General features: G+C 35.5%; 6 protein-coding genes across 15 annotated transcripts in view; 2 read left to right on the forward strand and 4 right to left on the reverse strand.

Annotated features, from left to right (window-relative positions):
* The window catches only part of LOC121373948 (choline transporter-like protein 1), a 178,280-nt gene extending 97,098 nt beyond the window's left edge, over positions 1–81,182 (reverse strand). Inside the window, exons 1-2 of one of the 2 annotated variants that reach the window (XM_041500792.1) lie at positions 81,118–81,182; positions 11,418–11,518 (exon numbers count right to left, since the gene is read on the reverse strand). The gene's annotated coding sequence lies outside the window, so the exon portion shown is untranslated. Of the gene's footprint in view, positions 1–11,417; positions 11,519–14,583; positions 14,604–81,117 lie in introns of those variants that run through there. The other variant, XM_041500794.1, reaches the window with a different exon arrangement.
* Positions 81,183–109,275: 28,093 nt separating this feature from the next.
* On the reverse strand, positions 109,276–118,856 carry LOC121375432. 2 transcript variants are annotated; one of them, XM_041502880.1, is made up of 2 exons: positions 118,663–118,856; positions 109,276–110,889 (listed from the first exon to the last, which is right to left on the reverse strand). In XM_041502880.1, exon 2 carries the CDS (start codon positions 110,852–110,854, stop codon positions 109,697–109,699), a length of 1,158 nt encoding a protein of 385 aa, XP_041358814.1. In that variant the 5' UTR covers positions 110,855–110,889; positions 118,663–118,856; the 3' UTR covers positions 109,276–109,696. The 2 variants fall into 2 exon arrangements, with proteins under 2 accessions (XP_041358814.1, XP_041358813.1); XM_041502879.1 differs by having other exon boundaries at positions 118,672–118,853.
* Positions 118,857–126,377: 7,521 nt separating this feature from the next.
* LOC121374973 (trifunctional enzyme subunit alpha, mitochondrial-like) lies at positions 126,378–152,540 on the reverse strand. 2 transcript variants are annotated; one of them, XM_041502139.1, is made up of 21 exons: positions 152,431–152,540; positions 145,221–145,265; positions 144,691–144,761; positions 143,337–143,470; positions 142,404–142,542; positions 141,578–141,697; positions 137,349–137,451; positions 136,564–136,633; positions 135,421–135,476; positions 134,804–134,922; positions 134,248–134,304; positions 133,737–133,846; positions 132,495–132,665; positions 131,633–131,768; positions 130,655–130,741; positions 129,948–130,035; positions 129,567–129,688; positions 128,849–129,156; positions 128,374–128,464; positions 127,336–127,390; positions 126,378–127,029 (listed from the first exon to the last, which is right to left on the reverse strand). In XM_041502139.1, exons 1-21 carry the CDS (start codon positions 152,495–152,497, stop codon positions 126,866–126,868), a joined length of 2,313 nt encoding a protein of 770 aa, XP_041358073.1. In that variant the 5' UTR covers positions 152,498–152,540; the 3' UTR covers positions 126,378–126,865. The 2 variants fall into 2 exon arrangements, with proteins under 2 accessions (XP_041358073.1, XP_041358074.1); XM_041502140.1 differs by lacking the exon at positions 152,431–152,540 and adding an exon at positions 147,154–147,175.
* A 162-nt stretch (positions 152,541–152,702) lies between these two features.
* Positions 152,703–174,581, forward strand: LOC121374974 (trifunctional enzyme subunit beta, mitochondrial-like). The gene is made up of 15 exons (XM_041502141.1): positions 152,703–152,799; positions 156,493–156,546; positions 158,673–158,805; positions 159,696–159,727; positions 160,599–160,666; positions 165,815–165,902; positions 166,347–166,537; positions 167,407–167,499; positions 167,701–167,788; positions 168,578–168,702; positions 169,675–169,802; positions 170,993–171,080; positions 171,596–171,670; positions 172,029–172,193; positions 173,642–174,581. The coding sequence occupies exons 1-15, from the start codon at positions 152,745–152,747 to the stop codon at positions 173,678–173,680; spliced, it is 1,422 nt and encodes a 473-aa protein (XP_041358075.1). The 5' UTR covers positions 152,703–152,744; the 3' UTR covers positions 173,681–174,581.
* A 1,855-nt stretch (positions 174,582–176,436) lies between these two features.
* Positions 176,437–225,261, reverse strand: LOC121374971 (ATPase family AAA domain-containing protein 2-like). 2 transcript variants are annotated; one of them, XM_041502137.1, is made up of 26 exons: positions 225,097–225,261; positions 221,345–221,457; positions 220,675–220,709; positions 219,703–220,049; positions 218,943–219,060; positions 218,363–218,500; positions 217,852–217,963; positions 201,203–201,319; positions 200,683–200,794; positions 199,195–199,336; positions 198,415–198,563; positions 197,834–198,082; positions 197,478–197,568; positions 196,520–196,834; positions 195,638–195,806; positions 194,554–194,740; positions 193,600–193,785; positions 192,179–192,314; positions 189,347–189,543; positions 188,623–188,782; positions 187,192–187,314; positions 185,674–186,335; positions 185,287–185,307; positions 184,075–184,150; positions 183,085–183,332; positions 176,437–182,250 (listed from the first exon to the last, which is right to left on the reverse strand). In XM_041502137.1, exons 1-26 carry the CDS (start codon positions 225,208–225,210, stop codon positions 182,161–182,163), a joined length of 4,407 nt encoding a protein of 1,468 aa, XP_041358071.1. In that variant the 5' UTR covers positions 225,211–225,261; the 3' UTR covers positions 176,437–182,160. The 2 variants fall into 2 exon arrangements, with proteins under 2 accessions (XP_041358071.1, XP_041358072.1); XM_041502138.1 differs by lacking the exon at positions 185,287–185,307.
* Positions 225,262–232,131: 6,870 nt separating this feature from the next.
* Positions 232,132–242,278, forward strand: LOC121374975 (transmembrane protein 244-like). 6 transcript variants are annotated; one of them, XM_041502146.1, is made up of 7 exons: positions 232,132–232,327; positions 235,345–235,430; positions 237,574–237,665; positions 238,112–238,237; positions 240,007–240,051; positions 240,395–240,471; positions 240,978–242,278. In XM_041502146.1, the coding sequence occupies exons 1-7, from the start codon at positions 232,238–232,240 to the stop codon at positions 240,987–240,989; spliced, it is 528 nt and encodes a 175-aa protein (XP_041358080.1). In that variant the 5' UTR covers positions 232,132–232,237; the 3' UTR covers positions 240,990–242,278. The 6 variants fall into 6 exon arrangements, with proteins under 6 accessions (XP_041358080.1, XP_041358081.1, XP_041358076.1 ...); XM_041502147.1 differs by having other exon boundaries at positions 240,398–240,471; XM_041502142.1 differs by having other exon boundaries at positions 232,134–232,327; positions 240,395–240,475.
* Positions 242,279–245,554: the final 3,276 nt, after the last annotated feature.

Raw genomic sequence — 245,554 nt, forward strand, 5'->3', positions numbered from 1 at the left:
TTGGGAATAAAAGACTGGTTTATGGTATCAGCATTCCGCCTTCCCTGGGATAACTGTGAGCGGGGCGAAACAATGCCGATGATCAACAAAATTCCATTACACTACAGCATGGCCTCCATCACGCTGCGACCATCCAGCTTTCATTGAAATATTCGGTGCAATTTGCCATATGGGTCTGATCCGTGGAGCAATAGAGGCCATTGATCAATTTAGGGGAGCCAAAAGGCTTTTATGTACTTGTCACTGCCTCACAGAATGAGAGAACACAGCACAAATAGACACATTCAGCACCTAGTAGCAAAGTGTTTCGGCGCATGCAAAACCTCGTTAGACAGGAGTGATCTGCTAGATTTCAACTAAACACACAGGAAGAGATCACCCAATTTAGCTACAAAGCATACGAGAACAAACACACCAAAAAAGAAATTCTACTTAAAAAGTACATGTACAATGCAGAAAAGGTCAGTCATGGTAGAAATGTGGGGTTTTCCTAAGGCTGAAGACAGACCATAGGGAAATTTAGACATTCACTGCTGCATGGTATAAAAATTAATTAGATTTTTCTCATGAAACATTTATCTCTTGTGTTGTTAATTTCCAGTGGCATTTATTTCATCTCTAGGAACGACTGGTATGGCATGTCTAATTAGCTGTTGTTTTAGTATCTTCGTTATATTAGATTGCAATAAGCTGTAGAAATGGGACAATAGGGTAAATGACCTTTCTGGACCTTTATTGAGGTCTCCGCTCGCCTTCTGTGGACAACTAGTGTCTCCAAGACCGTGTAACCTCAATATGCAGGCAACATTGATCTAACAATTTCTCAAGTAATGGATTAATATAATTTTTTTAAATAATGAAAGAAACCAAGAAATTAGAAAATAGGAAAAGTGGTTTCGCAGTGAATAAATAAATGTATGCAATAATTAAAGTTTGTTTTGTTTAACAACACCAGTGGAACATATTGATTTATTAATCATCGGCTATTGGATGTCAAACATTTGGTAATTTTGACATATAGTCTTAGAAAAGAAACCCGCTACATTTTTCCATTTGTAGCAAGGGATCTTTTATATACACCATCCCAAACACAGGATAACACATACCACAGCCTTTGATATACCAGTCGTGGTGCACTGGCTGCAATGAGAAATAGCCCAATGGGCCCACTAAGCACTTTACCACAGGGCTACGTCCTGCTCCTATACAATAACCGTACTAAACTTCCACTATCATTTCATACGACTTCTTATTACTCATATGGTTCAAAATATATTGCTTCATGTCAAGGTGACACATCCCATTTTCAATATTTTAAATGACCTTTTTACTATTTTAGTGTGTTACTAGCGGTCGAGTGGTATGTTCTTTTGCAAAATAAACGAGTACAGTAAATAGGAAGCGAAAACAACGCATGTGAAGTTCTGTATTTATTACATACCTTCGTTTATGTTTTATAAAAACGTTTTTTAATTTAACGTCATAACAACACTTTGTTAAATCTATGTTCAAAACTCATTTCATGGATTTACTAAACGCTAAGAATCATACTCTGCGGCAGCCTTGTGTAATGTTTCAAATACGATGTGACGTCATTTGTAAATCATATATGACGTCAGTAAATAAAAGGCACTAACTGCAGTAAAATGAAAAAGGGAATTCCCCATTTAAAAGTTCCGGTCCATATTGCACATATGTGCAATACAAAATAAATTTATTACACAGTTTCAAAATGTCTTTATCACTATAGTAAGATTGAACATGTATGTAATAAAGAATATTTCTATGCTAATATGACCTTGTTATGGTCTAGTCCGATCTGAAATGAGAACACTGTTGTCCCTCGTCTGATCTGAGTAAAACACCTGGGGCCATGCTTATAAAACATTGCAGATATTTATGTCATATTTGATTTACAACGAATGGTGATGTTCAGATGATAATGTCTTGATTGTAGGTAAAATCTTTGCGTCTAGACTCTTAGTTCTGTAACCAGTAGCCCTGGCTCCTGACTTGAAGAACCTGGTGCCTGTCACTAAAGCTTCAAATATCATTATTGAAGATGGGCTTTTTTTAGGTCAGGTCAGGTCAGGTTAGGTCACAGGGCTTAATGTGCATATTCAGAGCAAGCTGTTGTAGCGCACGTCTGTCATGGGTGCAGGTGTTGGCCCATGTGGCTCCTCCGTCCAGGACAAGAAAGGGTTTGGGGTGGGTGTAAGGACAGACCACCTGTGCTGGCAAGTGCAAGAGAACAACAGCAGCCCGACCAGGGTCAGTAGGAGGCGGGGGTTATGATGGGTTTCTTCTTCTTCTTTTTCTTCTTATACTACTAAACCTGGGAAGAGTCCAATCAGCACACATGAATATATCCTGAACATACCTTGTTTAACTATTTTAATTAAAGAGACCGGCTCAATAACAGAAACATGCAACTGGATCCTGTACTGAGTGCGGGGATGAATAATATATTACTTTTAAACAATCTTCAGCAACATACCAGCAAGTTCATTAATCAATGTAGACCTCTGCTGAACGTCCTACAGGCAGCAAGATCTCAAGTGCCAAAAGTATTATCTTGAGAACTGATTCCCAGTCATACTAATGGATCTGCCCTGTCTGAGAGATGAATGATCAGTTATGTGCGTATTGGTGGTTCATGCCAAAGTGATGAAACTACTGTCTTGAGGCCCACATAGAACTGTTTAGTGAGGTCTCCGCTCGCCTTCTGTGGATGACTGGTGTCTCCAAGACTGTGAAATCTCAACATGCAGGCTAACACTGATCTAACAATTTCTCAAGTAATGGATTAAACAATAACAGGTTGTCTGGTATGGGACTTGTGATGCATTGGCCGCGTTGCCATTTTGACACTCATAATGGAGTGGTGACAAGGCTCATGTGGTATCTCTGGTTTACTGTAGTCACAAGAGGCAAATAGAGTGGTCACCCTTGAAGCAACTTCATCACAGTTATAGCTTATGACAGAAACCACCATTGTGGACAAATTGTCGGAGATGCAGAACTGTCATTATATGTAGAAAATCAGCAATTTATCATGGAACTCACAATTAAAGGCAGACAATATTAAAAATGGACTTTTTTTTAGTTTCAGTTACCAAAAAAGAACAATATTGCTTATATTTAAGCAACCCAACAATTCCAATCACAAATAGAATTAAAACAAGGCTATACAACTGTCTGCCTTAATAGAAAATAATTAGTTAATTAAAAACATTTATCGCTTGCATGTATTGAAGGAAACAAGACACTCTAGGACAGAAATTAATATCCTAACTGCCGACTATGCATAATTAGTTGTCTAAACAAAAAGACAAAGCACTAGAATGGAACATGAATTGACTTAGTCAGTCATTAATAATTAATACTTGAATGGTTATAACAATTCACAGATTAAAGTCCATTAGTGATTGAAAAATACATTGAAAACTGACTGCTCACAAACAATTAACTATTCAGATCACAATAACTGTTAAAATCTAAATAAACTATTCAGGCCTAAATTAACTATTCAGATCTATTACGAAATAACATGCATATGTAAGCAATCTTTCCCAAAAAAAAAAATCTTTCAAAATCAGTCATAGAGAACACAGAATATGGCTCTGCATTAATTTTGCTATCAATTTATGGATCATTAGCCAACACATGTAAATTACATCAAATTTTTTTTTTTTAATTTTCAAAGTGCAGGAAGTAGTAAAATATAACCTGATTTGACAAAGCGAGCAATTAATGCTTGAATAATTATCAAATGCACAGATCTAAGGACGATGTTCGTAAAGTGTGTGTGTTATATGCCTTTAGGTTAGTGCATTGTTGAAACAAATGTTGTAAATTGACTGCTCACAAGTCATTTTTGTATTCACAGCTCAACATGAGCCGAGAGTACTCATGCTTGCTTGTGCAAAATTGATTTTTGGATACTGATAATAAAGCTATCTGCATCGACAATAATGATGTTAGAATCCACAAATTTGTCAATCTTCTTTGCCATATTTTATGAATACAAAAGCAATGAACCATTCTGATGAACTGATTACCATATATAAACAAACACTCTATTTGATGACTTTAACATTCGGAGATGTGAAATCTAAGTAACCAAAACTGACTTCAATTTGTAAAATAGCAGTCATGGACTAAAGAGGTGAAGATAAACAGACAGACACACAGAAAGAGAGACAGAGACAGAGACAGAGACAGAGACAGAGAGAGAGAGAGAGAGAGAGAGAGAGAGAGAGAGAGAGAGAGAGAGAGAGAGAGAGAGAGAGAGAGAGAGAGAGAGAGAGAGAGAGAGGAGAGAGGGAGGGAGGGAGGGAGGATGAGACAGAGAAAGACAGAGAGAGGAGAGGGAAAGAGTGAGGAGGAAAAGAGAGGATGAGAGAGAGACACAGAGAGACAGAGAGACAGAGAGAGAGAGACAGACATACAGACAGAGAAAGAGTGAGAGAGACAGAGATAGAGACAGAGACAGATGAGAGAGAGGGACAAAGAGAGAAAGGATGAAAAGAAAGAATGGAAAAAGGGGGGTGAGATGAGGTATGGAGGGATGGAGAGTAAGAAAAAGAGAGAGCGAGAGAGACAGACATAGATATAGTGATGTGCATTTTTTTAAATTTTATTCTTTGATATGAAGTCAAAGAATAGACTCAGCAATTACCATCAGTGTGGCCAACAGCCAAGATGGCATACATTCAAACATTTTATAACAGTCACTTAACAGCGGCTAAATGTCATCTTTGTTAACTGATAACCTTTATAACCACATTTTAGAAATGAATGAAAATAAACAGCTACATGTACTTTTGTAGACAGAGGTTTCTATTAGAACATACTTTAAAATATTTCACCCAGAGGACATTAAAATGCAGTTTAACATTGCAGGATATTGTAATCTGTCCCCAACCTGAACTTTAGAGTGGACCTCTATCTATCAGCTAAATCATGCTCCTTTTATTTCAAAAATGAAAAATAACCATGGACTGTGTATTCAGTAGTTTAAAATTTTGACAGTGATGACCCCTCTATATATGTACAAATATACAGCAAAAAGACTTACAACAGATATACATGGGTAGGTTGTAGAATATTCAAAGTAGAGATAAAACAGGGCTCAAACTTAAGAATTTATCACTCAGGGCAATAAAAAACCCAAATTGCCGTCGGTGAAAGGGCCAATCAATGGCAATTTTGAGTATGCAGGGTGTATACTACCAAATCAAATCCCACAGACGACAATAGTAACATATGTGGCTAAAACTCCTACCTGCAACGTATCAACCGACATAAACGCCACGGATATAAATACTACCACCCCTTACACTTAAAGTGAATCAGAAAAAAATGGGGGTCAAGCTGAGATAACGGGTAGTGTCTATGACTACCCTAGTTTCGCACAAAATTCGAGTACTTTTTTTTACAGGTACCCCATACATGTTTCAAGCACAAGGCTACTTGACACATTGGTACTAGATGAAATAAAATTGCACATTTTTTTTACCCAGATGAAACTATTATTTTTTACAACCAACACACTCACATTTATAACCAATCACAGGACTTGTGGTGTTCACTTCTCTATCAAAAGTTCGGTGCACCTCGAACTTTGACCCAGCCGGAAGTTATTTGGTTTAGTACTACCTATACTGATAACATACATTTTTCAAAAAGTGTCCAGCTATGTGTCTTTATGACAACCAGGGTCTGGTGTATTCTGACATAAACTGACAACCTCACTGAAACTGTTGTTTCTACAGTGCAACCTAATATAATGTACACCTCATAAGGCTTATATATTGCACTCAGTTTTGTACAAATGCAATATGTCATATTAAACAACAAAATGTTTTAAAATAAAACTCCTGAAGATATTTACTTTCAGTTGGGTGTGTGTACTCAGGTATATGTGTAGAGACAACAAAGATAGTCAGAGTACCTCTACCCCTTTAAAGCATTCCATTAAAACACATGCACTTGATTGGCCCCTACATTTTGAAGACCTTAACAGGCACATCAAAGAAATATCAGTATTAAAAAACTACACTGTCTGAAGAAGGAAACACAAACATGACTGTACCTGTATGAAGTAATGACTTAATGTCCTGTACATTAGTGTTGGGCGGAAATCCTGTATGCTGGGTGTGGGTGTCTTCAAGTTACCAGGTGTGGGAATTTCAAATCCATCGGCCATGCTGATTTTCATAATGAACCATCAAAACTATTGGCAGCCACCAATATTCCTGACTATATTTTATTTATAGCCTACTGTAGTTGGAGGTTTTAATAGTTGTGACATCTGGAATAATCTTGCAGCTTTAACACATTTATTTTTGATTAATTACTGAAAAAAACTATTTTTAAATGACAAAATTACCCGAACATCTATTTGCTTGCATTATTTTCTTATCCGGATGAATACAATATGTACATTAGATGTATTCCTACAATCTGTAATCCAGCATTTTATTTAGCTAGTAACATTAGGTAATACAGCTTTAACAATAAAATAAATTATCAACTTAATCCAAGGCAGATAATCAAATCTGAAAAAAATTGGTTCTGAATCTAGTATAAACTCAAAATGCTTTTCATGAGAGCTAACTAAGTGATTATTAAGAAAAAAAAATGATCTGGAGATCTAAGTATATGTTTAACAACCTTATTGTTATGGACAAATAAGAACAGAAGGCACAATAGTGACAACAAATTTAATTATGTTTTTGGTCAAGCTTTTCTTCAAATTTACTTTAAATTTTGCATAAAACTACAAATTTGTCTAAAATATAACTTAGCACCCTATAAATATGTCAAAATGACAATAAAAATCAACTTCTTTACAAATTTGAGTTTTCAGAATTTCATACATAAAACATTAACAATGTTAATGGAAACTAAAGACATTAACCCACTATTGGCACATGCTATTTTTAATATAAAAATAAATTGCTATTAAAATTTTAGTTCAGGTTGCCTATATATAATACCATATTTAAGAGCAGTTGTATATGGCAAGTCAAATACCATGTAAAAAGAAATTATTGAAATCTTTACAGTACGAATTATAGGCCAAAACCAACTTTTCTTCAGTGATAACTTTGATTCAAACTCCATTCTGAGCCATGTACAGAGATTATTGTCAAGGTCAAGGTCATTGTGAACTTGCATGATCGAGTGATGGCTAATTAATCAACCAGTATAGTTTAATTAAATAAAATGACAAAATCATAATATTTTTTATTATGCACTGAATATGTGCTATAGGGTGTATACTACCAAATCAAATCCCATAGACGACAATAGTAACATATGTGGCTAAAACTCCTACCTGCAACGTATCAACTGACATAAACGCCACGGATATAAATACTACCACCCCTTACACTTAAAGTGAATCAGAAAAAAATGGGGGTCAAGCTGCTCGTTTCTGAGATAACGGGTAGCGTCTATGACTACCCTAGTTTTGCACAAAATTCGAGTACTTTTTTTTACAGGTACCCCATACATGTTTCAAGCACAAGGCTACTTGACACATTGGTACTAGATGAAATAAAATTGCACATTTTTTTTACCCAGATGAAACTATTATTTTTTACAACCAACACACTCACATTTATAACCAATCACAGGACTTGTGGTGTTCACTTCTCTATCAAAAGTTTGGTGCACCTCGAACTTTGACCCAGCCGGAAGTTATTTGGTTTAGTACTACCTGCAGACGGCAATTTTTCTAAACTGACTTTTGCAGCAAATAAACTAGACTGAAAGGTTAATTTTTTGTATGTACATGTAATCAAATTTCTTCAATTTATGTCAATAAACAAGAATTTATTATAAATGGAATCATGAACTACTAGCATAAGCTAACATTTAACAGAACCTGGTGTTTCTGAGACGAAGTTGCCCAAGTTTGCAGTGAATATGACATGAAAACTGTTCTATGGATGACATTAAATTGTATACAGTGTTCTCACTGGGTTGCGCGCCCCCACCCCAGCATTTCAAAAAACAACAAAAAACACACTGAAAAGCAAAAAAGAAAAGAAAAGAGGAATATTTGGTTACCATATATCGTTATATGTTGGTTGACTTTGTGGAAATACCTATCCCTTATTTTGCAACTAAGTATCTGGTTCTGAAAAGTTGGTACGATCATGTACAAGCTGCCTTGTCTTTTGGGCTCTGTTAGTTAAAACGTAGTTCAGGTAAAATGGAGTGTCGGTTTGACATTCACGGGTATTCGTTTTGCTAAACCGATCAAAGTTTTAATATTATTTTAATAAAGATTTTAAGATATCTGAAAAATAATAAAGATATTTTTTTAAGCGATCCCCTACTGTGGGATAACATTTTTCTATTTTTCTGTTCTTTTTATTTCCATCTTCATCAAGTAAATCAATCGCATTGATATTTTTGTAAAGGCAGTGTATATATTGTTTGGCACCCAAGATTAATTATTTTAACAATGAACATTACTAGTTCCATTTTTATAAGCGGTGATATCCCCCCCCCCCCCCCTCCAAAAATTATTTTTAAAAAATGTTTTTAATATTTTATAAAGAATTGCTGAATAAACAAACAACAGTAAGTAAAAATCATCAGTTACAACCAATTAAATCTACCATTAAGGATAAAATATCAGACAAGAGTTAGTGAACACAAAAGACAGAATGACCATTCTGATCATGTGACAAATTTGGCGCCAAATAAGTGGGGAGTTTTCAGTCGGAGATTGCCCAAATGATAAAAATAAAATGTTTTCATTGCTAAAATAAAATATAACTTATTGTGTGTATCAAACATACAAATGGATACTGGTATGGGACACAACAGAGGCTGTTAAAAAATAGTGTTAAATTACGTTACAGTAACTGCTGTAGACTACTGAAGTTTTTCGTCAGTTGCGCTTTCGTACACAACGCGGATTGTTTCCTTTGATGTCTAGTGTGTAGACTGATCAATGTTTTTCAGTGTGAAAAAATATTGTGCATTTTGAAATAGAGGAGCTGGGTGCTGTAAATTATAACAGGATGCCGAAAAATAAAGAGGGGCGCAGAAAAACAAATGGGGCTGCCAAACTTGAAAAGGGGCAGCATAACACGAAAGCGAGGAGGCAAAATGCAGTGAGAACATATATTATACAACACAGGGTATGCGCATGACTAGTTCCATCAAGTGGTACTAACTAAACACCTATTAACTCCAACCAGGACCCAAACGCTTCTGTTAAATACTGGTAGATAATGTTCATACACATTTACACATTTTGCCATCGGTGAAGAGCTTTACCGATATTCAGGCAGTTTCCAGATTATGCTGAAGAATATTTTGAAGGAAGGTATTCTTTTAGAATTTCATCCAGTACTTGTATGAAGCAAGAACCCATTTTAAAACCCAGTGACCTAAGCCCTGTACCACTCACTATATGACCAGTATTTTTCTTCTTAATGAACTTTCTATGCTGTTTTATGGAAGGTTTTATTATTACTTAATGCATAAAAAGGAAATAACCTTCAAATGGAATAATTATGGAATCTAACATAAAAATCTATCAAAGAATCCAATTGGAAAAGCAATTTGATAATTAGTAAAATATAATGGTGGTGGATGGTCCACACATGTTCATCCTATAAAAGGATCAATTCAATTTAATTATGTGTACTGTCATCATTTCCCACATATTCTGCACCCTGGTAATGTTATGTGTGTCAATTATCTTTAAATTAAACATAAAAATGAGAGTTCAAATCTATAATTCCCACAGGTTTGTTATAAAACAGGCAGTAAGTGTGATTTCCCACCATTAAACTCAGCTCAGAAAGATTTACATTTATAATACTTTATCCACAGACAGGATTTGGGAAGTCTAACTGTAAAAAAACAGTGTTAATAAATTTATTTATCCTTTAAGTTCAAAACGGAGTGCACCATTGGTGGATCCCATGATCCCCCTGCCCCGGGTGTTTCAAGTGCTCTTTTAAATTAGTTTTTTGTAATTATTTTTAAATTCATCAATCTCAATATATAACATTAAATTACCCTGAACATTTTCTTGGGGAGTATACCCCCGAACCCTCCTACAGATCTCACTTTCTTTGGGAGCTTGGCTAATCTGCTTTTCACAAACTCAAACAGCTTTCTTAGAATTTTGTGACCCCTCCTTACAAAATCCTGACCCACTCCTGGTGCAATGTAAATGTTGTATGTGCTATATCGACTGCACAAATGGCTGTGACATCAAGCCTTCTTATGTTTTGGTGGCACCAACAACCCCTCGATTATTATGGCAGCTGTCTAAATGCTTTAAAGTCATCGAAAAACACCATTTTCTGTGTGCTTAAGCACATCAACTTTCTAATAATATATAATCATACTCAGGGTGTGCTGTATAAAATTTATTTAATAAAACAAAATTGCTAAACATCTTTAATAAATTCCACACATGCACACATGCTCATATATCATCATTAAATAATTTGCAAAAAAACATTTTTCAAAGCTGGTGGCAATTCTTAATACCATTATCCTGTATAGTTGTTTCAGAACTTATGACACAGAAAGGCAGGAGGCACTTTTTATATAATCACCACTCACAAAATAAAATTAATTTAAATCATGAATATAAGTGGGGGTGGGGCCGTGGGGGTAAATGTTGCAAACCGACCAGTCATAAAATGTTACAGATTACTATGCATCCCACCAACCCTGGGCTAGCTCTGGAACTTGCCAAATTCATCAACTGCAAATTTTAAAAACAATTAGCAAATTTTAATTAATTTGGTTAAATAATTTCATGTAATAATTGAACATTTTCTACAAAAGAAAGTAGCTTTCTTCCATTTCTTAATTGTGGGCTTTTTAAATGTTTTAAGTTTAACTGAAAATTTGGCAACATTTTCTTTTCACCATAAGCTAGCCCTGCCTAGCCAATGTGATTAATTCTGGAACAACCCATAACACAAAAGAAAGAAATTTTTGTAATTAAAGACAAACAAACTTTTTTTTCTCTTTGTAATTGTGAAACATTCTATTGTACACGTACATTATATACCGTTTCTATTCTGGTGTAATGGAAATATGTTCCCTGTATATTTGCATTACTACCATCATATCTCTCTCACTCGGTCTCTCTCTTGGTCTCTCTGTCTCCCTCTCTCTTTCTCTCTCTCCCCCTTCTCTCTCTCTCTAGCTCTCTCTGACACACACACACACACACACACAGACTCACACACACTCACAAACACACTCACAAACACACACACATTATATACTGTTTCTATTCCAACACACACACACACACACACACACACACATTATATACTGTTTCTATTCCACCACACACACAAAAATATGAATATACTCAGGATAATTTGTATACAGAGACAACACAAGCGCCTCACCTGCATAAACTGGTGGCATTCAGTGACAACAGAGAGCTGGAGTTGGCTGACACCAGTAAACAGACTGTCGACCGTGATACAGACAAACTGCAACTGTAATCCTGCAACGAAGAGCAGCTCATTAATACACGGGAATACCCTTTAATAAAGTCACGATTCACTTATTAAAAAAAATAACACTATCATTATGGTCAATACGAGGTAATTATTTCTTTATCCTTCATGTGTCGAGAAGATATTACGTTTTTATTTTTAGCAATCTTGATCACTTTTGGCTCTGAACGCAGTGAGTATTTTTGTACACGTCTTATTTTAATTCTCTAATCTTCTGTTTCTTAGGATGAAATTAATTTAAGGAATTCCCAGAACAAACTGAATCAACCGCCATCAATGGAACGACAAACGTTTTAACGGGACGGAGACTGTGAAAACAGACGCGATGTAGATGGTTTAATTTGGTACTGATTAATAATCAATCTGGGGATTTCTTTGTCAGAAATACATTGTAGTCAAGGGTTTTGAGGTATCAAAATATATAGGTTGTGTTATGCATTGGTCATATATTAGTAAATAAACATTTAACAGCCCCCAAAAACCCAAACATTTGTTTTCTTTTTATATAGGCTGTTATGCATTAAACAATTTATTATATTATTAAAAGACAAAAAAAAACAAGTAATTTTTCTTCTAGCCTAACACAAATATAGGTACAATACTTGATTTTATTACTTTAAGTATGATTTAAAAATACAATTGTTTGTTTTATAATGTAAGCCATTACATATAAAATTGGTAACAGCAGCAAAATCAGTTCCTTGTAAATACATTACTATTTTCAAAGAATTAGTTATATGGTTAAAGTTTAAGTTTGTTTTGTTTAATGACATCCTGATTTATTAATCATCGGCTATTGGATGTCAAACATTTGGTAAATCTGACAGTCTTAGAAAGGAAACCCACTACATTTTTTCCATATTAGTAGCAAGGGGTCTGGCTAGAATGAGAAATGTAGCCCAATGGGCCCACCGATGGAGATTGATCCTAGACCAATTGTGCATCAAGAGAGCACTTTACCACTGGACTACGTCCCGTCCCTTTAATAGAAATACTTGGAAATATAGTTGGCTCTACTGTTAGGTCATCAGAACCAATATGTAACTGAACACAAATCAATACATCATTGAAGCTTAACTTTATTTATAAATTTTTAAAAATTAAATAATAATTTGATATAGTTTTTGGTCACTAACAAGATTGTTTCAGAACATTATAATATTTAATACACTGAAAGTGTTTCTCTTACATAATCCAAATACTTGATGCATTGAAACATTTTTCATTTGGAATTAAAATATCTAACAAAATATCACCATGCATTCACCATGCAATATAATTAAGAACGTTTTGGTCAGTCCAATTTCTGTACATCTAGCACTGCCTCGGAGCTATCTGTATTATGAAACCTATATTTCAGTTTGTTTTGCCATATAATCTTTAAATTTGCCCATCAGAATTGGGCACCATCTCTGTTCTGATTGGTTTCTTGTGAAGAAAATTAATCAATTTTGTGAGGCTCTCAGCTAATGCTATATAGCTATAAGTGACATATTAAATGGGAACAGTATAGTAATCTCTCTGGGATGTTCGATGGTGGAAATTGTCTGAAGCTGACCATATTCATGATTTAGTGGTGGTGGCGCTCCAACGTTCAGGGTCACAAATTAATTGCGAGGTCAGAAATCTGTTGAGATTATTGGTGTGTCAATAGGGAAATTCCACACAGCGAAAACAAGTAGGCATCTCCTCGACACTTTCCTTAAGCTGCTTCTTTAGAAGGAAGGGGCAGGATGCAGCTCAGTGGTAGAGCACTTGACTGACGTGCAGCGAGTTGTAGGATCGATCATCCTCAATTGACTCAGATTTTTTCACAATCGTTTGCTGCGTCTTTTGGTAGTAGGGGCGGGATGTAGCCCAGTGGTAAACGTTTGCCTGATGCACAGTCAATCTAGGATCGATTCCCATTGGCTGGCCCATTGGGTTATTTCTCATTCCAGCCAGTGCAATGGTATATCAAAGGCAAGTGCACTGGTGTATCAAAGGACATAGCATGTGCTATCCTGTTACTAATGAAAAATGTAGCAGGTTTCTTCTCCAAGATTATATGTCCAAAACCTGATGATTAATAAATCCATGTGCTCTAGTAGTGTCGTTAAACAAAACAAACTTTAATTTCCTATGTGGCAGCAGTTCTCTCTCTCTTTTTTCACTTTCTGTCCCTATCTGTCTCTATCTTTGTCTCTGTCTCTCTCCATCTTTGTCTCTCTGACTGTCTCTCTCTCTCTACCAAGTGTCAAAATATCCATGTTAGTTAATAAGTTTGGTTTGTTTAACGACACCACTAGAGCACACTGATTTCTTAATCATCGGCTACTGGATGTCAAACATTTTATAATTCAACCTGATCCTGCTCAGCACTTTGACGTCACTAGCCAAAGAAAAACCTGTCTATAAAAGACTGGTTTAATTACCCAATACCTATAAATAAGAAGATTCTTTTTTCGCAACTGGCAGAGACCAAATGTCCAAAGTTTAAAACATGCTGGGTATCATTAAATAAGTAGTCTTTTCCTTTCTGTGTCGAAGTAAGCTGGAGTATACTTAGTGCATCACATGCATCAATTTTTTATTTTCAATAGCAGTTATAAGTGAACTTCACAGATGTGGTTATCTATATTAATCACTATATGCAGCATCCTTTAATAAAACAGATCATTCTCTGCCTTGAAAGAAATGTTACGTAAAACGATAATGTAAATCAAAGTGAAAATGGAAACAACTCAGGCTTTAAATAATTTTCTTCTTTGAGGTTGGCAACAAGATGGGGTTACAGGTTATCAAGGAAAAGTAGGCGGGTTTAAAGAGCCATTTTAACAGTGAGAGGTTACTTACTGCTAGGTAAAGGAGGATTTGCACGTACATCTGTCCAACCACAGTTCCCACAGTTCCCACAGTAGCTTTAACTCTGCCTTTCAGAAGATATGTATGTTTTCAAAGAACATTTCACAGATACATTGCCAAAAAATATCTGTAAATTTATCCAGTGTAAGATACAATTTCATCACCAGTGATAACATTTTAGGTCGAATTTCCAAATCACGTGTTTTACCTGTTGTACATAGTAAATCACATATCTCCACGTATCTCCAAATCAACTGACAGGTTTGTGGCTACAGGGATGCCCAAGTTTATTCCGAAGTGATAAAAACATATCTTCTTTCACATTAATTTGATAACAAATGTCGGAAACAAGGTTTTTTCAAACATCATGAAAAGGATTTTACATTAGGTTAGCTAATGTACATGCTGAAAATACAAAAATAGTTGATATTTTATACCAATAGATAAGTGCATTTCACAGATACAGATAAAGTTTTATAATTATAACAAATTAGATAATAAAAGATATTTAATGAAGAGTTTAATCGTAATAAAATACACCATACTCAAAATGTTTTGATAAGCAACTACACGTTATCTTTTCATTATCTGTATTAAGAAGGAAGGAAATGTTTTATTTAACGACTCACTCAACACATTTTATTTACGGTTATATGGCGTCAGACATCTGGTTACAGACCACACAGATACATAGAGATAGGAAACCTGCTGTCGCCACTTCATGGGCTACTCTTTCTGATTAGCAGCAAGGGATCTTTTATATGCACCATCCCACAGACAGGATAGTACATACCATAGCCTTTGTTACACCAGTCATGGTGCACTGCCTGGAATGAAAAATAGCCCAATGGGGCCGCCCATAGGGATCGATCCTAAACCGACCAAGCATCAAGTGAGTGCTTTACCACTCGGCTACTTCCCACCCCTATCTGTATTAAGCAGTCGACCGTCTAATGAGACCAAGGAAAGCAGTATTTGTTTAATGACACCTCATTACATATTAAATTATACACTGCAACTATTTGATGTTTTTGAGAGAGAGAGAGAGAGAGAGAGAGAGAGAGAGAGAGAGAGAGAGAGAGAGAGAGAGAGAGAGAGAGAGAGAGAGAGAGAGAGAGAGACAGAATGAGAGAGACAGACAGAGACAGAAGAGACAGAATAGAGAGAGATATAGACAGAGTAACAGAGAGAAGAAAAACACTTCCGCCACAGGCAGGACAGAACATACCACGGCCTTTGAAGTACACCAGTAATGGTATTTTTTTTTTAGCCTATTGAGGTTGAGCAATCCTATGACCTCTACCACGGAGCTACATTCCACCCCTTCTGAAGAGGCCACTTTTTAATACCACCATAAATCTCTGTTTATCACAAGTTAGTACACATATTATGGGTGTACTGTTACTGCCAAAATCACACCACAGTTTAAGGCAATCTTTTACAGCAGCAGCCAGTATACACGTGCCAACCATTAAAGAAATAACCCACACAGCCGGGGCAGACAGACTTTTACTGCCTGGCAGTTTGGTACAATTAATCGACAGCCGAGAGAAATTACCTAGAACATTTTGGTAAAATACTTGAACAGGTATGATAGGAGAAACACCTGTACAACATCCCGCTATCCTAATAGAAGTCTATTAAGATTAACAAGATTATAATCACAACATTATTTGAACAGTGTTTCTGCTGACAGATGGTGATCAGTTCCCATGGAGCCAGTTTTAAGGGGGGGGGGGGGACCTCCGAAATGTCCAGACTCTTGTGTGGTAAGATGTTTTTTGTGTTTTTTCAATGTTTGTACAGTCAGACTGACATGTGGGTATTGCATCTGTATTCAAGTCTGAAATATTACCTTATGGAAACAAACACATCAAACACAACACTAAAAACTCTTGTCATAGATGAATAATATTTTCCTGTTGGTCTAAGCTATAAAAAGCCATTCGGTGAGGAGCTGTTTTAAACTAAATGACAGTTCCAAATGGTGGCTCTGTTGTGTAAGCAATTCTGTCATGTTTGTACAAAAAGGTAAGTTCTGTTTATGGCTGTTTACACTAGCTGCCAGTTCTTTCCAGGGATAGTTATGACAGAAGTAAACCGACAAGATAAACTGTAATATTATGATGATGTAGTCCGTTTATTTCATTTCCACTAGCGCTGCATCTGTAATGACATGCAGATAAAAACAATGAATGGTGCAAGGGAAGGTGGGTGGTCGCTGATCGAGATGTGTGGAAGATGTCACAGACTCAAAAAATATACAGAATCAACCATTACTGGCTTGCTGCATTCAGAAAGAAAACCATGCAAGATGCATAATACGAGATAAAGAGGGCTCCCAACATCTGTGCCACTGTGTCTGCATTATCCAAACACAAACGCCAGCATATAAATGCAACATACTGACTAAATGTGGATCTATTTGCTATTCTGTCTGTGGGGAAACTGCATATAAAAGACCCCTTGTAGCTACCAGTAATCAGATTTCCTTTCACACAAAGACATTAAATAAACATCAATTCTGGAAAGACAGCGCCAACAGCAGCATTGTGCATCATGGCCAGACAACAGAGACTGCCAAGTTGTGTGTCCAGGACAGCATGCTTGATTCTTAGTTAAATATAAAAAATATCTTAAACAGACTGCCAATAGATTTTCTTCATTAAACTAGCAGTTTTTCTAAAGGCAGCCTTCTTTTTTTCCGCATGCCACTCGTCATGTATCTATGTTAACAACAGCTGAACAAAAAAGGACATTTTCTCAACAGCATGCTTGTCACACTGTTTGGTCTTTAGTGTTAAACTTGATCATTCTACAGAGTAGCTAATGTGTGAAAGAAGAAACTCATTTGGTTTTTAATATGCATTATCCCAACATGCACAACAACCAGTCACCAAGCAATGGATGGAACAAGAAATACCGTAAATCCTTCACTTGTTTGCCCAATTCTCTGAGGCCCAGCCTCTATTCAAGGCAACTGGCCTCGGTGGCGTCGTGGTTAGGCCATCGGTCTACAGGCTGGTAGGTACTGGGTTCGGATCCCAGTCGAGGCATGGGATTTTTAATCCAGATACCGACTCCAAACCCTGAGTGAGTGCTCCGCAAGGCTCAATGGGTAGGTGTAAACCACTTGCACCAACCAGTGATCCATAACTGGTTCAACAAAGGCCATGGTTTGTGCTATCCTGCCTGTGGGAAGCACAAATAAAAGATCCCTTGCTGTCTGTCGTAAAAAGAGTAGCCCATGTGGAGACAGCGGGTTTCCTCTTTAAAAAAAAACCAGTGTCAGAATGACCATATGTTTGACGTCCAATAGCCGATGATAAGATAAAAAAAATCAATGTGCTCTAGAGGCGTCGTTAAATAAAACAAACTTTACTATTCAAGGCAGGTCTCTTATTTTTTAAATATAGCTTTATTGTAAGATTGTATTCTAATGACGGCTTTCAAACTATGTGAAAACCTCTCATCTCACTGAGAAATGAAAAAAAAACCCCTCTTTTCCCGTTCTTGCCATATGGCTATAAGCTTCCGACGTTATGCAACAGAAATGACGAGTATAACATAGTTATTAACCTGACAAAGCTACAATAACAGAAGCTGGCTTTTATTTAAGGCAGGCCTCTATTTTTTTCAAGACACTCCAAGAAATGGCTAGGAATTTTCAAACCTATCTTAGCACTATGAAATCATAAAACCATCATAGGCCATGACATCACTATAGCACTTTCCATAGTGACGTCATAGCTTACAATGGTTTTGTGATTTCGAAGCGCCAAGACAGCTTCGAAAATATGGGCCCTGGCTTCTATTCAAGGCAGACCTTTATTCAAGAATTTATGGTAACCCAACTACCTCAGCCATCTACAAATAAGTGAGGAGCAAACTGAGATACCAGTGGGGTTTTTTTTTCAATGATACTTTAACAAACCAATCAAACAGTTTTATGGATCAATGTGTATAATACCAGGCATGTCCACCCTTAGCTTGCTAGTCACCAAGAACAAGGTATTGCCTTAGACATCAAATTCTGATTAATGTTGGTTTGAGCTGTCACTTGATAATGATAAAGATACAAATAGCTCTTCTGACTGCAGTCTTCTCCTTTTTTCATGGTTCTTACAAAATATCTAAATTAAAACAAGTAATAAGAAGGAACTAAGACACAGATTCTCTCATGCTCATTAACTCACTACCCAACAACTAACTTCAAGATTACAAAATTTAATTAGCTTCTTCCCTGAGGCAAACGCTGATCAAAAAATATCTTTTTGACTGAAACATTCATCAGAAACCAATCACACGCTTGTCAAAGAAATAACAAGTTTTTTCTAAATACGCCATACTGCGTGTGACCAGATATGCTATATGTATATACATATACATCATCAAAGAAATTACTTTGAAGTCTCTGCCAGCATGAATCAAATGAAATTAATTTCATCTGCCAAAAAGGATCCAGTGATAATAGGATAACTAATAAGAATAATAAACTTGGCCACATCATTAAGATACTATGACACAGAACAAAATTATTCTGCTCAAGAAATAACAATCTTAATAATTATGGTCACAGCAGGTGATTATAGCTATGTACATTATAAACGAGTTAATCAGTGTACAGTTATCAATTCTGCTCAAGGAAAATATGCTGCTGACAAGACATATTAGTAAAATTTATGCTGTCAATAATCATTTACTAAACTTCAAGGAAGGAAGGTCAGGAAACATTTTGTTTAGTATCGAATCACAATTCGTAAGACAAGTTTCAGAGATCACTACACATTTAAAAAAAATTAAACAGTCATTGCTAATCAATTTTCAATCGACTAGAAATATCGCTTATCAAGATTTTGAAACAAAAATGTACCTCGAAGATATGCCTGGTTAAAAAAATAAAAATAAAATATACAATATGTGAAATATATGTTCATTAAAATTACAAATTCAGTTTAATCCTAAACATCCTACAACAGGTTGTCTGGTTATAAACTGCCATCTGAACAATTTGAAGTATTGACAAAGGTTCTTCAACTTAAAAGCACACTATATATTCCTGGGTATTCTAGATCAAATGTTAATAACATTTCATGCTATTTTGAGGATGTTTTTGACATGGATAGTGCATCCAATTCAAATTAGATCCAGTGTGAAATCTGAAATGAAATGGGCTATTTAATGTCTGAACTATGATTTTTTTAAATATCAGGCTATTTCAGTAATTTTATGTTCTGTTGGAAGCCTGCTAAACAATCCAAAATGGATGCATAAACCAAGGACATTATGACACGTATCAGTGTGATTTTATATGACATATTATTCCTCTAAAAGAAAGTTGGAATAATACAGGAATTATCAGGATAATATCCCGACAGACACTCATTATTCTCTTACAAAATATTTCTGAAGTAATTTCGACTTTACAGCAACATATGATGTACATGTCATCAAAACAGATCCGATATGATTCAATGAACTACAGATCATGGGGGAGTTTCGAAATCGCGTATCAAGAACCCAAACAACATGGGCAGTTGTTCGATATTTGTCTGGGAAGCAGTGGTCATGACCAAATTAAATCAAGTCGTCTCGAGGGAACAGTATCAAAGCACGATGGCATCAATGCTACAACTCAATTATGGACTTCTTTCAGCAATGTGGCGATGGTCAGTTTCAACAGGATTAACATAAGGGCATCAGCACTTAACTTGCCGTCTTATGAATATCCGTATCATGAGGGATTACACGACAAATACACTTAATTTTGAGATACACCGTTCAATTTCTGGGATTTCCAATAAACTTAGAGACACATAAAATAGCATCTGTTTAAAACTGTTCTGAAGAACATTTTATTTGTTTACTTAAAGGTGCAAACTCAAAGTTGCATATTAAATAGGAGTTTCCCACCAAAATAATGTTTTAACTTTTCCATCATACCTTCAACTATATGCCCACAAAACATTATAATTAAATTATATATTGAAGAACCCGTAGAGGTTAACTTAATGGAATTAGACCCATTCATCTGAGTGGAGCACTCCGTAATGCTATGCCCAGAAAATTTTGCCTACAAGTTTGGTGTCTTTGTACAACTCTTAAATTTCTGATGGCCCTATCTAGTGTCAACAGTCAACTTGCCAGATTTAGTTAATTCAACAGTTTCATAACATTTGTTAATAAATACGCTTGTATATGATAAGACAGAAATCTGGTTGTACTGAACACAGATTTCTTTACACAGCATGCTTACATGTTACAATTCTGATATTCTATGCAAAGATTATCTGTGGGATTCATTAATTTACAGTATAATGTAACAAATAGCACAATATGGCACTTGTAAACTGTGATACTGCACCTTTAATGCACTGAGCACAGAGATATACATACAATGATGTATATTTATGCAATTTTGTATGCTATGTTAATAATACATAGGGAATAAATGTCAGAGTAATTTGTACATGGTGTCTAATTACTTGCACAATGGGCTTAAATTATCTAATTTGTGCATGGAACATAACTCTAATATGTATACATGACACATTCTTCGCTAATTTAACTCTCTGATTTGTACATGAGGCTTACCAGTACTTCTCCAATTTTTAAAAAGAGTACAGTTTAATGTGTCCACAGGGCAAATATCATACATATATTTTTCATCAGAATTTACGTAAACTGGTAGATTATAATATATAGTTTATTTTAGACATTAAAAAATAGTGGCAAATTGTGTTTTCTTTTTGTTGTATCCAGCTGCATACAACTTAACTTCAAGAGGCTTTTAATATTACAGAATGCTTTATAATTGCTTTGGATCAAGAGGTATTATTGATAGGTATGATGGATGAAGCGGCAGATAAGAATCTCAAATTCTGGATACTTTAGTTTTGTGATAAAAATTCAATATTTATGCAGGTGAATGGAAGATAAACCCCGATTGGAATAAACGATACACTGAAGATAAACCCATAGCAGCTGATATAAGCTGCTTATCTTTAAAGCACCAATCTTTTGAAATGCCTAACAGCGAAGGCACCAACTTAAGGCAAGGTGATTTGAGGTATGATATTAAGATAAAGCTATTTTCTGCTCTGAAGCATTCTTTAATCTATCCCGATTCAAGGATATTTGGATACTAACATTTATAATTTATTGTACGATTAGAAGGTTATGTTACAATACTTTAATCTTTTACATTAATAATGTGGGGAAAGATAATGATGTTGGAGATATGATGCCATACAACATTTAGCCATTTTAGTGATAACATTCCCATTTTCACGCCAGTTCAAAGACTATTCTTCCACTGAGGTCAGTTGTTTCAAAGCTGTGTTTATGTACGGTGTGACTGATCATAGCATCACGCCCCATACCCCCTCCCACACCCCACCAATAGGATTCTTTTGGTTATTTCCCAAAACAATCAGTAATCCACAACTAGTGTATTACAAAGTATTTACCTAAGGTACAATAGATCATTACATCGTGCCCCCCACCCCCACTCCTCACCAATAACATCTTTTGATAAATTCCTATAGCAATCAGTAATCCACAACTACTATATCACAAGGCATGGTTGGTTTTGTACTGTCACATCAACGGTAAAATACATATAAAAGATCACTTGCTGCTATTCAGTAAGGTACCAGCCTCAGCACCTATGTGGTTAAGCCATCAGCCTTAATGTATCCACCCTGGGACCTGCTCCCACCAAGAGTAAATTTTAACACTTCAAAGGGGAGGCCACTACAGCGACTTCTCTCTCACTAACCACTAACAGCTGGCCTCAGATTACAGTTATCTTCCCATTTGGTTGTCCAAAATCCGGAAGTTTCACCGTGCAAGTAGTCTGCTGTTTGACTGTGATTATTTCATGGCAGACAGCTATGAAGTGGCAACTGTTTGACTGAAGTGACAGGGGATAGCATGTAGTTTGTAAACATGTGTAACTTGTTGACATTGGAGACTTGTTTGTGGTAATTCCGGCCCATGCAAAAGTAGTGCTTTTTGTGTAAAATGGGTGTACTCCGGCCTGGTTTAGAGGGTGTGTCTGTTTAAACCAATATGCTGGGAGAAAGAGCTGGACAACAGGGGTTGTCCTTTTCAGGGTATGTGTCCCCCATGCAGGCAAAGGTACATACAAAACTTCACGGGCCTGCTGATATTAATAAAAATGTTATAGCCACTAAGGCTATATAGAAACATATAGCGAAATTAATTGTGGTCTGAGGCCTGATATAGTTCACACATTACACCGGTTAAATGCTTGATTCTGATGAAAGTATTATAACCAGAGAGGTGAAATTACACTGACTGATTGTGCATACCACAAGGAATATGAAAACTAATTTATTTATTTTCTAAATATTTTATTAAATTAAAAAACATTTTTTTTGAATTTATTAAAAATTAAAATTAAAATTTTCAACTTTTAAATTTCAATATCCTCCAAAATTACCTCTGATGTTACTACAGGTTGTTGCAATATTTTTTAACAGTTTTGAGCTAATAATCTGGTAAAAAAGAGCAAAAGTTGGATTTTGTTAGTCAATATTGAGATTTTAATTTTTTTTACATATTGAATTTTAATGAGTTTCTCAATTATTGCAATTGGACAGAAGATCCAAATATAATGAATATATCACTACTAAATGTAATTAAACACTTTAAATAAATAGTATACAGTTTTTAACAAGATTAAGTACTCTAATAATACATTTCACCTACATTTATGTAAATTACACACTTCAGTCATTTTTCAAAAATGGTCTTTTATCCTTAGAAAATCTAATAGGCTAATATTCTATGCTGTCTGAATGTATTTATTGTGTTCAGTAATCAGATGCTGGTATACTTGTCAAGTTTATTGCAGAAAATGTGCCAAAAAGGTTAACATTTGGCTTGTAATACATATGGCAGAATAATCCATAATGCATATTCAGTGGTCATTATTACAAACATCCTTCCAATCAAGAAATACTACACTGAGGTATCCCAGACACTGGCACATGACTACACTTGTTAACAGTTATCACTGGAAACTAAAAAAATATGGTGCAAGTACCTCTTGGTAGGATTTATATCAGCATTTTGTGACAAAATCTTCATTTTCAAAGTTGTCGTCAACAAAAAACATATTATGGTGTATACCTAAGTAATATCTGTAGGGCATATTCATATTAATATGCATTTATATGGACTGTTTTGCCTTTTACAAAGTGGCTACATGTCTAATACAGTAAATGAAGTAGATTAAGTAAATACAGCAGGTCAAAATTGAATATGAGGCCTATCATGTCTAATTTTCCCTGAAATTAGTGTGTAAACATTTGTTGCAAATGGCCCCTATTTTGTGACTTTCACCATCCCTCTGACACATTTCTAATAATGTACCATGAATTCAGTCACCATATCTTTACTAAGCCTCCACTTATCATATCTAAAATGCAAAATTTTACAGTTTTAGATTTTTTTATTTTTCAAAAATTTAAATTTAAGTTTAATATTTCATTAAAAATGAAGTAAAATCTAATGATTGATTTTTTTTCCTTTAAATATTTCAAAATCTTTCCAAGACAACACTGTGCAGATAGAACATATGTAGAAGAAAAAATAGCTGCTCATTGTATGAAGAAATTCCAAAATTTGATAAAGTTATTACATTTTGAAGTTGGTGTCCCTCAAGTTTCCATTGCTAAAATTGGCCATGGCAAGGCACTGTGGTAGGTGTTTTAACACAGCCTCTGTATACTCTCAGTTTAAAGGTGACATACCGATACTTACTGAGCATTGCTTTAATATGTATATCTTTGGAATGCATTAGTGTGGGCCAGTTTTTAGGGGAAAAAATGGACTGATAGGCCTCAGATTACAGTTATCTTCCCATTTGGTTGTCCAAAATCCGGAAGTTTCACCGCGCAAGTAGTCTGACTGTTTGACTGTGATTATTTCATGGCAGACAGCTATGAAGTGGCAACTGTTTGACTGAAGTGACAGGGGATAGCATGTAGTTTGTAAACATGTGTAACTTGTTGACATTGGAGACTTGTTTGTGGTAATTCCGGCCCATGCAAAAGTAGTGCTTTTTGTGTAAAATGGGTGTACTCCGGCCTGGTTTAGAGGGTGTGTCTGTTTAAACCAATATGCTGGGAGAAAGAGCTGGACAACAGGGGTTGTCCTTTTCAGGATATGTGTCCCCCATGCAGGCAAAGGTACATACAAAACTTCACGGGCCTGCTGATATTAATAAAAATGTTATAGCCACTAAGGCTATATAGAAACATATAGCGAAATTAATTGTGGTCTGAGGCCAGCTAACCATCGACCGCTGTGCCAGATAGCTGCTTGAAACTTAATTAATTGGATATTATAAGCAAAAAATAGTAATTTAAAAATTAAAACAAAAAATAGATTCAATGGGAGTTGCCTATATGGCAGCAGATGGTTGAATTCTAACCAATGACCGGCATATCCATTGAATTCTAACCAGTGACCAGTATATCCATTGAATTCTAATCAATGACTGGCATATCCACTAAATTCTAACCAATGACCGGCATATCCAATGAATTCTAACCAATGACCGGCATATCCACTGAATTGTAACCAATGACCGGCATATCCACTGATTTCCAACCAATGACCAGCATATCCACTGAATTCCAACCAATGACCGGCATATCCACTGAATTCCAACCAATGACCAGCATATCCACCGATTTCCAACCAATGACCGGCATATCCACTGAATTCCAACCAATGACTGGCATATCCACTGAATTCCAAGCAATGACCAGCATATCCATGACTAATGCACTGTATGTGGAAAGGTGCATCTCTTGCTGCTGATCAAATAAAGTAATCTATGTGTTTGCAGAAACTTTTTGGTTTTTTACCTCTTAATATTTCCAACAAGTGTAACAATCACCACACATTATGTTTGACACTTATTGGCTGCTGATTAAACAATGTTCTGAAGTGTCATAAAACAAACATTCCTTTCCAAGTTTATTTCCTGATAACCCGTAGTACCTCAAAGTAAAGAGCACGAAATCTGGTAAAGTAGTCTTGTGAAAATCTCCCACTTAATCACATACCTATAATCTGCAGACAGCCCAAGCAAGTGCACACATTTAAGTTAAAATATCTTTAGAAAGATTCACCAATTCCATAACAGATCTGTCTCTCTCTTTTTTTATGACTTTGCCTTTCAAACACCATTTAAATGATGTCTTTTACAGGAAACCATGCAGAAATCTATCACAATTAAAGATCTCAGTCTGGTGGATTTTTTGGGGATTTTTTCTTCTTCTTCGTTTTTTAAACTAATGGTAAAATATAGTGTGTAGTGTAAGTAATGTGTTTGACAGGGATTTTTCAAACGTCTTGTAAATCATGTTTGTTTCTATTTAGGCAAGATTTCTAAAGATTTTTCGCTATTACTTAATGCACCTCATCATTCTCTAAATGTAAACACATAATCTGAGAACAGGGTTTAGTTCAGTGGTTAGAGATCACATCTGAGATACGATAAGTCGTAGAAATTCATCTCCTTAGTGGACGTTTTTGATTATTTATCACCCCAACCAATGCTCCATAACATATATATATATATCAAACCTAATGGTGTGTATTGTCCTGTCTGTTTGAAAGATGCATACATACTCCTGGTAGCTGGCAGTGAATGTCTAATTTTCTATAACAAGTGTTATACCACAATTATTAAATGTTAATATGTTACATTCTTATCAGCCAAAGGACAGGACATAGCCCAACGGTTGGTCTAGGATCAATCTCAGTCGATGGGCCTCTTGGGCTATTTCTCACTCTAGCCAGTGCACCATGACTGGTCAAAATGACCATATGTTTGACTTCTAATAGCCGATGATTAATAAATCAATGTGCTCTAGTGGTGTCATTAAACAAAACAAACTTTCTTTTTTTTCTTATCAGCTAACTGTTAAACAAAATGCCAAATATTAAAGAACTATTTTTCCTGTCATTATTTATGAACTGATGTTTAACGAACCCCTTGGCATGAACAATATATCAGCTACTGGATATTAAATTAAGGCATGATAAAAATGGATGATTGACATCAATATTCAATAGCTATTACCTGGAAAATTTCCCAAGTAACAATACATATTTAGAAAATGTATTTCTAATTTTCATTATTATTCAGACTTACTTAGTGCTTGCTGGATGTATAGTAGAAGAGCACACAAAAACACGACCTCAATGGACTGCAGAATCAGAAATGAGGATATACGGTCTGCCCATGTGCGGGTATACTATATACAACCGGCAAGGGGAGATAATTCTGCAGTGGAGGTTATAACTCAGGGTCATATAGCATTGTTTTTGTGCTAGCACAGTAAGTTTTGAATAAGACTATTGGAAGATACCTGAAGATAAAGCCCTAAAGAATCACTCACATACCGGGGGCGAGACGTAGCCCAGTGGTAAAGCACTCGCTTGATGCACGGTTGGTTTTGGATCGATCCCCATCAGTGGGCCCAATGGGCTATTTCTCACTCCAGCCAGTGCACCACTAGTACATCAAAGGCCATGATATGTACTACTCTGTCTGTGGGATGGTGCATATAAAAGAACCCTTGCTGCTAATCGAAAAGAGTAGCCCATGAAGTGGTGACAGCGGGTTTCCTCTCTCAATATATGTGTGGTCCTTAACCATATGTCTGACGCCATATAATCATACATAAAATGTGTTGAGTGCATCGTAAAATAAAACATTTCTTTCTTTCCACTCACATACCTTTGCTTTTACTCTTAAGCAATTTCTCGGAGATAGGCTAAAAATACTAAACCAAAACATAGATCTAACGGATAAATAACCAATTTGGAATATATCTATAAAAATAACTACTAGTCAGGCTAAGAGGTCAACTGATGGACAAAATAACACCGTTAATACACAGACAGACAAATAACGACCTCCAGAAGGGTGCAAGAATCATAACACACACACCGAAAGCTCTTCCAGATGTTGGACCTCAACCACTGGAGTACTTTGTAACATGTTATCCTCATACTAATCAACTGAGGGGGAGATTCGGACAAATAGACAAACAAACATCTACCAGCAAATGCATAATAAGTGTCCACAACATAATACGGTTAATGAAGATCTGGCAGTGTATTCAACCCAAACGAACCAATCTTGGCAAGGGAGTCACTATCTCTTAACAGTCAGGGTCAGACAGAAATAGGAGGTGCATTTGGACAGTCCAGGCTTGGTGTTGGACCCACAGCATGGTTCAAAAGCATTAATGGTCGGTTAATTGGCAGCGACTTCGCCGCTAACGAGGATGCACAATCGGATAGATTAATAATCACCTCTCCTGCAGTGTTTACAAACCTGTGTACACAGAAGAGAACTACCACATCCAGGATAGCTCCATCAGCAGTTGTTCAGATTGTTATTCCAGTTTAATAAACAAGTTTTCCCCCATTTGATAACTGATGTCTGCAATAACAGAGCAAGGGCTAGACTTTGAAAGAACCAAGAAGAAGCAGCGTAGTGGTGCAGATGTCTTTTCTATTGCTGCACAAGTAACAGAATAATATGCAAGAAAGTTACTGTGGTCCAAAAGAAATCTTAACCTGGGCATGAGCTTATAGAATTTTTAAATCTAAATTTTAAACTGTATCCAATATCACTGCCTATTAGTCAATCTTGGCTATAAGAGGAGTCCCTAATTTTAAGCTCAGAAAAAACATTTTGTTATTTGACCTGTTCACAAGTGAACCCACGACTGGCTAATGCATGCAATATTTGATCTAGAACAAATAAAATTTGTTTTAAAGGGACATACCCTAGTTTCAACCAGTGAGCATTAAACTAAGTTTATTTAATCTACCGACCTGTAACACATTTGGATAAAGTTACAATTGAGAGAAACATGAGTCTGTGACTTTGAAATGGTGAAATACCGTCAAAAAATAGACTAAAACTTGACTCCATAACTGTTACTTCTCAGATGCATGTGCGTTTTTAAAAATAGGAGAAATGCATGTTGTGATATTAAAAACACCAGGATGACCCAAAACACTTCGAATTTATGGAAATTAATAATCTAAACCATAAAATCAAAGTAAAGTATGATTTCAGATATCGAAAATGGCTATAATAGTAAAAAATATCCCTTAGTGTTTATAAACTAGGGTATGTCCCTTTAACGTTTGTTTTATTTGACTAGAGCGCATTGATTTATTAATCATCAGCTGTTGGATGTCAGATATTTTGTAATTTTAATATATAGATTTAGAGAGGAAATCCGCTACATTTTTCCATTAATAACAAGGGATCTTTTATATGCATCATCCCACAAACAGGATAGCACATACCACAGCTTTTGATACACCAGTCGTGGTGCACTGGCTAAGAGAATTAATTCAATTATTTTAGAAAATTCAGCTTTGCACATTGGTGGGGTTTCCAATTAAATCTCTAAGCAAGTTCTTAGTGGATAGCGAAGGCTGTTTCATTGTACATAAGATTATAGTAGCACCATAGATGTTGCTTTAGAAAGTCTCAAATCTGGACTTTTAAAACAGTGGTTATTAATGTTTAAACATAATATTGGTGACAACTGATAACTATATTGCTGCATTAGATACTGGCATTATTGCAGTCATGTTTCTTGATATTGTCATTTCTTATTTTCTTACACTTAAACATTTAATTGTTTACATGCAGCTCAATTTCTAAATTCCAACAGTAACACGCTTAATCTGTCACACTGTGTGTAAACTGGCCTATTGGTTTTTTTACAAGATAATGTAGCTGTCAGAAGGATATCAACAAATGGATATGCAACAGATTTTGTGGTGAGAAACGGCAATAAAAAAGGAGGAAAGGCATGTTTGTTTATCAACACAGTAGCACACAGTTAATCATCAGCTGTTAGGTGTCAAAGTCGGTAATTGCAACACATGGTCTGGAGGATGAGAACAAACACTCGGCCTTACACAGACTACTTCACTTTTTAAGCAACAGCTTTTACCTTTTTTATGCTCACTGTCACAGGACAGTAGCAACAGTATGCTTCACAGTCTTTGATCTACAGCTCTTCTGTAACCCTCTGGTAATTACAGACTTTATGCAAAAAATGGAAATCTATTATAGTTGGTTTCCTTTTTAATTTAGCTTATTTTACTTAAGGTTCAAGCATGCTGTATTGGTCACACACCTAATCTGTATTGGGCATCTGTTCAGGAGAGATGTGAATGGCAAGTGAGAATAATGTCAATTTAGTGGTTCTGAACACTCAGTTTGGATTGGACCCAATACTAGTACTCTGATACAAACTTAACACCTACCACACTTATGGTTTCACACAACTATTCACAGTTGTATCAATTTTAAAGCAATTTCTATATCAGAATTTATTCTGTGTAAAATACAACATTGAAAGAACCACATGCCTAATATTTTTAGAAAGTATAGGTGCTAGGTAACCACCATGCAAAAAATCTAATTATGCTGACCACAATTTGTTTTAGTTATCCACCCTTAAGACAGAGAACCACCTCAACTGCTGTTATTAAGTGGCAGCATGTATCACATGCATAGTCGTTACCATTTAGTAATAAATATAACAAGTAACTTTAAAATATCTTTAGGAATAAAAATAACAAGTAACTTCAAAATATCATTTAGTAATAAAAATAACAAGTAACTTCAAAACATCATTTAGTAATAAAAACAAGTAACTTCAAAATATCATTTAGTAACAAAAACCACAAGTAACTTTAAAATATCTTTTAGTAATAAAAATAACAAGTAACTTCAAAATATCATTTAGTGATAAAAATACCAAGCAACTTCAAAATATAATTTAGTAATAAAAATAACAAGTAACTTCAGATCATCGTTTAGTAACAAAAATAACAAGCAAATTCAAAATATCATTTAGTAATAAAAATAACTTCAAAATATCATTTAGTAATAAAAATAAGTAACTTCAAAATATCATTTAGTAATAAAATAAGTAACTTCAAAATATCATTTAGTAACAAAAACCACAAGTAACTTTAAAATATCTTTTAGTAATAAAAATAACAAGTAACTTCAAAATATCATTTAGTGATAAAAATACCAAGCAACTTCAAAATATCATTTAGTAATAAAAATAACAAGTAACTTCAGAACATCGTTTAGTAACAAAAATAACAAGCAAATTCAAAATATCATTTAGTAATAAAAATAACTTCAAAATATCATTTAGTAATAAAATAAGTAACTTCAAAATATCATTTAGTAACAAAAATACAAGTAAGTTCAAAATATAATTTAGTAACAAAAATAACGAGTTCAAAATATCATTTAGTAAAGATAAATGCCACAGTGTTGAGAGGTCAGCCTACTCAAATCATCAAAGTAAGTTTTGGAAAGGCATTTCAGTATTTTATATAAAAAAATGTTTAAATGAAGACAGTACACCTATTTCCTAAACTAGACTATAATTTGCTACACAAAGTATAAGGACACAGGGAATGGTGGCGTGATGCCTTACCACTGCACCAACTATGTCGGCTTCACTGGGGGTCTTTCCTTTCCTTTCCTGTATGTAGAAATGTGGTCAGAATTTTGTCTTCTCCATTGACACATTTACTACTTAGCAGTGCTACAAGAAGCCATTTCGGTGAGGCTTATTATCCACGTGCCAGTACTGTAATTACACTTATCCCCATCACAACAAACAACGCTCAGTGTAATCCCAGGCCTGACGCCAGCCACCAGCAGTTCTTGGTGAAGAACTGACAAGAAGAAATCAAGTGACTGGGGCAGCACTTTCGCCAGCTCTCTTCTTCCATTGTTATCAGCGGCAGAATGTTTAGACATAGTACATGACAACTTTCAGATATGTATCAGTGAAACAGTTTCTAAACATGAATATAGTGCTACTGGTAAGTGATATTAGTTGAACAAACTGACCAAGTTGAAAACCACCCACAATTTTGTATATATCCAGTTTAACTATGAATAGTAGTTGAACACCTCAATATTTTTTCAGATGATCTAATATATTAAGCAGACACCTATCACTGGTGTAGGAAGTGTGTGTGTGGGGGGGGGGGGGGGGGGACCATTGTTATCAGCGGCAGAATGTTTAGACATAGTACATGACAACTTTCAGATATGTATCAGTGAAACAGTTTCTAAACATGAATATAGTGCTACTGGTAAGTGATATTAGTTGAACAAACTGACCAAGTTGAAAACCACCCACAATTTTGTATTTATCCAGTTTAACTATGAATAGTAGTTGAACACCTCAATATTTTTTCAGATGATCTAATATATTAAGCAGACACCTGTCACTGGTGTAGGAAGTGTGTGTGTGGGGGGGGGGGGGGGAAGGGGGCATGTGCCCCCCCCCCCCCTTTTCAGATATTTTGCTTTATATTTCCTTTATAATAGTGTAAAAGTGTGTAAACATAAAAGTATGCATCCTACATTTTTTGGCACCTTCCTACGCCACTGTCTGTCTTAAAAGGTCAACATAATTTCTCTGAATATTTGAAACAGACTTACCCGACACATACTAGTTATATTGTACTAGTGTTATACAAGATATTCTATGATAGGTGTAAGTGTGTGGGTGGGGTGTGTGTGTGTGGGGGGGGGGTAATGAACCTTCAATATAAAATATTTATGTAAAAAAAAAAAAAAAGGAATTAATGGTGGGTTTTTTGGGGGGGGGATGTGTTAATTTTTTAAAAACATTTTAAATGAATGTTCCATGATTTGTGTAAGAATTAATCCATCACCTACTTAAAAAGTACCATTTTAACGATCCCATACATGACTGATTAACACATGCCCAGGAAGGTAAGTGCTTGCAGATTGTTACAATTGATTCAGTATGATGCATACTGACTCGACTTCAAGTGCCTGCAAGAATCTGGCTTCATAAACATGTTACTGGTTTGACTGTAGTTTAATTCAGTACTGCAACAGAGTAAACTATGCATGAGGACCAGTCACTGTTATGCACCAAAAAACAATATATTTGTTATCAGTTTATATACAGTTTCATGGTGATATATTTTAAAATGTGCAATGTTTCAATCCATGTAATATAAAGCAGATTGTGATATTTTGCTAAAGGATCAGAGTCTAAGATGAAGCATCGAAATAAATCAGAACATCATTCATGAGGTTACGAGGTTACACAAGTCCAAACAAGAGAGGGTGATTTTTCGCTTGTTTTGTTGTTGTAGATAAAGAACACAATATGTGAATGTGTGTCAGTTATAACACAATGAAATAGTTTAACTTCAAATAATTAAATTTTCTTTGTGTCTATACACTTTATGGCAATCTGATTGGTCCAGAAGTGCTTACTTTTTTTCGTTCATATCCCGATGAACCGAAAAAAATAAGCCACGCCAACGTCATTTACAAAAAAAATCACCTGATTCAAATAAAGTGAATGAACGTTTGTATTCTTACGCGACATAAGTATCAATGAAGTTTACACAAACAATACTACAGGCGTATTTAAAGCTAAACAAAATAAATTCAGTTATGTATTGATAAAGTATGCATATAAATTTAATTATAAGATTTGACTGCAATTATTTTTTGGTTCATGCATGTATGAACCGAAAAAACGATGTGCACACTTTTGTATGACCCTCTACGCGAGCACATCGTTTTTCCGGTTCATACTTGCATGAACCAAAAAATAATTGCAGTCAATTCTTAAATAAACATGCATATGCATTCAAATTTAGTATTGATCACTGTGACGGAGACAGCCGTCTGCACATTAACTTTTGACCAGGGTCTGAAACAACTGGAGTAGCACTTTAATGTTCGAAAGCCAGTACATGAAGTAATTAACCCAAGAAGGTTCCCTGTATTAGTTTGATGGTATTTGTATTGTTGGTAGTTTTAGAGAATTAGTGTGGCCATTATTTCGCCACTCGTCCATAAATGGCAGGACTGCCAAAGATGGGACCCAGCTGCCAAGAATCCAAATAGGGGATATAAGCTGAGAGTTCGTTCTGTATAGGGACTTGGGGTGGCAAGCACGTATAGAGAGGTGGTGGAAACGCTGTCTGCTGGGCGAACTTTATTAGTCCAGTGGACATAGGTAACTATATTTTACTGCTCTGTAGTAACTGAAAGGTATTTTGTTGTGGCATTCAAGTATTATAACTATGTGTATTCTTGTTTTGCTTAGTGGGGGAAGGACAGCTGGTAATCTAAGTCAGACCGACTAAAGTAAACTGTAGGCGTCGCTTACCCAAAATATATATAGAGAGGTTATAATATCTATAACTGGTAATCCTAATATCATGACCTGGTAAATTATAGGTCCTCTGAATATTGGATGTACCGAAGACTGAGGATAATAATTAATTATCTCTACAGGTGGTAATTCTAATATCATGACCAGGTAAATTATAGGTCCTCTAATATTGGATGTAGAGAAGACTGAGGATAATAATTAATTATTCTAAGGTTGGGTTATGTTTTATCTGTGAGTGGTAACTATAACCCTAATTGTCAAGTGATTAAGTTTATGTGTGGTGCTCAGCCTAGAAGTGGTGTGACACCGGTTTTAACAGGCCATGTAAGTGCTGTAACACTTACCTGGTATTATATAATACATATTTGAAACTAAACTTGTGTTGTTGTCTTTCTAGTGAATTTAACGTTGGTTAATAGTAAATATAAATATATATACGATCCTGTTCCCTGAATACCCCTAGAGCCAAGCCACTCGGGTAGAAAACTACCCGATACAGGGAGATCTATTTGTATAGGTTGGGATATTGGGAGAAATACTGTTACACCCATTGCGGGTTTCTGATTCTGTTACCGGGGAACTAAGTGGTGGGAGCAGTTGCCGGTAACGGCGTTAGAACCCCCGTGACAATCACACAACTGTTAATTTCTCTCTCTCTCTTTTTCATTTTAATGGGGGTTTTTTTTTATTACTGTTTGTAATCATTCGTAAGCCCAACTAAATCAGGTGACACATTCATTTTACACAATCTACATCTGTTAAACTACATACGGGAGAATTACAGAACATCTTTAGTATAATTACCACAATGCAAATACAAGAAAAAAAACCTGTTTAAAAATTGTTTTAAAATAATATAAAAATTGTAAATGGAATTTGCCAAAATCAGAAACTAAAAAAAATCATCCATTCCAAACAGTTCTAAAAAGTAATTCATCTTTACAATTTATACTCCTGCAAACATTTGGTCTTTTAATTATTTTGTTTTTGTTTTGATCACAGTATTGTACTATAAATATCATTTTAACCAGTTCAATGCGCATAACAATTACAACTGCAACCTATTTTTAATGTTATATTATTTAACTTATTAACTTTTTTTTAGACAAAAACATATTAGTATGCAAAAACAAATCCTTTTTTTTAACCGTAAGTCTATTTTAAAATATCCATTATGATGACAGTAATTGTATACTCTTTTTCTGTAATATTCCACTATTAATAATATGTTATTTCAATCCAATATTATGTGTGTTTCAATTCAATTTAAATCCACATAAATGTTTCGCTGCCCCCATTTCAAAATACAAAAGAAATGGGGATTTATACTTTTATAGTACAATATGTATCACCACGAATGTTTAAAAGTGTTGTTTTCATATTATAAACAAGCACATTTTATGGCTAATATATATATATATATATATTTCTTCAAAGCAAACAACTGCAAAAAAAGAAGAAGTCAATCTTCAAAAAGAGGTTTGTTTGAATCTATTAATTCTCTCCTGGTAATGCACCCAACTACCGCCTACAATTATTTATTTGGATTATACCTAGTAACAAAAATATACCAGAAAATATTATTAATAATTTGCTTCAATAATTGTCTTTCAACTGTATAAAAATTAATATTAGGCCTCCAGTGTACACTACTTAAGCTATAATTCACTTTATTGGTATTGTTGGTAATAGCATTAAAGTAGTGTAGGAGTGTACATGTAAATGTCACATAGTGTAAATCAATATGCATTTTGGCGAAGCTATTTTATTCAACAGCTTTATAAAAAAAAAAAAAAAAAAGGAAGAAGCTAAACAATAAGTAATTAAATTATTTTTATTCTAATGTTTCATTTAAAAATTAATTTATATAAATAATATAATATACCCATCTACATCTACATAATGTACCTATCTACTCCCTATAAAAACAATGACCATTTCTGTCAGACAATTTGTCTGTTTAGATCATAGTGGACTACATGTATTTTAGCTGAAGTAAGACCACCAAGTTGACCTTTCAAAAGTATTTATGTTTACATTGTTTTATCTTTTTCTAAATATTATCCAGCCAAAACTACTGATGTTTTGTATTTAGGCAACACCACTGCAATGTAAAAAAAACAAGAAAGGTTTGCTGTAATTCAAATGACACTATGTCATGAAAGTCATTCAGTCTAATATTCTGTTTTTAGCTCTATTTTTCCCCACACCCCCTTTTATATGTAATTTGTGTTTTTATAAAAGTTATTACCGGTACATGTATATTGTTTTGGGAAAAAAAGACCTCAACCTATCTAGTGATGTTGAGTAAAAGCAATTACCGATGTTTTGTTGGTTTCATATTAATATCAAAGGTGTTTATAGAATTGAATTATAGCACAACTATATTATGCAGATTCTTTTTACATTTACACAAATTAGTTGTCAATGTATTAAACAGTGCATGAAGACTGCCAAGATGTCCTAAGTGACCCTCACGATAATAGTATAATTTGTAAATCAATATATTGATGACAGTTACTTGCACCAAAGTATGAGGTAAAAATACATGCACTTAGTTGAAACTCAGAAAGCCGAAACCACAATCAGTGTGATAAAAATTACTCGTAGATATTTTATCTGTAAACAATGACTATATATCCGACTATACCTTACAGGCAGATCAATGGCTTCACTTCCTCTTGACAACAGAACACAATAAGCTATGGAATACACACAGACTCTCCATTTCATCTTCTGACACAAGTACTAACCGGTACCAACACTTACCTTCTTCGACGGAATACGGCACCTGCTCCCGACACAGTATATAGTGGGGGTGTTCACAGCACTACTGATGGAGGCACGGAACTGCCTGCCATGCTACAGTATGCGACTATTGACTGGAGAAGCCTGATGAAAATACAACAAGGCTGGGCCCCCCTTGCTCTGGCAATCAGCAGACAGGCAGTTGGACCGCGGCATTCAAAAGACACCATTCTATAGAAGCAACATGCCTCATCCTATGGCTTATTTTGGAATCATGGTTCACAAAACATGCCTGACATGTCTTGGATATATATCTCTAGGGGAAACACGGATAATTTATCTTGAAATGCCTCTGGAGCAAGTACTGTCAGAGTCTGCTATGACTTACCTCCCTTTCTAGCAAGCAAGAAAGATGTATTGCAAAGCCCAGCACAAATAATTGCCACAGTAACCAGCATGTTATTTTATTTTTAAAAGTTAAGCCAATCTTAAATGTTTAAGTTACATAAGCATTATATTTTTAAAACATATGTTGCAACCTCTATTTCAAATGGTGACAAATTTTTTTTTATTCTATTATATTAATCATACTTGTAATAAGTATTTTATTTACCTGTACATAATCAGACAAACCTGTAGTAACCAGTCACTAAAATGAGAACAGAAAAATGGCTACTAAGTGCTATTGGTCGAATTACACTACAACAGATTTAACACAGGGCTTCTAGAATTTTTATAAAATCTACTAGTCATGGTATCAGTGATTTAAAACATTTACTAGCCACAACTAAAAATTCACTAGCCCTACTTTACTTTTAAATTAATACAATTTTACTAAAATAATAATAATAATCAGATATGTCACCTAAATAGGAAGATAGAGCTTAAAAACCCTAACACTGGGGGTTGGGGTGGGGGCAGGATATTCATATTTACAAAATAGACTTAACTGCAACATTTGACAAATGTTTTTCACAAGCCATTAAGCATGGCAATAGTAGCTATTTACAAGCTCAACACTGAATATCACTAGCCATGAGAGTGAGGCTACCATAATCTAGAAGCCCTGTTTAAGATAATATATTTTTTTTAGACAGCAGCACATATACAGACAAACATGTAGTAACCAGTCACTAAATCGACTACAAAAAAGTGGCATATCAAAACAAGTAGTTACTAAAAGCTATATTCAAATTATAGAATAGAAAGTTACTTTTTAAGATGGTGACACAGGCATTTATGTAGGCAGCATAGAGTTTTATTGGGGAGGGGGTACAGTACTGATATATCATTTCCTGATTTTTTTCATTGAGGACAGGACCAGCATAACTGTTACAATTTGCAATAACTGGAAAAGAACATGGATCCCATCATCAAACCTTGGCTATATCAGCTGACTTAAAACTGATTATAAATTAGAAATGGCCATTTGATCAACTTTGACCGTATGCTAAATTAGTTCTTGGCAGCATTAGCTCTGGGTGAGCATAAAATTGCACAAAATTATCTATTAAAAAATTTTAATTGAAGAATAAAATATAAATTATTCTATGAAATTACTCGTCAAATTAAAACAAAATTCATCAATTGTTTTTAAAATTTGCAACTGGTGAATTTGGTGAATGCTAGAGCTAGCCTTGCTTAGTCCAACAAATAATCTTGAATGTGTTACAAAACTACTTAAATATATTTTTAAGTAAAACCTGCTACTGTACGAAATAAGAAAAAAAAGGCAAAACAATTTGAACATACAGCATGGGTGTAGAAACGTGCCAAAAAGTGTGTGGGGGGGGGGGGGGGGAGGGCATACACACACATAAATATAAATACATGTATAAATATATAAAAACCATCGCTGCTGCTACAGTGGGGGGGCACATGCCCCGTTACCCCCCACCCCGCTTCCTACGCCAGTGATACAGTCTCAAGAAATTTCATACCACCAACATAGCAACATGCCACGGAGTCTACATCCATGAACTGCCTAAACATTTCCATGGGCACAAGACAACATTTCTACTTTGTGTCAAGCTCGGTTAGTGGAAAAGATCTACAGAACCCCTCTACTTTCACATGTAATTACATTGTCATTTTTGGTATGCTATGTGCAAGAGGCGGTGGAGTCTAGCATGTATCACCAGACATAATGGTTTACAGAACACAACCTGGACAAGAGACATATGGCTAATTACAAGTACTATTTTACTACTGGTCTTCTCCCAAAGAAAAAGATAGTTTGCCAGCACATGTACATAATACCAGCTGGATGTTGGCACTGAGCTTCAAACATAACCAAATAAATAACTCACATGTACCCTGTAGTAGGAAAGGAATGCCTAGTGATTGATGTAATGGTCATGGTCAATTCCTGTCTCAACTCGGTCGGTGTGGGATCAATCCCCGTCGGTGGGCCCATTGGGTTATTTCTCGTTCCAGCCATTTCACCATGACTGGCATATCAAAGGCCATGGTATGTACTACCCTGTCTGTGGGATGGTGCATATAAAAGATCCCTTGCTGCTAATCGAAAAAGAGTAGCCCTTGAAGTGGCAACAGCGGGTTTCCTCTCTCAATATCTGTGTTGTCCTTAACCATATGTCTGACGCCATATAACCGTAAATAAAATGTGTTGAGTGCGTCGTTAAATAAACCATTTCTTTCTTTCTTTTCCTGTCTCAACCAGTGCACCACAATTGGTCTATCAAAGGCAGGGCTAGCGCTGGAGGATTAGACAATTTCGCCAAATCATGTATTACTATGATGATGCACAAATGCAAAAACCCAGTTATTTTCTAACAAAATGTCAATTATTACATGAAATTTATTTTTGCAAAATTAAAATAAAATATCTCAATTGTTTTTAAAATAAATTCACAACTGGCAAATTTGGTGACTGCCAGAACTAGCCCTGAAAGGCCATATAGTATGTGCTCTCCTGTCTATGGGAAAGTGTATATTAAAAATCTCTTGCTGCTATTTGGTAGGAGTAGCTTACATGTATACCAAGATTTGAAATAACCATTTACCCCGGTATAAGATACCAAATAACCGGAGCTTATTAGAACCTGAACCATGTTTGGATAGGAAGAAGAAGGAAATGTTTTATTTAATGACGCACTCAACACATTTTATTTACGGTTATATGGCGTCGGACCACAGAGATATTGAGGGAGGAAACCTGCTGTCGCCACTTTATGGGCTATTCTTTTCGATTAGCAGCAAGGGATCTTTTATATGCACCATTCCACAGACAGGATATCACATACCACGGCCTTTGATATACCAGTCGCGGTGCACTGGCTGGAGCATGAATTAGCCCAATGGGCCCACCAACAGAGATTGATCCTAGACCGACCGCGCATCATGCGAACGCTTTACCACTGGGCTACATCCAGCCCCTACTGTTTGGATAGAAGAAACATGTTAATAAAATTACATAACAGGAGTTTAAAATGAGGTGTTGTTATACAAATACATTTTTGGCTGGATTATTACTGCAAAGACAAAGCAGCACATTATATTTACTCACCAGTTGCTTAGTAAATGAAAAACATGAATTATTAGCCAACTCGGATTGTTACTCGTCAGTCAGCTTCGATTATCTGACAATATCACTTATATTACAAACTTCTCATTTACATGTCTTTGGTTGGTTTGTCCCAACAAAGACAGATTAGGTCAGATTTAAATTAAATACAAGATAGCTAAATAACCATTAAAGGTTAATGGCTTTGCCTCAATGAATATTCATCAACACTAGATAATGGGGTATAGCCTGACCCACCACTTTAACCATGGACAAGAAGTAAGCATTAAAAAAATAAATAAACACTTACCCATTATGTATTCAGAATAGGGGATTTCAAATCTTAAAATCTAGAACTGGATCGCCCTATCACGAATGTCAACATCATCTCAAACAACTGATGTTGCTTTATAATATAAGAAAAAGAAAGAAGAAGAAGAAGAAGAAGAAGAAGAAGAAGAAGAAAAAAAAAAAAGCAAGAAAAAAAGTAGCAATAGCTGAATGATATTAGGAAGAGAGACTGGCAGGACACTTTCTACAAGACATAATTATGATTCTCTTTGTGCGAGAAAATAGTATTGGTCTCACGTCATCAATTCTGGCATGCCGCACCGCCATTCATCCCACTTGGGTGTCTTGTTGAACGCTATTTTTTACAATGTCAATATTGTCTGTGCATTGACAGAATAAGCCGTGCCAATATTGTCAGAACAACATTATCTATTCGCTGCAACATTACCTATTCAGTACTGAGAAAGATTTCCTATAATCTCCGCCCTGTGTAAACATACAGCAGTGTTAACTCTTACCTAAAACGATTCACCTGCATGCAACCAATGCAAACAATTCTCTCTATGTTTTGCTTAACAAATACTATTATCTGTATCATATGCCGCATGAGCGATTTAAAGTGAATGCATTGGGAAGCATCGAACCTCATTACAACTAGCGTCTGAAATGGTAAATACATTTCTTTTCAGATAAAACTACTTTAATGGCAATGAGAAAGGCTAATAAAATGAAAATGTCCCACTTACAAAAAGAGAAAAATGGTCTGCTCCTGTGAAGACATATGAATGTAGCACTTAATAAAAATGTGGTTCTAAAAAGGACCGTGTTGATACATTTGAAAATAGATGACTGTAGCCTCAGGGTTTAAAATGTGGCAATATCTCTATGGAATTTTGTTTTTAAAAAAAAACTTCTAGTTGTAAAGTCTGTATTATGGCATTTCAAGAACAAAATGTTTACAGCATAATATTTCATGCACTTAAAATACAATTGTAAATGATTTAAAGTGAAAGCCCTAGTTTATAAACACCACCACATATTTATTACTATTCTATTTTTGATTATCAGACATGACTTATATTTTATTGTTTGGTTTATCCATTTCCATACATCATAAAGTTTCTGGTCATCCAGGTATATGTAATACTACAAAATGCATTTTCCATAATTCTAAAAACGCAAGTACCTCATAAAAGTAACAGTTATGGAGACAAGCTTTAGTCTATTTTTAAAGAGTATTTTCACATCTCCAAATCACAGACTCTTATTTCACTTTATTGTAACTTTATACAGACGAGTTACACGTTTGTAAATTAACCAAACTAAGTGTCCATTTTCACGGACTTAAACTATATGTAGGGTCTACGAGTTTAATGTTTTAAATTTTATACAATAACAAACTCATTTAAGTCTGGACAGTTAACCATTTATGGTCATCTCCATAGATGAGCTACATATTAGAGCAGGTTCATAGTAATGACCTTTTGTGTACACCCACAAAACCGATGCATTTAAAAAAAAAAAATCATATTTGTTCATACCTACCTAGTTATCAATGGTTTGTTTTGATTCTGAAGGGAGAAATGGTATTTACAAATGAGCTCATTTAAAAGTTATGCCTTTTAGATGTTGACATCCTCATAGAAGAAAAAACCCAACTAGATTTGACTGCAGTTTCCCATTTTATTATCGCAAACACATGAATAATATTAACATAGGATTTCGTTAAGTTAACATTTTAGAAGTAATGCTTTGTTGAATGCCGACTTTCAACAATCAAAAGAACATTTGATCTATGATATCCCACTCAGAATAAATTGGTAACTAATGGAGCTTGGCGTTAAACAATCTGCATGGCAGCAACAAGCAACCAACTGGAAATAAGATGAAGAGACAAATCCAGAGAGCGCTAGTATGTAATTTCCTGCTGCCCTAATACATAAGCAAATAGCTTGTTACCCATATTCAATGTCTCAAACTACTAAAAGATCAATCATTTGCATGAAACGTCTTCTAAAAACATGAAAATGTTAATTTTGTCCTAAATTAACACATTATTTCTATGCATTAGCTCTTGTCTAATGTAAGCTGGGTAATCCTTCCATCAGTTGTAATTTATAAACATTGGCCCAGCACAGCAACAAGTCAACTGGCAATGAGTCTCACTTTACTTACACTGACCGGAGGAAAACAAACTGCAGAAATGACCTTTTGTTAATACCACAAATCACAGCTACTTCAAGATGGATGAAACAGCACTAATCTTTGCATTTTCCCCCCTTTATGTGCATTTTTTCTAAAAGATATAAATCACCGTTATCCGAAAATATCTGCTAGAATTTGTAGCTTAATCCTTTATATGCATAGAAATGATGATGATTATTTAATGCTAATACTATGGCTTGTGTTTTTGTGTGAGTTTAACCATACATATATGCACGAGTCTTATTCTAATGCAAAATCATTTATTTGGAAATCATCTACTCTTCAGGTTTGTCATCTCTATCTCATCTACTGCTCCCCCCCCCACCCCACCCTGTGGTAAAATTTTAATACACTATTACATATTTGTTGGATGAGCATGCATTTAGGCCATTTCATATATTTCTACCCTTTGCTTGAGTTAAAATCTAGTAAGTGTGCTGCCAAAACTAGTACAAAAATCTATAGCCATACTGGTTACCCAAGGTATGTACAAAATATGACTGTATGAGAAGATGGATTTTTTATATAGTTAATAGTAATTTATACACAAACACTGACTTCTTTATACAAGGGTTGTACATATACAGTACATGTATCATCAATTTCCTTACAGAAAAAGGGTTGTTATACAAGGTGCCATTATTTGCAGGTTCAACTATACAATGACATGTACACACGTCACTACTGGTTATTTTTTATCAATACAAGAAAGTCAAAGTAATTAAACTGATCTGAAAATAACTGCAACACAGTTGTTTCAATATCAATACAAATACATCTTCCGAATCATTGTTAGTACAGACTGTGGATAGAAAATATTAGCATGTGATCAAAAGCAAAAATCTTCAAAACTTCTATATCTTTTACCGAAAAGATTTTCTGCTAACTTTTATTAATAAAATTAAATGATAAAGTGATCCTCCTGCAAGAAGACAGTTAAATGAGACTGTTTGAAACAGTGTCTGGAAAACAGGCAGTTCAGACAGAAGACTAACAGCGGTCCGGGTTCCCGGTAATGTAAGGAGCTCGGTAAACATCATTCGTCACCATTCTTCTTGACAAATTTACACATTCTTGGCATTAAGTGCATCATCTAAACACTGTTCCCATGTAAATATAATCCTCCAAGATGTCCACATCAATATTCATTCTGCACAATTCCAGAGCCCAAGAGCTCTTCAGGAACCAAATGATGTCCAAGCGACGGTACCGGATCAACGTGCGGCCTTCGTGACAGCAAGTCAACAAACAACACAACACAACCTACTTGTACTACAAGAACACTTCCTTCCCGTCCGGACATGTCAAAAAGCCTTTCTGTAGATGCTGGATGATCAGGATGCACGTGCTTACGAATAGGCGTGTGCAAAAACTGATACAGAAATATATCCTGTCAATCTTGGAAAGAGCCATCAAATATAACGGTCAAAACCACTTTGCATTGTTGACTTCGTATTATCAGTAAATATTATCTTTCACAGCCAAGGACTTCACAATAAATGGGTAATTTTAATAGAAATACACAAAATGGCTGTTGTTAATTGAAAAAAGAAAGAATATACATGCTGTTGTAATCAGTTGTCCATATTTTGTTTAAAGGTAGGGTCAACTCAAACAAGAGCCTTATGTGTTGGAGAGATGCATACCCAGACCACCAACACATACTGACACTTTAACAAACGAAAAATGTGTAATTTTAGAGTTAATAAAAAAACATGATTATTCCTGCTAACTGGGGACAGCCATTTTATTTCGTTTTTGTGACGACCGGTGATATAGCTTGGGGCGAAGACGTCAGCTCCATCCATCTCCTCTATGCAGTGTAAATAAACGCTCTAATTTACGACAAGGCGCTTCGCTTTCATCAACCTGACTTGTAGAACAACATAAATGACTTGACAGTATAATAAACTATTTAACTAAATATATTTCAATTTGCATCAATAGAACGAAATGGAGTTACAGTATTTTTCTTTTTTTTTAAATCCAAAGAAAAATGCATATTATTAGGCCTATTGGTAGTGGTATGTTCGAGCAAAAACGACCACTCACAATACCCAAGTGATACTTTTCTTTTCTTTGGGATGACGTAATTGGTCAGTTTTGTGATTTTAGATGGAAAAGTCTACGTAATCAAGGGTTTTACAGAATTACAGTAATAAAGCAGAACGGCTGATAATGCTCATTACGATTGGAGGGGTATCCGTGCGGTTACCACACAATACCCTGTGATTTTAATAAAAGAAGCACGTCTTTTTAATGTGTCTAGACACAGTGTCTGGGGACCGTCTAAATATACACCTGCCAATCAGGGATTACAGGTACAGGCCACATGCAGAAAAAAAAGACCAATTAACCAAGAAAATACTCCGATTATTATTTCAGTACATGAATTAATTTATGTACAAAACATAATACAGTTATTTCAACACTTTGACAGTGAAGATTTATTTTGTATTGAAAAATAATATATAATTGTTGCTGGCTTACTGGAATGGCTATTATTACAGATCATTGCGATGCATTCGCAAAAATCAGGTATGTTTTGTTTCTTCATTTCAAAGACTAATTCCTGATGTGACACATTAGATATTACGTAACCACCAGCTTGCCAGAGGGCGTATTCACTGGGATGGTACAAAATGGCTGCGCCCATTATATATAATAGCTGTCACATTTAACCATTTTATTAATTAACTAAATATGATTATACTTGTTGATATTAAGCAATAATGTGCATTATATATTGTTGAATATGCATACCAGGCCAAATGCCTTAATTGTCCCCTCCTTTAAGAGCCATTCACAGCAGACAGTATTCAAAACCTTAGGTAACCAGAAATCAGTTTGTGCAATTTTAAACCAGGTAAACGAAATGTTGGATTAATTATGTGATTAAATTTGCATAACCACAGAGTTAATATCTAACCCCCAACACACTTGTACTGTGGTTCTGTATCGCAGTGACACTTCAAATGTATTTTAAACACATATATTTTGCAATGACATAGTATTTTTTAATTTGACTACTGATGTTCTGTGCATCAAGGGTTCAAAAATTAGTCTGAAATTTTTTTGTATGTACATGAATAAAACTCCTGCGATACTTTATAAACCTGCCACTTTTTATTTTATAATGGAATATTTTACAATGAAACTGACTGCCAGTTTGCATTTAAATTTAAATTTCTACAACTAAAACATTAACAGAACAATGGTTCGCATGACATATTGTATCCTGCATTCATAATTATTAACAATTTCACAAACATAAAACAAAAGCTGGATGGGAAGGGATTTATAATTTTCTCACAAACCTTGAAAGCTGATACAATATATTTCATAATAAAATTTACAATTTTGATGTATGCTTTTACAAGGAAGGAGAAGAAGGTAGCAAAAACCAAGAAAGCAGCAGCAGCAACAGCAGCAGCACAATGTCCAATCATGGACATGTTGGTCATTGTGTACAGCCCCTAAGCTAATAAAGAGAAAACTAATAAATGTCAAAGCACCATGTTATAGATTTATTCAGTCTATGTAGTATGTTCTATAATTTACATGCACATGTACGACCAAGGGATCGATAGACAATACCAACTGTATTGCATCATACAGAAGAAATTTGTTTTGTTTAAAGACACCACTAGAGCACACTGATTTATTAATCATCGGCTACTGGATGTCAAACATTAATTAATTTTAACAAATAGTCTTAGAGATAAAACCTGCTACATTTTCCCATTAGTAACAAGGGATCTTTTATATGCACCATCCCATAGACAGGATAGCACATACCTCAGCCTTTGATGTACCAGTTGTGGTGCATTGGCAGGAGTGAGAAATAGCCCAATGGGCCCACCAATAGGAATCAATCCCAGACCGACTATGCATCAAGTGAGTGCTTTACCATTGGGCTACATCTCACCCCTGCGTCATACAGATGCTGCAATACATCATCTAATTATTGGTTACACTTCTAATGGGGATCATAGACGCCAACCTTTACTGATCAACACCTGTAAGACTGTGGACAAAAATCCATAAGAAATCCATAAGCGAGCTGCAAAAGGATGGGGAACTGATGATTTTAAATTCAAGACAACATGAAAATGAAAATGAAAATCGAGACTATATATATCCGCTAGGTGGCACCTCTCGTCTAAAATAAATACGACAAAATGGCCGTTTCTCAATTCACGAAAGGACAATGAAAATCACGAAGGATCACGAAGGATCACGAAGGATGGCTTACTTAGATGATAATGAGTCATGTAAAAATAATAAAAATTAAAAAAAATTAAAACCTGAAAATGTGTGTTACCCGTAAGGAATTTGTCCTACGCCCATAAGACTGTCAAATACTAACAAATCCGTAAGTCTTACGGGTGATCCATAAGAGTTGACATGTATGATGGGGTTACATGTAATGTTTTAGGACTTATCTATACCAATTATCATTTTACGAACAAAGAAAATGCCTTTACGCAAAGTGTAATTTATTTTAAATAAAAGGTAAAACAAAATACCTTTCTTAAATTATTTCTTCAGTCAAAATAAGGTTTCGTTACGAGAAAGGTTAACAGCTACACATATTTACTACATTATTTTTTATTAATTTCAGTGCACTGGTTTTGTAAAAAGGATATAAACCATAAATGAAGAAAACTGAAAATACTGCCCACAGATTCATATAATAATTAAACCTCAGTGTGCCCTTCAAACAACTCAGTATTATAACTTTCAGCAAAAAAAAAAAAAACACACAAATCCATTAAGTACTTAATAAACCCTGCACAGAGATAGAATGCTTAGCTAAGGCAATTCTAGTTTTGTGTTGATTTATGAGCTTTCTGACTTGGGGTTTTTTTAACTTCAGAAAATAAAAATTAAGTGGCAGTTTTAAACAATTTTTTTATTGCCCATCAAAATGTTGTGATGAAGCAAACCCATCTTCTTGGTACTTTAAATACATCTAGAATGCTATTTGCCAAAACCCAAATCTCTTTTTAGCAACTCATTAAAAACAAATTCAGGGAACATTAACTGTGACTATATACTTTTTGTTTTATTTCCTTTGAACTTATTTTCATGCTTATATCCAATAAAGGTTCAAGCATGCTATCCTGGGCACATACAGCTATCTGGGCTGTCTGTCCAGGACAGTGGGTTAGTTGTTAATTATTGTTAGTGGTTAGTGAGAGAGAAGAGGGTGTATTGACCTTACATCTACCCAATGAGTCATTAAAGTTCGTTCTGGGTGAGAACCAGTACCAGGCTGCGAACCCTGTACCTACCAGCCTTATGTCCGATGGACACCACCAAGACAAAACAGTCAAAACAATACAATAAGTGTAATTTTATTAATTAAATGATTAAATCATGTTTTTCTGTTGTGACAATAATTGTTATGTTGGTGTTGTTACTTTGACTATTTAAATCACAGAAAGTCGACAGTTACTTGATGTTTTGTATGTTTAAAAAAAAAAAAATTCATTCCATCCTCTTAATGTCCAATTTGAAAATAATTTTGTAAATAATACACACACCCATCCACCTATAACAATACCCCTAAGATACATAGAGCATATTTCCACTGTACGGTAAGTTTTATTATATCATTAATTTTGGGGATTTTATTGTTTATTTTTTGTCTATAAATTATGAAAATTAATCCATCAGAACCCCCCCCCCCCCCCACCTATTTAAGTAAGAAAATTAATTTATTCATTTATTCATAAATAATTTTGAATTAAAAGCAATAATGATCTCTATAAATACATTATGATACATAAAATGTGTACTTATTTTCTCTGCTCAAAAATCAATGGACTGGCTCTGCAATAATAAAAATACCAGGTACTTCAAAGTACACAATAAAAGGAAACCAGTACAAAAACCTGTTGTTAGACTAGTCTTGACTGTGAAAACTGACTGATATAATAGCAATAATTTTATATTATACCATGTAACAGCTTTGAATATATATATATATATATATATATATATATATATATATATATATATACATATATATATATATATACATTTTTTATACAAGTAATGCATCTTTTGTCTGGCTTTAGATGCTGAAACTTTTATGGCAATTAAGAACAGTAATGAACAGTACAATCTATGTTTCTGTTAAAAACTGAAGTAAATTTACTTCTTTTGCACATATTTTTTTCTCTCAGCATTCTGACAAAAAGGTGTTTCATCTCTGAATGAAGATGCAAATTGTTACCGTAATCTATCTGCATTGAAAAGGGAACTGATGATTTGGCATGTAACTCTCTACTGAATATCCAACACCATATAGCCATAAATAAAATGAGTTGAGTGTGTCATTAAATAAAACATTTCATTCTATAAAAACATATTATTCAGTTTTAAACTCATACCAACTCTCCTAACTTTTATTTTTAAAATCTCGGTGTAAATAAAGACATTTCTTTACTATCAAATTACATACATGTTGATTAAAAGTCTTCTTTTTTTACATATATAAAGGGATTAAAACAACTGATGGAACAGCCAAAGTAAAACAATTGCATGTGCATTTCATATTATTAAGAGATATTAGAGTACCCCTTTAAATTTCCTACTGAAAATGAATAAACATGGCTATAAACCTGAAGCATTAGAACTGTGCTAATTTGGTAATGATCAACATGTGAAAAGAACATGCTGACATTTACATGTATACTACACTACAGACCTGTAATTTGCAGCGTTTGTTTAATATATCTCAGATGGCTTCTACTCTACACAATCAATCAATTCCACACAGACTAATTAAGTCTGCTACCTACGCAACTGCAGAAAATCATTGGGTTTCTTAAAGAAGCAACATCAGATTACGTCACTTAATGTATTTTTATACTTGTTTGTAATAATTTTTGAAAATTACTTTGTCAATCCCATATACAAGCTCATCAAAGACAAGTAAACACACACACTGACATGTCATCTTTTGTTAAAGTCAGCCCCGGATTACTTTATACTAAGATAATATATCTGATTTTAAAATAATAATAATTTGTAAAGTCTAAAAATCTTCTCTTTTTTAATTTGAACATCTATTAAAATATTGAGGGCGAGACGTAGCCCAGTGGTACAGCGCTCACTCGATGCATGGACAGTGTGGGATCAATCCCCGTCAGTGGGCCAAATTGGGCTATTTCTCATTCCAGCCAGTGCACCACGACTGGTATATCAAAGACTGTGGTATGTACTACCCTGTCTGTGGGATGGTGTATATAAAAGATCCCTTGCTGCTAATCAAAAAGAGTAGCCCATGAAGTGTCGAAAGCGGGTTTCCTCTCTCAATATCTGTGTGGTCCTTAACCATATGTCTGACGCCATATAACCGTAAATACAATGTGTTGAGTGTGTTGTTAAATAAAACATTTCTTTCTTTCTTTCTTTCTTTCTATTAAAATATTCTGGTTTGCTAAATATTTTTTAATATTATACAGAAAAATAAAAGTTAAAAAATTTTATGGCTAAAAACAATAGTGAACCTGGATAAAGTAGTAGAAAACAGCAAATATTAAATGTCTAACAGGGTTAGTCTGGGATAGTCCTTCTGTTGCTTGTGTCTTGAGACATTTGCAAATAACACATGACAAGTTAATAATATATAATAGGTACAAAATAAGAACATGGTCTAGCCTAAATACAAAGTACATGAAGAGTTTTTATTAATGTTTAAGAATTTGCAATCTTTATGGTAATGCACATCTTGACGAAAGACCAAACGACTGCTTCAAACTATCTGAGCTATTGAGACAATGGTTTCCTTCTTTTAAAAACTTTGAGTCTGTCTAAATACGTCTTAGGACGGAAAGAACATTTATCAAGGGCTAATCCTTAAATGATGTCGTTGGACACACAGTGTCATATGAAGAGTGTATTGTTTGGAAGTTGCTATTTTGAGGAGGTAATACGGTAATTGATGATTCTGATGAGAAAATCTGATTAGAAGAGTCTTTGTCATACATGATTCCATTAGTTATCAACCCATACCATTTCAACTTATCTCCCAATTAAATAAGTAAAGATGCATGCATGGCTGCATATTGCTAAAACCTACGGTGTAGCAACAAACTTGAAAAGAACGAGTCTAACTACAAAATTACCTGTGATCCGATCATGTGGGATGCTACTATTAATAAATGTAGAATTAAATATGAATATTTCAATTCTGTAATAAGGACATAACAAAATATTACACATAAATATTATACTTAACCATAAAAGTTGATCAATCATTTTGTTTACACAAAAACAAATAACAAAATTATCAGAAAATGACTTTGGCTCCTTGATGAAAAACTAATTCACTTTAAATTTCAATCCTCATCAAATTCTAGAATAAAATTAGCACATAATATATGTTTCACTTATAAAAAATAATGTGTGATATAAAAATATTTCAAGTTGCAAAATGGAAAAATGTGTCAAGTTCTATTTTGGACTGGTGATGGGTCATACTGTTTTCTTTGTAAAGTAAAGTGCATCCAATTGTGGACATTGATAATAAGCTAACTTTGACAATGACATTCATTAAAAACCTCAACTCCAACTTCCGGATACCATAAAAATCAAATTGCACAGTACTATGCATTATCTAGATGTTAGTTCAGCTCACTATGAATCATGAGATATTGTTTTTCTCTCATCATCAGGTATATGGGACAGAGCTATCCCATGAAAGAAAGCTACCGTATGTAAGAAATTTCTATCCCACATAGGATATCACAAGCTTGCATTTAACATGATGTCGTTGGTAATATATGACGTCATATTAATGTGAGATAGAGACGTGAGGTCATTAGACACAGTTTTAAATTAATCTTTTGTTATTAAAACCTTCATTATAAAAGCTATCTTGTTAATTTGTAGTGTTAAATTCTATTTGACACAAGAAACAAACACAGCATATATGACAGTATAGTTTATTTATGATTAAATGGCCAAATAAAAAAGTTACTTTTCAGCCATCTTTGTCTGTTCGTGTAAAATAATGGTTTATTTACCAAATGAATGAGAGAAAAAGATTCCATCATATGCAGTAATATGGAATAAAAAAAGTACTCTTGGTGGTGAAAATTTGGACCATGGAAATTGGCAAGCCTCGTACCAAGTCAAAATTTCCACCACTTTTTCTATCCACATGACCACAAATGATGGAGTCTTATAATCATCATTACAAACACAAACACCGATCATAAATATTCAAAGTGAAAACTATTGTTTTTAAACAAGCACATTTAATAACAACATGTCTAAACATATAGTACCGGTATGTTTAGTAATACATGTATGTAGTAAAACAACCTGACAGTACTGTAGCATGAACTGAACATGGGTACAGCCAATAAAGATAGCAATCAAAGAAAGCAGACAACTTACTAAAGAGAGATACAAAAGAAATTACCTTGGAAGAATGCCGTTCACTTTGGCAATTTGACAGTTTTGATAGCCACATACAAGATAAACATATGTTGATGTCAATTTCATGGTGCACATAGTCGTTACAGAGTCATAATCGTAAATAACAGTACATGTGCATGAAGGTGGACAAAAACGTGTAGATGTCACCATTAATCATTTATATTATGATGACAATTCATAAATTACACAGTGTTCACTAAGATTAAGAAATATGGAAATACCAGCACTCTTCAAGAAAAAAAGAAATAAAGAAAAATTGCTTGGAGTTGAAACTACTACAGTCCAATGTGGGTTAATGGCAACGTGTTTGGAGCACTCACCTGTTTATAATGGCAACAAAAATGTATCTTAAAGGTTAACTTTATAATAAAGTAAGGTTCGAACCGGACAAAGAATTGTTTTGCCAACTTGTAGTCAAATATCAGATCCCATTACATATGTTTTCATTTCCAATAAAGGCTAATTTAATTTTATAAACAAATTATTAAAAATCCTGAATTAAAATTGCTTTTTGGCTGAAAGGAAAAAGGACATCTTGAATAATGATGTAATTTGTTTGATTTGTTTAAAGTGTACATTTTGAAAAAATTAAAATGAAAAGTTTGTTTGTTTAACAACGTCACTAGAGAACATTGATTTATACTAAAACGCAAAAGAAACGCAGGTTCTCATTAAATTGGATATAAAATATTAAAAAAACAAAACGAAATGAAGATTTCAACATTTATTTTGGAGCTACACCAATTCGGCACACATTGGTGTTGGAAATGTTTGACTGAATTCCTTTTTGGCTATTGTTTCATGTCATAAAGTAGGGTGGGGGTCCATGTTAAAAATGTGAAAGAGACGACCTGTAGCATTGTCAAAGTCAGTATCGCGTGTGACCACCCTGGGCATTCAAACAGGCAGTGCAACGTCTCCTCATTGAGTTGACAAGCCGTTGAAAGAATGCCTGAGGGAGTGAGTTCCATTCATGGACCAATGCTGCCTCCAGTGCCTGCATATTCTGAGGTTGTCCGCGAGCCTGAAGGCGACGTCCGATTTCATCCCAGACGTGTTCGATAGGCGCCATGTCCGGTGATAAGGCTGGCCACGGCAACGTTGGGATGTTGTGCTGAGCCAGCAACGCCTGTGTTGCCCTGGCAGTGTGCGGCCTGGCATTGTCTTGCTGCAGCAAGCGCACACGTGGGTGAGCGGCAAAGAAGGGAACGACGTGATTGTTGATGACGTCATTTTGGTACACGGCAGCATTAACGCGTTGTCTGAACACATGAAGTTGTGTTCTGTGGTTGAATGAGAACCCACCCCACACCATCACACTACCCCCGCCCCATCGGTCGGCCTGCAGAACGCAGCAGTCGGAGTAACATTCATGTCGACGTCGCCATACTCGGATTCGGCCATCAGCGTTGGAAAGATTGTAACGGCTCTCATCAGTAAACAGAACTTGTTGCCACTGGCCACGTCGCCATCTTTGATGTTGTTGCGCCCACTGTTGACGTTGTTGGCGGTGCCGAGGGGTCAATATTGGTCCCACATAAGGACGGCGGTTACGGAGTCCTGCTGCCCTCAGACGGCGTCGGACGGTATCGGCGGACACTGGACCACGTGGACCACGCACCTGGTGAGCGGTGTTAGCTGCTGGCAGCATCCGATTCCTAAGGTGGGTCACCCGGATGTACCGGTCTAGGGCTGCGGTTGTCACCCTCGGGCGGCCAGTGCGTGGTCGATCGTTCACAGATCCAGTGATTTGGTGACGTTGAGAAAGGCGTGCGATTGTCGAAACATGACATCCCAATTGTCTGGCTACAGCAGTACGGGTCTGTCCGGCTTGCAACATCCCGATGGCCATCCCTCGCTGGAGTTGCGTCAGTCGCGGCATTTTTAAAATGTGATTCTGTTGTCTGTCACTACTCAAATTGAATTTATGCGATTAAATCCAGGTGTGTAGGCTTTATAAGCATTTCAATGAGTGTGTTTGCACTGGATTCATGATACAGATGATCCAGCACGTGCAAACAACGTGTTTTGAGAATTCGTGACGTCACACAGGTAATGAAATTGACACGCAGGTGGGACTGCGGTGTGGGTGTGTGCCATGTCCTTTAACACAGTTGAGGTTCAATTCCACCAAAGATACTGCTTTACAAAGTGCAATTCTTTCGCATTTTCAGGACCTGCGTTTCTTTTGCGTTTTAGTATATTAATCATTAGCTATTGGATGTCAAACATTTGGTAATTATTAAATATAGTCTTAGAGAGGAAGCCCTCTACATTTTTCCATTAGTAGCAAGGGATCTTTTATATGCATCATCCCACACAGGACAGCACATACAACGGCCTTTGATATACCAGTCGTGGTGCACTGGCTGGAACGAAAATAACCCACTAGACCCACCGACGGAGCTTGATCCTAAACCGACAACACATCAAGCGAACACTTTACCACTGGGCTACGTCCCGCCCAGATAGGCATTACTGTTAAAGTTTATTATAAACGTTTTTAGCACATTTAACAAATACCTACCATGAAGAAATGTGTGATAATAGCATAAATATATAATCAATATATCCAGATTTATGCTTACAAATCTGATAACAGGGCAAAAATTAAGTGTGGACAGCTGTTTTAAGAAATTCAAAATATTTTATCTCAAAATGGCTAGATCAAATAGACATAATATATATATATATGTGCAATCCTCAACAATGATTTATCCAAGTTATAAAATGTGTATTGCCTCTCAGAATCATGATTTAAAATAAAAAGGCCTGGCTAAATGCCTAAACATGAACAAGTACATTTGTTTGTTTTGTTTTACACCACCACTAGAGCACATTGATTAATTAATCATTGGCTATTGGCTGTTAAACGTTTGGTAACTCTAACATATAGTCTTTGAGAGGAAACCCGCTACATTTTTTCATTAGTAGCAAGGGAGCTTTTATATGCACTTTCCCACAGACAGGAAAGTTCACAACCACAACCGTTGACCAGTTGTGATGCACTGATTGAAACGAGAGAGAAAAAAAAAAATCAGAAAAATGTAATAATATTAAATATTAGTATTTCATTTGAGAATGTTGCACCACTAAATGTTGAATTTACACAGACAGGAGGAATAAACTATTACTTAATTGTGACTATGACATCAAAAAATTTCCCCCCCCCCCCCCCCAAGGTTCCGTCCTTGATCATATTCTGTTTTTGATATATATAAATGATATTGTAAGTGATATCACTTCAAATATACGACTGTTTGCTGATGATACTTCGCTATATATAACTGTTGAAAATCCTAATGCATGTTATAAAATTTTAAACACGACTTAGAGTGTCTTAATAGATGGGCAAAACAATGGTTAGTAAAATTTAGTCCTAATAAAACTGAAACAATGACTTTTAGTCATAAAAATGTAAACATAGGTAATCCTAGGTTATTCGTAGACAATGTTCATATATCTGAGGTTGAGGTTCATAAACATTTGGGTTTAACGTTTCAAAAATCTGGAGAATGGGACTGTCATATGAAAGATATTGTGGATAAGGCCAGTAAAATGATAAACTGTCTTCGTTCATTCAAATTCAGATTATCTAGAAAGGCATTAGAAAAAATATATAGATCGTTTATTCTTCCCATATTTGACTATGCAGATATAATTTGGGACAACTGTACTATATATGAGGCAAACACCCGTGACAATCTCCAATTAGATGCTCTTCGTACAATCTGTGGTGCTGTAAGAGGAACATCTCACCAATTGTTATATAGAGAAACCGGTTTCATATCTTTACTAGAAAGGAGGAAGCGACATAAACTCTGCATGATATATAAACTTTCAAATAACATGTTACCAACTTTTTTAACCTTACAACTACCTCGCTCTGCTGCAGAACATAACGAATACTACATGCGTAATGCGGAGAATCTACAAACTTATTTTTGTCGAACAAAATTGTTTTCAAACTCCTTCTTTCCTTCAGCAGTAAAATTATGGAATAATCTTTTGCCTGATATTAGAAATTCTTCTTCATTAAAATTGTTTAAAATACAAACACGACCCTGCTGTTCCATCTTATTTTTATGAAGGTGATAGATGACAACAGATCCTACATAGCCAACTCCGTTTGGGTACCAGTGATTTGAATGGTCATAAATTTGTACGACATGTGACAGATACCCCTTTTTGTATTTGTGGCCATCCAGTTGAAGATGCAGAACATTTTCTCTGTTTTTGCCCAATATATGTTGCAGCTCGCAATACCCATTTACTGAACTATTATAATCTCAAGTGTCATACTTTGCTTTTTGGAGATTCAAATTTAAGTGTCCAAGAAAATATCTCTATATTTAAATCTGTTCAGAATTTTCTTATTAATAGTAAGCGTTTCGAGATCATTTAACCATTTAACCATTCTAATTGTTTGCTATTTATTCTTTGTTTCTTCTACACACTCCTCTCTTCTATTCCCCCAACTATTCGTGTTACTTTATTGTAATATTGTTCTAGCCATCTTGATGTATAACATGTATATTTGTTAAATGTAGGGAGAGGCCTTAATATAGGCACTTGCCTGTTGGCCAGTCCCAAATTTGATTTGCTAATAAATATTGTTTAAGCCAAAAACATTTCCCTCTTCAATAAACAAACAAAAAACAAATCTGCCATTGATGAATACAAGTATGTATATTGATTAAGTCAGGGCTTCTAGATTACGGTAGCCCTACTCTCGTGGCTAGTGATAGTCAATGTTGGGCTAGTAAATAACTACTACTGCCACGCCAGACAGGGCTTCTAGATTACGGTAGCCCCACTCCCGTGGCTAGTGATATTCAATGTTGGGCTAGTAAATAACTACTATTGCCACGCCAGACAGGGCTTCTAGATTACGGTAGCCCCACTCCCGTGGCTAGTGATAGTCAATGTTGGGCTAGTAAATAACTACTACTGCCACGCCAGACAGGTCTTCTAGATTACGGTAGCCCCACTCCCGTGGTTAGTGATAGTCAATGTTGGGCTAGTAAATAACTACTACTGCCACGCCAGACAGGGCTGCTAGATTACGGTAGCCCCACTCCCGTGGCTAGTGATAGTCAATGTTGGGCTAGTAAATAACTACTACTGCCACGCCAGACAGGGCTTCTAGATTACGGTAGCCCCACTCCTGTGGTTAGTGATAGTCAATGTTGGGCTAGTAAATAACTACTACTTCCACGCCAGACAGGGCTGCTAGATTACGGTAGCCCCACTCCCGTGGCTAGTGATAGTCAATGTTGGGCTAGTAAATAACTACTACTGCCACGCCAGACAGGGCTTCTAGATTACGGTAGCCCCACTCCCGTGGCTAGTGATATTCAATGTTGGGCTAGTAAATAACTACTATTGCCACACCAGACAGGGCTTCTAGATTACGGTAGCCCCACTCCCGTGGCTAGTGATATTCAGTGTTGGGCTAGTAAATAACTACTATTGCCACGCCCGACAGGGCTTCTAGATTACCGTAGCCCCACTCCTGTGGCTAGTGATATTCAATGTTGGGCTAGTAAATAACTACTATTGCCACGCCAGACAGGGCTTCTAGATTACGGTAGCCCCACTCCCGTGGCTAGTGATATTCAATGTTGGGCTAGTAAATAACTACTACTGCCACGCCCGATAGGGCTTCTAGATTACGGTATCCCCACTCCCGTGGCTAGTGATATTCAACGTTGGGCTAGTAAATAACTACTATTGCCACGCCCGACAGGGCTTCTAGATTACTGTAGCCCCACTCCCGTGGCTAGTGATATTCAATGTTGGGCTAGTAAATAACTACTACTGCCACGTCCGACAGAGCTTCTAGATGATGGTATCCCCACTCCCGTGGCTAGTGATATTCAATGTTGGGCTAGTAAATAACTACTATTGCCACGCCCGACAGGGCTTCTAGATTATGGTATCCCCACTCCCGTGGCTAGTGATATTCAATGTTGGGCTAGTAAATAACTACTATTGCCACGCCCGACAGGGCTTCTAGATTATGGTATCCCCACTCCCGTGGCTAGTGATATTCAATGTTGGGCTAGTAAATAACTACTATTACAATGCCAAACGGCTTGTGAAAAAAAAGTTGTCAAATGCTGCATTTAAATCTATTTTGTAAATATGAATATCCTGGCCCCACCCCTAATGCCCGGTGCAGACAAGCGTTTTTTAACGCATGCGTCTTGCATTAAAAATCGCATCCGTACGAACACAGTAAAAACACATCGTGTGCGACCCCCTCTGCATTGCGTTTTTTAGCGCTACGTCGATTTTTCAAATATCAAACATGTTTGATTTTAGACGCACAGACGCATCCGTCTAAAAAGGCACGTGTGCGCCTACTTGTGTCTGTGTTGCGTTCACATTTTTATATTGACCAATCATCTGTCTATTCAGTAACATGCCTTTTGAAATGGCCTCTCCAACTGACAGTTTAACAATTAACAATTATTGGTTTCAGTGATGAATAGAACTGTGAAAACAGACCCGACCATTAAAAATGACTAACATGTAAATGTTTCAACACAAATAATTTCCAACTGCTCATCTTTGAAACAAAGACTAGACATGTGTAATTAATGACATTTCTAAATAGATGAAATTAAAAATTAAAAATTATTGCATTCATTGTACTATGCCTAATAATAATAATTAAAACAAACAATTGTGAAATATGAAAGATTTAAATCGTAATAGTATATTGTACATAATGTTTTAAATAAAGTTTATTATGTTTTAAAATGTATTAATAAATTACATTTAATCTTTGTTATTTTTCCTAGAGTAAAGTATAAATAAATTAATTAATAAAAGAAATCGTCAGTGGATCGCAGGAATGCATCGCAGGTAGGCGCACACGAGACGCATCTATCTGCATTGAGTCTGCGTTTTTTAACTTAGACAAACGAACACGTTAAAAAATGCTCGTCTGCGCCAGGCATAACTCTCAAATTTTAATGTTTTTAAACTCTATCTCCCACTTTGGGCGACATATCTGATTATTACCATTAGTAAAATTGTATTTACTTTAAAGTAGGGCTAGTGGATTTTTTATCGTGGCTAGTAAAAAAAAAAATTACTGATCCCATGGCTAGTGGATTTTATAAAAATTCTAGAAGCCCTGATTAAGTTCAGGACAGATTACCGTTATAGATTAGTAATACTGCCAATAATGTGACTGGTTAAAAACAGGCAAAATCCCTATATTTTAAAGGTATTAATAATTAAGGAGTTTAAAAATATTAAAAGACAGACCCAATTTTACTAGTTTACTAGTTAACTTCTGATTTAAAGACAAACTGTTGTATTTCCTTAAAATCACTCCCATCATTCAAGACTGAATTAACACTTTTCGCTGACTTACAACTGACCAAAATTATTTTGCAACTCAACAGACCAAAGAAAAAACCTGTTACTAACACACACTACTGACAGTGTTTGCAAAACGTAAATCTTGAAAAAATCACAAAATTATCTGATAAATGAAATAAGTCTTCACCGACTATAACAATTTGACCAATGTGGCGAGTTAAATGTGTTATTTGGCGGAGCGTCCATCTGAGACAGCATTATCCTCTCTCTTCAATAGAACCGCACTGCAACACAAAATACGAATGTCAATAACTGACATTTTGACTGCAAAATCCATTGAACCATTAGCAGCAATTTAAATCTAAATGTTGCCTGATTGGAAAATGCCTGGGGGAATGGCATCCTTGTAGTTTGGTGCGGAAACTGTATGACACAGTCTCCGCGTGATGAAATGGGTCTGATCCAAGACTTGGCACTTTCTTTCTCATTGCATCTACACTTGGGCTTATCAGACAGGACCAACTGTCTAAGCAGAAAGCAAGTAATTAAGATCCCACTGGTAACATTATAAACAAGAAAGGTCCAAAAGAAGATTACAATCTAACCTTTGGGTTGAAAATAACATTTGTAATTGACAATATCCATTTACTCTGAAATAAAAAAAAAATCAACAAAAATGTCACGGAAATATGCAAGTCATTAGGATAAGGTTAGAAAATCAAGCAAAATATGTGTCCATAAAAACAGTTGACACACTTTTCTGTATAAAAGGACTATGGTATTTCCTACTTGGAGCTATCTGCAGAAGTTAGAATGCTTGAACCTTAATTATAACAAGAAAATAAATTAAAAAATAAAGAATAAATTGTAGCAGAACATAGGTCAGTGGTCAGAGCCTTCTCCTTGATGCACCCATTAGGTTATTTGTCATTTCATCCACAACTGGTACTTCAAACATTGTGGTATTCAGGGCTTCTAGATTATGGTAGCCCCACTCCCATGGCTAGTGTTATTCCATGTTGGGCTAGTAAATAACTACTATTTCCATGCCCAATGGTTAGTGAATTTTTTTATTCAATTGTTGCAGTTGTCTATTTTTTAAATATGAATATCCTGCCCCCACCCCAACCCCCAATGTTAGTGTTTTTAAGCTCTATCTCCCTGTTTAGGTGACACATCTGATTATTATTATTATTTAGTAAAATTTTATCAACTTAAAGTTACATTATCTGGTTACCATATTATAACATCATGTACAAATGTGAAATACAAGCTCAAATGCACTTTTTAAAAAGTTGTGTGTTCGCTATGAACGGATATTGTCAAACATATACGCTTGATTCGTCGACTGTGCCGCCATAGCTCGGCAAAGCACAAACGACAGCCTGTTGTCAGTTTCAGTTAACATGTGCATTTGCCGATTTCAAATTGTAGGGTTCGTCTCAAAAAATTAAAAGAGAAATCTTGCGCTGTAATTAAAACCGGTTTGATCTTGACAACGTATTATCGACAGTCATACCTTCCTATTTCAGAACTGATATGTTATAAAGTGTTAGTAGAACTTTCAAAGTTTAGTTTGTATACTAGTAACACATTAATCATGTATATATTTTTAAAATAAAATATACTAAAGTAGACAATGAACGTTTTCACTTCTTAATTTTACGTGTTAAAATAGACAAATTCAAATAAATATTATTTCGTTTGGAAAGGGTAAAGTTGGGGGGGGGGGGGAGTTGTTTAACAACATCAAAGATAAAGCATATTGATTTAATAATCATCCGACCCCATACAACTGTAAATAAAATGTGTTGAGTGCATCGTTAAATAAAACATATCCTATCCTTCCTTCCATTTGCTGTTGGATATCTAACATTTGGTAATTTTGACATATAATCTTAGAGAGGAATCGGGTGCATGTGCAGGGGGAGGGTATTGGTGGTCGAAACTTGCCCAAGCTTAAAAAAATTGAAATGTATTTTTTGGGGGAGCATGGCCCCATATAAACTTCGCTTAACAGTTTATAACCCCAACCCCGCTGAAATCCCTGCACACGCGCCTTGGAAACCTGCTACATTTTTTTTTAGCAAGGGACTGTTTATATGTACCATCCCACAGATAGGATATCACATACCATGGTCTTTCTGTATACCCGCCGATGGGGATTGATCCTAGACTGACCGCGCATTTCCAAAAAACACACCTTTTTAGGTCTAAGTAATGAATAAAAATAACATATAGTCTTGAAAAATGTTACGTAAATCGAACACAGTACCCTCTTTCTCTACCCCTAGAGCGTTACGTAATTAGTAACACCCCCTTACATGTAACGCGTATGCCAACAGCTGGCCACAGTCAAACTTTCAAGGCAAATCCCCCACTCACCGACCCCTGGAAAGGCGTTGTACCATACCTCTATGGATATAAATATGTTGCCGATATGCGACGACCCCTCAATCAAGACAGTTAAATTTGTTCAAAAATTGCGAAATCTCACGTGATCTCTTGTTGGGGAATTCTATACTTGTGATAAGCCAATGAAAATCGAGATCGGTACGAGCCTGTCAAAAGTGTTCCACTTTCAAAATCATGGCTTTGTTTTTGACCTGGATAAGCCAGCGTAGTGAAACCAATGCGGAGTGCAGCGTCATACATGTATATGCACCAAACGTAATTGGATTTTCCGTTCTATATGCTTAAATAATAAAAATATTCCAGGGAATGTCGTTTTAAAGAGAAGTAGGGCTAGTGAATTTTTATCATGGCTTGTAAATTTTAAAAAAACATTGATCCCATGGAAAGTGGATTTTATTAAAATTCTAGAAGCCCTGGGTATGTATTTGTAGAAAAAGTTAAAAAAAGAAAAGAAAAGTAGATGCTGTTAAAAGTAAAGAGATTTACATGTGACAGCAAGTTCATATCAGGGTTTCTGCCAGAGGATATAGAGGGTAAACATACGTACCATAACATCTTGTACATTAATAGATCTATTTTTATCATTTTTAACCCAAAACCATTTAGTAAGGGGACTGTTTGTTTTCATTAAGTTCCCTTAAAGGGACATACCCTAGTTTTTAAACACGAACGCATATTTTTTACTATTAGAGCCGTTTTTGATAACTGAAATCATACTTTACTTAGATTTTATTGTTAAGATTATCAATTTCCCTACATTCGAAGTGTTTTTGGTCATCCTGGTGTTTTAATATACAAAAATGCATTTCTCATATTTTTTAAAAAAGCACGTGCGTCTAGAAGTAACAGTTATGGAGTCGAATTTAATCTATTTTTAGAGGGTATTTCACCATTTCAAAGTCACAGATTCATGTTTCACTCAACTGTAACTTTATCCAAATGTGTTACAGGTTTGTAGATTAAATAAACTTAATGTTAATTTTCACGGGTTCAAACTAGGGCGTGTCCCTTTAAATTATTTTCTGGCAGACCAACTTTTACAAAATTAAAATGTTCAGTACTTAATATTCACAAATTAAACAATGAGCTGGGGTGTTATTAACAAAAATTTGTCTTGTTTTTTTTAAAATTGTAATAACACATAAACCGAACTGAACATAACCCACATTACACACCTATTACCAGAAAAGATATATCAAGATCAATAAAACAACTGTTTTATCATTATTTTAAATTATGAAAATTACACATTTGAGGGGTCCTTGGGTACCACCTGCAGCTGTCATGAATTTGAAAACTACACACCACAGAGATGAATAAAAATAGATGTAATGTACCATTATTGACAAAAAAAACCCACACATTTCATCAATGCAGCTAATGTGAAAATCCATCACTCAAAGATTGTGAAGAGGCAAAGAGACAAGAAAGACATTTCTCATACACGTTTGAACTCAGCAACCCTACAAAATCCATTTTCTAATCATATATTTATATTTAACATTGATTTTAGACACCAAGCACAAAAGAATACAACACTGAAAAACAAACAAAAAAGTATTTTTATTGCTAATCAATAATCAAAAAAGGAGATTTGTTTAAAAATTAAGATGTCTTTCTGGGTGAATGAGTTAGGTTTTGCTTGGTTTATCAAGTTTATTTCCTGCAAATGAAGTTTTCATGCTGATATTGTTTTCATCAACAGTGATATTAAGGTGATATAGGAAACAATATTGGGAGACATCAACTTGCAATCTGCTTCATTTGTATAACTCAAAGGATTCATGAAAATAAAAATGTGCTTTAAATGTATTTCACACCAACAAAATATAATGCAGTCACAAACATCAATATAGATTTTCCTTTTTACTTAGATTGTCAACAAAATTATATATCACCTCAAGGATGCCTATAATGATGAGCAGTTAAAACTAAACTATTTTATTTTGAATATTCAAGCACTCACCAGATACCCACACAGAGTGAGTTTTAATGACTCAATGGGTAAGGGTAAGCTAATACACCAACTTCTCTCTCAGTTAACCACTAACCCACTTTATTACATACCTGTTCAATCTTACTATAATGATAAAGATATTTTGAAACCGTGTCATAAATTTATTTTGTGTCTGGACTGGAACTTTTAAATGGGGAATTCCCTTTTTATTTTTACTGCAGTTAGCGCCTTTTATTTACTGACGTCATAGATGATTTACAAATGATGTCACATCGTATTTGAAACATTACATAAGGCTGCTGCAGAGTAAGATTCTTAACGTTATGTAAATCCATAAAAGGAGTTTTGATCATAGATTTAACAAAGTGTTGTTATGACGTTAAATTAAAAAATGTTTTTGTAAAAGATAAAAGAAGGTATGTAATAAATAAAGAACTTCACATAGGCCTACATTGTTTTCGCTTCCTATTTATTACACTCATTTATTTTGCATAGGAACATACCACTTGAATGCATGGTATATATTCTTGCACAAAAAAACCCAACCCTTTTGCAATAAACAGGAAGCAAAAACAATGTATGTGAACTTCTGTGTAGGTTGCATAGTACCAAAGAAGAGAGAACCGTGTCAAAATTCGACGTGCACCGTCAAATATTTACGGAGTAAAAGCAGCTGTGGGTGTGATTGGTAGTAATATGTGACATTGATTATTTGTGCAAATACTATTATCCATTGACAATAAATAAATACACTTGTATTTGTTATACAGTTGTTATGCAGTATATACCAGAGGTTGAAACTAATGCGGGGTACCCCCAAAAATGGAACTGCAATTTTCAGCAAAAATGACGGTTGCTATTAAAAACATAAATTAAATCTCTTAAATGATACGTGACCCCCCCCCCCCATTTTCTTGCAGCTAGATTAGATGTGAGGTGCCACACTTTCTATTGCTGTACTTCCTGGGTGTGTTGAAACGCTGCTTATATCAGTTTTATTAGTAAACGTTAACATTATCGGCAATAGGAATTGATTTGGTCTAATGGAACCTATAGCATATATTCACTATATTATCATTATTTTATATTGTGTGCCATTTACTGTTATTTGACAGTCATAATTGCTTAATTAGGTTACACTCAGGCATGGGAGTTCATAATGACCTTGACCTTGGCATTAATTTACTGTGCACTGCTGAGAATAGAGTGTGAAAAAAAGTCTGTGCTGACCAATTGGAGATTTTGGCCCATATTTTTTACTTAAAATATTTTAAAGCTTATTTATCCAAGGTGATGGACATGTCATATAACACTAATTTTATTTAGGATAATAAGTCTAGGCAAGATGAAATAAGCTATTAGTAATAATTTATTTTTAGTTAAAAACATAATGTTAGCGGATATTAGGTTAAGCTTTTAGATCTCCATTAACAATGTGTATTTGAATGCAATTGGCTCTGGAATGACTATATTTAAATAACCTGATTTCTGCTGTAATTTTAACATACTTTTTAGGTTGGTGAATTATGTTTTAGGCAAATATGGGAGTTTTTACAATTATTTTTGTGAGTTTTGCAAAAACATTAAAATCTACAGAAGTGGGTTCTGTGTAGCCATTTTGCATTCTCTTCTTTATTTGTACACAAATATAAGCTTGGTAATGATAGCTTTAGGTCAGTTCATTAAATCTTGTCCAATTATTCAGTGAGTTTTCTATAGTAAAGGGTATTTGAAGTATATACCAAGTACAAGAGCAATTTTGACACATTTGTTAACCTACCTAGGAGTGTGTTAGTATTATCTTCCACTATTACCACACTTGTAAAGCTATATTTTCCAATATTACTATGTAAATGATGTGTTACATTACAGATTGTAGTAATGCATACGATATAAATATTATATTCAGTTAAAACAGAAAATAATTAAAGAAAAATGACTTTCGCACTCTTTTGATGGATTGAATGTGCTTTTTTTATGACAAATAAAAAATAAAGATGTAAAACCCTAATGATAACTCTAGATATGATACATGTCTGTAAGCACCAATCACTGGAGATTATTAATAAAATATCAACAGATATATTGGTACCTGTCAGTGGATTTAATAATGCATATATAAAAACCAACTAGGCTGATGGGTTTGAAAATATTGCATTCAGTGACTTGACACCCAAGCATAGTCCATACCTTGGGTGTTTACCCCACCATGATGTGTACCACATTAATTTACTACTATTTGTGGATGCAGTGGTGTTCATTTCAGATACCACATGTAATATGCTTTTTTTTCTAGTGAAGTTCTTATCATATGCCCATTAGTCTTTCAAAACACAGGGTCACTGCAATAAATAAGTTTTAAGGTAATTATTTATTGGAAATGAGACTCTCTGACTATGCATGCACACACTACATATACAACTAAGCATACACAACCAACCCATAGTATGTATCTTCAAGAGTAGTATTTTTATTTATTATTTGTTTTAAATATGATACATTGCATTTGTATACAACTTTGCATAACACTGATGCTTCCTGAGGTGTACATTAAATCAGGTTGCACTGTAGGAACAACACTTTCAATTATGTTGTCACATCATATCAGAACACAGAAGATCCTGATAGTCATGAAAACACCCAATTGGACACTTTTTGAAAAATATATTTTGTTGATATAGGTTGCATAGTACCAAAGAAGAGAGTACCGTGTCAAAGTTTGACATGCACCGTCAAATATTTACGGAGTAAAAGCAGCTGTGGGTGTGATTGGTAGTAATATGTGACATTGATTATTTGTGCAAATACTATTATCCATTGACAATAAATAAATACACTTTTATTTGTTATACAGTTGTTATGCAGTATATACCAGAGGTTGAAACTAATGCGGGGTACCCCCAAAAATGGAACTGCAATTTTCAGCAAAAATGACGGTTGCTATTAAAGAAAGAAGTGTTTTATTTAACGACGCACTCAACACATTTTATTTACGGTTATATGGCGTCAGACATATGGTTAAGGACCACACAGATTTTTTTAGAGAAAACCCGCTGTCGCCACATAGGCTACTCTTTTATGACAGGCAGCAAGGGATCTTTTATTTGCGCTTCCCACAGGCAGGATAGCACAAACCATGGCCTTTGTTGAACCAGTTATGGATCACTGGTCGGTGCAAGTGGTTTACACCTACCCATTGAGCCTTGCGGAGCATTCACTCAGGGTTTGGAGTCGGTATCTGGATTAAAAATTCCATGCCTCGACTGGGATCCGAAGCCAGTACCTACCAGCCTGTAGACCGATGGCCTTCGGTTGCTATTAAAAACATAAATTAAATCTCTTAAATGATACGTGACCCCCCATTTTTTTGCAGCTAGATTAGATGTGAGGTGCCACACATTCTATTGCCGTACTTCCTGGGTGTGTTGAAACGCTGCTTATATCAGTTTTATTAGTAAACGTTAACATTATCGGCAATAGGAATTGATTTGGTCTAATGGAACCTGTATGTCCTGAACAGCCAGCACAGATAACTAGTTGAGTATACAGACCAGCAAGCTTGAACATTGACTGGATATAAGTGTGAAAATTATTTGAATGAAAGGAAATAAGGCTTCTACATGAACCATTACGTCTGTCCTGGACAGACCGGTCAAACAGCTAGGTTACTATAGGTAGTACTATACCAAATAACTTCCGGCTGGGTCAAAGTTCGAGGTGCACCGAACTTTTGATAGAGAAGTGAACACCACAAGTCCTGTGATTGGTTATAAATGTGAGTGTGTTGGTTGTAAAAAATAATAGTTTCATCTGGGTAAAATAAATGTTCAATTTTATTTCATCTAGTACCAATGTGTCAAGTAGCCTTGTGCTTGAAACATGTATGGGGTACCTGTAAAAAAAAGTACTCAAATTTTGTGCGAAACTAGGGTAGTCATAGACGCTACCCGTTATCTCAGAAACGAGCAGCTTGACCCCCATTTTTTTCTGATTCACTTTAAGTGTAAGGGGTGGTAGTATTTATATCCGTGGTGTTTATGTTGGTTGATACGTTGCAGGTAGGAGTTTTAGCCGCATATGTTACTATTGTCGTCTATGGGATTTGATTTGGTAGTATACACCCTATATCACTATATGCCCTCGACAATGTGCTTAAATCATTAAATATGAACATGAAAATAGACTGAATTCAAATGAACAGGGATTTTTTTTATTGTCTAGTTTCACAAGATATCAATACATAACTTGCATTTTGTTATCATTCTTTACATTTTATCACGATATCCATTATGTTTTGTTGTACATTTGTAGTCATAACATTACAGAAAAGGTCAATATATAGTTATCATGGGCTAAATCTGACATGGACTGATACTAATTGTCATAATTACACTCATTTGTTTGTCTGACTGTGAAAGAAGAAAAAACACACGTGAAAACTACAGCTTCATTTCTGAAAACATAATATGAACAACATGACATTGACACTGACAATGTGACAAAATATGGATTAGTTTTCAGTTTCCAGGTAGCATTGCTGTCAAAGATAATCTATGACCAGGTTTCCCAGTGCCTGAAGCCTGTTGTTTTTAGTAATAGCTAATTAATATTATGTAGACACTTTGGACAATACACAATCAAGGCAACAATAATAGTCTAAGGCCCATTAAGCAAAAAGAATTAAAGGGACATTCCTGAGTTTGCTGCAATTTTAAAGATGTTATCGACTATCAGCGACTTTTTAACGATTATAATTACATATAAAATATATTTTTCTGCATAAAATATCAGTGGCTGTATATTAAATGTGTTTCTGGTCGTTCTAAAATTTGTACTGGGTTAAATTTCATTTTATTTCCTAAAAATTTTTTTTCGTACATACGAGATTATTTAAAGACAAAATCCAGATTTGGATTCTTACAAATATTAAGACAACCAGAAACACATTGAATATAGAGATACTGATATTCTAAACAAGAAAATATATTTAATATGTAAGTTTAATCAAAGAAATATTTTATTAGTTGGAAACATCTTACAATGCAACAAACTCAGGAATGCCCCTTTAAAATGTATACACAGTAAAAGACTTTTATTTTGGTCGTTAAAACAGGTAGACGAATTTCAGGTTTATAATAAGGCCTACTAACAGAGTAAAAAGGTATATAATGCACAAAGTATAATGACGAAATGTAACATTAAATATTACTGAAAAAACAGCAAGTTACTAGACTAAGTATATAAAATGTATTAGCCAAATATAGTTTTCTTTGCCAGTCTGTATATATGTACATGTAAAAAGTAAATCAAGAAATGTTAGTGACCATAAAAATTTAGGGAATTTAGCGAGGTCATTCAAGACGCTAATATTTAATGACACTTCTTTAAAGAGATAAGACATACAACAGACTATTCCTAAACACTTTGGTGCCATTGTTTTGTCAGTGATAAACTGAACACAACAATGATTACACACTACTGATTAAACCAAAAGGATATAGCAAACAAAAATAGTTAGTTAGGATGCACATGACTGCAATTCTCTACTAAATTTAAGTTGCCTGTAAGTTGCATAATGTCAAAATTGGCCCTAAATATTATTTCAGCTGATCATACAACTTTTTTTTTTTTAGTTTCTGATGACAACCTCGCTAAAGTTTTATGTTACTAATATGTCACTTACTGATATTTAGCCAAATTTTAAGATCACTAATATTTTATAATTTACAGTATATAGAGTAATAAGCTAATTTCGTTAAAGACATATTAACTTCTGAATTGACTTATTAACAAATTAGAAGCAGACATAAAAATATTTAGTTTTTTACACACAATGGCATTTATTTAGATACTGTAGATCCTGAAATTAATGTGATTATAATATTAATGCAAAAAATGCAAGTGCATGTTATTCGCATTAATAATACAACACATTTATTTATATGTTTTGTCCAGCAAGTTATATGTCACACGCTATTAAAACAATCAAAGATTAAAATTCTTATACATTTATACAACAACTGGAACACAATTCATCGTAGGCAAGACAGACTAATTGTCCAATAGTCCAGTAAAAGCCGACAAGATTCATCGTGCGTGAATGGGTTTTAGCAAGCTAATTCTTAGGTCGACCATTTCTTTGTTTTTACTGGTCAAGTTTCCTCCCTGTCGTGGACAGAACTATCTGGCAAAGTCGGAGGTAGTGCCCATGACAGGCTTGCTTGAACACTTCTAAACACATGCAAAACATTACCCACACCCACCCCACACCACTCAAGTTGACTACAACTTTCTTGGCATATCTTCAGAAGATACAGTTGTAATGGTACATGTATGCTAATGTTAAGCCAGATTTAGGTAACTATACACTTTAGGTAAACGATTGCTGCAAAAATATGCTTTTAGTTGATCTTATCAAACACACTAGGGACTAAACAGGTTAATTGATGTGTACACTGACATGTTAGCGAGTTGATCTCATTGAAGACGCGTGTAACTCGGATTTAACCAAAAAGTACACTGACATGTGTTATTAGGAAAGTAATATTTTATATGAAGGCCACTCGCATTAATTGCATGTCGCATTTTAGTCTGTCCACCGACACTCACAATAATTTAGGAATGTGTTAATTTCAGGATCTACAGTATACACTGTATTACATATCTCAGGTATTTAAAACCTTTGATCAACCGATTGTCAGAATTTAACAGAGTTTACCTAATTTTAATTTTAAATTCAAATAACAGTCTGGATTTTTTGCTATGGTATATTCTGTTACAGCATGTTTTGTTCCTCAGAAACAGATGTTATTATTTTACAATATGCCAGGGAACATTTCAATCTGTATTGCATCAGAATTCATTATGCATGGTTGAGAGATTTCTATTAAACTTGAAAATGTCCCTCAAAAAATTATAGTAGTAGCTAATCAACTTTGGGTATCCATAATTCAATATTTATTTACATTATATATTTGATAAATATATGAGTCATATAGTTAAAAATGACTGGCATAGTTTTATTATCGAAATGCTTTGGAATAAATATTGCTGTAAATATAACACAAGCCACATATGGTGTAAGATTTCCTGTGCAGCTGTGACAAGCACACTTCTATAACAGACAATAAATAAATTGATATGCTTATATGTAAAAACTTCATGTATACACAAGTACTTGCAAGTACTTAAGTAGTGGAGTCAGGTCAAGTAGCAATCGAGTACATTTGATATTAATATTAGAAAATGGCTATACCCACAAACTGCATAAACTGTTACTATTTTGTCCATGATTTAATTAAATAATTCAAAATATAAAGAGGATGATAAATGAGTTACCAGTTATTATAAAATTTATGTCCCGAGTGAAATAATTTTCAGTTGTCATACGAAAACTCTTTAAACTACATGACGTCATTGTGTGTGTTCGCCAAATCGTGATGCCATAATATTTCGTACCGACAAGGTCATTGGTTTGTAAGCGTCAAATCATCCAATAGTATTGTTCGTTAGACCAATGCATGATAATTTCTCAGTGACAAATTATGATTTTTATTTTCCCTGTTATGAGTGCCTGCTGGGGTAATAATAATTATCAAAACTTCTTGTCAACTACAGACAGCAGATAATCTGGGGTGGTCTAAATCCGTTAACCTGAATGTCAAAAACATAATTCTATCTGTCTTTGCTACATTTCAGGCACTCAAATACAAGTTGAGTTTAACATTTATTAAGCCTCACAATTATGGAATTTTTGGACAGAATATTTTAATGTGCTTGCATGTTTAGAGGTACTGATTTAAATCCCACGAGATGAAATCATGCAATTAAAATAGTAACAGTAAGAATTTTCAGCACCACAAGAAATACGATAAACGTAATAAGAAACATGTTTTTTCAATTATTTGTTACAGTAAGTGCTGTAACCTGAGAAAATCAATCATGAACACTATTCATTGTAAACAAAAAACTGGATTGCAAACGAAGCATCAGTTACAGGAAAATAACAAGATATAACCTATTGTTCACGACTTATTTTGAGGGCTGAGAATGATTTATATATATGACCAACATTGGCATCCTTATGCACAGCAATGGAACACACTATAATGATCATATATACTAGTGCTGATGAGATATACTGGTTGGAATGATAAACAGCATGCTGGCAGTTAGTCTACTAATAAGAATTGATCCTATGACTCATTTCACCTAAGGCACACACTCCCATGCCCTTCTAACAATCACTGTGAAGCTGTGATATAAATCTGATGTGGAAGATGATAAAGCCCTTAGGTAATCACAGTAATGGAATCTATTGCTCGTTAAAACCTTGCAGTTGGAGGTGGTGTCTCAATTCTTCACATAGACTACACACACAAATATTTCCAGTCGGTATTAAGAATGCAATTACCTGTGATGGATAAGTCTGAGAGCCCAGCCCTAAATACCAAAGAAAAATGGAGATCTACATGTTATATATATATTCTATTTAATTCGGGTTAATTACAGGTACTGTGAAACCTGTGTAAACCGGTCCCTGAACAACTGAAATCCTATTAAAACGGTCTAAGTTTCATGGTCCTAAATGTTCTAAATTCTAAAATGTGACCCTCTAAACACCAGTATCCTGTCTAAATCCGATAAATATTAGGTCCCCAACATGATCCAGTTAAGACAGGTTTCACTTTATATGCACAGCACACAATAAAATATTTGTAGCTGCAACATGGTAAGTGAGTGAAAAAACAATAATTTAAATGAGTTGGAGGAAACAATCTTTCCACTGCATAATAGTCAGCAAATTGTTGTTTTTTAATATTGTAAACTGAGAAAACAGGCATGTCTATACATTTTGCATTATTTGTACCTAACATCATCTCAAAATTAATATTCATGCATTATGTTTATTGTTATGTTTTTTGTGCATTGCTGATATTAGTGGTTGTTTGTGAAAATGTGTGAGCTAAGGTCTGTATTCGCAAAAACAAAACAAAAAACAAACAAACATTTTGCAATATTAACCCATTGTATTATTAATTACAGTCAATTTTCATATTAGGTTTTGAATCAACAGGATGTGTGAGAATTCAGAACTCTTCAACTGATCACAATCTTAATCACATACCCTTGTCAAGAAAATACTGTGAAAATTTGTCTTGTAGAGCACCAGACAAATTCTCATAACACTGATTAGCGATATTTGCTGATCACTTAATAATTGATTAGCAACCAGTATTTTACGTTTTATTAATTTGAATAACACTGAACAGCGACACTAAATGAAATGTTTCCAGTAGGTGATCAAACACTGAAAAATAACAGGGCTCACACTGCCTATTTCCAAATTAGCCAATAATTAATTTTTATACAAAATGGCTACAACATATATTTGGTTAATGAACTGTCATTTAAATTAGCCGCTTTCTAATAATTTTCAATGATATATCGTACATATTAAACTGTTAAACTGGTTAAAACAAATTTCTTTCCAGGTGATATCACAACTGGTTTAACAAAGACTGTCATATGTACTATCCTGTCTGTGGGATGGCGCATATAAAAGATCCTTTGCTGCTTATCAAAAAGAGTAGTCCATGAAGTGGCAACAGCGGGTTTCCTCTTTCAATATCTGTGTGGTCCTTAACCATACATGTACGTCTGACGTCATATAACCGTAAATACAATGTGTTGAGTATGTCATTAAATAAAACATTCTTCCTTGAATAAACTTCACATAACTGATTACTATTTCAAGGGGGGGGGGGAGTGGGGGAGGAAATTAAGTTTTAGGCAGAACTACTATAGAATGTTACAGACATCGAAATAAGCATAGAGTGTGGTAACTCATAAACAGGTTACCACTAAATACAGACCATCATATACGCTGTGATACATTTATCAAGTTTACAATTCCCATTCTTACTGTTGTAAAACCCTTTATAAATCCATCAATACACTTTACTAATTTTATTCATACTTGAATGTGCATCTTATATTTCAATAACACACAAGTGTTCAACATTTAGGTGGTATTACTAATTGTTTAATAAGATTTGGTGGAGAATGAAATACCTGGTTCTCAACTTATTTTGATGCCTTTGTTGTAAAATGACCAAGTATCTTTAATACTAGTATAACGTACAATAAACAAAGTAAGTTTTAACAGTTCAGTGATATAAAAAGAATTACCTTCAACATTATCTAAAGAGAATAAACAAAAGTAATTTTTGAACTATTGCTGTCTTGGCTCAGATGTTACTGCATGTAAAATAATACTGTGGATACTGCATTTGTTGAACAAGTAACATATTAGCCAAAGCAGTTTTAGAACAGATGTATCATTTTACTGTTACAGATATCATTGTCAATAATATATTTAGTGTACGTATGTGACTGATCAATACATATTTTTTCAAGTGAACTTAATGTCCGACTTAAATGTAAATTAGTTTAAGTACAAATATAAATCATTATTTTGTAAACCTTTAAATATTACTGTTAATTTCCTTTATTCTTTAGTTTTATAGACTGATCTTTATCATACAATCAATTGACAAACAATAAGTTGTTATTCATGTTTATTGATATTATTAAACATTAATTCATTCAAAATTAAGTTTTTAAATAAACATTTACATATAACTTCTAATATCTTTCATGAACATGTAACGTTTGCCAATTGTTAATGTTATATTTATAAATAAAATGATTCTGCCCATATGCATTTTGTTACAAGATATTGACAAGCAATACATTGGCATACTCCACGACATATACTTAGTACATATTTACAGAGAATTTTTTTTTTTTTTTAAATGGGTCACTTAAACAGCAAGAAAAGTAGTTTAGAAATCTGCAAATTAATGTGCACTGGAGCGTAACATTTTAAAGTGTTTCTCGGTTTTTGACAACCTTGCTGAGATCTGCCTTAGCAAGATATTAACTGAAAGTACAAGAAATACAATTACACTAGAAATCTTATGGAGCTTAACAACATGATATGTACTTGTGGCTATTGGCGCATGAATCACAAACACAATGGTATATTATGGACCAGTTTTTACTGAATTCAACAATAACAAATTTAAATGTTAAATTAATATAAAATAAAATTGTTCCAGCATCAAAATGAATATAAAATGAAATAGGATTTAGCTTAGTAATGAGGTCCATTTGTCTTAAGTATGAGTAATGTAAAATCTGGCTAGGGACTTTTGGTGCTATCTTAACACTACGAAATCATAAAACCATTGTAGGCTATGACGTCACTATAGCACACACCATAGTGATGTCATAGCCTATAATGGTTTTACGATATCATAGTGCCAAGATTGTTTTGAAAATATGGGCCCACGTTTCTTAGGTACATGGTATAGGGTGTAACCCAGTGGTTAGAACACTCACCTGAGATGTGATGAGACACAGAATCTGATCAATCAAAAAAGAAAGAAAGAAATGTTTTCTTCAACGACGCACTGAACACATTTTCGGTTATATGGCATCGGACATATGGTTAAGGACCACACAGATATTGAGAGAGGAAACCCGCTGTCGCCACTTCATGGGCTACTCTTTTGGATTAGCATAAAGGGATCTTTTATATGCACAATCAAACATACAGGGTAGTACATACCATAGCCTTTGATATACCAGTTGTGGTACATTGGCTGGAACGAGAAATAACCCAATGGGCCCACTGACAGGATAGATCCCAGGCCGACCGTGCATTGAGCGAGCATTTTACCACTGGGCTATGCCCCCCCCCCCCCCCCCCCCCGATCAATCATCCCCAATAGATTCATACCCCCTCCCCAACTGCTACATCAAAGGCTGTACTGTCACATCTGTGGGGAAATGCATACAAAATATCCATAATAAGAAGTTTGATCTTTTTTCAATGGTGTTGAAATAACACATAAATGTTATACATCAAATATTAACTGTTTAAAATGTCCTGAGATGTTGTTAAACGATTCCTTCCCTTGCCTTTTTTTCTAGGCATTCTGATATGGGACTTTTCCATACAAGCTGCTGCATGTACTCCATGACTATGTATCAAGATCATGGCACATGCTGCCTGGGACAATTTTCAGTTGACTAGAAATATTGTTAATCATGAATATGAAAATGAAATGTTCCTTGGCTGCCCTGTCACTTTGAAAAAGAGGGACATACAAAGAGTCTATTCTCAGCTTCATGTTTGTATTACCCTCTGTAACCTATGTGTCATAATAACATTACACGCATGTTATTAAAGTCTTCTAATTAAACAATGTGCTGGGGAAAGGGAGAATCATTAAAACAGATAAATGTTTTTTATATATTAGTAAAATTTGTAAAAAAAAAAATTCAGCCATTAGTCATCAACAGTAAATAAGATAAATACTTTTCGCTTGAAGAGAAACTCCAATTTAATATAATGAAGAAAACTATCAATCGACAAACATTTACATTCTTCATTTTTCTGTCCTTCCATAAGAGAATGGGTAATGGTGGAACATGGATGAACAGACAAACATACATCTATATGATACTTTTTTAAAATCTGACAGTAACATCTTATCTCAACGATTACGGTTACTTCACGCCCGTTCGTATGCAGAAACAAATTATTACACCATAACCTTTAATGCTGATGAACGATGCCATTCAATTTCTTCGGCGGACCAATTTATTACAAGTTATCTACAGAAATGCTGAGTGTGACTGCTGGTCTATGGAACCGACAATCGCAGATATTACTTCTGATCGCGGACATACCAAGCTGTCGCTTCAGAACAAACAGTCAAATGGTACATTCATCAAAAATCAATACAAACTGTTTACCTTGCACGAGGAGTTTTCTCCAATATGTGGAGCACAGCAAACACTTGGAAGCGGCCACAGAGTACTTGCTTTTTCAACCAGCAGCACCGACCGAGCTCTCGGTTTAGTGGAAAATCAAAGTGTACCTTTTTAATATCATCCCGTGTGTCTACTTATTCAGTCTGACCAATTGGTCTGTGGGTTGTATTGTGTGTTGATACAGCTGGCGTATACGTGGAAGGTGGTGGTTTTAATGATTGGACGCAGCTATCTCCAGTGAATATCTTACATCATCAACTAACAGCAAATAGTGTCAGTGGTAGAAGATTTCAATGAACCAGCATCGATGGCTGACCATGTCATCAGGTTTAATATAGCTGGTAGATACAGGGTTCGTATCCCAATACCAGATTTCTGCACACCACTGTTAGACTCAATGCAGAGGTCCAAGCAGTGCACTACAATTGGACAAAGGCTGTGGTATGTGTTTTCCTGTCTGTCTGACACCACTAGAGCACACTGATTAATAAAATCATCAGCTATTGGATGTCAAACAATTGGTAATTCTGACATGGTAGTCATCAGACGAAACCCGCTACATTTTTTCTAATGCAGCAAGGGATCTTTTACATGCACTTTCCCACAGATAGGAAAGCACATACCATGGCCTTTGACTAGTTGTGGTGCACTGGATGGAACGAGAAAAGAAAACAATCACTTGAATGGATCCACCAAGGTGGTTCGATCCTGCAATGCAAGCACCTCAAGTGAGCACTCAAACGACTGAGCTAAATCCTGCCTGCAACACGTGGTTAGAGAAAAAACAGAAGAACAAAAAAACTTAGCTGTTGGCATATAGGCTATCAGGGTTTCTGTCAGAGGGTACAGAGGGTAAAATTAAGTACCCTAAAATCTTGGAAATTATAAAATACATTTTAAATATTTTAGAGATAGATTATAGTAAGATAACTGTGGTTTAAAATTTGTCAAAGTGCATGAAATCATGTGTCCAATTTCAAAAGATTTCAAACCCAACCATCTAGTAGGGGTATTTATGATCTGTTTTGTTTTTATCACGTACCCTCAAATTATTCTAAAACAGCAAGTGATCTTTTATATGCACTTCCCCATAAACAGGACAGTACATACCAGCACCAGTTATGGGACACTGGTTGGGAAAAACCTGAGTCCATTGATGGCGATCACTTCTGCAAACGATGGCACCTCAGGATGTGACATAATCGAAAAATAATATCATAACTTGCCCTTAAGTACATAAACTTTATATCAGCGTTATATATGTCAAAATCGTTTCCACATCATTCTCTTGAAGAATAATCCATAAAAATTTAAAATGGCAGCCAGCAAAAACTTAAGTGCTTTTTGATCTTAGCTAAGCCAATATAGTATGTGGAATCTGTATCATTGTAATGGTTTATCATGAATTGTGTCTGGACAAAATGTGAGAAAAATCTAATAGTAATTAAAGGCAGTAATATATTAATTTTATTGTATGGTTCAGTCTTTAGATACAGTCTCAGTAATTAAGACAGCATGGTTCAAGAAGAAATTTTTGTTTTTAAATAAAAATGGTCATGGATATAATCAATCAACCTTTATTTCTTTATATACATGTGTATATGAATAATACAAAGAACATGGCACATTTTAAAACATAGTAAGAATACTTAAATAAGAATATTAACATTCATTACATTTAATAGTATTAAGTCAATACTTTTCTTAATGTGCAGGGTGAGTTGCTCCCCTCTATTTAGCAAATATAAAATGGCGGGGAACATTTTGAAGGTTGTCGTTGGAAGATTTATTTTGTTAATAATGACACAAGTACTTCAATGAAGATTTAGTGTGTATGGTAGGTTATACATTTTTGGTTTGTGTGTCCATTTGATGCACTATTTTGGTTGAGAAACAGTTGAAACATGGTGCCACAAGTTTGAATGTGAGCTATACATAGGGTAATTTAACAGGGTTGAAAATTAGCAGTTGCCTGATTGCTCGTGGCGACCTTTATTGGCTACGGGCAACTAAGAATTTTACAAAGATAGTCCGTTGAGCGACCATCGATTTTAGGGTGTGGCAAATATGGTGCCAGTTAAAAAAAAAAATGGACTGAAACTGAATGTAATAAAACAAACTGCGTCTGTGCTGGCGTGAACTACAGATCTGGCAGCTGAAGACATAAAACATGAAATAAGAACAGATCAGATCTAAAATCTTGATACCAAGACATGCATGATGCAATAACCATCCAAAGATTACTATAATAAACAATAAGTACGCTTTTATGCTTTGTAATATGATAAAAAAAAGTATGTCGTATTTTGGTAAAATGTTTGTTTTGATTTTTTCACAGATTTATTTTGCTTTCGATATTTAGTTTATTAGTAACCTACTACTGTAGCATTTAAAATATCCAAACTAACACACATACACACACATTACATTTTATTGAGGCAGAAAATATTCATTTTGAGTCTATTAAGTGTCCTTTTTGCATCAAAAGGAAACTTCATAATGAGTAAAGATAAAATTCATATAAAAGAATATTAATTTATTAAGTTTCAAACCCATACCATTTCAGATTAAAAAATTAAATTAAAATTAAAAATAAAATTCTTTCCAAATTACCATCAAACTGCTTAGGTTAAATCTCCTTTTGTGATACATGTTTAAGGCAGTTGATGTAAACTCCAAGGTAATCTGAATGACAAAACCGTAATACATGACCAGAGCCGTATCTCTGCACAATTCAGTCGAATGAGCATTTGGCAAAATAGTGGATGATTCCATGGACCTCTATCACTCCCAAAGAAATCCTTTACTGGAAATTGCATCCCTCTTGCATCGCCACAAAGAGGACTGCCACTCCCAGTGGCATGCGCAGTTCTACTTATAGTTCTTCCTACATTATATTTTACTTCATCGACAATGCAAGCTGCATGCCTTGGTTGTTCTAGCATTTTGTTTTCACTTCTGTATTCAAAATTATATTTAATTAGTATATTATTTAATGGTACTTTGTACAGAAACATTTTTATTTATAATGGGTTTCTTTTTCAAATAATGTTATTTCATTTGTTATGGGTTTAAAACTTAATAACATGTTTTATATGAATTTTAACTTTATTCATTTATTTATTATCAGTTTCCTTTTGATTCAAATGGACTATATACGGTCAGTACATGATTATTATTTAACAAAGAACATGCTTAATATTCAATTTCAATGTGATAATTGGAGGACTAGTTGAATTTGAGAAGGGCCAGTAAGATTTTTCTTCAACTGGCCCTGCTGGCGACCATTTTTTTAATGTTGATATTCAACCCTGATGAAACAATTTTCGGATATAGAAAGAACTACACTTTTTATGTTCATTGGGACTAAATATTGAATACTAGTTACTCCCTAAACTGAATAATGACATTACCAATATCACTGTCAGCAGGGACAAATCCAGCTCTGGGAGGATGCTGGGGATAATGGGGTGTACTCCCCCAAACTTCAAATTACAGATTTGGGGTGGGGGGTTAAGGTATTTAGACATCCCCCTGCTCATGATGAAAAACTGTTTTCCTACTTATTTTATTGTGCATTCACGGCTAATGTACAACTTTCGTTTTAAGTAATTGTGTTTAGGCTTTCCCCTCCTCCTTCACTTGCAAAAAATCCTAGATCCAAGCCATCATGTATGTATGTATGCCCACAAAAAACTGTCAAGTCAAATGTCGGAAATTAACGTGCTTATATCAAATGAATGTTCAAGCACGCTTGTTGTGACACAATGTCCGACTTGGGCCAAGCATTGTACCCAAAACAAGAAGGGGAAGGGGGAAAAGGCTTCTGCAAATTGTAATAAAAACAATTTTAGGTTAAAAAAAAAAAAAAAAATCATAATCTGGAAATTTAACTTAAATGCCAAATAAATAATTTATGTGCGGCGAGGCAAACAAATTGAGGAAAATTAGACGCAATTTTGACGGTTCTTTAATAATAAATATCATGCAGCCATGCCATGGATATCCTCTATTGTTATTATTACTATAGACTATATAATTAATGTGTGTTAGTGTACTTTCGAACACAATAGGTGCCTTTTGGGATGTTGCACCCAACCCTAGAAAAATACTGCAGCCGCTCGTGGACTGTCGGTGACATTTATATGGCTGTGTCACAACTGCACAACCACCCTTTCCTGTCCTGGACGGAGGAGCCGGCTGAGGTCGGAACCTATGCCCAGGACAGGCGTGCGCTACAACAGCTTATTCTGAACGTGCACGTTAATTTCTCGGAAAAATATCCGCCCGGTCCCCCCTTCCCCATACCCTAACCTTAACTCCAACCCTAACCCCAACCCTAGCCCTAACCCCAGCCATAACCCCAACCCTAACCCTAACCTTAACCCTCAACCCTAACTAAAAAAATAATGGAGGGGACAGGCGGATATTATACCAAATTCTCTGACATGACATGACCTGACTGCACAACACTTCAGGTTCTGTGAGTGTGATTGTGCCAAGCAAATTGCAAGCACTGCATCAGACTCAGTGCATGATACCATGATAGGCTGTTTTCTAGAAATAAAAGTATGACAGTTTGCAAAAATCATAAACAGAATATGCACATTCATTTTTAATTTGTAATAGGCAACTGTAACAAATTCACTAAAATCTTACCGTATTAACATTTAAGTCAACTCTACACAACACGAATTTCTTCGATTCTTGCACTCCAATGTTTGCCACAATTTGTAACGATGTCGTAAAATCAGCTATGTACACATGTCAGCCAAAAGTTTAGCAATGTGTTTGATATTATGGACGAGATATTTTAATGCTGTGATGTACTAGGAAACGGGATGTTGGTGGTATTTGGTGGACTACGAGTGTTTTATAAACTAAAAAACAACCATGAAGAATCTTAACATTAGATGCCTGGCATTACGTTTCACCATATGTAACAGAACATTCCATAAGTAATTAACATGTCTTTTACCTAAGTAGAATAAATGATAAATTAGTCGTCGATGTTAAATAAACATTTTTGTAGCTCTTTTTTCTTGTTAATGCATAGCAGGTCTATATATTTAAAGGTACTTGATCTTCTTCACGGGCACCCCCAACCAGGAACACCGAATATGTACATGTACACACACGAACACACGCACGCGCGCGCACACACACACACACCAACGCCTGCGCGCACATGCACGCACACACGCAAACACACACACATATATTTATATATAGGCCTACAGTTTAGCCAATTCCATATTCAGAATGGTTATGGTTGTTTGTTGGATATTGTTTAGGTTTTTTTGTTTTGTTGTTTTTGTTTGCTTGTTGTTCGTTTTGTTGTTTTGTTGGGTTTTTTGTTGTTGCGGGGGTTTTATATATATAAACACACACACACACACACACACACACACACACACACACACACACACACACTCACAGTCAAACCTGTATATAACGGCCACTCAAAGGACCTGTCAAAAGTGGCCGTTATATACATGTAAAAAATAAAGAAGGAAATGCACTGGGCGGGATTTATGGTGGCCGTTATGGGCAGGTCACTGTTAGACTAGTCTCGACTGTGTGTGTGTGTGTGTGTGGAAAAGCTGCGTGAAATTTTATCTACCTTTGTTTACGGCACGGCAGTATTCATGGACGTTGAACTGAGTAAAGGACAAAATAAGAGACAAATGGAAAGAAATCACGTCAGAAGAAATCAGAGGGCAATCTACGAGCAAGACAGTGGACACACTGACCACCTTTTTCAAGTAAACAAAAGTCGATACAAATTTCACTTCTCTTTTGACGTCGCATTTTTCTTACTTACAATTTTTAATCTGTTGCTATTTTAACAATATTTGACCTATGGGGGTGTATAATGTTCACTGAATATCCAAATATCTATATAGTAATGCAGGTAAAATATTAAAATTACAGACCCCACACTTTTTAGACAATTCCATATCTAGTAGGGTTATCGTTTTTGGTGAGTCTTAGCTTTTGGTGTCGCATTTTATTTACTTACAATTTTGAATTTTGAATTTTTTTTTTACAATTATTTGACCTATGGGCCTAACATTTTGAAAAAACTTCAGAATGTTCCAGCATGCATGCTAATACTATCACTAACTCTAACCCTAAGCCTGAATGAACTGGATGCTGGAACGTTCGGAAGTCTTGCCAAATAATTCTATATTCAGTGAGGTTATCACCTTTTTTTTGGTGGTGGTGGTGGTGGTGGGGTTATACACACGCACGCACACACACATCATTTTTGTTGTAGCCTATCATAAAAATTCAAGCATATATGCCGAACTGTGGCATCAGAACATTGTTTTGAGCTTGGTACAACAAAGAAGATACTTAATACATAAAACCCCAGTAATTTTCGACCAGATGTAGGCCTGCTGTACAGTGTTTCAGAAGATTAAGTACTTAAACTAGTGTCATATCTCCAACTCTTTTCACAGTCTTCATTAGTGACATCACTGAAGATTAAGTACTTAAACTAGTATCATATCTCCAACTCTCTTCACAGTCTTCATCAATGACATCACTGAAGATTAAGTACTTAAACTAGTGTCATATTTCCAACTCTCTTCACAGTCTTCATCAGTGACATCACTGAAAATCTGTCCAAACATGTCTCCAGGGTACTTCATGCTGATGATCTCGCAATCTGGAATGCAGCAGAAAACACCAACACTGCCACAATCCGCATGCAAGATGCTTTGAATTTCATCAGCAAATGGGCATCAGACTGGTGTGTCACTGTAAACAGCAAAATGATTTCAAGTTGACTGTCAGTGGAAAAGAGTTACCCCAGGAGAACACCCCAACTTACCTCAGAATCAAGCTAGACGAACATTTAACGTGGAACCCACACATAAAAGAGGTTGAGAACAGAACCACAAGAATGGTCTCTCTCATGAAAAAGTTGGCAGGCACCAAATGGGGAGCAAACAGCAAGATCCTACAACAAGTGTACACAGGAGCTGCCAGACCTGTTATGGAATACGGATCATCAGCTTGGGCAACTGCTGCAAAGACAAACTCCAACAGACTGACAAAGATACAGAACACAGGAATGCGCCTAATAATAGGTGGTATGAAAACCACTCCAGTCAGATCACTGGAATAAATAACAGGACTGCTGTCTCTAGAAGCACGAAGAGAGGAGAAACTCTTAATCATGGCCGAGAAACTAAAGAGGCTTCCATCTCACCCAGCAACTCCAAGAGCGAACAAAAAACTGTTTAAAACGAAGCAGCGTAAACAATCTTGCCAGAATCATCAATTTGGAGAATCCACTTCCATCACATGGTGTGTTCCTGACAGATTGCAAATCCCTCACTCAGAGCATACAGTCACCTGAAGAAAACCTAGTAATAACAGTTCAACAGGGACTGGCTGATCTTTCTCTACACATGCAAGTTGTAGTCCAGTGGGTTCATTGTGGTATTGCAGGGAATGAACATGCTGACAGGCTGGCAAAGGAGGGAAGCACAATGGAATAGCCAAATCATCCAATCTCCTTCAGAGAGACAAAAACCATAATTAAGAGAAAGTTCCAATGCATCCACGCTACAACCAAAGATCCAATCCATCATCTGGAGAGATACCAAGAGACAACCATCTTCAGGCTAAGAACCGGTCACTGCCACCTCAAATCCTATATGTACTGCCTGAAACTGGCAGACACCGATGAATGTCCATGTAAAACAGAACCACAGTCCCTAGAGCACATCCTGCAATTCTACCCCCTCTACAATGAAGCCAGGATAAAGCACTGGCCGAATGGAGCAACACTGGCTGTCAAGCTTTGGGGTTCAAAAGAAGACTTGACTGAGACAGCGTTTTTTATCACCACAACCGGACTCCAAATCTAAAGCATGATCAACTATAGTTTGAACGCAGAAGAAGTACATAAAGCTTTTTTCTTTCTTCTGTTTTTTCTTCCTTTTATTGTCTTCTTCTTCTTTCTCTCTCTCTTTTTTGTTTTTTTTTGTTTTTGTTTTGTTTTGTTTTTTGTTGGTAGGTTGTTTTGTTTTTGTTTTGGATGATTTGTTTTTGTTGTTGCTGTTGGTGGTTTGTGTGTGTGTTGTGTGTGTGTTTGTATGTGCGTGTGTGCGTGTGTGTGTATGTGTATATGTGTATCTCTCTCTCTCTCTCTCTCTCTCTCTCTCTCTCTCTCTCTCTCTCTCTCTCTCTCTCTCTCTCTCTCTCTCTCTCTCTCTCTCTCTCTCTCTCTCTCTCTCTCTCTCTCTCTTCCTCTGTGTGTGTGTGCATGGAAGACTAGACTGCACTCCATGACAACCCATCCCACCCTCCATCTGTTGAACAGCTACTAAATTACGTACACATGTACATCAACATGGTCGATACTTTAACAATGAATTTTGGTGGTAAAAAAAAAAGGAAAATAAGAAAAATCCCCACAAGATTGCTATATACCAAATATAATCTTCTTGAACGGCTGTTTAGTCAACAATGAATGGACCTTTTTGTGAAGTAATATATTACTGCGGCTGCACCCATATTTCAAAGAAGAGACTGCATGAGTTTGTATGTTAATGGTATGAAAACGATTTACCACACACGACTACTCTAGTAACCTATACTGAAAAAGGCTGTCTATAGCCTAATTACATAAGACATGATATAGGTAAGGTCACGTCATAGGTTTTAACGTGCATATTCAGAACAAGCTGCTGTTGTATCACACGCTTGTCATGGGCGCATCCGTCGACTTTCGCCGGATCCTGCGGCCATTCGTGTTCGTTATAATACAACCACAATACACTTCTGATATTTGTAAACATAGGTTGTTTTTGTTGGGGTTTTTCTAAATCTTTAAACTTTATTTTGTAAATGCGTTCTAGCATAGTGGTTTGGCTAAGTGTATGATGTTGTTGCTGTTATTGTTGTAGAATTTATGGTTGTATAATTATTTTGATGTATGATTTGTGTAAACGATGATTTACCTTATTATAGGCCGCAGAGACAGACAGACAGACAGACAGACAGATAGATAGACAGACAGACAGACAGACGCACACACTGAGTGGAGTAGACAGACACAATAAGACAGACACACATATAGACCTATAAACAGTAGTGCCAAACATAATTATTCTGAAAGTTGCTCGGGTTTACCGTAAACAATACCTTTTTATAAATTGGCCTTAATAAGGTGCTTATATTAATAGATTTTCTAGATCTGACAGTCGATAAATGTATGTTCTGGCTATTAAATGCTTATAACATATACTTATTATTTTGTTATCATCTGGTGCAAATACTTAATTAAATAGTCGCATAATTTTTATACTGTAAAAAAAAAAAGGTTATGGTAACCGTTAACAAATACGAAATATGAACAGACCATGCATTGTGTATAATAAAATATATAATCCTAGTTGTACTGTACTGTACTGCACTGCACTGTACTGCACTGTACTGTACTGCACTGCACTGTCGATGGGGTGGTGATGTTGTGCACTCATCCCCTCTCAAATTTCGAAATGCCCCGGAAAATCCCATGTTTAGCAAATTAATACAATACATTCATTTGTGTTTAGTAGGGGTGTGGTGCGTGGTATGTACTATCTTCATCGGCCTTGTGTTTAGGGAAGTATTGCCGTATATAATGTATATTTGTTGCCACATCTGTTATTTAGTAGCAAGAGATGTTTTGTAAACAGCAAAAACAAAATAAAACGACAACAAAACCCAACGATAATTCAAATGGACAGGTCGTATTTCTAAAAATTAGTTATAAAAATACAGTATCGTACAAATGTTTTTTAATCTACTGCTGTTGCGCGGTCGGTATAGGATCGATCTCAGTCGGTGGGCTCACTGAACTATTTCTCGTTCCAGCCAGTGCTATGTGCTAACCTGTCTGTGGGATGGTGCACATAAAAGACCCTTTACTACTTTACAAACATGTAGCGGGTTTTTTTCTTTACGACTATATCAAACTATATTAAATGTTTAACATCCAATAGCCGATGTTTAATAAATCAATGTGCTCTAGTGGTGTCGTTAATCAAAACAAACTTTAACTTTAGCATGTGAATCTGTTCTTTACAAGCAGTGTGATATAAACATACAGAAGCTCATGTTTTGGAGAGCGAGCGATCGCTGCCACTTGCTCTAGACTGGTTTTGGTGCTTAATGCTAGGCTTAGACTACCAACTGCCAGCACAAAGTTGGTCAACTTTGTGCTGGACATCACCACTTCTACGACTGTCCAGTTGCTAGTCTGAGCGCTATTACAACTAGATTCTCGTCGTATAATGCTAGGCTCCGACTACCAACTTCTAGCAGAAAGTTGGCCAACTCGACGGTTGTGTTATAATTTCCCCAACTCCAGACTTACGACGGGTGCGCTCAGATTAACAACTAATGTATAATACGACAAGAATCGAGTTGTAAGAGCACTCAAACAAGCAAGTGGACAGTCGTAGAAGTCGTGGGAGAAGAAAGTTGGTCAAGTTTCTGCTGGCAGTTGGTAGTCTGAACCTAGCATAATGGGTTATTTGACGAGAATCGAGTTGTAAGAGCACTCAGACTAGGAACTGGACAGTCGTAGAAGTTGTGATAAGTCGTGGCAGTTGGTATATTGATCCTAGCATTACTCATTAGTTGTTAATTTGAGCGCACCCGTCGTAAGTAGAGTTTACCGGTCTCGGTGGCGTCGTGGTTAGGCCATCGGTCTACAGGCTGGTAGGTACTGGGTTCGGATCCCAGTCGAGGCATGGGATTTTTAATCCAGATACCGACTCCAAACCCTGAGTGAGTGCTCCGCAAGGCTCAATGGGTAGGTGTAAACCACTTGCACCGACCAGTGATCCATAACTGGTTCAACAAAGGCCATGGTTTGTGCTATCCTGCCTGTGGGAAGCGCAAATAAAATATCCCTTGCTGCTAATCAGAAAGAGTAGCCCATGTAGTGGCGACAGCCGCGGGTTACCTCTCCAAATCTGTGTGGTCCTTAACCATATGTCTGACGCCATTTAACCGTAAATAAAATGTGTTGAGTGCGTCGTTAAATAAAACATTTCTTCTTTTTTTTAAGTAGAGTTTAGGAAATTACAACGCAACCGTCGAGTTGGCCAACTTCATCGTGACAGTTGACAGTGTGACACTAGCATAACGTTAGCTGAATGTGATGTTGTAGAAGACGAGGGTTCGCGGGCGCTCGGCTTCCTGAACATGCTAGGAATGTACAATACAACAACGAACAGTCTAATCAAGTAACTGTAAGTTTCGGCCAGAAGTATTATACAGTGTTGTAAAAGGAACAATGACATCATTCAATATTCATCCGTCCATCCATCCATCCATCCGTCCGTCCATCCGTCCATCCATTCATTCGTTCATTCATTCGTTCGTTCGTTCGTTCATTCATTCATTCATTCATTCATTCATTCATTCACCATCCATCCATCTATTCATTCATCCACTCATTCATTCAAAAGTGATCACTTCTACTCTCGCTCTCGAACTATGCAGTTGGTTTTTGATAACGTCGCTATTAATCTCGCAGCCCCCCCCCCCCCCCCCCCTCCCCTAGGGGCGATGATTAATAGCATGGGAAAACTTGTCAACTTTCGCCTCCATCATGACGGGAATTCAGCTACTGTCACTTTTATTTAGTTTACGGTGACCATGCCGCCAGAGTAGATCACCCATGAGGGAACATACTACAAGGGCAGCTCATGATGGGGGACCAAACCCGGCGGCTCAACTGCCAGGGACGGTCCCGTCTGTTACGTAGCCTTCAACTACGAAAACTCGAGCACCAACAGGGGCGAGTTGTCAAAAAAGCCAGCATTTTCTCTGCCGGAAGCGGTTCCTTTTGCGTCGTCGCCCCCTTCAAACAAAATACGGGCATCACCAGGAGCGGAACGGGGAGGGAGCCAAAACTGGCAGCTATTCTGCTAATGGCGGTTCCATCCAGACCAGCCCCTACGCCGATGGAAGATAGCCACGGGCACGTCATCATCACTAACCAGCTGGTTAGTTCTGACACATCGCCTCCACATATTGTTTTTCAGGTTGCTCCAGCTGAGACGTCACAACGAGATGCCAAGAGGAGGAAAGTTTCTGTTTCGGACGCGGACCCGTCAGAACCCAAGGAATCCTCTTGGACCATCGCGTGTGACAAACTCCGACCGAAATACCGTCTGTGCGCGCGAGGGGACTTCAACTAAGAATCACAACTCAACTGTCGTGTCCACCCGAAGTCAGGGCGCCCATTACCATCTGGGCAGGGCCGATACAACATTACTTCCACGCCATGTAACACCAAATTCATCCTCACAGCTGAGCGGAACGGGCTGTTTCGACAGGCAATTCCGTGGTGCCACCATCCATATTATCTTCAAACTAGTAACTCCTAAAGGAGGACTACTACGGGATTTTCCCGAACTGCTACGTCAACTTGGAGGACCTTTTTTATTTATTTATCTGCCACTCAGCTCCTGACATCACCTTGAGTTCCGCCACCAACCTTTCCGACAACATTTCCCTCCGGACTTAGAGCTTAATCGGACTTTGGCTTCCGATCAAAATTCTTTTTTTATTTTTTTATTTTTTTATTTTTTGTAAATAGTCCGATACACTTTATTTTGGGCCGAGCAGTCAGTTTGTTTTTGGCTCTAATTTTTTCCATACATGAGTAGAATGCGCAGATTCTGTTTTGGTTTTAGGTTCTAGACCTAACTTCTAACTTAGTATTGCAAATTCCGCCCACATCAAACTTCACCCTCTCCCTTTCTGCTCTGGACTCGGTTCCTGGCATACCCAGAGGTTGGTCCTAGGGTGGATGTGCCTGAAACTGTATTGATATGTGGGCACGTTAACACAGTTCCACGCCACTCAAAAGTGATGCAGTATATTTCGTCATGTTAGGATTAAAAATACCTATTAGTGAATATTCCACACACATATATATGCATGCTGTGTACGCGTTTTGCTTCATTGAATTTCATAACGTACGTCTCGTACATCATTCACGCACGAGGTGTAATAATAATTAATCATTGATGATCTTGGGACAATCGCCCTGATCGATCTATATCAAGACAACACCGGTGAAATTAACCATGCCCAATAACTCGCTACACAACGTTTGTAATACCGGGGCTGGTCGCTTTTCTTTAACATGCACGGCAAAATTACATGCTACAAACACTTCACGCAACCCAAATGTGGGCCTTAATGGGCAATATGGTGCTGAGAGGGCGTATTTCCACCGAACGATATATAGTTTCTGCGGAAAGGGAAACGTATCCGGTGCCATTAATTAACGTATTAATGAGGGGAGATGGAGGCAATTTCCAAACACATCAAACGAATTTCGATAAGGTCCAAAACTATCAGTACGAATTCTGTGAAAAAATAAATTGAACCGACGAGAGATGTCGATTTCATAGCCCGCCATCAATAGTAATGTCTTGGTAGCCGTGATATCGGCCCGGGTCTAAATTAACTTGTTAACAGGAAGCTTATCATTGTTAGATTCATTGGTCTTCGGAACAACCACGATTTACGACGTCTTTATTCCGTTTTGCCACGGGACAAGTCGTGAAACGTTCTACTACACATAGGCCTATTCAGGGTTATAATATAGTATTTGTTACATTCTAAAATAGCCAAATTTACAATGTATATAGTACTATCCATGGCATCAGAGGCGGATATGGGGGGGGGGAGGGACCCGCTCCCCCCAAATGTTGCGACAGTTATAACTTTATATATATTAATTTTCTTTTTTTTTACGATCCCCTCCAAACCTCCCCCAAAGTTCCATTGGCATTCCGCTTCATGTCATTTGGGCCCCCTAAATGGATTTTCTGGATCAGCCACTGGACATGCTTTAGTATGTATACATATACACTCATATATTTATATATACTATAAAAAAAAAGGTGCTGTCGGAAATAGAATAAAAATGATTTTCGTCGATTATTTCTTACATATTAAACAGATAAGTAAATATTTTGTAAATATCTATTTAATTATAGTCTACCTAATTTAGCATTTACTTGTTTTGGCTTTCATTGATGTACAAGCTGGTCTTTACTCTTGAAATTAAAAGAAATATGTCAGTAAACAGGTGATTTGTGCACTTTATTGGAACAGACTATAACAAATTTTGGTCAACATATGTCAATTTCATTGCTGTTACTATACGTGAAGGACCGTTTCCGATGATGGTTTACCCCTATTCCTCTCCAAAACTAAATATTTGTAGACATTTGTATAAGTAACTTTTGAGCAAAACTGTCAAGAACCTTTTTGTGTTTGTGATCTATTATACCGGTATTAAAGGTGCTATCTCAAAGTTGCATAATGACAGCTATTGCAAATAATGCTTTTATTAAATTTTGCTTTAACATTTAAAGACTACACCTTTAACTATATGCCCATAAATGATTATAAGAAATGATTTTATCTACTAGTAGAAAATACATTTTTATTGGCGAATCTTTATCACAAACAGATGCTCACATATAACTTCTGATATAGCACCTTTAAGTGGTTGCACGATTGTATAAATTTGAAATTTCTACTGTATTTATATTGAATTTATATTCACTAAATATGCTGGTCATAATTAATCATTTATGCTGCAATTCAAAATAATCAGTTAACTTGCAGTTTTAAATTAAAAGTTTGTTTAAGAGTAATGAAATTGACACATATGGATCAAAGTGTGTTATAGTCTGTTCCAATAAAGATAACAAATCTCCTGTTTACTGACATTTTTATTTTAATTTCGAGAGTAAACACCACCTTGTACATCAATGAGAGCCCAAACAAGTAAATGCTAAATTTGGTAGAGTATCATTAAATAGGTATTTACAAAATATTTACTTGTCAGTTTAATATGAAACATACATACATATATACATACATACATACATGCATCCACGAATCCATCCATCTTCATCTATAGCCCAGATCCACCTATTTTCTAGTACTTAAGCGAATATGCTAAAATGGCATTTTAAGATGATTAGTCATTAAGTTGAAATCTATTAATTAAAAAAAGTAAATAATAAAATAAAAAACACAACTTCATATTTAATAATCTCTTGGTTTGTTGGGGGTTTTTTTTAAATTTAATTTTGTGTGTGTGTGTGTGTGTGTGTGTGTGTGTGTGTGTGTGTGTGTGTGTGTTTTGTTTGTTATCGCTATATTTAATACATACACTATATACTAGAAGTCTGCGTCATAACATATAGGTGAAATCTCCTTTTTGATAAAGGGAAAACGGTAACTGCTGAAACGGCCAATGCATAAGCAAACTTAGGCCTACGTGCGGGTTCTTTCGTTAATCTTTGTGCACTTGGCTGTTCCAACATTTTGCCTTCATCCCGTATTAAAATTGACATTTTATCTGTACAATTCGATGGCAATTTGCCACGGTTAAAATTTGGGGCGGGATTTAACTAAGTTGGTTGAGTGCTCGCTTGAGGAGTTTGCGTCACAGGATCGAACCACCTCGGTGGATCCATTTAACTGATTGGATTTTGTCTCCTTTCAACCAGTACACCACAACTGGTCAAAGCTGTGGTATGTGCTTTCCTGTCTGTGGTATGTGCTTTCCTGTCTGTGGTATGTGCTTTCCTGTCTGTGGTATGTGCTTTCCTGTCTGTGGAAAAGTGCATATAAAAGATCCCTTAGGAAAAATGTACCGGGTTTTCTCCGATGACTATGAGTAAGAATTACAAAATTTTTGACATCCAATAGCCGATGATTAATTACTCAATGTGCTCCAGTGGTGTCGTTAAACAAAAAAAACCTTTTTTTCCTTTGTTGTTAAGATTTGAAAAAAACATTTACATTTGATTTTTAAAAAAGGAAAATGCTTCAAACACATATTAATTTTATATCACCTGAAACAGAAAAACAACAACAAAACAAGCAATCCGATCCCTCCACCAAATACAAACACCCCCAAAAAATCCAGACACCCCCCCCCCCCCCCCCCCCCCAACTTTTTATGAGTTTTAGTATTATTCAGTATATAGTTGCCAATCTAATTAAAATCAGCTCCAATGGTTAATTACTATTACCTGTAGAACTAATTTTAATCAGATTGTATAGTTGCATGCTAATTGGTCGGTTCCCTTTGACTAAACGTATATATGCATGGTCAATCACTCCATGCCGTAAACAATGGCAGGGGCGGGACGTAGCCCAATCTATCTGATTAAAATTAGCTCTACTGGTCCACATGTAATAGTGGAGCCAATTTTAATTAGATTGGTGACGTGACGTTGCATGTGCGAAGGGTGTGATTTTAAAATTGAATACTGTACTTAGTTTGTGTGTACGTTGTGTGCACACTGTGGCAATATTTTTTCTTGTTTGTTACTGGAAGATTAAATCATAACCTTGCTGTCACATTCTTTACAACAATGTGTAACTTTTTAACAATGCGGCATCTCCAACGTCAGGAACGTCTCCGGACTGTAGGCATGCTCCATGTTGGCACCACCCAGCGAATTGTGGCCCGTAGACTTAATGTGTCACAATCAGTCATTAGCCGATTGCGGGCCCGATATCGACTAACCAGTAATGTGGATGATCAGGATGGCCAAGGGCCACAACTCCGGTTTAGCCCAGTGGTACAGCGTTCGCTCGATGCGCAGTCGGTGTGGGATCGATCCCTGTCGGTGGGCCCACTGGGCTATTTCTCGTTCCACCCAGTCCACCACAACTGGTATATCAAAGACCGTGGTATGTACTACCCTGTCTGTGGGATAGTGCATATAAAAGATCCCTTGCTGCTAATCCGAAAGAGTAGCCCATGAAGTGGCGACAGCGGGTTTCCTCTCACATTATCTGTGTGGTCCTTAACCATATGTCTGACGCAATATAACCGTAAATAAAACGTGTTCAGTGCGTCGTTAAATAAAACATGCCTTTCTTTGCTTCATTAGGACTTAGGTCTCACTACACATCACTTCCAGTGAGAGTTCAATCATCACGGTCCACTATAGTTCCTAATTGTGACAAGTTATGGTTCACATATTCACTTCTAGGAAATGGTGAAGAATTAAAACAATATGTAGGTTTAATGGTAAGCCTTCTGGCTGTATTTTGCCCATGCCATTTTGCAATATTGTGCATTGACCTTTTGGAACATGGGTGTATAGCGTAAGAGACAGCCGGAATGAATCGGTTAATGAACCACCTGTTCGGACCGGTATTACAGCCAGATGAGTTCATATAGCAAAAAACTGAGACGGAAATGTTCTCAATTTTGGAGTGAAATAAATATCTTATATAATATATTTTCGCAATGGTGTATGTTGTTAGTGCCAACAAGAACCCGTTCTATTGGCAATCTTCATGTGAAGTTGGGCAATTTAACATGGGTTTCAATGGCAGATGACATCTGTGTAGTGAGACCTTACACATTGAGGAATCGAGGTCAATCAGCCAGTCACATCGCAAGAGAACTCCGAGTGTCTGGTCAGACTGTTCGTAACAGACTGCACAGAAGTAACATCCACGCATGTCGACCCTACGTTACCCCACATTTGAATACGAGACACAGTGCTGCCAGAAGTCAATGGTGTACACATCGTAGACATTCGGCTAACAGGCGTTGGGCTCGGGTAATGTTTTCAGATGAGTCCAGATTCACACTAGACTTCCATAATCGACGACAGCGTGTCTGGCGACGTCCCAATGAACGCTACGCCAACGTCAACGTTCGTCCTCATGACCGATTTGGATAAGGTTCTGTTATCGTATGAGGTGGCATCACCATGACTGCCAGAACCCAGCTGCATATTGTTCATGGGGGCAGTACTACCGTGACAACATCATTGCACCGATCGTTATGCCCTTCGTACGTCAGGCTGGATGCCATTTTGTTTTTCAGGAGGACAACGCCCGTGCTCACCAGAGTCTACTGGTCACTGCGTATCTGCAGCAACAAAACATCACCACACTACCGTGGCCAGCCCTAAGTCCAGACCTTTCCCCCGTTGATCACACGTGGGGACATTATCGGACGACGTCTCCGAGAACGTCAACGTCAGCTAACTTGACTGAATTAGGCGCCGCTCTCCAAGATTCTCCAAAATTCTCCAAAATGTTATTGGACGTTTAATCAGGAGCATGCCACGTCAGATTCGTGCGTGCTTGATTACTATTGCAAATGTTGAAAACGTCAAATTGACAAGCACCACCTAGTTGTCTCCTTCGGACCTACATCACTACCCTGGCTATAATTTTTAATACCAATCCCTTGTGTTTTACCATTAAAGGGACATTCCTGAGTTTACTGCACTTTTTAAGATGTTATCGACTAACAGAGACTTTTTAACGATTGTAATTATATATCAAATATATATTTATGCGTAAAATATTAATGGCTGTATATTAAACGTGTTTCTGATCGTTCTAAAATTTGTACTAGGTTAAATTTCATTTTATTTCCTAAAATATAATTTTTTCATACGTTTGAAATTATTTGAAGACAAAATCCAGTTTGGGCTTCTTAGAAATATTAAGACGACCAGAAATACATTGAATATACAGACACTGATATTCTAAACAAGAAAATATATTTCATATGTAAGTTTAATCGTAGAAATATTTTATTAGTCGGAAACATCTTACAATACAGCAAACTTAGGAATGTCCCTTTAATTAAAATTGCTATAAAAAATAATACACCTCTGTTATATTGTGTCATATCTGAATATCCCCTACTTATTTTGAACATTATATATTGTAAGATACGTTGTCAAACTTAAAAAAACAATTATCATCTATAGCCCTTCCCGCAGCGAACGTATTTTTTGATACTATGGAATTTACAGTTTTACTACAGCTTATTCTGAGCCGATTGTTTTCCAAAGTGCACACTAAAATACATGTAGTAAAAAAAAATTGTTATTTCCAAAACACTTTTACTTTCTTCTTACGTCAAACCAAACTGAAATTATTTACATAAAAACATTTTTGTTGGAGGATAGGACGGACTGTAGAACCACACGCAGCCTTCGAGTCCTACCTTGTATTATCCCATAACTAATATGTTTGATAACCATCAACACTCCATCCTAAATTGAATATTTCAAAGGTCGTGACATTTGGTGCTTTGTGCTAATCTACGAAAATAGCATACCCCACTGGGATATAACTCCCATTCCCCTGTTTTTCATTCAAACTATATACGAAATATAACTCTTGTAAATGTACTAATATTAACGCAGTTAATTCCCTTTGAAATATCTGGTAAGCATTTTAGTTTTAAGTAAGTTTTAAATACAATGGGTCTGATGAAAATTTTGTCTAGGAAGGGGTACAGAAACCTCCCAAAACAACAACAACAAAAATACCCCAAATAAAACAAAACAACAGCCCCCAACTCCCCCCCCCAACCCCCCCCCCCCCCAAAAAAAAAAACCCACCAAAAAAAACCCCCACCACCAACGACAACAACCCAACAAAACATCACCAATGAAAAGAAAAGAGAGAGAAAAAAGATGGGCACCTACAGCATCAGGAGCACGTGGGGGAATGCTCGCTCCAAAACCCAGCGGTTGGTTAACTCGCCCTAAACTGTTTGGTCAACTCGCCAACAAAAAGTTACCAACTGGTCCCTGGGACTTGGAACCTTGAGTTAACAGGCACCTGTTGATACCGATAATGTGTTTTTTGTGTGTGTTTTTTTTTTTTTTTTAATTTTTTAAATTATTATTACCAACTCAAATCACTGTTGTTTTGCAAGGCAGATGTTTTACTCGGTCTGTTAATGTTTTGACACTGCCATCTGAATACAAAAATAACTTTTGATGTCGACTCAGGAAGTTGTCTTCCAGTGAAGCGAAGAACCGAATCACCTATAAACAGATAGAATATTTCGTCTCTGATATGGGTTTCATATGTGTTCTCGTTAGTATCCAGAGGCGGATATAGGGGACCCCAGGGGACCGCCCCCCCACCCTCCTAAATTTTGCGATAGGTATAATTTTATTGTATATTAATTATTATTATTTTTTTTTACGATCCCCCTCCAAACCTTCCCTAAAGTTCCCTTGGCATTCCGCCTCATATCTTTGCCCTATTTGGATTTTCTGGATCCGCCACTGGTATCTGTGTGTGTGTGTGTGTGGGGGGGGGGGGGGGGTGTAGACGTTTCGCCATTTGATCTGACACGCTTTGTTGTTACCGTTGTGAACTCCAACTCTGTGTTTTCTGGTTGTTTTTTGTCATCATGACTAGGTTTTGGGGTGGGATTTTGCTCAGTCTGCTGAGCATGAGGTGCTTGCGTGGCAGAATCCAACCACCTCGGTGGATCCATTCAACTAATGGGGGTTTTCTCGTTCCAACCAGTGCACCACAACTGGTCAAAGACCGTGGTATGTGCTTTCCTGTCTGTTTGAAAGTGCATATAAAAGACTCCTTGCTGCATTAGGAAAAATGTAGCGGGTTTCCTCTGATGACAACGTGTCAGAATTACCAAATGTTTGACATCCAATAGCCGATGATTAATTAATCAATGTGCTCTAGTGGTGTCGTTAAACAAAACCAACTGTAGGTTCTGCTCTTTCCCTGGATTCTCATTTGAGAGCGACTTGTTTATATTTGCAGTGTACTGTACTACGAGTTCATTCACGTTCGAAATTATGTTGGACTAGTTGCTTTGAATATGTTTTAGTTTATTCAATAATTTGTTATTTGTTTCGTCAATAGGGCCTACATTCTACCTTAGTTGCGTTTTTCTCAATACTGCTGGATATACATTTATTTCATTTTACTAACTGCTCAATTTTTGGGATTAGTAAAGCATTTTTTTTCTTAGATGAAGATTTTCAATTTGCAGTGAAACAACCATTCCTTTGAAATATTCATCAAGCTCTTCGAGCCTTGATTCTCCTATCCAAGGACAAAAACGTTTTCCAAGTTATTTATCGCTTGTAATGTAGCTCTTTACCATCATCACCACCATCATCAACATCGACAGTGGAAACGAGTTGCATAAGCTGCATGCCAGGCATATTTGTCGTGTATCTGCAGTACCGGCCTCGGTGGCGTCGTGGTTAGGCCATCGCTCTACAGGCTGGTAGGTACTGGGTTCGGATCCCAGTCGAGGCATGGGATTTGTAATCCAGATACCGACTCTAAACCCTGAGTGAGTGCTCCGCAAGGCTCAATGGGTAGGTGTAAACCACTTGCACCGACCAGTGATCCATAACTGGTTCAACAAAGGCCATGGTTTGTGCTATCCTGCCTGTGGGAAGTGCAAATAAAAGACCCCTTGCTGCCTGTCGTAAAAGAGAAGCCTATGTGGCGACAGCGGGTTTCCTCTAAAAAAACCAGTGTCAGAATGACCATATGTTTGACGTCCAATAGCCGATGATAAAATAAAAAATCAATGTGCTCTAGTGGTGTCGTTAAATAAAACAAACTTTACTTTTTGTATCTGCAGTATTTGATTGTCTTCAGTTTGCATTAACCTGTTAACATTGCTATCACTAATAAAACCATTACCTATCTGCTCAACCAATTTAGAAATAACTGGTTCCTCTCTTTTTTTCAAACTGTAGTTCAATCTGTCCTTGAAACATCAATCAACAAGTTGTTCTATAAACAGGCGAGGTGCCAAGCTTGGTTGGTTTGGTATGTTTGTCCCCAGATGAAATACCTATTTTTGTCTTCATTAATAATTTGTTTTGTATCATTTGTTACCTCTGTCCGTATAACTTTTATATCTTTATTATTTTCACACTCTGTCCAGCACCTACAAAAAATAGTCTGTCCATACAACTGAAACCGATCTGTGCCCCGTTCCACGAAGCGATCTTAGCCCTAAGATCAACTTAAGTGCATAGGGTAGCTATGCGCCTAAGGTAATCTTAGGGCTAAGATCGCTTCGTGGAACGGGGCCCTGGTGTTAAATCACATTTGCACATTTATTTTTAATCTGCCAGGTAAATGTTGGTAAGTCATTTCTCATTTCTAAAATATTGAACCTGTGTTTTTATTATTAATGCCCTGTTGCGAGTGTAATTTCTAACTTCTTCTTCTTTTATTTTTATTGTTAGTGCGTTGGCTCTGTTTTATGTTCAGTTTTGATCCACGAATCATAAGAACAATGTTCTTTGTTTTCCAGAAATAACCTTTCCTGAGATAATGTTATTTTTTGAATAATATTTAAGAATATATTTATGATATATACGACAATACATGGTACACGCATGACTCGTTCCAAACACCCATAAACTCCAAACAGGTAAATTTCACAAAACATCGTAAGTTTACGTCTGCGACCGAGCATATATTTACACGTTTTGTTAGCTATTTCATGCAAAAAATTACATCATTTTAAGGACGAAAAGAAATGAATTATGTGTATTTTTAACTACATGTATATATTGGTTGTACTTTTAACTATATTTGTTATACTATAAAAGTAATAAGAATTATGGTATTGTTGTAGATTTACGTTTACGTGTAAAACTAGGCTTACGATGTTTTGTGAAATTGGGCCCAGGACCCGAAAACCCTTGCTTTAAAGTTAAGTGTCTGGTTACCATATAATAATATCATGCACAAATATGAAATACAAGTTCAACTGCACTTTTAAAAAATTCGTGTTTGTTCGCTTCGCTATGAACGGAGAACGTCAAAAGTATACGCTCGATTCGTCGACTGTGCGGCCATTGCTCGGCAAACCACAAACGACAGCCTGTTGTAAATTTCAGTTAACAGGTGCGTTTGCGGATTTGAAATTGTAGGGTTCGTCTCAAAAAATGAAATGAGAATTCTTGCGCTGTACAAAGAACATTCGGTTGAGGATACGTAGGCCTACCATTATTTCGTTAAACCCGGTTTTGATCTTGACAACGTACTATCGACAATCGTACCTTCTTATTTAAGAATTAATATTTTATAAAGTGTTAGTAGAACTTTCAAAGTTTAGTTTGTATAACACACTGATCATGTATGTATTTTTAATAAAATATACTGAAGTAGAAAATTACCGTTTTCACTTCTTAATTTTACGTGTGGTAAAATCGACAAATTTAAATAAATATTATTTCGTTTGGAAAGGGTAAAGTTAGTTTGTTTTGTTTAATGACATCAGTGTTAGAGCATATTGATTTAATAATCATCTGCTTTTGGATGTCAAACGTTTGGTAATTTTGACATATAATCTAAGAGAGGAAACGGGCGCATGTGCAGGGGGGAGGGTATTGGGGGTCGAAACACTTTTTTTTTCTAGGGGAACATGGCCCCATATAAACTTCGCTCAACGCAGTCTATAACCCCCAACCCCGCTGAAATCCCTGCACACGCGCTTTTGGAAACCCGCTACATTTTAAAAATTGTCACGGGGATCCTATAATACCCGTAACTGAATGAAACACGATTATCCAAATATCTCTCCTAACTGTATATCTATTAGACCCCTCTGTATCGGGCAGTATATACCCGCGTGGCTCGTCTCTAGGTATGAACAGAGATAAGATCTTATATAAAGTATATATAATATAGCACGTTTAGTTCACTAGAAAACACAACAAAAACACAATACACTTTGGAATCTGTATTAATCTACGCTGACAAATGTACTGCCGCAGTAGTTAATTAACAACAACAAATAGTAACAACCCAGACTGATCACTTAATTAGTTAATTACTAGGTGTCTAGTTTATACAATATTCTAATCACTTCACCGTGACACAACACCCACACGTGTGATAATTGAGAAACGCTTCCAGGGGAACTTAATTAATAAAGGAATTACAACTCTATTCCTAACTGGTTAATTTTTAATTAACCCTTAACTACTCATTCAGTAACCTTGTAATACAGAATTAATACTGGTACCTATCACAAATAAAGACAATAACCTACAGTTTACCTAGGTCCTCTAGGATGACTGCTAAGCTTTAATAATTTTAGACAGTGAGCCTACAGTTTACTGCGTCAGATTACCGGCAGCACCGTCTAAATAATATTGGTATAATACAGTATTAAAATATTTAAAGTCACATCAATCACATCAAGGTTATACAACAGAGCAGAAATAATATATTTACCAGTCCGGACGGACAACGTTCCCCCTGGAAGCATTCCTATGTTTCCCTCTGATATCTCTAAAACCCTAGCTATTTATTATAAAATCCCAGTATCGCGGCACCGAATACCTACAAGTGATATTTCCACAGCGACCAAGACGACAATTTTCCTTAGATGGCCAGACTTGCTGACGCCTAGTCGCCAAATCACGGTCGTAAAAACCGCACTCGCGGAGATATTACGTAACTACTGGTCACATGGCCTCCGCACTTGGGATGGGTGTGTATTAGGCACAGCTCGACCACGGTCGCGCGGAGGTATTACGTAACAAAGTGCCCACCTGAACTTAAGTGCATATTGGAACTGCACACGGCCCTCTAAAACAATTAATATCCCCACAGGCGAAAACAAAATTAAGCGCATGGTCCGTCACACACACCCACCTCAAAAAGGATATTTCCTCTGCTTTTAATTTTTTTAAAACAAAAAGTGCGTTAACCGACGCATCCGGGCATTTATAACACATGTAATAAGGTGACTACCAGTAATCACACCGAGTCTCTGAGTCCCTGGTATACAAATAAAATATATAAAAACAAAACAGAAATCAAGAATGTCAACACATTATCATAACGTTCAACTTCGGGACAGGGCATCAGCGATTACATTGGATGTGCCCTTGATATGTTCAATGGTAATTGTGAATTCCTGCAGAAGAAGACTCCATCTCAAAACTCTCTGGTTGGTGGCTTTCATTCTGTGAATGAAGGTAAGCGGATTATGATCAGTAAAGACCACCACTTGATGCACTGCCGATTTCACGTAGATCTGAAAATGCTTCAGAGCTTGTACCATGGCCAAAGCTTCCTTCTCTATAGTGGAATAGTTCACCTGGTGTTTGTCAAACTTTTTGGAGAAGAAACTTACAGGATGGCCCAGTCCATTTTCGTCTTCCTGGAACAGCACAGCTCCAGCTCCCACGTCACTGGCATCCACAGCTAGCTTGAAAGGCATTCGGTAGTCGGGCGCTGCCATCACGGGAGACGAGGAGCGCATCTGCTTGAGACGGTTGAATGACTTCTCGCATTCTTCTGACCACTGGAACTTCGTTTCCTTCTTTTTCAGTGTCGCACGTTTTCCAGGTTTTCTCCGATAGGCATGCTGTCGAATCGGTGTAGCGTTGGGTTCCAAGCGCACATCCTGGCTTAAGGTGTTGGTAACCGTTGGAAGGTCCCGACAAATGGAAACATTGTCTTGTATCAATGTAGTCAGCTTTGCTCGCTGGGGGCTCAAGTCCGCTAGAATCTGGCTGTTGGTTAATTTGATCTCTGCAGTCTTGACGTCATCACAGGAAATTGAGTGACTCTCAATTTGGACAGGTAATACTGGAACTATCGGCAGTCTGTCAAAATAACCTTTTAGCAAATTGATGTGACAATACCTACTTTTCCTAACCCTATCAGGAGTGTTTATCACATACCCTGTCTCATTAACCCGTTTGCGCACAACATAGGGCCCGAAATACCTGTTCTGCACCGAACCCCGTTTAATGGGAAGGTACAGCAGCACTTTATCCCCTGGTTTAAATTCCCGACTCTTAACCTTCCTATCAAACACTGATTTTATTTTACTCTGAGCATAGCTCAGTTGCTTCCTAGCTAGTTCGGTTGCCTGCCACCTCCTATCTCTAACTCTCTTATTCATTATTACTCTCTCAGTTAACAATGTAGTGCGAGCTGCCAACAAATTTGGATCAGCCCCCTGCTCTAGGATTAACTCTTGTCTATTACAAGGTAAGTCCCCACTATCAAACACAACTGGTTCATTTACCCTCTGCGGGAGGTCAACAGGTTCCACCACATTTAGTTCCTCAGTAGACTTATCTACTATTATACTGATAACCTCATCCACTCCAATTTCATGGATCACACACGTATCAGACAAATCACAAATATCCTCTGGGTCTCGTGCTATCCTTCCGGCCATAGCCCCAGTCTTTACACACGCAGGATATCTAATCTCATCAACCTCACACTCTTCTATTGGTAAAGGGCTGTCTTTAATTAACAATTGGTCACATTTCGGCTGACAACACTGACTAGTCAAATCATTACCCATCAAAACTCCTATGTTTTCAACAGGCAAGTCCTTTACGACACCCATAATGACTGGTCCCGTCACAAACTTCGAACACAAGAAGACGTTATGTAACTGGACAACCATTTTTTCTCCCGTAACTGAGGTTAAAGCCAAACTACGTCCTGTATCTGAATTCTCAATACCAGCTAAACACTCTGACGTTATCAGCGACTGACTACACCCGGTATCTCGATAGGTTGATATTGCCTTAGGACTCAATTCTTGTTTCACATCACAAACCATACCAGTGGACACATACGGGTTTACTTTCTCTGCCATGGGACTAACCATTAACTCTCTCGCTAGCGGAGTTGACCTCACTAAACCGACCACTTGCGCATTATCGCGTTTCCTTTTAAAACAGTCCCCGACAAGATGGTTATCCTTTTTACAGTAACTGCAATGTGGACGAAATGTTCGTGCATTGGCTGATAATGCAGGTTTATCCTTACTTTGCCCACCAGGTACATCCCTTGCCTGACTAGCTGACCAACTAGAAGACTCTCTTCGATAGTTACTTTCCCGGGAAAAACCTGGCTGAAATTTCTTCTTATCGCCCTGTTGTAAAGAGCTACCCTGTACTGCCTGAGCTTTGTGTATTAACACGTTATCATCTGCCACTATGCCTGCCTCCTCTATCTTTTTGACATCACGATCCTCTAAATGAATACGTAAGCTAATTGGTAATCCATTTTTAATGTCCTGTAAGATCAACAACTCCCGTAACTCGGTATATGACTCTACCTGATGAGACACCACCCATTTATCAAACATCCCTGCCTTCTTAGCCACAAACTCACTATAAGACTGACCCTGCGTTTTTCTCAACTCGCTATACCGTAAACGATAATCCTCAGGTCGTAATTCATACGCCCTCAACACTGCCGCCTTAACTAGGTCGTACTGACTTGCTCGCTCATCACTCATTGAATTATAAGCTACACTAGCCTTCCCCTTAAACTTAGACACGGCTAACAATGTCCACTTAGACTGCGGCCAATTTAGCTGCTTAGCGGCCCGTTCAAAAAGTTGGAAGAACATATCTACCTCCTGGTCATCAAATACAGGCACTGATCTATAAGCCTCCGACATGTTAAACCCATTTCCTACTTCCCGTCTAACTTCTTCAGTATTCAACTTTAACTCATGTTCCACTTTTAATTTTGCTAACTGGAATTCTCTATCCCTATCTCTCTCCTCTCTCTCTCTCTCTCTCTCTCTCTCTCTCTCTCTCTCTCTCTCTCTCTCTCTCTCTCTCTCTTCTCTATCTTCTCTTTCTCTATCTCTATCTTCTTTTTCTCTATCTCTATATATCTCTCTCTCTTCTCTATCTAATGCACGTTCTTCTCTTTCGTACTCAAGTTTTTAAAAAGCTAATTGTTGTTCCACACTTAACTCATTTATCTCTATCTCTGGAACAATCTCACTGTCTTCCATAACAGGCCTATCACCAAAAACTTCCTGGATAATAATTGTCTTTATATCACCTAAGGTTTTAGCTGATGTTAAATCAATTTCTCGCTCACCCGCGATTTCAACTAATTCGGCCTTACGTGTTCGCTTAATCTCCACTACACTGAGCGTAGGCCTATCTAGCAAATTCTTATCCATGTTTAGATATGACGCACTTATTATTAATTGCTACTTCTAGTTATTTGTAAAAATAATTTATAAAGCCCCCATTTACAAACAATACTTTTTTAAATATGCATGTCCCGTTTCAGATCCCGGACGAGCCCCCAATTTTCACTCTTGTCACGGGGATCCTATAATACCCGTAACTGAATAAAACACGATTATCCAAATATCTCTCCTAACTGTATATCTATTAGATCCCTCTGTATCGGGCAGTATATACCCGCGTGGCTCGTCTCTAGGTATGAACAGAGATAAGATCTTATATAAAGTATATATAATATAGTACGTTTAGTTCACTAGAAAACACAACAAAAACACAATACACTTTGGAATCTGTATTAATCTACGCTGACAAATGTACTGCCGCAGTAGTTAATTAACAACAACAAATAGTAACAACCCAGACTGATCACTTAATTAGTTAATCACTAGGTGTCTAGTTTATACAATATTCTAATCACTTCACCGTGACACAACACCTACACGTGTGATAATTGAGAAACGCTTCCAGGGGAACTTAATTAATAAAGGAATTACAACTCTATTCCTAACTGGTTAATTTTTAATTAACCCTTAACTACTCATTCAGTAACCTTGTAATACAGAATTAATACTGGTACCTATCACAAATAAAGACAATAACTTAGCCTACAGTTTACCTAGGTTTTCTAGGATGACTGGCTATTACGTAACAAAGTGCCCAACTGGGCTTAAGTGCATATTGGAAACTGCACACGACCCTCTAAAACAATTAATATCGCCACAGGCGAAAACAAAATTAAGAGCATGCTCCGTCACAAAAATTTGTTTTGTTATTATTATTAAAAATTTTTTTAGCAAGGGATCATTTATACGTACCATCCCACAGACAGGATATCACATACCATGGCCTTTTATATACCAGTCATGAAGCACTGGCTGGAACAATCCTGCCGAAGGAGATCGATCCTAGACCGACCACGCATTAAAAAAAAAAACCCCACATTTTTAGGTCTAAGTAATGAATAGAAATAACATATAGTCTTCATAAATGTTACATATATCGAACATACCGTCCTCTTCCTCTACCCCTAGAGCGTTACGTAATTATTAACACCCCCTTACATGTAACGCGTATGCCAACCGCTGGTCACTGTCAAAATTTCAAGGCAAATCCACCACCGACCCCTGGAAAGGTATCGTACCATACCTCTATGGATATAATATATTTTGTTGGTATGAGACGACCCCTCAATCAAGACAGTTAAAAAAAAAATCAAAATCACGTGAGAAGCTCAGCGCCTACGCAAATCGCGTAAATTCCCAGTTCTACTGGCGTCCCGCTAATAGAAAAAAAACCAAGCTGGCCATTGAGTTTGCAGTTGACCTAGATAATGTAGAACACACATTTTATTTTTTGCCAAAAAATATACATTTTGTAGGCATACATGTAGATAAGCGAGCATTGCGAAAATATAGCGATGTGGTGGGACTTTTATGTACCAAACAGAACTGGATCATCTATTCTAAATGCTTAAATAATAAAAGTATTCCAGACACGGCAGCTTTAATACACATATCTGCTTCCATCTGTGTGGCATATGTATGCAGATATGGGTATTAAATATCTGTTGTTTATTGTCATTTATAACAGTTCATATGTTTGTTTTTTTAATGGGAAAATTTCCTCTTAACCTATGTACACATAGCCTATACAGGTTGCAATGAAGTATTGTATGTATTATAATGTATTGTCTCTTGCCCCCCCCCCCCCCCCCCCCCCCCCGTACACACACTAAACATACCTCTGTTTAACCATAACATTACTATAGACTGTGTTTCTGCCATTATGCAGACTTACAGTTGTTTCTAAAATAGTCTCGCAAAATCATTTTGAGTGTGTCATGTAGTCTCCTAGACTTAAAGGGAAATCTTACTATGCCAAATTTTATGCTATTCTGAAATGTATCCCCCCCCCCTCCCCCACACACACACACCTAAAAACCCCCCACAAAAACACACCCCAACAAACAACCAAACAAACAAAAACACACCATAGGTAACCGGACACAATTTTGATCCATGGGCCATAAAGTAACTAGGTGTATGTAGCAACCGGGTTGTTTGTTGTTGTTGTTTTGGGGTTGTTGTTGTTGTGGGGTTTTTTTTTTGGGGGGGGGGGGGGTTGGGGGGGGGGGTTCTTACCTTTTTTTCGTGTCTGGTGAAATCATTCATGCTTTATGTCCATTAACCATACAAAATTTAACAGAGAAAATTAGTTATATTGCTTAAAATGATATTGAGCAAACACACTCAAATACATATGGTACTAAAACGGAATTTTAAGAAGAAAAAAGTGACGTTTTTAAACATTTACTATTATAATTTTACTTTACAACTGAATACAGTTATCTAAATGTCATTACACCTGTTTCATTTTTGCACATTATGCCGGGTGAGTAAATCAATATGAAATATTTAAAATATACTGTTACCGATGGAAATGTTCTACAGTCAGTTACATAGGTAACAATTCATTTAAAACTTCCACCAATTTTTTTTTTATGCAGTTTTGTTTCAAAAACAGCTTCACTGGAGTGATCAACGATATGGTTAGGGCTGGGTTTGGGTAGGGGTATTAGGGGTGATGGTCAGTATTCCCTCATATCTGTATACATGTACTAATATTGCAGGCGCGAATACAGGCGGGGGCTCAAAGGGGCCCGGCCCCCTCCCCCTATTTGTGGTCAAACAGTATATATTACAGAATATACAAAAAATGCTAACTTATCCCGTCCACCTGTCAAGGACATTTAAATTCTATTTTCGAAAACAACCGGTTTTGGGCCCCTTTTATTAAAACATCCTGGATCCGCGCAGGTACTAGTGTTATAAAATGACCTCCCTGTCCAAGGTGACGAACTAGTAGTGATGGGAATCAGTTGGGATTTCATCATGGATCATCGGTTATAATCGGTTGGCACCAACCGATCAACTTTCGATTACACAATCGGTTAGAATTCCATGACCATAAGAAGGTTTTGAATTAAAAGGACCATGTACCTATTCTCGTGTGCACCCTGCAAATGGCCAATTGTACCTTTATTAACTATTTAATATAATTTTTCTTTAAAAAAAGTAAAGTTTTGTTTAACGACATCACTTGAGCACATTGAGATCATCGGCTATTGGATGTCAAACATTTGGTAATACCGACTCGTAGTCAATAGAGGAAACCCGCGACATGTTCTTAATGCAGCAAGGGATGTTTTATATGCACTTTCCCACAGACAGGAAAACACATACCACGGCCTTTAACCAGTTGTGGTGCACTGGTTGGAACGAGAAAACCCCAGTCTGCTGAAGGGGTAGGAGGGGCCAGCTTACACTTTTTTTGAAAATGAAAAATGTCGATCAACATTTTTCACTTGGGTGGGAGGGGGGTGGTCAAAAATGTACTGTTTGTACACTCGTGAAAATGTTGAAAATTATGGACGGCTCCTTAGTGTATATGTATGATGGTAAATTGAATAATTATGCATAGTGAGTGGATTATGTCATTTTTGTTTTATCGAGTATAAAATGCTTGTGCATTATTTAGCATATAGACCGTCCTCGGTGGCGTCGTGGTAGGCCATCGGTCTACAGGCTGGTAGGTACTGGGTTCGGATCCCAGTCGAGGCATGGGTTTTTTTTAATCCAGATACCGACTCCAAACCTTGAGTGAGTGCTCCACAAGGCTCAATGGGTAGGTGTAAATCACTTGCACCGACCAGTGATCCATAACTGGTTCAACAAAGGCCATGGTTTGTGCTATCCTGCCTATGGGAAGCGCAAATAAAAGATCCCTTGCTGCTAATCGGAAGAGTAGCCCATATAGTGGCGACAGCGGGTTTCCTCTCAAAATCTGTGTGGTCCTTAACCATATGTCTGACGCTATATAACCGTAAAATAAAATGTTGAGTGCGTCGTTAAATAAAAATAAAAATTCTTTCATATATGTATGGTTGTAGATTGAGACGCATAGTGATTGTTATTATGTTATATTATATTTAATATTATATTGTGCATAATATATATGAAATTTGGTATATTATTATATACATGTAGAGCATCAACATATCAGGTGACACAATGCAATTCACGAGGGCATGATGTGTGAAGTGTAGAATGTGAACGACAAAGCTGGTGTTTACTAATCGAGATTGAACACAGCAGATAACAGATTTATTCAAACCTGCAGAAACGGGAAAATCAGCATTTATTGTCAGTCTTTAATTTATTATATTTTATGTACATTTTTTTTTTCAAATGTAAAATAGAGGTGGTTTTAAGCATCATTTAACAGTGGCGTAGGAAAAGGGGGGGGGGGCAAGGGGGACATGTGTCCCCCACTTTTCAAATATTTTGCTTTATAATAGTGCAAGTGTAAATATAAAAGTGTGCCCCCTCCCTTTGGCACCTGCCCCCCCCCCCCCCCCTTTGGCACCTTCCTACGCCACTGTTTAACATATATGAAGATGAAGTGTGCTAATTAAAACATGTTCTGTTTTGTATGATTTCAATATTAATAAATGGCACCCAAACATTTTGTTTATCGTTTTTCCTAAACTTCATCATACCCCGTTAAAGTTTGTTTTGTTTAACGACACCACTAGAGCACATTAATTAATCATCGGCCATTGGATGTCAAAGATTTCGTAATTATGACTCATCATGAGAGGAACCCGCTACATTTTTCCATTAGCAGCGAGAGATCTTTTATATGCACTTTCCCACAGACAGGAAAACACATACCACGGCCTCTGACCAGTTGAGCTGCACTGGTTGGAACGAAAAAAAACCTCAATCAGTTGAAAGGATGCACCGAGGTGGTTCGATCCTGCGACGCAAGCATCTCAGGCGAGCACTCGACCAACTGGGTTAAGTTCCGCCCCGACCTAGTACAAAGACTAGGATGACCAGAAACACATTTAATATGCAGCCAGTGATGATTTATACAGAACAATTTATTTAATATACAACTTGTCATTAAAACGTCTCTAGCTGTTAGTCGACAACATCTTAACGATAGCAACAAACTCAGGACAGTTCAGTTTTAAAAAAAAGAGGCAATGTTGCAGTTAGTAATATAGAGAGGATACTTCCCGAGTGTCTTGTGACATCACAATTTATCAGCACGAGTTGATGAAAGTATGAAATCCGAGGCTTGCCGAGGATTTTTATACTTTTATCAATGAGTGCTGATAAACTCAATTATTAGGCACCACAGCACATAATTTATCAACACATGTGACTCTTGTTCTGTTCTTGTTTGTTATGTACTGTTTAATTATGTGAACAAGGAAGACTCTTTGCGTTATATAATAAAAATTCAGTGCGTCAGCGTCATAACAATTGCATTAAAAGGATTCAGACGTCAATAGCATTCAATGCATCAAAACAATCTGACGCTTCAGCCTCCACGTAAATTTTTTTCCAGAGTGTTTGTTTTTTGTCTATGTTGTACGATTCTTCAATACTAGTATCCAGACCCCTGTTGTCCATGCCGCCATTTCCCATTTCGGCTCCGTGACGTGAATTGAGAAACGTCTCGTACGTCGTGCCATAGTTCACTCCATTCCTAAGAGACTTTCCTTTAACTGTTCCGTCCACAGCGAGTCCTAGTTTTGTATCTTCCACGCTGTAGTTACGTACAGATCCCGATTTGAATTGCCTGTGTTTGCTCGTGCTTCCGAACATAGTTTGTGCGGTACGACCATCCCGTTTCTTGTATCGCTTTCCCTCGGTCTGGTTTCCTACGTTACCGTTTCTCCTTTGTCTGTACGTGTTGGGTTCGCTCTCCAGCTCATCATTCAAATATTTCGAAAAATCTTCCCCTTGAAAATCCTTGTACACAGACTTGGGGCGATGTTTCGTAGTATCATCCTGATCCATCTCCACTTCTCCGTCAAAGTCCATCGTGACCTCGTCTTCCTCGTAATCTGGTTCGGGAACCGATACTCCGTTTATTTCTTCGTTTACAGTCTGATGTTGCACGGAGCGAGGTGTGTGTCTACTACTAGAATGTTTTTTGTGAGATTCCACCACGCGATCGTGAGATGTCTTTGCGCCATTATCAAACAGAGGATTCGTTGTCGTCTGCTCTCCGTCGTGTATACTTCGCGCCGCCTCGTCTGAAAGCGAATAATCGGATATTTCCGTATACACGTCATCATCGATCGGTTCAATCGGTTCAATCACGATGGGAACGTCCTTGTCGCCAATAATAAGTGGTTTGGCACCAAATCCGTTTTGTTTCTCCTTTGGAACAGCCGAAGGCGGCTTGTACTGAGGTACTGGCACATTGATTACACTGTCCACTTGCAATATTTTGGGTTTGTAATCTCCAAATTTTGGACGAGATGGCGCAGCTGTTTTCTTTGTAGATTTCGGTTTTGGTTTTGTGTCATCTGTCGATTTGTCAAAATGAAACCCAGTTGCAGGGTAGGTTGTGGATACAAAGTTGTTCGACGGTGTGCTTTTCTGTGAAAATATATCTTTTACATGTGGACCTCTGCTGGCCGCCATTTTGTCTGAGTAGTTCTGTGCTTAGTGGAACGATTCTGAAAGACCAAAAAACATAACTTATTTGAATGAATATACCTCTGATTCTAAGAAATCCGCATTCTAGAACCGCCTCCCACCCACCTTGTGTTTTAATGGTCCAGTGATGAAGTTTAAGACCACTACATCAACGTTTTATCTTGCTAACCATTAACACCTAACCATTAGTTAATATCCGTTTTAAAACGAAAGATTAGACTACATATAGAATATAAGCCCATAAAAGCGTCTAAACCGTAACTGGATATTCTGCACAAAAATGAGGTTAAAATTAAATAAAAATGTGAGACCTATATACTAGTACATTACAGACATTACAATACAACAAACATTCAAAGTAGCCACACCACCTCCAAACAAAACAAATATGTAAATACTTGGCCTGTATTGCTGTAATGGAGTTGTAGGCCCCAGCCACAGCATTAACTTGATTGTACATGTTTATGACAAACAGGTTTTATAATAAACGTTAATCGAACAGTGTTATCCAGCTTTCTGCACTGGAACTGCGAACAAATATATCGATTTTCATTAAAAGGGAACCGGTGTCAATGCCGTCATAATGAATAAATTCATCTACGTACCCGCACGGAGCGACACGGCGTCCATATTAACGACGTACACAAATGTCCTTCAAAACCGAATTCACAATACTCGTTATACGGGTAGCCTACTGCATGGCATATTGTTATCCGAGGGCTATAAATACTGTAATAAGCTGGAGTACACGTTTCGGGTTTACGATCAAAAGAAGAATTTTTTTTTTTTGTAAAATATATTGCTTCTGGCATCTGTTTCTAGGATCCAACGCTATATATAAAAAAAAAATTACAATCGTAAATAAAATTTAAGTGCGTCGTTAAATGAAACATTTCTTTCTGTAGTTCTGTTTTAAGGAAAATTGTATAAAATATATTAAATTTGTCTTAAAAACTGTCTTGAGAAAAAAATTAAAATAAATAAATCACGTACAGTGTCAAAGTAAAAACCCGCTGTAGCCACCATTTTAGGCTATATTTTCCTCTTAGATTGACCGGCGTCGTGGTTAGGCCATCGGTCAACAGGCTGGTAGGTACTGGGTTCGGATCCCAGTCGAGGCATGGGATTTTTAATCTAGATACCGACTTCAAACCCTGAGTGAGTGCTCCGCATGGCTCAATGGGTAGGTGTAAACCACTTGCACCGACCAGTGATCCATAACTGGTTCAACAAAGGCCATGGTTTGTGCTATCCTGCCTGTGGGAAGCGCAAATAAAAGATCCCTTGCTGCTAATCGAAAAGAGTAGCCCATGAAGTGGCGACAGCGGGTTTCCTCTCAAAATCTGTGTGGTTCTTAACCATATGTCTGACGCCATATAACCGTAAATAAAATGTGTTGAGTGCGTCGTTAAATAAAACATTTATTTCTTTCCCTCTTAGTCTAGTAACAAGAGATCTTTAATATGCACTTTTCGCATAGACAAAAATAACCCATTTCACAACTGACTTGATATGCCTGTTGTAAAGCAGGATCGATTCTATCACCAATTTCATATCAGACGAATGAATGAATGAATGAATGAATGAAAACAAATTGTTTTGTTTAATGATAGTACTGGAGCATACTGATTTATTAATCATCGGCTATTGGATGTCAAACATTTGGTAATTTTTTACAGTGTCTTAGAAAGGAAATCACTACATATTTTTTTCATTAGTAGCAAGGGATCTTTTATATACACCACGCCACAGACAGTATAACACATACCACGGCGTTTGATATATCAGTCGTGGTACACTGCAGCTGGCTGGAACCAGAAATAGCCCGATTGCCCCACCGACTTGGGTCGATCCCACACCAAGTGAGCGCTTTACCACATTAGTAGCAAGTTATTTTCTATATGCACCATCCCACACAGGAAAGCACATACCACGACTTTTGGTATACCAGTTGTGGTGCACTGGTTAGAATAAATGAATAAACGTTTAAGGACAACCCAGCACCAAACCAACATCGGGTGTAGGATGAATGAATGAATGAATGAATGAATGTTTAACGACACCCCAGCACGAAAAATACATCGGTTATTGGGTGTCAAACTATGGTAAATGTAAACCCAATGTGATGATCAACATCAATATAAAAAGATTTAAATAAAAACACAGTGTAAAGAACTGTCCAAAAATGCAAATATCACAGATAGATACTGAATTTTAATCAAAAATTTACATTTGTGCTGTATTGGCCATTCTCAAAGGGAATGTTACACCCCTGCACCACGGATGTCAAACAAAGGTGTTTAGTACATGAATGAAGTGATGACCAAATGAATATAAAAACAAAAAAGTTATATTAAAGCGCAGTATAAAGAGCTAACATGCCAGAATATATACTTAACTCCAAAAGAAACGCGAATACGTGGATTGGAGGTTTTGAGTGCACTCATTGAAATACGTCCCAAAGTTCTTAAAATAATCGTTTCTATGAAAAACTTAAACAATTCGTAAAGATGAGATTTCATGTTATTGACATGTTAAAAATCGAGGTCGCATTGTCATTTGAAATGTCAAGGCCATGGCGCTTCTTCAATGGCGTCACATGCCACTCAAACATGTCCACTAATAGCGGATGTGTCCGCCATTGCTGGCCATGACCGCCGCACACCTCCTACCCATGGAGAGGAAGAGGTTCCTGATGAAGGCCCTGGGCACGTTGTTGTAGGTGTCCACGACGGCCTGGCGGAGCTGCTGCTGTGTCACCACGGGAGCAGGGCGTTGGTTCATCATGCGCTGAACCTCGTCCCACAAGTGCTCGATGGGGTTCAGATCCGGGCTTAAAGCTGGCCAGTCCATTGTGATGATGTTGTGCTGTGCCAGGAATGCCTGGGTGGCCCGTGCCGTGTGTGGCCTGGCGTTGTCGTGCTGGTAAACCATCTGACGGTGACCCGCGAAAAAAGGCACCACCACAGGCGTGAGCACTTCGTCGATGTAGCGCTGTGCTGTGACGCCCCTGCCGCGTCCTCGGCCGTTGTTGTCGAAGATGACAGGTTGTACACGACGTCCCCAGGATATGGCACCCCACAGCATGACGGAAGGCCCTCCCCAACGGTCCCTCTCCATAACACACGCATCTGTGAAGCGCTCACCTCGACGCCTCGACGCCTCCACACCCTCATACGACCGTCGGCCCTATCTAAGCAGTAGCGGCTTTCGTCGGAGAAGACGATGTTCTGCCACTGTCGGTTCCGCCACTGTCGATGCAGAACAGCCCAGTTGTGTCGTGCAAGGCGGTGTCGCTGTGTGAGACGTTGTCCAATGTACGGTCGACGACAGTTCAGATGGATGGCGATCAGACGACGTCGTACCGTGGTGTAGGAAACGGGGCGGTTGTGGGTTCCCACTGTCTGCCGGGCTGTTGTGGTGGCTGGTACGAACCGATCACGCATGTGAGTTCGGACGATGTAACGGTCCTGGCGCTGTGACGTCACTCTGGGACGGCCGCTACGTGGACGGTCGACGACGTTGTTGTTCTGTAGAAATCGGTCTATGAGACGGTAGATTGTCGAGACATGGACACCGAAAGCACGTGCAACCTGCCTGGCATCCATTCCGGCCTCCAAATTCCCCAAAGCTCTATGTTTGGAATCAGCGTTAAGTCGTGGCATCGTTGTATCGCTACTCGTAAAATGAGTTGAACATTGCTGTCTGGCGTTTCTTTTATACCCAGGCCTGGTAGTGTTTCACGTGCAATTCGCATCTTTCATGATCCACCCGTTTTGCATTCCAGATCGATTTTGGTCGTCAATTTCAGCACGTGCGTGACGTCACACTGTACTCGTTTTTTTCATGCGTTATGTGGAATTGGATACGCTGACAAGATGGCTATTGGTCAACTTAATCGATTTGTACATAGTTTATTCAAATGTGTTTTTTTTAATATTTTAAAATTTTCGCGTTTCTTTTGGAGTTAAGTATATAAACACCACAGGTAAGTTAATTAAAAATTTAGACTAAAAAATTCGAACCTCTCGAAAATGTTAATATAAGTTTAGAATAAAATCGAATGATTCCATCATTCATTTCATTTCAACTTATTTTCGTGCTTATATCCAATTAAGGTTCAAGCACGCTGTCCTGGGCGCACAACTCGGCTATCTGGGCTGTCTGTCCAGGACGGTGGGTTAGTCGTTAATTGTTAGTGGTTAGTGAGAGAGAAGAGGTTGTAGTGGTCTTACACCTACCCACTGAGTCGTTAAAACTCGCTCTGGGTGGACGCCAGTACCAGGGTGGGAGCCGGTACCAGGCTGCGAACCCTGTTCCTACTAGCCTTATGTCCGATGGCCTAACCACGACACCACCGAGGACGATCGACTCCATCATATTTCTCTAGCCAAATATATTTGTTCTCGATTGCACTCCACTAAAAGGTGGCGAACCGTCTAGGATACACCAACGGTGTTCATACCGAGGTGGAGGAATCCTTAGGATAACACACCCGGCTTCCATTAAATGTATTGTAAGATATAATTAAAACAACTAAATTATGTCAAACAAAAATACTAAACTTCTGCAAGGCGCCACAGTTTTAACTTGCTAAAATGCTTTTTACCTAAGGTCCCAGAATCAATGTATATGTATCTCAGCAGACCCGTTAGATTTGTCCGGCAGTGTCTACTCACAAACGGATATGAAAATCCACGATGTATGGTTATTTCTGTTTTTAAGAGTGTACTTTAAAGGAAACTAGTACCCTGTGTATTCGAGTTTCACAATTGGCATGTTTATCACAGGTAAGACAATGTACTAAATTGTCGCTAATTAGGCTAAGTTGTTTTTTAAATATAATTACGCAGTGTAAATAAACTCAATGTGCAAGCCATGCGCCTTCACGTTTAATCCCACAATCAACACTTCTCCCTCTACTGGCAAGCCATAAAACTAACACAAGCACAGTGCGTCTATGGAGAGAGAGAAAAAAAGAGTAATTATAAAGATAAGATTAAGCTATTGATAACTTCTGTTTGACCTTTTTCTTGCTTATAATCATTTAAGTTTCAAGAACGCAGTCATGGTCACACAACTCAGCTATTTGGCAGTATCATATACGACTTATATTATAGGTTACAACATTCGTGGGACAAGACGTAGCCCAATGGTAAAGCGCTCGCTTGATGCACGGTCGGTTTGGGATCGATCCCCGTCGGTGAGCCCATTGAGCTATTTCTTGTTCCAGCCAGTATGTGATATCCTGTCTATGGGATTGTGCATATAAAAGATCCCTTAGAAAAATGTAGCGGATTTCCTCTGATGACTACGTGTCAGAATTACCAAATGTTTGATATCCAATAGCCTATGATTAATTAATGTGCTCCAGACCGGCCTCGGTGGCGTCGTGGTTAGGCCATCGGTCTACAGGCTGGTAGGTACTGGGTTCGGATCCCAGTCGAGGCATGGGATTTTTTATTCAGATACCGACTCCAAACCCTGAGTGAGTGCTCCGCAAGGCTCAATGGGTAGGTGTAAACCACTTGCACCAACCAGTGATCCATAAATGGTTCAACAAAGGCCATGGTTTGCGCTATCCTGCCTGTGGGAAGCGCAAATAAAAGATCCCTTGCTGCTAATCGGAAGAGTATCCCATGCAGTGGCGACAGCGGGTTTCCTCTCAAAATCTGTGTGGTCCTTAACCATATGTCTGACGCCATATAACCGTAAATAAAATGGGTTGAGTGCGTCGTTAAATAAAACATTTCTTTCTTTCTTTCAATGTGCTCCAATGGTGGCGTTAAACAAACCAAACAAACAACACTCGTGTATTTGTACTTCAGACATCAACCCTCAACCCCTTCCCTGCTTTATTAGGGTTCCCTCTCATTTTGCCTACACTCAGTTTGTTTACAACCCACTTTGCCTACAACCCACTTTGCCTACAACCCACTTTGCCTACAACCCACTTTGCCTTCAACCCAGTGTTTACAGTGTTTCACTTTTGACTAGGGACGTCACTTGTTTATACTGTAGGTAAACTGAGTGTAGGCATATTGGGGTGTAGGCTTTATTAGTAGGCCTACACATAAAAAATATATTATTACATAAATTATCTTTGCAATTTGTTCCATTAAAAAAACTGACAGAATAAAATTTTAACTTGGCCAAAAAGACTAAAATTAAAAGAAAAAGAAAAAAATGAAGAAAACAACCCACCGCATTGTGAAATATATACATGATCAACAAATATGAAAAAAATGAAGAAAACAACCCACCGCATTGTGAAATATATACATGATCAACAAATATGATTTACAAGATAGTGTCAAGGGTCTTTGTCGGTAGATGGGACATGACTCATTTTCAATTATACTAAATTCAGCTGTTTGTATATTGTGAATGATATCTATATAAAGATGGCATCCTCCCAGTCGCGGTACGCCCATTTTTTTTCCTGATGTTTGTGAAGCGTTGAATGAATAAAGCGAAACGATAAGTTCTTTCTTCCTTTTGTATACAACAGACTACCTACTGGGTCTGATATAAGAGGTGCAATAAAAATAAAATCATGACACACTGATGTAGGGCTTGTCGACCTAAGCACAAAGGACATGACACTTTTCGCTTTTTGTGGGGCAGAGGGGAAGGGGTGGGGTGTGTGTGTGTGTGGGGAGGACCCCTTGTCACCCGACTAGACACAATCCTAAAACAGAGTGCTCCGTTAGCAGTTTATAGCTTCAGACTGCCAAGATAACAAAAGATATCATCGAACCTGAACTAACCCGAAAGCGTTTGCACGACCTACGTATAGTATTACGAACGTGTAGGATACGGGCAGTTAAAAGATATTATCATACAAAGTAGTTCCGCCTCAAGGCGCGGTGTATTACGTCACTTTAATGGCAGATTCGTATTACATAACTGATAGAAAATGTACACTAAGAATGACATTGAGAAACATGCTGTTACACACTGATATATACAAAAACAACAACACACGCGCGCACTGTGGGCGATGGTGCATGTGTACGTCCCTTAAAATTCCGTAAAAATGGTTGTGTTCTTACTCTTGTCTATGAATACGCCCGCACCTCGACTATGTCGATTGAAGCCGACTAGATCTACGTTTTAAGAGTTAAATGCGGGCCCTATCACAAGGTTAAGGTTCCTGGTAATCGACCAGGCTACCCTATCAACTCGAAACTATTGAAAATAGGATTATTTTGTTTTGTTTAGCAACATCACTAGAGCATATTCATTTATGAATCATCGGCTATTGGATGTCAAACATTTGGTAATTTTGACAGTGTCTTAGAGAGGAAACACTTTACATTTTCCTCATTAGTACGGGATCTTTTATATACATCATCCCACAGACAGGCTAGCACATATCACGGCCTTTGATATACCAGTCGCGGTACACTGGCTGGAACAAAAAATAGCCCAAGGGATTCACCGACGGGAATCGATCCCAGACCAACCGAATATTAGGCGATCGCTTAACCACTGAACTACGTCCCACCTCTACAATTAATCAACATAACATATTACATATATGGATTATCCAATACACGTTTAATTTAGATACATAATATTATACTTGTGTGTCTTCCTGAACATTAATTTAAACTGAAGTTTACACCGTATGTTCAGTCTACTCCATAATGTGTCAGTAACTTCCTGATACCATTATGAAAGAAGTAAAAATAAATCCATATCCACAATTAGAATTCAAGTTATTGACATTAACACCACAACCGGTTGATTTTAACGATCACTGGTGTGTACCACAGTATATAACATACCTTACTCACCTGATATCAACTGCTACAACTGAGAAATCATAATTTCATTTTCAGTTCTGTTTTTCGTATCCTCGAAAGTTGATTTTAAGATATGTACCCTTCTCGCCTTTTCGGTGGTGTTTACTGCGACAAATCTTACCCTGCGCTCAGAACGAGGCAGGACGTCACTCTATTGAAGACAGCAAGCCAACCGGTAATAGCTTGTGTACGTACCCTTTTGTTCACCGACATACCCAGCTCAGCACTCCATATTCATGCGTTCAGACTACGCACCAGTTCAGACAACAAACTCGCAATACCCATACTAATGTCACTGTAATCCATCCACCCAAATGGGTTGTGAAAGACGGGCGTGGCCCTTTTTGTTCTTATTCTTTCTGAATCACAAATCGCTGGTCGAGTGCTAACATGGGTGTGTTTCTTAATGTAATATATAATCGACGTCTTCAGTAAAAAAAGGGCGGGACGTAGCCCAGTGGTATGTAGCGTTCGCTCGATGCGCGGTCGGTGTGGGATCGATCCCCGTCGGTGGGCCCATTGGACTATTTCTCGTTCCAGCCAGTGCACCACGACTGGTATATCAAAGCCCGTGGTATGTACTATCCTGTCTGTGGGATGGTGCATATAAAAGATCCCTTGCTGCTAATCGAAAAGAGTAGCCCATGAAGTGGCGACGGCGGGTTTCCTCTCTCCATATCTGTGTGGTCCTTAACCATATGTCCGACGCCATATAACCGTAAATAAAATGTGTGGAGTGCGTCGTTAAATTAAACATTTATTTCTTTCTTAAGCAAATAAATGTTTGCAACATTTATTTATTCGCGGTTAGGACCAGTGACATACAGGGGCCTAAAATAACTGGTGGTGGGAGTTATGATAAATAAAGAATCGGGACACTGTGATAATTAGAGAAAAAAAAAAAAAAAGTTTTATTTAATGACGCACTCAACACATTTTATTTACGGTTATATGGCGTCAGACATATGGTTAAGGACCACACAGATTTTGAGAGGGAACCCGCTGTCGCCACTACATGAGCTACTCTTTCCGATTAGCAGCAAGGGATCTTTTATTTGCGCTTCCCACAGGCAGGATAGCACAAACCATGGCCTTTGTTGAACCAGTTGTGGATCACTGGTCGGTGCAAGTGGTTTACACCTACCCATTGAGCCTTGCGGGGCACTCACTCAGGGTTTGGAGTCGATATCTGGATTAAAAACCCCATGCCTCGACTGGGTTCCGAACCCAGTACCTACCAGCCTGTAGACCGGTGGCCTAACCACGACACCACCGAGGCCGGTGTGATAATTAGAGGGTCTTCTCCAGTTAGATAAAAATGGAACTCTTAAAAATAATTTGGGGCGGGTCGTAGCCCAGTGGTAAAGCACTCGTTTGATGCGCGGTCGGTGTTGGATCGATCCCCGCCGATGGGCCCATCGGGCTATTTCTGATTCCAGCCAGTTGCAGTGTACCACGACTGATAAATCAAACGCCGTGGTATGTGCTATCCTGTCTGTGGCGTGGTGTATAAAAGATCCCTTGCTACTAATGGAAAAAAATGTAGCGGTTTTCCTTTCTAAGACTCTACGTCAAAATTACCAAATGTTTGACATCCAATAGCTGATGATTAATAAATGCATGTGATCTAGTGGTGTCGTTAAACAAAAACAAATTTAGTAGTTAAGTATGCACGTGTGAAGAATTTTAGTAGAGGGCTGGAAACTATATTGAACCTCCCCCCCCCCCCCCCCCCCCGAACATTTGCTTGAGCAAGGAGTAGTTCCGACCACCAAAACCTTTTCCTGCACGCGCGCCTGTTAGCCACGTTATTATTATTTGAACTACGCATTTGTAAGAAGATATGCAGCTGCATCTGTTTGGGTCATACCCCTATTCACCATTCCCATAGCACGAGCAACCTTACTGCTGGTTAAATAACGCCTTCACCACATCTACATCCTGTATATAGATACCTAGTGTACGGGTAAGAAACTGATTATAAAATATACTGCGACACTACAGAACAGAACTTTATTACACCCAATTATGCAGTTATGCAACGGCATATGGGGAAACATGAACAACAATGTTTTATATGACAAGACAGGACAGGGTTTACAGAAGACTATTAAGCAATAAATAATATATGTATATAATATATAAATGCATATATACCATAATACGTGCGCATGCAATGTGTGAATCAAGTGTTTTAAGGATGACTGCGTTTGGACATACATAACTCCATTCTTATTCAATTTGTGGTACTGATATGTTGGGATGTTTTAACACAGGCATGTGTATATGATATTAATGAAATAAGTCTACATATACTTGCAAAGATTATTTATTGGGGAAACCCCCCATTTATTAGCTTAACTATTGCGTGTGTATAGGACAATAGACCTATCGTGATGCAAAACGATGGAAAGGGCGCATTCTATCCCCCAATGAGGGAAATGAGCATTTTAGAGCAAACCGTGTTTTGGGACAGATCCCCTTGTTACATTGTATTCTTGAAGGAACTTTATTGCATAATTTAAATGAGTTAAAGGGACAATCAGGTCAAAAATTAGCCTTATGTGTTTGAAAAATGCATACCCGGACCACCAACACAATAGCATACTGATAGTTTAACAAACATCCCCTCCCCCCAAAAAACAACAACAACAACAAAACAACAAAAAACAACCCCCACCCCCCACAATGAAATAAAAATACAACAAAAAAAATACGCAAAAAACACACAAAAAAACAACAACAAACAAAACAACAACGACCAAAGAAACCAACAACAAAACAACCCCAACACCCCAAACATGATTATTCCCGCTAACTGTAGATAGCTATCTTTTTTAGTCAACCGCGAAAGAAGAAAATGACGTCACCTGTATTGTATAAACTACTGTATGCACTGAGTAAAAAAAAAAGAAGAAAAAAGGTTTGTTTTAACGACATCACTGGAACACATTGATTTATTAATCATCGGCTATTGGATGTCAAACATTTTGTAATATTGACATATATTCTTGACATTTTTCCATTAATAACAGGTATTTTTATTACATGCTCCATCCCACAGACAGAACAAAACAGGACAGGATAACACATACCACGGCTTTTGATATACCAATCGTGGTGCACTGGCTGGAACGAGAATTAGCCCAATTGGCCACCGACGGATAAACAAACGAACAAATTAAAGGCAAGGCACTTCGCTTTGATCCGTCTGACTTGTAAAAAAGAAAAGAAGTAAAGTTTATTTTATTTAACGACGCCACTAGAGCACATTGATTTTGACTTGTAAAACGACATAGGCTTAAATGTCCAGTTAATTTAATAAAGCATATAACCAAAAATATACTTCATGTGTATTAAAAGAATGAATTAGGAGTTTTAGTATGTTTTTCGTTGTATAAATCCAAAGAATAAAAAAGGCATGCTGTACGTTCGAGCAAAAATGACCACTTACTATAGCAAAGTTTGTCAAATGAAGTCATAGTGACAAGTTGCTTTGCCTTGGAACTGCATGGTTGGTAAATGTTGTGATTTTAATTAAAGCCGGGTAAGTGTATCTGTGATTAGAACGCATTTACATACTTGTTTATACATGTATACTCCTGGATTATATTTGCACGAGCATCAGACGTTATGCAAAAGTATATTGGAGTACGACTAAATTTACTTGCTACGCAAATCTTGTCACGTGAACAGATTTCTTATTTGCCCATGTGAGCAAAATACATTTAATTGAAAACAAATTTTCCAACTTTTTATGTGACACAATTGCAATCTATTGCATCAACAGGTACATGTCTAGACATATTTGGACACTGGCAGCCAGACAAATGGTTTAACAGGTTTGGACAAACTTGGGCGAAGTTCTTCACAGAGAAAATAGAACGTTTCTTTTGTCATTCGAAAGTTTTTAACCCATTGATCCTTATCAAAAATTTCGTTCGCAATACATTGCCACCAGTCACGAGATCGTTCCCTCATCTACATTATTTTTTTTCGGAGCTAATCCAAGAACAAGACCTGCGCTAAAATAATATTTAAAATCTCTCCCCTTTGCAATGAGTAGACTACTCATGTCGGATGCTGTTAATCAAGTGATATTTTGATAAAATTGATATATGTCCGTATCAAATTACATCCGTCAGTATTACTACATGTGAACACAAAATAAATATACTTTTGCTCATGGGAGTATTTATAATCCATACGCAAATATACTTACATGAGTAAATGTCTGCACGAGAACAGGGCAATCCGATCAGACGGAATTTGTTACAGTAGTAAAAGCTATCGTTTTTTCTGTTTTCGGGGTTTACAGGCTATTTGTTGTAGAACCTATTAATTTCCTTTAAATTCAAGATCAATATGGTGACACGAGTCGGCTAATAATACCAGTGCCTACTTTTTCACCATACAAACCATTAATTAAACAAAGACTAATATTAGGATATGTCGTAACACATCAGATTGGTAAAAAAACAAAACAAAAAATGCACCACAATACTCCATGATGTTAATAATACCGGTACGTATTCTTTTTATGTCCAGACGGCGGAATGTATTCTACCACACACACCTGCCAAACAGAAAGGCAACTAAAATAGACCAAATCAACTAAGTAAACGGTAATTTTATCGTTTCAGTATGAACTAAACCGCTGCTTCATGGACGAAACATGATACACCGCTGGACATTTATTTTGATTTGTTTTGTAGTCAGTTTGACAAAGATGGTTTATTGTTACAGGAATATAATGTATACTTATTCCTGGCTTACTGCGATGGATAATATTACAGATCAGTGTGACGCATACATGTCTGGGGGCCGGATTTAGCTTTGTCGGTTGAGTGCTCGCTTGAGATGCTTGCGTCGCAGGATCGAACTACCTCGATAGATCTATTCAACTGATTGAGTTTTTTCTCGTTCCTTCAAGTGCACCACGACTGGTCAAAGGCCGTGGTATGTGCTTTCCTGTCTGTGGGAAAGTGCATATAAAAGATCCCTTGCTGCATAGTAAAAATGTAGCGGGTTTCCTCTGATGACGAGTCAGAATTACCAAATGTTTGACATCCAATAGCCGATGATTAATTAATCAATGTGCTCGAGTGGTGTCGTTAAACGAACCCCCCCCCCCCCCCCCACCCCCCACCCCCACACACAAACAAACACACGTCTGTTTTATCATTCCGCAAAAATCAACAGACCGGTACAAACGTTAACAAAACTACGTATATTTGGCAGAGAATTTAGACTTTGCAAACTAACTAGGCCCTATGTGGAGAAGTATTGAGCGAATCAATCCATTTTACATGCAAATGTCCCATACTGAAAAATAAACATAATAAACTTCTCATATATAAAACTATAATATAAACATTTCAAATCACTGAGTGATACAAAGAAAATAAAAGTTATTCACGCAGCGGGTATCAAAATTCATACACGAATTAATAATACAAATATCGAAAAACCTCTGCAAAATGAGTCAAATGACTTGATACAGTATTTGATAGAAGTTTGGCAGATTATTATTATATTGTTATCATACCGTGTGCACGCGAGTGTGAATAAGTGTGCGCATATTGTATTTGTGCATGTGTGAAATATGGATGCAGATATGGTTGAGTATGTACACCAGTCCAAAAGCCTTGGCTGATTGTCCCTTCCAAGTGTTTTGTTCTAGCATGAATACGACCGATTTCTCCAACTTGATATTAGTCCCTTACCGGCCTAACCGGAGGGGACTAAAGTTTCATCTTCGTCCTTCTTTCTGTCTGTCCATCCGTCTGTCTCACTTAGACTTTTCGAGATTTTTTTTCACAATGCCTTGAGATATTTAGCAAAACTTGTGTGTATAGCTTTATCATATACTATTACAGATGAAGTTTTACTTTCATGAAGATTTACCAATTTGTGACAGAGTTATGACCCTTGAACTTAGGAGATACAGAACTTTGTTTTCTGCACTTTCTTCCCCCAATCACGACTGGTATATCCAAGGCTGTGATATGTACTACCCTGTCTGTGGGATGGTGCATATAAAAGATCCCTTGCTGCTAATCAATGAGTTGCCCATGAAGTGTCGACAGCAGGTTTCCTCTTATTATCTGTGTGGTCCTTAACCATATGTTTGACGCCATATAACCGTAAATAAAATGTGTGTGCGTCATTAAATAAAACTTCTTCCCCCCCCCCACCCCCAAATGCCTCAATATATTGAACTGAAATTTTGTGTATGACTTTATCATGTTGTTACAAATTAAGTTAAGACTTTCATTGCAATTTACGTTTTTTAGTTATGACCCTTGAACTTAGGGAGATATGAAAATTTGTTTTGCCGGGCTTTAAAAAAAAATTCAAAACAAATCAGGGCACCTTAAAATAGGAGGGAAAATTAATTCCACTAACAGAATGCCAACCAATACGTCTATACGTCAATACGTCTTGTTGTGGTGGTGTTTTACCATTTCCATTGGGTTGGTGGATACATTCTCTAATTGGGTTTTTCCTGTCACAACCAATACCCCATTACTGGTATATCGAAGGCTGTCCTGTTTGTGGGAAAGTGCATACAAGATCCTTTGCTGCTAATGTAAAAATTAAACAGGTTTCCTCTTAGACTAAATGTAACGTTCAAAGAGCAAAAAACTAAATCTAGAAATTTTAATATTGTTGGTTGGGTACCGAGATTAAATAGGGTAGATATATACAGAACGATATGCATGACAACAGCGTATTAAGATAGTTATAGGACTGCTACTTTTAGGCAGTAAATCAATCGTTTTGTTTTACGTGACCACCATTTATTAATCGATTATTGGATGTCAAACATTTGGTAATTTTTAGATATAGTCTTGGAGAGGAAACGCGCTACATTTTTTCATTAGTAGCAAGGGATCTTTTATGCACCATCCCACAGATAGGAATGCACATACCACGGACACATACTAGAACACCAGGTTTATGTGCAGGAATTATGCAGGGGTGGGGTCTAGACTGGTGAGCAAAATTTATTGGGGGATAAAGACATGCTCACCCTTAAAATGTACTAAAAAAAAAAAAAAAACCTTGCTCGAGCAGGGTTTCGACCCCAAAAAGCCACCCCCTGTACACATGCTTGAACATACCGTTAATAATTTTTGTTAAATCTAATAAATATCAGTATGACATAATTTTATTATACCTTTAAATACTGAGAACTTACGTGAATGAATCTAGTTTATTTTTCATATTCAATATATACGGTTATTTGCATTGTTTGTTGTACAAGTCTTGAAAGAAAAAAAAATATTAGAAGACATAATGAAGACATAATGAATGTCATGTTAAAGCTGGAGATATTATAAATGCCTGTGGTTTTACACAGCAAAAGAAACTGAAAGTATAGAATTTTGTTTTAGCAGCAATGAAAAAGAAAGAAAACAGTACAAAATGACATAAAAAGAAAGCAAACACTAAACAGAGGTAGTTACAATACAGATGTTATTCCAGCAAGACAAGTGGAAAAAAAGAAGAAAAAAAAGAAAAAAAGATTTGAAACCCCCCACCCAAAAAAAAAACCCATTGAAAAGAAAAAGTAACAATATAAAACAATACCATTTTACCCTTATTTTAATAATGTAGCATTTAATGTTTATTAAATTTAAAAACAAAAAACAAATTGTATATAAAGTCACTAAGAAATTAATAACACTCCACATATTCAAAATTTATTTTATAAACTTGTATACCATTTTACAGAGGCTCTGTCCAGTGTCTCTTGTCAATTGTGCATAGCATGATTCCTAACACATACACTTTCCAGTGAAACTTTATATATATATAAAACAAATACTGTGATAGATTTAATTCAAAAAATGCTATACACTGTCAGTCTCAGATATTTTAAACCACAACACACTGTACAAAATGAAATTGTCATGGTGCAGTATTTTAATACATACACAAGGCAAATCTGTGATAAGCAAGCATCACCGTCAAAACAATAAATCACACAAGTCACCATATCCAGACAAGTGGTGATCATACAATTCATGTGCCTGCATAAATTTTCACATCAATGGTGCGATTTCATCCATTCCCACACATTTTCACATCTAAGGTGCGATTTCATCCATTTCCACATATTTTAAATTTTGTATATATTTTATATAACAAGACCATTTGATCAGGAATACGTTGTTTCTCAGTCTGTTTTGGCTTTTTTCACATGGAATAATTTAGATGAGTCATTGGCATGATCCATCAACAACTGACAGGGCTGAAACTCGGGTCCATACGCATCTCTGTAACGCAGCATTTTCTCCACCAGAGGCTTAGCACCATGAAGATCTAGGTATCGGAAGGGACCTGAAGTGAAATTAATTTTAGATTACAAATGGCACAATTATATATAATGTCTGTAGCTAGGTTTTGTGCTGAAAGTCAGATTAGATGTTATTACTAAGTTTGTATTTCTTTTATGACGTGCTAAAAATATTTCACTGAAGAATACTTATTATTTTCACAGTGATCAACAAATAAATGTTATTATTCCAGATTGCCAGACCAACAGAGAAACAGACACAGACAAAGATGGATGTATACAGACAAGGAGAGACACAAACTTGAAATCAAGTTGTACATTAATAAGACATTTTAAAAACATGAACTCACCTCCAAGGAATGGTGGAAATCCAATGCCAAACACCGCTCCTACATCACCATGAAGCTGGAAAAACCCAAATCAAACCGTAGACAATAACTTCATAGCACATTCAACAAAACAGTTTTACTGGGGTTTTGTCAACCACTTAAGCTGATATAGCATACAGTGATTAAAAATAAAAGCAAACTTGATACAAGTCATATGTAATAAAATTTGTATTAAGAACGATCAATAGAAAAAGTCTGATCTTAACCTTCTGACTACTGCATGCGAGTTATTTCGCCCGACGACATACTGTATATAGTACATTCTCCAATTCATATTTCCTGCCATTTTGCACACAGAACTCACCAGAAACAGATATACAATACAGGAAATAGATTTCTTGACAAGATGGTGGTTTTTGTTTATTGTTTTTCAATGGAAAGTATTTTCACTTGACAACAATGGTGGCACGTTGCGGTCATTTTCAGGATCGATAGCTGATTGTGACAGCTAATTTGATAATAAATTTGATAATTTTACCAACAATGAAAAACACAAAATATTCAGATATGAATCGTAGTTCGTTTTAAAAAAAAATTCTGGTCAGAAAACCACTGTTATTGAGAATAATGGACAAAATACTAGACAGCTGGCCACAAATGCCTGTAAGTAAATGCGACGCTTTCTATTTTTTGCTTAATTTTAATCAATATTGAGTGATCTAAAATATAAAAATTAGAAAACCCACAAAAATAATACTTACTGATTCAAATATGAATTTTATTTTATGTATTTATAAAACATTTAAGTGAATATATATGAGTAAAAATAATAAATTTGTACCCACTCAACGTGTTTTTTGTCAAAAATTAATTTGTAACTGTTTAATTGGTCAAGCAGTTATCACTCTCTCTCTCTCTCTGTCTGTCTCAAATATAATAACAATCTCTTCCCCCTCAAATATAATAACAATCTCTTCCCCTCAAATATAATAACAATCTCTTCCCTCTCTATTCAAGCTGGTCAACAGCTATTTGAACCAGTGATGAAAACATACTTACAGGGTTGGAAATTATTCCTTCTTGGTAACAAAGAACTGCCTCATTGACAAGTCGAGATATTAGCCGGTGCTGAATATCTTCTACTGAACTCCTGTCAATTCATGAAAGAAAACAAGTGAACCAAGTTTGGAAAAATAAAATGGATGCCAAATGATTAAAAAACCCACTATATCATTTAATGTAACAAGGAAATGAGGCTTAAACAATTTTTAAATTAACAATGACCGTTGTATTTTGAAAACTTTTCTAAATTTAAAAACAAAACGCTGACTTGAAAATAAAGTCAGATAGGATTAGAGCTTTAAAATCTGTATCACTGGTATGACATGAAAAGTTGGCATAATTCCATTTTAGAATTAGATAAACATGAGAAAGGAAATATTGAATATTAATTGCTTATTGTGATGCTGTTTTTTCAACAACAAATAAAGATACATAGCTCAAAACTTGCTTATGTGTTTTTCAAAATACTTACACTCCTTTATCTGGAAGATGGTGCTGCTGCACAAGTTTCTTTACATCCTCATTTTCTGGCCTTTCCTTTGAGCCTTTCTCATAGACAAAGAATCCTTTTCCTGACTTGCGACCAAGAAAACCGTTAGCAACTAAATCCTGCAGCACCTTGGCATCTCCACCTTTAAACCTTTCACCATAAGCCTCCTGCAGTTCAGCAATCACGTGACTAGCCACATCAACTCCAACCTCATCCACCAGTGTTGCTACACCAATAGGAAATCCAAACTTCTTGGACATGGCATCAAGGTCTTTTGGTGATACACCTTCCTGTATACAAATAAAAGGAAGGTTTTGTAAATATAAGTAAATTATTATTCAGTGGTTATATATATGTATATATATATATATACATATTTATGTAATGTAAAATTTTAAACTTGTCACAACGGATGAAGGTAATTTTAACAGGACTGACACTCAGAGATAAAACAGACATTGCAGAAAATCACCTAAAAGACGACAGTGACTTGAAACAGTTTTCAGATGGATGGACAGACAGATAGACAAACTGGCAGAGAGACATAGAGAAGGACCGAGATGATACCCACAGTAGGGGCTTAAAAAAATAAAAAATAATTAATAAATAAAAAGTTAACCCATAAGTTAGCCCTGATGGTATACAAGTGACATCCAGATGTAGGATTTGAATTCTGCCATGGTTAACTCAAATAAACTACCTGGATAATCCTGATTATTTCAGACAATGTTGGACCCAAAAGTCTTGTCGTGTAGAAACCAGGACAATCTTTGACAGTGATGACAATTTTCCCCTGCCTCAGTCCAACATCCACTGCCGATGCTGAAAGAATAAATACAATATTTAATTTTTGTTTTCACTAAAAACAGCTATTTATATCCAATAAATACTTATTTAAGAAATGACAGGAATTTTATGTGAACTCGAGTTTCCTAAATTTTTGTGAAAAAACTTTTTTTTCTGCAAAGAATATCTTGAATTTAGTAGACATTTAATTTAAATGTTTAAAGTTGGAAATAAAATTAATAATTTAATCACAAACACATTTCAAGTGTGATAAATATAACAAAATACCCCTTACCTATTGTGTCTTTTGATGTTTTTTCTGCTGTAATAATTTCTAACAGTTGCATTTTATCCACAGGTGAAAAGTAGTGCATACCAATGACCTGAAACAGAATAGAAAAAGATTCATATTTAAATTTGTTTTAAAAACTACGTTCAGATATTTTATTCATGGGGCGAGTGGGTAGGGTAGGTCAATGATTTGGTGAAAACTTGAAAAAATATATAACTTCAATATTTTGTCATCAGAGTTCATTAGTGAAAGTTTGTTTTATTGGATCAAAGCTTTATTCTAGAAAGCAAACCCATTCATCACCTTAACAATGCAAGTTTGATTAAGACAATGCCACACTATAAAAGTGCCTCATTCGAAAATAGCTGATTGCACAGCAACCTATGAAACTGTAATGTTTGTCTTGTCAATCAGCTATTATTGTGACTATTCTTGTTTGAGGCACTCATTTCATGTTGTGAAAATGTACAGAAACCAATTTTCAGAACTGTTTTTTTTTTTAGTTAGTAACTTTTGAGTCATCCAAAAAGTAACCTTTTTGATTTTAATGAAGATCTTACAATAATGTATGCAGTCAATCTGATAGTCTTTGCACTGGAAATAAACTGGAACCAGTAACCTTTGGAAGCAGCTGTAAATTCATTACACAGTATTTGAGAAATATATCTTCCAAATCCATGAATATATGATGCCATAAAGTAAAAACATACCTTTTCTGGTCTTTTGCTAGCTTCTGCTATCTTTGTAATTGGTAGAGCTGATGTGTTGGTAGCGAAAACACAATGATCTGGTATGTGCTGTGAATATAAACATTTTACAACATGGTCACATCTAGATTAGTTTTTATGTATGGCTATATTTTTGCACTTGTTTCAACACAAGAGCATTGGCAAATACTTTGATAAATAAAAAGATTAACACACACTAAAAAAAAAGGCAAGTTGTATTATAATAAAATATCCTTAAAATGAATTGTTAATACATTTCACTCTGTTATAATATGTTTAAAAAATAGCCTTAAAAATAGCGAGAATCATGAATGAGAATGACTTGGAGAGGCATGAGGCACTTGTTGCAAATATTTTTTTAATGTATTCAGAAAGACTGTCAGCAAAATCAATATTTTGAAAGATTTGCAGGGTAGATTGGAAGTTTTGGATCCAAATGCTGCAAATCCAGCTCCAGCCAAAACAATGGCACCCAAATCTTGGACTGATGATAATTAGTTAGCACTTTTGTATGATAGCATATATTTTTGTCAGCCGGATAAAACAATTTTTCTGTAATGATACTCCAGCAAATGTTTTAATGAAATGCTTTTTGGTGTCTAAATTTTGGTAATAGTAAAACTGAGGATAAATAATGAGAAGAAACTTATAAAATCTGGCAGGCCTCAGTAAAAATTGGTAGCCACATAATTTTAACAAATTAAAAAAAAAAACAAACAAAACCTGAGAAAAAAGCAAAATCATTTTTTAAAAGTTACATATGTTGTTTTAGACGAGGTTTCCAGGAGTTTAAGTGTCTTGTTGATTGTGAAGTAACTGGATGTGCAAAACAAATCTAGTAGCCCAGTGGACTACTGGGTTTAAACATCTGGTAGCCCGAGCAACAAATCAGTAGCCAAAACACCCTGGGTTACTGCTAAGGTCAAGCTCCGAGTCTCTATTTGTTTTTGTTTTTTTTACCTGCTCCACTTCCTTAATTACTTTATGCTTAATGTTTAGATCTTCAAACACAGCCTCGATCACCATATCACATTTGTGGAAGTTGTCATATCGTAGTGTGGGCTCTAGGTATGACAAGATTTTATCACTTTCAAATCTGCAAGTACAATTAACAGAAGGCTATAGCATCGTATATATACATGAGTGGAAATGCAAATTAAAGTAACTGACTATGTATATAAACCTGAAAAAAAACCCATCAAAATATATCTATCAATATTAAACATTATGTCATCAAATAAAATATGCAATACAGATGTACTAATAACAATAATGGATATACTAAGCCAAAGTCTATGCAATTAGACGAAGATATTTAGTAAGCAAGTATTCATATATCAAGCTAATATACTTTAAATTCTCTATACTTTCATACTGACCCAATATGGTTATTATTTATCATAGTTTTTATGTAACAAAAACAAAATGTTTTATTTAACGACGCACTCAGCACATTTTATTTATGATTATATAGCGTCGGACATATGGTTAAAGACCACACAGATATTGAGAGAGGAAACCTGCAATTGCCACTTCATTCGATTAACAGCATGGGATCTTTTATATGCATCATCTCACAGACAGGCTAACACATACCATGGCCTTTGATATACCAGTCGCGGTGCACTGGCTGGAGCGAGAAATAGCCCAATGGGCCCACCGACAGGCTTTTTTTATGTAACATAAAGATTTATAAATATGAAACAAATGTTTGAATGTTTCATAAAATATGTCAGTTTCTAGTATCCAGGGAAGAGTGAAGGAAGAACCATGACAAATTTAAATAATTTAGCTACCAAAATATTCTTCAAAATTTATGTACTTTGTTATTCTCCTTTGCTTGACTTTTTTATCAAGACCTTTCTGCACTTGATCTTGGCCCCTGGCTAACCCTTGAGCACTCATGTCTTTGAGCTGCACGGTCATTCCTTTGTCGATGCTGACTTGAGCAATACCTGCCCCCATCAGACCAGCTCCAAGAATACCGAGATTGCTGAAAACACAAGCAAATTGAAACATTACAAATCCTAGAAACTGTACAACCATTCTGATTCAACACGGTTTTTATACTCATATACAATACAGAGACCAAGAGACAGTTTAACAGGCAAGATATGATTACAAAAGCCCAATCTAATTAAAATTAGCTCCACTGGTTAATTACTATTACCTGTGGATCTAACAGGGTATACAAAATTATTCAGATAATTTACGAAGTATGCTGGAAACTAATTTCAATATAAAATTTTATATAAAATTTGTTTCAAGACGAAAAAAAAACCTGTGATGGTATAGCCATAAAATCTGTTTATATTAGCATACAATCCAGTTTATTACTGCACTTTTCCTCCTGTTTTTTTTTAATGTTGAAATAGACCAACAAGTTTGCCTATTGCATAAATAGTCTAGCTTGATATTTTTAGAATTAGTATGCTCCCGAATAACGCTATAAAAGGCGAAGTGTAATTGGTCGATATTTAAAATGTTATTTATAAATGAAATGTCACCTGGACATGGGGAGTCCACGCAATGCTGTTAGATCTACTGGTAGACCAGTAGAACTAATTTTAATCAGATTGACAAAAGCCCTACACTTTGTAAGGTAAAGAATTATGTGATCATTAAAAAAGAAATACACAGTATGATATTTAGTTAACAAACAAGAGTTTCACAGAATGTATCGTCAATCATAACCCTATTGGTGTACTGTGATGAACATCCATAGATGCAACTATAAACCACGCTTCATTGAACTATGGCTTATAGTTTGTGAGAAACTGATCTAAAAGCAAAACTTAAACTGAAAGTTGATGTCGACAGAAAATATATATACCTATATCTTGCCTTTATACTTCTTTAAAGCTAGACAAAAATTGGTTGGCACTTAAGGTCAGTGTGATGGCATGTATTGTTTTAATGTTGGGTATTAACAGTAATTTTAAGCACGAATGCTCAAGTGCAAACCAGAGATATGTCTGGACTTGCTATTAAATTAAACAATATATACACATTACAATTATTAGAAATAAACCTGCAATAGCACACAAAACACAGATCTACTTACTTTACTGGTTTCTGTGGTTTGCCAAATGGGTTTTTCTTTCCTACAGTCTGTCCATGAAATAGACCAATCAGAGCTTTTGATTCTTTGGTGCTTCCTAGCTCAGCAAATGCCTGTTAAACAATAGAAACATAATATTCAAGTCATGCCATGCAAAATCACACAGAATCTAGGTATTTTCCAGACTCCCAGATTTGGCTGAACAATTTATCTGAATAATATAAAAGGTTAATAATCCTTTCACTTTAAGTTACGTTTTCTGCAAATAAAACAGACTGTGTTGAGGGTTGTATAAAATGTTTTTACATTCTAGTCAAATGATAAACGACTCTTTCTCACTTGACCTAGTTTCTGGACACATAACTCATTTTCAAAAAAAGGTTGATCTAAGATGTGGATAAGTACATTAGTTATTGGCACAATAAAATCCATTGGGCACACGAGAGTTAACATTATTTTAAGAAATGAAGGATGTTCATAAAAGAATTGTGCTGTGTATATATTTATACATTACCTCAGATTCTGCATCATATCCTGCCTTTTTTCCTTTATCTATCCCAATTCTTGCAACCTGAATATTATAAAACAAACTATTAAATAATCCAACTGGAATTTGGTAATATCAAATGATCATATTAATGATTGGGAGTGAAAAATATTATTTCAAAACAATTAATCCAAAGAAATGCAAAATTGTATTATTGTGTGGTATATTTATGAATTTTATGATTTGTGTGGTATGTAATGTATGCATCTTTTCGGGAAAGACTAGCCAACATGATAATAAAAGGGCGTCTAAATCAGCATTTTTATAAAACTTTTTTGATTGGTTGGTTCCATTTTCATTGTCATCTTTTTACGTTACAACTTGATTTTCATACTTATATAACATTATATAGCACACTGTCCTGGGAATACACCTCAGCCATCTGAATCCCAATATGAATCAGATTTGGAGATCCATGCAAAGTTTTAGCCCTGTAAGCGCAGCTGTAAAATCTGGAATTTGAGAAACATCTGGTGGATTTTTACCTCTGAAATGTAACTAAATTTAGTGGCAATTTAATAACCTCAATGATCTTTAGTGGTGCCGGATAAAGGCCACCAGTCATCTTCATCACTTGTCCCTTGACCTGCTTGAAAATGTAGTCCTTCCCCATATCATACTTCATAAGGACATCCATGACTTCTAATAAAAAGAAAAAAGTACAAATAAACATGTTGTTAAAGTCTAAAAGCATTAGTACATTTACTAGAAAACATGTAATTTTATTAGCGGTGAGTCTAAAATATATAAAAACTGTACTGGTTTATTCTTGAATTATTGTTTAAGTGGTGTAGAAAGAAAAATAAAGATTTACAACAATGGAAACTTATTGTGTTACTGTCTCACATATTTCACCATTAAGATTACAAATATACACCCAAGTAAGCAGAAATGTACTGTATTACACTTCAACAGATTCATAGTCCGTCCCATCCTCCTACAAAAATGTTTTTGGTAAATAATTTCAATTTGGTTTCACAGAACAAGAAAAGTAAAAAATACTACTATTTTTGTGTGCAATTTAGAAATTGATCAGCTCAGAAATAAATAACTTGTAGTAAAGTCCATAGTATGAAAAATAGGCATTCCCCGTGGGAAGGACTATAAATACATTTCTTTGCTTTAAACAATGTGACTTACTTTCAGGTAAACCTTTCTTTCTGGGCGCTTTCGTTATTGAGCCATTTGACAGACCTCTGAAACAATGATAGTACAATAATGCTGATGATATACTCATATTGAAATAAGGTTCAAGTATGTCGTAAATGAGCTAGTGCAAGACAAAATCCACAGCTGCCACACATGATATTCTTGTCTATTAAAATTTATTTTTGTTTAATGTCACCACTAGAGCACATTCGATGTCAAACACTTGACATATAGTCTTAGAAGAAACCCACTATATCCCCCCCCCCCCCCCCCCCCCCCCCGAGAGGTTTGATCCTATGACCCAGTCAGCTAAGACGAGTGCTCTACTAACCGAGCTAGATCCTGCACCCTCTTATCTATTAATTTCTTTTGTTTGTTTTGTTTAACGACACCATTAGAGCACATTGATTTATTATCAATCGGCTATTGGATGTCAAACATATGGTCATTTTGACACCGTCGAGGAAATCCGCTATATTTTTCCATTATTAGCAAGGGATCTTTTATATGCACCATCCCACAGACAGGATAGCACATACCACAGCCTTTGATATACCAGTCGTAGTGTACTGGCTGGAACGAGAAATAGCTCAATGGGCCCACCGACAGGGATCGATCCTAGACCGAACACGCATCAAGTGAGCACTTTACCACTAGGCTACGTCCTGCCCCTCTTTATCTATTAAAGGCAATGGGTCTTTTATATGCACTTTACCACAGCTTTTCAACTATCAACATTAGAGCACCTGTGATGGCAGCAGTTACAGCACTGTGATCGTAGATCCACTCAAGCACTAACAATATCTATGTTTCAGTGTTTAAACCTGTTATAGGCTGAAGTAATAATAATATAATAAATGACTGACTAAATAACAAAAGGAACATTTAAAAAACCCACACAAAAAACAAAATCAAGGTAAACTGGGAACGAAAAACAAAGCTTGTTAAATGTCACCTCAGCACATTTTAAAAAACTATGACAATTACAAAAAACATTGAGGATACTGTAAAAAAACAATGTCCCTGGACCATAGAATGATAAAATATAAATGATGTACTCTGTAAATACTGAGCGTCTCAGTCATAATTATGTCTGAAGATGTTAATTTTTAGTCTGAACTTCCTAAGACTCACTTGGCTGTTTTAATGGCAACGTCCTCGAGATAGGCCAGAGTTGTTTCTTCAGGAGATGCAACACCAGGACCTGTGAATAGTCACAAAAAGTACACACCAATTACTCATTAACTTATAAACAAGATGATTTAACTAAGCATATACCACTTAATGGGGTTGTCCCGAGTTAGTATCCAATGTAAGATGTTTCTGTCTAACAAAGACTTTTTTGCGACTGAAATTATATAACAAATATAATTTTCATGTTTAGAATATCAGTGTGTATATCCAATGTGTTTGTGGTTGTGTTCTAATGTCTGTAGAAATTACTTTTCATTTTACTTTGTAATATATATTTTTTTCCTTATGTATGACATTAGTGGAAGGTAAAATCTATTTTTGGCTACTACAAACATAGGGATAACAACACCTTGTTTTTACAGACACTGATATTCTAAACAGGAAAATATCTTTAATATGTAATTCTAGTCATCAGAAATTATCTGTTAGTCATAAACAATGGTAGCAAACTCAGGACAATCCTTTTAAAACTATATACAAAAATTGGAGTCCTGCAAAAAGGGTAATTACAAGCTTGATAGATTTTGTTTTAACATTAGAGCAAATAATATGATCTAACAGAATATATATATATATATATATATATATATATAATTTTCATTGATTTACCCAAGGAATTAAACAATATTTCATGACATCTCAAAACAAACAAAAAGGGCTACTGGGTGTCAAACAAAGGGTAACAAATGAATGCAGTGTAATTTCACATAGAGTATAGGACTTACCCAAGGGATCAATAAGCTGATCAACAAGTCCCATCTTTTTGGCCTTGTCTGCACGAATCGTCTTCCCTGTCAACATCATATCCATTGCATTTGTCACAGACACCTGTATAATGAAATTAACTTTTCAGTACACTTAAAAACATTTAAAATTATCTTAAGCACCAACTAGCATGGAAACCCATGATGGCTCACATGCTAAATAGTGAAAATGTAAATCATTCCACTTAACTTCAAGAGTTAGGTTTTTTTAAGTTGGTAAAAAGCATTGGTCTAACACCAGATTACTTTCGACATTCCATAACAACATTTCATTTAGAACATATTACATAATTACAATGTTTTCATTAGTATGCTCACAGTCGGTTTATCCTGCTACGAGCCCCGCATTTCAGGGGGCCCTGCGGTGATGTATACATTTGTTTTCCCCAGGTCATTTCCCCTCCCCGAAGGGGTTGCAATATATATATATATATATATATATATATATATATATATATATATATATATATATATATATATATATTCTGGTAAGGGGCCCCACTGTTATTTGTGCTACAGATCCTTAACTTGGCTCCGAGTATGTTAAAAACTGTTTCAAACAATTAAGTTTGTTCACATTTTAAAACAAATTTCTACTTTACTTTGGCATCAAATTCATGAACATGCAGATGTGCAGTTTAAAGATTAAGACTTGGTGAAAATGTATACCAAATATATTAAAGCCATCCATAAAAGATTTCAAAAGTTATAAGCAAATATTAACTAAACAAAGTTCAAACTGATCACGACCTTACATTCGGGTAAGATGCATGGGCCCCTGGAGATGAGCGATTGAAAAACTTACTTACTGAACACTTACCAAATATAAAAACCATATTTGATAAGAATTATAACTTAAAAAGCAACTGAAAAATGTTTTAATAAAGTTCCAAATGACTGACCGTACCTTGACATCAGTTATGGCACTGAAGGTATGCTGTAGACAAAATTGTCTGGTGAACAAATACACCACATTTCAGTTTTAAAGTTATGGCACTGAAGGTATGCTGTAGACAAAATTGTCTGGTGAACAAATACACCACATTTCAGTTTTAAAGTTATGGCACTGAAGGTATGCTGTAGACAAAATCGTCTGGTGAACAAATACACCACATTTCAGTTTTAAAGTTATGGCACTGAAGGTATGCTGTAGACAAAATCGTCTGGTGAACAAATACACCACATTTCAGTTTTAAAGTTATGGCACTGAAGGTATGCTGTAGACCAAATCGTCTGGTGAACAAATACACCACATTTCAGTTTTAAAGTTATGGCACTGAAGGTATGCTGTAGACAAAATCGTCTGGTGAACAAATACACCACATTTCAGTTTTAAAGTTATGGCACTGAAGGTATGCTGTAGACAAAATCGTCTGGTGAACAAATACACCACATTTCAGTTTTAATGTTATGGCACTGAAGGTATGCTGTAGACAAAATCGTCTGGTGAACAAATACACCACATTTTAGTTTTAAAGTTATGGCACTGAAGGTATGCTGTAGACAAAATCGTCTGGTGAACAAATACACCACATTTCAGTTTTAAAGTTATGGCACTGAAGGTATGCTGTAGACAAAATCGTCTGGTGAACAAATACACCACATTTCAGTTTTAAAGTTATGGCACTGAAGGTATGCTGTAGACCAAATCGTCTGGTGAACAAATACACCACATTTTAGTTTTAAAGTTTTGTTTTGTTTAACACCACCACTACAGCACATTGAATTATTAATCATCGGCTATTGGGTATCAAGTATTTGTTAATTTTGACATCTGGTCTTATAGCTAATCTGCTACATTTTTTATTAGTAGCAAGATAGACCACATTTCATATCCACCATCCCACAGGCAGCTGTAGACAAAATCGTCTGGTAACACATACCACCACATTTCAGTTTTAAAGTCAAAGGTATGCTGTAGACAAAATTTCCAAAACTATCTTTTAAAGTTATGGCACAGCTATGCCAAATATAAAAATCATCCATTAGACAAATGAATAAACTGTTACCTAACATTAACCCACCTTAACAATTATTAACTGAATAAAATGCTGTAAATGTATTATAAAATATTCCAATCATATACCAGAATGTCATCTGTAAACACGGGGGCCAAAGTTCAAGTGGAAATGTGATCATATATGAACTTTAATCCAAACTTTAACAATAAACTGACACATAATGACAATATACCACACAATCTAACCCACAATTATTAACTGAATAAAATGCTGTAAATGTATTATAAAATATTCCAATCATATACCAGAATGTCATCTGTAAACACGGGGGCCAAAGTTCAAGTGGAAATGTGATCATATATGAACTTTAACCAAACTTTAAGCTGACTTTAACCAAATATTGACACAATCTGACAGCTGGATGGAAATTGTCATTCTACTGACTCGCATGATGTGATTGATACAAGCCAACACTCCATGTACATACCAGTGTTCTAAGCTCGGCTTTATAACTTACTCTTCTTTGGCTACTGGACTAAAAAAAGTTTACTCGCCAAGCTTAAAATGTTACTAGCCACACTACTCTTTTTGTATCATTTATGCATGTGTTGTAAACATCTAAACATTATACATGACTTATGCTGCTGGATTAAATAAATAGTTTGAAACAATGAAATTGTTCAGTTTTCACTCAATCATGAATTTGAAATGAGGACCATTTCAGAATTGATCACATGAGGGAGGTGGGAGGGACTGTAATTATAATTTTATGCCTCATATGACTGCTATTTTGTGCCTCACATGACTGCTATTTTATGCCTCATATGACTGCTTTTTTTTCCCCCTACGTATCCTACCGTATAGCGCTTTGTGTCAGTATTATCGTCATGTCGAAGCCACAGAAACTGAAAGTCAAGTTTCATTAAATATTCTAGTTTTTGGCTGGCTCTGTTTCGGTTTCAGCTGCAGATTTCTCAGATTGGCCTTCATTTGACTTTTCAGTACTTGTTTCACCCATCTCGTCTTCTTGATTAGCATTTGAAATTTTAGATTTTCGTTTTCCTAAAGAATTGTAATATTTTAACATTTTGCCGCTTTGAAAGTTTTTGCCATGCTTCTACATGCTGGGCGGAAATAATGTATACATCTACACAGCAGGAAAAACAAACACACCGCTAACTGGGGCTGCATTCGATTTGAACGAGTGTAGCAACATGCGTAATGGGTTAGCAGATCAAACGCATCACTTGTGTCCGTTCAATAATTACATAGTGGAAACTTTGGCAGGTTTTTTGTTACCCTGCTCCACATAACATTTTGTAATGTTAAGACCACCATCCCTTCTAAAATTATGTAACACCCTTGTCACCCCTCCACTTTTCACTGCCACAGTTATGCATTTTAACCAACATTATTCGGTTTGCATTTTTTTTTCTTTTGAATTTATTTAAAATATATAATCGATTAAAAAAATCACCAAATAAAAATATGGCCATGTATGGCTGTCGGTATTTAGTTTATACTTTTAAAAAAATCACACTGTTTTAAAGACGTTGCCGGCAAGTAAATCTTGACAAACAACCACTCTCCCATAACATTTGTAACGCATCGCATGGTGCATCAAAGAACGTTACATAATTGTTGAAATGCTCATTTATAATGCATTGTTTAATAATCAGTCTCCATTTTGCACATTTGATTACAATGTGTATAGTATGAACAGTTAGTGAGCAACCCTTACTTGATTTTGTACTCGTATTCTTCAATCGAATGCAACCACCACTAATGTACCATAATGAATCGGTTATGTATAGTACAATACAGTATTTGGAACTTCTTTAGTCGGCCGATTACATACATGATCTGGAAATCCATATCAATTGAGATATTCCAAATGGTTGTGTGCATTAAAATAATACACCAATCGAAATATCTGGATTGTTTTCGCAACAAGTTCCGAACGGTACCAAAAATTAATATGGAATTCACAGTGATCAATCTGACAACTTCGTAAATAACGAAGTGTTCCGACTGCACATGATGTCAACAAATTGCATTGGTTTTCGCTGTTAGGACTCTGAACGCACATGGCAAATAATTTAATACTTAGATGTTACGGTTTTTGGAGTCGGTTGCCAGATGGCGATGATAATAAATTCAATCGGTCGCCACGCCAACATTTTGGTCGCATTGGCGACCATTTTGGTCGCAACGTAGAACACTGCATACCATTTTTGGAAGCCTTTGTGTCCCACCAGCTCCTGGGAGTAACCCAAGCATAACTTCTGGAACGCCTAGACCAGTCTTCTGGTGTTTGACAGCAAGTCGGTAATGACAAGCCAGTGCTAACTGAAAAACATAACAGAAACAAAATCTTTCAAATATCTGACTTGATGCTGGATTACAAAAATTAGCCCCCTCCCCACTCCTTAGTACTGGCTAATGTGGTGGTTGCAAGTGAAAATAGTTCACCAACTCAAACTGATATCTATTTATGTAACCTGTTCAAACATAACTATCACTGTCCATAAACTAAAATGTTTACAACATGGGGCAAAGACAAAGAGAACAAGTTCACCTTTCATTTTCTTACCCATCACATAATTAATATAGCATGTGTATGAATTATGTGCGTGTGTGTGTGCATACAGGGCTAAGTTTAATAGATAATTTGGCAAAATGTTCTACTAACCCAGAGATAGTCTTGGTATGTGTGTGTGTATGTATGTCCGTGTGAGTGTCTGTCCATGTGTATGTCCGTGTGTGTGTGTCCATCTGTGTGTCCGTGTGTGTGTGTTTTGTGAGTGTGTGCATGTTACCAATGATGTATCACCATCTGAAAACACTGATCTGTATCTTGCCTTTACAATGGAAAAACCTACAAACTTAGTAAGAAATAACAATAAATTGTCTTACACATCATGTGACTCAAATTCAGCCAGAGTAAGACAAAAAAAAATGCATTATGCTTTGCATACACATAAAGATATACGTAACTCTGAACTTAGAATACTATTGAGTATGTTTTTATCTAAAACTATCAAATGATACAAACCTCTAGACCACCTCCCAAGCACGAACCCATTATAGCTGCAACAATTGGCTTTTTGCTGTCCTCCATTTGCTGAAAGATCGTCTGACCCTTTACAGACAAGGTTTTTAACTGTTCCTTATTCTTGCAGGCATCAATCATACTTAATAAATAAAAAAATAAATAAAATACATACATACATTTATACTAAAATACAGTTTTTAACTGTGATGAAATTGGTTAAAATTTTATTATCAATAATCAGTTTGCATCTTGACCAGTTTCTACGCAGAAAATAATTCAGTTTTAACCATAAATGTAATATGGTTGTGAAGTGTGCTCAAAACATTTAAGTAAATAATTTTTTTAAACAATTTTCTATAGTACATTATATTCAACATCCATACATTCTTTAATAAATAATTTGCAAATTGAATCAGTGTGTTAAAATAATAAGAAGTATTAACAAAATGAAGTGTATTTAGTAGTGTACATGCTGCATGTGCCAAAGAGCGGTATAATACCCCTCATATGTATTATGTGTGATGTTATTTCCAGACGATGATCTGGATTTATATCGCTAAACATAAACATCAAGACTGTCGACCACATGAGATCTTTATTCCATTTTCAGAACCATTCCTATTCCCCGGATGTAAAAACTATAAAGTACTAGCTTCTAATAAACACAATATGATTTCTTAAAGACTACACTATGTTAATAAAATATTAGTCTAGACATGGAGCTAAAATTTGATTGTAGAAAAATCAACCATCAAACTTAAACTTGACTATCTATAGTATCAAGCTAGTTATGTTCTTCACATTTTGGCAACCAGTATCCTATTACTTTGGATTCTGGGTAGCAGCACATTTAAAGATGTGTTTTTCATTCATGAAAGTTGAACTGTTTTAAAATATATAAATCAACTGACATAATGCTAAAAGAACACTCACTCAATATCTGCACCAGCAATGAAGCAACCAGGTTTGGAAGAGATAATTACGATACTGTGAACACTTTCATTGGCTTGAATCTCAGAAAAGACTTCTTTAAACTCCCCTTGCAACGCTGTTGACAAAGTGTTGACCTGAACAAAAACATAATTGAAAACAGCTGATCAATCTGTAATGATACAACATACATATATATATATATGTATGTATGTATGTATGTATGTATGTATGTATGTATGTATGTATGTATGTATGTATGTATGTATGTATGTATGTATCTATGTATGTATGTATGTATGTATGTATATATATATGTATATATGTATGTAGGGGTAAAAATGTCTGTGTTATGGAATGTAACATGGTACACAGGCATTCAGGATTAATTAAAGTACATGTAGATAGAGAGAGAGATAGAGAAAGTGACTGTCAAACATTTAGTAAATTTTAACATGTACCATCCCTCAGATAGGATAGCACATACCACGACATTTGATATACCAGTCATGGTGCACAGGCTTCATTACAAATGCTGAGTACAGCTTGTTTTAAGATGACATGGAAATGTCCATGTTGGTTGTTGTGTTTTTTTTACCATGAATTGGAAGATACTATACCTTGCTTTTATTATCAGAATAGAACACATTTATGGGAGATTAAGTTTCGCATTACAATATTAAGTGACTGAGAGAGAGAGAGAGAGAGAGAGAGAGAGAGAGAGAGAGAGAGAGAGAGAGAGAGAGAGAGAGAGAGAGAGAGAGAGAGAGAGAGAGAGAGGAGAGAGGGAGGGAGAGGGGGGGTGGGGGTGGCACAGCAGTCAATTATTTAGCTTTTTTTGGACAGGTAATGTTTCATTCTGGCTTTCTTTTCCATTAAATGTCATTCCAAACTGCCATAAACATTTACCCCCTATGATTTTGGGTATAAACTCAGGCTATGTTTGAACTTCAACCGGATGTAAGCATATTACACCAATTGATTGATTGATTGATACAGATCAAGGTGAGAGTAGACATTTACATTTTCAAACAACTATGAACTAATTAAACATTTTCCTGGCTAATGATTTTATTGAACATATTTGCACCACAACTACATTTTTATTATAACACATATGATATGATATACTGGCAACATTTCCTCAGCGTTGTGTCATGATTTGCTATACAAGATTCAGATATCACTATATAATTCTAAAATATTAAATAGTAGTTGCTAATCAGTTTGATAATTTGTTAATCAAAATATTCCCCGATATATACTTTACAATGTAGCAAAATTATGTGGATATTAAAAATATGGAAATATATTATATGTCATCTTACATGTACAAAGCAACTAATAATTAACAGACCTTCGAATTAGGGGAGTTAATTCTGACAACAGCAACATCTCCCTTGAGATCATAATTGATGTGTACACGAGCTGAAATACAAAACAAAATAGATGTACAAACAGATGAATGCCATCTGCACCCCCTTGTTTCACAGAAATATTGTGATCCCCTTAAAATAATTCTGGATCAACCCTTTTAGCACTTAAAAAACAAAATAAAAATTAACCAAATTTGATTGAATTAAAAATTAAGTTCAAAATAGATTTAAGAGTAGTCTGACTTGCTCAAAATACATGAAATTAATTTCATTAAGGTATCACTATAGAACTAAATGGTTGACACCCATTACTGCCAACATTGGGGAAAGTAACAACTATTATCTCACCATTTTACTTTAGTTTGTTTGAACTAATTAGAACAATGCAATAATGTACTAACTACTATGCTTAGTCAAATTAAAAAGAACTTAATTCCCCCATGATCAAGATTCTAACTTATGTAATATATGCAAGTACAAGTATTAAAGTAGTACTGTAATAAAATCATACCATCTGTTACTGATGAGACTGAGAAGCTTCTGCACAGCTGTTCTCCTGAAAAAGTACATGACTGTGTACTCAGGTAACTAACAATGTATGTATATACAGTGGACTCTGTCTAAACCGGACTCACTTCGTCCCGTCGAAATAGTCCGGTTTACATAGAGGACCGGTTTAGGCAGAGTTTTCATCCAGAGTTATGGTTCTTGAATGATCGACAACACAGTCATACAAGCCAGACTTGCAATCGATTATTTCACAGACATAAAAAATATACCTAAAGGGACATTCCCGAGTTTGCTGAAATTTTTAAAGATGTTATCCACTAGCAGACTTTTTAACGAAGGTAATTACATATCAAATATATTTTTCTGCATAAAATATTAGTGGCTGCATATTAAATGCGTTTCTAGTCGTTCTAATATTTGTACTAGGTTAAATTTCATTTTATTTCCTAAAACATTATTTATTTGTATGTACGAAATTATTTGAATACAAAATCCAGATCTAACGGCCTACCGCAATAAGAGTAAACTTCACACGAGTGTGATTACATTTTGTATTTGATCTTGCGACAGCGTTCTGATTATGCGGCAAGTGACGATCATTATTCAACTAATTAAGCAGCCCGTCGTTCAGTCAAATCCCAATCCGGTGTAGACAGAGGTAATTAATGCATGAACGGTTCTTTCATTCTTGATTTTTGATCTGGAGTCCGGAGTAGACAGAGTACGGATTAGGCAGAGATTTATACCTAAGAGATAAACGGTAGCTGGACGGGGCTTTAGAAATGGACCGGTTTACACAGAGATCCGGTTTAGACAGAGTCCACTGTATATATATGGTACACATGCCCATCAGGGTATACAAATTTGGGTATACAAATGAAAGGCATTAAAATAAACATAGTGTGACACTGTGTGTTAACCAACATACAGGTTACCATAGATTACAAGCCTTACAGCCTATAGGCTACCAGGGGTCACGCTGTTGGTAGCCAAATTAGCCATTGGCCAATTTTTACCAAAAAATGGCTAATAAAATTTGCAAGTGGCTAAAATTTTCTAACTTCTGCTACAACATTTATCAAGTTTTCAATTCCCATTATTATTATCATAAAATTACTTCACAGATATATACTAATATATTTTTTACTCATTTATATATGATAGTTCTTCTACTGATTGTTTATGTACAATATACATGTATTTTATATTTGAATAACACAAATGATTCAAATTTACTGGTAGATGTCTTGTTTCTGTTTATACACATTTTTCTTGACGCCTGAAGTTGAAAATTCATTTTATAAAAATTGAAAATTTTAGCACATTTCATGAACGTCAGATTTGATATCCATTTATCCATAAGAACAAAAAGAAAAAAGTTAAAAAGCTGAAATCAAACAAAAAGCTGGAAAATCATATCCCTACATTTATCTGGCATTTTGTTTGCCAAGACAAACTTCATTCAGCTACACATTTTAAAACAAAACATTTTAAAGCAGAATGATGAAACCGACAATTTGGCAATGACAAATTTCACTGATGCAGACAGTCAGTGGATCAATAAACAAGACAGGTGCTTTTCTTTTTAATTCTGGTCAAGAAATGAAACAAGGAAACCCTAATTCCATTAATTAAGAATTATGTTCTTCCTCGAACAATATAAAAGAATGCTGGGCTGAGCTGCTTACAAGCAGTGCTAACAAATATATATTTAATAGTGTCAACAATTTAAAATATTTTGTTAGTATGAAAATGTGTATATGTGTGAGCACATGTGTGAAACAAGCAAAAACATGTTTTAAATAAAGATAAATTTGCCATTGTAAATAAATAGTGCTACTGCTTTTCATGGCAGCACTACTGACTGCAATCGCAAATTTCAAGGGCTGAACTGAACTGAATTAATGACACAATAACAGTATGACATGGATTACCTTCCATGGATTTTCCTCCAGAGACTAACAAAAACTTTAATTAGTGCTCAATCAACCAGGTACATGTTGTGGTCACCACAGAGGAAAGAAGCACACAAGATTGCAAATCTGCATTCAAATATTAAGCACATATATTTAATATGTATCTTGTGTATTTAGAGACTAACTTAGAATGAGTTAAGATAAAAGATATATATAAAAAATCGCTGGCACTATAATTTGCGATATCTCCTGCGATATCTGCGGAGATATTGCTTCTAATAATCTTGATTGGTCAAATTTTAATCAAAAGACAATGTTTTGTTACGTTACTACCATTAGTGACGTCACGCCACTGCTGTTCTGCTAGTTAACGAGTCTATCACTGACATTCAACCTACATTACTGACATTGTTTACAACTGTCGCAAGCCTCGGATTTCATACTTTTATCAACTTGTGCTGATAAATTATGATATCACAAAACACTCAGGGAGTATCCTCTATTTCTCAAACTAATGTGGTTTGTTTTATTCGAATACAAGGATGAAGTTTTTGATTGCTCAAAATAAAGCTGCATTAAAAAAAAATTACTTGTCCACTAGACAACCACCGAGACCTGTACATTTTGTGTCCAAGCAGATTTGCACTTGTCAGGACAAATAAAGAAGTGCTTATTTTGAACACTGCCATATCAGTAAATAAAAGACCACGGCAGCCATCTTGGATTACAAATTGGCCTGAAAAGTAACACAACTTTGTCATTGCCATGAGAGGATCATTTGGTACATGGTGGAACTTGAGAGGTTGAAAATTTCTCAGCCAATGAGAGGCAAGGATATCGACTTGGATTTCAAATCTGCATGAAAAATAACAAAACTTAAAATGGATCATTTGATTGGTTGAAGTCTGGTGGAACTCGAGATGAAAATGTCTCAGCAAACCAGAGGCAATGGTGGCAATTTTCATGATCTTGGATTTCGAATAGGCCTGAAAATAACAACTTTTAGACAAGGCCATGCGAGGATCATTTGGAGCAGGTTTGGTTGAAAGCTGTCTGGTGGAACTTGAGAAGATGCAAATGTCTCACTCCATCAGATGCCACTTCGGAATCTCGATCAGCCCGACAAATAACACTTGATCAAAACGAGAGGATCATTTGGACCACATTTGGTTGAATCTGCAAGGTGGAACTTGCAACAAAGATACAATGTTTACTTATTTTATTTTGACAGTTGGAACACCAAACTTCCAAAGTTCTAGTCCTTCCCACATGGAACACCTTTTTTTTATGCTATGGAATTTACTGCACATTATTCAAGTGCCAATATTTTCTAAATTGCACACAATAGTATTGTTTTGTTATTTCTAAAACTCTTTTACTTATCTTTTTAATTAAAAAGTTTGTTTTGTTTAGCGACACCACTAGAGCACATTGATTTATTAATCATTAGCTATTGGATATCAGATATATGGTCATTTTGATAGTCATAGAGAGGAAACCCATTACATTTTTCGTTTAAGGTCGACGACAGTTACTTTTTGCACCCTCGTTTTGGCTCTCAGTCTGTAAACAATAAATATAGCATATCTTACTGTAATTTCACTTGAAATCCATATTTTGTAAACGGGTACAATTTTTCAATCACAATGATATTCTTCAAACACACTCAGGTGCATACAGTTCAAACAAAAAAATTTCAATAGCAATTTTGCATTGGAATTTTTCAGGATTCTTAAAGGAGGGGACAATCAAGGCATTTAACCTGGTATGCATATTCAACGATATATAACACATCATTGCTTAATATTGTTCAACACGTATAATCGTATAGTTAATTAATAAAACAGTTAAATGTGATGGCTATTATATATAACGGGCGCAGCCATTTTGTACCATTCCAGTGAATACGCCCTCTGGCGAGCTGGGGCCTCATTCACTAAACTCTCGCAACTTTGAGATATCGCAGTGCAATGCTAAAAGACTTGCAAAGAGGATACTTTGTTGTCTAGCAGAGCCTAAGAGAGCTGTGTGAATTAGGCCCCTGGTGGTTATGTAATACCTTAACGTGTCACGTCAGGAATTAGTCTTCGAAATGAAGAAACAAAACATACTTGATTTTTGCAGATGCATCGCAGTGTTCTGTAATTATATCCATCCTAGTAAGCCAGCATCAATTATATACTATATTTCAATACAAAATAAACCACATGAAGATCACAGGGTATTATGTAATAACAGCACGGATACACCTCAAATCGTAATGGACATTTTACCAACCGCCCTGCTTTATTACTGTAAGTAATTCTGTAAAACCCTTGATTAAGTAGACTTTCCCATCTAAAATCACAAAACTGACCAATTACGTCGTCCCAAAGAAAGTATCACTTGGGTATCGTGAGTGGTAGTTTTTACTCGAACGTGCCCTACCAATAGGCCTAATAGTATGCATTTTTTTCTTTGGATTTTTTTTAAAAAAGAAAAATACTATAACTCCATTTCGTTCTATTGATGTAACCTGAAATATATTTAGTTAAATAGTTTATTATACTATCAAGTCATTTATGTTGTTTTACAAGTCAGGTTGATGAATGCGAAGCGTCTTGTCGTAAATTTGAGCGTTTTGTTTACACTGTGCATAGAAAAGATGGACGGAGCTGACGTCACTTCGCTCGAAGCTATACCACGGACGTCACAAAAACGAAACAAAATGGCTGCCCCCAGTTAGCAGGAATAATCGAGTTTTTTGTATTAACTCTAAAATTACGCGTTTTTCATTTGTTAAAGTGCCAGTATGTGTTGGTGGTCTGGGTATGCATCTTTCCAACACATAAGGCTCTTGTTTGAGTTGACCCTACCTTTAAAGCAGAAACATCATGTACCCAGTTTACGGTTATTGTAAGGAGATGCAAAGTGACGTCGTTGGAATACTGACATTATTCAAATTCAAAATTAGCTATTATTATTACAATGCTTCACCACATAAAAACTGGTCTAACCAACCTTGACCCCTGTCAAATTTCTGTAACAAGCAGACAACGCTTTTTACAGGTCAGTATTTTTTTTTTTTTCATAATTCAGGGAAAGACTTCTGAACATTCCAGCATGCATGCTAATACTATCACTAACCCTAACCCTGAATGCTGGAATGTTCAGAAGTCTTGCCTAGACGATAAAGTGGGATTGGTCCGAGTTGATCAACCTTTTGGGGGACGAGTTAACTAAACACTTTAGGGCCTGCTGATTAAGGGACTGTAGCAAAAGTATTTTGATGCCAAAAGAGACTAAATTTTTCATCTACGGGGTAGGGGGTCAAAGAATCCATTAGGGTCATTTCGTCATTTTTTTTTGTTTAAAAAGGCTTCACCCTCTAAAAACAATCTGTGTAGTTTCAAATTTTGCGACGTTTTTCAATGCAGATGACGATACCAAACCAGAAAAGGACGAAAGCATGTGGTAAGGGAAAGCTTATGATGGTTTTGAAGTGTTATCTGTTCCTGTCAAATGCAGAGCTGTCCCAGAGCCATACAATGACTTCAACGAAGTGAAAGAATATTTCAAGAATCCAAAGGTCTGTGATGAGTCTCATTTGAAGTCAGAAATGAACTTTCTTCTATCTCACTGTGTGAGATGGGTACATGGGTTGGAATTTGTGAAGTGCAAGTTGCCCAGTTGCAATATCACTGCTCAGACAATCCTCCAAAGATTGTTGGGTTCATGAGCAATCTGTACAAACAAGGGGGGAACAGCTTTTTTCCACCAACTGTTGATCCTTGTTTTGAAAACCATTTCATGTCATACTTGAAAATGTAGACAACTGAAGAATTTGGCTTGGATCTGCCCACTGAAGGTGTTGATAAGAACTGCCCATCTGTAGCATAAGAATGGGATGCTTGTCAGTTTGGATGCATATGTGTCTCTTTGTGTGGAGCAGACAAGGAAAAACACAACAAAATGTCATTGTGAGGAAATGAGGCTAGAAAAGAGGACGGTCTAGCAGACAAAAAGAAGGGAAGCTCAGTCAGCAGGCAGTGGGAGAAACCGGCACAAATCAAAATGATACTGAATTTACAGTAGCCTGAGTACTCTGACTGTAAGAGAGCTAGACGGACATTTGGACATAAATACGCTCTCATTACAGTCAGAGACCAAGCTATGTATTTTTTTGGCAATTCCCGACAACCAAAAAGTTGGCAAAGATTTCCGCTCTAAATCTAATACCACAACAATCCTATGTTTGACGTCAAATACCTTTACATCGATCATTTTCGAGTTGATTGATTACAAAAAATACACATATTAATCACTAATACACATAGTACAGAAAGAAATTCGACAGCACCCACATTCAGCTACGCTTCGTGACACTCCGTCGCAAGAATTACAAAGCTTGGTGACCTATTTTGTGACGTAGATCACGTGATCGCCCACTGGGCGATTCCGCCTAGTAGACGGAATGGCTGAGTGGGTGATCATGTGACGCAACGTCACGATATAGGTCGGCGAACTTAGAATTCTGCTGTCCGGAGTTTGCCGAAGCTTAGCTGAATGTGGGTGCTGTCAGGTTTCTTTCTGTAGTGTGTGTATTAGTGATTAATATGTGGATTTTTAAAAATCAATTAACTCGAAAATGATCGATGTAAAAGTATTTAACGTCAATCATAGGATTGTTGTGATATTAGAGCGGAAATCTTTGCCAACTTTTTGGTTGTCGGGAATTGCCAAAAAAATACATAGCTTGGTCTCTGACTGTAATGAGTGTATTTATGTCCAAATGTCAGTCACTCTCTTACAGTCAGAGTACTCGGGCTAAATTTACACCTGCTGGTTGTTTATATATAAATTGCATCAAAACTTTAATTTTAAGATCCTGATTTGTTGGTTTTATCAAAACTTTCTTTTTATTTGTATCTAGATATTCTTTTTTCACAGCACCTTCAACCTTGGGCCCGTCCACCAATGTGAAGTCAAAGTTGCTCTTATTAAGTTATTTTAGTGTCTTCGGGGGGGGGGGGGGGGGGGGGGGGGGGAGGGGTCTGCAGAGAGACTAAATTATTTAGTCTCTTTTGGCTTCATATACTTTTGCTATGGTCCCTAACAGCTGAGGAGTGTTTGTTTTGGGGTGAGAACTTCCACTTGCTCCCTTCGAAGATTAAGAGGCCCAATTAAGTAACAACGCTTTCAACTTGTCAAGATGATGAAATATCTAAGTAATGAAATAACAATTTAAGTTGTTAATGCAATGTTCCATTTCGATTATTTTAATATTAGAGAAAAAATAATAAAATCGTTTTGTACCGCATAGCTGTGATGTTCGAAGACGAAGCAATTGTTTTGCAGCTCCAATCAGTCTCATGCTGGACATGTTTTGTCGCAGCCGGCTAACCTTTGAACTCTCGTTGATTAACGCGAAATCACGTTAAGTCTCGTACTCTTATTTATATAATTTCTAAAAATGTAAGAAACATAATGTTTTCATACCATAATAAGAGACACAGTTTTTCTAATTTAGATATGTTTAAGTAATGTACATATTCTGTATTTAATAAAAGCTGCCAAATATATCCCAGCTGTTTTAAGTCACGTGACAGTCCAAAGTTCAGACCGTCAACATGGCAGCAATATTACAGCGAGGAACTCGAGTAGCACTGTTCCATGACAACTGCTGTATGTAATTTCTTTCTCTTTTTTTTGTGTTGAGAAACTGTAACGGTTGAACGAGTTTTATATTATTCTTTAAAATATGACTGTTTATTTTTAACAGTCATTGCATCTGCTTTAAATAAAGTAAGGTGTAGGTGGTTTGACAGCTCGGGAGGCACCAATTGGGTATACAATCTATTTTACTGAACAGTTTGGAGACATCGAAAGAAAGAAAATTTGGATTTTGTTAACACTTGATTGCTTTCCATAATATTGGGGTATCTGGTCATTGCGTTAAAATGTTTTGTCAATATTTGGTTCAGCTGGGTACCAGACATTTCGCCCCCAAGCCAGTTCGCCCCCAGTCAATTTTCCCCCAGGTCTATTTCGCCCCCAGTCAGTTCGCCCCCACGTGCATAACCAGTTTGTCCCCACAAAGGTACCAGTTTCCATAAAGGAAATGGATTATTTAACGACGCACTCAACCCATTTTATTTACGGTTATATGGCGTCGGACAGATATTGAGGGAGGAAACCCGCTGTCGCCACATCATGGGCTACTCTTCTCGATTAGCAGCAAGGGATATTTTATATGCACCATCCCATATACAGGATAGCACATACCACAGCCTTTGATGTACCAGTAGTGGTGCACTGCCTGGAGCGAGAAATAGCCTAATGGGCCCACTGACGGGGATCGATCCCAAACTGACCGCATATCAAGCGAGCACTTTACCACTGTTCTACGTCTCGCCCACCTCGCCCCCATAAAGATAACACTGTGTCGATGTGAATATGTGGTCTGGACCCATCTGTGTGTGCCGAGCTTCATCTAGTGCAACACTACCCTATTTTAAGGCGATTTTGCGCACTCCCATGTGCATTTTTAGATGCATTAGATGTGTGGTTTGTCAGTCATCGAACTTTGATGCAAATATGATTTACATTTTTAGATCATGCAGAATATTACTTTTGTAAGAATCTGGAATAAACAGAGTTATTATGAATGTCATCAATGCTTAATTCTTAGTCAGGTGTGCCATGTCGCAGGTTCTTCATACCTGAATGGTAAACAGCCTTTTTCAAGTGTATTCAAAGAGCACCTATCGTATCGAAACCGAAAACCCATGGTTGGTCCCACGATAAAGAGGTGGTACACATCCTGGTAATTTAAATCTACTACTAGTAATATGTTGCTGGTACCGGTTCTTTCTGCAAACAAATACAACAAACTGTAACGTCAGTGGTCACCAAAAACGCTCTGCGATGTTAACCAACAGAAGGACAACTACAGCCTGCTATTTATACCACGGATAGGTGATGACAACTCGTTATAACAATGCTTAGGAATGACTAATGACTGGACCAGCAAATCGCGTTAAAAAAAGAAACACACACACACTTTAACATGCCTCTAAAGAAACAATACAATAATTGTTTAAAAGTAACAAATAATTGGGAGTTGGGCACGAACTGACTAAAAGTTTGGGGCAAACTGACAAATAGTTGGGGGTGAACAGGTAAACAGTTGGGGGTGAACTGGTACATGGGGCGAACAGGTCAAACTAGGGGCGAACTGCCTTGGGGGCGAGACGTCATGGATTCGGTTCAGCCTATTCGCAGAACACACTTAAACAGTTAATCAGGGCTGCGTTCAACCAAACATCCGATAGACTGGTCTATGCACTTCATGGTAAACCAAATGACCATGTCGGGAACCAATCAAATAGTTTGTGAACGTTAACAAAATGTTCGCTGGCTGAACTTGGGGCAGTTCATTTCATTAATTCTCCAGTTTCTATGATATAGTCGCAAGCTATTATTATTGCTTACCGGTATTATGTAATGTTTGGCACACCTACTTATTAACACTCATTCATAGGCAGGTTTTGTAGTGCAAAGACAGGACTGTTGTATCTAATCTGCAGTTTTGCCCAGATTAGTATTTTGAAGCAAGAGTCTTAAGTAGTCGGCTGGAGTATACCAGCCAAAGATGCGACAGGCAGCACTAATTCTTGGTGTGCATGGGATCGCCAACCCAACAGCAGTTGGCACTAATGTAGCCAATCACGGTAGGCCTAGAGTATTTAGCCATATGATATTAAGATGGTATACCAGTACTGAAGAGGCTGAGTGAGATCTAAGGTCAACAAGTCACTTTTCTCACCCTTGTTTTGGCTTTGTACACAATAAATATAGCATATCTTAAAATAATTTCATTTGAAATCCATATTTTGTAAAAGGTACAATTTTTTAATCACAAGATTTTCTTCGAACACATTCAGATGCATTAGTAATGTTCAAACAAAACAATTTCAGTAGCAGTTTTGCATTGGAATTTTTCCAGCATTCTTAAAATGGAAACGTCATGTACCCAGGTTATTGTTATTGTAAAGAGATGCAAAGTGACGTCATTGGAATAATGACATCATTCAAATTCAAAATCAGCTATATTATTATACAATGCTTTGCCACATTAAAATAAAAACTGGTCTACTCACCTTGACTCCTGTCAAATTTCTATAACAAGCAGACAACGCTGTTTACAGGTCGGTATTTTTTCTTTCTTTCATAATTCTGGATAAAATATTAAGTTTAAGTTTTAAAAGATGAAAGAAATAAAAAGTACCTTTTGTTAAATATATCATATTAAAATATTACCATTGGATATGTTTTATTTATTGTGTACGAAGCCAAAACAAGCGTTCAAAAAGTGACTGTCATCGACCTTGACAGAAATTTGATCCATCCAGATGGTACATTCTTTCTCCGTCCATCTATGAGATTGCAGTAAGCACCTAGTACTTCTCACAACAAAAAATGCGGATGCACTCAAAACCATTTGGCTTTACTCTACATGATGTAGACCATCCATTAAGATAAGGAACACATACAGTAGCCAACAAAAGTTGCCATACTAATAACAACTTTCTTTGGGGGGAATATGCCATTTTCAACATTCAGAACTGGAAATTATGTTATTTAGAGCTGTGCAGTATTGCAATTTAAGGTTTGGTGTCTGTATTTTGGGATTGATTTACTCCATTATTAATTAATGAGCGCAATACCTATATCAAGCAGTACCCAACTTTAAATACATGTCCACCTGCACTGATTTCATCTAAATTCCATGCACAGGGCTTTCTCTTGGTTTAGGACTAGAATACCAACATACCTGTAATGTTCATGTTTCATAATCCAATTTCATGTTCATGTAAAAATTTAACATTGGATTCATACACAAAGAAGCTTTTTGAGGGAATTAACACAGAAGATTTAATTCTATTCATCATACATAGAGCTAAATTTGCAGATGATGAACTATTTGTACATACATCAGTCTCTTCAAATGACATGCAATGTTTTTTAGAATGTGATTTTTTTTTTCACCTTTTAGATCTGAAAATTAATGGACTGCTTTTTGCAGGCAGCTATTTTGAGTCCTGTTTATGCCATCAGTCATAATGATAACTTGCATTTAAAAGCCAAATGGGTTCATATATATGTGCCTTAATTTGTATTTAATCAAATGATGACAGTGAAAACTTGTTACAATACAATGAGTTTCATAAAACAAGAAACATTATCAATATCGCATGGAGAATGTATAATATTATCCTGAAAATTGTAACATTATCTTTCCTTGGACTTGTTGGCTGTCTCTTTAGAAGCTTTTGAATTAAACTAAAATAATAATTAAGCTTCTCTTAACTGCAGGTGCGTTACGATGGTTGAGTACATCTGCATCAAACCTTGCTGCTGCCCCATCAGGTGAGTTATACATGTATTATTTATTAATTAATTGTACCGTTAACAGATATTGAATTTGGAGATTTTGTTTAGGATTCTTCTTGAACCATAACATTGTTTAATATAGATATTTTTGAATTGCATATCGTAATTAAAATTTATATGGTTCAAAATCGGGGATTTGCCGAAACACGAAATCCTGCTAAATTTGTAACCTGTGGAGGTCAGATATGTCATCAAAGGTTTTTTCTGCTGTTTGCTAGTTGTGAATTTGTACAGCTGTGGTATTTATGGAACATTGTTTTAAGATGGCAAATATTTTTGTGGGAATTCCAAATTCATGTACACGTATATACCATTTTAGCAATTTTAAACCATCGGTAATTAAGAGGGGGGGGGGGACGTAGCCCAGTGGTAAAGTGTTCACTTGATGCACAGTCAGTCTAGGATCGTTCCCCGTCAGAGGACCCATTGGGCTATTTCTTGTTCCAGCCAGTGCTCCACAACTGGTGTAACAAAGGCCGTGGTATGTACTATCCCAATCTAATTAAAATTAGCTCCACTATTACATGTGGATCTAACACTAGCCAGTTGGAGCTCATGTCCACCAATCAAAACCTTACTTGCAGAATCATGCCAGTGATTTAAAACTAACAACACTGCGTAGTCCCCAATGTCCAGGTAACATTTCATCTGTAAATAATAATTTAAATATTGACCAATCACACTTTGCCTTTTATAACGTTATTTGGGAGCATACAAATTCTAAAAATACGGGCGAGTCTATTTCAGTGGCCGCAGGAAAGCGAACCATACCAATACGTACGGGGTGTGTTATCAGTCTTCAATTTTACATTAAAAATTATTTATTTATTTATAAAAAAACCCCAAAACAACTAAATCAGTCTTCAGTTTTACATTACAAATTATTTATTTTATGAAATAAAACATGTTTTAAGGCATTCGTAATTCACACGAAACATGTCGTATACCCTCAGGATAATTCGGAATGTTTTCAAATTATTTTTAAATCACTGGCAGGATTCTGCAAGTAAGGTTTTGATTGGTGGACATGAGCTCCAACTGGCTGGTGTTAGATCCACATGTAATAGTGGAGCTAATTTTAATTAGATTGGTACTATCCTGTCTGTGAGATGGTGCATATAAAAGATCCCTTGCTGCTAATTGAAAAGAGTAGCCCATGAAGTGGCTACAGCGGGTTTCCTCTCTCTCAATATCTGTGTGGTCCTTAACCATATGTCTGACGCCAGTAAAATAAAATGTGTTGAGTCCGTCGTTAAATAAAATATTTCCTTCCTTCCTTCCATCAGTAATTAATCTACATATGCTTATCAAAGTCGGAAAAGAAACACGTTATATTTTATAAATACTGTAAATCCACCATACATCAAGTTAAAATGTGAAACGTATGTCATGTACATCTCAAGTATATGTAAAATACTACTGTACATATTATACCTGTACGTACCTTTCAGATTTGTTGGATCCATACATCTAAAGTGTGTCATTGTGCCTTCTCCTTAAAAAAAGTATCCTCTACTTCAAAAAAGGTGTCTTGTGTTTCAGTCAGAAATGTCATAGATAATATCTGATGTACATGTTCAGGCCCTCAGGTGAGGTCAAAATTAGAGTGAAGTCATTTCTCTCTCAAAATTTCAAGAGGCTGGAGGTTTTAACAGGAACGACACTTTTTAATCTAAAAAAATAAATATACAAAAAGAAGTTACCCGTTATATTAACCCAATACAGTCAAACCTGTCTTAAGCGGCCACACAAAGTAGTACTCAAAGAGGCCTCTTCCGACAGGTGGCCGATGAATATAGGTGGTCCTCAAGTTCCTCATCATTTATCCATGATTGTGTTCAATGTAAGTGGTCACTATTTTTAAAAGGCAATACAGATTTTGCCTTTGAGTGACTGGCATGACAAAGTCAAGCTGATCAAAGCAAATTTTTGGTTCACCTTGCCCGCTCGTTTGAGCCCTGCATGTGCCTCTGGTGAAAAAAACAAATAGTATTGTAGGTGAAAATAAATCATTTCAAAACTTGACATCCCAACCCCCCAAAATATCTACGGTAATTGTGCTTAATGAATGCTAACTTAAATGTTATGTTTTGTATTTTCAGCTTCCAAAAAGACCCTAGCCAAGCCAAATGTGAAGAATGTAGTTTTAGTGGCAGGTGTCCGCACTCCATTTCTATTGTCTGGGACACATTACAAGAATCTTATGGCTCATGATCTTATGAGGACAGCGCTGCAGTAAGATTTTAACATATTTTAAAACGTATTTGTTCTTGTATAGAAATGCTAGGTACATAAACTGATCATTGGCACTTTGTACTGTTCAATGTTTAAAAAAAAAAAGTTTAGAGTTCTTTGTACATGAAGGTTATTACCAAATACATTTACCATAACTGGATAAGATCGGTGGAGTGGGAGATGAAGGCTCTTGGGTGGAGTTGGGGCCAGGTGACGAAGCTTGCAATGGACAGACAACATTGGCATTCTTTGGTGTTGACCGGCCTTGGTGGCGTCGTGGTAGGCCATCGTTCTACAGGCTGGTAGATACTGGGTTCAGATCCCAGTCGAGCCATGGGATTTTTAATCCAGATACCGACTCCAAACCCTGAGTGAGTGCTCCGCAAGGCTCAATGGGTAGGTGTAAACCACTTGCACCGACCAGTGATCCATAACTGGTTCAACAAACGCCATGGTTTGTGCTATCCTGCCTGTGGGAAGCGCAAATAAAAGATCCCTTGCTGCTAATCGAAAGAGTAGCCCATGTAGTGGCGACAGCGGGTTTCCTCTCAAAATCTGTGTGGTCCTTAACTATATGTCTGACGCCATATAACCGTAAATAAAATGTGTTGATCCCTTGCTGCTAATTGGAAGAGTAGCCCATGTAGTGGCGACAGCGGGTTTCCTCTCAAAATCTGTGTGGTCCGTAACTATATGTCTGACGCCATATAACCGTAAATAAAATGTGTTGAGTGCGTCGTTAAATAAAACATTTCTTTCTTTCTTTCTTTCTTTCTTTGGTGTTGGCCTTATGTGTGACTGCACACGAAGAGGATTAAGTAAGTAATTTACCATAAATGTGATTTTCGGCTTTTGATTTATTTAATTGTATATTTTTATTTTATTTGCAGAGGTCTTGTTAAAAGAACTGGGATTTCTAAAGGTAATGAATCTAAATATAATATAAAATATTCAGTAATGTTCCATAATGTTTTATAAATCATAATCAACCCCTGCAATTGCCCATATCAATTGGCAATGCCATGGAATTTGCCTTAGAATTTTTAATTCTCCATGGCACTCTTTTTTTACTGTGAATTATATTTGATTTAGTTTTTTCATACAGTATTTTTTGCTGTTGACATTTTCTGAATTACATAATTAAATATTGGCTTCCCGATGATACTAGTAGATGCTTCGGGAATAAAATATTGGTTCTCTTGCACTAAAATGCAGAACTAGTAGATAGAAATAAATTTAATTATTAAACATTGCAGTCACTGTGGTGGCTGCATTCAACAATTTGGTTAAAGTAAGATTCAGATTGTTTATATCAGGCACAGTAATAATTTTACGTTGGCCTTCCTGTTTATTGTATTAATTTATTGTTTAAAGGAAGACATCAATTATAATTTCGAAATAATTTAGTTTTACTGGTCAGGAGACCAGCAAGGTAGAGATGTATTATAACAGTGTTAATGAACTTGTCATTATTATTGCTCAGTTTAATTTGTTTTCATATGTAGGACTGTTTACAACAGTATTAATTTAAACAATAAGACTCCGTATTTATAAGCATATCATAGTGGGGTCATATTTAGGTGCCCTGTGACCATTTGTCAGTGACCAAAGTTTGAGGGTAGATTTCAAGTATTTGGGGCCTTTAGAATTATTTTACAAAGTGTCAGTGTACATATGATTGTATTTACATCTAAAATTTAAAAAGTTCTGATTTCATTATAATGATGTCATATGTATGTAGTTTTATATTAAATGTATTTTGTATTTATTTTTATTATTTATCTTTTTTTTAGATTCAGTGGACTATATTGTGTGTGGCAATGTGATACAAGAAGTGAAAACAAGCAACCTCACTCGAGAGGTAAATTTATTATAATTTTGTTTGGTCATTTCCAAACAACGCTAAATGCTATTTGTTCAAACTATAACAAGGTACATCATTAGAGAGGTAAATTAATAATTGACCTCTCATTGGACCCTATTTGACCAATAGGGTCAAATGTACATGTTTTTTGTCTTACACACACATATAACTATTTATTTACAATGCTTAAACTTGGGTTTTATGTTTGGTCCACGGTTGGATTTACTCACGATACTTTTCACAAGTAGTACAAGTACACCAATTATGATACATACATTTTTATAAACTATTTTAACAGTAAGACATTTTATTTTAATGGTCATTTGTAAAATACTTACCGGCCTCGGTGGCGTCGTGGCAGGCCATCGGTCTACAGGCTGGTAGGTACTGGGTTCGGATCCCAGTCAAGGCATGTGATTTTTAATCCAGATACCGACTCCAAACCCTGAGTGAGTACTCCGCAAGGCTCAATGGGTAGGTGTAAACCACTTGCACCGACCAGTGATCCATAACTGGTTCAACAAAGGCCATGGTTTGTGCTATCCTGCCTGTGGGAAGTGCAAATAAAAGATCCCTTGTTGCCTGTCGTAAAAAGAGTAGCCTATGTGGCGACAGCGGGTTTCCTCTAAAAACAGTGTCAGAATGACCATATGTTTGACGTCCAATAGCCGATGATAAGATAAAAAATCAATGTGCTCTAGCGGCGTCGTTAAATAAAACAAACTTTACTTTTTTTGTAAAATACTTGTAAATGTAAAATTACATCTTGACTAGAAAACAAAAATTGCATTTTTACCATACCATGTTAGCATGTTGGGTCTGGGATACCTGGGCAATGTGTACCCCAGGATTTGAGTTCAGAGGGTTGGCAAAATAATTTGGGACGAGAATTTTAGGGGGTCCTGGAATAGTCTCTTCTTTTTTTTATTTAATTCAGTTGTCTTTAGATGCATTCTGGAGTACATAATAAGATTTAATCTTTCTATTAAATCAAGTTATTAAAGTAACAAGGTTATAATGTTTTATCAATTAAATTGTGAGATACTTTTAATGGTAATTGATGTTGTATATTGTAACAATTAAATGTATTGAGTTTAGTAGTGCTACATAGCATTGTTATAAGTGATGTAATATAACTGCTTGACGTAATTTAGGTATCTAAATTTTAAAATTAAACGTTTCAAGCCTTGCCAGCTAGTCATTTGATTAATAAAAGCAAACCAGCCTCGGTGCCGTCGTGGTAGGCCATCGGTCTACAGGCTGGTAGGTACTGGGTTCGGATCCCAGTCGAGGCATGAGATTTTTAACCCAGATACCGATTCCAAACCCTGAGTGAGTGCTCCGCAAGGCTCAATGGGTAGGTGTAAACCACTTGCACCGACCAGTGATCCATAACTGGTTCAACAAAGGTCATGGTTTGTGCTATCCTGCCTGTGGGAAGCGCAAATAAAAGATCCCTTGCTGCTAATCGGAAGAGTAGCCCATGTAGTGGCGACAGCGGGTTTCCTCTCAAAATCTGTGAGGTCCTTAACCATATGTCTGACGCCATATAACCGTAAATAAAATGTGTTGAGTGCGTCGTTAAATAAAACATTTCTTTCTTTCTTTCTTTAATATAAGCAAAATCTATTTGAAATATTTATTATAAACAAAATAATTTTGCTGTTATTGGATCAGGGTTTTTTTTAAAGAAAGAACATTTTAGCAACTTCTGAAGAACATTGTATATAATTTTTACAATGTTTGAACTTTTCAACAGGGAATCAGATTCTTTTTAGAAAAAAGAACAACGTTATTTTTCAAAGAAATAACATTATTTTAAGTTTTCCAAAAATGGTGTGGATGGATGAAACAAAGTACATTAATTTCTTAAAATGAAGAACATTGTTACAATGTGGATTGGGTTTTTTTTAAAGTCAATGGTAAACTTTAACATTGTTATATTTATTTAGCAACAGTGTTTAAGCTATTGTTGTCTGTAATACACATAGAACAATATAATTTTACCAAAGTGTTTTATCTGACAAAAACCACGTTGAGTAGGTACAAGTTTATGATTTTTATTCGCATGTCAGTGTTCTCACTAGGTGAAAATTAAAGAAGGCGGCTGTGCGACACCCCACCCTTAAAAAAAAAGAAAAAAGAGTTAAGCTTGGTTACCATATATCGTTGTGTTGGTCGACTTTGTGGAAAGACATGCTCCTTATTTTGCCCCTCAATATTTGGTAGAAAATACTTGCAGACTCATCTTTATGAACCGGAGATCATGTCAGTCTGACATTCACGGGCATTCGTTTTGCTGAACCGATCAAAGTATCAATATTATTTTAAGATTTCAAGATGTGTGAAAAACAATAATGATTTTTTTAAAGTGATCCCCTAATGTGTGATTAAAAACAAAAATACTGTTCATTTTATTTCCATCTTCATCAAATATTTTGATCAATTTGATATCGTTTTTGTAAAAGGCGGTGTATATATACTACTCAAAAGAATTTAAGGGTCAGACGATATTTTCGACATTATTTTCTGAATGTCAATTATATTAGCTAGACCATAATGTCACGCATGGTATTGTTCCATTTTGACGAAAGTGGGTCTAAGCAACCCATAAATGATTTAAAATCCACTGTCATTGACACTGTCGACTAGTTCTAATGGCGAAAACATGCTTACATTTGCACGTAAATTAGGGCGAAAGCGAAAGGTCTGCTAAATGCCCATAACTTGCTTTTTCACAAAGCGCTTCATTTGCACGCTTTGCATGTGTATTCCATGTTCCCAATGCTGAATTTTCGTATAATTGGAGCTTGCGTTCGTGTACGGTGCGCACTCCAAATTCGACAATGGTACGACTTCAACTGACTATCGAAGATCGAGGAAGGGCTATTGCTTGGCTTCAGGATGGCAATACGCAAAGAAATGTTGCTCTGAGACTTGGTGTCAGTCAGAGTGTCGTTGGCCGACTGTGGCAACGGTACCAAGCAATGAATTCTGTTCGAAATCGTCCACGTTCGGGAAGACCCCGAAACACTACAAATAGAGAGGACCGCTACATCACCAATATGGCTCTACGTCAACGCACAACCACTGCACGCCGATTACGTGACAATCTGCGGACTGCGACTGGAACTCGAGTGTCTGATCAAACCATACGCAATCGTCTGAGAGCCAATAATCTACGCTGCCGTCGCCAGGCTGTTCGACCACCACTCCTACCACGTCACAGAACGGCCAGACGTCACTGGTGCACGCTTCATCTGCGGTGGCAACGTGTTCAGTGGGGTCGAGTGATGTTCACTGATGAGTCCAGGTTTAGTCTCCAGTTCAACGACAGTCGGGTTCGTGTCTACAGACGTCCTGGGGAGCGCTTCGCTGACGTTAACGTTAGACAACGTCACCGGTTCGGTGGTGGCAGCGTCATGGTGTGGGGCGGCATCTCTATCCCCACCACAGGACCCCCCTCTATGTGGTGGATGGCAATCTGAATGGAATCCGCTATCTGAATGAGATTATCCGGCCGTTGGTTCTCCCAGGCCTTCAGCAGATTGGCGGCGGGGCAGTTCTGCAGGATGACAATGCCAGACCCCACCGCGCCAGGGTGGTAACGGACTTTCTCAGACAACAAGGTATCGCCAGGATGGATTGGGCAGCATATTCACCTGACTTGGCCCCAACAGAGCATGCCTGGGACGAATTAGGCAGGAGAGTTCGGGATAACCATGCCCCTCCGGCCAACCTTCATGATCTGGGTCAACTTCTTATGGCAGAGTGGCAGGCCATTCCCAAGAGTTCTTCAGACGTCTGATCAACAGCATGAGGCAACGATGTGTCGAGTGTATTCGCGCCAGGGGTGGATTCACACACTATTAAACGAATGTTCTAATGTGTCAAATCCATGTTTGACAACCTTCAACTTTGACAGCATGTCATGTGACTTTCTTGTATACAGTGACGTTTATTTGTGGTTTTTTGTAAATATGGAACAATAAATAAAAAATTTGGTGTAGTTTACATCATCAATCTAATACACTCTGAAACTTATTTGGTTATAAATTTTTGACCCTTAAATTCTTTTGAGTAGTATATTATTTGGCACCCAAGATTTATGATTTTAATGATGAACACTACACTGCCACTTCCATTGTTTTTATAAGTGGTGATATCCCGGTTTAAGGGAATCGAATGCTCTGATGGCCCAAATACTTTATGGGCCATTGGGATTACCAGCAATGTGCAGAAACGTTTATACATGTACTATTTATTTTTTTAAATATCGAAATGAACCACACTTCGTAAATTGGGAAACGGTGCACCGAACTGTGGGTCTAAAACCGTCGTTTTCGGTAACATTGAATAATCGTCCCATCCCTAGTGGTTAATGAAAATGGCTTGCAAATTCAGCCCAGTGTTCGAGATTAAAAGTTTTGGGCAGTATCTGAGTTGGATACTAACAATTCAAAATCTGGTATCCCACCTGAAAATTTAGTATCCCACTTAAATGAAATTCATAAATAACATCATAACAAACTTGGATGATACCATTCTAGTTCCCAATCTATTGCTACACCGCAATCGAAATCACGGAATTCGTGAAATTCGCAATCAAACGGAATTGGCAAAAAGATTTGCTGCATCTATTTTTGTGTAATACTGACATAAATTAATATTTAGCAGTAATCAGTAAGTGTTTCTGACATTACTAATGATAAACATACCAGCATCAATTTTCTGCAGATGTGGAATCAATATCTCAAATTTGAAGGGAGGAAACATCCAACAAAAACAATAGCGACTTAGCAGTTCCCAGCATTAGACTGGGTACGAGTTGGGGGGAGATATTGTTACGGCATAGCATTAGACTGAGTAAGAGCTCAAAAATATTGTTACTTAACTTCACCAGTAAATGACGACTTTCACTGTTTCAACAAAAAATAAAAATGCAGGATTAAAAAACCCAAGAACCTTATGTGGGTTCTTGAAGTCTGGTATCCAAAATTAAATTCTGGTATCCCCGGGATACTGGGATACCGTTAATCTCGAACACTGCAGCCCATTATGTTTTTTGTCATTTTTAATGGGACTTGAAATGCTGTTTGTTAATGTAATGGTGGAAATAAGTATTTTTTAAAATTATATTTACAGGCTGCTCTTGGTGCTGGGTTCTCCAATCGAATTCCAGCACACACCGTCACACAAGCTTGTATATCATCAAATCAAGCAATTACCACAGGTAATTTTAACCACACAGTTTGACAATCAACATGCAAATTAGAACAGTGTGATTTTAAATTTTAACCTGTCATAAAATATGTTTGTAAATGATCTGTTTCAAAGTGTTTTCCTGCTACATCAGTGAACAAATCAGAATGCCCTAACAGCCAATGAAATGATATAATCTTCCACTAAAATGTACACATTTTTCAGTAAGAGTAGCCTGTGTGGCAGCAGCGGGTTTCCTCGCTTTCTCGATTTCTCGACAAAGTATTAAGATAGCCATATGTTAGACACCAAATAACCATAGTTCAGAAATGTGCTCGGGTGTCATTCAACAGATATTCTTTTCCTTATTTTCTCTTCTGTTTTTTTTACTTTGCTCTTACAATTTGGACATAATGTGTATTTTAAGCATGGTTTAAAAACAAAATATTTTTTTTTTTATCATTGTTATCTTCAGGAATTGGTATGATTACATCCGGACAATGTGACGTTGTTATTGCTGGTGGAGTGGAGTTCATGTCTGATGTCCCTATTCGTCACAGCCGCAAGATGCGTCAGCTGATGTTGACCATGAACAAAGCGAAAACCATCCCAGCTCGCCTCCAGCTCATCAGTCAGATGTTGTCACCAGCAGCTCTAATTCCAGAGGTATTCATTTCCTTTCACAAAAATAAGTTTAGATTGAATTACTTTTTTTGTAACTTGTTGTGGAGTGAAAAACATATCACTGAGAAATAATTATCATGGCTGTAAGTCATTATTAGTATTTTTGTGATCTTTTTTTTTTTTTTTGGGGGTCTAGCTGGAGAAGACACTTTTATTACTGTGCCCCTAAAGTCTGAACCAAATTGTTAACAACTATGATAAATTATTCTCCTACCTTTAATAACTGTTAATTTTTCTCCACTTTTTGTCCAAACATTAATAAAAAAAATTAAATAACATTGATTCCACATTTTAGACTGAAACCATATCACCTGTATCAACTTTGTTAAAATATCCTAGGACAAAACACATGCAATTTTTTACTGTCTGCCATTGTGCTTTTTTGTGGAATACTCTTCAAGGGGTGTGGAAACCTAAGTATGTGACATAATTAATCTGATGTCATGATGAGTGCGTTGTACCTTAGATTATGTCATATCGACCCAGACGGCAGAAAACTGCATGTATTTTGCCCTATGTAATCTCAGCAAAGTCGATATCGGTGACATTGTTAAAGTCTCGTATGTGGAATCTGTGTCACTGTAATAGTTTTTTCATGATTTGTGTCTGGACAAAATTTGGGGAAAATCTAACAGTAATTAAATATAGAATAATTTATCTTAGTTGTTAACAATTTGGTTTGTACTTTAGTTATTTTAAGCTAAATAAGGCCATGATTTTAACTGGGGCTGGTAAAAAATGTATAATGTTAGAACAAATTATATTAATGTTAGAAATATCTTTGTCATAGAACAGAGTTTTATATGCATGTGTTTAATTGGAATGTAAACCTGATTCTTTATCTTACATAGTTGCCGGCAGTAGCAGAATTTTCTACAGGAGAAACTATGGGACATTCAGGAGACAGATTGGCTGCAGCATTTGGAATATCAAGACAAGAACAGGTAACTCAATAAAAATAAAAAAACCAAGAAAAAAGTTAACAACTAATAATTCTGTTAACTGAAATCATGAGTCTGCAATATTTAAGTATACTAATAACAAACCTTATATTTGTGCCACAGATAAAAAAAAAATGTTTGTCGGATGATTAATTAATAGGTTCTTGTGGTGTTGTTAAATACAAAAACTTGGTTTAATTTCAGGATGAGTTTGCTCTGCGATCTCACACATTGGCACAAGAAGCTTCGGATAAAGGCTATTTATCTGACAGACTGACGTACAAAGTTCCAGGTGAATTATTTTGTATCACCCAGTAACTAATGATTAAATAATTGATCTGCTCTAGTGGTGTTTTTAAAACAAATAAATACTTTGAGTTTGTTTTTTTGATGTAACTTTGTAGACTGGTATTTTGTATTACTGTCTCAAATGTAGGATGTGTTGTTTTATAAGCTAAAGCTATTGGTTTAAAATACTTTTAAGTCCAACACAGACCATAGTACCACTGATTTAGTTAGTCATATCTAATAATCTGTTTGAGGCCTCTTGAGAATTAAGGGGTGGGACGTAGCTCTGTGGTACAGCGCCCGCCTGATGCGTAATTGATCTAGGATCGATCCCTGTCAGTGGGCCCATTGGGCTGTTTCTCGTTCCAGTCGGTGCTCCACAACTGGTGTAACAAAGGCCCTGGTATGTTGGGATGGTGCATATAAAAGATCCCTGGCTGCTAATCGGAAAGAGTAGTCTATGAAGTGGCGATAGCGGGTTTCCACTCTCAATATCTGTGTGGTCCTTAATCACATGTCCGACACCATATAACCGTAAATAAAATGTGTTGAGTGCTTCGTTAAATAAAAACATTTCCTTCCTTCCTTCTGAGAATTAAAAATGTTGGCATAAACAATTTAGGAGTTAAGCAAAAACAAATGTAGGTAACCCATTTTGTTTAGCATAACCCTTCGTGATACCCCTAAATTTTATGCATGAACGAAATGGTGAGTTACTCAAAACTAAAATTGTGAGATTGACATGCACCTTGATGTTCTTACAGTTTTCAGAATCCTGGGTTTTTTATTTTAGGTGTAACAGAGCCTGTTGCTGCAGACAATGGTATAAGGGTTTCTTCAATGGCACAGATGTCCAAGCTGAAGGCAGCTTTTGTTAAACCGCATGGCACTGTCACTGCAGCTAATTCATCTTTCCTGGTATTTACAATTTTAATGCTTATCAGGGGTTGTTAAAACAAAGCTTTAGTTTTGAACTGAACACTCATTATAAATTTATCTCCGTCCATCCGTCCCAAATATTATTTTCCTGATGGGTTTTTTAACAATGCCATGAGATATGGACCTGACATTTTGTATATAGCTTTATCATGTACTGTTACAGATCAGTGTTTGACTTTCATGGTGAATTACACATTTTTAAGCATTATGGCTCTTAAACATAGGAGATATAAAAATGTGTTGGGTCTGGTAGGGGACATGTAGTGCTTTAGCAGTACTCTCAAAATGCTTGTTAAAGTTTTAAAAATTGAATGGTTAACCTGATACAAAAAAGTCAGATAGATCTGGTACAGGTATATGACTTTTAATCAAATATAATAACCACAGTGAAAGCTCTCAAAACCGGAATTCTCTCAAACAGGATGTTTCTCACCTTCCCCTTTTAAATATCAGTACAAAAGAGAACCTCTCTAAACTGGATACCCCTTAAAACCGGACATTTTACTTGGTCCTGAGTGTCCGGTTTAAGGGGCTTTCACTGTATTAATATTCCTGTTTTATGTTTTTTCAAAATAAGGCACATAGGTAAATAGCCTTTATAATATTCTTTTTACAAAATGTTTCTCAGCAAGATTTTCCAAGATAGGTAGGTGTTTTTTCTGTTTAAATCCCAATATATTGTTGAACCATTTAGTGAAGCAGTTTGAATGAAGGTGTATGCCATAGCTTTGTTATTAATATTTTGCTTCCATTATGCCACAGAAGGAAAAAGATTATCATAAATTAGTTAATGAAATCTACAAGTCATATCAACATTGAAGATCTCTTAATAAAACAGACGGAATCTGATATTTTGAAAATTGTAGTGTATGATTTGTGTACCGCCTACTAATACACATAAACGCTTTGTGAAAGTAAAATAAATCATGTTACGTTTGTAAATATTTTCAGACCGATGGAGCCTCGGCCTGTTTGATAATGTCTGAAGAGGCAGCCCTCGCGAGGGGATTCAAACCCATTGCCTATCTTAGAGATTACATGTATGTCTCTCAGGATCCCACTGATCAGTTACTCCTCGGGTACGTTGTTTTTAAGGTTTAAATCCTAACTTGTAAAACCTTGGAGTGTGTGTTTTTATTTCACCATGTACACATTATTCACAGCACATTTGAAGACTTGCCTCATGAAATCTGGAGCCGTCTGTAAATGTTTTGTGACTGTTGTATGCCAGACTTGTTCTCCTCTGCCTGCCCCCACCCCCCCACCCCCCACCCCCACCCCAAAGAGAAAATGTCAACTGTGGACACAAGATGTTCTTAAATTATGCAAATATATATCATATTCACTACACTGTCTGTATTTCTGCATACCTAAGACAGGGCTTCTAGATTATGGTAGCCCCACTCCCATGCCTAGTGATGTTGGGCTAGTAAATAACTACTTTTGCCATGCCCGATGACTAGTGAATTTATTTTTGGTCAGATGTTGCAGTTAAGTTTATTTTGCAAACATGAATATCCTTCCACCCCCCCCCCCCCCCCCCCCCCCCCCCCCCCCCCCCCCCCCCAACCTCCCCAATGTTAGTGTTTTTAAGATCTATCTTCCTCTAATAGTCTTTAGGTGTCATATCTGATTATTACTATTATTATTACTATTATTTAGTAAAATTGTATTGACTTAAAGTAAAGTAGGGCTAGTGAATTATTAATCATGGCCAGTAAAAAAAATTAATCACTGATCCCATGGCTAGTGGAAGCCCTGCCTAAGAGTTCCTGAAAAGGGGATTCATTCAGTTTTCCTATTTCCTCACTTGTTCTGTTCTTAAGGTTAAATCTTTTTGTAGTTTGGTGATTATAAACTAAAATATGAAGTGGAAAATCTATGGGGCTCATGAATTGTATTTCACAAATCCACACTTCCTTGTACGTTGTACTGGTTTACAATGTTTATGTTAAACTGGTTTACAAGGTACAAATTTTGTCAGTTGTGTGTTCGAATCCCTGACCCAAACATACAAAACATTCAAATTGTTTGAAAAACAATCTACACTTAGAACAATAGTTTGTCATCACAAGTATGGATTAATTTAGCAGATTTTACATGTTGTAGATGTGCAACTGCAGATCAGCTAATGAAACAACAAGTTCTGCATTTAAATATTCCAGAAAGGGTGAACAGTTTCCCTCATTATATTTGATCTCTTTTTGGTTATGTATATAAATATAGAAATTTAGCATTTTTGTTACATGCTGCAAATGTATTATTGCAGTCCAGCTTATGGAACACCAAAGATTCTTGACAAGGCCGGCCTCAAATTGTCAGACATCAGTGTGTTTGAATACCATGAAGCTTTCGCTGTAAGTCAAACAGTTTAAATATTGTTCAAGTGTTTATACTTTTTGCATTTAACAGTTGACTAAGAGGATGGCAAACAATTATTGAAATGACTGCCTGAGTATGGATTTTGATTGTCTGCTTTACACATAAATTTAGACAAATGTTATTAATATTGAAATAAATCAGTAACATGTACAATCCTTTTTGAGGTAACATTTTCTAGAATTTGTAGTAGTGTTTTGTTGGTAATGTCTTAGGTTGGACGTTCAGTTTGAATTACACTGAATATGTCTACTCTGCCATCTGTTTGCACTAAATAATTTAAATATTTCCAATAGTATTTCATTGTCTTACATCTGATTAGTAAAGCAAGAACCATTTAACTTTCCCACTACTTGATCATGAAGACTTGTACTTGATTAACTGATCAGTGCACTGCTAACTTGATTAACTAGAACACTAAATATTTACATATTGAGCTTGTGTGTACATTTGTTATCCTATTAACTTTATTCCTCATAACTTTCTTTTCTAGGGTCAGATTCTGGCAAATCTTAAAGCTTTGGACTCTGACTTTTTTGCCAAAACCTACATGGGAAGGCAAAGCAAGGTACAATTGGAAGAAATTTTAAATCTTAATCTGATATGAATACTGTTGCTCCTAAGTAATAGTAATAAAAATTCTGATGCATCTGCAAATTAATCTTTTAAAAAACTGACTAAATTTTTTCTTTTACGAAAGGACCATAAACACATTGGCACTTATTGATTAGGATATTAATAGTTGTATTTCTCATTATCCTATTAATTACTTAAGTATGAGTTGTGGCCATTATTAACGTCAGTTGATTACAAATATAAAAATTGACTTGCTTCTAGATAGATTTCAAAAGTATGGATTGTAGAATGCTGGATGTGAATAAATTTTAAAATGATGTAATGCTTTTCTACAATAATCTGTTTTTCAGTTTGGATCCCCACCATTGGAGAAATTTAACACTTGGGGTGGTTCCCTCTCTCTCGGCCATCCATTTGGGGCAACTGGAGTTCGGTTGGTGACAACAGCTGCTAATCGCTTGAAGAAAGAAGATGGACAGTATGGACTAGTTGCAGCTTGTGCAGCTGGAGGACTTGTTAGTATTTTAATTTACTCTCAGTTGTGCTTACAGGAAGATGAAATTTAAAATTCATGTACAATGATTCAAAAGCATATTTTAGTTCTTTGCATAACTTTCTAGCACATTAGTATGTAAAAAGTGTGCATTTTGGAGGCAGTGGGATTCATCTATTTGGTAGGATTAGCTTATGTGATGGCAGTATTATAAGACTTCTTCATATGTGGTCATGTGGGATAGAAAAAGTACACCCGAGGTGGTGAAAATTTCGACCTGGGACGAGGCTTGCCGAGTCCCATGGTCAAAATTGTCACCAACGAGGGTGTACTCTTTCTATCCCACATGACCGCATATGATGGGAGTCTTTTTCTCTCATTCATTCGGTAAATAAAGTATTATTTTACACGAACAGACAAAGATGGCTGAACAAGTAACTTTTTTATTTGACCATTTTGTCATAAATAAACTACACTGTCGTATTTGCCGTGGTTGTTTCATGTGTGTTAAATAAAATTTAACACTACAAATTAACAAGATAGCTTTTAAAATGAAGGTTTTAATAACAAAATATTAATTTAAAACTGTGTCGAATGACCTCATGTCACCGCCTCACATTAATATGACGTCATATATTACCAACGACGTCATGTTAAATGCAAGCGCGTGATATCCCATGTAAGATAGAAATATTTTACATGGCTTTCTTTCATGGATAGCTTTGTTCCATATACCTGAGGATGAGAGAAAAAAGAATCCTTCATATGTATCCATGTGGGACAGGGCTATTCCACCTGAGGGTACATAATTTGTTGTCAGGGACGAGGCTTGTCACTGACATCATATTATGTACCTGCAGGTTTCCTTGTTCTTATGAAATACAAAAAGCATTTCTTGCGTTATTTTGTCGTTTAAAGACATCACCCAGTGTTAATATCAGCTCTAACAATAGAAGTCACATGGTCATGCAAGACCGATTTATTCCGCATGAGCTGACATCATGGAAGACGCCTGTCTTGCATGGCTAGGGATGGGAGAAAGTTTCATCTTTGTTTAGACCAAATGTCGCAATAATGAGTCCCCAAATAGCTGCTGTTTAAGATGTGCTTACGAGTCAAGTCAGACCATTTGTCTTCAGATACTCAATATTTCACACCTACTAGAAACCAAAATAACTTTCTTTTTCTGACATACTCTTTGCAACCATGGCCATTTCTTACTACCGGTAATGGTAAAATCTAAAGTAGCAGGACAGACATGACATTCGTTCATAGCTACCATTCAAAAAGACAGTTGATTCATTAGTTGAAATTTATATATTGTATTTTATTTTACTGCTTGATTTTTTTTTTTTATTACAGTTTGTCTCATAAAAATAATTTTTATGTACCTATCTAGTGACTTGTAATATTCTTGTGCTTTACTAATATCTTAAGTGCATTTTTAATTATATTTTCTCTTTGTTTTAGGGACATGTGATGATTGTGGAGCGATACCCTTCCAAATAGTTCATGATTTTCTTGTGAACAAAAGCACGTCAATGCAGTTGTGTACACCAGTTACTGACAAAGAACCGTGTGCGTGTGTGTGTTGAAAGAGCACCAAGTGTTTTGTGAACACAGCTTTGTATGCCTGTTGGAAAAAAATAAAAGAGAGGACATTTTGTCCAGCTGTCGACTGGGAATATTGTGTGCGTCAGAATGTTAGAAATGATGTCTGGAATATTTATCATGTACTGTGTGTAATTTTTTTTTGTAAATTTAAAGTTGGAAGATTAATACTTGTGGAAATTATGTGTAATTGTTTGTTAGGGTATGTATGACCTGTGAGGTTTCACAGTGCTGACCCCAGTTCATGTTGATATTCTCAGAAAGGGGACATAAAATTGATCGCTCTAGGTGAACGAATTGTTTTTCTCCATTCAGGTATAGTGCCCAATGACTGGTATAAAAAATGCAATCCTTTGCTGCTATTCGGTGGAAGTAGCCTATGTATGATCGCAGTGGATGATTTCCTCCGTCAATTTCCAATCCAAGTGTGGTATAATTACCTATGTTAAACATTAAATAGCTCTTTCAGTAAAACATTCTCATTCTCTCTCCCGCCCCCCCCCCCCTTTTTTTTTTTTTTTTTGGTCATTGCATTTTAACAACTAACATTTTCTAACCATTTATTTCACATTTATTTCCATTATTGAGATGTCCATCTGGATAGAAACATCTATAGCTTGAATATGTTGGTTGGCTTACTGGCAGAGGCACTGTAAGAATGTTTTTTATGTGTATATACGTCCATGTTTGAAGTTTCTAGCGGTGCTGCATAAAGAATCCACATAATTTTCACTTGTGATTTTGTATATACATGCATTCTTACTGGTCACGTCTGATTTATAATAAATACACAAAATTACTTGGTGTTACTGTTTTATCATACAACTATATACTTCTAGTTAACCAGTAATACCTTCATAAATTTAGTGTTCTTTTATATCTTCAAAAACCAGCTTTAAAAGAAATATTAATATCTTTTCCAAATAAAACTTATTTATTTAATGGTGCTTACACAAGTGTGTCAAGTATTGTTTATTATGGTGTGGCTCTGGCATTCAAGTCATCACCTTGGAGTAGCCAAGTGGATGTCTTTAAATTAAAAAATTTATACCAGGGCACAATATTTCATGTAAACCACCATTTTATTCACAGCTCGATTCACAGAAGCTGCCAAGTGGTTACATGTTGAACCATTAAATTCAAAAATTTAATTTCAAATCTAATAATTGCCAGAAATTTGTTATTCATATATTCCAAGAATATAGACTGAAACATGCCAACTTGTTGCAAATTGGGACGGGGATATAACTGTCGAAAGTGTTTACCAGAGTTCTCGTTCCAGCCAGTGCACCACGACTGGTATATCAAAGGCCGTAGTATGTGCTATCCTGTCTCTGAAATGGTGCATATAAAAGATCCCTTGCTGCCAATTGAAAAAAAAAGAAAAAAAAAGAGTAGCTCATGAATTGGCGACAGCGGGTTTCCTCTGAATGTGTATGGTTTTTAGCCATATAACCGTAAATAAAATGTGTCGAGTGCGTAAATAAAGCATTTCCTTGTTTACCAGTGATGCTGGTGAAGTAGGATTGAAGCATCTCATTCTCAGATTCTGGTATGTCAAAGGCATGTAGGAAAGTGTATATAGTGTTGGTAATGTTTGAACAATGTTCAAAAGATTTGTAATCTTGTCTGATGAATTATACATTTGATCTGCATTATTATTTATTACGAGCGATTGACTTGCTAGGTTAAAGGTGCAATCTGGAGCATATTTTATTTAGAGTAGGCTGTGTGTTCAGTCGGGCTGTTGGAATTTAGTGAGAACAAATTCTTAAAATTCCACTAAATGAATACAATTCAAACAAGTCCTGTTGGTGAAAAATATCGTTACACGTTGAGAATTGTTGGAATCCATCTTTAATTAAATTCTGTGTTCATTTGAGATTCTGAATTCTAAAATTACCAAACAAACATGCCCAGAACGAGACATATTTTCTTCCTATTATATGAAGTGCCATTCTTCAAATGTTCACTAAAGGAGAAGTATGTCGCATTCAGTTTTAGTAAACCATAGAATTCCCTTTTAGGATTACATGTAACAAACAGAAAAGATTTTTTTTTTAAAAGCGAGAGAAAGGACATCTATGGTGATGGCTTCAATCTTGTCAAACCATTGGATGAAAGACATTTCTTTTTTCAATTAGTTTACAGTGGTTACAAATAAGACAGTTGTTCAGCTATTTAAGCATGAGGCAAGTTTTATGTAGTCGGAGATCTTATGTATGCACTGTTCCACAGACGGGAAGGCACATACCACAGCCTTTAACCAGTTGTGATGCACTGGTTGGAACGAAAAAAAATCCAATCCGTTAAATGAATCCTTATGTGGTATGGCTAAAAAGATTTCTTAATGACTAGTTGTATAATAAATGAATTTTCATATTTAGAAATATCTTTCTTTCTGGTCATCCTAATACACATTGAATATACACATATTAGTACTCCCAGAATACTTGTTAAATAGTAGTTTAAGTTGTTCAAGAATTTCTGTATAAATTGTCTACTTCTAAAATAGAAAATTAATTTTTGAAAATGTCTTAACTGCTGTTCAGATGGTACAGAAATTAACCAAAAAAGGCCTCAACCTAAGGATGGAACAAAAATGAAGAAAACCCCAGTAATAAACAAAATGGTAATTACAAACAAATAAAACATTTAGCAGGTCGAACCGTTTATTACACCATACCATACACATAGAAATGCAACAAACATATTTCCTTGCTTCATGCAACACCCAATGAGCCACTGTAACAATACACAACTGTTCACACTGCACATTTACAATTAAACTCCATTTCAACTTAATATGTAGTTATTTAGAAACAATTTTGTTTAGTTATTATGTAATTTTATGTACATGTATTATATGTAAATGAGATATTACTGTTGTCACATGCTATCAGCTATGTATTGCCAGTTTTATTATTATTATCAGATACAAGACTTCACAACTGCAGTAAACAAAATAAATAAATACACCGATTGTCCTGCATATACAGATTTTTTTAAATGGATGAATTATAAAATGAGGGAAACAAAGTGGCGACACCAGAACATTTGAAACGTGATCAACAAGAAAGTCAGAAAATATATTTATAGGCAATACACACAGCAACAAAATATTAAAATTCATATTGTGCTAAATCAGTTTTTGTTTATTCAATAATGAAACATATTTTGAGATCCAGACTACATGAAATTATTCTTATCTATAACATAATAACCCTTGATTATAAATAACTACAAATTAAGCTCTCATGTGCAAACCTGTGAAATGAGATGGGGGAGAGAGAATTCAGAAAAAATTAAAATGATTATTAATTGTTGTGATTATTATAATATTCGACACCGCCTTTAGTCATTATAACATGACTTTACCCAGCAACACTATGCACTGCTTGTGACATCACCAACTACCATTATATACAGACAGAACCATGTTGTAGCCACAAACAAGCGTGTTTCTTAATGCTAGTACATGCTTAATCTTCAATGTACCTAAATTACAGATACATGCCTACTTAATACTTCTATTATGTTCTGACAAAAAACTCTACTCATGGGTGTCAAGTGTTGTACTAACCAGTTGATAACACACTGAACGCCTCTGTATCGTTTTCTCTTAAATATCCATTATTTACAATTCCAGACTAGTCTAGTTTTACACCAATATATGTCCCTCTAACAGGGTTCCCACTTTCAAGCCAAACATTCCCTGAGTTTTTATTATTCCAGAGGTTTCATTGAAAATATATTAGTCTCCAATTACTCATCTTAAAGGGCGACTTCTAGAAAACTGTAATATATAGTACAATACGGAAACACATTGTAATTTTATTACAGTTAAAAACTACAGCATATATGGCACGGTCAGGAATTTCCAACTTGTCCATCAATCTATATAAGCATCTAAAAACTTTGCAATTTCAATGCATTGATAAATTTCAAAATTTTCTGAAGCAGTGCGAACCATGCTCCCACATCCCCATATCAATGAATTTTTAAAAAAGTAATACAGCTTTTAAGTAAACCAGCAAAAATTTAGGTACAATCATTTGGATTAATCTGTTTTATATATTATGCAATCATTGTTTGCAGAAATTAATATCAATTTAGTGTACCAATTGATATTTGTAAAATAAATGCAAAGTTCATTAAACATTTAAATTATAAAATAATTTTTCCACCCAAGTCTTAAATAAAATTCATTACACAAACAATTCAACTGGAAGGTATCAGTTTCATTCACATCTTTGGAAGAATTGTGTATTATGTGAGTGGAATTTGGCAATACTTTTCTCCATGATTATCGTAAACACAGACTAAGACTTTAATTTGAGGAAAAAGTATACTTACGTGTTTTTTTTTAATTTCATTTTCTTTAATTTTATCCAAAGTACAACACACATGGTTCACACAGCTTTGAAAAGAAAAATATTCTAAGTCCGAGGCAATTTTCTTCTAATTTTGTGTATTTTCTCATATTTGTACCAAGCAGATTTGTGGACATTTGGGTTGTTTAAAAATCATGCCAAGAACTTGACCATAATTAAAATGTTTGATCTGAATTTACATACAATTACAACGGAATTGCTGATGTACTATGAGAAACAAGATGAATCTAAAATTTTCTGTGAATAATTTCTCAGTCAGTGAAATGTTATTATTGTGCTAAAGCATTACAATTATGGAAACCAGCAACTTAACAAATCTGTGTGAAACTCCTTTCTAACTAATGACAAAAATTAATTAACAATATTAACACATCTATCAATACAAACTGTCAAAACCCAACAGTAAAACTTCACAATTTTATTTGCAAGCTGTTAAAATAAAGGGTTTTTTTTCAATTAGGTTCAAATTTGTTTTGGGTTGGGTTTTTTACATCAGAGGTAATTAGAAGTTTTACATTTATATTTGACAAACACAAGGTTAGAGATCCTGTGCAAATTTGAGCATTATTAAAAACTTGCAAACAATATTTGACATTTCTCAACCTTTAACAAAAATTCTAAATGTGTTTTTTTTGTCCACCATATATGTGAACTTGATCTTTCTTTGTTTTTTTACAATTTACAGGAACAGGACTATATATATACTGCATAATAAGCACTGTTACAAACAATATTTAACAATCTCAACCTTTAAACTTTTAACTAAAATTTTAACTAGTTTTCTTTATCCATGAGCTTAGGTTTTTGGGGGTTGTTTTTTTATAATTTACAAGAACAGGACTATATTTTCTGCATAAACAAGATAACAAATCAAATTCGGCATTCATTCCCCCTCCCCCAAAGCATACATTTTCATGTTGTAGCACTTAAATTTGACTACAATTTACTACAGAATAAACATTAATTCTGCAATTGTTAAAAAACTGAATAATGCATGAATAAATAAATACATTTCAAGTATCAACATATTCAATGTCAACTCATATGCTACACAAACAACAACAGACACTTTTAAATGTACTTTGAAAATTTGCTTATATATTCATGCCTTTAAATCCCAAACCCCAAGACATCATTTTATTTTATTACTTTAGAGATCATTTCGAAAACAAGCATATCCGATACATATGTTTCAGAACTTTCAATGACAAAACATAAAAAGTTTTAAAGAAATTTATGTATCTACAGATGTCAGATATATTAGTACATGTAGTTACATAGGTCATTCACCAATTAGTTTCAAGTCCAGCCACTGGGCTTGGGATAGACATGCCTGAACCTTGAATAGGACCTGGGCAGGTAGATAAGACTACAAAGCATGACCAATTAGTCTATATTAGAACTTTACCCAACATTATTCAAGAAGAACCTTTTGCCTCATTTCTAAGTACATGTTTTGCACCAAGAAAGAAAACAAAAAATTACAAGAAAGTATATTTGTCAAATATAAATGCAATATTTAATTTTAAAACTTATTTTGATGTAAATTTTAACGTTTTTGTTATGTAATTATTTTTTTAAAGTAATTGTAATTACAGTACAATACATCACTGACTGAAATATAAAAGATTTTGTAAATATGATCCATTTTATTAATTACATATAATCACCTTTCTTATTAAATATGAAACAAGTCGAACTTCAAAAAAACAAACCAAACACTCCAACAACAAAATTTTTACTCACAAATATCACTTATTTTTTGACAGAGATCAAAAGTAAGTTATATTAATATCAATACCTAGACACATTTCTTTTATACCACAATCCATTTAAATCTTTGCAAGAAAAGATTTAAGAATTTTTTCTACAATAATCAAAACAGCTCAATCTATCCATGTAGATTTGCAAACACAAGTAAGACCGGTTTTGAACCATTGGAATTCATGACATTTAAGACACACATTTAAAAAATAAATAAATTATTAAGTAAAGATTTTAAAGACAAACTTTTATTAACATGTTTTTTTAGACTTACTTTTCAATTCATATTCGATTTTCATTTTGTATTTTTTATATAGACATCTATATTTTTATTAGTAGGGGCCTATATTTTTAACATTATTATTTTATCAGAATACCTTTTCCAGAATATATTATTTAAAATTTTATAAAAATGCTGATATTGGTAATTTTCTTCATTTTGTTAATATGTACAACCCAATTAGTATTAGCAATTCAAAACCTGTCAGTTTTAAGGCATGCAAACATATGATCTATTAGAAACAAAATATAAAATAGTACTAAAATACAATTCAAACTAACTGTTCATCTATGAATGATCAAGTACTAAATGTACTAATGACAGATTATTGTATATGTTTGAAGAACATTTATCAAAACTTTTACATGTTTTTGTTCAAATTTATTATTATTTTTGTTTAAACTTATTCCAAAACCATTTCTCAAAATGGCATAACACTGTGCTTAAACAGATGGAGCACAAAAGACCTGTAATTGTTCCGTTTTAATACGCAATCTTTCCTCAATCCTTGTTTAAACACACCTCGAAAGCAGTTTGTTAGAATCTCTTATAAAAAGCTTATAAAACTTTAGACTCCAATTTCTAATGAAGTTACATGTATACAATCTGTATGGTGTTACCATGTCATTATTAGATTCTTCAGTCTACAATGTGATAAGCATGGGACCTGGTTATATTCAGTCTTGCCTTTTGATCATCACAGTTGTATATAAAAAAACATAGACAGCAATATTATTTCTTTCGATGTTAAATATAATGCATATTTAGCATAAATGCCATTCTACAGTTTATAATGTTCTCCAGAGTTATACTTAATCAATTCAATTACAATACACAATATAATATTATGTAAAATGGTTAATATTTGTAAAATATTTGTGTCATAAAAACAAATATATGGAGGTGGGATTGTTCAAGGCACTTGTAATGAATTCAGATGGATAGTGTGTATATCTGACAGTAGAGTAATTAGTAGTTGTTAAAAATAAATTGCTTTTAGAGACTACTGTGCTTAGTGTGTATGACTATTAACTCCTCAATCCTCAACCCACTTTAGAATAATCAACATAAAAAAATTGACAATCTACTGTGAAAATAGCACACAGTGGCAGTTGTTAGCTAAATATATATTTAAATATATATGTACACATACACACACACTCATGTATATACCATTCAACACAATTAAACATGAAAAATACAATTAATGTAAAGTTAATAAATATATATTCTGTACAAATACATTAAAACTTGATGAAAAGTATAAAAAGGAAAATAGCTTAAATATTTGTGAAAAAAAAGAAGGAATCTGTTGAAAAAAGATGGCAACTTTAACAGCAGAGAAGTAACCTGATTTTTATCCCTGATTTTCAAAGGATGATAACAATGCACATATGAATGACATTATGCAACTTCATCACATTGTCCCTGCTATCATAAGCACTGAAATTCATTCAAGTTAAAAAATCCAGATGAAATAAAGTCACAATATTTATTTAGGCAAAACATTTGCCTTTCAAAACTGGCCAATCTTGCAGATTGATCTTAAAAGGTGAAGGAGCAGGGGAAAATATAATTAAAAGGAATAAAAAAAATATTAATATTGTTAATGTCCACATCAACAAATTTAACCAGTCTTCCAACAAGGACACGCCCTCTCTCTCTCTCTCGAGCATCCATTCCAAGCAAATAATTTTTTTTTTTTTTTTTTTTTAGAACTTGCATTTTACCCCATATAGTTTAAATATAACCAACCTTTTTTACTTTTAAAGTGTGTTCCAAGAATAGAAACATGATTATGAAAAGAACACGACATGATACAACTTGTAAGAGTATATGCGACTTCAGTTCATTTGGTCTAAGTAACTTGTGTATGAATAGGAGGTTATAACTATCATTCCTAATGAATCTCATGAATGGTGATGTGTGATGAAATGAAGCTAGTGCCTGGTTGATGATGGCATTCTTTCATGGATTTCCACTCGCTGTCTTGCATGCACTGTGAGAGATTCAACTTTCTCTTCCATCTCCTGAAACAAAGAAAAAACTCACAATGAAGCTACAACATATACTATAGAACAGTTGAACTGTTAAGTACCACCATACAAGAACTGTCCACCAATAATACTAGAAAGTCAACATATGTGGTGAGTTGAAGAAAATGAAGTCCATCCCAGGTTGCAATTTTAGCAATTGTCACCCAAGAAAGAGTACAATATATTGGGAGTGAAATTCTGCTATGGCAATTATTTTATTCATATATATCCATATTAATATTCGATATGTTTCCTGGCAATTAAAAATCTCGAGATGGCTAGTGATTTTTTTTTCATTTAGTATCCAATTGGCAAGTAAATATAAAGTGCTGCTTTGCACCCTGTATAAGATCAAGCATTTTTAGTATCATTAAAAACCACAACAGATGAACTTTTTCTCCAAAGCTTACAACATGCTGGTATTGTACTGCCTGACAATGAACTAAACTTATCTGCTAGATGAGTTTTTTTTTTTACTTAAGGAACTCCAGTGACTTTTTATTAGCATGATGAGCACTCGCAACTTCACTAATTTCTAAAGTATCATATCATGTCATATTCATTTAACCTTAATTTAACATTATAAGCAAAAACCAGTCAAGCAGCAACCTGCTATTGGAGTAAAAGATGCCATCTACTATAATTATGCACACTTTCTGTGGTCAAAATGTTTTTAATTATTCTTTTTAACAGAAAACTTAGAAATTGCATTACTTTAATGAGTGCCATAATTTAAGAATCATAAGAAAATTTAAAAATTTATTTTTTGAAAACTTTCTTTAAAAGAAATCCCAAATCTCACACCAAAAACCCCCTCTTCACAATTACCTTTATTAGATGTGTCTTGTCATTCTGCTTTCGATGTTTAAACACACATTGACTGAGTACACTGTGCAGCTTTTCCAATCGTCCAACAGTGTAATTGTCTGTGACCAACACAATACGCTGTAACAAATTGTGCAATCTCTGCTGGTCAACTATCAGAGGTGGTATGGGACTTTCTAAGACCTCCAAAGCTTTTTCTTGATCCTTGGTTTGGATTCGAGTTCTCGTTACACGGAATGCACAGCCTGGTCCTAAAATACACAATTCAAGGAGGGCATAATTAATCATAAATAAACAAGACCACTCAACACATTATATTTGCAGCTATATGCCAGACATATGGTTAAGGACCACACAGATATTGAGAGAGGAAACCCGCTGTCGCCACTTCATGGACTACTCTTTTCGATTAGCAGCAAGGGATCTTTTATATGCACCATCCCACATACAGGGTAGTACATACAACAGCCTTTAATATACCAGTCGTGGTGCACTGGCTGGAACGAGAAATTAAATAAAACCGATGGACATTATTACAACATAAAAATTAATCAACGTCTTCCGTTCGTAACAATTCTTGTCTTAAGTTGAAAGTCAATTGTCATCTGTAAAGAAAGTAAGATATATTCAAGGAAAGTGATCTTCAGCTTGACTTCATTTTTATTTGCTAATTTGCCAGCTTTTTAATTACTTTTTCTACATTAACACCCCACCCCCCCCCCCCCCCCCCCCTCCACCACCCTAAATCACTCTCATAAAAACACATATCCCATTTTTCCTTCCTTCAAATAGGTTTGTTTTTTTTCCGTTTAAAGGCACAATCAGGTCAAATATGAGCTCTTATGTGTCGAAAAATGCATACCCAGACCACCAACACATCCAGGACATTACATGAGGAAAATTGAAAGTATGCATGAAAATGACAAAATCCAGTGAAAGCAAATGTCTAACATATGAAATCTCTTTAGTACATAGAAAACATGTTATAAGTACCTTGTTCTTGTTCCACATTGTTGTATTCAAAAGAATTGGTATTGGTAGTTTGGTTTGGAGAAATACGATCCGATAACTGCAATACGAAAATATGGTACTAATTAAAAAATAATTAATATTTAGTGTAACATTATTTAAAAAATAAATTATCAAAAAATTAATACACCAATAATAAATTCATAGAATGATAAAACTGTCAAGTTAAAATAATATTAAAGCTAAATATGTTGACTGATGAAAGCATTAACTGTGATCTAAAAGTTTTCTTTTTAACTTCTTACACTGGACAATAACATTTAAAAACAGTGATGTTGTCCAGTTACGACAGCAAAACACAAATTGTGCCGTTTATCATTATCTACAGTATAAAATTTGGAGGCGAGACTACAGTTATAACAAATTAATGATAGAATATTTTAGCATTTCCCTCACAAATTTCTTTCATATTGGTTATGTATGCTTTTTTGTAATGTTTAAAATCAATGATAAACATCAAATGAAAAATGGATACATTGCAATAAGAATTTTTTTTTTTTTTCCCCAGGACTGCTAGAAAGTCTTCAATCAGTCAAGTGTAAATTTACAATGGAGAGGTTTAGATACAGGTTATAAGTGTAAAAGCATTTAACTTGTAATGTTTAGACTTAAACATGTAACTTCAATGGTTGTCAATATCAGATCATTGATGTTGGAGGCAGAGGGGGAGGACAGGGGGGCATTGCCCCATCAGCTCTAAAGCTGGAGGGGACAGAGTAGGCCTATGTGTTGCCCCCACCCCCAGTTTAAAGATAATCTAAATATAGAATGGAATGAATATTTCATTTTTTTATTACCAACTGTGTGTCACCTCATATTTAATAACTGGGTCTCCTGCCCCTGTGGCCCAAAATGGAATGTGTTTTGTTTAATTTTTATATATTTGTTTGTCGTGTGTGTGTGTGCATTGTTTTGTTTTTTTCAGGGGTGTGTGTTGTGTTGTGTTTTAAAAAATTATTACAGAGCATTTAAACAAATAATAATACTGGATAAATAACATAAATAAAGATAATAAAAGATAATAAAACTCAAAACTCAAACACAAATAAAATTAAATAAAAATAAAATTAAAAAGGAAATAAAACAAAGTAAAATAAAATAAATACAAAGCAACAAACAAAAAACAGAAAAAAAGAAAGAAAAAGAAAACCAAAACAAATAATATAATAAAATTACCCTAGTTCTTATATAGTAGCGCTATAAAATAATAATAATAATATTAACAATAATAAAGTAAATAAATAAATAAGTTAATTAACTAAAAAAAATCATAGTGTATGCCTATAGACCCATTTTATGAACAGATTCATATTACATGTTTACAAGGTTGCTAAGTCAATTTTAAATATAACTTTTATTCAAATTAAAGTTAAAGAGAGGATTAAACTTAGTTAAAGTTAGTTAATGAGATATTCTTCTATCAAGCAAACTGCACCATAAACAAAAACCAATGACATCATACACAATATCTTAATATTAAAAGTTACAAGTGCTACATGCAACTTTTATCTAAACTTCGCTAATATTTAATTAAAAAAAAAATGCTCCAAAACACACCAATACCTTTCCAGCTTTCTCTTTAGCATGATCGACACTATCAACAGAATCCCCATTGCTGTCCAGGGAACTTCCCACTCCGCTGTCAAGCACGAGATCGTGCATTTCCGTGGAAGGCAGTGATTTGGCCAAACCTGCTTTGGCAGCAGAATCTGGCTGGGAAGGTGTGGAGTAATGAGGTGGGGAGCTACCAGACACATTTTTAGGAATGTCTTTACCAGCCGACCCCGAATGTGGTATGAATTCGATCTCGCTGTCCGAAGAATCGTTTATGTCAACCTGGTTATTCGGAGATCGTTTCGGACTCGTGCTCATTCTCTGCTTCTTTCTTCGTTTTGTGGTGGCCCATATACACTTCTTCCTTGGTTTCGATTTGGTTTTGACTAATGTGGGACTTTGAGAGTTTTGTATTTCTTTCTTCTGGGAGCCATCGTCTGGGGAAGACTTCTCTGGACTTTTCTGTCCTCGTTTCTGATCTGACCACTGCTTCTCGACATTGTTCAGAGGCATGTTGAATTCCACGTCTAACCCACGGACACGTCGACTGCACCGTTCAGACTGAGGATGCATTCTTCTCGCTTTTGGAGTCTCGTAATTTTGCTTGTTCAAGGCCTGGTATATGGGCACTGTGTAGCAGAAGTCTGGAGCAGATTTCTCAGCATTTTCTCCTGCAAACATAAAATAACGTCCTAACGAGATGCCAGCAACATCATAAAACATTAATTGCAGATTCAAAAATATGCTTTGCTTTTATAGGATATCGAGGGATTTATCCAGGATATTTCCTACTTCTGATGGGATTGGGAGAAATAGGGCAAGTAACTCATACTTGGGATGTTTTCAGTCCAATAAATAATGCGGTACACCAGTGTTAAATTAATTTTAATTAATTAAATTTATACATGTATACTGGGGAATTTTAGTATAGGAATTGGGAATTTTCAGTGCCACTTTCCTTTGGGAAGGGGCCTATGTTTGGACCCACAGATGCCTGAATCAATCCCTTACACCTAATACTCCAACCCGCCAGACCCAATCATTTTGTTTAAATTTGGCCAAATTTTGTTTTAGAAAAAGAGTTTTAATTCTCGTATTAAGATTTCCCCATCTTCAGTAAATGCTCACGCTATATTATCTTTATTTAAACTTCAACAACGGTGATATATTCTATTAATCTATCCCTCCCAATAGTAATAATCTGTTAGTATAAAACAAATATCAATACAAGATTACAGAAAACAATTTTGATGTGCAGACAACAAGTTATACATCAAGCTGTGACACTTACCAAAATGACTATTATGATTTTTAAAATCAACTGGCAAATATTGTTTTAATTGGGTGGTATAAATAATTTCATGTAATAATTAATATGCTAAAAAATAACCAGTGTTTCTTCAATTCTTTCAAGTTTTTCACTCAGCCAGAGCTAGCCCTGGAAAGAGTATATCTACAATAAAGACAAAACACAAATAGTGCCACATAACTTCAAAAAGATAACATAACCATGTAAGAGTACATTACCTCTTCTCTTCCTTGATTCAGCAACTTCTCTACAATGCTTTTCAAATTCTGGATCCAGTTCAGTCTTTATCATAGCATGAGCTGTATCTTTTAAGGCACAGGCTCGATGGCGTATTGCACGCCCTGTAATAAATACAATTTTTTTTCTATGAATAGCATTTCAAAATTACATTTCTCTCTTTACATCACTTTTGTTAGTAATACATTCTTGACACATAGCTAACACTGTATCTGTCAAGTAGATTCAGTATTTAAAGGAAAAACAACACTAATGCAATAACTGATGTGTGGCAACATATTTATTAAATTGGTTGGTATATGGGCAATTTTAAGAATACATCAACCTCAGGGCGAAAATCCAAAACATGCTGATTGTGGCTTATTGTTATTTTGCAAAACCACAGACCCCAGATAGCTAAGCCATACTCCACATTCGAAATAGCGGCCTGTGAAAAGCAGTCCATTTTTAAACCTAGCAGGTGAAATAGAAATTCACCGGCTAAAACCACCAAAAAAGAGCAGGTCATGTTTTTAAGAAATAGCTTTTTAGATGATTATTTGATGTGGTTTTCACACTACCCCATCCCCATGCTGTCTTATTTCCATTAGGCTATATTGTATTTCAAGCTCTGGTACTGCATAATTTATACTGTTACTCTCTTAATTTAGCTACATTAACATTATCTTAGTGGAATGAAAAAATACATCATTACAAAGACTGCAACTCAAACAACTATGTTTTCTGCTAGAGGGCACGAAGTAAAACACTTAAAAATATATTTTTAGAAACATTATAGCAAATGAACTTCTGTTTAAAATTTGTCAAAGTGCATGATATGCAGTGACTAATTTCAAACCCATAATCACCTAGTTGGGGCACTTTTGATATGTTTTGTTTTTATTACATACCCTCAAATTATTTTCTGTGGAAAAGCCTGACAACATAAGTAAAAAAAAGAAATTGTCATTTAAAACCAAATCAGTGACTCAATATCAATCTATAAGACTGTATAAACAGTTTTCATTGTATTTCCACAATTCAGGCATATTTTGCCTTTTTCAGGTCTGGTGGTCCAAATGTCGCACACTTTATTTTACAATACAAAAGTTTTTTTGTTATTTTTTTTTATGCACACAAATGTTACAAAATTTGATGCCAAACTGAATTCTTGGTTTAGATCTGGTGAAGGTTGAAGGCTCCTTGACAGGAGTTGAATAAATAAATATTTTCCCCAAAACGATGGTAACAGGCATGACACCTAAGTTAACACATGACTTAAAAGTTAACAAGTGACATCGTAATAGAAGCTAAATGTCAGGCATGTTACCACAGAATTGCCCATATTAGACTTTGCTTAAAGCAGCCAACACAAATCTGAAATGACTGGTAAACATAATGATACAAGTTAAGAAGTAAGGTAGAACAGAAACCTGCTGTATCTGTGCTTGGATTGTACTCCAGGGCATTGGAACAGATGAGACCGATGTCACGGAGGAACTCCTGAGTTGAATGGTAGTGATGGAGATCAATCTTACTCATCATAGTCGACAAGTCCATTGGCTTGTGAATGATGTCATAGTAGTCTGGGGCCTGTACAGATTGTAAAGATGCATTTATGACAATGTCTCAGCTGTCAAAAAAACGTAATCATAAAGTCAACCCAGATGAGCATTACTTCAAAGAACAATATTGTAAAGGCATGTCCAAATGAATGTACTACTAATTCTGTGATCATCATTTTGTATTTGGGCTTCAGATTTCAAATCATCAACTAATTCAAATGAAAGCAGACTGTATTGCCATTGCAAGCTAAACACCAGTATCACTATGTTACGTTAATTCCATACAGACCTCACCACAAAACAAAATTAGGGGAGTGATTAATTGCTCCCCTGACTTATTATGGGAAACCATATAATATATTAACAAATTTAGCATTGGTATTTAATCCTTTTGCAGTATTGTTTTTTAAATTAACATTCTAAGGAGAGCTAAAAATCAGTCTCCATGAATTAGTGTTAGGGGAGTGATGGGGAGCCAGCAGGATAGCTCCCCTCAAACAGCAAGGTCTGGTTATATCTTAGTATTTCTGACAGTTAAAGGTAAATATTAAGAAAACCCCCAAAATGCAATGAACGTTGATTGAATACATACATCTGCAATATCAACTGGCTTTGTAAATATCCCGAACTTGCGATCTCTACCGAGCTTGTTAAGAATATCCCTGAGAAAGATTCTGAGTTCCCGAAGAGTAGCATCTTCTTGTTCACGCAACTTCTTTTTTTCCGCTTCAGTTAGCTTTCTTGGCTCAGGTGGTGGTGCTTTAGGCAACACCTCCAATAATCGTTTAGCTGAAAAACAAATCAAGAATTAAATGCAAATATGGATAATAAATGTAATCAATAATTCACTTTCTGTAACATTAGCAAAATGTTCTAGGTCAATAAATTTATTACCGTATACTTTCCAAAAGAAGAGAGTCGGCTTATACACGGAGGCAACAAATTGGTTCATAAAATTCCGATCGAAAACACTCCCGACCCCGACTTACAAATTTTGATCAGACCCTTAGAGCCTTTCACAGCTTATGTAACAATAATTTGTGCACAATATAAATAATACACCCCATCGTGCAATATTATGTAGTTTTTTGTTCGTGAATGCATTAATAGTTTGATGAATAATAATAAAAATTACTTGTTTTATTGTCATTTCAATGGTAAAAACGTGTTCCGCCATCTTTGTTTGACACCTCTGTCTATATCATTTTGTAAGCTCTTATTTGATTGGATTTTACAATTTTGTGTAAACAACAGCCATGAACCACAGAATCGTTTTTCTGTGTGGAGAGTAAAACAGGGATTAAACATGCCTTAATGAGTTTATTATTTGCTGTCCAGTGAATAATTTAATTACTTATGTGCAATGATATGTTGTTAAGCTTGAATTGTTTATTTTCCTGTTATGATTTATCGGTACTAAATTATTTTTGCACGGCATGGAAGACGTTAGCATTGTGATGACGATTACAGTGTCTGTAATAATTAAAGGGGAAAAAATACAATGAAAAAGAAAAGCACAAGTCTATCTGTTGACAGTATTATTGAAACCAATACAATGAACAACTGGACAAAAAATGACTTCGGCTTATACACGAGGCCAATGATTTTGTACTTGATATTTAGGGTTAAACTAAGAGGTCGGCTTATATAAGGCGTCGGCTAAAACACGGCAATATACGGTACTCCTCTCTACCCAACAAACCTGCCCCAAAAGAAATAACAACAAACATATAAAGCATCTAATCATGAACATAAATCAATTATACTTTCATAACACGGTCAAACTAAAGAGATGACAAAGGTTTCTATCTGACCATGTTTTATGATGTGGAAATTGTATACCCCATCCTAATATGTAAGACTATAAAAAATACTCAACAAAAATTAAGTAATGGCCAGAAGACTGGTAATTCTTTGCAAGTCTCATATTATTTTAGCAAGTTTTGATCAAAGATGACTTAAGCATGATTTCAGTATAAACAAACAAAAATCTTACACTTGGTGTTATTTTGTGTATTTATGAAAAATAAATAAATATTAGGATTCATAACATGTTGACTCCTAACATAACTTGTCATGCCACAACGTTGACGCTTTACAATGTGAGAATCTATATAGTTTTAACAATATTTAAAGAAAAATACTGAAAATATCTAGAGATATATTGAATAGGTCCTGTCTTGTATTTAATCTAAAAGCAAATAAAAAACAATTAAAGGGACACACCCTAGTTACGGCTAGTTGTTAACCATTACAGCGTTGTTTTTCGCTATTAAACCCATTTTTTCACAAATAAAATTGCACTTTACTTACCGTTTATTATTTAGAATATACATTTCCATTCACCTGAAGTGTTTTTTGGTAATCCTGGTTTTTGTAATACCACAAAATGCATTTTTCGTATTTCATAAATCGCACGCACGTCTGAGAAAAAACCGTTGAGCAGACAAAATCTAATCTATTTTTAGAGGGGATATTTCCATTTCAATGTCACAGACGTTGGTATATCACGTGACTGTTATCATTTTGGTTCGGTTTGTTTTCTCGTGCACGGTTCGCGCAATCAACATCCGATTTGTTGTTGTTCATTTGTGAGATTTTTTTTCACAGTTCGTGAACATTTTCAGTAACAAAAAAGTTCAGACAAGTAAGTGTCTCAATACAAAACGTTACAAACCCTTAAAACCAATAATTTTGCTAAGTCTTACAATATCTGGAGAGGGGATACAACCAGGACAGAACAGCTGGAACATGTCCAGGAGAGGTGAAAGAAACGCACCCCAAGTCTGTGAAATTTGTCGTGACGTAGGCATTGTTTTGCTGCGAGCGACATCTACCGGTGACATCAGAATACTAACTTTCAAAATTATTTCAAGCAATTGGGGCATGGGGATTCCCATGGTATTTATCGATATAAAACCTGCTTTTTCACTCCATTTGATAAAAACGTGATCCAAGTGTGTTACAGGTTTGTAGATTAACCAAATTATAATTTATTTTCGCTGGATGGAACTAGGGTGTGCGGCTTTAAAGTTCATCAGAAGAACCTGAACTTTTGATGTAAATACAAAAGATAGAAACATCACACTTACGTTGTTGAATCAATTGTTTTAGTTAGGGGTTTTTTGGTCCTCCATTACACATACATCAGAAACTATAACCACTGATCTAAACGAGAAACTTTAATATTAAACTTTAATGCCATTGCCGCCATCGTAAAAGTAATACTTATGTCTCGCCCTTTTACTCTGTAAAGGCAAGACACAAATGTATGAAGTTAGTTTTGAACATCCTTTTTTCCCTCAAAATGTATATTTTGTACCAAATTTCTATTAGTGGTTAAGCTTGGTGGGCTAGTGAAAATTTGTCACATACCGAATAATAAAGCTGTCTGAAAATAAAAACCAAAACACCCCATACTAACCTGCTACTTTCTTGAGACTAACTGGTTTAGCTGCCTGTACCAAAATGAGATCTTGGAAAAATTCTCTTCGCTGATCCGATGTTGGATTGACCATCTGCAGTACCTCTCCACCAAGTGCATCAAACAACATCTGCACCTATAACAGAACAGAGATGGCTAGCTTTACATATTTATTTCAGAATTTGGAACTCACGTAATGGGCTATCATTCTGATGTTGCTAGCACAAGTTTTTATTTGTTAGCTTAATTTTGCACATTTAAAAAACAAACAAAATAACAACAAATACTGCTTTACACAACTAGTTTTATTAGAATAGGGAACAGTACTATTTTGTATTCAACATAAATTACATCATTATAAAGTCTGCAAATGTGAGTTATTTTATACAACCTTTATGTAACATAACATGTGGTATTAATCCAAATAATTACATAATTATGTTTTTCAAAAAACCCAAAAACGATGTATGTTAACGTAAAAGTTTGTTTTGTTTAATGACATCACTAGAGCACACCAATTTAATAATCATCAGCTATTGGATCAGCTTAAAGAGGAAACCCACTACATTTTCCATTTATAGCAAGGCCTTGGATATACCAGTCGTGTACATTTATGTAAACCCACTAATAATAAATAATCAAGAAATAGTGTGTAAAATAACAAGAATTTTGGGACTAACCTTTACACATTTGAATAGATAGAGATTCAAGATTCATGTTACAGAAAGTGAGTATACATTTCATCTTGTTTACAACATCATGACGGAAAATGATGAAATGAACACAATACAGTCAAATCTGCTCTAGTAACCACCTGTATTAAGAAGACACCTGTGTTAAGGGGCCATTTTTATTATTCTCCCAAATCATCTAATATTGTATAAATTGACCAACCTGTATTAAGCAACCACTTACCTTAAAAGCACACGTTTTTTACACTCTCTTTATTGGCTGCTTAACATAGGTTTATCTATACATTCATAACGAAAGAGTTTTGTATTTTACGACTTGTTTATTTTTTCCCCCTCCCCACCCACCACTTTTTATTATCCCAAGAAACATAGGTGATGTTAGGGTTTGGAAGAACTGAATCATCACCGTAGATTTTTTCAGGAAATTGTTTATTTAACGACGCACTCAACATATTTTATTTACGGTTACATGGCGTCGGACATATGGTTAAAAACCACGCAGATACTGAGGGAGGAAACCCGCTGTCACCACTTCATTGGCTTCTCTTTTCTATTAGCAGCAAGGGATCTTTTATATGCACCATTCCATAGACAGGATAGCACATACCACAGCCTTTGATGCACTGTCTGGAGTGAGAAATAGCCCAATGGGCCCACCAACGTAGATTTTTTCATCTTTCACATTAACAATAATGGGGTAAAAATAATTTCTAAAACTTTTTTGCTTACCATTGACTCCAGTTCCGAATAAGGTGCCTCGCTTGTTGCAAGGATCAGCAGTGGCGATGTAGGATCCATGTCCTCTATCAGTGTGAGAAATGTTGCTCGCAGTGTTTCACCCAACACCTCCCACCACTGGTTGATGTACGGCATGTAGACAATGCTAGGAGCTGCTCTCTTGGCTTCTCTAAAGACCTGTTGTACATTCGTAAAACAAAGTATATACACATACAATTTACACATAAAGCTATACAGAATAACAATCATCAATTTGAAATATATATAAATAAAATGAAACAATATTTCTTCAAATCTGGATATCTTTAGAGATGCTAGTAAGATATAAAGAGGATTCGTCACAAGTGTTTTTTAATGTGAAAATATCAACTGAGTCTATGGTAATTGGTATTTGTCGAGGCACTGCCGAGAAATACCGATTAACGACACAAGATTGATATTTTACATATTAAAAAACACGAGTAGTGAATTCTATTTATCATATAACACTTCTAAAATAACATTTTAATTCGCCGCCATCGGTAATAAGCCGTCATCACAATTAGCACAAATTAGTTTGATGTCATGTATTTTAACTAAATCTTTGAAAACGTTACGCTCAGGTACACAGGTTGTGTTGCCTTGTAAGCAAATGACACATCCACAGCAACACATTACCTAGAGACCTTGCAAATTTGCATACCATTATTAACCTGGTTAATACACTAAAATTATCACAAGGGTTTATGACATGGATACCATGGGTAAGTTATAGGATCAATTTGTTTAACTAATGCACCCTTGAATGACAGGATTTTCTTTTTTATTTAAGAACTTAACAGAAACACATACACACACCAACCCTCCTTCAAAAGAAAGAAAACAAAGAAAGAAAAAGAAAACACACCAAAACAACAACACATGGCTATTTTATTTTTATTTAAAAACCAAAACAAACATGCCTACCTGAGCACATGATTCTTCAGGTGTTTTGGCACTAATGGCATATAGTGTTGGTAAATCCAACACATGAACCGGCAACTGTTCCAAATAATGTAATATGGCTGGACCGACGTGAGCTGTTTGGCCCATACCAGACATCCCTGAGATAAGAAGGCGCGGCCGATAGGTGGAAGGTTTGTTGTATGCATAACTAAAAAAAAAAAAAAGCAAATATCAATACTGACTTGATTAAGTGTTTATTTGTATTCACTTGCATAAATACATGAAACCATAGGTGCAAAAGGTGTAATAAAGCACATTTATCAAATAAAGTTTTGTTTAACGACACCACTAGCTATTGGATGTCAAACATTTGGTAATTTTGAGTCTTAGAAAGAAAACCTGTTACATTTTCCCATTAGTAACAAGATATCTTTTATATGCACCTACCTATAGACGGGATAGCACATACCATGGCCGTTTTGCGCTGGTAGGAACAAAAAATAGCCCAATGGGCCCAAACTGGCCGTGCATCAAGCGAGTGCTTTACCACTGGGCTATGTCCTGCCCCTTTCAACTAACAAGCACAGTTAGATTATACAAGTAATTAAGCAAAACATAATTTATTTCAATGAATAACCAATTAGTGTACATACTCGAGTATAACACCAAATAATAATAATAGTAAGAATGTCAAAATACTAATTACAAAACTGCCATATAAAGAGGCTGAAGCATCTCAAATGTAATACAGCATACATTTAAAGTTTGTTTTGTTTAATGACACCACTAGAGCACATTGATTAATTAATAATCAGCTACTGGATGTTAAACATTTGGTAATTCTGACTCAAAGTCATCAGGAGAAATCCGCTACATTTTTCCATGAGCAGCAAGGGATCTTTTATATGTACTTTTCCACAGACAGAAAAGCACATACCACGACCTTTGACCAGTTGTGGTGCACTGGTCGCAATGAGAAAAAACCCAATCAGTTGGTCCGTTCTTGTGACGCAAGCACATCATGCAAGCATTCAACTGACCGAGCTAAATCCTGCCCCAATAGCATACAGAGGCAGCAAATTGTTCACCAATATATATATTTTACCTAGAAAAATTAAGGAATGAATTTTGCATGCTGTCATCATGAGATCCACTGTTCCCTGATAATGATTTCCGGCCCCTACTTCGACAGTTTTCAAAAATGGATGGTCCACTTTCATCCTCACTGGCCATTTCTTCCAGCAGCGCGTCTCCTTCCTTAGCATGACTACTCACTGAAAAAAAAAAAGAATTGTCATATAACAAACTAATGCATTTCAGCAAGTCAAGTTACAGCAAAATACTCTTTTAGTAGCATGTACATTTTCCCGTGATTGGAGTTTTTTAATGCTGGAAAGAAGTTATTTCATCAATTTTTTTCCAGAGGTATAAAAATATGACAATATTTGATCAAATCTTTATAGATCAAGATAGGGAATAAGACAAAGGGGCGGGATGTAGTCCAGCGCTCACTCGATGCACAGTTGGTCTGGGATCGATCCCAGTCGGTGGGCCCATTGGGCTATTTCTCGTTTCAGCCAGTGCACCACGACTGGTATATCAAAGACCGTGGTATGTACTACCCTGTCTGTGGGATAGTGCATATAAAAGATCCCTCACTGTTAGCCCATGAAGTGGCGACAGCAGGTTTCCTCTCTCAATATCTGTGTGGTCCTTAACCATGTCTGACGCCATATAACCATAAATAAAATGTGTTGAGTGCGTCATTAAATAAAACATTTCTTTCTTTCTGATTTGACAAAAGTGTAATGACACTATATTCCATTCCATATTTAAAAACATAGAAACTCTAAGGCAAAAAAGTACTAACAACAAGTAGTTATTGAAAACATGCATTAAAACAAGTTTAAAAAAAAAACCTGAACAAACTATTGCTAAACCTTTTTATAAGTCATAACTTAATTATTAAAATTAGGTCAAAGGTTACCTGGGGCATCAAAGGATGCCATCTGAGCTAGAACACTTGGGAATGTATCTTGAAGAATGGACAATGACTGTTGCAGTGAATTTTTCAGCAAGGGCTGGACGATTTTTGACAATGGTCTGGCAGGCGATGTGACAGATCGCTGAGCAGTTGGAACCACCACCTGCATCCCACTGAAGAAATCTTTAGCAGACACATTGATTGAAGATACGTCAAGCTGGAGCTTTTCATTAGATGTGTAAATCTGTGGGTATCGTCTACGAAGGGCTAACAAAGCAGCCTCTGTACACAGAGCTTTGAGATCAGCACCACAATAACCTGTCAAAAAGTAACGAAAACAAACAATGATTAATCAGTAAAATTATATGAATTCTTACAATCATAACTCCACAGGCATTAACTGATACTAAATGATGTTACCTATAAAATTAGCTATATTAACATATTACCCCGCCCCCTCAAAAACAAATCTGTCATAGTGTGTTTATGTTGGTAGTAAAGTGAAACCACTTAAAACCCCACCCCCAAAACTGGAAATTTTTCACGGTCCTTTTTAAAAAATCAGTACAGAACTTAACCTCTCTAAACCAGACCATTTAATTGGTCCTGAGTGTGTCCGGTTTAAAGGGGTTTCAATGTATTTGAAACACACAAAAAAGAAGTTTTCTCCTTTGTTTTCAAGCTAATAGTATTAATGATCATTATTTGATAAATTTCACCATAGTATTTATGTGTTAATATACTTGCTCATACATGTATGATGAAATGTGGTCGATTGATTGATCATACTTATCAAAAGATATTAGTTTACTGTGGAACTGGGCAATCATTCAATCCGAAACAAAACTTCTGAATTTTACCACTCGTTCAAGAAAATGTTCCATACTGTCACATCCCTGCAAATCTTTTAAAATTCTGTAAAAATAATTAATCTGCTGCATGTGTATTTAATTACACTCACCTATACACCGATGTCCCAATTCACTTATAAATTCACTTGACAATTTTGGCTTCCAGTCCTTTGTATTGATCTGAAGAATTTGTTTTCTTGCCTGACAAAAACAACAACAAATATTTGAAGAATCACAAGAGAACATTTTCAGGAACACTCGACATATCAAAACACACTGAACAGGTTATATAAAAATCTTCAAAGTCTGTTAGAAGTTTATACATTTGAAAACCAGGTTAGGGAGAGCAGTTTATTTTTTGAAGGGGGTCAAGTCAACTATTAACTAGTATTTTTAGAAATGTAAGTTTGCCTGGCTGCGTACATGTTGAAAATATGGTACTAGCCTATATGTAACAAGGATATACCTCCAGAGTTGGAAGAGGGAAGAGAAATTCTCTATCAAATCTCCCTGGTCTTCTCAAAGCAGGGTCAATGGAATCAATCCGATTTGTTGCACCAATCACAACTATTTCACCTCTGCTGTCTAGACCGTCCATCAAGGCTAGAAGAGTGGAAACAATGGAGCTGTGGATCTGATCTTGTCTACTGGACCTCACAGGTGCAAGGCCATCAATCTCATCAAAGAATATAATTGACGGTCTCACTTGGTATGCCTATTACAAAAAAAATAAAAAAAATAATAATAATAATAATATTAATACATGTAATATAAAATATTTAGCAAGATGTTAAAATCACAAGTACAGATTATTTGCTTATTAACACTTCATCACACAATGTTTTAGAGAAAATGCAAGCTACTGCAATCCAGGATACATGTTTCCAATTTTGTTCACAAATGGCCTGATACTACATACCATAATCATTTGTTATTTCAGTCAAGAAGCACAAGTTATTACCGGAATTAATCGGGATGGACCATAGTAAAAAATCAAACATCTTCAAATAGTACTCCATTCTAAAAGCTATGATTTAACTCAAATACCTGATCAAACAACAATCTCAGCTGTCTTTCCGACTCTCCCACCCACTTGCTGAGACAATCGGCACCTTTTCGCATGAAAAAAGCAACCCTCTTTTCGCCTGTACTGCACTCATTTGCCAATGCTCTGGCCATCAATGTTTTTCCAGTTCCTGTAAAAGACATTTACTGCTTTATTATGTTACCAATTAGTAGAACAAATTTATTATGCAATTTTGATCCACAGTACATACCACAGCCTTTTATATGCCAGAAATACAGAAAACAAAAAACCCCACTGGTTAACTAAGGAAACGATATGGCAACCTCTTTGAATTCTGGCAAGAACTTTACCATTACCATTGAGCTAGATTCCACCCAGTATATGGAAAACAGCAAATTAACCAACCACTACACACAAGCCTTATAACTGCAGTATTGAGAATATTTTCTTTATTTAAGGTTACAATCTTGATGGATATATTATAATATTTAAGCATTTACAATAGATACTTTTGTTTATATTTCTTCCTGTGATGTATCTTTTGATTTATTTTGGCTGTTATCTTTAATCTATTTGACATAAAATACACATTAACCATTATAAAATTCCAAGGACAGGCTGCTTTTTGTGTAATTAATATTATTATTATTATGTATATTAAAAACTGGTGATAATACTAATGATACAGAAATGCTGCCAACAGTTAGGCCTACAGCTGGTAACAAGAACATGAGTTTATTTAAACTAAGTTGCTTTTTTTGTTGAGAAGACAAGTTTAAGATTTAGAAAATATTTCAAACCTGGTGGTCCATGAAAAAGAACCCCACGAGGTGGCGAGATCTTGAAGCGTTCAAATATTTCTGGATACATAAGTGGAAAGACAACCATCTCTTTGAGGGCTCTAATGTGCTTGAAAAGACCTCCAACACTTTCAAACGTTATCTGCAATAAACAGTGGATTACAAAAAACACTTGAAAGTACAAATACTTGGTAGATACATAAACCAGTTCTCTGTTTAACATACAGAGTATACTTTATAACTTATATCAAATATGATTTGAATCTCATTAAGTGGATGTCTACAATAACATGAAACTGTTCACTTCTCAAGATATTTATATTTCACTGAAAACATAACAACAGGTGCCACTTTCATCTATTTAGCTTTATTTTTAAAAAGTCTAAGAAAGTCTACCAATACCATCAACACAGACTATTCTAATCTATGTATCATGAAATACTGTGAAATGGGCTATCCGCAAAACCGATTTATTTATATATGGCTTGTTTTCTATGGAATCTGCACATGTGTGAATTATGACATCGGAATACTTTTGTTAAATGAACAAACTTCACAAATGAGGAAAATACAAGTACCGGTAGGCAGAAAAAATAGTTTTATACAGAAGGAATTGTATACATGACGACCATTTTTCACTGTAGCACTATATTAAACAATGTTTAATATTAAACAAACCTAAATACGCAAACGTTTTTCTATTCTGCCACAGTCATAGACATGTCTGCTTTGTAAGACCTATGTCAAAGTTCAAAATGTACTACTGGACATACATGGTATTAAAACATTTATTTAATTAAATTTTGTTTCAAAGTTTTGGGAATGACAGACAGACTGATGCTTATATTAGGGCCTCTCTCAACATTTATAGTCAGCATGACATGTACATGGCTTCTCCAGAATTTTGACATTCTTGAGAAAAGGGAAAAAAGAAAAAACAAAAACAAAAGCTAGAGAAGAAATATAGAGCAGCAGCAATGGTTGATAACATATTTTGTTAGTCTACTTTGTACATAATGATTAATTTTCCTCAAAACGTATACTGTTAATACTGATGTTCTGGACGGAACAGTTAATCTAAGGGATATCACCATAATCAAGGTTGTTTGTTTTGTTTAATGACACCACAAGAGTACATTGATTTATTAATCACTGGCTATTGGATATCAAACATCTGGTAATTTTGAGTCTTAGAGATGAAACCTGCTACATTTTTCCATTAGTAGCAAGGGATCTTTTATATGCACCATCCTAGACAGGATAGCACATACCACATCCTTTGATATACCAGTCATGGTGCACTGGCGCAACGTGAAATAGCCCGATGGGTCCACCGACAGGAATCGACCCCAAATCGACCGCGCATCATGCTAGCTAATTTACCACTGGGCTATGTCCCACCCCCAGCATAATCAAGCAAAATAAATGATACATATATATTTCATGCAATGATTTTCAAGTTAACCTGTATTTACTGGACAAACTTACTGATCTGTCAATGGCCATAGGATCAATATCGGCTAGACTGGCACCAATCCTTGTTCTCTCCCTTAGTATTCCCGACTGAAGATCTTCCGCAGACAGATTCATTGGCAAACATCTACAAAAAAGTAGAAGGTTTTTTTTTTCCCTTTTTTTCTTCCTTTTTTTAAATACCACATGAACAGTTCTTTTTTACTACAAAGCAAACAAAGCAAGAATGAGTTGGATTCATTTTTATTTTTTTTGGTTTACATTTGTAATGCTGTACAAAGATAAATACTCAGAATTTTCTAAATCAGGTACATATTTTTATTCTATCAAATATCATAAAATGTCTGCAAATATTTTCATTGACAAACTTTTGATACCAAAGTATCCAGTTTGGTAAACATTAGCTTTCATTACTTAAAGGTATGTAAGAGAAACACATACACATATAAGTCTGTTGTGAGATCTGCCCATTAACCCATAAAGCAGCCAACGTGGAGTAATATTAATAACGTAAAGATGTCTTATAAAAACAAACCTGTTTCTTGCCCGAGCCATGCTCTTGGCCTTTCTGTGTTGGAATCTCTCTTCATCACTGGATTCATCAGATGAAGAGGATGTTGAATCTGAGCTGTCATGAAATGCTGCCCGTTTTCTAACAAGAGAGAAATAAAAAATAAAAAATAAATTATGATTATTATATATATATATAATACAGCTACTCAATCCCAAGTTTTTCAAATCTTAAGACCAGTTTTTATTTTAATGTGGCAAAGAATTGTAATAATATATCTAGTTTTCAATTTGAAAAAAGAAAGAAATGTTTTATTTAACGATGCACTCAACACATTTTATTTACAGTTATATGACGTCAGACATATGGTTAAGGACCACACAGATTTTGAGAGGAAACTCGCTGTCGCCACTACATGGGCTACTCTTTCCAATTAGCAGCAAGGGATTTTTATTTGCACTTCCCACAGGCAGGATAGCACAAACCATGGCCTTTGCTGAACCAGTTATGGATCACTGGTCGGTGCAAGTGTTTTTACACCTACCCATTGAGCCTTGTGGAGCACTCACTCGGGGTTTGGAGTCGGTATCTGGATTAAAAATCCCATGCCTCGACTGGGATCCGAACTCAGTACCTACCAGCCTGTAGACCGATGGCCTAACCACGACGCCGGTTTTTCAATTTGAATGACATCACTTTTTATCTCCTTACAATAACCATAAACATGATGTTTAGGTTTTCAGAACGCTGGAAAAATTGCAATGCAAAATTGCTATTGAATTTTTTATTTTTTTTTAAACATTACTAATGTACCTTAATGTGTTTGAAGACAATCTTGTGATTAAAAAATTGAACCTTTTACGAAATATGGATTTCCAGTGAAATTACGGTGAGATATATTATATTTATTGTGTACGAAACAACCAAAAAAAGGTGCGAAAAAGTGACTGTCGTTGATCTTAGTCACAAAATATTTAAGATTTGAAAAAGTTGGGATTAAGTAAACAAAAAATACATTTAAATTCCTTTATCGACAATGATCTTCAAATACAAACAATAGCAAGCATTAAAGCTGTAAAGTATTCAGCTCAAGATTCTGCCTATAAAATACCGTTCTTCAAGTTACATTAGCTGCCGTCTCCACTATGTTAAACTAAAAAATTTCTCCAATTAAATAGTACAATGTATTTTTTTTTCAATGGTGAAAGACTTTAATGTTGTGTAATATATCCAGGCCATTAAGAGTATTTAAAGATCTTTAATGTTGTGTAATATTATCCAGGCCATTGACAGTATTTAAAGATACATGAGTTTATGAAATCCATAATCGACTGTTGTGGAAATGTCAAAGACTGGCATAGATAGGGTGTGTGTGTGTGTGTGTGTGTGTGTGTGTGCGCGCGTGTGTGTTTGCAGCACAAAGAACATTTTCTACGAGTCAAGTTATGGGGCGATAGAAAATGTAAAAGTTGCTGTGTGTATGTAAAGACAACAGATAATGAGTGGGTATAAAGGTAAAATCAGCCAATTTTATAACCTCTACTGGCCTGTTTTGGTCCAACTCTATATAAATAAAAATAAAAATTTGGCTTGTGCCATCCCCACCCCATCAAATATTCTACAGGCCTGCTCTATCCTGGCGAAAATGACAATAGACACAATAGTCTTTAATATTTCAAATCCCTTTTATTGTTCATATATATGTACACGTTTTCTAATCAGACTGCCTAACTGAATGTCGATTAGTTGATGCAGATCAATACAACTGAAGTTCCATGATGAAACTGATGAATTCTATAACAGATATAATTTTATAACTAAAATTTTTAAAAGGAAGCAGTTTTTATTAAAACTCACTAATAAATTAAAATGTCTTGACCACCATACACAAATATAGCCAGAGTAGAGAGCCTACTCTGTCGTTAGATAAGTTAGACGGACATTTGGACAAAGTACTCAGGCCAACACAGATAGTTTTCATTTCATCCCATGACCTGCTATTCACCTCTCCTCCCATCCCCACCTCCGTTCAAGAACATAACCGTCCACTAGACTGACTTTTACGCTAGAGAGTAAACCGAATTACCACTGGGAACCAATCAAATAGTTCGCGAACGTCAGCGAGCTGAACTTGGGCTGGTACGTATGCAACCAAGCCCAAAATTCAGCCAGCAAACGTTTTGCTACCGTCCGTTCAAGACCCCCCCCCCCCCCCCCCAAAAAAAAAAACCCCACAAAAAAAAAAAAAACACCCCAAAACACCCAACTCAGCTATCACACAAATCAATTTAGCGCTACATGTTTGTTCTTGCCTACGTTCAGCCAGTCGTTTTTTGCCAAACGTTTGCAGACTATTTATATTGGTTTATGAATTAGTAACTCGGCTAAACTTGCGCCTGACGTCATTTTCGGATCAATAATATGATTGTCAACGCTGCGTTCTGTATATAAGCTTTATTACTAGCACCTGTTTAAATTCAATCAACCGCTTGTCGCCAACGTTCACTAGACTGGCTTTTACGCTAGAGAGTAAACCGAATTACCACTGGGAACCAATCAAATAGTTCGCGAACGTCAGCGAGCTGAACTTGGGCTGGTACGAGTGCAACCAAGCCCAAAGTTCAGCCAGCAAACGTTTTGCTAACGTTCGCAAACTATTTGATTGATACCCGAAGTAGTAATTCGGCTTACTGTGTAGCGTAAAAATCAGTTTTGCGAACGTTAGAGACAAGCGGTTGACTGAACTTACCCCAGACAGAGCACAAAAACGTTCGCTAGACTGGTTTAAGCGCTTCACAGTAAATCAAGTAGTTTCCGAACGTTTGCTGACTAACTTACACAGGCCTAGCAGACAAACGTTTGCTAGACTGGTTTATGCGCTTCATGTTAAACCAAATGACCACATCGGTGACCAGTCAAACAGTCCGCGTGTGGTCCCGATCTGGGGCTTACCTAACCCCAAAATAAATAGTGTGAGGCCCAAAAAAAAACCCCAAACAAACCAACCAACCAAACCAATCACATTTAGAAGGTGATATAGTGTCATTATGCTGGTCAAAAATGGTAATATTTTTAATAATTATTATCCGTTGGGTACGGCTAACACTAGTGGCCTATTTAGGAGGCCGAGCGCTCGCGAACAATCTGGACGATGTTCAACCAGACCGAGCAGAAAAACGTCCGCTAGACTAGTTTATGCGTTTCACGGTAAACCAAATGGCTATGGTCAGGAACCAATCAAATAGTTCGCGAACTTGGGACCGATGCCATCATCTTCTATCACATCACATTGATTTTATCTTAGGTTAGGCGTATGAACCAGTCTTGCGAGCCCTTCTGACCATGTAACTGACTGAGTTTTCCACTCGTTCCAACCAGTGCACCAAAACTGGTCACAGGCCATGGTATGTGCTTTCCTGTGTGGGTAAATGCATATAAAAGACCCCTTGCTACAAATGAAAAAAATGTAGCGAGTTTCCTCGTTAAGACTATGTCAGCGTTACCAAATGTTTGACATCCAATAGCCGATGATTAATTAATCAATGTGCTCTAGTGGTGTCGTTAAACAAAATGATTTTCTCCATAACATGTCTTAGGAAAGCCGGTCCCTTGGCATTCCACCTGTCACTGCCGCCCTCCCTCCCCAATGGATTTTCTGGATCCGCCACAGAAACGCATGAATTAGGTTCTATACGTATTATATAGGTCATAAATCCATAAATGGTTTACAAAAATGTTTCAAGAAAATTATTACGACGTCTGTAATAATATGATGCAATGTCACACTTCTATAATGACATAATATGTTAACAATAATATCGTGACGAAAGACGCCGCACACAACGCTATTATGAAATCTGTACAAACCTTTGACACATCGCCACAGGCCTAGACATTTCTGAAAATGTACGCTGTTAGCAATGCTCTTATTGTGAAATTACGCCATATAATTATTAGAAAGGCATTAGAACAAATTCCAGATGAAAAACCATCTATCCATAATGAGTATATTCCTGTTTATCCTTAGCAACCGGCAAAAAAAAACCCAAATTACGTCACTATTAAACGCATGACGAAACTTACTTGTTCATTTCGTTGTCGGTTACCAAGAATGTATGTGCTTATTAAATTTTTAAAGCCTGAACCAAAGCTCAGCTCAAGATTGTGAGCTGCAGGTAAGGGCCGTAAAAATATTTCCATACGAACAAAAAAATATTTCGTCTTTTGTTAGACTGCAGTCAGCACAAATTAGACAATACACAACTACTCATAACTTGCTACGTGATTCTTCTTGTCAGAATATATATATATGCGTTTCGCGAACTACGTGAAATAATGTAAACGGGGCTGAAAGGACTACAATATATGACGATGGTAACACACAGCGAAAAGCGTTTATATAATGCCAATGCTCACATAATTTTGAAATAGTGGAGGAGGAGCAAATGTTTTATTTAAGAACGCACTCAAAACATTTTATTTACGGTTATATGGCTTCGGTTTAAAAATAGTGATTTCGACGGATTCGGTTATTGTTATCGTGAAAGAAAGAAAGAAGGGGAGAAAAAAAAAGGAAACACAAACCCCTTTCATGCAATTTTGTTTTCAAATTTGCTAAGGTATGGGACCGTTCCACAATTACATAACGCAATAGGGGGATACCATGGGCATCTTCATAAATCAAGGCTAATATTCGTTCCTCGTATTCAGGAATACGAGGAACGAATATTAGCCTTGATTTATGAAGATGTACCATGGGGTGCGTTACCAAAGTTATATGGGAGGGGCGTTTTGTCACAAGTTGCGTAACGTTTTCAAAACAATCGTCTACTTTTTTTAATCAGTAGACCACTGTCACATTCCCATTAAGCATGTGCGCAAAGTGTACCGTCCCTTACCGAATTGGACGGTATCGAGGCTATCTACAAATTGGGGGGCATGATCGACAGTTGTCATGAGCGTCGTTAGTAGCTTCGTAGGAGCTGTGAATCTCTAGCGATTAACGTACACAGTTCGTATAAGATGTTAAAATGGCTGCGAAAAACGGTCTACTAAAGTTTACATCGGAATGGTTTAAGACCAAGCAGTGAAACATTAACTTAGACGAAGTATCTGGAGCTGCCTGCCAAGGGTATTTTAACAGCGCAAAATTAAAAGATTCATACAATAAAATTAACTTTCGTGGAATGTGTTTGCTACTTTTAACAATTAGAATTATAGTTAAATATTCACGCAGATTTACCAGTGATGTTTAATTCTCCACATGTATCAGTATTTAAAATTTAATAAAATATGCCTACCCCTAACTCACATGACCTTTATCACAGCTCTATTTTCACATTATCGTTTCATAAAAAAAAAAAAAAAAGACAGCCGTACTACTAATCAATGTTACATGTCTATCCACAATTTATTTATTTATTCATTCATTTATTTATTTATTTACCTTATTTTCTTTATTATTTTATTTTATTTTATTTTCACTATCATTTTTATCAGATACATACAACTTCACTTGAAATAATATCTGATATTTACTAAGTTTTAAAACATATGAGCTGTCACACGCAAAAACCTACAACTTAGCATGACGTCAGAAACTGAGTAAACGCGGCTGTTTGCGTTGTTTGTTTTGAAGAATTTAGAAGATGACATCTTCTTCTTTACATGGAGATCAGTTTGAAGTAAACATATATCTGTATGTACAATAGTGTTTGGTTACTATTTTGTATTTTGTACCCGAGAACATTGGTCGAGATCATCGTTAGCGATACCATCAGTACTTTGATACACATTTAATTTTACAAGCATAGGGAGAGGTCCTATATATCGACAGCGTATGCAAGTGACACACGTTTTTATAATGTACATGATTATACATAACAAAGTTCAGTAACTTTTCCATGCAACCCGATACGATCCTAATTTGATGTTTGGTCTAACTTATGCATACTCTATATAACTTCTGGCCCGTAGCCAGCATGATTAGCGGGGGGCGGGGGGAGAAAGAGAGGAATCGAAATTTCATGTAAAAGGAACTCATCAGACGCGAGCGCCGTGTGTGTATATATATATATATATATATATATATATATATATATATATATAAATATATATAAATAACCCCTTGCCAAACAATGAGATGATGCCGGTTACACTCGAGAATAATACACGAACTTTTGTTGCGAAATATACGTTAACAAGTTGCATTAAGTTGTGGTATGCATGTAAAATGGCTTGGTCACAGAGCTACGACAAGAAACTGTTTGTTTTCAGTCGTACCAATGTATTTATAATAAATGGTACATGGCATACTTCTCACATCCCACACACAGGATAGCATACACGTCCTTTCATGAATCATTGGTTGGGACGGGGAAAATCCGATTTTTTTTTTCATTTGAGCGGGACTCTCAATCCTCCGTTGGGGGGGGGGGGGGGGGGCGCGGGGGCGGATTGCCCGATACCCCCCCCCCCCCCCCCCCGGCTACAGGCCTGACATGCATGGCACTTAATATGTTTGCTTCAAACGAAGTACCTTATGACTGCGCATAATAAAGCCTCAGTTTACCTTTGTTTACATATTTTTTCTTTCTATGTAAAACACCATATTTGTTAATACTTTCAGCTCTCACTTATCTTATACTTTGTGTAAAGTCTATTACCTTAATTCTAAATTATTACCTGTATTGTTCAAACAAGCTGAATCCACTAACATCCAACTTATGCAAGCATGGAAAATATAATATCCCCGCCATAAATCCGCTATGGTCCTTTTTCAAATAATGACACTTAAATGCCAGGGACTATGAGATCCGGTAAAAAGAAAAGATGTATTAAGCTATATAAAATGCAAGAACTTTAATATTTATTGTTTGCAAGATACACATTTTTCGATGGAATTAGAGCCATATATCCAAACCCAGTGGGGATACAAATGCCTTTTCAACTCGTATTCCACAAACACTAGAGGAATAGCTATTTTGTTTAATAATAACTTTGAATATAGCATACATAAAACTAAATCAGATGGCTCCGGAAATTTCTTTATTTTAGATATTACAATAGATGGAGAAAGAATACCATTAATTAATTTATATGGTCCGAATTCAGACAATCCCGATTTCTTTCAGTTTATATTGGAATGCATTGTAGATTTTGACAATGATAAATATATTATATGTGGAGATTTTAATTTAGCACTAAATCAACATTTAGATACAAAATATTATTTAAATGCTAATCACCCAAAAGCTCAACAAAACATCATCAAAAATATGGAACTGTTTGATTTAAAAGACCCATTTAGAGAATTATATCTAAATCTTCGAAGATATACATAGCGAAAAAAAAACACTGCTCAAACAAGCTAGACTAGATTTTTTTCTTATAGCAAATAATTTAATGCCTGCTGTAAAGAAAGTAATAATCGAGAATAGTTATCGTTCAGATCACGCTGAGTAGTTTTAATTTTAAAATTTAATCAAATGAAAAAGGGTACTGGACTATGGAAGTTTAACAATTCACTTCTAACAGGTAAAGAGTATGTTAAAACAATAAAAGAATTAATAGAACATATCAAACATCAATATGCTGTACCTGTATATAATAATTTAAATTTAAAATCGATTCCAAAAGAAGAAATACAATTTATAATAAATGACCAGCTGTTTTTGGAAACATTACTGATGGAAATAAGAGGCAAGACAATAGCTTTTTCCTCATTCAAAAAGAAAAAAAAAAATGAATTAGAAAAACTACTTTGTGCTGAAATTAAAACATTAGAAGAAAGTGAAAATATTGACGTAGAAGCAATTGAAAAAAAGAAATATGAACTAACAGAACTAAGAAAAGAAAAATTGAAGGGTAGCTATATCAGATCAAGGGCAAAATGGATAGAAGAAGGGGAAAAACCATCAAAGTTCTTTTGTAACTTAGAATCTAGAAATTACTTTAGTAAATTATTATCAACTATAAGATTAGATAATGGAGAGGTAATTGATGACCAACAAAAAATATTAAAAGAAACCAAATCATTTTACCAAAAGCTTTATTCTGCACCTGTTGGGCAAAATAATGACAATCTAATGGAAAAAATTGGTAATTATAAATTTAACAAATTAAGTGATAAAGAAGCAGAAGAATTAGAAGGAGATATAAAATATTCTGAAGTATTAACTTTTTAAAAGGAATGAAAAATGACAAAAGTCCTGGGTCTGATGGTTTTTCTGCAGAGTTCTTCAAATTTTTTTGGATGGACATTGGATATTTTATAGTTAGATCCATTAATTATAGCTATTCTGTCAAAGAAATGTCTCATGTCCAAAATTTAGGCATACTTACTTGCATCCCTAAAGAAAATAAACCTAATGAATTTCTTAAAAACTGGAGACCTTTAACTTTGTTAAACTGTACTTATAAAATGACATCTGGGTGTATAGCTAACAGAATAAAGCAAGTACTAGATAAAATTATAAACAAAGACAAAACTGGCTTCATTAAAGGAAGATATATTGGGGAAAATATAAGACTAATATACAACATTATGTATTACACTGAAACACATAACATACCTGGGTTGCTGTTACTAGTAGACTTTGAAAAAGCATTCGACTCAGTATCATGGTCTTTTATAAATAAAGCACTAGACATATTTAACTTTAAAACTTCTATTAAAGATTGGATCAAAACTTTATATAACAATTCTTTATCAAGGATAATGCAAAATGTTTTTTGTCTGAACCATTTCATTTAGAAAGGGGATGCGGACAAGGGGACCCATTGTCGCCATATGTGTTTATTATATGCGCTGAAATTCTAGCAATTCTTGTTAGAAATTGTACATCAATTAAAGGTATAACTATAGATGGAGAAGAATATTTAATATCCCAATATGCGGATGATACCAGTTTCATTCTTGATGGATCACCAGAGTCCCTTCATAGTACGCTGAAAGTTCTAGATAATTATGCTCATACTTCAGGCTTAAAAATAAATTATTCAAAATCAAGCGCTATCTGGATAGGCAGTAAAAAGTTTTCTAAAGATGTTTTTCACCATACTAGATGGAAACTAGACTGGGGGGCAACTGAATTTAAACTACTTGGAATTAAATTCCCAGTCATGTTAGAACATATCGGTGAACTCAACTATGACCCTAAAATATTGGAAATGCAAAAGTTAATAAAAATATGGTCAGTGAGAAAATTAACTGTTTTAAGGCGAGTCACGGTTCTAAAAGCCTTAGTAATACCGAAGTTAACACACCTTTTAATGGTATTACCAAACCCAAACGAAAAAGTAATAAAACATCTGAATACATTATTTTAAAATTTATTTGGGAGAATAAACCAGAAAAGATCAAACGAACATTAATAACACAAGACTACAAAAATGGTGGTATAAAAATGATAAATATAGATAACTTTCTTATAGCTTTAAAATGTGTATGGGTTCGAAGATTGTTTCAAGAAAACTCAAAATGGATAAGCCTATTTAAATCAGTTACAGGTATATCCACAAAGGATCTAATCTTATATGGGGATAATTTTATTGTTCGTAAAACATTGCATATGAAAAATATGTTTTGGAAAGATACTCTGGAAAATTGGGCAGAAATACAACAAAAACAAAATCCGAATAATGTAGAAGACATACTTGGAACAAATATATGGCTTAACAGTAAAATAATAATAGATCATAAACCATTTTTGTATAAAACCTATATTGGTAAAAGCATTATTTTTATAAACGATTTATTAGACGAAAATGGAATTTTTTAAATATATGACCAGTTTGTTGAAAAATACCATATAACTACAAATTTTATCAACTATGCATCATTAATAAATGCTGTCAAATCATTTACATATAAATTAGATCAGTTAAAAGACGATCATTTTAACACAGTGAAAAATCCTATATACCCTTTAAAACTGCAACTATTATTAAAAAGTAAAAAAGGGTGCAGAGATATGTACGACATTTTAAATTTTCAGTATGTAAAGCCAAAAGGACAGATAAAATATAGTAATGAAGGCTTTTTGTTTGAACAAACTGACTGGGAAAAATATTATGCTTTACCATTTCGATGTGTGAAAGATTCTAGCCTTCGATGGTTTCAGTATAGATTACTGCAAAAGATATTAGCTACTAATACTTTTCTATACAAGATTAACTACACTGATTCTGATATATGTAACTTCTGTAATAATTTTCCTGAAACAATACATTTATTTTTCGATTGCAATCAGGTACACACTTTATGGGAAGCAGTAACAGATTGGATATTTACTCGAAGAGGAACTATAATTCATTTTAATAAAATTATTATGTTTGGTTTGATAAATAATAATAAAAGCGATTTTATAAACTGGTTAATAATTAATATAAAATATTATATATACAGTATGAAAACACAAAAGAAATGTTTAAGTATTAACGCTGTGCATGGCATAATGCAACATAAATTTGAAATTGAAAGATATATTCTTTTAAAAATTTGTAAATATGATGTATTTAATAATGAATGGGCAACCTGGCAAACACTATTTTATTGAGACTTAAAGATAATCTCGACACGGAAACAGCTTGTTTAAAAACAAAATTCAGACTACATTTTAGAACAAATATAATACTTTTAATTTCATTTCTTCCGTATATATTTCTGGTAGATGTGGGTACATCTGTGAATATATGTACATGTATAATATATATGTGTATGCATTTATGTATGTAGGTATCTCTATGAATATACTGTCATATATGCGCAATTATGCACAAAGTAACTCTGTTCCTTCTTTCGTTTCTTATTTCTTTTCTTTTCTTTTTTCTCTATCTTTCTTTTCAATTTAGGTCAGTGCCCTAGAGGAGTTTAAAGAATATTTCTTCATACTAGATATGTCTATGTAATTACCTGTATATGTTACTACTAATATATATATGCTATGTGTTGTAGTAGTGATTTAGGGCCCCAACCCTAACACCATGTATTCTTCTGGGACAATAATAAAAAAATAAAATTAAATAAAATAAACCCTCAGGAGTTTATAATAAAGAGACCATCCTGAGTTTGTAGCTATATTATCAAGCTGTCGGCTAGTCTAATCTGCTATAAATAAAACTTACATCTTTCTTATGTTAAATAATCTTGCTTTGAATTTAAATAGCTGTATATGCAATAGTTACATTTCTGACCATTATCAGGTCGGTAGCAACCGAGACGTCGGAGGGGGGACTATAGCCCCATTTTTATAAACCCGGTTTAAAATATGCCCCCCCCCCACCCCCCCCCACTACAGATTGTGCCCCCTTCCCTCCCCCAACTCCAGATATCGATCCAACGGGCCTGATTCTGTTTTATATACCCTAGCTCAAATTTCATATGTATCATTTAATTTTATTCCAAATACCGAACACAATTTTTAATAATTTGGTGAAAAGAAATCCCAACAAGAATCCTGAATGTATTTATCTGTATAATGCTTTATAAATATTTAAATCATGTTAAATACAATAAATATCTGCATACATACACGCGCGCACACATTAATATTATTTCAGCCTATATCCGATATTTATTGCGTACGAATCCGAACCGAAGGTTTGTCGGGCGTTAACCAAATATTTTTTTATTTTGTGATAAGCAATAATTCACAAATGTCTCCAATAAGTCTTGTTGGATGTTGACAGAATTTTCGGCTTCCCTACTGATAGAATAATTAATCATGGAGATATTCACATTCCTACTGCGTGGCCTCCCATTGTCTATGCCCCCACCCCCAACTTGTCCACAGGTCTATTTTTGCGAGATCTCGCGTGAGTTCGCGTCCTCACTTAGTCTTACCCCGCAACGGGCACATGCGCAGTGGAATGTGAAAGAGGTCTATTACAAAAAATGACTCTTAACAGAGAAAATATGTTGTGGTCTTTAAAAACTAGGATCAGTCATTTAATAAAAGATTTTGTATTAGTATTTATTACCAAACCAAACAATTAAGTTGCCTTTCAAATGGAGTGCCAGTCCAACATTACGAGTTTGACGATCAATGCATTAAAGAAACAAAATGATAGTTAACGATCTGTGCTACTTGAAATTACAGCTGACAATACAGTGAAGGTAGCAATGTGTTAGTAGTAGTCTTGTTCACCACTGTGATGGATCGCTATATAAATCTGTTCATGGACAAATTAACTGTTTTCCTATTCCAGTCAAGTGTTGTATAAATGAACATGTGTGCCATCCATTGACGTCCAATAGCCGATGATAAGATAAAAAATCAATGTGCAATGTGCTCTAGTGGCATCGTTAAATAAAACAAACTTTACTTTATTCCAGTCAAGTGTTGTATAAATGAGCATGATATGTGCCATCCATTATGGCAAAAGCAAGTCTCTCTTCTTAGTTCTTTACATACTGATTAAACATATTGTCAAACATATTGTATCATTACATTTCACCGCTGTGATGGATCACTATATAAATCTGTTCATGGACAAATCAACCGTTTTCCTATTCCAGTCAACCGGCCTCGGTGGCATCATGGTTAGGCCATCGGTCTACAGGCTGGTAGGTACTGGGTTCGGATCCCAGTTGAGGCATGGGATTTTTAATCCAGATACCGACTCCAAACCCTGAGTGAGTGCTCCGCAAGGCTCAATGGGTAGGTGTAAACCACTTGCACCGACCAGTGATCCATAACTGGTTCAACAAAGGCCATGGTTTTTGCTATCCTGCCTGTGGGAAGCGCAAATAAAAGATCCCTTGCTGCCTGTCATAAGAGAGTAGCCTATGTGGCGACAGCGGATTTCCTCTAAAACACAGTGTCAGAATGACCATATGTTTGACGTCCAATAGCCGATGATAAGATAAAAAATCAATGTGCAATGTGCTCTAGTGGCATCGTTAAATAAAACAAACTTTACTTTATTCCAGTCAAGTGTTGTATAAATGAGCATGATATGCGCCATCATTTATGGTAGTAGTAAGTCTCTCGTCTTAGTTCTTTACATACTGATTAATTTTTTACAATGTGGTCAAAATCACTGACATGTCAAACATATTGTATCATTACATTTTTAGAGAGACACTGACCCAAGATGTTGATGTTTCTGATGTTATGTTTAGTTCCTTTTTTTCTGAATATAAAGTTTTTTCTTGTATTATGTAAATAAGGATAAACTTATTAAATACTAAAATACCAGGTAATAAGATAGTTCTATTCCATTAAGATTAAATGTCAGTAAGTCATGTGTATTAGTTTATCCACTACAATCATTCTGAATTAAAAGTTGAATCAAGAAAGTGGATGGCCTTGCTGTTTGGAATTCAACTAATATTAGGATTTGAATTGCAAAATAATGTTTGAGTTTCTAATGTTTTATTATTGTATATTTTATTAAGTTATTGTATATTTTATTAAGTTAAACAAAATTAACCTCTTCCAATCTACTTCGAGTCTGTATTTTCAACACAAAATCAACATTTTATGCAAACTCCAATAACTGTCTATTGGACAAATTTTGTAACGATCATAAGGCCTAATAAACAACATTCTCTCAAACAGCATCACCTTGTCCTTGGAAGTCTTTTTGCAATGCACGAGATCGCCAGGTTTGCAAGTTTTGTGAATTTGGCCCCTGGGCTTCCATCTTTTTTATCAAAAGTTTTCATTGTTGCCATTATTGGTTCATACCATTTATACATCTACTCGTCATAGTTTTTGTCTTCAGTTTCTTCCATCAATTTTTTTTTTTTTTTAAATGGTTCATCTGGCTGACCTTACTTTTTAGACAGTACAAATTGTATCAACTGTTAAATGTCTTCTGGTCTTAGCATCAGAGAAAACCCATTTCTTCACTTCACACGTTTTTGGCACCAGCATCAATTTAAATCTTTTCTATCACTAGTCCAACGCTAATATATTATCAACAACTGAATTCTCTCTTTTCACTTGCTGACTTTACTATCAACTGAAATGGTGTCTTTTTGCCTGATTTGAATTTTTAGTGGGGTAACTATTTTCTTATATCCTGCTTTTTTTCAAAAAAAGAAATGACTTACTGTAGTCAGCAAAAAATATTGTGGTGGCTGGTCTTTTTTGCAAATTCTAAAGTTTTCCACAAAAAATAAATGCATTTAAAGCATGTAAAATGCATGGGTCAGATCTGCTTGCAAAATTATTATGCAAGGAAAAGTGCATCACTGTCAGTCATCTGTTCCTATCAGAACTTGTTGAGATGATTAGTTTTTACTTTGCCTACACTTGAGTCTTTAAACTACTTTTCATCATTTAGTGACAATATATTGTAAGTTAATGCCCCCCTTCCCCCATCCCATCTTTATAAGCTCACACTATTAAATTCAGTTATCGTGGGCACAGACATCTAGGAAATTATTGGTATGCTGGTTGGTATGTGATTACCACTGAATGTATATGGAAATAGTCCAAGTTTAACATATGATACTTCCTCCTGTAGACTGTGAACCTTAAAAATGTCTCAATACCAGTAGATATGGCCATTCCAAGATGAATTAGTGTACACTATTACCATAGAAAATGTGATCAGTGTGTGCACATCACTTTTGCATAAATCAACGTTCATTCCAGGATATTGTTTGTGCTCGTTTATTTCTGTATGATGGAACATGCCGCAATACGAAAGAATAAAAGTGAATTATTTTTATAGTGAATAGAAACATCTAACAAAAGAAACACTGATTGTACTTAATAATAATATAATGTACTAATACTCATCGAAAGCATTTAACAAATTCAAATATTATGTTGCCAAATCCAGCACTCGAAAAGCAATATATTTATTTCTTATTTCGAGACCTACATATCCAAATTAAGTTTACAATGAATGCTTAGTGTCAGGTGCCATTCTTTATTTCTGGATGCTCCCTAAACGACGAGATAATATATAAAGTTAGTGGATCAAATTTGACTGCAGAAATGTTCCACGATACAGTATTGTATTTATTCTACTTTGACAGGGAATTTCCTCTCCATTATAATACCAATAATCACGAGCTCCTTGAAAATGATGCAACACCATATGAATGTTAAAAACAAAACATAAAAGTTTTTTGGGGGTAAAATTAACACTAGTATTCACAATGGGTAAGGATTGTGAGTTCATAACTTTTCTTGAGCTGGGAATGTGTGGCACAAAACATAATATGGATACAGGCCCTAAGCAGTAGTCAGAAGTCGAAGTCGCTGTAATATTCTGGACCTAATCAGACTTCAAAAACGAAATTGCACAAAAGATGTCAAGACCCTGACTTGTTTCTTGTCAGTTCATTTAGCACCTTATCGCTGTATGTCGGACAGTGTTTTTACTTTGAAACCAGACTGTATCCTTGAGTAGTCGTGAACTGGCCTATTAACGGCAAATGGTTTCTAGGCATGATTAGAACTGAGTGTAAAATTTAGAATTTTCCTGAGTAAACACGGAAACTGGCAAAACATTACAAAATGTACCGATAAATTATCCAAAATGGTTCAGTCACCTAACTAGTTCAGTCCATAAACTGTTGTCTGAAACTGATTCTTTTATTAACAACATTCACCCAATTAAATGGTCAACAAAAATACAAACTCATAAACACACAGCACATCAGCCATGCAGAAAGTACAAGTGTGACCACCAAGTGAAAAACTCAATGGACAAGTTAAAAAATTTAACCGCCAGTTAAACCTTCGATTTCTGACTAAGCAAATGAAACATTTCATTTTAGTTTGGCTATTTTTTCTTTATACTTTTATTACTCCTGTTTCATCCATTTTAAGTTAAAATCAAAGTAAGATCTCGAACAAAATTAATCTTTAATAAAAAGGAGATTTCATCATCTTAGTCTTTTGAAGTTCTTTCTATAGCAATATTATATTGTTCTGAAGGCCGATAGAAATTTTGGTGGACTATTACGTTTTTTTCTAGTTCTAATCTGGCTCACTAGTGCGATGTCTTTCAGTTCTGCACCTCTCTCACCAGTGTTCATGGTTCTTTTGGTGTGTTTTTGCCGATTACTTGCACTCACAATGTTCCAGTTCATGCAACAAATTAACACTCAATTTCTGGATATATAGAACCGTTGACAACATGAAGTCTCAGTTGATCAATACATTTTCCTAAAGTGAAGCAAATGTTACCAAGGTCGAAAATATCCTGTTAGTACTATAGGCATTACCATCAAATATTTATTTGTAGACCTGTAGGTTTACTGTATTAGTACTTTGGGCTTTTGGTATACAACTATTTTGGTGCTTGACATAAAACTATCTAAAATGCTTTATACTCCAAGGTTTGATACTTGAGAATCCATAATTGGCCAAAGTGTTCCAAATTTTGTTACTGGCAATTTTAAGCAACTGTCAACAGGATCTTATAAACTAAATGGCCATCTTCTGTACTTTCCACAACAACCAATTATGAATATCACAATCAATCATTACAATGCTAGAACACAACTGACAAATTTCAATTATAATTAGTACTCAATACGTGGGTATTACTCTTTTCCCCAATTTGTTTTGTTTTGTTAATTTTACATGTTCAGTCTTACCATCAGTTTTTATTACCGTATTTGCTAATACGAATCAGTTCAGCTGAAGGATAGCCAAAACATGGGACATATGAATAATACTGACAGGATAAATTATATTTACCTGTAGCTGCACCTTCGCCTATGTGCTGGCGAGCGGTATATTTTAGTCTGATGGCGAGATAATGGTGGTGTTTCTCCCCTGAAGACAATTTGTGTTTTACGCCTGATTGGCTCTGAAAAATAATATATTTTAGTTAGCCAAGCAAACTACAATTTAAAATATAGGCTCATTAACCACATTACTTTTATCACATTTTAGGCAAATATATCATGAGTCTTTGCCATTAGAAAAATCAAAGAAGCTAAGATCATTCTCCTGAACTGGTGCTAGACAAGCAATCACATGGAAGTTTTAAAAGTTATGTATAAAATGTTTTTTAAAAAGGCAATCAATTTAATGCTCTCCTAAATCTTTCCAGTTGAGTCTAGAGGAGAGCGTGTCAAAGACTGATGAAATATTTTCACCAAATTCAACTTTAATTCTAATTTGGCAATCAGTTTGAATCCTAAAACAGGCAGTAACCATTACATTAAGGAGAAACCGATCCTTAATGCTGATGCAAACTACCTACCAGGTCTGACTTCAAAATGCTGAGTACGAGGGCGGTGTTCCCTCATGTAGTAAGACTTGGGTTCTTCCTTATTCCCGTCTTCTTTTTCCTGAGAATCTAGCGGCTGGGCACCATCATCTCCACTACTTTCACACTCATCTACAAAAAGTAATTTTAAAATAGTCGTTATCAACTTGCTGAAAACCTGTTCCGAGACTGTCATATAGCCAACTCAAACATGAATTAACAGAATAAAATGTCTAGCCTACCAAGAACTTACTCGCAAGTGTTTTAATCTTTACATTTTTTAAAATTTAATTTAAATGCACTGTAATGAACATCCATAGGTGCAACTTAAAACCAAGTTTTAGTTGTCAGCAATGAAGATAAACACAAACGTTGACACTGTCGCTGAAAAGTATCTTTATGTTTTTACTTTGTAAAAGCAGAATAAGTTGTTCTATCCCCAAGGAAAGCAGCACATTCAGCTTGAGAAATAAAACATCCTTTTGTTTCTGACTTGGGCATAGCTAGATCAAAGTAACAGCCAAAGAAAATATATTAAAAAAATAAAACATGTTACAAAATGGAAAGAACTCACCACCTGTCCCCAATGTGGAATCACCCTCTGACTCTGATGAATTGATTGGTACACCATACATGTCCCGCTTCACTTTCGGTCTTGGTCTTTTCACTCTGCTGTACATATCGGAGAATTTCTAAGGCACAAACACACACAAAAAAACATCAATAAATCATATAAAAAATATACCACAATCACCAAAGGATGATACAGATATAAATCAACAATATGTCAACAAAATATGACAGTTTAAAGCGGTAACATAATATACTCAATGCCAAAAGTTGTTGTGTCACAAATTTCTTCATGCAATTTTAACTCTTTTTTTTTTTTTACTTGACTAATGAATTTAAATCCATTCATAAGAAATACAAACAGTTTGCAAGAACATTCTTGAATATCCTCAAAAACCATTTGTTTGCTGGCTCCGAACTGTTGTGTGATGATCAGTACTGATCACTGCCAACTCCAGTGATGCAGACATCTATTAGGTCCTAGCAAGGGGTTTTCAACTAAAGCGGAACATCACTTCCATAAACTGACTCAAAAAATGTCGTACACAGGGCTAGCTATGAGTGATCAGAAGATTTTACCAAATTATCTGGAAAAAATGCAAAACCTAACAGCTATTTTCCAACAAAATATCAATTATTACACAAATTTTTTTTGCCAAATTAAACTATAACTTGCCAATTGTTCTTCAAATTTGCAAATGTGGCGAGTGGCAGAACTACAGCAAGTCATGTAAAAATAGCAGCATATTAATAAAATGTCTTACATTTGCATCACTATTGTGGTCACCGGCTTCATCCTCATTAAAAAGCTGATTATTCTCCACTTTTCTTTTCTTGCTCGACCTTACACCTGGGTCGTCTTTGCCAGTCTCGTTTGGCGTCTGACTTCCTTTAAGTGAATCATAAACCAATCTCTTTTGACGTGAACTTCGCCTGACTGCACTGTTATATTCCTCTTCATCCTTTTCAGATACCACGTTTCTGCTAGAATTAGATGTTATGCCTCGTAACTGTTTGCTACAATGCCGTTCCCTCTTGTTTTCCTTTGGACTCATTTTCTTTGTACTTTTCCGACGCTTTTTCTTAGCTCTAGATCTTGATGATGGTGAATCTGGTAAATAAAATATACCATTATTAAAAAATAAATAATTACAATGTAATCCTTTGTCAGATTATTTAAGTAAAATAATACTAATTATTATAGTAATGTCAGATTATTATTGGGGTGGGGGGGGGTGTGGGGGAGAGAGTTCAGCAGAGTACCATAGGATATTGATGCAGTTAGAACTTCAGTTTATGAAGTGTCATGTTCATGTCCACCCATAAATTTATATTTTGACGATTTGAAAATGATATTGTCGCTTCTGAATATAAATTCACCGGAATGGACTATAGCAATTATATTGGTGATAGTGATGCTCTAAAACAGCAAACAATACAAATATACCATCTTATTAATAAGGCGACATCTCTGAGCGAACTACTCATGGCATGACTTTTCAACCATTTAAATTGATAAGCCTGTTTGTGTTGGACCCCAGTCACAACCTAATATTGAAAGGAGGATCTCTGTCACAGTGTGGAAAAGTATAGCAGGGCGGCAGAATGTGAAACGGGGGCATTGTATTTGCAAATCCAATGACTACATATTCTTATGAATCCTTTAAAATTAATTTACTAACAGTTTCTTGTATATTACACTCTGATCTACTGGGACATTATGAATTAGTACTTACCTTCATCTGAAGAGCCATTGATAAAATATGCACCACTGAAAAAAAAGAAGAGGATAATTTCAATGAATCATAACTTTTTAAAACTGAAGAGCATTATATATATTAAAACATTATTATAAACAAGAATTCCACAGAATTAAATGTCTTGCCTACCATAAAATAATTAATTTCAATGCATGTTTGAAAAAAAAATAAAAAAATAAAAAATATTGAATTCAAATTTAAAAAAAAAAAAAAAATGATTCCACATACATCATTTGTGTATAGATACACAAATGATGTATGTGGAATCTTTTTAAAATTTAAGATCTATAGGTGCAATTGATCTAGTACTTAAGAATTTGTCAGAAATGGAGCTAAATGTAAAACTTAATGTTGAGTTAAATGCAAAAGCTGATGCCATTTTTGCTGCCAAAAATTTAATACCTGCATCTTGCCTGTTTACATTGTAAAGGCATGACAGCAAAACAACTGAATCATACTGTGAACTGTGTTCTTTATTTAGTATAAGAAATTTGACCTTTAAAATGAAATTTAAAACTACATGTATAATAAGTAGTAAAATTTAATATGATTCATGCTTTAAAAAATATTGAAGAACATTTGGCTCCATACCTTAACAAAATTTGTGGGTTGTTGATTTTAAAAATAATAATTATTATATAAATACCTTGAACGAATTTTAGGCCTCAGATTTCTTTGAGGTGGCAAAAGTGAATCATCTAAATTCTGCTTACAGGACTGAGGGAATTCCGAAATACCACTCTCTTCACTGTCTACATCCTGTAAAAATCATTAACATGTTTATTGCACACATCAGATAAGTTGTTCTTATTACAGAGTTCATACACTTTCTAAAGCAATCACCATGACAGTTTAGGATTTCTGCTTAGGTGAGCCATGACTTATTGTATAAACTACAAATGAAATAAAAAAAGAGAGAGAAAAGAATAATAACAAAAATAAGTATAATTTTTAAATTGTCGTGCTTAACATAATAGTATTAATACATATAAAAGTACTTAACAGATGACATATATCATATATAACTCAAGTTTTGATATGGTGGTGATGCGCGAGGGTACATGGCTAGTGTTGCATTCGTTTTAATAATTACAAAAATTAGGGCACCAAGGCAAACCTTACCTTCAAAAGAGGGGCAACTTAATATCTATCAAATTATCTTAGACAAAACTGATTTTACCCTGGTACCTTCGGCTCTAGCTTATGCAATTTGTTGGATATGCATGCCTTTTATCAAATTGCCAATGATGATCATGTTTTTACTATTTCTTACAGGTCAACATCCAATTTTCGGGCACAATGGCAAAACTTGCTGTGGTAAAATTCAGAGAACATTTTTGTTCAGGATCACACTGTGATTCACTATGCTAGTTTCAGAGATCACCATGCAATTTTAAAACATTACAGACCCTAATCTTGCCAGCAAAGTGAGTGCTTTCTTTGCCATAAGTCGGCGAGTTATTAGCAGTAGTGAGAAGTCGAAGTAAGATTTTGGCCTAAATCTGATTTAAAAAATTAAATCACAAAACAGACGTCAAAATTCCGACTTATTTATTGTCATGGCCCACTTGGCACCATATTGCCGCATGTCAGTGTTTTTTCTCTGGTGCCAGACTGTATCCTCGGGTAATCGTGAACCTGCCTATTAATGGGAAATGGTTTCTGTGCACACACATTGTAATGTGCAATTGATTTGATGAAATGTTTTACTGTGTCCAATTTATTATCAAAATCAACCAACAAATGTTAATTCTCATGCCAGTTTCTGTGAAGAAAATCTTGATTAAAAATTGTACTATTTACGAAATGTGGATTTCAAATGAAATTATGGTAAGATATGCTATATTTATTTACAAAGCCAAAACAAGGGTGCGAAAGTGACTGTTGTCAACTTTAAACGCGCTCTCACATAGCTGGTTGACCTAATTATTGACCCAACAAGGTATTATATGACAATAAATACATTTGATTTGTACCTAAAAGTACTTTATTGAACCATCTACATAACCACCATATCACACTTAATATTGATATTTTATAAAAATAATTGAATTATGGGTACGGTCCATAATTCTGAAAATAAATAACGGCTATTTGAAGAGCAGAGGTGTGACGTATTATTTTGAGTCACGTGACGGGCATTCCCCGAATAACCGCAGTGCCAAAACGATTTACCAAGCTCGTGTAACGAGAACGCTTGACCGTCCTCTGCGACGTAGAGTAAATAGAAAAAATAAAATAAAAATAAGTTATTAAAAAATAATAAAAACATGTACTGAATGATAAGCTTATACATTAATTTATTTTAGCAACAGAAGCATGTTAAACGTTGACAATCCTGACTAGTTAGGCCTTTGCATCTATAGGTAAATTTACCGTTAGTCGTACGCGAAAAACTCTAAACATCTGGATCACAAATACCGTCATTTTCCACCTTGTCAAATTCATTATTATACAAAATATGCCACAATAGCTGACTTGGGATAGGAATTGTTACATTTTTAAAGAATACTCTGAACTAGACGGTGTTTATATACGATGTGACTATATATACAAAGGCCATGTCTATAGCCGCCACTAACGAGGGCTGGCTATATTCACAGCAAAAATGTATATAGACGGTAAATAAGTACATGTATTTGATTGATCCATATTACCGAACCATCTGGAACAGGAGTAATACATACTAAGTACTGTACGAACAGTGCATTTTCTGAACAGGGGAGGAGTATATGAATTTAGTGGACCCTTCTGTGTACGTTTTCCATAGATATATGAATAGCATCATATTGTCTCTACAGTACTAACAAAAAATTAATTATAATAAATAAATAATAATAATAATGATGATGATAAAAATAAATAAAAATTACAATTTCAAATTATCAACGGCTGAGGTAGATTAACTGAAAGAGAAACTATCTACGGACAGTACACAAACTAACAACTGGGCTTGAACTTAACAATTTTGAGGCTGCTTATGTAAATTTTGTAAAAAAGTTAATTTTACCGTAAATAAATATGACTAAAATGTTATTTTGCTGTATTTAGTCACATTTCAAATGCTCAAAATTGCAAGGGGCAATAAAACTCAAAATACATTTTTTACAGGCTACTAGTAAAGCTGAGACCACTCCTGGTTCCCCCTCTAAATTTATGTAATGTTTTTGTAACAACCGCCCCCACCCACCACACCGCGATTTTACCAACATTAAATATATGTAATAATAATAATACACAATTATTGTTCCTATTACTATTATTATTACTACTACTACTACTATTATTAGCCTACTACTACCTTTTTGGGGTGGAGGGGTGGTGTTTTAGCTATAAAAATGCAAGATTAACGTGTGTGCACATACACACAAATGGCAGGCTAACTTGTCCCTGCACGTAGACCTTGATTCAACTGGGTTAAGTAATAATTAGCCAACCTTTGGATGAAAAAACATGCAACAGTACACTGGGTTTTTTACGCTATACATTAAAACCAAAATACCACTTTGCGAACCAGTCAAAATAATTTGAACATGCGCCTAATAATAATAAAAATAATAAATGGTGAGTTCATTTTCCGATTGTTTATTATTTTATTTCAGTGTATTCGCGGTTATTTTCATCATGAAATAATATATTTTTTTATTATTTGCCATGTATATAGCCGGCCCTCATTTGCCAAGTCTCTATACACGGCGATCGTATCCAAAATTACATTATACGGTTGTCGTATATATAGCCTCATGACTACGAGTCTGTTTTTCCATATTTTTCATGTCTCACCACAAGAAGAGTTCCAAATTTAAAAAAATATGCGTATCATTCAATTCCCTCTATCGTAGTTCAATTAAAATATTTTGGATCATACAATAACTAGGTTTGGTATTCCAAATGAATGTAATATGCATTTATAATGTATATTTAGAGAAACAAGGCCCACTAAATCCGTGATGGAGCTCCTTTAATGGAAAAGGTAGTGTGACACCCCTCCATGACCAAGTGTCAAAATTACCAAATGTTTGACATCCAACCCCGCTGATTACTGAATCAATGTGCTCTTGTGGTGTCGGTAAACAAAACAAACTGCAGCTGTTTTTATTTCTAAAATTGCATTAACTGACCAATGGCAATGTTGGTGTCTGTGCACGAATTTGTATGAAGTCAGGCCTTAGGCTATAGTACAAACAAAAAGAACAAAGACATACACAGTGACATACATTTCTTATTCCCCTCCTTAAACTAAGCCATAAACGATCGATCGATCGATCGATCGATAAAGTCGATGAACTGTATTCCAAGTATACACTTTACACTTTCTGAACTCGACAGACAGAAGAACGTGCAATAATGACCGAGCTAAACAAAAACAGACAAACAAAAATGTCAAGATAATCTTACATCCTGTACAATAATTTGATTTTTCTTTTTGTCGAGACCATTAAGAGATACAAATACGCTTGGCCTTTCTTCATCCTCGTTATCTTCTCCGGGTGTGTGGCGTGTTCTTACCATCTTCGTCTACACCGACACCACCAAAAATTCATTACTAGCAGCTGACCTCCATTTCCTTAAACCGAACAACCAAATATCGCGGAGGACAAATAGTACGTTATTATTTCCCGAAATTGACATCATTAAATATTAGTACAAACGCGAATCTTTTATGCGCTATATGTCGTTAAGTACCTTATGTGCAACTATCTAAAAACATTAAAAAAAACTGTCTTGTAACTAAAAAGATGTTCCATAACAGTGTAGTAATAGCAAACCAGATTCTCAGTGATTCGGTTATAGGGATGGCGGGAAGTAAAAAAATACACTGTTCATTTTGGCGATCTAACAATATTTAATAAGAATGTAGCGTGTAATAATGTTTTCAACAATTAGGTGTCATACAATTAATATAAAAACTGTTTTTGGTTCATAGTTTATTCTATTTCACCGAATCTGTAAACTTTCTTTGTTCAACATTGGTGTCTGCCGGTGTCAAGTAAAATATTTACCCGTATCGTAACGTAGAAACAGATTTAACATACCGGTAAATTACGGGGGTACAGGCTAAAACGGAACCATTTGTTTTGGCGAAAACGGAACCTATCATGGATAAAACGGCACCATATATAAATATATATAACTTCAGGATTAGGGTTAGGCTTCAGAGCGATGAATGGGGGGGGGGGGGGGGGAATTCGGAAGTCTTTCCATTTTGATGACGTAGACTGGCCACGCTGTTTATGTAATGAAGAAAACAACTCGTAATAATTGAGAAATATAAAAGTTCACAAGAGCTCTCCTCAGCAAGATAGGCGTCTGGCTCTTGTCAGAGGCGGCTCCCAATGGGAGCGTGCTTGAACAGTTATCTGATGGAAGCACGTAATTAAATTTACCTGACCTGAAGATTGTTTTTGCAACTATCAGAAGTGACACAAAAACATTTTTTTTTTCTTTTAATAAATAACTTTTCATTTGAGTTAAGTTGTTTTGTTGATTTGTTTTGTCTTATTTACTATTCTTCAAATAAAATTCAATTATGGTGCCGTTTTAGCCATCGTAGGTTCCTTTTTAGCCATAAATTTCGGTTCCGTTTTGTCCAATTTGGTTCCGTTTTCGCTTGGTGCCGTTTTGGCACGGTTCCGTTTTAGGTATGTTTAGGCGAAACCGATACCATAATTTTGACATTACGGGAAAACTTAAAATGAAATAATAATAAATATTAACCCCGCCTAATCCTAAAAATAACAAAGATCAGAAAGGTTTTCCCTTAAAAAAAGTGTTTTTGTTTTGTTTAACGACACTACTAGAGTACATTGATTTATTCATTATTGGCTATTGGATGTCAAACATTTGGCTAATTGTGACATATGGTCTTAGAGGAAAGCCAATACGTTTTATATGCACCACCACATAGGAAATAGGGCCGTAGCTAGCAGGGGGACAGTTGCCCCCCCCCCCCCCGAAAAAATTCGGAAAGCTTTATAGAAACTTAAAGAAAGGGGAGTTTTAGACTATTAACTACTCAGTTGCCCCCCAAAACTAAAAATCCTAGCTACGGCCCTGGAAAAGCACTATTAACAGTCGTGGTGTTCAGTAACAAAAATGTCTTTAAGTGTTGAGTAACATAACGCATGTTTTCTGCAAACACCTAGATGGACTGTATGTTGCAGATAAAACCAATGTGGTTACGATTGTCAGCATTTCACCGACGCATGGGTCTAGCTAACTGATATTATTACTTCTGTCTCTCCAACATTTACATAAAAATAAAGTAATAAATGTTGTTTTATTGAAGATAGGCCTACCACAAACTAAATATTATGGTATTGCTTTAGCCCCAAATAATAATAATAATAATAATAATAATAATAATAAAATCAACAACAAAAAAACAAAACAAACACAACATCAACAGGGGCGTAGCGTGATCTGGACCTGGTGGGGGGGGGGGGGGGGGTCGAATATGAACCAAGTGGACCTTTTTCTATTTTGTTTTTGCACCACCAGAAACTCCATATGTATAAACCTGTATGTTTTAGTTCTGAAAACGGACCATTTGCTTCAGCGGGGGGGGGGGGGGGGGGGGGGGGTCGTCCGAACACCCCAAGCCTACGCCGCTGATCAATAACAACAATAATATACCTAAGGTGTGTTGATTATATCTATTCGTGTGTATATATTTTGCCATTTATATGTATGTGTATAAAAATACGTATACCATATGCAGTGGCGTAGCCAGCATGAGGCAGACGAGGCGCTTAAATGATAAAAAAAAAAAAACCCACAAAAAAACTAATTGTTTTTGTTTTTGCCATATAGCAATATATTTTGATACCGTTTAAACCAACGCTAGGTTCCATTTTCGCTTGGGCTGTTTTGGCACGATTCGATTATCGCTATAACTCGTAATAATTATGATTTAAAAAAAAATAATACAAATAAGAATAAATAAAAAATCAGTTGACAGGTTGACACTTTTAGAAACACCATATACATGCTATCCATCTGTTTAAAGCAAGACAAGCATGTGTTTTTAATTGTTTAGTTAAACTGTTAATCCACCAGTACCGTAACATATTTTTTGTTACGGTACTGACACAGTGTTACCGTACTGACACGTTATTACATAATAACTGACATAATGGGTAACATAAAGTGCAAAATATATATTCATATTTGTAATTTTATACAATAGTATACTAAATTAGACCGAAATAACTAAAAACTACCAAATAAAGTATTCGTACCGTTTCACATATTAAATCGAATTCTCAAAATCTTAAATACAGTATGTTTTTGAAATGGCAGGAAACTTTGTATAGTAAGTTTATAGCTACTTAACTATACCAGATTTTCTGGTGCGGACCCTGTCATAGAGGAGGATGTTGGCAATCTGATCTGCCCCCACCCCCTCCCCCACCGAACTTCACAGTGACTCTAAAATCCAGTGTCTAACGAATAAATATGCAAGTAGTTAATTTAGTAGTTAAAAATTTAATATCTTGGTCTACTGTTATTTTCCTTATTTTTTGTTTATTTATTTGTTTGTTTTTGCGTCTGTGTGTATTTTTTATGGGGTGTTTTTTAGTTCCTTTATTTATGTATGTATGTATGTATTTATTTATTTGTTTATTTATTTTTATTAAGGAAGATTGCTTTCGTCAACATATAATGTATGTTTGTTTAACTTACAGTACGACAAAAGGCATTTTTGATGTTGCAACTTCTTATTACAAAATTGCAGGCGTCACTGAATTATTGAAATGTATTTATGCTTTGCTATAATTGTTTTGCAATACTTAATGCAATAAACTTTATATAGAATAGTTGCCATTCATTTAATACAGGACTTAAATCCGTCAAATGAAGATGATTTTTCCTTTACAAAAAAAAGGCATTTGATATTGTTTCTGTAAGCCTCATACACAAATACAATTTATCGAAAAAAGATTGGGCACTCAATAAAACACCAATGTTGAGTTGTTCTCGGTCTTTGATTAGTACATCTAAAACATTGACGTGTGCCGTACGTGTGTCCTACCATTACATCGTTTCTGTTCAGGTTACCGATATCAAGTAGTCTACTAGTGTATCAACTTATTGTGATTCATTGACTATGGCAGTTGTCAGCGTTTAAATTCATAGTTTTTAAATTAATTTGTTTGCGAGGGCCAATACAATTTATGACAATGTTAATCAGCAGGCTACTAACACAAGACACCATATACAGAGTACGTTCGCAAAACTTTAATTAGCATATACCCTCAAGCTTCCCACTGTACCAACATTTTTGATCTTGTGTAATATCCCCTCCATACTCGCCCAACTGCTCTTGTGGAATATTAATGGGAAGATTTTGTCTACATATCACACTGACATTGTTTAACCATTATGGCCAAGCAACTTAATATTCACGTGCTTTTTCAAGATTTAGTATGGGAATATTGAATTTCAATCCATATAGATTATATACTGACACTTTCCAGATCCTTTCTGAGTATAAAAGGTACATGTTCCTTAATATAAACTACAATACCGTCACCTTTCTTTTTACATCGATCTTTACGTTCAATACAAAAACCATCAATCTGTATCTCTGTATCATCTACATCTTCATTAAAAATGTTTCACACAAACCTAAGATGTCCAAAGACCGAAACTGTTTTAGTGTGATTTTAATTTCTTCAATTTTGGGCATAATATGTTGGATATTAAGATTACCAATACGAAGCCCATTCTTTTCTAACCCAAATGATTTGTCATTATTAGCATTTATTTACATCGTATCAGAGTAAATAGGATCCACTTTCACAACAGAAGAATTTAACTTATTTTTACCTAGATTGATGGAATTAATATCGATGTCACCTTGAGAGATATCGAGTGTGCAATATAATTTCCCCATAGTAGTGAGTGTAGATTTGTTACAACTAATATCGTTAGTTATTACAGGTATCTATTTTATGTGGACATGACATTGTATCTACAACATATTTTTTGTGCATACCTTTAAAATTAAGATTAGAAAAGTTACTACTAGTATTGCTATCACACATACAAATAATCATATTACACCGATGACATAGATCAGACGAAACTAGATATCTGTTGTTAATGTCAGCATAATTTTAACAGAATTTGTAACATTAATATAGGGCCTGTACTGCATGTCCTAATCTGACCAGCCACAATGACGACATTCACGAGATGAATGTCCATAAAAAGCACAGTCCCAGCATTGAATCTGAAGTCTCTTTATCTTCTATGCCTATATCGATTGTAATGACTAGTTTGGTCTGCACGGTCTTATAAGGAATTCTTCCTGGAAGTGAATACTTTCCGGTTGAGTGTGAAATGTTGTAATGAGTTTCTTTGATATCGACGTTTATCAGACACTTGTGACATATTTGTACTGTGTATTTTCATACTTCGTGATTTTTATCACTTGATGCACACACTGTATGAGGACTGATGTTCCTGTCGTATTCAAGTGAATTCCATCACGATCGTACAGGTGTTTCACTGTAGCACCAGTACCAAACACACAGGAACTGTACACTTTGATGAATCCTATTGTGTTTCTTTCAGCTAGCTGTGCGACTGTATCATTACAAGGAACTATATCAACGTCTGCCCTTGGGCACAAACCACAGAGATGGATTTTAGATCGACATTTGTGTTTGGTCATATCAATATCTTCCTGGTAATCTTGTGTCATCTAATCAACAGAGCTGCCTTTAGCCGCATCATTACCACCAATATAAATGATAACATCACTGAAATTTGTTAGCTTAATTTTTTCAAGTTTATTGGATAGTTGTTTTAAGACCTCGTAAACTGATGTTTTTCAGCATTTAGCTTCTAAAGATAAGCCACACAAATCAACTGGGTAAATATTACCAACAAATTAAACTTACAAGTTAAACAATGAATAAATTAGCCATTTTCAGGAATTAACGTCAATTTTTAGAAAATTTTAATTTTAATTAAAACAACACTAAAAACAAGTAAATTTTTTTTAATGTCCACGACTGTTGGCAATATCATTTCACTCTGTACTGTCCTTTGAAAGGGTGAATGGCACTGATTTGGAATTGGTTGTTTTCATGTGGTGCACACGTCGAATTCCTGGGACTGTGGTAGCACTTTTGAATGAGTATGCCATTCACCCTTTCAAAGGACACCATTTCAATGCAGTACCAAATTTGCAAGTTTTTGAAATCATGCTTGTCGACTGTTATGTTGTTGAATACGATGGGACATTGTTCCCAGGAGAAGTGATTGACATCGGCTTGCAGGAGAATGACTATCTAGTATCGGTGATGGAAACAGCAGGATGTTATTGGAAATGGCCAAACAAGAGAGAGCACTTACTACATGAGGAATAAAATGATTACGGCTCTAGACAAACCTGATATTGCTAACAGTCGTGGACATTTCAAATGTTCTACTTCTTTTTAGAGTGTTGTTTAAATTCAAATTTAATTTTTTTGAAAAACTGACGTTAATTCCTGAAAATGGTTATAATTTATTAATTGTTTAACTTGTTGGTAATATTTACCCAGTTGATTTGTGTGGATTTCTGATGTTTCTTTCAAAAAATGTTTGACATTTAAAAACTGTTATTTTTCTTTACAATCTATTTTGTTTTAGCCATTACCAAATAGCGGACAAATTGTAACGCTAGTAACCGTAACGCGAGTAACCGACTATTTTGAAAACAAAAAATGTATTAAGTGTACAATTTCAAAACTTATCATATAAAGATACCTAAACACCATAGCTATACACCAATATATCCACTTTTATCATAGCTGTTACAGTATGGGGAGACTTTGAATTTTAAGTGTGTTCATTGTTTGTCATGCCCTTTTTTTTTCGTAACGCGAGTAACCGATGTTTACACATTCACAGTATGAAAACTAATCATCATATTTCCTTTTTCTTTCTTTTTTATAATATAGGCCTACATTGATTATTTAACTAATAAAATGTAACAAAGAAAATAAGTGTTGGATGTATAATTATTAGGCTAATCCTGAGCAAATCAAAAGAATTAGTATGGTAAAAATGTAACGCGAATAACCGTGGAATTGCCCATATACATTATCCATATGGTCTACAATAAACGGTTACATAAATATATATTTTCCACGTAAATTTTATTACCCGAGTCATTCAAATACCTTGAAAACTGTTATTACACACTACTGACATCACGAGTCGCTGTTTGTGGATAATAAATAAATTATAACATTCGCAGGAGTGCCATTCGAAATTTATGAAACTCGTTTGGGAATTGGGAATATTGTATTTCCCAATTCACAAGTTGCTGAAGAGCGTTCGTTTGTCAAAATAACCTGTGAACACAAATTGGGAACTTGGGAAGGATTTTCTGTCTGAATTTTTAGTACTCGTGAACAAATGGAGGAACAAACAGATCATTCGTGGAACTATGAGTTTGGGTGTGTGATATTGGAGTGACAGTGCAGATCGTCTATAAATCGCCTGAACAATCTCCACTGGGTGAAGTCGTGTTCACAATATGGAACTTGTGTATTCACGATATTCACGAGAGCCTAAATCAACCCAGCATAAATATCTGTCGGACCTTTGTAACTGGCTTCATTTTCAGGTAGACCGGAAACAATTTAGTGCGCATGGCTGATAGGAATGGGTCGTCTGTCAACGAAGGTGAAAGTGTTTTTCAAACACTGTCAAATATTTATGCTTACACACATTTTATGTGTAGGACAGTGACATTCCTAACATAGCAGTGGCATGCTATTTTATTTTAGATTTATAGATATGTATGTTTTGGAAGGACTTGCCAATCGTTTATAACAGTCTCCACCCTCAATTATTGTAGCAATTTATTAATCATTTGAATTAAAATTTAATTGGCATCATCAAAACAAAAACCCCCAAACCAAACATGAAATTCGGAGCATTGTATTATATCTGTATAAAATAATTTAATGTACAAATACAACTTGTACAATAATGAAATCGTGTATCGTAGGCCTAGACTCTAGGCTAGAGAGACCAGTTTTGGTGAACATAACTTGCCATAAACATTAGCCATGATTGGGTTCTAACTCTAAGGCATATCAATATTTATTAACAAACAGTTATTATCCAAATAGATATCATTTTATTAGTATTTCTATGCTTCAAATAAGCACTAAAGTGTCCCGTTACACAGGATTCAGATTACAGTTGGCTATTGTAGTACAGCACTTGCATGTATGTACAAGTGTTTTATTTAATGATGCACTTAACACACACATATACCAATTGTCCGAACCGAATTGTTAACAACTACGAAAAATTACTCTCCTACCTTTAATTGCCGTTAGATTTCCTCCAAAGTTTGTCCAGACACAAATCGCAAAAAACCCACTACAAATATACAGATTCCACACATGAGACTGCAACGATGTCGTCGATATTGTCTTTGCTGAGATTGCATAGGGAAAAATACATGCAGTTTTCTGCCGTCTGCCATATTGCTTGTTTATGGAATACTCTTCAAGAGGGGTGAAAGCCTTCAAAGTATGTGACACAATTAATATGAAATCGATGATCTCTAGTGGTATCATTAAAATAATAATAATAATAATAATAAATAATAATATGACGTCATCACGTTTGCTTTTATATCATAACATGTTATGACGTTGTTAGATTAAGTCCTATCCTTTCACCCCTCTTGAAGAATATTCCATAAAAAGTCAAAATGGCAGCTGATACAAAATTACATGCTTTTTTCCCTATGCGCTCTCAACGAAGTCGATATAGGTGACATGGTTATCATCTGGTATGTGGAATCTGTGTCATTGTAATGGTTTTTTCAAGATTTGTGTCTGGACAAACTTTGGAGGAAATCTAACTGCAATTAAAGGTAGGAGAGTAATTTTTCGTAGTTGTTAACAATTTGGTTCGGACAATAAATGCCAATAAATGTTTTATAAACAAACATCTACTTAAAGGGACACACCCTAGTTACGGCTAGTTGTTAACCATTATGGCGTTGTTTTTCGCTATTAAACCCATTTTTTCACAAATAAAATTGCACTTTACTTACCGTTTATTATTTAGAATATACATTTCCATTCAACTGAAGTGTTTTTTGGTAATCCTGGTAATCCTGGTGTTTGTAATACCACAAGATACCTTTTTTGTATTTCTTAAAAACGCACGTGCGTTTGAGAAAAAACCGTTGAGCAGACAAGGTCTAATCTATTTTTAGAGGGGATAAATCCATTTCAATGTCACAGACGTTGGTATACCATGTGACCGTTATCATTTTGGTTCGGTTTGTTCTGTCCTGGATGGACATCCCAGATAGTTGATGCCCAGGACAACTTGCATGGACCTTAATTGGATATAAGCATGGAAATAAGTATAAACAAACAAACAAATGACATGGGCACATCAGATCTTGACGTAAAAAATTGAAGGTAGAGATTAATTGCTTCCCTAACGTATTATGGAAGCCATTTTTAAGATAGAACCATATTGAGCATTGATCAATGGGACTTTTTTTGTTTTATTCACATGCCAAAAAATACTCTCCTTGAACTAATGAGATGGTGAATATAAAATGTCCCTTAATTGATGCTAATGAAAAATTTTCCATATGTTTGACATCCAGTAACCCATGATTAATAAATCAACGTGCTCTAGTGGTGGTGTTAAACAAAACAAATGTTATGGTTTGATTCCAGGACATGATATACCAAGGCTTGAAATTATCAAAGGGCAGGCAGCAAATGCCACCCAAAATGTACATATGCTTTCTGAAAATCAATTTCACAAGCAGCTTTTATGTTCCATCTTATTTTGACAGTATTTGAACTATTTCAGATATATATATTCAGAATTCTTGATTTTCAGAAAAGATAATATTATAAATCTTGTATTTTTATCCATGTTTGTCTCTCGAAGTCTTCCACATTGCTTAGAAACTACATGTCTAATTCTACTGCTTAATGTTTTAAAATTGTGTACTGATCTCTGAAACTAGTGTAGCTAATTGCAACGTGATACTGAACGAAATGTTTCCTGATTTTATATCAAAGAACTTTCTGCACAATACTTGTGATAAACGTAATTGATAAATGTAATTTTTCAGTGCAAGTATAAATTTGATATCTTCGTGAATCTTATTAGTCCCGTATGGTACTGGTTTCATCTCTGTCTGTCCCACATATGTTTTCCGGATGGGGTTTTTTCAGAAGGCTTTGAGATATTGAGCTGACATTCTGTGTATAGCTTCATCATATACTGTTACAGATCAAGTTTGACTTTCATGAAATTTACCCATTTTTGATGGGAGTTATGGGCCTTGAACTTAGGAGATGTGGAAAAAAAAAATCTGGATTTTTGCAGTGCCTGGAGATACCAAAATGAAATTTTGTATATAGCTTCATCTTTTGTATATAGCTTTAGAGATCAAGTTGAAGTTTCCTGGTGATTTACCTACTTTTCAGAGTTATGGCCCTTGAATTTAGAAGATACAAAAAATTGTTGGGCTCGGTAGGGAACATGTATTGCTTTAGCAGTACTCTAAAAATTCTTGTTTTACAGGAAAGTTATCTTTAAAGACAACCCAGCACAATTTAAACTCTGTTATCTTTTGTTTTTCAGGAAATCCTGTTCAATCTTTTGAAGTGTCTGGGTGTTTTTTATGCTGTTTACTATGCCGTGGGTAGTTTGTGCTTTGCAGGTTTCAAGTAAGTTGAAATGTAGTCTATATTATTCTTGTTTTAACATTATGGTTAAATTTGTTCCAACTTGGGATGATGATGTGTCGCGTACCATAACTAGATCATTGCAACCTACTTTTGATGGATTATTGTATATTAAAGGTAGGGTCAACTCAAACAAGAGCCTTATGTGTTGGAAAGATGCATACCCGAACCACCAACACATACTGACACTTTAACAAATGAAAAACGCTTAATTTTAGAGTTAATAAAAAAAACATGATTATTCCTGCTAACTGGGGGCAACCATTTTGTTTCGTTTTTGTGATGACCAGTGGTATAGCTTGGGGCAAAGTGACGTCAGCTCCATCCATCACAGTGTAAACAAACAATTTATGACAAGGTGCTTCGCTTTCATCAAATTGTAAAACAACATAAATGACTTGATAGTATAATAAATTATTTAACTAAATATATTTCAGTTTGCATCAATATAACGAAATGGAGGTATAGTATTTTTCTTTTTGAAAAAAGCCAAAGAAAAAATGCATATTATTAGGCCTATTGGTAGGGTACATTTGAGCAAAAACGACCACTCACGATACCCAAGTGATACTTTACTTTTCTTTGGGACGACATAATTGGTCAGTTTTGTGATTTTAGATGGGGAAAGTCTACTTAATCAAGGGTTTTACATAATTACTTACAGTAATAAAGTAGGAAGGCTTATAAGTCCATTACGATTTGAGGGATATCCGTGCGGTTATCACACAATACCCTGTGATCTTAATAAAAAGAGGCAAATCTTTTTAGGGTGTCTAGACACAGTGTCTGGGGACCGTTTAAATATACACCTGCCAATCAGGAACCACAAGTGGTTTATTTTGTATTGAAACAATATATAATTGTTGCTGGCTTATTGGGATGGATATTATTACAGAACACTGCGATGCATTCGCAATAATCAGGTATGTTTTGTTTCTTCAGTTCGAAGACTAATTCCTGACGTGACACGTTAGGTATTACATAACCACCAGCTCGCCATTCACTGGGATGGTACAAAATGGCTGCACCCATTATATATAATAGCCGTCACATTTAACCGTTTTATTAATTAACTATACAATTATACTTGTTGATATTAAGCAATAATGTGCATTATATATTGTTGAATATGCATACCAGCCCAAATGCCTTAATTGTCCCTTCCTTTAAAAGAAAGCCTTGTCTGTGCCATATCTTCCTTTTTCATTTAATGCATGCAAGTACAATTTGGGATAGCAATGTGACACATACTGTAACTAGATCACTGCGACCTACTTTCCGAAAATTATTGCAAACTGCTATTGATACATTCCATCCATTGCCATGGGTACAGACATGAAAAATATTTCACTAGCCTGCCGGACCAGTACCAACTAAAATTTACTAGCCCGCCACTATTTGTACTAGTCCACCAGCCTATAGAACTATATATTAATGTTTAATAATATTATAATATGCACTTCACATCAAATGATATATATATTTCGAAATATTCTAATAAAGACAATTTTTCACAGTTCTTTCATATAGATTTTTAAAATTCAAAATTTATAAAATAAAAACAAAATACCGTCAGAAAAAGACAGATCGCCTGTCGGACTGATAGTTGCATTTTTCATCTAGTCCGTGGGAATTTTTACTTGCATTTGGCGAGTGGCGAGTACTTCTGCACCCCTGATTGTGCAAATTTCACATTATTATAATACAGACAGTACAGACAGTACAGACATGTCGGAAGCAAGTAGACTTGGGGTGGGTGGGCTGACTGATATTGAAGGTCAAAGCAAAGTTTCTAGGGGTTTGGGGGTATGCTCCCCTGCAAACTTTTGAAAACTAGATGTCCTGAAATGCAATTTCTTGCATTCTACAAGTAATATTCATCTCTGCCTTAAGTTTTACTACCAATAATATGTACAGGTAACACATTCAATAAGGTGTGTACATCTCTATCAAGCTCTGGATGTGCTGCGTGCATATCGTATACTTCACTGGTACGAAGGTGTGGTTTTTTTGGTGCTGTTATCATTTGTGGTCCATGATCCAATGTTTTTTATCAAAAGATCAAATATATGTATTTTATTTGAAAATTATGTGGTTGTTATATCAAAACGATTTTACTTTACAGGCTACAGTTTTTTGATGGAAAAATTCCCTTTGACTTTCTGTCCTGGATAGATTTAAGTCTATGTTGTGTGAAATACACATCTGAACAAATTGGTAAGTACCGATCTATGTATACACGTAGGTCCTGTGTACACAAAAATTTCATCTGCTGTCCGTCTTTTTTTTCTTTCTTTCTTTTTGTAACAGGCATTTGGATTCTATTAGTAATAACTTACTCTGAATTACTGTCTTATTATTTTACAGGTTATTTATACTTGTTTTCTTGTCTTTAGATTTAAGTCCTTTATCACTATTTGGAATCTTTTACAATTTTTTTTTGTTAATAAATACGAAAAAAATCTATTGTATCACTTGATGCTATAAATTTGGTAGGAATAGCATGTGTGGTGATTTTGTTTTGTTTTTCAAATAAATGTTCCCATCATAAGTTTACCCGGTTTAACTGAATTTCAAAAAATTACTTTGCAAATTAACTTTTTATAAATCGTATTATTCCACTACAATATATTGTACATTTTGTTTTGGTTTTTTCTTTTTAGTTAACCTCCTATCCATGCTCCTGAGCTTCTCAATTTGTGGATTTATATATGGCATACTTGTCCCAAACTGGATTTGGGATTATGCAGTAACAGTCACCATAATTCATATTTTAATGTGTTGCTTAGGTAAGTATTTTATTTACAAAAGCTTCTGTTATCTTAACATAGAAAACACCTGTTTTGACCCCCTTCTTTATGCTTACAGATAGTTAAATATGATACATGTAAAAGTCGTTTGTGTGTTATCATATTTATATCAATGTCCATGTATTTACAATTGAAACTTTTATATACAAATGTTTATTATTTATTTGGTTTAAAATAAATACGTCAGAAGGGATTTGCAGTTACTTGAAAGAAAAATCCAACATTATTGTCAGTTTAAACATCTGCATTCAGGACACAATATTTCATGCAAACCGCCGTTCTGTTCGTATGTCAGTTACGCAAAATTAAATTTACGTGAACCGCAAATTAGTTATGTCATGACCTGTAGACGTTCAGAAATTAAAACTTGCAAACTTCACGATTACAGGAAGTTTATTCACACAGACATACTACTAGTATTCCGACAAATGTTTCAGACTAATTTTTGAGATACTTAAAACTGTTCTGCAAAATGTTTTCTTTTGTATTTTGTTTCAACTTTATGTTTGAGATCAAAATTATGTATTTAAAATATAATTTCAATGTAACTTTGAGGTAAGCGATCAGGTAACCCATGGGTTACGCATATATAATTCACATAACCGAACAGTTGGTTACCTAGGTAAAACCCACATGAACTGACGTCTGGTTACCTCAGATTTCAAAATAGTGTTATAATATGGAGTTTCGTTGTACTTGTTCACCTGTGGTGAAAACTGTGAATGAAAAATTGTAGTGAGGTATCAATGTTTGTCCATTGTAAGAATATTTTAATAACCACAATGATACAATTGATTGCATTTAAAGAAACATTAAAACATTTTCAAATATATTGCTAGAAATATTGTTCATCAAAAGTGAAATGGTAAGTTGTCAATATTATGACACATTTTTCAGTTTAATAATCGTGTGGTTTTTTAGGTATAAAATGAAAGTATTATAAAAGCATCTTTTCATCAACACACACACACACACACACACGTGATGTGCGGTTTCAGTTTTGGTTTGGGATAAAAGAGTAGAGTTTCGGGTTCTGTTTTTATGAACATTTTGATGACACATGGTCTGGAAATAAACAGAGGTAATACTTTTTCAGTCTTTATTTTATTATTATTATTTTTTGTTTTAATTTTTTACACAAGTGTATTAATATAAAATCAGTAAACACCATCCTAAACCTCCAACTAGCCTACAGTAATGAAAGATCTTGTTGAATATTACACTTTCTGCCTGCTAAAATAATTATGATCATCCCATCAATGTCTTAGTCAGTTATATAACCAACATTGCAGATTTGCAGTAGGCCTACATTATACATAAACTGAAGACATTTAGTGAACTACTTAACCCACTGTGCCCCCTTCCCACAACTTCCAGCATTCAAATTTACTTTTAATCCGATAATGCTGCAGTGTTTCTGCATTGCTATAAATATCCCTCCAAATTTATTTTGATGGTGACATAAGATCATGTTTAAATCATCATTCGTTATTAATGTTATTAGCATTATACATGTATTTAAAGTTGGAAGCTCGATTAAGTGTGAGAATTCTAATTATAGCTACAAGGAAGTACAAGTGTTTTTCTACCCCCATGTTTGCTATTTTCGATTATCCTCTTGCAAGCGAAACCAAACTGATTCCAAGGTTAACCTCACATCACTAACAGACAAACCCTCCTCAAACCAACATTCTGAAGAATTTATGTCTCTAAACATATATTTGATACATTTCCCATTTCTTTTATAGTGATGTTGAATTTTCCTCTCAACTGGTCTTGGTGGGTTTGTTTGAGTAAGTATAAGTAACGTGTTAAAACAAATTATTATTGTTATACTTATACAGTCATCTTATGTCAGGATTCTTGGTTTAAACAATATTTATTTTTGTTTATATATTAACAGATGGGATTGGTCAACAGGCATAGCCTATATAAGACCTTTCCCTACATTATACAATTGAAATATTAACTGGTTAACATGGACATTTTGAGAAAAATACAATTTAGTGTTGAAAAAAGTTGAACTATTGTATTTTAAACCTGTCAAAATATAAATATTTGTATATAGATTAGAACAGAGAAACAAGAATAAAGGAGAAGGTGGACAGTTTTATCAGTCAAAACATTTGCTTTCAGCAGTGAAATTGTGGACTGCTTTCAAGATGTGTGCTTTAAAAAATATGTGTTCTGGTTATAGGTGGAAAAAAATTAGGGTAGGTAGGTATACTCTATCACTTTTTTTTTTTTTTTCATTCCTAAAATCATCAAAATGGTTTTAGCACAGAGCAATAAACTAACATTTCAAACAGATCACTGTTTTGAAGATCAGGTGAGAAAAACATTAGGGTCAGCAAAAATAATTAGGGTCGGTCAGGTAACCAGAACCACATGCATTTTTGTATTTGGGCTAATAGTAGCAACCAACTAAAAACAAGTACTCTATTACATGTATACATTCTGAGTGTGTTGACACACAATAGCCAATGTATTTTTTGTGCTAAGGTGTAATTAAACATCCATTCATTCATTCATTCATTCATTCAGTGTGTGTGTATGTCTGGCTGTGCATGAATGTATGTTGTTATTTATTTTTAAGTTTTTTGCATTATGCTTGTATTTTAAGATATTAAACATTATTATAGGCCATTGACAACTAAAGTTATCTAATAACTTTGTTTATATTTTAGAAAATGAGTGATTTTCGTCTTCTTTTTTTCAGCATGTGCCTTAATATTAGAGATATTCTTTGGAGAAATATTGAGTTATATCAAAAGACAAAAAATACGAGCTAAAGTTGCAGTGACTGTGGAACAGGAGCCATCAAATTATTTACACAATAAGACATGACACATCTTTCAAATATTTCATCTAGTATACCATCATCAGATTCATAAAAATTACAAGCATCAACAGGACAAATTTTCATTTTCATATCCTTTTGCACTTTTTTTATAAGTACAATGTATTTTGTTTCTCTCTTTTTTTTTGCCACAAATCTTCATACATTTAGTGTTGTGTATTACACTGCACTGAGAGAGTTCACAGTGTAATCACATTTTTGTTTGTCACAGTGTATACCATCAAAAACCATATATTTTATATCTTCAATTATACACAATATATCTTACCAACATAAAGTCATATATTTGCAACAATAAAAAATTATTTCTGGATATGAGACACAAATTACAGGCATATTACTTTAAAAGGATAATAATAATAATAATATGTAGTTGCAAAACTGAGACGTGAAGGCAGTTTGAAGCCGTTATCACCAGCTTTATTTTTGTGGTTTTTGACATATTTATTTTTTATATTGGTAACAAGTTGATATTTTCAGAAGAGGTATACATTTTTTTATGAAATAACCGAAAAACCCTCATGTTCCAAGTTACAAGTTGAGATATTCCATTTAAGAACCGAAAGTCCTATACAGACGAAAATGACTTCTTAGTTGAGGCTTTTAGTGACAAGTAATTGATTTTGAAGTCATAATATATTCTGAAAAGAATACAGTTTCAAGATGGCCAAAAATATGCCTCTACAACTTACTATTGAAATAATATTTCAGTTATATGGTATTGCTCTTTGACTGTCATGAAAATAGATAGTATACAAGATGTTGCAAAAAACCTTTAAAACAATATTATTTGGTAATCACTGATGTCTCATGCTTTTTTTTTTTTTGGGGGGGGGGGTTGGTTAGCAAGCTGAAGGTTGGGATCACTGACATGTTTTTAAACTAGGTATAATTCTGTGCTGTACACATTATCATTAGTTAAAAGTAGTCACAAAAATGTGTAGCCTATATTACTTTTATTTATTGCTTTTATCAACAGAATTGTTAAAAAATGTCCTTTATGTGATTCTTTTATTATTTATTTTAATAATTAGCTTTATAATCTTAAGTATCCATATAGGTTGTTTTGTAGAGATTTTTTTAGAACTATTTTTAGATCTGAAAATATTTGTTTATTACTTGCATACATTTATTTTTATATATTAAAATGTGAAAATCTGTGCATTTTGTTCTTCTTGAAAATACTGGTACTTTGTCATTTATGTGAATCCAAACTATTGGTAGCAAGTGACTAATTCTAGAGATAGGCCTATAACACTTGAAATTTACTTGGTATTTGAGCCAAAGTTCATTTTTCTTTTGTTAAATGAGTGTTGTGTAGACTTGCAACTTGCCACCATTTAATTAGAGTTAGTACACTAATTAACACATTCTGGTGGATTTCCATTGAACCAGTAGATTTTTCACCATGAAGGTTAGTGTTGTGATGTCAGCAAGGTTTATTTGATGTGTCGCACAGGTGGGTAAACCACTTTTGAAAAACCTATTCGCATGCCTCTGTCCTCAAAAGGTTCAGGCATGTCCTTTGCAGTTTTTTCCATTCTGTGATGGGGCCATTCATTAATTACGTAATGCAAAAATCTTACCTTTTTTTTACCCTCCATGTAACGGTTTTTTGGTAAAAATTCATCAATCTCCACCCCACCACCCCACCACCCCTCCTCCCAACCCCCGCCATTATATTATTGAATTTTTCTCTTTGTATTTATGTTTGAACAAAACGAATGAAAATGATAATTATTTTGTAAACTTTTCTCTTGACCATCATCCCCTTCACCATAACCGTTTTGTAACGCATCCCTCCTTTAGTTTTGTAATTGTTGAATGGCCCAGTTTGTGACCATCTTCCCCCACCAGTACCCTTGACTAAAGTATTGTCGGAAATGGAATAAAACTGATTTTCGTCGATTATGTCTTTCATATTAAACTGATAAGTAAATATTTTGTAAATATCTATTTAATGATACTCTAGCTAATTTAATATTTACTTGTTTGGGCTCTCATTGATGTACACGGTGGTGTTTACTCTTGAAATTAAATTAAAGATGTCGGTAAACAGATGATTTGTGCACTTCATTGGAACAGACTATAAAAAAAATTGATAGACGTGTCAATTTCATTGCTGTTGCAATATGTGAGGGACCGTTTCTGATGACAGTTTACCCTTAAGCTGAGATTCCTTTTGTCCGGTGGCGTTTGCGGCTCCGTTTGCGGTGGGTACGGTTTAATCAAGCCAGCTTGTTCCAGGTGAGAGTGATACCATTAGTGCCGTCCTTTTGCGTTTAGTTATCCGAAACTGCATGCGCTTATTTCAGTTGCTCCGTGGGGCGATTCATCCGTTTCGCCGTGCGGTAATTGTTGACGCCATGATGACTTTCTGCCAAAAGGCTGTATAAAGACATATTTTGCCGTCAAATGGATTCACTCAAAACGTATTGTAAACGCAACCGCAAACGGAGTCGTAAAGGGAGCCACAAACGCAACCGGACAAAAGGAATCTCAGCTTTATCCCTTTCCAAAACAAAATATTTGTAGACATTTCTAAGTAACTTTTGAGCAAAACTGTCAATAAGCATTCTGAGTGTTTGATCTATTATACCGGTATTAAAGGTGCTATGTATTAAAGGAGCTATCTCCATGTTGCATAATGACAGTTATTGCAAATACTTTTTTAAATTAAATTTTACGTTACAATTTAAAGGCTACACCTTCAACTATATGCCCATAAATGATTATAACAAAATAATTTTATCTACTAGTAGAAAATACATTTTTATTGGAGAATCTTTATCACAAACAGATGCTCATATATAACTATGATATAGCACCTTTAAGTGCTTGCAAGATTGTGTAAATTTCTAATGTACTTATATTGAATTTATATTCACTAAATATGCTGAAAAGAATTAATAATTTATGCTGCAATTCAAAATACTCAGTTAACTTGCAGTTTTAAATTAAAAGTTTGTTTAATTGTAAATGAAATTAACACGTCTATCAAAATGTGTTATAGTCTGTTCCAATAAAGAGCACAAATCACCTGTTTACTGACATACTTCTTTTAATTTCAAGAGTAAACACCACCTTGTACATCAATGAGAGACAAAACAAGTAATTGCTAAATTAGGAAGAGTATCATTAAATAAATATTTACAAATTATTTACTTGTCAGTTTAATATGAAAGAAATAATCGACGAAAATCAGTTTTATTCTATTTCTGACAATACTTTAGTAGGCCTACGCTGGTCGATGTCTATTACCAGATAGACGAGTAGAGGTGATTTCAGTCAGATTGCATCATTACCTTATATCGCTAATATAAAAATCTAAGGATTAGCGGTATAAACAATCTCCGTATATTGTTGCAAATATCAATCGACATTGCCAAAAGTAACCATTCTCCGGAATGGTTAAATGAAGCCCACAGCAAGAACTGATGGGGAAATGTCGGGTGTATAGCACGGTATGCAACAACAAAGTTTATTGGGGTTGGAAAGACGAGTACTGTGATGAGGAGATTGCAAAAGAAGTTGAAAAAGTTTAAAAGTTTTGGTTTTGTTTAACAACACCACCGGGGCACATTGATTTATAAATCATCGGATACTGGATGTCAAACATTTGGTAATTTTTGACTCGTCTTGGAGGAAACTCGCTACATTTTCCCATTGGTTTTGTTTTTTATAATATGCATTTTCCCGCAGATAGAACAGCACATACCACGTTTATTTTATACACCAGTCGTGATGCACTGATTGTGACGATAGAAAATAAAAAATCTGAGCAACACACTGGTTCGATCCTAACAAACCAAGCACCTAGGGTGAGCACTCCACCGACGGAGGTAGATCCCACACCTAAATGAAGTCGAGACAGGAGGAGCTGCCAGATCGAGAAGAAATGGAATGAAATATTCAAATGAGAAGACTGAACTTTGGCATTGGGATAAATGAGCTTGACCTGGTGCTGGAAGTAGTAAGGGGGCCTACCGGGAGTCATGACCTACTTTCAGTGACCTTGACCTTGATGACGTCGCGTGACCTCGTCCTACTGACCCGGCCCTGACCTACTTAGACTGACCGTGACCTACTTAGACTGGCCTACTGTGCCGTGTGCAACGTCCTACTGACCCGGCCCCTGACCTACTTAGACCGGCCCCTGACCTACTTAGACCGGCCCCTGACCTACTTAGGCTGGCACGAAGAGTATAAAAAGGCTAGATACGGTTTAATTGTCACGATTGTTATTCGATCTACTACGTCATTATTTGGAGATTCGTTTGAGATATTTTGTCATTGTTAGAAGAAGATTCATTTGGATCATTGCGAGAGATTTTGTCAGTGTTAGAAATCGACTGGATCAAGACTTGAAAATAGTAAGTTAATTTTCTTATTCTGATTTAGTTTGAAGAACTATGTGTTTGCAGTGGTGGACAAAT

The sequence above is a fragment of the Gigantopelta aegis genome, chromosome 6, assembly GCF_016097555.1.
Source record: "Gigantopelta aegis isolate Gae_Host chromosome 6, Gae_host_genome, whole genome shotgun sequence".
NCBI lineage: Eukaryota > Metazoa > Mollusca > Gastropoda > Neomphalida > Peltospiridae > Gigantopelta > Gigantopelta aegis.

Bases quoted from the DNA above. Each gene is read 5' to 3' on its own strand.
- LOC121375432 (XM_041502880.1), bottom strand. From the start codon at position 110,854: ATGGCGGCCAGCAGAGGTCCACATGTAAAAGATATATTTTCACAGAAA.
- LOC121374973 (XM_041502139.1), bottom strand. From the start codon at position 152,497: ATGTCCAGCATGAGACTGATTGGAGCTGCAAAACAATTGCTTCGTCTT. The intron at 145,266-152,430 runs GTACAAAACGAT...GTACTTTTTCAG, and splicing joins TCGAACATCACAGCTATGCG to GAGAACAGCTGTGCAGAAGC. The intron at 143,471-144,690 runs GTCTGTTAATTA...GTTTTTGTTCAG, and splicing joins TTAACTCCCCTAATTCGAAG to GTCAACACTTTGTCAACAGC.
- LOC121374974 (XM_041502141.1), top strand. From the start codon at position 152,745: ATGGCAGCAATATTACAGCGAGGAACTCGAGTAGCACTGTTCCATGAC. The intron at 166,538-167,406 runs GTATTCATTTCC...TATCTTACATAG, and splicing joins CAGCAGCTCTAATTCCAGAG to TTGCCGGCAGTAGCAGAATT. The intron at 171,081-171,595 runs GTAAGTCAAACA...TTTCTTTTCTAG, and splicing joins AATACCATGAAGCTTTCGCT to GGTCAGATTCTGGCAAATCT.
- LOC121374971 (XM_041502137.1), bottom strand. From the start codon at position 225,210: ATGGTAAGAACACGCCACACACCCGGAGAAGATAACGAGGATGAAGAA. The intron at 220,710-221,344 runs GTATTTATATAA...CTTTTTTTTCAG, and splicing joins AGGCCTAAAATTCGTTCAAG to TGGTGCATATTTTATCAATG. The intron at 193,786-194,553 runs GTAGGCATGTTT...AATGTACAACAG, and splicing joins CTGAAGAATCATGTGCTCAG to GTCTTTAGAGAAGCCAAGAG.
- LOC121374975 (XM_041502142.1), top strand. From the start codon at position 232,238: ATGGAACTTGTGTATTCACGATATTCACGAGAGCCTAAATCAACCCAG. The intron at 238,238-240,006 runs GTAAGTATTTTA...TTTCTTTTATAG, and splicing joins TATTTTAATGTGTTGCTTAG to TGATGTTGAATTTTCCTCTC. The intron at 240,476-240,977 runs GTAGGTATACTC...TCTTTTTTTCAG, and splicing joins GTGGAAAAAAATTAGGGTAG to CATGTGCCTTAATATTAGAG.